This window comes from Xyrauchen texanus, chromosome 31 (genome assembly GCF_025860055.1).
Source record: "Xyrauchen texanus isolate HMW12.3.18 chromosome 31, RBS_HiC_50CHRs, whole genome shotgun sequence".
Classification (NCBI taxonomy): domain Eukaryota; kingdom Metazoa; phylum Chordata; class Actinopteri; order Cypriniformes; family Catostomidae; genus Xyrauchen; species Xyrauchen texanus.
Window position 1 is genome coordinate 3,283,834 of NC_068306.1, and position 288,358 is coordinate 3,572,191.

Here is a 288,358-nt window from a genome sequence, read left to right on the forward strand (position 1 = left end):
AGGAAACAGCTGTGGTGCAATTAGTCTGGGTGTGTGGGTTTATGGGAATTGTAGTGTAAATGTCAATAATCGGGTGATTCAGATCTCCGATGGCCGGTTGAGGAGGCGCCTAACTCTGTGACAGAGCCCCCCTCCTGTGAGCGGCTCCTGATGCGAGGATGCGACCGAGGTCAAGGGGCCGGTCTCTTCGGGTTGATCCGATGGAATTCCGTGATGAGGTTGTGGTCGAGGATGTCATTAGTTCTGACCCAGGATCTTTCCTCTGGACCATACCCCTCCCAATCTACCAGATATTGGATCTGACCTCGGTGTCATCTGGAGTCAAGCAGGCCTCGTACAAGGAAAGCCTCTTCGCCATCCACAATCATGGTAGGGGGGCCGTGGGTCACTTCCTCCTCAGCCCTCGGACCATCGGCCGGTTTTAGCAGAGAGACATGAAAAGTGGGGGAGATACGATAATTAGCAGGGAGTTGGAGACTAAATGAAACAGGGTTAATTTTTCTTAAGATCTTAAAGAGACCCACATACCTAGGACTGAGCTTCTTGCACGGCAGATGAAGGTCTCGAGTGGAGAGCCATACCCATTGGCCTGGGCAGTAATCAGGGCCGGGGCGATGATGATGGTCAGCTTGTTCCCTGGATCTGTTTACAGCCAGTTGGAGGTGGAAGTTGGCCTGATCCCATACAGCTTCGCTGCGCTGGAGCCAATCGTTCACTGCGGGAACCTCCGATGGTTCGCTGAACAAGGGAACAGGGGGGTTGATACCCCAGGATGCATTGGAAGGGGGTCAGGTTGGTAGAGGGTTTGAGGATGGAATTCTGGGCGTATTCGGCCCAGGGAAGGAAACGGCTCCAATCCGACTGATTGTGGTGGCAGTAAGTGCGAAGAAATTTGGTGATTTCTTGGTTGAGACGCTCCGTCTGACCATTTGTCTGAGGGTGGTACCCTGAAGTGAGGCTGATGTTAATGTTCATAAGCCGAAAGAAGGCGGTCCACACTCTAGAAGTGAACTGAGGACCTGAGGAACCCGGTCCGAAACGATATCCTCGGGAAGTCCATAGATGCAGAAGATGTACTGGAACAGATGCTCAGTGGTCTCGAGGGCTGTGGGCAGTTTGGGTAAAGGTATCAGGCGGCAAGCTTTGGAGAACCGGTCAATGACAGTTAGAATCGAGGTATGACCTTGAGAGCTGGGTAGATCAGTGATGAAATCCACGGCGATATGTGACTAAGGGCGTTGCAGTATGGGCAAAGGTTGGAGCAGACCTGCTGGAGGTTGTTTAAGGGTCTTAGCTACATTGCAGGCCAGACACCTGTTCACGAAGTCGGCTGTATCGTCCTGCAATGTCTCCCACCAGAAATGATTCTCTAGGAGGCCTACGGTGGAAGTGATGCCGGGGTGCTCAGAGTTCATGGCGTCGTGCACCCAGCGAATTACCCTCTCCCAGAGGCTGGGTGGTACAAATGTCCGGTTGGGCGGGCATTCATGTGGGGGTGGATCCCTTGCATGGGCCTGAGAGATATCTGACATGATGTCCCACTGGATAGGAGCTAGAATCAACATGGAAGGAATGATAGACTCGGTGACGGGATTTTGAGGCGTGGTGTCGTACTGACGGGAGAGTGAGTCGGCCTTGACATTCTTAGATCCTGCGAGGTAAGAAATGGAAAAATTGAAGACAGTAAAAAACAAGGCCCATCAAGGCCCAAGGTCTGGGGTTGAGTCTCTTGGCTGAATGTAAATACTCCAAGTTGCGGCGGTCAGTAAAAACCAGAAATGGATGTCTAGCCCCCTCCAACCAGTGTCGCCACTCCTCCAGAGCTGCTTTCATGGCCAAGAGCTCGCGATTGCCAACGTCATAGTTCTGTTCAGCAGGTGAGAGTTTGTGGGAGTAGAAAGCACAGGGAAATAATTTAGGAGGGTTACCCTGGCGCTGGGAGAGGATGGCACCAATGCTGTGTGACCTCCACCATGAAAGGAATGTCTGGGTTGGGGTGATGCAAGATAGGAGCAGAGGTGAAGCGCTCCTTCAACTGGTCGAAGGCCTGAAGTGCATCGACGGGCCAGAGAAGCTTGGTCTGTCCCCCTTTTACCATGGAAGGGAGTGGTGAGGCGACGGTGCTGAAGTTCCTGATAAACCTTCGGTAGAAATTGGAAAATCCCAGGAAACGTTGGAGTTCCTTCACCGTGTTGGGTTGAGGCCAGTTTAAAACAGCTTGTACCTTGTTCTCATCCATGGCTACCCCCTCTGGGTTGATGATGTTTCCAAGGAAGGAAACTGATGTCAGGTGAAACTCACATTTCTCCGCTTTGGCATATAACTGATGTTCAATTAGGCATTTCAGTACCGTTCTGACCTGAGTGATGTGCTCTTCAAGAGAATTAGAGTAAATTAAGATGTCGTCGATGTACACAATCAGGCACTGATTCAGCATATCTCTGAAGATGTCGTTGATGTATGGAACACAGAGGGGCTATTGGACAAGCCGAACAGCATAACGAGATATTTGCAGTGGCCACTAGTAGTAGAGAAGGCTGTCTTCCACTCGCCCGCCTCCCGAATGCGAATCAGGTGGTAAGCACAGCGTAGATCCAGCTTGGTGTAGATTTTCACGGACCTCAGTTGTTCTAGGGCCACGGGAACTAGAGGTAGGGGGTATCGAAACTTAACCGTGACATCATTCAGGCCACGATAATCGATACAAGGACGGAGAGAACCATCCTTCTTGCCCACGAAGAAGAATCCGGCTGCTCCGGCAAAGTGGATGGTTGAATGAATCCCTTGGCTAGCTCCTCCTCAATGTAGGATTTCATGGCATGAGACTCTGGTTCAGACAGGGGAAAGATTCTGCCACTGGGTGGTGAGGTACCAGGCATGAGTTTGATGGCGCAGTCGCTCGAGCGATGGGGCGGTAGTTGTGATGCCTTGGTTTTGCTGAAAGCCTCGCTTAAATCAGCGTATACAGAGGGTATCAGAGGGGAGGCGCAGACTCCTTCAGAACCCTGGTTGGTCTTACGGTGGTAGGCAGGACGGGTTTCAGACATCTCGCCGCCCAGTCAGTACCCCACTGTGAGATTTGATTATCCCGCCAGGAAATTTGTGGATTGTGTTCTTGTAGCCAGGGATGACCGAGAATTACTGCATTTTGAGGAGAGTGGATGACGAAAAAATGAGTGGTCTCGGTGTGTAACACCCCCACCTGCAGGAGGATGTCTGTGGTGGTGTAACACACTTGACCGGTTCCCAGAAGATACCCATCTAGCACCGCCACTGTCTAGGGAGGATTGCAAGGCATCAGAGGAATGTGATACTGTTTGCTTAACGTTTCATCAATAAAGTTGCCCGCCACCCCGAGTCTATCATGGCATGGGTGTTGACATTGATCGATAGGTAGGTGAGTTTAATGGGCACTTCGAGACCGGTAGCGGTTAGAGTAGAAGAAATTAACAGACTCACCCCATGCCGGTGTGCTTGCGAAGGGCGCATTGGGCAGTTGGCTCGTAGATGTCCCGCTTGACCACAGTATAGGCAGAGATGATTGGAGAGACGGCGTTCCCTCTCTTCTTGAGAGTGGTGTGTACGACCGACTTGCATGGGTTCTGATTCCTCGTGGTGCTGGTTGATGAGTTAGGGGCTAGGACCACCGAGCTGGTCGTCTGGAGCGAATGAGGTTATCGATGCGAATCGCCAGAGTGATAAACTGATCAAGAGAAATACCTTCATCACGACAGGCCAGCTCAGATTGAAGTTCCGTATTCAGACCCCGGAGGAGCTTGAGGGTGTCTTCTACCCAAACGGTTTGTGTGGCGAGGGTATGGAAGGAGAGTGCATAATCCGCCCGCTGTGCGATTTCCCTGATGGAGTGCTAGCAGCTGTTCACCGGCGCTCTTGCTGCTTTCTGGGTGATTGAAAACGGCAATCAAACGTCTCATGAAGGAGTCAAAGGTAGTCTGGGTGAAGCCCTGGTTGGTCCAGACCGCGGTAGCCCAGTCGAGAGCTCTACCCTTGAGCACTGAGCACACAAAGAGGATTTTACTCTCATCAGAGGGGTAAAGTGCTGGTTGTTGAGTTAGGAACACCGAGCACTGCATGATGAATCCCTTACATTTGTGAGGGCCTGCCATCAAACTTCTGGGGTAGCGCGAGTCACGGGCTGGTGATTGTGTGATAGTAGGGAATGGCGGTGGCCACCTGACTGGTTTGAGGTGCTGCTGGCGCAGGTGCAGGCTGGTGCAGGACTTGAACAGACCTCATTACCTCCTCTACTGCTGACGTGAGTCGGCCGAGCTGGTGTTGCTGAGCTGACAACAGACTTGCTTGGGCGGAGAGTTCTTCGGCCATACGTGAGATCACCGCTGGATCAGTGTTTGGCAAAGTCTTCTGTAATGCAGACTCAGGTAAGTTGGGATCCATAAGCAGTTTAATGAATAAACACAGGTTGTAACAGGCAAGGGCCGAGCAACAGGTAGACAGGGTTAACGTAGGCAGGCAGAGTCGAAGTCAGAGCAGGCAGTAGATCAGGGCAGGCAGCAAACAATGATAAATAGAAGACAGGCGAGAGTTCACTAAAGGCAGGTGGCAAACAAACGTGGTCAGGGAAACAAGGCAAGGTTGGTACACAGTTGATCAGATATAGAAATGTATAACGCTCAGAAATGTAGCCGGGGCAAACAAGACTTGAGTAATACATCGGGCAGGGTTAAATAGAGAGTCAGGGATAGGAAACAGCTGTGGTGCAATTAGTCCGGGTGTGTGGGTTTATGGGAATTGTAGTGTAAACGGGCGATTCCACAGTTTCTGTCCACAAGGGGTGTAATGAACAATATAGATTGAATAATACCCAGTTGTTGTCATTTTTTATTTTTAGTTTACTATTTTGTTAAAGATAGATGTAAGAAATAATAAAGTTACTTTTATCCCACTAAGCCTTGGCATTATCGTGTAATGAGACTTTATTCTATTTCCGTCCCCAGAAATTGCAGATGTCAGGGTGGGACATTCAGTGCATCTGGATTTTTCCTAAGTCATTTCTTTAATTTGATTTAATAAAATCCTGAATTTTGGCGGATAACATTTATTTTGGTGTGTCTTCTACAAAATACTACTACTAACACTGAAAGTATAATTCCCTTAATCTACCACGATGCAATGGAAACATTTACTAACGTTCGTTACACTTTCTGTCCAAGCAGTTATACGCACGTTAAACTATGATTCTAAAGGAAGCAGAGATATAATTTTTCCATGTAATTCTATAAGTAGCAAAACGATAAAAACATCTTGAGTGGGTTACATTCTCATATACGTTGCTGCATGATAAATGGTTAAATCGGGATAAAACAGGGGCCGAGATTTTCTGTCCAAAAATCATAACGCTCGTACATTTTATTCTGACGCTGAATTTCATCTCCTAATGTCTCGACAGTTCTCTCATGTCAGAAATAAAATTGTCTAGGTCGCTCTGCGTGGGAGGAAGAGTAACAGGATTTCATGGATTTTGACGAATGTGGGTAAGTTCGTGGATTCTGTCCAAAAGTTTACGAACGTGGTAAACTTTGGTTAAGTAAACATTAAATAGGATCATTGTGGTGAGAAAGGATAAAATAGTGTGCAAGTCGGATGATTGCGAGTGGTTTCGGACCGAAAGCGGTGTCGTGTTCATCGTGAAAGATCATGCATGAATGGTGGTTTTATACATTTTGACAGATTCTGCACATCTTGTTCGTAAATTAGACGGAAATTTTCAGTCTGTCCAACTTCGAACGTTGTTTTCGGTGTATTTTGACTCAATAAGCTGTTCATGAAAGTCAACATCGTCAATTACATTTTTTCTGTTTTTTTTTTTCTTCTGTTTTGTTTTTTCTGTCCAGTGTTCGTAAGAATATAGCTTAGGCTGTCGAAGTTAACACGTTAATAGTGGGTTAACACAATCTCACTTATGCCATTATAATAAACTGTCGGCGTCAATCGCATAGGTCAGTGACGTGCGGTGATGTCTTAAAGAAGCTAGGCACTGAGTTATGAAAGCCAGATTACCTGATTTATTGTTTAAGCTAATAATACGTAATAACAGTGAACGTTACGCACAAGCGCGGCATATCAAGAAATGTAAAAATCAGGATGTATATCGTGTACACTCACTCACTCTCTCACACGCAAACGCACACACACACACACACACACACACACACAAGCGCGTAAACAGTGAACGTTACGCATTTATCAGATCCTTCAAAACCTCTCGGTTTTCCTTTACCTTTTCATTGTGGTAGGTTATATTCAGCTTCCTTTGGTCGTCAAGTGCAAGGTTGATCCGAGATTTTCCAAAGGTTTTCAGTGTAATTTGACACTGGATGTGAGCTGACGACTTTTCATGCTGGCAGGTTGTTCAAATCACAATATCCTGCTGAAGTCCAAACAGTCTGACTGGTTGAAAAAAGGAGGCAGGGATAGCAGTACAGCCGCTGATTGTTAGCACAGCCACATAACCAATCTTTTCTTACATACCATCAGTTTGAAATGATCGGATAATTTTTGGGCCCTTTTGCTGTACTAGTCCATCTAAGGCTGGCGTAGACCTCCCTCTTGCAATTAACTCGAATTTGGTTATAAAATTTCTTAATTCCGTGATTACAGCTGGTGCTGTCATTTTGATTTTGAATTTGGCGGGGATTAGGCATGTACGCTAGCTGTGGTGTAATGACGTTAGCTACGCAAATGTCCAGGAATATCTCGATTTTAATTGGTCCATGTCTGATATGTAACGGAGATGATTACGGGCATAACATATTTACGTCAAAAGGCACAGCAGATTTGTGCTTTTTGCCGTACATGTTAAAGAATACAGGATCGAAGTGCGCATGCGCAACATGGGTTTTCCGCTTGTCGTCTGCAATGAATGGACCGTAAAAGCACTGCTTATTCTACCATTGGTTTTTAGTTGATTATGCGTAACTGCTACATTTGTCGTCATAACGTCTAAACAATTGGAATAACACACATATTGCATATATAAATCACAAGAATAAAAAGTAAAAATACAAATACAAGTTTATTATTTAATAAACATTTTATTTTTTAATTTTGGCAGGGTAGGCAGTGCCTAGTTTGCCTACCCAGACCGCACGTCAGTGGCATAGGTGTTAGTAAACTGGGCATGTTAAGGAACACACGCAGATTTTCCGCACTGACGGCACACAAAGCTAGATTAAACATTAGCTTTGTGGTAAAAATGTGTCAGTACAATGTCCCATAATAATAATGTTACATCCATTTAATTCTGCTACACTCAAAAGTTAAGATTTAAATGATTGCAACATTACATGATTTTAACTGGTTTTCAAATATGTTCATTGCGCAAACGAACTAACCTCATTCAAGCACACTTTTAACAAACCTGATTACAATAAATAAAACATAATCTCCTTATTTGTTGGATTATTATTATTATTATTATAATAACTCTGACTACATGTGCTGAAAAAATGTATATTGCCAAAGAAGTAGGGTAACACCAGTGAAAAAATAAATGATACATGCTGTCTTTAAATAAATGCACAAAAAATATAAAACATCATTAAGCTGTCATTTATGCGTATTGATAAAGGCAAAGGGTAATCTAATAATGTGGTGTAAGTTTAAATGTTAGAAAAATCAATCAATTTTAAGACATCTTGCCATACCAAAAGTGGATGTTTCTGTAGAATGAGCCTATAGTTTTGTGTATTATTTCTCCTAATCATATTTAGCACACCATGCCTAATAAATGTCTGAAGTAGCTTATATTCATTATTTTAAAAGGGACACACCGGCAGGCCTAATATGAAATCAAAAAACTTTTCCAAATACTTTGTAGGTCACCATTCATGCAGCATCATATTCTGTAAATTGCAGCCTATCATAGAGAAGATAATATCCTTATCTTGTAATTGACATGAACATGGAGACTAACAGTCATCATTCATATTTCAGATTCTTAATTTAAGAAGTGTATTCAAGATATTAAACAGCTATTCTGTAAATTAAGTTTACTGTGGTGTTCAGAGCATATAATTAAACATAATTATAAATTTCAAGTGTTAAAAAATAATTATACATATCCTTTGCAAACATACATGTATTCTTACATATATATATAGCCTTTCTTTATTTTATTTACTTTTTTTCAGAAATTATGGCAGGTCTCCTCAAGTTGAGGCTTCGCTCCATGGAGCGTCCTGGAGGAGAGAGACACCTGCCAAAGAATAAGAATGGTCCAGATGTGGTTTCAAGAACAAGTAAAGCTGCTGCTGGAATGCGGAGGTACCGGGCTAAGTTAAAGCAGAACCCTGAATTGTATGTACTGCATAGATTGGAAGAGCAACAGAGATTGAAGGAGTACAGGAAGAATCTATCAGATGGAAAGAAGGAAATTCAGAAAGCACAAGCCCGTGAAAGGATGAGAAGTTATAGAGAACACCAGAAAGAGAATCTTCAAGGGGGTGAGGAAACAAAAGGTGTCATGTCAAGAAAGCCTCAAACTAGGAGTGAACTGGAAAAAATAGCCACAAGAAGGGAATACTTTAAGAACAAGAAGCGTGAACAGAGAGCTAGGATGTCTGCACAAAAGAAAAGATGAGAGAGAGAAAAGGATCGCAATAGGAAAAGGGTGTTAGCAGAAGCGAAGAAAGACTCTAATCCGGTTCAAATACAGTGTCAGCTAAATGCAACACCTGTTTTGTCTTCCAGTTCTGGGTACAAAACTGATTTTTCTAGAAGGAAGGCAACCTGGAGGATAAAAAGGCTGATGCCAAAAAGTCCAAAGAAGTATGGCACAATAGTAGCTGGCTTAGTTGTATCTGCAAACCATGACATGATGCTTGGCGGTAAGGACAAGGATGTGGATTCTGTTTTAGGATATGTGAAGCAAAGTTGCAAACAGATGTCCACAGCCAATAGAAGAATGTTTACTGCCAATCTTGCAGCCATCCTTGGATCTGCCATTAAGCAAGTCAGGGATGCCTCTAGCAGAAAGTTAGGAATATCACAGAAGATCATTAGGAAATATGACCATCTGAGAAAAGCAGGGCATGATCCAGAACAACGAAAAAAAAACGTTGTGATGCAGTAAGTGATGCAATTTGGCTTTCTGTACAAGAATTTTTGAGAAGACCTGATGTATCAACCACACTGCCTCACAAGAAAACAGTAAGCCAACAAACTGGCTTACAGAAGCAAATCCTGCAGAAAAGCATGAAATCCACATACTCTGCCTGGCAAAATGAGAATCCCAACATGAAGTTGTGCTTCAGTAAATTTAGCACACTCCGACCAAGCCACATTTTGCCCTATGTAAAAGCCCATTTGAACCAATGCCTCTGTGAATATTGTGAGAATATTGACTTGAAGTTAAAGGTGATAAACCAGGTTGTCCAAGCAAAAACTTTGGACTGCAAAATCAGAGATCGATACCATGCAAGTGACATCACCGTCTGTCCACCTTCAGATGATGCCAGAAAGCTTCACAAGTTACCGTGTATTGACCGAAAATGTCAAGAATGCGGTGTTGATGCTGTAGAAGCATATCTGCAACCACTAGATGTAGCAGCAGAAAATGAAGTCTCTTGGCAGGTCTGGGGAAATATTACAGTGCGTGGAAATCTTAGGAAGGCCCTACTACCCAGCTTAAAGAATTGATCCAGGAGATGAAAAGTGAGCTCAAGATCTTACCCAACCATCTTTTTCAAGCTAGATGGCAGCAGCAGAAGTTCTGGGAAATAGTGAAAAATCCCCCCAAAGATTCAGTTGTCTGTATTATGGACTTCGCTGAGAATTATACATGCCTTTTACAGAACGAGGTACAGAGTGCCCACTGGGCTAAAGTCCAGGTTACAATTCACCCAGTAGTGTGTTTATACTCTTGTTCTTGTGGTGATCCAGAGCCAGTACGAGATTCAGTGATAATTGTATCAAATGATGCCAAGCATGATTCCCAAGCTGTCGCAGTATTTGTTAATACTGTCACTGGTCATCTGAAAGAAGTTCGCCAACTTGCATTGTCCAGGATGATTCAGTTCACAGATGGATGTAGTGGACAATACAAGTCTAAAACTCCTTTTGTTGACATTTCATTCGGTCAGCAGGATCTAGATTTGGTTGTAGAAAGACACTTTTTTGGGTCTCGTCATGGTAAGTCTCCATGTGATGGGGAAGGAGGCGTGGTGAAATCTGCAGCAGCTCGTACCGTCAAGGCTAGTGATGAAATAATCAACTGTCCAGAATCTTTCTTTAGATTTTGTGAGAAAGAACTGACAAAGCCTGCTCTTCTAGATTCTGGTACATGCAGTCATTCCAGGCGATGTTTCTACATTGTACCTCTTGAGCAAGTTGTTCGTGAACGTCAAGACCGGGTTGATGTTGTGACTGCTCCAGGGACAAGACAAATTCATGTTGTTCGAGGTCGTAAGCCGTACAGTGTCCAGACTCGCAGGTTGTCCTGCTTCTGCAAAGCATGTGAAGAGGGCAGAGGAGAGTGTGCTGATAGGTCATACACAGGTCCCTGGGTTGATAGGGTAATCAAGCTGAAGAAACAGACAGATGTAGATCCATCCCTGGACATCTCTGGTATATCTTGTGAGGTAAAAGCCCTGTCAGCTTCTCTTCAAAAAGTGTACCACACATCAAAACTAAAAGATAATACTTTTATATGTTTTCAATGTATTTTAAGCTTTGATATTAACACTCATTTCTTTCAATTTCAGCATTGTTTCCAAGCCCAGACTCCGATGCAGGTGATCTTGCAGAAATGGGTGATCTAGTGGATGATCTCATAGAAGACTTAGAAAGTGGTAATTTCCAGCTTGAGGTGAGTACAGATACTAAGTGTTCAAAAATATATTTTTTACATGGTTTTTCAGTTGCTAAAAATTTATTAAATTGTATACAGTATTCAATCACCTTACACATCATTGATATTGTACAGATTTTTTAACACAACAAATGTTTCACATCACTTTCAGGACCGAAGTGCTGCAACAAATGTACATGAGACTGACCCTGTTGTTGTAGCTGGCTGCTCCAAAACACAGTTGAACAGTGAGTCTCAGGTAATTGTCCATATTTTAGCGTCATCTGGAATTCCATACAAAGCTTAAAAGTTCACATGAAAAATGTGAGCTGAACATTCTCTCTCTTTTTAAGTTTATTTCCTAATATCATTTTGTAGAAGTCCAGTCCTACAGTCATGAGAGTGCAAAACAGGCCCACAAGTGGAGAGAAGACAGAGAGACAGCAGCTAGATAAAAAGCAGCTGTACAGATGTAAACCGTGAAATCACTACCTCTTTTATCATGTTTATGGTTCATAAATAGGTGCTCATATAATTGCAAAAAATTTTTTTTTCTGATATCCTGCTTTTTGCCTGCAGGTTCAGACCTCAAGAAGGACGACTATTATGCTGTGTATTATGACCGTGCCTATTACATAGGAAGAGTAACAGATCACTGTCTCTGTGAAGGTGTTGACGTCCCTCATGTGAAGTTGACGTCCCTCACCGTGGAGTGGTGGTGGTGTAGTGGTCTAAGCACATAACTGGTAATCTGGTAATCAGAAGGACACTGGTTCGAACCCCACAGCTACCACCATTGTGTCCTTGAGCAAGGCACTTAACTCCAGGTTGCTCCAGGGGGATTGTCCCTGTAATAAGGGCTCTGTAAGTCGCTTTGGATAAAAGCGTCTGCCAAATGCATAAATAAATAAATAAATAAATGTAAGTTCAAGTTTCTACACAAAGACCCGGCATGCAACTCATTCTCGTGGCCAAGGAGAGACGACATTGAGTGTGTTCATCCCATGTGGATCTTTTATGGACCTGTTACCATAACGGGACATAACCCATTCAAAGTTGCTGACTTGTTTGAAGTTATTTTAGCATTCCAGGACTGCAGGACACGGTCACAGTAGGTTATACCGACTGCCATGATTGTCACCAGGCAGATATCAGGTTCACCCTGACCGCTGCTTAACTTATATTTATCTGCCTCAACTGCCTTCCATTTACTTCTGCAGTAAATTAATTGTGCTTTAGTTAACAAATATTCAGGGTTACTTTGCATAAAGAGTTATTGGTGCTCTATTCAGCAGAATTACTCACTTTATCGGTCCACGTTACAAATGTTATTTAATTCACGATGTATGATCTTTAAATTTGATAGTAGCCTATGATGACAGGTTATTTTAATGTGTTATGAACTTGTTCTATTCTTTGCCAGTTTTCATGAAATGTTATTATTTTGTGTTACAGAGGCAATCTTGCAGGATTGTTTAATTTTTTCCGTCCACGTTACACACGTTATAACTTTGCACACTTAGGAGTTCCTTTGTCTTCTACATTTGGCAAATAAATTTGAAAAATATACATGTGGTATTTGTTAGTAATTTTGCTGGCTTTAAGTTTATGAACATACCAGACTCAAAAATGCACCTTTAAGTTTATAGAACAGATAATATTAGATGGCCACCCTGCCTGCATGGAAGTCCTATTACCAGTTTTGTGAACCATACACAAAGCATTACTCATAACTATACCAAATTAGGAACAAAGCAAAACATGAACTTGGATTCAACCAGAATTTTATTAAACTGAATTCGATTAAGCACACTTTCTGCTTGAACTTACACTGTTTTTCCATCCATGTTACATACGTTAAATTTTACATCAACTCAACTTTGATCAATGTTTACTAGTTTACCATTGCCAGATTTATCCTGCCTTTCACACAGCTGTAGCCCAGGTTTTCTCAGGATGTTAACCTGAGGAGAATGGCTTTCTCCATGAAGATTGATTTTGCAGGCTGTTGTCCTTGCAGTTAGGCCTAAACTGTGAAATTGCGTCAATAATAGGGTGATTCAGATCTCCGATGGCTGGATGAGGAGGCGCCTAACTCGGCGTTCGTGACATCGTGAAGCTTGTCTAAATGATCGCTTTCTAAATGTTGGCTATAGATTTCATAACTTCTGTTTGGGTGGTTTTGTGCTCATCAACAATAGCTATTTGTTTGTCAAGAATTATTGGAAACACTTTGTAATAGGGTTTCATTTGTTAACATTAGGTATCATGAATAAACAATATAAGCATTTATTAATGTTTGTTAATAAATATAATATATTTTATTGTTAGTTCATGTTTGTTTCTAGTGCATAATCTAATGTTAACATATCGATTTTATATATTTGATTTAAAAAATAATAATATTGATGTTGAAATTAAAGTGTTAGTTCACCCAAATATGAAAATTATCTCATGATTTACTTTTAATCCATTCCAAATGTGTATGACTTTCCATTTTCAGCAGAACTGAAGTGACATTTTTATAAGAGTGTGCTATCAGGCTTTTGCTATTTGATGGTCCAAAAGGCAATTAATGTCTTCTGAAGCAAATTGTTTTGTTGGCTTAAGAAACAATTAAACTAAAATGTAAATAATTGTTGTTATTTTGCAAGGTCTGAAATGTTATGGATTACTGCTCTGCTTCCTTTATGTGATTTTTGGAGCTACAATGTTTTGGTCACCATTCGATTGCATTGTATAGACCTATTGAGATGAGATATTATAAAAAAAATATTTGTGTTCTGCTGAAGAAATAAAGTCATACACATCTGGGATGACATGAGAGTGAGTAAACGATGAGAGAATTTTCATTTGTAGCTGAACTATCCGTACAGCATGCTACATGATTTATTGGTGTAGGTCCCAGGTAAACCCAAAATTTCTTGTTTGGGTCCTAGGCCAAGAAAGTTAAAGAACCCCTTCCTTAAATGCAACTTAATACTTGTATCTTTTATCAAAATTATATCTACAAATTGCCCAGATAGTGGTAATTGGATAAATAATCAAATTTTTTGCTCAACTTTGATTAGTTCTGTGTCAACTTGTCTCGCCTGCTGTGTGTCAACATGTTTGATGTCACTATTAAAGGTCATCCTTCATAATCTGAGGATTTATCCAGTTTTTGATTTTCACTGATTATGATACATTATACTATTCATGAGATAAAGCTATTTTCACTTCCTGCAACATTTATTGCAAATCATCATTACAATTATACAGCCTATTGTAATGAATGTAATGTTGGCCTTTGTTGATATGGTGTTTCGCAAAATCCTACATAGGTGGTTGATAAGATATTTAAAAGGTTGAAGTATTTAAAAAGCCCGGGCTGAGTAAGAAATGGGGAATTGTTAAAATGTATGCATGCATGTAATAATGAAATATGTGTACAATTAGTTACGTCATTTGTGTATATGTGCTAATGGTACTAACCGTGCTGGTTTTGTGCTAGCTTGGTTGCATGCTTTCAGTACTTGTGTTGCATTGTGTGGCAAGTATAATGTAGATCAGAGAAGCAGGTGCAAAAGATAGATAATTGACAAGTGAAAATAAAATAAAAAAGAAGGTGGTTTGCCCCAAAGGTAAAAATGTATTAAGATACTGACAATTGACTGTTTGGGTATTGGCTAAGTTACAATGTGATATGAAGAGCTGTAGGGGAGGGGCTGGCTGAGCAGAGATGGAGATGTAAAGGGAGGGCTGTGAGCATGCACAGAAACAAAAGCATTAGGAAAAAGATACAAGCACCTGCTTCTCTGCTCCTCTCTCTCTCTCACTGGCAGCCTGACTGGGAGTGGGGGGGGGGGGCGGGGGGGATCCAGAGATAGGAAAAAAAGGCAACAGCCTGAGTGAACAAAATACAACTATTGGACGAGTTATATAGACAAAGAAATGTTTTCCCTTACAGTGACTATAGCTAGAGAAAATGCAGAGGCAAACTTAGAAAGAGCATTAATAGAAACAAAGGGAATCAGTGATCATTTTTGGATAGAGTCAGAGTATGTAGATTACACAGGGCAGAGGAGAGAGCTAACTGTAAACAAGAAAAAGGAACTGTTAAGAAACCTGACTAGAATAATTAACTTGTAAGAAATTGAACGAGAGTGGCCTTTGATTGGCTGGACAGAAATAGTTTTACACAACATATGGCTCAAATTTGCAGAAAACAAAGAAACTTTGTAAGTCAGGCTATGGGGACCAGTTGGACACATTTAGAGGAAGATTTAGTGTATCAACCAAACCAGTGCAAATCCCTTACCTTAGGGTTGAAGTAGCACGCTATTGGGATACTTTAGAAGAACCAGAGGGTGAGGGAATAACTATCTTGAAGAATGTGACCTTGGAAATATCCACTAAGATAAGAAAGGTGCAGAGGGAAAGCAAAGTGATCAAAGCCAGAAAATAAACAAATAAATAAAATAATAAACAATAAAACATGAAGACAATATAAGACATTTCTAAGCAACTAATTGTAATAAAGACTGGACAAAACTTATGTAAAAATAAAAGAAAAAGAGGAAAGAGAGGAAGGGGCATATTACATAAAAATGAAAGAGAACATCTGACCAGATTTCTTGAACTTTTTTATCTGGAACAATGTAAGAGAGATTAAATAAATATTTCTGTGACTACATGGGAAAAATGGCAGATAAAATTAACCTCATGTCTTACTTTTATACACTGGGCAGGAGAGGTAATTGGAACAGTTCGATGGTTTGCTGTGGGAAGACCCAGTAGTATTGATTTAGTAATCCTAAGGAGAGATATTATTTAGATGCAAAATAATTCGTACATGCTGGGACAAGAAGAGGAGCCAGCAAAACCATTAAACAAAAAACAAGTAAATGCAGTATTGAAGTACCTAAGAAAAACTAATAGCATTCCTAAAAGAATAGTAAGAAGTCCTCAACCCAGCAAAAGTCCAGGGGAAGTCAGGGGTCAGATACTTTTAGTGGTCCTCGTCTGACCAGCCTGGTGAAGACTAGCATAGTGGAAAGAACGGTCTGGGGTTAAAGAGGTATAGTAAACATCATAAAACAAAAACATTGTGGTAAAGGAAAAATGGCATTAACACCGATAGATCAAATATGCATCGAACTTCCAATGTACAAGGATATCATAAAAGAGATCTCTAGGAAATGGGAAGAGAGAATAAAAGGGTTGAACACAAAATGGCCAGCAGAGGGAATATTTGATGTGTGTGTGTAGAGAAATGGAGATATTGATAAAGACTCACAAACCTAAGGATAAAAGACAGAAAAGGATAATGAAATGAGACAGGGAAATGATGATATTGCACCTGTTCAAGAGTAAAGGAATAAAGCTAATAAAACAAGAGAGAGAAGGGGAAAAAAGGTGGAAGAAGAAAAAATAGAGAGACCACCCACATATGCACCACCACTTGTGGCAGATGAAAAGAGGCAGATGCCTGTTGTGCAGTTTAAAGGAACAATGCAAATGGCAGGGGAACTGGATATAGATGAAAAACACCACCAGAGCTGCAGGCAGAGTCAGTACAATCATACCAAGAAGCTATACACTCAAGAGCACCAAGCCGACAAGAAGAAGGGTCAATACACTCAGATCAAGAAAGTGTGTGTCAAAGGGCACCAAGTCGACAATAGATAAGACATGAATTGGAAGAACATTGCCAACAAGCGATAAGTGATGGAATAGAAGAATATATAAGACAACAAGAAGAGACAAATAATGCAGAAAGATGCCCCAAGATTAGTGAAAGAAAATTGACACAATGACAAATAGAAGAGAGCATGGCAAGACAACAAAAGATCTCGGACAAAATAGATGCCACCCAGGCCAGGGCGAGGGAGATGACTGCATAGAGCGTAAAGAAAGAAAAACCTTAATGAAACTAAGGAAATCAAAAATAGACAGAAGACATAAGTACCCGGAAGCAAGTACCCCTATAAGCAGGTCCAAGGGAGAAGTCAAGCAGGTCTCGGGAAAGCTTTACCTTGAAGACCTGCCTGCAAAACCAGAGCAGAGATGGAAGAGGAGCCAGACAGAAAGATTAAACAGAGATTGGGAAGAATCCAGAGACAGTGTGGGACCTTCAGATGATGAGGATGAAGCAGAGCAGCCTGAGCAACAGTCTCAACAGTATGAGAAGGTGTCACAGTGCCCTATTTTAATAAAAGGGAAAATATGACTGTTATGTGCCATGGGCCAATCATGACCTTGAAGGATTACTGGCTGCCCTCCCAGACATATATGAGGGAGCAGGAAGATGGATCAGAGAAGTTGAAGAACGTGCAATAGGGACACGCCTGGCACTGGGAGACATTAAAGCCCTGATTGCCAGATGCGTAGGAGGGACCAAGCTAACAGACATACTGAACAAGGCAGGATGGGGAGCAGCAGTAGATAACACAGCAATGGATGAAATGACATTCAGCAGATTCCGTAACGACATCTGGGCAGCCTTAAGAAAATAATTTCCAATGAACCTAGATCTGAAGGCATTGAAAGGAGAACCACTGGGAGAAAGTGAAAACCCGAAAGCTTACATTGACTGAGAACTAAAAAAATGGAAAATGGAAATGGAAAGACACCCAGAAAAAGATTCATGGATGACAGCCTGCACCAGTCAAAGACAGATTAGAAGATGTGGTAGGATTAACCACTAAGTCACCAAAAGAGTTCTGTGCACATGTGGTTCATGCAGTGGAACACCACAGGAAAAATGAGGAAAGAATGAAAAAGCAGGAGAGAGACATACATAAAAAACTGGAACAATTACAACTAGAAGAACTGACAGGAAAAAGTAAAAAACTTCATGCGGCTGTAAAAGAAAAGGAAGGGCCAACGATTGTGTTTGAACTGTAAAGATTAATGACCACAGTCTTTGAAGTCCATCTTGATTAATTGCAGAAGTTCACATACATGCAATTGTCCTTTTTTAATTGGATGATGAAGGCTTTTGTTGGCAATAGTTAGTCTATGCATTCCATTTAAAGATCGTAGTCCATCAATAGACCAAGGTGATGCAGGTTGGAGTTGGCATCGGTTCAACCTCTGAAGTCCATCTTAATAGACTGAAGTGATGTTTGGCACTGGCTACATTTAGTCATCTTCTTTCACATGTAGCAGTGGAGTCCAACACGAAGCAGGAATGGAGCTGGATCCAGCCGGTTCTGGTGACCTCAGGATAGGAGTCCCGAGGTTGAGACAGGGAAACCAATAAAAAGATGTAAGCATGGATGCCATTACATTTATTGCAGTTAGAGATCATGATCACTGTTTCTGGTTTCTGGTTTTGGCAGACCCAACTAAAGCAGCCTAATTGTGGGTTGGAGGATAAATTAGGTGTATGCCTGGCTAGAGTCTTTAGTCTAGACTTAAACTGAGAGAGTGTGTCTGCATCTCGAACAGTGTTTGGGAGACTATTCCATAGTTTATGAGCCAAATATGAAAAGGATCTACCTCCTTTTGTGGATTTTGATATTCTAGGAACTATTAACAGGCCAGAATTTTACGATCTTAATTAACGTGTTGGAATATAGCGTGGTAGAATATCGCTTAAGTACTGCGGAGCTAGGCCATTCAAAGCTTTATACGTAGTTAACAAAATTTTACAATTAATACGGAATTTAACATGTAGTCAATGTAACGATGATAAAATGGGGCTAATATGATCATATTTCTTGGTTCTTGTTAGCCCTCTGGCTGCTGCATTTTGAACCAATTGAAGTTTATTTATTGATCTTGCCGGACATCCTCCCAGTAATACATTACAATAATCTAGTCTTGAGGTCATGAACGCATTAATTCGTTTTTCGGCATCAGCAACAGAATGCATATGCCTTAATTTAGCAATATTTCTTAGGTGGAAGAATGCTGTTCTACAAACATTTGTAATTTGATTTTCAAAGGACAGATTGGTATCAAATATAACCCCTATGTTCTTCGCTGTTGAAGATGATGTAACAGTACATCCATCTAGAGTCAAATTATATTTTAGCGACTTATTTTTAGAGTTTTTTGGTCCAATAATTAGAACCTCTGTTTGGTCAGAATTGAGCAGAAGGAAATTTCTGGCCATCCAATCTTTTATTTCATTGATACACTCTGCTAATTTTGAGAATTGAGAAATCTCATCAGGTTTTGAAGAAATATAAAGTTGTGTATCGTCAGCATAGCAGTGGAAACTTATTCCACAATTCCTGATAGTATCTCCCAGGGGAAGCATATACATGGAGAAAAGCAGAGGCCCAAAAAAATGATCACTGTGGCACTCCATATTTCACTTTTGTTTGGTTTGGTTCCTCATTTACATAGACAAAGTGGTAGTGGCCTGCTAAATATGACCTAAACCATGCTAATGCAACTCCACAAATTCCAACATAATTCTCCATCCTATTCAAGAGAATGTCGTGATCTATCGTGTCGAATGCAGCACTTAGATCTAAAAGCACTAGAAGAGAAATGCAGCCGCGATCAGATGATAAGAGCAAGTCATTTGTAACTATGATAAGTGCAGTCTCTGTACTGTGATGAGGCCTAAATCCTGATTGAAATTCTTCATATATACTATTTCTCTGTAGAAATGAACATATTTGGGAGGGTACTACATTTTCTAGTATTTTTACATAAATGGGAGATTTGAAATCGGTCTATAATTAGCAAGTTCTCCAGGATCAAGTTGTGGCTTCTTAATAAACGGTTTGATAACTGCCATTTTAAAGTTTCTTGGGACATGTCCTAAGCATATCGAGGAGTTAATGATGTTAAGAAGAGGTTCTAAGATTACAGGAGATACCTCTTTTAAGAGCTTAGTTGGTATAGGATCTAACAAACAAGTTGTGGCTTTTGATGTTTCAATAAGTTTTGTTAGCTCTTCATGACCTATGATAGCGAAGGATTGGAGTTGCACATGAGGAAAATTATTAGACACTGTTTTCTGTGGTGCTATGACAGATGATTGCATAATTCCAATTTTATTTCTGATTATTTCAATTTCATCTGTAAAGAAATTCATGAAGTCATTACTCTTGTGCTGCGACGTAATATCCGGTCCTGTTGAGGATTTATTCCTAACCAATTTAGCCACAATACTGAATAAACATCTAGGATTGTTGTGGTTATTTTCTATGAGTTTACTAAAATATGCTGACCTGGCAGCTTTGAGTGTGTGTTTGTAGCTACAGACACTATCCTTCCATGCACCATGAAATACTTAAAATTTTTAATTTTTCCACATGCGCTCCATTTTCCGAGCTGTTCTCTTGAGAGCATGAGTGTGATCAGTGTACCATGGTGCAGGGCTTATTTCTTGAATTTTCTTTAATCGAAGTGGAACGACAATATCAAGGGTGCTAGAGAAGACTGCATTTAAATTGTTTGTTATTTCATCAAGTTTTTCTGGGCTTTGGGGTTTATTGAGTGTATGAGATAGATCTGGAAGAGTATTAGTGAAGCTATCTTTAATGGTCGAAAGAATAGTTCTACCTGAACAATAGCGTGGTGTAAATTGAGTAACATTAGTTGATTGCAGCATACAAGAGACGAGGTAATGATCCGAGATGTCATCGCCCTGCGAAGGAAATCAGAATAAGGCCTATACACTGTAGCAAGGGTAAAAGACGACAGAGACAAATTTATTTATATTTGACGGTGTCACATTAAGCATTATTAGTTCAAAAGACTTACATTTATTTCCTGTCCTCTGAGTAACACCAAAAACTTCACTGTAAATTGTAGCAACACCTCCTCCTCGACCCTTCAGATGAGGCTCATGTTTATAACAATAACCTGGGGGAGTAGATTCATTTAAACTAATATATTCATCCAGTTTAAGACAGGTTTCAGTCAAACAGAGTGCATCCAATCTATGATCTGTAATCATTTCATTGACAATTAGTGCTTTGGTAGAAAGAGATCTAATGTTTAGTAGCCCTATTTTTATATGATGTGTACTTTTAATTTGTTTGTTTTATTCAAGTTTAACCTTAATCACATTTTTTCTAAATTATTTAGTAAGGGTATTGTGTTTCATAGTTCGAGGAACAGACACAGTCTCTATGAGATATCTAGGTGATACAGTCAGTCTCTATGTGTTGTAGTTTATATGACCTGTGTGACGTCTCAAGGCAGCTAGCAGACGGTCGAATTAACCAGTTTGTCTGCTTCCTGACCTGGGCCCCTGTTAGTCAATTACTATCATTATTAAGACTATGAGCCAAATTACTAGAGAGGAGAGCGGCACCTTCCCTGGAGGGATGGAGTCCGTCTCTCTTTAGCAGGTCAGGTCTACCCCAAAAACTCTTCCAATTGTCTATAAATCCTATTTTATTCTTCAGACACCACTCAGACATCCAGCCATTCAGTGACACTAATCTACTATAAACCTCATCACCACGATGAGCAGGGAGGGGACCAGAGCATATTACAGTGTCTAACAACGTTTTTGCAAATTTGCACACCTCTTTAACATTATGTTTAGTGATCTCCGTCTGGCGAAGCCGGACATCGTTAGTGCCGACATGGATAACAATTTTAGAAAATCTACGTTTATCATTAGCCAGCACTTGTAAATTTGATTTGATGTCAGATGCTCTGGCCCCTGAAATGCAATTAACAATAGTGGCTGGAGTCTCTATTTCTACATTCCTTACAATAGAATCACCGATAACAAGGGCTATTTCAATATGATTCTCAGTGGGTGTATCACTGAGTGGGGAGAATTGATTGGAAACCCTAACAGGAACGGGAGAGTGGTGTCTCTTTGCCCTACGAGTATGCCGCCGAGACATCACCCAAATGCCCTGCTGCAGGGGCTCTATAGCCGGAACGAAAGTGTGTGTGTTGCTCTCTGTACTACTCGCATCCGAAACAGTATCTACCGGCTTCTCTTTCTCACTGACCTCTACTAGCGTTCAGATGCAAACTCTCTAACTCATTAACCTTCTCTGTCAGCCTGACTAATTCCTTACATTTATCACAAGTGAATCCCTCACTGCTGACGGAGGACATGCAATGCAGGAACAAATAACATGAGCGAATGCCATGACTTACCCTCACAAAATTGTTTGTTGTTGGTGGTGGTTGTTCTTGATAAACGGTGCTTTGAGATCGATGCAATAATCTGTGTACAGCAGAGGAGAAAAAACGGGTGCACGCTGAAAAAATGCACACAGTTTAATCGCGATAAAAATAGAACGCGGATGCAGGTGGAATATGCGCGCAGTTGAATCGCGATAAGAGAATAATACGGGAAGACCCGATGCGTGCTTAAAAATGGCAGATGTTTAAGGATTAAAGGCTGAAAACAGATATATAAGCGATGCTAAAAAACTAGCAGGCTACAAACACAGACTCTAGATAGGTGTCAGCAGCAACCGGTAAAATACACGCAGATGAAACAGGAGAAAAGCGGAACAACCTGAAACGCGGTAAAATGACAAAGGATATAACTATGAACGATGACTATAACGTTGAACGTTTGAGAATAAGCAATGCTAAGCAGGCCACAAACAAACTCTCATGCAGCGTGCGTGCGTGCTGTGCCGTCAGCAACAGGAAGTCCAATGACGTCACTTCAGGTATCTGAGGAAAGTTAACATGGAAAATAATCTCAAGGTCCACAAGCAAATGTATCTTGGTTAGGAGAATTAGGGAAGGAAACAGAAGACATTAAAGCACAGCTATGTGAACCAAATATGCCAGGTACTGAATATCATTGCACACTAATATATGACACAGCAAGAGATCCAGACCTAGAGAAAGAATGGCTGAATAAAACAAAGCAACAGAAAATCCAACTAATGTCAAAACATATAGTTGTGGGACAAGAGGGGGCTGCATAAAATTGAAATTGAGAAAAGTAATTTCATAGACAAATGGTTTCAAGTGCCAGACTCAATCCCACATGTAAGCCAAAAGACTTAGGACCAATGATGAAAAAAAGCTGAAAAAAGTTGAGTGAAAAGAGACAGAAAATCCCCTGTTTTTAGAGTCATCAGACAAAAAGCACCTAAAAATTTTGTGCACCACCGAAATGACTGGAATACCCAAGGTAGTGGTTATTACTGCTGAAGAAAAGTTAGATTCAAAAACAGTGGAACTAATGGCAGAAATAGAAAAACAAGTGCCAACTGAGATATGGTCACATCATGACACAGACGTAGGGTTAGTGAAATCTGCAAATCCAATTAAAATTTTAATAAAACCAGGAACACGGCCTCCACGGAAACAACAATACCCACTAAAGCAAGAGGCAGTATTAGGAATCAAAAACACTATTGAAGGGCTACTCAAGGCGGGAGTATTAATTGAAACATCAAGCTGTTGCAATACACCTATACTAACAGTAGCAAAGGCAGATATATCGATTAGTACATCGATTAGTAAATCGAAGGCAATTAGTACATGACTTAAGGGTGGATAATAAAGTAGTGGAGGATTGGCCTGCAGAGGTACCCAATCCGCATACGCTGCTGACTAATGTTCCTCCTGCTGCCAATTACTTGTGTTCTGCCTTTTTCAGTATCCCTCTAGCAGAAGAGAGCAGACAGCTTTTTTCATTTACCTATCAAGGTAAACAGTACACATACACAAATGCCGCAGCGGTTCAAGCATTCGCCATATGTATTCAATCAGGTACTGAAAACAGATCTAGAGGATCTCAGAATTGATAGTACATTAATACAGTATGTAGATGACTTACTGATTTGCTCACCAACACTGGAACTGTGTCATCAGGATACAATCAAAGTGCTTACTAGGCTGGCTGAAGGAGGTCATAAAATAAGGATAAATTACAGTATTGCCTACCACAGGTAGAATATTTGGGACGAATTATTGCACACCAAACAAAGGCAATATCACCTAGCCAATTGGAAGGCATAAGTAAAGCGCCACAGACAGTGGGGCAAATTATGACCTTTTTAGGTATGACAGGATTTAGCTCTGATTGGATAGAAGATTATGCTATTAAAACCTACTCCTTACGAGCATTAATGAAATAAACAGGCCAGCAAAATCTCAGAAGTAAGTTGACTTGGGATGCTGATGCATTAGTAGCTTTTGAGTCATTAAAGAAAGAACTCCAAACAGCACCTGCACTGGCCACCCTAGTTTATACTAACCCATTCCATCTATTTGTAGCAGATAGAAAAAGTGGTTATGCTTCAGCAGTTCTGATGTAGGAACTTTGTAGTGGGAGACAAAAACAGCCCATAGCATATTACAGTACGAAACTGGATAGTGTAGCACAAGGATATCCACCTTGTTATCAAGGATTAGCAGCAGTCTACTATGCCTATGAAAAAGCTTCTACAGTGACTACGGGGTACCCAGTTGGGATTTATACTCATCACAAAATAGTAGAACAAGGAAAGTTTGTACTGACGCAGGCAAGAAGCCTAGCATACTCAACATTGTTGACATATCCAGATGTAACCATGAAAAGGTGCATAACGGTAAATCCAGCAAATTACATTCCCTTAGAGGATGAAGGGATACCACATGATTGTGTGGCAAATGAATTAGCTTTCACATGCCTAGGACCTGATCTTGATTCAACCCCAATGGTTGAAGCAGAAACAGATTATTTTGTTGATGATCTTGTTTCAGAGATCATTTAGGGAATCATGCTGGGTATGCCATAGTGAAAAAGGAAGGAGAGACCTTTGTACCAGTTGTAAAAGCATTGACCAAAGCCTGTCTGATAGCAAAAAGACCAGAGTGTAAACATTTACACAGACTCTGCATATGCACATTTAGTGTGCCATTTGTTTGGGGCAGTTTGGAATCAAAGAGGGTTTAAAAAGACTGATGGAACTAAAATTCAGCACAATGATCAGATAATTAAACTAATTTCAGCCATGATGTATCCAAAGAAATTGGCTATAATTAAATGTCAGGCCTACAAAAAAGGAAAGCACTTTGTTATTAAAGGAAATAATGCTTCAAAAGCGCGAGAGGCCTCAGGATGTAAGGTCAATAATTGCCAATAATGGCCACAGTAGAAGTTATACTACAAGTCCAACCAAATCTAGATAACATTGCACGCATACAACACCAAGCTGGCCAACCTTAATTAACACAATGGCAACAGAGGGGGGTGACTAGGGATGTGAATGGAATATGGAGAACACATGAAGGGCAAATATTGGCTCCAGTAGCACTCCTCGATATGCTAATTTCTGATGTGCATGGATTTGATCACTGCGTAAGGGGGGAGGTAATGAGAAAAATAAAACAATAGGGCTACTGGTCCCCATATGTGCAAGCTTCAGTAGATGAATTTCTAGCCAACTGTGAAATTTGCGGAAAACATAATGTCAGGAAAGGTACATCTGCACCAATAGGACACATACCAGTGCCAGATGGACCATTTAAAAATCTGGTAATGGACTATGTAGACATGATAAAGCCAGTCCGAGGGAAAATATACATGCTGGTAATAACAGACAGATTTAGCAGATGGGTAGAAGCTGTGCCATCAGTGGATCATGGAGTGCAAACAGTAATTAAATTCCTGAAAGAGAAGTCATTCCAAGATTCGGGATACCACCTCAAATTAGTTCAGACCATGGTTCAGCATTTATCAGTAAAAACAGTAATACAGCAACTGAGGATAAAACAAAGATTAGGATGCGTTTACCATCCACAATCGCAAGGAATGGTGGAGAGGGTAAATGGAAATCTTAAGGCAAAAATTTGTCAAGAAACTAAACTCAATTGGGTTGATGCGCTTCCACTGGCATTGATGAAATACTGCATGCAGACAAACAGAATCACTAATGCTGACAGGAAGACCTATGCCAGTGTCTTATCTAAGAGGACCATATGAAGGTCCGTCATTGGAACAGTTAGAGATGGAACTAAAAGCCTATATGAGACAGTTGACTACTATACATAAACAAATCTGTTCACAGGAACAAAGTAGAGATCCTAGACAAGAAGATGCACCTTGCCCAATAGTTCCTGGAGACTTTGTGCATCTAAGGGTATTCAGACGAAGGTGGAACGAACCGAGAAGGGCCCTACGAAGTTGTACAGGCAACTCAGACAGCGGAAAAGGTAAGAGGCAGCAACACGTGGTATCACTTAAATCGCTGCACCAGGGTACGTAGGAGAAATCTGCCACACGATCAGCAGCCTGGAGTAGAAGAAGACCCTCAAGAACTGAATAGAGAGTCCTTGGAGGGAGAAGGAGAAGTAGAAGAAGGACCAGAGAATGTAAGAGAAGAGCTCCCTGAGACAGAAAGAGAAACTGAAGTACATGTCACAGAGGAGCAAGGACAGGAAGAAAGTGCTCATCCTGCTACATCAAATTCAGAAGCAGCTGAAAATGATGAGGCAAGACAACAAGCACAGACAGTGGAAGAATTGCTATGGGAGGTAGAAGAAATAGTGGAAACTGAAAGAGATACTGATTTGGATGATATTATTGCTGACGTACTTGGGACAAGTGTTGCCCCCGGCCCAGGGCCTACTGACGAAACATCCCAAGAAAGTCCAGGATCCCCAGCTGAACAACCATCAGGAAGTACACTACAGGGTGAGTTCCCTACAATCAACCTTAAGGACCTTGAATGGTCTCTCCAATGAAACTGAACTAAAACAAAATACTCCATAAAATGAATCCAGAAAGAAAAGAGCACTTGACCAACCCTATTGGAATAACTATGACTATGGACTTACCAACGCTGAATATGAGGCAATATATGGTGGGTCACACATCTTCTCCATACAACTACCTCAGAAGTAGCCCCCTCAAACTGCGACAACACCAATAGACTTTGAATATTTTGCAGATTCCATAGATTCAGTAGGAAAGGAACGGTTATTAGAACATGCATATCAAAATGATTGGTACAAATCGGCCGAATATACGTTAAGACAAGCAAATATGACGAGTTGTATAATGTGTTCGCCCTCTCCCTTGAAAAAACTAGCGGTAATTCCAAATCAATATGATTATAGGCATTGTGCTAGGTACTACACAGAGAACTGTGTTGAGAAAGAGAAAACAGTGTTTTGCCCAGCAGAATGCCTAGCGTTTTGGGAAATCCAGGTTACGATAGATATTATGATATGAATGGGTGGGGGGGATGAATGCAAAAAACTGGATATTTGTGTAGATAATAGGGAAAGTCCTCTTGCATATACAATAAATCGGCAACTGGAGTATGAATGCTTTAATAAATCTAAAGGGGAAACAAATGTGGGACGGTTTAAGGGAAACTGTGCAGTAACATGGCACTTAGACGAAAGAATGTATTATAAGGAAGATGTGATTAGATTTAGTGGACCACAATATGCAACAGTAACAGTGGGACAGAATTTTATTACAATTATAACCCCAAGGTGTCTGGGTGTGCTTACAGGAAATTGTCTTACAAACTGTAAAAAACAGACTTTAGTTTCTCCAGTAAAAATTATTTATGAGGAACAAACAGAAACTGTAGCAGATTATTTTTGGCTATGTGGGGGAAATCAGTTAAAAACTACCCTACCAAAAAACTGGAAAGGTATATTCACCAGAGTTAGGCTGATACAAGATGTAACCATGGTAACATGGGACCCATTTGATCCTGAAATCCAAACTGCACCAAATAAAATTGTCCAGGGTAAAATCAGAGTGAAAAGAGCATATGTTCCAGATCCTAATGCTTATTTAGATGCAATTGGACAACCCAGAGATATTCCTCAAGAGTTTATGGCTAGAAATTAGATAAAGTTGAGATTTGAGTCAATGTTTGTACGGATAACAGCTAATAAAAAATGTGGAATGGATCAATTATATTTACTATAACCAGCAAAGATTTATTAACTATACCGATGAGGCAATGAAGGCATTAGGAGATCAATTAGAGGCCACTAGTAAAATGGCATGGCAAAACTGGTTATTAGCAGAAAAGGGAGGTGCGTGTGTAACGTTTGGAGCTGATTGCTGTACGTATATTCCAAATAATACAGCCCCAGATGGCTCCTTTACACAAGCAATGAAGAAATTACATGAGTTAAGAGAAGAAGTTAAATCCAATGCAGGAAGAGATCAGATGTTTGGTAATTGGTTTGGTAACCTTTTTGGATCATGGAAAGCATGGCTCGTTAAAATTGGAATGACGATAGCTATAGGTGTGACCTTAATTGGGTTATTGTTTTGTTGCATTGTAACTGTCCTCAGATCAATGATGGTGGCTAAGCAGATGGTGACTGTGTCAATGAGACCATCTGGAACAAATGTAGAGATCAGAATGCTTACCATAAGGCCTGGGTTGAATGAGTTGGATGAGTTTTAGCAATTGATTGAGAAACCATACCAAGAGTAAAGGAAGGGGAACGTTTATTTTTGTTATTTTTGAAAGCTTTTTATCCTGGTTTGATAGTAAGGGAGATAGCATGATTATTGTATTTTCTTTATGCGATAAAATAGATATTAACTCAAAAAGAAAAGAGTTCAAGCGTGTTTGTTTGTTGTTTTGACATATTCCCCTTCCTGGATAACACTGCTTATTAATATTAAGAGTTCAATTATCTCTGTTATATAAATATATCTACTATAACACTATAATTTACTTAATCAAGTAGAAATAGTAATGTTAATGATTGTGTTTAAGCAAAATATGCATGGGAATGTGTTATGAAAAAGAATTGCCCAGAAAGAAGACGTGTGAGGAAGAAATATGAACAAAGGAGCGGCGAGCACCTCAGTGGTTGGCTACAAGAGCAAAACTCAACTGGTGGTTTAAAAACCCGCTGTCTGCTCCAACACACCACCAGATAGCGCTCCAGGCTACCGGAAATGTCTGTGAGTTCCTCTGGCACCGAAGGATGCATATTCATATGTTAAACCTACTAAAAATTTAATAAGTATGTATAACTACTAGTGTAATCATTTGTACTCTACATCACACATGGCTAAGACTGCATGCACATGCTTTTTACAGAAGTTGATTTGTTTTCAGAACCCCCCCCCCCCGTTGTTGCAATGAGACAGATCATGCAGTTTGTTTGGATGTATGTGCGTTTTTGACAATGTAAGTTCACTTTAATATGCTTCTAAGTTATATACATGCATATTCCTTGTGCTATAATTAGTTATGTGTTTTACTACTATTTAAGTGTTCAAACTCATTATTTAGACTTATTCATTGTAATGTACATTCAAGCAGAATAAGATTTGTTTAGTTTATAGAATATATTGTTCATTGTTATCCTTTATATCATTTCAGAGACCACATTCAATTACATACAAACAGATAAAGAGAAACAAATTATCTTTATTTATTAAAATAAATCAATGCTTTGGAACAGAGGCTGTCGTGGAACTGTTCTTCTTTGTTTCCTGATATAAACCTTCTGACCGAGGTTGAAGATAATTAGTTAACACACCAGTGCATCTACACGCACAGCATCTATTACAGTCCTTTCCCCTCCGGAATGCGGTTCCATAAAGGCAGTTATGGTTAAAGGATTGAATGGCCTACATTGGCCTCTTAATGGAAAAAGAGAGACTGTCTTGTGAGACTGCACTCTGGGTGGGAGTCTCAAAGGGTGGAATATATGGTGTATTTTCTAAAAGTAATTAATTGATATTATGTGTAAACAAATGAATGTAACTAATATGATATTACACTGTAAAGGAAGGCAGAGGTGTATTGAGTCACCATTATGACTACGTGTCCCTTACATAAAGTATGACATAGTATTCGAGCATAGTATTCATAGAAATAGTCTATGGAAAGTAGACAAACTGTATATGCAAAGAAGGGAATATATATTTTTTAAATAGACAGGAGAAGGACTTTCCACCAATAGTTAAAAAGGAGAAGGCCTGAAAGATAATGGTGGCAAGTGGAAGGACACGGTCTGTGGGCCCATTGGTCAGAGATAGTGGACATGACTTTTTAGAGATTAATGGGTCCAAAAGAGATAACTAAAAGGTATATAATTGAGAACTTGGAACTGGGTATTCAGAATGGACAACTGACCTTTCTCAAGTTTGTTGGTGACACAATAAACTTCTTTGGCCTCTGGAACCCTGGACTCTTGAGTTTTCTTGCATCTTAGAGAGATTCTTCAAGGATTTTCCATGACATTGACTTCTTCGACTCAATTAGGTTGTGGATTTAGTTTACTGCTGTAATGACTTTTCACGTCAAAGATTTTGGCAATTTTTTGTATGATTAACATTTTCTGAATTTAAACTTACTTTTTTTTATTATCCCTGCTCAATCCAACTAATTTGTACAAGCTTTATGCAGCCTAACCATATAAAACAACTAATAAAAAGCTTATGCTGTGTTAGTAAACATATACATATACTGGCAGCCAAAAGTTTGGAATAATGTACAGATTTTGATCTTATGGAAAGATATTGGTACTTTTATTCACCAAAGTGGCATTCAGCTGATCACAATGTGCAGTCAGAACATTAATAATGTGAAAAATTACTATTACAATTTAAAAATAAATGTGCAGAACATCTTGAACTACTTCAAATCCTCCATGTGCTGCAATGACAGCTTTGCTGATCCTTGTATCTTTTGTCCAGATACTCCGGTGTATTCGTGGAAATACTAGACATATTCTGTCATCGACAAACTTCCCATTGAGGAAAGCAGAAACTAATAAGGAGGTGGCAGAAGATTTAGGATGGGCAGATAACAGGCCACCTTTGTGTGAGGAACAGTGTTGACACCATCATTAGAGTTTATTTAATTATTGTGGTCCATTTAAGAGCTTTGGCTGAGGGGAATTGAAGTGAATAAGATATGTAACTTCTATAGTGCTTTATTTGACATTTCGGAGCTTGACAGGTTCCCTTTGAACACATTTGATGGAAATGTGAGGCAAGGATAAAAGTTTGACGTATATTGTAACTATTTCCCGCCAAACGCATCAACACTCCAGTCCAGTAGGAGGCGAGAAAATCACCAGAAGTTGTTTTGCAAACCGCCATTTATCACGAAGAAAGAACAGTTTGAGCTCTCAATCGGTACGTGTGCAATTTGTTTTATATTATTTGTGAGATTTATAGTTTCAAGTGTGTGTGTGTGTTTTATGTGCATACACATTTTTATCTCATTGGTGATTTAATGATCGTAAATAAGCTTTTTATCGCCGTATGTGACTGGATAAACAAGTTATTAGATATATCATTTAAGCATCTGGAGCATTGTGAATTTGAGTGTTTTTATTGTGTAATGTGTTGTTGAAATCAAACTGAGGTAAATTATGTTACATTACTGACAAATGAGCTCGTTAAATCCGGCTGTTTGTAAATTATTTCAATGAAGGCTATTATATGTTGAATAAAGCTAGCTATGGGCTAATATCTGAGAATATTTCAGGAAAATGAAACCCAAACACAAAGCACACATTTATATTTATATTATCTCAGAATGACTTATTTTATTTAACAGTTCTTGTGTTTTAATAATGTTTTTGAGTGTGATGAATGTCAGTCCATTATAATGAGGATGTTTTTGTGTTCAGATGTTCATCATGAGAGAGCAGGTGGATGTGATCTGCTGTAAATCAGTAGGAACTGATCTGTCCATGCTGGATATTGATGATTTCATCACAGAAATCTCTCAGCTGAAGAAAGAGGTGACGTCACTGAAGACAAAACTGAAGGAGAGAGAACTGTATTCATCCTGCACCTGTTTTGAGCGAGTTCAAGTTGAGATTGTAAGTAAGTTTCAAATGATGTGATATGACTGTGACTCTGTGATGATGAACGGTACAGATGTGATTGTGTTGTGTTTGTCAGGAGCTGGAAAAGGTTTCCTGTCAATCTTCAGTGTGTGTGACTGATGGGACCTCCACAGAATGTCAGGATTCAGTGTGGAGCGGCAGAGATCAGTCCACACCACAGCAGCTGCTGGACAAACTCTCTGAACAGAGATCCAGAGACACACAGGACTCACAGCTCAAAGAAGAAAGCACAACAGAGGAACAACAGAGAGATGAAGGTGATGATGAACAGCAGATGCTGCAGACATCAGTGAAGATGTGTTCAGTGAAGCTGCTGGACTGCAGGAATTTGATGAAGATGAGAGTAGAAACCACAGCAGAGGAACAAGAGAGTGATGATGATGATGAAACCACAGCAGAGGAACAAGAGAGTGATGAAGATGATGATGATTTTATTCCCTCAGGTATTTTCTTCCTTTTAATGTTGTTTTACATTTTGAAGAAATGTCTGCATTAAAAAGTTCCTTGTTGTTTTTATGGTTGTTTTAGAAGTGCTTAGTTGTATTTTTAAGGGAAAGTTCACTCAAAAATGAAAATTGTCTCATAATTTACTCTCTAGACTTTTTTGTTTTGCTGCAGAACACAAAGATTTTTAGAAGAATATCTCACATAAAGGTAGCATAAAAGTAATCCATAAGACTCGAGTCGATCGATCGGTGCATCCTTAATCTTTTTATTGTAATTTTTCCAAAGTTATTACATTTTCTGTGGTGTCAGTGACTCTGGAGTAAAGTTTCTGCTTATAGTCTTAATTTGTTATTTTAATTTAAAGTAGGGCTCGACATTGACAATAAGGACTGCCCAATGGCCCGGGCCAGTGCTGCATTTATAATGTTTGTGCAAATGGACCACAAGTGAGAGAACAAAAAGCGAACAAATCTTAACAAGCACTCGGAGACAAGCGAACTTGATTCTTTTTATCTTGCAAAGACACGAGAGCACATAATATATTGGACGCTGCAAGGAACAAGAGCGTGCAGATACCGAGTGTGACTCAGAAATCACGTGTTTCATTCTCGATCTTTCTCCTCAACAGTTCCCTGTTACTTTTAACTGTTTTGTCTGATGATATAATGGCTAATATCAATAAAACATCTATCACATACTGTCCATAAGTATGTTGGTATGTCATTTAGATGGAAGTAATTACTCAAATATTGTAAATTACTTACAATATCTCAAAACTTGAGCAAATCCAGCGTTTTCTTCTGGTGGAGCGCTCGTGTCATTCGCAGAAGCATGTATTTAATCAGTTTCTGTGACTCATGAATGTTGTATATATCAGTCTGTGACGCTGTAAGCAGGTGATACGAGCCGTGTAAACTGAAAGCTGTCAGGAGATTTCTTCTCGATGGATCCGCACAAGCGCTTGAGAGCAACTTCAAAGTAGAAGAGCTTTATGTGTGCTGCTGTAAATGTTAATGTCGTGTTCATTGTGCGCTGTATGTTCAATTATTTACATTCTGTGTTTTGTGAGAAAATGTGATTGTTAATGTACCATTACTGTTAATTACTGTTGTTATTGTCCTCTATTATATTAGCATTTTTAAATCTGCAAATACAATTTTATTACTAAAAGTAGAATAAACTGCTGTTTACCATTTAAAAAAAAAAAAAAATTTTCTCTCATGAATATTTTATTCAATTTTGAGTAAATATAGTGGTAAATAAAAGTAATATGTTTTCAGCAATTTAATGTAAATGTTATTATATTAAGATGTGTGAGATATCATCATTATATCGGCCTATCGGGCTCCCCTTCTCTCTAGATATCAGCATTGGCCATAAAAAAACATTTCTGTCGACCACCAAACACCGCTAATATATCAATTTACAATAATTAAAAAAATCTTAATATTGAATCGGCATTTCAATATCTTTATAACGAATCAGGAGGCAATTCCCACCCCTTATAAAGACTGGACTTTTGTTGTGTTCTGACCTTAAATTGGGGTTTAATTTGTTTTATTGTTATATTTTTCCCATTTTTAATTGATTTGTCAATTTCTTGTGCTCATTGTAGAGCTGATGAACGAGCAAGATGAACCTCTAGAGCTGAATGAAGTGGAGGAGGAACATCAGGATCACAAACATCATGATTTAATACCTGGAGAAAAATCTTTGAGTGACTCAAAGACTAAGAAGAATTTCTCACCAAAAAAGCCTCAAAGTAGATCAGCCAAAAATACTTTAACCTGCTCTCAGTGTGGAAAGAGTTTCACATGTGAAAGCCAGCTTGATATACACATGAGAATTCACACAGGAGAGAGGCCTTACACGTGCCATCAGTGTGGAAAAAGTTTTGCACAATCACAAATTCTCACACGTCATCTTCGCCGTCACTCTGGAGAAAGACCATTTGAATGTGATCAGTGCGGTAAAACATTTGTTTTGGCAACTTGCCTACAAAAACATCTGAAAACGCATACAAATGAGAAGCCTTACAAATGCTTTTTTTGTGGAAAACGTTTTTCATGCCAGTCCTATTGTAAACAACACCAGAAAATACATACCGGTGCTGGGGTTCATATGTGCTTTGAATGTGGGAAGATCTTTATTACAGCCGGAGACTTGAAACGTCACCAAATAATTCATACTGGAGAAAAACCTTACAAGTGCTCACTCTGTGGCAAAAGTTTCCCTCGGCCACAACACCTGAAAACACATGAGAGAATTCATACTGGTGAAAAACCTTACAAGTGTTCACTCTGTGGCAAGAGTTTCTCTTGTTCAGAACACCTGAAAACACACGAGAGAATTCATACTGGAGAAAAACCTTACAAGTGTTCACACTGTGGCAAGAGTTTCTCTTGTTCTGAACACCTGAAAACGCATGAGAGAATTCATACTGGAGAAAAACCTTACAAGTGCTTACTCTGTGGAAATTGTTTCACTCAGTCACACAGCCTGAAAACACACGAGAGAATACATACTGGAGAAAAACCATACAAGTGTTCACACTGTGGAAAGAGTTTCTCTTGTTCAGAAAACCTGAAAACGCATGAGAGAATTCATACTGGAGAAAAACCTTACAAGTGTTCACACTGTGGAAAGAGTTTCACTCGGTCACAACACCTGAAAACACACGAGAGAATTCATACTGGAGAAAAACCTTACAAGTGTTCACACTGTGGAAAGAGTTTCACTCGGTCAGAACACCTGAAAACACACGAGAGAATTCACACTGGAGAAAAACCTTACATGTGTTCATTCTGCGAAAAGAGTTTCACTCGGTCACAACACCTGAAAACACACGAGAGAATTCATACTGGAGAGAAACCTTACAAGTGTTCACTCTGTGGAAAGAGTTTCCCTTGTTCAGAACACCTGAAATCACATGAGAGAATTCACACTGCAGAAAAACCTTACAAGTGTTCACACTGTGGAAAGTGTTTCACTCAGTCACACAGCCTGAAAACACACGAGAGAATTCATATTGGAGAAAAACCTTACATGTGTTCACACTGTGGAAAGTGTTTCACTCAGTCACACAGCCTGAAAACACACGAGAGAATTCATACTGGAGAGAAACCATAACACTGCTTTTGATGTGGGAAAAGTTTAAATGCAGCAAGTAATCTATATACACATGTAAAAAGGTTTTGCCCAAGTAGTCACAGTGAGAAGACAACATCTTCATGTCCATTGATATCGAGTAAATTGTTAAAAATTCAGATAAACCCAAAGATTACATTTCGTCCATAAGAGCTGCATCATCTAAAGCACATTCAGATCACCAGCCTGTTGTTGATTCCCTGCAGAGGTGGGGGATGGTGTCTTGAGAATTCATACTGGAGAAAAACCTTACAAGTGCCCACACTGTGGAAAGAGTTCCCCTTCTGTCACTCACTTGACTGTGTCGATGTAGTGACATTAGGGGTCAAACTTGAGAGCCAGAGACACATTCAGATCTTTGAAAAAAGGCCAATGAGAATTGGCGAGTAGAATTTGCATGCCACTCCCCCGAAATAGGGGTATAAACATTTACATTTATACATTTGGCAGATGCTTTTATCCAAAGCGACTTACAGTGCACTTATTACAGGGACAATCCCCCCTGAGCAACCTGGAGTTAAGTGCCTTGCTCAAGGACACAATGGTGGTGGCTGTGGGGATCGATCCAACAACCTTCTGATTACCAGTTATGTGCTTTAGCCCACTACACCACCACTCCATATAAAAGGAGTCTGGAATGCGAATCCATTCAGTGGACACAAGCGGTTATATTTCAGTGGACTGAAAACTACTACTGATACGTTCACCTCTTCAGATGCGTGTGCTATTGGATATACGGCACATTCCAGTGAATTTCCCTCTACTCTGCACTCCAATGTGGTTCTGTGTTTGTCCTATGTTGTTTTATGTAGCACCATGGTCCTGGAGGAACATTGTCTCGTTTCGCTGTGTACTGTACTAACTGTATATGGTTGAACGACAATAAAATCCACTTGACTTGACACTGCAAATAGATGAGTCTTTAGTCTAGACTTAAACTGAGTGGGTCTGTGTCCCGAACAGTGTTAGGGAGACTATTCCATAGTTTATGAGCCAAATATGAATAGGATCTACCTCCTTTTGTGGATTTTGATATTCTTGGAATTATAAGCCAGAATTTCATGATTGTAATGAATGTGACAGAATATAGCATGTCAGAAGGTCACTTAAGTACTTTGGAGCTTGACCATTCAAAGCTTTGAATGTAGTTAATGGAATTTTAAAATTAATAAAACATTTAAAAGGTAGCCAATTTAATGATAATAAAATTGGACTTATATTTTCATATTTCTTGGTTCTAGTAAGCACTCTCGCAGCTGCATTTTGAACTATGAAGTTACTTTATTGAACTTGCAGTACATCCTCCCAGTAATGCATTACAATAATATAGTCTTGAGGTAATGAAGATATTAATTCAATAATTTTTTTGAATTTCAAATGACAGATTGGTATCAAATAACACAAGTTCCTTGCTATAGAAGAAGACGTAACAGTACATCCATCGAGAGTCATATTATATTTTAGCTACTTATATTTAGAGGTTTTTGGTCCAATAATTAGTTTCACTGTTTTATCAGAATTGAGTAGGAGGACTTTCTGGCTATCCAGTCTTTGATTTCATTGATACACAATTTGGAGAATTGTGAATTTTGTTGGTTTTAGAAGAAATATAAAGTTGGGTATCATCTGCATAACAGTGGAAATTTATTCCATGATTCCTGATTATATCTCCCAGGGGAAGCATGTATAAGGAGAAAAGTAGAGGTCCTAAAACTGATCCCTGTGGCACTCCTTACATAACTTTTGTTTGATTTGAAAATTCCTTGTTTACACATACAAAGTGGTAGCGGTCTGATAAATAGGACCTAAACCATGCTAATGCAAGTCCATAATTCTCCAACCTATTCAAGAGAATGTCGTGATCTATCGTGTCGAATGCAGCACTAAGGTCTAAAAGCACTAGAAGAGAAATGCAGCCACGATCAGATAAGAGCAAGTTATTTGTAACTCTGATAAGTGCAGTCTCTGTAATGAGATGGGGCCTAAATCCTGACTGAAACTGTTCATATATTCCATTTCTCTGTAGAAATTAACATAATTGGGAGGACACTACTTTTTCTACTATTTTTGACATAAATGGTGGATTTTAAATCGGTCTGTAATTAGCCAATTCTCCAGGATCAAGTTGTGATCTCTTAATATGCGGTTTTATAACTGCAATTTTAAAGATTCTTGAGACATGCCCAAAGGATTGTGAGTTAATAATATTAAGAAGATGTTCTGAGATTACAGGGAATACCTCTGTGCCAGGGCGGTGGGCAGGACCGGGTCGTGATTATACACACCCGGTTCCCTTATCAGGCTAATTAAGCCTCCGAGAGGGATAAAGGCCGATGGCAGACGGTGGTGCGACAAGAGAGAGATAGTTTACGGATATGTCCGTCATGTGTGTTTGTGTCTTTTAAGTTATTCATTAAAATATTATTTATATTATCAAGCCGGTTCTCGCTGCCTCCTTTCCATTGAACCCCTTTACAACCTCTTTTAAGAGGTTTTTTGGTATTGGATCTAACAAACATGTTGTGGCTTTTGAATTCTTGATAAGTTTTCTTCATGACCAATGATGGCAAAGGATTGAAGTTCTCATGAGGAAAATTATGAGACACTGTTTTGCTGAGGTGCTGTGACAGTTGATTGCATATTTCCAATTTTATTTCTAATTATTTCAATTTTATCAGGAAAGAAATTCATGTAGTCATAACTATTGTGCTGCGATGGAAGTTCTGGTTCTGGTCCTTCCACGCACCACGAAATACCAATTTTTTTTTTATTCTACTTACGCTCCATTTTCCGAGTTGCTCTCTTGAGAGCATGAGTGTGATCATTGTTCCACGTTGCACATTTTATTTTTTAAAATTTTTTCCTTTAATCGAAGGGGGGCACTCTAAAGAGTGTTAGAAAAGACTGCAATTATACTTTCTGTTATTATATTAAGTTCTTTTATCCTTTTTAAGATATCCAGCAATGCCGCATTCTGGATTTTAATTAATATTGGAATCGCAAAATAGCCTTCAATGATAAATCTGCATTTAAAACTGTCTGCATCGACTGCCTCAGTTAGCACAAGCTAATAGTACCCTCTAGCGGCTGTGCTAAGATGATGCCATCAACACTGGCGGCCAAAAGTTTGGAATAATGTACAGATTTTGTTCTTATAAAATAAATTGGTGCTTTTATTCACCAAAGTGGCATTCAACTGATCATAATTTGCAGTCAGGACTTTAATAATGTGAAAAATTACTATTACAATTTGAAAATAAATGTGCAGAACTTCTTGAACAATTTCACATATTTCTCATAAAAAAATCCTCCATGTGCTACAATGACAGCTTTGCTGATCCTTGTTATTCTAGTTGTCAGTTTGTCCAGATACTCCGGTGTATTCATGGAAATACTAGACATATTCCGTCATCGACAAACTTCCCATTGAGGAAAGCAGAAACTAATAAGGAGGTGGCAGAAGATTTAGGATGGGGAGATAACAGGCCACCTTTGTGTGAGGAACAGTGTTGACACCATCATTAGAGTTTATTTAATTATTGTGGTCCATTTAAGAGCTTTGGCTGAGGGGAATTGAAGTGAATAAGATATGTAACTTCTATAGTGCTTTATTTGACATTTCAGAGCTTGACAGGTTCCCTTTGAACACATTTGATGGAAATGTGAGGCTAGGATAAAAGTTTGACGTATTCTGTAACTATTTCCCGCCAAACGCATCAACACTCCAGTCCAATAGGAGGCGAGAAAATCACCAGAAGTTGTTTTGCAAACCGCCATTTATCACGAAGAAAGAACAGTTTGAGCTCTCAATCGGTACGTGTTCAATTTGTTTTATGTTATTTGTGAGATTTATATTTTCAAGTGTGTGTGTGTTTTTATGTGCATGTACTTTTTCTGTCTTTGGTGTTTTTATGATCGTAAATAAGATTTTTATATCATTTAAGCATCTGGAGCATTGTGAATTTGAGTGTTTTTATTGTGTAATGTGTTGTTGAAATCAAACTGAGGTAAATTATGTTACATTACTGACAAATGAGCTCGTTAAATCCGGCTGTTTGTAAATTATTTCAATGAAGGCTATTATATGTTGAATAAAGCTAGCTATGTGCCTGTAAGCTTGCCTTTTGCCACAATTTTTCCCCTCATAGGAGTATTCTATGGAACAATCAGAATGTGCTGCGTGGAAAAAAATCTATCTTTATTAAGGATTGGGTTGACAAAGGTGTTCTTTTTGTTTTGGATTTGTTGAAGAAGGATGGCAGCTTTTATTCCTACAATGAATTTATCAACCTTTTTGGAGTGGATTCCTCACCTAAAGTTTATAACTGGGTTATTAATTCTATTTCACCTAAACTTTTGCATATGGTTAGGTCAGACTGTAGCTACAGAGCATCCGTTTGTGAATTGCCCCGGTTATGTATTGGAGGTTTGGAGCTTTCCAATATCAAATGTAACAATTTTTGGATTAGAAGATTTCTTATTAGGAAGATCAGCTGTCATCCCAAAGCTTTTTTCAAATGGAAATTAAATTATCCTTCTCTTTCTACCATTAATATATGGGCTGGAATTAATAAGTTTCTGTTACCTAACAAGTGGAAAGAGCTTCATTTTAAAATTCTACATAATTACTATCCCTGTAACTCTCTTCTTTCTAAATTTAAGTTGGACATCTCTTCATAGTGCGCATTCTGTCATTCTAATTTGGAAACAATACCACATTTGTTTTTTGAATGTGATTATGCAAAGGAGTTCTGGAAAAAGCTGGCCTGGCTTATTTTTTCTGCTTATTACAAACTCTTTACTTTTGAGGTTGTGAATGTGTTGGTTTTGATTTGGGACTCCGGATCAAAGGACATGGATGACAGATTAAAACTGCTTACTTTATGTGGTGAGTTTCATCTTCATAAATGTAAAGTAACTGATTCTAAGCCCAATTTTAGACTTTTTTTGTGTTGATTTGAAATTATTTTACGACTCTCTTTGTTTATCAGCTAATAAGAAAGCTGCTAAAACCTCTTTGTTGCGCAAAGAAATTATGGGTTCAGTATAAATTCCCTCATGCTTTTCTGGAAAAAAATAAATAAATAAATAAATATATATATATATATATATATATTTTTTAAATTTATGTATTCCCAATGTTAATTACTTCTAATTACTTGTATTCATTTTGTATATTTGTTGTTTCTATGCATGTCTTGTGAATTGTGTTTATTTTTTTTGTGTTTAATTGTGTTTATTGTGTTTACTATCCCTTATCTAGCCTATTGCCTTGCTTATTTTGAGTGTAATGTCTTATTTTTATTTTATTTTATTTTTCTGTGCTTGATACATGTATCCCCTGTGCTTTTTGTTCAATAATAAAATTTTTTTTTAAAAATTAAAAAAAAAATAAAGCTAGCTATGTGCTAATATCAGACAATATTTCAGGAAAATGAAACCCGAACACAAAGCACACATTTATATTTATATAATCTCAGAATTACTTATTTTGTTTAACAGCTGTTCTTGTGTTTAATAATGTTTTTGAGTTTGATGAATGTCAGTCCATTATAATGAGGATGTTTTTGTGTTCAGATGTTCATCATGAGAGAGCAGGTGGATGTGATCTGCTGTAAATCAGTAGGAACTGATCTGTCCATGCTGGATATTGATGATTTCATCACAGAAATCTCTCAGCTGAAGAAAGAGGTGACGTCACTGAAGACAGAACTGAAGGAGAGAGAACTATATTCATCCTGCACCTGTTTTGAGCGAGTTCAAGTTGAGATTGTAAGTAAGTTTCAAATGATGTGATATGACTGTGACTCTTTGATGATGAACAGTACAGATGTGATTGTGTTGTGTTTGTCAGGAGCTGGAAAAGGTTTCCTGTCAATCTTCAGTGTGTGTGACTGATGGGACCTCCACAGAATGTCAGGATTCAGTGTGGAGCGGCAGAGATCAGTCCACACCACAGCAGCTGCTGGACAAACTCTCTGAACAGAGATCCAGAGACACACAGGACTCACAGCTCACTTTACTCTGTTCTACTGATGCTCAGGAGAGTGTGTGTGACAGTAATCAGGGTGATCAAACCTCCACAGAGTCTCTGACTTCTGTCTGTAACGCAGGAGAACAGCAGATGCTGCAGACACCAGTGAAGATTGAAGTGAAGCAGGGGGCGATAAACGAAGCTAGAACAACAGAGGAACAACAGAGAAATGAAGGTGATAATGAACAGCAGACGTTGCAGTCATCAGTGAAGATGTGTTCAGTGAAGCTGCTGGACTGCAGGAATTTGATGAAGATGAGAGTAGAAACCACAACATTGGATCATGAGAGTGATGATGATGATGATGATGAAACCACAACAGAGGAACAAGAGAGTGTTGAAGATGATGATGATTTTATTCCCTCAGGTATTTTTCTTCCTTTTAATGTTGTTTTACATTTTGAAGAAATGTCTGCATTAAAAAGTTCCTTGTTGTTTTTATGGTTGTTTTAGAAGTGCTTAGTTGTATTTTAAAGGGATAGTTCACTCAAAAATTAAAATTATCTCATAATTTACTCACCCTCATGCCATCCCAGATGTGGATGACTTTTTTGTTTTGCTGCAGAACACAAAGATTTTTAGAAGAATATGTCACATAAAGGTAGCATAAAAGTAATCCATAAGACTCGAGTGGTCAAATCTACATCTTCATGAGTGATATGATTGGTGTGGATGAGAAACAGTTCAATATTGAAGTCTTTTTTACTCTTAAAAATACATTTATTCTAGACCTCCTATGTGCATTCACGAGAGGTCTGTTGTTTTTTGCCTATTCACAATCTTCACACTTATTGCCACCTACTGGGCTGTTGTGCAAATATTTACTATCATTTTCCTTTTCTTTCTCATCTTGGGTACGATGAAGGGCTGTAGAAACCCTTCTTCATCTTGGTGGGAGGGACAGGCTCTATCGCGTCTTTGAGTGAGAGGGTCGTGATTTCCGCACTTAGGGATTGGGCATGTTCGGTGTTACGGTAAAGTGGACGGGGGGGGCGGGCTGGCAAACTGAATTGCATAACCGAGTCAAATGGTTCTGGCCAGCCAGCGTGACGGACTGGGAAGTGAGATTCACGCGTCCAAACTCTGAGCTAGGGGCACTAAGGGGGCAGTTATTTTTGACATACCCGGCGGGGCGGAGCAGGTAGTATGGCGTCGGGAGGCAGGGGTGCGTCCTGAGGCTCTTGTGCTGAGAATAGTGGTCCGATGGAGGTGTCCTCTGGACTCGTCAGAACCGGCCGGACAGGGAACAGTCGTGGGTCTGAAGGCGAGAGGTCTGCGTCCAGCGCACTGGGGCTGTTGAGGTGTGGCGGCAGAGTGCCATGAGAACTATAGCTCTTTTATTGAGAATGTGGGCAAATGAAATAATTTCAACCAAGGATTCTCCTCCTGGCCCTCCACCGGGGGACGGAGTGGTCTTCTTACCAGCTCCGGAGCGAACCCCTTTGAAACGGGGGTGTCTCCTGGGGGGCGCTCGACGCAGGTCTGAGAGCTGGGCCCGGGTTGAGGCGGTGGTGCAGGATGTTTGAAATGGCCTCCGTCTGCTTCTTCACTGCGGAGAACTGCTGGGCAAGGTCCTCGACGGTGTCGCCAAAAATGCCGAACTGGCAGACGGGCGTCGACGAAGCGTGTCTTGTCCGTCTCATGCATCTTGACCTAGTTCAGCTGCAGATGATGTTCCCGAACCACGAGTGTGGCCATCACCTGCCCGAGTGACCGTGCTGTGATCTTTGTAGCCCCGAGGGTGAGGTCAGTTGCTGAGCGCAGTTCCTGCAGCACGTCGGGATCAGGACTACCCAAGTGCAGATTTTTAAGTGCCTTGGCCTGGTGGACTTTCAGGAGGGCCATGGCATGCAGGGCGGAAGCAGCCAGTCCGGTGGCGCTGTAGGCTTTGGCGGTCAGTGAAGACGTCATCCTACAGGCCTTGTAGGGGAGCACAGGGCGACCCCGCCAGGTGGCGGCGTTCTCGTGTCACAGGTGGATTGCAACCACTCTGTCCACCTGGGGGACCGCCGTGAACCCGTGGGGTTCGCGGGGGCGGAACCGAGCCTGCTGCCATCCCCACATTGGTTCCATCGCCAGCCGCGTCGATCTCGATCCCGTGGGAAGGAGCAACGCGAGGGGTGGCTGGAGTGGTGTTCTTTCTGTTGAAAGAAAGCCACGACCGCAACGTTGCCATGGTCATGCTCTCGCAGTGAGAACATGAACCATCCACAAACGCTGCCTCGGTGTGATCGCAGCCCAGACCCACTAGACAGCGCCTGTGGCCGTCTGAAGCGGAGAGCACTCTACCGCATCCAGGAACTACACAGGGGCGGAAGGGCATCTTTATAAAGACACGTCCTGAAAAGGACGTTCAACGCCTGTATTGTATTTGCTCTTTTAGAGGAAAATAACTCTTGAGGAAATAACTATTTAAGTCACGATGTCGAAGCGCCCAGGGGCAAACTGCACTGCCGTACAGAGAAGGGAGAAAGCCGCTGAAGTGCGCCGTAGATCCAACAGCAATTCGCTCAGAGATGGGAGGAACAGTGTGTGACTCGCAGCTCGCTAAATACACAACCATCGGCTTCGAAGAAAATTTCTGAATGAAACAGATGAATTTCCCTGCCTTTATACCCATATGTACGGGGGTGGGACATGCAAATTCTGTCTGCCAATTTCTCATTGGCCTTTTCTCATAGATCAGAGATGCAAAAGGCGCTCGAGAGACCCCTAGTGAGCGACAGACCGGGAATCACAATTAATACCAGGAATTGGGAAAAATCAGCGCTTACAAATCGCGATTCTTGAGGCAAACGATTTTGAATGGTCTCCCTGATTTAAATATTTTTTTTTTATTCATTTTGAAATGGATACCTTTTGCTAAATATTCTATTATAATTAGTTTATTTAAAATCACAGTTTGTTTTGTTGTAACATGCTATTGTGTTACCAAAATAATAGATTGGCATAAAATTCATTTAAACAGTCACATGCATCAGAGCCACGTCAGACGCGCGTGATCTCGTGATATTTCTCCTCAACAGTTCCCTGTTACTTTTAACTGTTTTGTCTGATGATATAATGGCTAATATCAATAAAACATCTATCACATACTGTCCATAAGTATGTTGGTATGTCATTTAGATGGAAGTAATTACTCAAATATTGTAAATTACTTACAATATCTCAAAACTTGAGCAAATCCAGCGTTTTCTTCTGGTGGAGTGCTCGTGTCATTCGCAGAAGCATGTATTTAATCAGTTTCTGTGACTCATGAATGTTGCATATATCATTCTGTGACACTCTAAGCAGGCGATACGAGCCGTGTAAACTGAAAGCTGTCAGGAGATTTCTTTTCGATGGATCCGCACAAGCGCTTGAGAGCAACTTCAAAGTAGAAGATCTTTACGTGTGCTGCTGTAAATGTTGTGTCGTGTTCATTGAAAATAGCCAGAGACACGATGTAGTTCCACAGAAAGTCATATATTTATTTCCGTACATCCACTCCCGATTACACCTTATTTAAGACTGCTGCTATAATACATTCTCGCAGACTACCGTGATAACACATTCTCTTGCACATGAAGTTAACAATCTCCCTCTCTTCTTTAAATAAAAAAAACAAATGAAAGGATGACTTTGACATATAAAACATTGTCACCAAATACAAACGATTTTCAGAACACAGTAACATTTAAGTGAGCTTAAGTATTTAAACAAACAAAAAAAATGTACCAAGATAAATGCTCAATAGTTCAGATATTACTATTTCCATACACCCTCATACAGCGCTTTAAGAAGCATAAGTGAGGAAGCACCTTTCTTCGTCAAACAGTCAGCAAGTTGGGACTTGGCTTCTGACCAACGCACTTCTTTGATTTTGTTAGCATGTAGGAGCTCTTTGACACTACTTATTTCTAATCTTAGTCTCTTCTCTGTGACCTGTTTTGTAGACTTAAGAGCGTCAAACAGGGAATGGTTATCAGTAACACAAATAACGGGAAGAGCATTAAGATCAGCTTTACCAGTGGTAAGCTCAGAGTAGAGCATAGCCAAGAACATAGCATTGTCAATACCATCTGACATGGCAAGGGTTTCTCCTGCCAGTGTGCTTCTTACCACACGTCTGATTTTCTTGGACTGCCAAAACAGAGGAGAGAACTTTCCTGTTTTTTCCATGAGGGCAATTAAAGGCCCTCCCTGTGTACCTCCATCTGGAAGATTGCCCAGGGATACATCACTGAAAACCACCAAACACAAATCATCACTGTTGCCCAAGTGTTGAAACTTAAGTGTGACCTTCTCTGACTTAAGTTTACGGATCACTTTGTTCACTTCATGTATGGACTGGACAGTAGCATTCTTAATGTTGGATGCTAGGCTACATGTGTCAAACATAACATCTGGTCTAGTTTGTTTAGCAACCCACAGAATCTGTCCTATTTTGGACCTGAGTTGTTCTCTTTCTTTCTCGTTTAGTGGAGCCTCTCTCTGTACAGCACGTGCTGCCTGTAAGTGAACTGGTTGTAAGTTTTCAATGTAACTGTGCTGATGCACCTGCACTACATCACCCACAGTAGCAATGTCCATCCCCACGTATGAAAAACTCCCATGCTCTTCACGACCCACATGAAATGCAGATTTAAGTACAGGGATGACATTAGTTACAAAGTGCTCTGAACCTGCCCAAAAAAAATCATCCACATGGCATGCCAGTACTCCTGTCACCTCAGACTGCTCATTCTGCCAATAGAACACTGCAGGATCAACCCGTGACATTTTACCACCACTGTTCAGCATGAGTTCTTTGACCTTGTTGTACCAGTAGAGGGAAGCGTCTGCGAGTCCATACACACATTTCATTAGTCATGTGACATGTCTAAAGCTTCCTTTTTACCCTCGCTGCCATTTGGTTCAAGATACTGCACGTTGTACCAGTTTTTATATTGCCCTTTTGCTTTTCCTGCTCTGCCTAAAACTCTGGCAGTGTGCTTAGTACCATCATCTCTGTTTGTAAATGTCACTGTCTGACCTGTTCTCAGTTTGACACCAGTGGAACCCACTGTATTAGTAGCATCACTCTCTGTCTCATTAGTTTGCCTCACGTCTTCTCTATCATCTGTTTCTGCGTTTTCAGAGATTTGCACGTCTCCATTAACACTCATTTCATCATCTGAGTTCTCTGACACATTCGTGTGTATTACATTATCTCTTTCTTTACTATTTTCAGGAACATCAGGTAGTACAGGTTTATCCTCATCCTGTGCATTGACTTTCTTCAGCCTGGACTGGTGTACTCTGACAAGAATCCCACCATGTCTGATAAACACTACAGAGCCATCCTGACCGATAACTACAGCAGGGCCTTTCCACTCTGTACTGTCTGCTCGTTTGTAGTACACTCTGTCTCCTGTCTCATACTTTTCATCTGTAGCCCTGAGCTGCTTTCGTAAAGCTCTTCTTATTCTTTCTGAACATTCCACCTCTGTGAATGCTCTTCTGGAAGCATGCAATGCTGCTAGGTGCTGTCCTACTCTAGTACTCGTAGAAGTGCCCTCTAGAGCAGGCAGTTTATCAATCAAAACAGAGGGAAGATTAGGATTGTGACCAAACACAAGCTGGTGTGGACTATAACCATGCACATTGATCATACTGTTTTTGGCCATTAGAGCCCAGTCTAGAGCAGTCTGCCAGCCACACCAGTTTTCCCTTTTCACCTTCAGGAGGATCTCAGTCAGTGTCATGTTGTGTCTCTCCAGCAGGCCATTGCTCCAAGGACCGTATCCCGCTGTAGTCTTCACCTCAGTGTTGAATTTTTCTGCCATCTCTCTTATCTCCTCATTGTTGAACTCGCCACCGTTGTCTGTGTATATTCGTTTGGGGGCACCATGAACACTTATCCACGAGTGAATGAAGGAGTTGACAATCTCCAAGGCTTTCTTTGTTCTCACAATGTTTCCAGCGCTGAAGCATGTGAAGTGGTCGATGATGTGGAGGTACCATTCGCCTGGCTGCAACTCATGTAAATCCATTGCCACCGTCTCATTGTACTCTGAGGCTAAAGGCAAACCAACAGCTGGCTTGGGCTTAGTCCTGCTATATCTTTGACATACCTCACAGTCACGGATGATCTCTTGCAGAATAACTAGACAGTCTTTATCAGTATTTCCGCCGGTCTGCGGAGGCGTGGCCAAACTGCTTGTGGAGCTTCAGCAGAACTTTACGCTTCTCTTTTGTAGACATATCTGCTGTAACGACAAGGATTTCACTTTCATTGGTGTCCACTTCAGTATTACCATCTCTAATGTCAACACAATAGTGTCCTGAACTAGTGAGCTCAAGAGGCACCGTGTAACGGTTACCCTCTCTTGTCCCTCTGTTGCCCTTTGTTTTCCACCTTGTCACTTTTCACTTCTTAGTTTTCACTTTAGTCCCTTATTTAACTCCATAGTCCACCCTGTCTCGTTTCACTGTTGCCCTCTTGTTTACCATTGTTGTCACTTTTGCACTTCTTAGTTTTCACTTTAGTCCCTTATGTAATTCCATAGTCCTTGTTAGCGTTCGTGTTCACTGTTCATTGTTTACACCTGCCCTTGTTAATTTGCCTTTGGTTTCTGTTAATCACCTTGTTATCTTGTTTGAGTTCTGTTCTTTCATTGGCCACCTTTCCTATGTTTGTGTATTTATACCCTGTGTCTTTGTCCAGTCTTTGTCGATCGTTGTTTGATGTTTGCCTGATGTTTGCGTCTCTCCCTTGTTCCCTGTTTGTCTCTACCGTGGTTACCTTATCTAGTTTATGTTTCTTTTCCCCATCGTGGGTTGTTCTTTTGTTCATTTAGTGTTTTTGTTATCAAATAAACTCAAACTGCGTTTGGATCCGCATCTCCTCGTCAGCCTCATTATTCAGACGTTACAGAACGATCGACCACACAATGGATCCAGCAGTTTTTCGAGCGAATTACGATCTGCTCAGCCTGAAGCAAGGGGACCGACCTATAGAAGACCACATCCACGACTTTCTGGCTCTGGCAAACGTTTCAGACTTTCCTAATTACTCCCTCGTGGTCTTCTTCCGAGGCAACCTGAATGACGGGCTGAAGGAGCAGCTGCCACCGGCAACGCGTGACTGGACGCTTCACGCGTTCGTTGAGGAGACCCTACAGATCTGCGGTTCTCATTTAACAGTGGACATCATCGAGGAGAACCCCGTAGCGCCTCCGCAGAATTGACCCTCCATTCAGCCCGTGGTTCGTCCTTTCGCGCCGGTCAACGAGCCAGCGCGGTCCTCTTCGTCAGCCCGGAGAAGGAGGAGAAGACAAGCTTCCGCCTCCCGGCCCATGCCGGCCCCTGTCAGCGAGCCCGTCCCCACGCCAGTCGCCTTCCACGAGCCAGCGCGGCCCACTGCGTCTGCTCGGAGGAGGGAGAGAAGACGGGCTTCCGCCTCCCGGCCCGCGCCTGCCACGGTGAGCGAGCTAGAGCCCACGCATGTCACGGTGAGCGAACTAGAGCCCACGCATGTCACGGTGAGCGAGCTAGAGCCCACGCATGTCACCGTGAGCGAGCCCGAATCCTCGTCAACCACGGTAACCCAGCCAGTGCCTGTGGCCTCGACCGTCCCTGAGCCAGCGCCAGTAGCCATGACCGTCCAAGAGCCAGTGCCCAAAGCCACGACCGTCCAAGAGCCAGTGCCAGTAGCCGTGACCGTCCAAGAGCCAGTGCCAGTAGCCGTGACGTCCAAGAGCCAGTGCCAGAAGCCTTGACCGTCCAAGAGCCAGTGCCAGTAGCCATGACCGTCCAAGAGCCAGTGCCAGAAGCCTTGACCGTCCAAGAGCCAGTGCCAGTAGCCATGACCGTCCAAGAGCCAGTGCCAGTGCCAATGGCCGTGACCGTCCAAGAGCCAGCGCCTCTCGAGCCCCCTAGGGTTCCGCCTCCCAAGTCTCTCAAGTCTCTCAAGCCTTCCAGGGCTCCTCCTCCCGAGCTTTCCAGAGCTCAGCCATCCGAGTTTCCCAAGCTTTCCAGAGCTCAGCCATCCGAGTTTCCCGAGCTTTCCAGAGCTCAGCCATCCGAGTTTCCCGAGCTTTCCAGAGCTCAGCCATCCGAGTTTCCCGAGCTTTCCAGAGCTCCGCCTCCCGAGCTTTCCAGAGCTCGTCCGAGCTCCAGCTCGTCCGAGCCTACCAGGGCTCCGCCTCTCAAGCCTCTCGAGCCTACCAGGGGTCCGCCCCTCAAGCCTCTCGAGCCTCCTAGGGCTCCGCCTCTCAAGCCTCTCGAGTCTTCCAGGGCTCCGTCTCTCAAGCCTCCCGAGCTTTCCAGAGCTCCGCCTCCCAAGCTTTCCAGAGCTCCGCCTCCCGAGCTTTCCAGGGCTCCGCCTCCCGAGCTTTCCAGAGCTCCGCCTCCCGAGCTTTCCAGAGCTCCGCCTCCCGAGCCTTCCAGGGCTCCGCCCCTCAAGCCTCTCGAGCCTACCAGGGGTCCGCCCCTCAAGCCTCTCGAGCCTCCTAGGGCTCCGCCTCTCAAGTCTCTCGAGTCTTCCGGGGCTCCGTCTCTCAGGCCTCCTGAGCTTTCCAGAGCTCCGCCCTCCGAGCTTCCCGGAGCTCCGCCTCTCAAGCCTCTCGAGCCTTCCAGGGCTCCGCCTCTCAGCCCTCTTGAGCCTACCAGGGCTCCGCCCCTCAAGTCCCTCGAGCCTTCCAGGGCTCCGCCCCTCAAGCCTCTCGAGCCTGCCAGGGCTCCGCCCCTCAAGCCTCTCGAGCCTGCCAGGGCTCCGCCCCTCAAGCCTCTCGAGCCTGCCAGGGATCCGCCCCTCAAGCCTCTCGAGCCTGCCAGGGCTCCGCCCCCGAACCTCTCGAGCCTGCCAGGGCTCCGCCTCCTGAACCTCTCGAGCCTTCCAGGGCTCCGCCCCCCGAGTCTCCTACGGCTCCGCCCCCAGAGCCTCTCGAGCCTCCTGCAGCTCTTCCTACGGGGCCTCCTACGACTCCGCCTCCAGAGCCTCCGATTGCTCCGCCTCTCGATCCACTCAAGCCTTTGACGGCTCCGCCCCAGAGCCTCTTGAGCCTCCTACTGCTCCGCCTCTCGAGCCACTCAAGCCTTCGACGGCTCCGCCCTCAGAGCCTCCCGAGCCTCCTATGGCTCCGCCTCCCGAGACTCCTCCGGCTTCGCCTCTCGAGCCACTCAAGCCTTCGATGGCTCCGCCCTCAGAGCCTCCTATGGCTCCGCCTCCCGAGCCTCCTCCGGCACCGCCTCTCAAGCCACTCAAGCCTTTGGCGGCGCCACCCTCAGAGCCTCCTACGTCTCTACCCCCAGAGACTCCAGAGTCTTCCTGGTCTCCGCTCCTAGAGCCTCCCACGGTGCCGCCTACCTCGGCTCCGCATCCTGAGCCTCTTCAGCTCCACCTCCTGAGCCTCCCGAGCCTCTCCCGGCTCCGCCTCCGAAGCCTCCCTTGGCTCCGTCTTCAGAGCGTTCATCGCCCTCGCCTCCTTCGGCTCCGCCTCCTTCAATTCCTCCTCCGGAGCCTCCCGAGCCTCTCCCGGCTCCGCCTCCGAAGCCTCCATTGGCTCCGTCTTCAGAGCCTTCTTCGCCCACGCCACCTTCGGCTCCACCTCCAGTGGCTCCGCCTTCTGAGCCTTCTACACCATCGCCTCACTTGGCTCCGCCCAACACTGTTCCGCCTCCTGACCTGCCCAAGGCCTTACCACTTGAGTCTGCCATGGCCCTGCCTAAGCCTCCTTTGGCGCCGCCTCCTAGGTCTTCTATGGCTCCGCCTCCGAAGTCCTCCTTGGCTCCGCCTCACACGGCTCTGCCAGCCTCTGTCCTGTGGCCTCTCCCCGGGCCTCCTGGCCTAGTCCCGGTCCCGTGGCCTCTTCCCTGGTCCCCCGGACCTGTCCTTGCCCTGTGGCCAGCTCCCAGACCACTGAAACCTGTCCCCGCCCGGTCGATACCACCCCGGCCTCCCAAACCTGTCCCTTTGTGCCCCCATGGACTGCCTGGTTGTCCCTTGTGCCCCCGTGGACTGTCTCATCTCCCTTTGTGCCCCCCGTGGACTGTCGCATCTCCCTTTGCGCCCTCGTGGACTGTCTCATTTCCCCTCGTGGCCCCCCCCGGATTTCCTGCCTGCCCTCTGTGCCCCTCGGACTGCCTCCTTGTTCTTGTGCCCCCCCTGGTCTGCCTGTCTGCCCCCGGATTTCCTGCCTGCCCAGTGTTCCCCCCTGGTCTGCCTGTCTACCTATGTGCCCACTTGTACTGTCTGTTTGCCCCTGGTGCCCTCATGTTGTTCTTATGGACTTTTGTCTTTTGTTGTGTGTTTGTTAGGATCGTCTGGAATCCGATCTTTAAAGGGGGGGCTATGTAATGGTTACCCTCTCTTGTCCCTCTGTTGCCCTTTGTTTTCCACCTTGTCACTTTTCACTTCTTAGTTTTCACTTTAGTCCCTTATTTAACTCCATAGTCCACCCTGTCTCATTTCACTGTTGCCCTCTTGTTTACCATTGTTGTCACTTTTGCACTTCTTAGTTTTCACTTTAGTCCCTTATGTAATTCCATAGTCCTTGTTAGCGTTCGTGTTCACTGTTCATTGTTTACACCTGCCCTTGTTAATTTGCCTTTGGTTTCTGTTAATCACCTTGTTATCTTGTTTGAGTTCTGTTCTTTCATTGGCCACCTTTCCTATGTTTGTGTATTTATACCCCGTGTCTTTGTCCAGTCTTTGTCGATCGTTGTTTGATGTTTGCCTGATGTTTGCGTCTCTCCCTTGTTCCCTGTTTGTCTCTACCGTGGTTACCTTATCTAGTTTATGTTTCTTTTCCCCATCGTGGGTTGTTCTTTTGTTCATTTAGTGTTTTTGTTATCAAATAAACTCAAACTGCGTTTGGATCCGCATCTCCTCGTCAGCCTCATTATTCAGACGTTACACACTGGTTGCTTGAACATGACAACTCATGTCATTCTCCATGTCTAAAACAGTTCCTGCTCTCTTTAGAGACATTTTGTTCAGCAGTAAAGGAATATCAACAGGAACAACTTCCGTTTCAATGTGACATTTTGTTAGTCCGATCTTAGCGGGAAGCTTCACCTTTCTGTTGGAGTGTACCACCTGACCATCACCAAATCTGAAAGGTCTGCAGCTTGAAAATTCTGTTTGCAGCAGTTCGTTTATTTGGCTTTGGCTCAGGTCTTTCATGTAACTATCCAGCCACTTCTCACCACAAACAGTACGTGTGCATGCAGTGTCAATGATAGCTGATCCCAGTGATTCAGTTAGGAAGATCTCAGAGTCCATCATGACTTTTGTAAATAGTGTAATATTACACTCTTCCACATTTTCATCTTCTGCTAGCTTTACCTCATTTCTCCGATGAGGACAGTCTTTAGCCCAATGGTACGTGCTCTGACAAATGACGCATTTTGTTCTCTTACCATATTTGTCGAGTGGGTTTGTACCTTGCTGTGACTGCCGCTGTCTGCTCTGTGACAGGCCGTTGTTCCATCTGAATTTGCACGGTGGCCTCTGCTCCGTGAAAAACGCCGCATCTTGAGTCTCGCTGCCGCCGCTTGCTCCACTGGTTTTTCCTCCGAAAATCCGCTTTAACGCTGACTTCATGGATGCGAATGTCAAATCCTTGCACGCTGTAAGTGCTAGCTACCTACTCTTCTCCTCGAGACAAGCTGTGTCCAGGAGTTTAAAGGGTAACTAAACCCTAAACCAACATTTTTTAGTTAATTATCTGTAAGAATGGGGCTTTATTAGTACTGGTCATTGATTCAAGTAATTTTTTTGACATGTGTATAAAGTGTTTTAATTCTACAATATATGGTGTAAAAACGTCTGAGTGCTGCCCTCTTCAGGTTGAACGGTGGCTACTGCAGTTGAATTTTCCTATTGGCTGTTTGCGGTACTTTGTGACGTAAGCGGTGACAGCTGACGTAAGCAGGTTCCAACTCACCACGCCCTTGGTACGAGCTACCACGCCCATGGCAGTATAAAAACCATCTCGTTTCGTCAAAACCACTGTAGCGAATCAGGAGTTGGAATTGCGAGTATTGAAAACGATCAGGATAGAGTATTTTAGTATCTATTTAGCATAGCATTTATATAGTTATTTAGATTATTTCGTGTAGCCTAGGTAGTTAATTAGCATATTTGTTAGTGTAGTATTGTTAGAAGCATAGTTAGTTAGTAGCATAGCATTGCGTCAGTTAGGATAGCTTCAAGTTAGCATAGATTATCTGTATTTAGTACAGTGGTCAGGATGGTACGTAGGTGTAGTGTTTCTGGTTGCAACAGCACTGCTGGACTGTATAGCTTTCCAGCAGACTTGGAAATTAGGCGCCGGGGATGCACGTCCTTGTTCTGGAAGACCGCGAGTTCCCGCCTACAGCTGGAGGAGTGTGCAAACTGCATTTTACGCGGGATTGCTTCACCAAAGCAATGGAGGTGGAAATGGGCTTCTCCAAACAGCTCGTGCTGAAAAGCGACGCAGTGCCAAACTCTGCTCCTCCTGCATGGACTCCACCACCTCAGCGGCGTCTTGAGGTGAGTGATCATATATATTTGAATCACAATTTAAGGTTAGGCTAAAGTTAATCCTCTGGGGTCGACAAACGCGCGTTCGTGATGCGGGAGTTTTAAACGTATTGCACCCTTATACATTGTATTACGGTATTGACTGTATAGTTTTATTTGGAGGTATACGGTTTTGTACATGATGACGTTACGCTTTACGTCACATTCTTCTAAGTTGAGAGAACAGCTAACTGATGTTATGTTCAAGTGAAGCTTGCTAAATAAAAATCCTGCTAAAAAGATAAACATCACTGAACAGCGTTTCGTTTGTTTTCCCTGCACGCGAGTGAAGGTGAATGCGCACTCGGATGCTCAACAGGGAGTTAAAACCGCAGTTTGAGCCAGCGGCTCGAATTGATATGGCTCCGGCCCTGTGTCCACAGACAATTCACCCTCCTCCACTTCAGGTGAAGGTGGGGGAGAAAGGTCCTCGACTTCAAAAGACCGCTCAGTGGCAAAGCTACTTGCGTAACTCCAGTCACTCTCCATTTTAGAGTCTGACAGCAGCTGTCAATTAATCTGTCACTATGGGTCACAGGTGCACGCCCCGCTCAGCCCCGCCCTCGGTTCGTCCCCTCTATCCCCGCTGGGGTCTGCCCACTTTGAGCATTTTTCAGATATTGCTAGTGGGTGGAGTCAGACTCTGAGCAGGGGTTTAGTTACCCTTTAAACGCTAACACGGCGTCAGGCAGGGTCATGTCGTACTTCTTCATGCAGTTGTATCTCTGCTCAAAGTCTATGATGTAGTCCGTCAAGGACACCGCGCTGTCTTTGGAAATCGAGTTGAAATGAGAGTATGCTTCATAAGCGCAGTCTTTTTCTTCTCAAGAATATCGCGTCCAGCTTAGCTAGCAAGGTTTCCATACCATCGTCTTTGTTTAGATCGTTCGCGGGTATTTCCAAAGCGGTCTCTCTGGCTCGCCCCTCGAGGCCCAGCACCACCGTGAGTGCCTGCTTCTTCTTGTCCAAGTCCGTAACAAGTCTCCAAATACTAACTTCATTTTTCCAGCACTCGTATGGTCGGGCTTCGTCAAGCTTAGGCGGTACTCTGTAGTTGGAAACCATCCTCTGCTACCATGAAAATAGCCAGAGACACGATGTAGTTCCACAGAAAGTCATATATTTATTTCCTTACATCCACTCCCGATTACACCTTATTTAAGACTGCCGCAATAATACATTCTCGCAGACTACCGCGATAACACATTCTCTTGCGCATGAAGTTAACATTCATTGTGCGCTGTATGTTCAATTAGTTTGATTCTGTGTTTTGTGAGAAAATGTGATTGTTAATGTACCATTACTGTTAATTACTGTTGTTATTGTCCTCTTTCTATTATATTAACATTTTTAAATGTGCAAATACAATTTTATTACTAAAAGCAGAATAAACTGCTGTCTACCAAAATGCTAAATATTCATCATTATATGATGGGGCAGTGGTGGCTCAGTGGTTGAGGCTCAGGGTTACTGACCAGAAGGTCGGGGGTTCAAGCCCCAGCACCACCAAGATGCCACTGTTGGGCCCTTGAGCAAGGCACTTAACTCCAGTTTGCTCCGGGGGGGTTGTCCCTGTAATAAGTGCACTGTAAGTCGCTTTGGATAAAAGCGTCTGCCAAATGCATAAATGTAAATGTAAATTATATCAGCCTATCGGGCTCCCCTTCTCTCTAGATATCAGCATTGGCCATAAAAAAAAACATTTCTGTCGACCACCAAACACCGCTAATATATCAATTTACAATAATTAAAAAAATCTTAATATTGAATCGGCATTTCAATATCTTTATAACGAATCAGGAAGCAGTTCCCACCCCTTATAAATACTGGATGTTTGTTGTGTTCTGCCCTTAAATTGGGGTTTATTTAGATTTATTTTTATATTTTTTCCATTTTGAATTGATTTGTCAATTTCTTGTGCTCATTGTAGAGCTGATGAACGAGCAAGATGAACCTCTAGAGCTGAATGAAGTGGAGGAGGAACTTCAGGATCACAAACGTCATGATTTAATACCTGGAGAAAAATCTTTGAGAAACTCAAAGACTAAGAAGAATTTCTCACCAAAAAAGCCTCAAAGAAGAGCAGCCAAAAACACTTTCACCTGCTCTCAGTGTGGAAAGAGTTTCACATGTGAAAGCCAGCTTAATATACACATGAGAATTCACACAGGAGAGAGGCCTTACACGTGCCATCAGTGTGGGAAAAGTTTTGCACAAACAAAAATTCTCACACATCATCTTCGCCGTCACTCTGGAGAAAGACCATTTAAATGTGATAAGTGCGGTAAAACATTTGTTTTGGCAACATACCTACAAAAACATCTGAAAACGCATACAAATGAGAAGCCTTACAAATGCTTTTTTTGTGGAAAATGTTTTTCATGCCAGTCCTATTGTAAAGAACACCAGAAAATACATACCGGTGCTGGGGTTCATATGTGCTTTGAATGTGGGAAGACCTTTATTAAAGCGAGAGACTTGAAACAGCACCAAAGAATTCATACTGGAGAAAAACCTTACAAGTGCTCACTCTGTGGAAAGAGTTTCACTTATTCACAACAACAGAAAACACACGAGAGAATTCATATTGGAGAAAAACCTTACAAGTGTTCACTCTGTGGAAAGAGTTACACTCAGTCATGCAACCTGAAAACACACGAGAGAATTCATATTGGAGAAAAACCTTACAAGTGTTCACACTGTGGAAAGAGTTTCACTCAGTCATGCAGCCTGAAAACACATGAGAGAATTCATATTGGAGAAAAACCTTACAAGTGCTCACTCTGTGGAAAGAGTTACACTCAGTCACACAGCCTGAAAACACACGAGAGAATTCATATGGGAGAAAAACCTTATAAGTGTTCACACTGTGGAAAGTGTTTCACTCAGTCACAACACCTGAAAATACATGAGAGAATTCATACTGGAGAAAAACCTTACAAGTGTTCACACTGTGGAAAGTGTTTCCCTTGGTCACAACAACTGAAAATACATGAGAGAATTCATACTGGAGAAAAACCTTACAAGTGCTCACACTGTGGAAAGAGTTTCCCTTGGTCACAACAACTGAAAATACATGAGAGAATTCATACTGGAGAAAAACCTTACAAGTGCTCACTCTGTGGAAAGAGTTTCCCTTGGTCACAACACCTGAAAATACACGAGAGAATTCATACTGGAGAAAAACCTTACAAGTGCTCACTCTGTGGAAAGAGTTTCCCTTGGTCACACAGCCTGAAAACACATGAGATAATTCATATTGGAGAAAAACCTTACAAGTGTTCACACTGTGGAAAGTGTTTCACTCAGTCACACAGCCTGAGAACACACGAGAGAATTCATATTGGAGAAAAACCTTACAAGTGTTCACACTGTGGAAAGTGTTTCACTCAGTCACAACACCTGAAAACACATGAGAGAATTCATATTGGAGAAAAACCTTACAAGTGTTCACACTGTGGACAGTGTTTCACTCAGTCACAACACCTGAAAACACATGAGAGAATTCATACTGGAGAAAAACCTTACAAGTGCTCACTCTGTGGAAAGAGTTTCACTCGGTCACACAGCCTGAAAACACACGAGAGAATTCATACTGGAGAGAAACCATAACACTGCTTTTGATGTGGGAAAAGTTTAAATGCAGCAAGTAATCTATATACTCATGTAAAAAGGTTTTGCCCAAGTAGTCACAGTGAGAAGACAACATCTTCATGTCCAATGATATCGAGTAAATAGTTTGAAATACAGATAAACCCAAATATTAAATTTCTTCCAAAAGAGCTGCATCATCTAAAGCACATTCAGATCGCCAGCCTGTTGTTGATTCCCTGCAGAGGTGTGGCCCCCCGACATGGGGGTAATTCCAGCGGCTTTCTCTCTGCTCGACACTACGGTTCTGTGTTTTATGTAGCACCATGGTCCTGGAGGAACGTTGTCTCGATTCGCTGTGTACTGTACTAACTGTATATGGTTGAACGACAATAAAATCCACTTGACTTGACACTGCAATAGATGAGTCTTTAGTCTAGGCTGAAACTGAGTGGGTCTGAATCCCGAACAGTGTTAGGGAGACTATTCCATAGTTTATGAGCCAAATATGAAAAGGATCTACCTCCTTTTGTGGATTTTGATATTCTTGGAATTATAAGCCAGAATTTCATGATTGTAATGAATGTGACAGAATATAGCGTGTCAGAAGGTCACTTAAGTACTTTGGAGCTTGACCATTCAAAGCTTTGAATGTAGTTAATGGAATTTTAAAATTAATAAAACATTTAAAAGGTAGCCAATTTAATGATAATAAAATTGGACTTATATTTTCATATTTCTTGGTTCTAGTAAGCACTCTCGCAGCTGCATTTTGAACTATGAAGTTACTTTATTGAACTTGCAGTACATCCTCCCAGTAGTGCATTACAATAATATAGTCTTGAGGTCATGAAGACATTAATTCAATAATTTTTTTGAATTTCAAATGACAGATTGGTATCAAATAACACCTATGTTCCTTGCTGTAGAAGAAGACGTAACAGTACATCCATCGAGAGTCATATTATATTTAGAGGTTTTTGGTCCAATAATTAGTGTCACTGTTTTATCAGAATTGAGTAGAAGGACATTTCTGGCTATCCAGTCTTTGATTTCATTGATACATAATTTGGAGAATTGTGAATTTTGTTGGTTTTAGAAGAAATATAAAGTTGGGTATCGTCTGCATAACAGTGGAAATTTATTCCATGATTCCTGATAATATCTCCCAGGGGAAGCATGTATAAGGAGAAAAGTAGAGATCCTAAAACTGATTCCTGTGGCACTCCTTACATAACTTTTGTTTGATTTGAAAATTCCTTGTTTACACATACAAAGTGGTAGCGGTCTGCTAAATAGGACCTAAACCATGCTAATGCAAGTCCATAATTCTCCAACCTATTCAAGAGAATGTCGTGATCTATCGTGTCGAATGCAGCACTAAGATCTAAAAGCACTAGAAGAGAAATGCAGCCACGATCAGATAAGAGCAAGTTATTTGTAACTCTGATAAGTGCAGTCTCTGTAATGAGATGGGGCCTAAATCCTGACTGAAACTGTTCATATATTCCATTTCTCTGTAGAAATTAACATAATTGGGAGGACACTAGTTTTTCTGCTATTTTTGACATAAATGGTGGATTTTAAATTGGTCTGTAATTAGCCAATTCTCCAGGATCAAGTTGTGATCTCTTAATATGCGGTTTTATAACTGCCATTTTAAAGTTTCTTGAGACATGCCCAAAGGATTGTGAGTTAATAATATTAAGAAGAGGTTCTGAGATTACAGGGAATACCTCTGTGGCAGGGCCGGGTCGTGATTATACACACCCGGTCCCTTATCAGGCTAATTAAGCCTCCGAGAGGGATAAAGGCCGATGGCAGACGGTGGTGCGACGAGAGAGAGATAGTTTACGGACATGTCCGTCATGTGTGTTTGTGTCTTTTAAGTTATTCATTAAAATATTATTTATATTATCAAGCCAGTTCTTGCCTCCTTCCCATTGAACCCTTTTACAACCTCTTTTAAGAGGTTTTTTGGTATTGGATCTAACAAACATGTTGTGGCATTTGAATTCTTGATACGTTTTCTTCATGACCAATGACGGCAAAGGATTGAAGTTCTCATGAGGAAAATTATGAGACACTGTTTTGCTGAGGTGCTGTGACATTTGATTGCATATTTCCAATTTTACTTCTAATTATTTCAATTTTATCAGGAAAGAAATTCATGAAGTCATAACTATTGTGCTGCGATGGAATATCTGGTTCTGGTCCTTCCACGCACCACGAAATACCTAAATTTTTTTTATTCTTCCACTTACGCTCCATTATCAGAGTTGCTCTCTTGAGAGCATGAGTGTGATCATTGTACACGTTGCAAGTTTTTTTTTTTTTTTCTTTTTTTTTTCCTTTAATCAAAGGGGGGCGACACTTTCAAGAGTGATAGAAAAGATTGCAATTATACTTTTTGTTATTATATTAAGTTATTTTTATTATCCTTATCCTTTTTTAAGATAAAAGTGCTTTTTTAAGATATCCAGCAATGCAGCATTCTGGATTTTAATTAATATTGTAATCGCAAAATAGCCTTCAATGATAAATCTGCATTTAAAACTGTCTGCATCGACTGCCTCAGTTAGCACAAGCTAATAGTACCCTCTAGCGGCTGTGCTAAGATGATGCCATCAACACTGGCGGCCAAAAGTTTGGAATAATGTACCAAAGTGGCATTCAACTGATCATAATGTGCAGTCAGGACTTTAATAATGTGAAAAATTACTATTACAATTTGAAAATAAATGTGCAGAACTTCTTGAACAATTTCACATATTTCTCATCAAAAAATCCTCCATGTGCTGCAATGACAGATTTGCTGATCCTTGTTATTCTAGTTGTCAGTTTGTCCAGATACTTCGGTGTATTCGTGGAAATACTAGACATATTCCGTCATCGACAAACTTCCCATTGAGGAAAGCAGAAACTAATAAGGAGGTGGCAGAAGATTTAGGATGGGAAGATAACAGGCCACCGTTATTGTGGTCCATTTAAGAGCTTTGGCTGAGGGGAATTGAAGTGAATAATTATGTAACTTCTATAGTGCTTTATTTGACATTTTGGAGGTTGACAGGTTCCCTTTGAAAACATTTGATGGAAATGTGAGGCTAGGATAAAAGTTTGACGTATACTGTTACTATTTCCCGCCAAACGCATCAACACTCCAGTCCAGTAGGAGGCGAGAAAATCACCAGAAGTTGTTTTGCAAACCGCCATTTATCACGAAGAAAGAACAGTTTGAGCTCTCAATCGGTACATGTGCAGTTTGTTTATTATTATTTGTGAGATTTATAGTTTCAAGTGTGTGTGTGTGTTTTATGTGCATGTACTTTTTCTCTCTTTGGTGTTTTAATGATCGTAAATAAGCTTTTTATCGCCGTATGTGACTGGATAAACAAGTTATTAGATATATCATTTAAGCATCTGGAGCATTGTGAATTTGAGTGTTTTTATTGTGTAATGTGTTGTTGAAATCAAACTGAGGTAAATTATGTTACATTACTGACAAATGAGCTCGTTAAATCCGGCTGTTTGTAAATTATTTCAGTGAAGGCTATTATATGTTGAATAAAGCTAGCTATGTGCTAATATCAGACAATATTTCAGGAAAATGAAACCCGAACACAAAGCACATCCATCCATCGTCAACCGCTTATCCTGTGTACAGGGTCGCGGCACAAAGCACATATAATAATAAATTTTATTTGTAATGCGCCTTTCTCAGACTCAAAGCGCTACAGCATGTACAAAACAAAATAATCAAACATGTGAATAAAAATATAGAAGTATCAAAAAAGAAAAAAATACATAAAAAAAATGTAATACTTTTCAATAAATTGAAAACTTGACTAAAAAGATGTGTTTTAAGAAGTTTCTTAAAACAATCCACAGAAGCAGCATCCCTAATAGATGAGGGTAGTGTGTTCCATAACTTAGGCGCGTTATAGAGATTGCTAATGTGACGTCATCGTGACGTATTACCAGTGGTGAACGCAAAGCATTTTGGGAATCCGCGGCACAAACAGAAGGCGCCAGACTTGATTGCATGGAGGGAAGAACGCAGTGTTCAAGGTGCCGTCTACCTGCTGTGTTATAAACTGCAATAGTCGTTCTCACGATAGAAGTGGCATAAAGCTTAAGAACGGAAAATCCTTTTATCGTTTTCCAGCGTGGAAAAATAATAGTACAAGCCATGATTCAGAGGTGACAAAAAGTGCGACGAATGGCATGGATAGCAGCAGTACGATAACACTCCACCACACATGATGGTGTGTTCAAAGCATTTTCACAAAGTTAAATTACAGAGAGTAATTGTAAATGTTATGTTGTGGGCAAATAACCAGCGTGTTTTGTTTGATTTAACCAGACCATTAGATTTGACGTTAGGCCAATGTTAACCGTTAACTAGCATGAAATGGCTAGAAAATGAGCTTAAGTTACCAATGTACTAAAGCGTAACGTTAATCAGTTTTAAATGTTGTACATCTAGGCTACATAGCAATTTATTTGGTGACTGTGTTTGCAGGCAAACCTGCCTATGAAATGTTGGAGTGTGATCCTGACTGGGCCTGGGATATGTGGTGCCTTGTGAGGGGGAGGATAAGACTTTGCTGGATAAAATTGTGATTGTGTGCTGTGCTTTGACCAATATGTGTCCAAGTTGTGAAGCCGTCGTGTTAGAATTATACACCATGCTCACATCTAATATGTAAATTATTATTTTGTTTTTTTTTCCAAAAGATTTTGTAATGTCACTTCTCACATGTAATGATTTTTAGCCATCTCTGTAAATAAAATACACAAAGACTGAATGAAATTCTGCCTCCTTTATCTGTATTAAGGAAGAATTGTGCAAAATCAGTTTGGATGCAATACACAATTACATAACTTAAACTTAATTTCAGTTTCTTTACATATTTAACATGTAAATACATTTAGATGAAGACATTTATAAAGAGCCCATAGAAAAGATAACTGGAAATGTATGAGGTAGGTTGTGGGTGATAAGTCACAGACATGTACAAGCATCGCATTGCCATAACTCTTCTCTGGCTGGTGCGCTGCTGAATCCCACGCAACCTAAATGGAACCACTGTATAGGACAGTTCTGATTATCGCAGGCAACCATGTCTGCAAATATTCAGGCTGTCTGCAAAAGCACCACAACACAGCCTTTTCAGGTTGACCTCCCCTGACCAGTCACTATGCTCGTAAGAATCCAGTCCTTTGATTCCATTTTTTTTCTCGTCATATCTAGTCTTTGCATTAGGATGTAGTTTTAGGCGGTATGGTGTTTTAGGCGGCAATGTTTTCTTTAGCCCGCTGCATTTTGTAGGATTATATTCTGTTTTTCACGCTATTTTTTTTTATTATTTTCATGCCACTAGCCTGCTATGCGATGCCAGTCTATGTAAACGGGCCAAACATACCCATAATTCTTTGCGTTCTGATGACGTTGCCGCCCAGTTGGTCACATGTCTTAGCAATCTCTATAGGAAAAGGCCCTTCCCCCCATGGTTTTTAATTTACAACGAGGCTGACACAGAGAGAGAGAGCCAGCAGAGCGGAGAGAGCGAACGGGAATGGATGGAGTAACCAAATCACGGATGTAATCTGGAGCCAACCCATGTACTGCTTTATAGGTTAAAATCAGAATTTTGTAATCAATACATGGCTGAACTGGAAGCCAATGCAGTTGCTGGAGCACAGGTGTAATGTGATGGAGTGAGGATGTATGAGTCAAAAAACGTGCGGCAGAGTTCTTTATATATTGCAACGTCCTAATAGAATTTGCTGGTAAACCCGCAAAAAGAGAGTTACAATAATCAAGCCTTGATGTAATGAAGGCATGGATTAGCTTCTCTGCATCAGGCCTAGAGAGAAATGGTCTAATACGTGCAATGTTCCTCAGATGGAAAAAAGCAACCTTTGTTATGTTTTTAAAAATGTGAGTTAAAAGTTAGCTGGGCATCAAAAATCACACCCAAATTACGCACCTGGCCAGAAGGGGACAATTGGGTATTGTCTACTGAAATTTTTAAATCCTTACATTTACTGACATAAATTGGAGTACCAATTAATAAGATTTCAGTTTTGGAGAAAGTTGAGTTTCATCCACGCTTTAATTTCCAACAAACAGTCAGAAAGTTTTGAAGAGGAAGAATTAAGATCAGGCTAAGAACTGATATAAATCTGGGTGTCATCTGCGTAACAATGAAAGCTCAGGCCATACTTCCGAATGATCTGCCCAAGAGGCAGCATATAAACACTAAATAAAACAGGACCCAAAACTGACCCCTGAGGGACACCTTGACACAGAGGCACAGTCGGAGATCTTTTAGAACCCAGGTAGACAAATTGGGAACGATCTGATAGGTAAGATCTAAACCAATTTAACACAATTCCAGACAGACCGGTCCACCTATGCAATCTATCCAATAATATGCTGTGACATATGGTGTCGAATGCAGCCTTAAGATCTAACAAAACCAAAATGCCACAAGCCCCAGAGTCAGCTATAACGAGGAGGTCATTCAGGATCCTGACCAGAGCAGTCTCTATACTATGTCCAGATCTAAACCCAGATTGAACATTTTCAAGTAGGCTATTCATACTGAGATGAGTATGAAGTTGGCCAACAACTACACGCTCAAGCACTTTTGCCAGGAACGGTAAATTAGAGATGGGTCGATAATTTGACATATCGGTGATATCACTCCCAGGCCTTTTAAGAACTGGGGTAACTGCAGCCATTTTTAGAGCAGAAGAGACATTCCCTGAATTGAGTGAAGCATTTACAATAGCAGTGATGTGGGGCACAATGACAGGCAGACAGTTTTTCAAAACAGTCGTAGGTAGTGGATCAAGTATGCAAGTAGTAGAATTCATTGACAAAACAAGTTTAGAAATAAAATCAAAATCAACAGTATTGAAACTTGAAAAAGCAAGACCAGAGAGATTAGGAGAATGCACCTTAACAAACTCAGAAGCATCCTCACAGGCAATGGCGTTATAAATATTCTCAATCTTAGATGAAAAATAATTGAGAAATGCATTACACTGCTCAATGGTAGAACAGTTCAAGTTACTGGGAGATTTAATTAGATTATTAACTGTTCTAAACAGAACTCTGGGATTTGGGATGTTACTACTAATAATAGTAGAATAATATGCCGCTTTTGCAGCTTTGAGAGCTGTGTGATACTCAATCTGATGCTGATCAAACATTGATCTATGAACTGTTAGGCCAGATTTTTCATATTTCTGTTCCAACTGCCTGCCTATCGCCTTCAATTTGCGCACCTCAGATGTATACCAAGGAGATGATCTCTTAAAAGAAACAACACGTTTTTTCAAAGGGGCAAACTCATCCAGAATAGATGTAAGAGCAGCATTATACTGGTCAATAGAGGCCGCAACTGGTAAATCACCCATAGTATGACTAAGAAGATCAAGATCAATATCACTGATTTTCCTAAAACAGATAACATGTTCTTTCACTGTCTGCAAAGAAGGAGGAGTTAGATTGAACGTGAGGAGCTTATGATCACTTATACATACATCAGTACACTCAAGTTGTTCAATAAGTACTCCTGAGGTGCAAACCAGATCTAATATATGTCCGTGTTTGTGTGTCGGAAAATTAACATGCTGAGTGAAGTTAAAACATTCTAGTGTATCCATGAAACACACAGCATTATTGCAAGCCATATTGTCAACATGAATATTAAAATCACCAGTTAAAAGAATAACTGGACAGAGTGCACTGGCAAGTGGTCAAACACTCAGTAAATTCAGGAATAAAATGCAGAGTTAAGTTTGGTAGAACGATAGATATTTAACACAATAACTGATGAGAGACCATTCAGCTTAAAGGCCAAACATTCAAATGATGAAAAGCACGGCAATGAAACCTCAGTTACTGCAACATCAGATCTGTAAATGACAGCAAGACCGCCACCTCTACCGGTGGTGCGGGGCCGGTCAAGATAAGTGTAGCCTGGCAGAGCACACATATTTAGATTGAAATAGTCATTTGGCTGATGCCACGTTTCACAAAGGCAGAAAAAGTCCAGTTTTTTGTCCAAGACAATGTCACAAAGAAAAGCCGCTTTGTTGTTTATAGAGCGAGTGTTCAAATGTGCAAACCTGATTGTGTCAAGACGGACACCCCAGCTAGATGGAGTAGACTTCTGAAGGTAGGAGAAGTTAGCAGGGCAGACACGACGCAAAGGTAAATGGCAGCGATCCAAACGCCTTAGCGACCAAACTGAGTTTATACCGGCTCCGCTTGAATGCAGATTCCGGCGGGAGCCACGATGAACGTATTTTGCCCGGCGGAGAAGTTGTAGCGATCGCAGTTTTCCCCAAACACCAGTCGCAGGGGCGCAAGATGACCAAGCTGTAAAAGTTCCATGGCAGTGTATTTCAGCATAGTGCAATGCTGCAATCCAGGAGGTCGAAATAAATCTTGCCGTAAACTCCAAATAATGCCAGTATAAAAATAAATAAAATCCAGCAAGGCCGCATATTAGCAGCAGGTAACATCAGCCGATATAAAACCAGTCAACAGCACCATAAAATAAACAATTTAACGCGCTGATGGAGAAGCGGCAGCCACAATTGCGCCAGCGTCCTCTCCGTGCAACGTCTCCGTGAATGCGTTACATCTTTAAATATTTAAATACAATACTTTAAATACATATTTATATAATCTAAGAATTATTTATTTTATTTAACAGTTGTTCTTGTTTTTAATCATTTTTTTGAGTGTGATGCATGTCAGTCCATTATAATGAGGATGTTTTTGTGTTCAGATGTTCATCATGAGAGAGCAGGTGGATGTGATCTGCTGTAAATCAGTAGGAACTGATCTGTCCATGCTGGATATTGATGATTTCATCACAGAAATCTCTCAGCTGAAGAAAGAGGTGACGTCACTGAAGACAAAACTGATGGAGAGAGAACTGTATTCATCCTGCACCTGTTTTGAGCGAGTTAAAGTTGAGATTGTAAGTTTCAAATGATGTGATATGACTGTGACTCTGTGATGATGAACGGTACAGATGTGATTGTGTTGTGTTTGTCAGGAGCTGGAAAAGGTTTCCTGTCAATCTTCAGTGTGTGTGACTGATGGGACCTCCACAGAATGTCAGGATTCAGTGTGGAGCGGCAGAGATCAGTCCACACCACAGCAGCTGCTGGACAAACTCTCTGAACAGAGATCCAGAGACACACAGGACTCACAGCTCACTTTACTCTGTTCTACTGATGCTCAGGAGAGTGTGTGTGACAGTAATCAGGGTGATCAAACCTCCACAGAGTCTCTGACTTCTGTCTGTAACGCTGGAGAACAGCAGATGCTGCAGACACCAGTGAAGATTGAAGTGATGCAAGAGGAGATAAAAGAAGAAAACACAACAGAGGAACAAGAGAGTGTTGAAGATGATGATGATTTTATTCCCTCAGGTATTTTTCTTCCTTTTAATGTTGTTTTACATTTTGAAGAAATGTCTGCATTAAAAAGTTCCTTGTTGTTTTTATGGTTGTTTTAGAAGTGCTTAGTTGTATTTTAAAGGGATAGTTCACTCAAAAATGAAAATTGTCTCATAATTTACTCTCTAGACTTTTTTGTTTTGCTGCAGAACACAAAGATTTTTAGAAGAATGTCACATAAAGGTAGCATAAAAGTAATCCATAAGACTCGAGTGGTCAAATCTACATCTTCATGAGTGATATGATTGGTGTGGATGAGAATCAGCTCAATATTGAAGTCTTTTTTACTCTTAAAAATACATTTATTCTAGACCTCCTATGTGCATTCACGAGAGGTCTGTTGTTTTTTGGCAATTCACAATCTTCACACTTATTGCCACCTACTGGGCTGTTGTGCAAATATTTACTATAATTTTCCTTTTCTTTCTCATATTGGTACGATGAAGGGCTGTAGAAACCCTTCTTCATCTTGGTTGGAGGGACAGGCTCTATCGCGTCTTTGAGTGAGAGGGTCGTGATTTCCGCACTTAGGGATTGGGCATGTTCGCCGTGTACTACGGTAAAGCGGACGGGAGGGGCTGGCAAACTGAATTGCATTACCGAGTCAAATGGTTCTGGCCAGCCAGCGTGACGGATTGGGAAGTGAGATTCACGCGTCCAAACTCCGAGCTAGGGGCACTAAGGGGACAGTTATTTTTGACGTACCCGGCTGGGCTTCGCAGCGGGGCGGAGCAGGTAGTATGGCGTTGGGAGGCAGGGGTGCATCCCGAGGCTCTTGTGCTGAGAATAGAGGTCCGATGGAGGCGTCCTCTGGACTCGTCAGAACCGTCCGGACTGGGAACAGTCGTGGGTCTGCAGGCGAGAGGTCTGCGTCCAGCGCACTGGGGCTGTTGAGGTGTGGCGGCAGAGTGCCGTGAGAACTATAGCTCTTTTATTGAGAATGTGGGCAAATGAAATAATTTCAACCAAGGATTCTCCTCCTGGCCCTCCAGCGGGGGACGGAGTGGTTACCAGCTCCGGAGCGAACGTCTTGGTCTCTGGGTCGGGCGTCTCAGGACCGTTTGGGAGTCTTCCGGGTCCTCAACGGGGTCTGTGAAACGGGGGGGGTGTCTCCTTCGGGGCGCTCAACGCAGGTCTGAGAGCTGGGCCCGGGTTGAGGCGGTGGTGCAGGATGTTTGAAATCGCCTCCGTCTGCTTCTTCACTGCGGAGAACTGCTGGGCAAAGTCCTCGACGGTGTTGCCGAAAATGCCGAACTGGGAGACAGGCGTCGACGAAGCGTCTCTTGTCTGTCTCACGCATCTTGACCTAGTTCAGCTGCAGATGATGTTCCTGAACCACGAGTGTGGCCATCACCTGCCTGAGTGACCGTGCTGTGATCTTTGTAGCCCCGAGGGCGAGGTCAGTTGCTGAGCGCAGTTCCTGCAGCACGTCGGGATCAGGACTACCCAAGTGCAGATCTTTAAGTGCCTTGGCCTGGTGGACTTGCATGAGGGCCATGGCATGCAGGGCGGAAGCAGCCAGTCCGGTGGTGCTGTAGGCTTTGGCGGTCAGTGAAGACGTCATCCTACAGGCCTTGGAGGGGAGCACAGGGCGACCCCGCCAGGTGGCGGCGTTCTCGTGTCACAGGTGGATTGCAACCGCTCTGTCCACCTGGGGGACCGCCGTGAACACGTGGGCCTCCCCGCCGTCGAGGGTAGCGAGAGCAAATGAGCGAGAGGCTTTGTGACGAGTGGAGAAGGGTGCCCTCCACGAACTCGTCAGCTCATAATGCACTTCCAGGAAAAATGGGGGGCGGCAGAGAGCGGCGCTCAGACCTGAGGAACCAATCATCCAGCCGCGAAGGCTTTGGGGAGGACGGAGGGCTCCAGTCCAACCCCACGCTGGCGGCGGCCCGGGCAAGCATGTCGGACATCTGGGCGTCAGCCTCAGCCTGGGCGTGCTGGCCCGAAGGCGGCAGCCCAGACAAGACATCCGCGTCAGACGCCGGACTGCTCTCCGATGTAGCGGCGAGCTCATCCCGCTCAGGGGGCTCCAGAGGATAAGCAGACTGGCTGTGAAGCAAGCCGCTGTTGCCTCGAACCCGGACGGAAGTCAATGAGCGTGCTGGGGCGGCTGGTTCGCGGGGGCCAATTCACAATCTTCACACTTATTGTCACCTACTGGGCTGTTGTGCAAATATTTACAATCATTTTCCTTTTCTTTCTCATCCGTGCACAGATTTAAGATGAGATTGGTCGATTTAGATGGGCAGCCGATCGATCAGTGCATCCTTAATCTTTTTTTTGTAATTTTTCCAAAGTCATTACATTTTCTGTGTTGTCAGTTACTCTGGAGTAAAGTTTCTGCTTATAGTCTTAATTTGTTATTTTAAATTTAAGGTAGGCTCGACATTGACAATAAGGACTGCCCAATGGCCGGGCCAGTGCTGCATTTATAATGTTTGTGCAAACGGACCACAAGTGAGAGAACAAAAAGCGAACAAAGTCTTAATAAGCACTTGGAGACAAGCGAACTTGATTCTTTTTAGCTTGCAAAGACACGAGAGCACATAATATATTGGACGCTGCAAGGAACAAGAGCGTGCAGATACCGAGTGTGCCATGATCGCCTTATCCAACTGGGGTATCGAGTTATTTCCAGAGCTGTTCTGCTCCAGGATTAAGATGACTATTTAAAACAGTCTACTTCGTATCATCCTCATAGCAGACCTGTTACATTTCGCATTTCTGGACTATTTGAGCTTTGTGTATCCATCAGATTTAGTCTTGTTTGTCTAATTTCATGTTTATATCCACATTCTTAATGATAGATTAGGCCTAAAATCTACCTACTGTTTATTACACGTGTCAAGTCATATTTATTTGTATGTCGCTTTTCACAACACACATTCATTAACAGTAAATTAAACTATTATATATAAATCTTAGTCATCATTGTGTACCCGATTTCTTAGCAAGATCTCCTCTCATGAATTTTTATGTTTATTACATTCAGTTAGTTTGTGACAAAATCTTTGATCCTGCTTGTGAAAAAAATACACAGAGCCCAAAAGTTGACAGTATGACTAAACGGATGACCAAAAACCCATCAGCTCCACTGAACTCTTCACTTAAAAACACACTTGTAAATATTAATATCTTAATTAATTTTTATCTGTAAATTGGGATTATATAAAGCATAAATCATATCTTGCAAATCATAAATGTGATTATGAGAAATTATCTTCAAAACTGAAAAAAAAAATTTTAAAGCCATGATGGTAAAAAAATCTTTTTCATTTTTGTTAAACCGGACTGGGCCAGTCGTCATGTACATCCTCATGTTCTTCTAAACTTTAGTTCTTTCAGACATTTTCTGTGACTGTGACTCACATTCAATCAAAATGTGTATAATTGTCAAAAGCAACTATAAGTCATAATTAATTATATAAACTATAGCTTTTGTACAGCAAAAACATCTAGGTTACGGATGTAACCTCCGTTCCCTGATGGAGGGAACGAGACTTTGTGTCGAAGAAACGACTCTAGGGGTCTCTCTTGAGCACCTTTTGCATCTCTGATCTATGAGAAAAGGCCAATGAGAAATTGGCAGACAGAATTTGCATGTCCCGCTCCCGGGCATACGGGTATAAAGGCGGAGAAATGTTTCATTCAGGATTTTTCTTCTGAGCCGATAATGGTTCGGCAACAGTGGCTCGGTTCAGCGACGTGGCCGGGAGGACAGCGTCTCGTTCCCTCATCAGGGAATGGAGGTTACATCCGTAACCTAGACGTTCCCCTTCTGTTGCTCACTTCGACGTTGTGTTTTGTGGATATGTTTTTTTCTTGGATTTGAATTGGAATTCTTGGACTATTCACTGGACTATTTTACACCCTCGAAACACTTCTTGGATTATTCACTGGACTATTTACACGCTCAAAAGTTTTTGGGTAATTTAACTGGTTGTTTCCGTGATCCTGTCACACTGATCGGCTACGAGCCCTCTCCATTCTTATCCTCATATCCCTCGCGGCATCTGATACTGTGAGTCTCCCCTCTCTTTATAATTTTTGTTGTGTCAATCTCTGGTATGGTTGGGTAGCCTTCTCTTCTGTGGATTGTGTGGATTGCGGGTTTGATACGGTTCTGGCTAACGTAGTTAAACTGATAAATTGTTGTGTAGGTCGCGTTGGACATCACTGGTCATGTCGTCATGGATCCACTTGCAGATTCTGTTTTTTGGTATTTTTTTGGTTTGTGCTGTTTTTGAATGACGTTAATCAATTTAGTTTCCCCGAGATGGCTTTACAATTTTCTGCAGCCCATCTCAGAACATATAAAGGATCGTTCCGATTGGCTCCGGACACTTATAAATGGTGTGAACAACTTGGAGTTTTACGCCGGCCGCGCTACATACACCGGTCGCGGAAGAAACTTCGGAATTCTCACTACTCGTCTTCTAATAATATTCCGGTTGTCTGTACCAACACTCTTGCTTCTGATACAACACAGCTGGAAAATCAATCCATTAACTTTGGAAATCTAAGATCATTGTGATTTGATCCTGACCTCGGAACCTGCAGACGCACATCTTGAGACCTGCGATGTGCGCTGTTGAACACACGCTCTCTAACTGATAAAGCAACACTGTTGAATGACATAATCACTGACACAAACCTGGACATGCTACTTTTGACGGAAACCTGGCAGGTTCCTAACAACCTTTTTTAACCTGAACCTCTTAACACCACCTGGGTACATCTATTTCTCTCAACCGCGTCTCCATCTTAGAGGGGGAGGGCTGGCTGTGGTTTGCCGTGAGACTATTAAAATTTCCAAGATCAAGTTTCATGATGCTTCAGCATTTGAATACCTTGCACTGAAAATGACTGGCCAAACGCCACTGGCTGTAATCTTAATTTGCCGACCTCCGAAATGTCCCACTGACTTTTTCTCTGAGATTAGTGAGTTACTTACTCTTGTCTGTGGTGGTTATTCATCTGTTATTCTGCTTGGTGATTTTAATATACATGAAAACACTACACAATGCAATGAATTGATGTCTGTACTGGACTGTTTCAACCTAACTCAACATGTAACTTTTGCTACTCACTCCAGAGGTCATATACTGGATCTCATATGTACATCTGGCTTAAATAATATCTCTGTTAATGGTTCTGATTTTGCTTTCTCAGATCATAAAATCATAAGCTTCAGTTGTAGTGTTCCAATATCTATATCACTCCTGAAGAAAATGCTGACTTATCTTAAAATCAGTTCTGTGAATCCATCATCTTCTTCAACAAACTCTCTCTCGGCTTTCACTCTAACTACTCCTGCTGCTATAAGTGATCTAATTGTGAAGTCAAATTCCACATCCTGCCGCCTTGATCCTACACCTACTGTTTTGCATATGTTGCGTGTGCCCGAGATTGCACCCTTCATAACACATATGATAAACTGTAGTTTGGCATCCGGCGTTGTTCCAGCAGAATTAAAAATGGCTGCGGTGACCCCCATTCTGAAAAAACCTGGCCTAGACCACCTAAATATGGACAATTACAGACCAATATCCAAATTAACATTCTTAAGCAAAGTCCTTGAAAGGGTTGTTGCTTCACAACTGCGATCACACTTGGATGTTAATGGTCTTTTTGAACCTTTTCAGTCTGGAGTTCGCCCATTACATAGCACTGAAACTGCCCTTCTTCGGGTGGTTAACGACATTCTTTTGTCCATGGATTCAGGGCTGATAAACATCTTGATGCTCCTTGACTTAAGCGCTGCTTTTGACACAGTCTGCCATGAAATAAGGATCTCTAGGCTTTCTGATATTGGCATCACTGGCTCTGCTCTTTCCTGGCTTATTTCCTACATCAGCAACAAAGTAATATATCACTATACAAGGGTTTAGATCTGCCACTGCTTCACTCACACAGGGTGTTCCTCAAGGTTCTGTTCTTGGCCCACTATTGTTCATTATCTACATATATCCACTCAGTGACATCATACACAGGCATGGACTTAAATTCCATTGCTATGCTGATGATATTAGATCTGCCACTGCTTCACTCACACAGGGTGTTCCTCAAGGTTCGGTTCTTGGCCCACTATTGTTCATTATCTACATATATCCACTCAGTGACATCATACGCAGGCATGGACTTAAATTCCATTGCTATGTTGATGATATTCAAGTCTATCTTACCACCAGCTCCGATAGGCCATCTCTGCCTGACTCACTCACTGCATGTATCAAGGACATCAAGCATTGGATGTCCCTGAATTTCCTCAAATTAAATGATAAGAAAACTGAGATATTAGTGATTGGCTCTACTGCCTCAGTTAAAAGGATGGACCAGTCCTTTGACATTGATGGAATTCATGTTAAGCCTTCGTCATCGATTCATAACCTTGGTGTCTTATTCGATCCAACTCTATCTTTTGGCTCTCATATTTCTTCTATTTTTACAAACTCTTTTTTCCATCTTCGTAATATTGCTCGTCTACGATCTTCTCTCACTTTAGCTGATGCCGAAACCTTAATTCGTGCATTAATCACATCACGCCTGGACTATTGCAATGCCTTATTTCTTGGTCTTCCCAAAAAACGTATTGCAAGATTACAGTATGTTCAGAACTCTGCAGCTAGAGTTCTCACCTCTACCAGGCGTTCTGCTCACATTACTCCTCTGCTTCATGACCTTCACTGGCTACCTGTGGCATCACGTATCCACTATAAGGTAGTGCTGCTAACGTTCAAAGCATTAAATTGTCTTGCTCCCCAATATCTGTCTGACCTACTCTACCCTTACCGTCCTGCCCGGTCCCTTAGATCAGCTGAACTTGGTTTACTGTCCATCCCTCGTTTCAGGTTGTCTACTGTAGGTGGAAGGTCTTTTAGTATTAATGCTCCTCAATTATGGAATTCGCCTTACACCATGTAATATCTCATCTGTGGCTACTTTCAAGACCCAGTTAAAAACATATCTATTTCACATGCATTTTGGATAAGTTGACTATGTATCCTATGTGACTGTAATGTATGTGAGGGTGTCTAAATGTATTTGAAATGTACAATGTAAAGCGACATTGAGCTATGGAAAGGTGCTATATAAATAAAACAACTTCTTCTTCAACATGTACTGCTGACACCGGAGCGGGCAGGTATTTTACGTGCCAAAGCGACCGGCTATGTCAGGCTGCACGAACCCTTCCCCAATGCCCCATAGAATCATCAGAGCCTTCTGGATCTTTAGCCTCGATAGGTTGGAACAGGGCAACGCTGCCAAGCATGGGAACAGGCCATGCCAGCCATGCCTTTTCTCTCTCTATGTTTCTCTCATAGAGCTAAAGCGGCTGGAGCCCTCATACACATTGGGGAAGGCGGTCTTACCCAGTTTCCTATTCTTTCAAGGGGGAAAGACCCTGCGGAGACCACAATTGCCCAGACTGGGGGAGGTAAGAGTGGTGGAATATATCACATGTGCTTTTAGGTCACATGTGGAAAGTGGTGCGGTGATAGATCCTGCCTCATCGCTTCAAAAACGGCGACCAGGGGGCAATGGGGACTGCCCAAGGGAGATGCAGGTCAGCTCGTAAGGGTACCGTACAGCGGAAAATACACACCGGGGGAAGTCCATGTAGGGGCCCTGACCTGTGGAGCACCTATTCCATTAAAGGGTAGATTTGAGTACCTGCATTGGATTTGGTCTGCAAATTCCTCAGCTGAATTCGAAGACCCAGAGTGCTAGGGAGGAGTCATCCAGGGAGCTGAGTAAGTTGGATCTACCGGCTTGGGTGTGATAGGCCAGTTTAATGGCGTCCACTACTCGGTGGGAAACCCTGTTTGGAGACAGCGTTCCCTCTCCGCTGTCCACCAAAGCAGACAAAGAGCTGCTCAGTCTAAAGCTCTGCATGCGGTCCAAGTAGATACGCGAAGCACGTATCGGACACAGCAACGAAGGGATTGGGTTTGCCTCTGCCTCCTCCCGGGGCAGCACTTGCAGGTTCACTACCTGGTCTCTGAACGGAGTGGTAGGTACCTTGGGCACGTAGCCCGGTCGTGGTCTTAGGATCTCATGAGTGTCTGCCGGACCGAACTCCAGGCAAGTGTCGCTGACAGAGAATGCTTGCAGGTCCCTAACCCTCTTGATGGAGGCGTGTGCGATCAGGAGGGCCGTTTTCAGGGAGAGGTCCCTGAGTCCGACTGATTCTAGCGGCTTGAAGGGGGCTCTCTGAAGGCCCGAGAGGACCACTGAGAGATCCCATGAGGGGAACAGGCTTGGCCGGTTGCCCTGACTCTGAGGAAGGTCTTTCCTCAGGGGAATTCGCCAGATAGGGGCTGTCGCGAGGAGTACGAGATCCAAGAACCAAGTCCGAGTGGGCCAATTGGGGGCCACTAGAGTGACTTGTTCCTCATCCTCCCTGACCTTTCACAGCACCTGTGCAAGAAGGCTCACTGGGGGAAATGCGTACTTGTGCCGCCCCGTGGGCCAGCTGTGTGCCAGCGCGTCTGCCCTGAGGGGAGCCTCCATTCGGGCATACCAGAGCGGGCAGTGGGAGGTCTCAGGAGGCGAACAGGTCTACCTGAGCCTTGCTGAACCGACTGGGGGTGAAGCCTCCACTTTCCACTGGGCAAGCGTTGTCGTGGTAGCGCGTACGCCACCACATTGAGGTGGCACGCAGCGACATGATTCATTGCTGGCTCCAAAGGAGGAGATGACGGGCAAGTTGTGACATGTGAAGATCTATGTACACTACTGTGGTGGTGCTGTCCGATCTGATCAAGACGTGTTTGCCCTGAACTAGCGGGTTACAGCCAACAACTCTAGGCAGTTGATGTGCCAGTGCAGCGGGGCCCCTTTCCAATGGCCCGCCGCTGCGTGCCCGTTGCACACGGCGCTCCAACCCAATTTGGAGGTGTCGGAAGTGACCAGGATGTGTTTGGACACATGCTGCAAGGGGACTCCTGCAGCAGGACTCTGCAGAAAGCAGAAGTCTGTCCAGGGTTTGAACATTTGGCGGCAGGCGGGGTGACAATCACACTGCGCGTGCTGCGGCGCCATGCTCATCTCAGGACTCGAGTCTGGAGGCAGTTCTGAAGCGGTCTCATATGCATCAACCAAGGCGCTGCGGAGGATGCCATATGCCCCAGGAGCTTCGGGAAAAGTTTAAAGGGACCGCTGTGCCCGGCCTGAAGGCGTCGAGGCATTTTAGCACTGACTGCGCGCGCTCGTTGGTGAGGCACGCTGACATTGAGACTGAGTCTAACTCCATGCCGAGAAAAGAGATTCTCTGAACCGGGATGTGCTTGCTCTTTTCCCAGTTGACCTGAAGCCCTAAACGGCATGCGTGAGCATTTTGAACGGGAGTTTGTGCAAGGCCCGGTTGAAAACTCTCAAATCCAAGATCTGTCGTAAGCCGCCACCTTTCTTGGGTACGATGAAGGGCTGTAGAAACCCTTCATCTTGGTTGGAGGGACAGGCTCTATCGTGTCTTTGAGTGAGAGGGTCGTGATTTCCACACTTAGGGATTGGGCATGTTCGCCGTGTACTAAGGTTAAAGCGGAAGGGGGGGCGGGCTGGCAAACTGAATTGCATAACTGAGGCAAATGGTCCTGCCCACCCAACAGTCGTGGGTCTTTTTTTTCTTTATTTAGAGAAACAGGGACAGCGTACAATAAACATTAACCTCAAGGGGAAAGATGCATAGTACCAGGTTTTAGCTCAAGCGCTAATTTCCACCCGTAGACCCTGGGCAGGCTGATGTTATAATAAAATACATACATACATGAATAATAAAATTTACATTGACCAAATAAATAATAAAAAAATTCAAATCATTACATGCACAACATCGGTCACATATGGGTGCAAATTTGATTTGACAATAGCCATTTCTTTGCCAGACGTTCAAGCCACACAAGAAAAGGCATAGTTTCCAAATGCTGTCCTGTGTTTAGGGATCCTGCATTCGCATCGCACTGTAGATCTAGTGGCTCGAGCTGTTGTTTCAGAGCCCAAAGTTATAAACTCTTTTAGTGGAGTAGCAGCGTTGTCATAGAGGATCTTATACATCAAACACAGGTTTGTGTGGATTATCAGGTTTTCAAAACTGAGCAATTTGTATTTCACGAGGATATGATAGTGATGGAATCATCTGGCTTTCTTATCATGAATTTTTAGAGAACTTTTATATAATGACTCGAGTGGCCTGAGGGCAGATTTACAAGCCTGTGACCAACTTGTTATACAATAAAGAAAATGTGGAACAATCATTGCATTTAAATAGGCTCCTGAGGCCTCAATTGTGAGGGAATTTCGAATATGTCTGAATTGTACCATATTAAATTTTATTTTATTTGATAACTTTTTTATATGTCTTTTAAAGCCTAAGTTCGGTTCCAATATGACACCTAAATATTTTACCTGATCTTGATTTAAAATGATTTGTCCATCAATTAATATCTTAGGGCAATTTTGTATTTTATAACGATTTGTAAAAAAACATTGAAACAGTCTTATCTAGATTTAAGGTGAGGCATGAATTTTTCATCCACAAAGAAACTTTCTTCATTTCTTTGGTCAGTTTTTGAGCAACAACTTCCACAGTTTTACCATGTGCATATATCACCGTATCATCAGCATACATGGTAATTTTACTCTTACACACAGTTGGCAAGTCATTTATGTATAATGTAAACAGCAGTGGGCCCAGAATGGAACCTTGTGGTACTCCCATGCTGCAAGATTTTAAGGATGATTTTGTATTGTCGACTGCAACACATTGTTGTCTGTCATTAAAGTAAGATTGAATCCATGCTATTGTGTTTGTGTCAAGAGAAAAATTAGTTAATTTGCTGATGAGAAGCTGGTGATTAACTGTATCGAAGGCCTTTCTCAAGTCCAGAAATACCGCCCCTACCACACCTCCACCATCAAGACTGGATTTGATGTCTTCTAGTAAGTAGCAGCATGCAGACTTTGTGGAGTATCTTTTCCTAAACCCAAACTGGCAAGGATGTAATGCATCAATGTGGTCGAGATGCTGTCCTATCTGCTCTGCCACCACCTTCTCAAAGATCTTGGAGATGGCTGGCAGGATACTAATAGGTCGGTAGTTTGACACACAGAGCTTGTCTCCTGACTTGAAAATCGGCTTGACTACTGCCTTTTTCAATGCCAAAGGAAAGATGTTTTCATTTATAGATTGATTCACAGCTATTGTTAGTACAGGAGTTAGAGTAATTTTGTGTTCTTTTAGAAGGGATGTGTCAAGTCCAAATATATCCTTTGCTTTACTATTTTTTAAATTTGCTATTATTTTAGAAATTGTGTCTTCATCTATATTCTGCAACCTACAATTAGACGCATTGCCATCCCCATGATCATCTTGGCAGCGGTTCACTTCAGGGAAAGTCTTTGCCAGGTCTAACATAGAATCCAAGAAATAATCATTGTAATATTTAGCCAGAATAGAGCCCTCATTTTGAACTATACCATTTATTTTGAGCTGTAAATGCTCCTGATAATTTTTTTTCCTTCCCAATAATGTATCCATGGTCCTCCACAGATTTTTACAATTACCTTTTGCCTCTTTGATTAGGTTTAGGAAAAAAATTGTTTTTGCTTTTCGAAGTAGCATTGTAACTTTATTTCTCAGAGATTTATAAATGTAATAATCAGTGGTTAATTTAGTTTTCAGTGAAACCTTGAGAGCTTTATCTCTCTGTTTCATTATGTCCCAAAGGGATTTATTAAACCACGGGAGCCTCTTTTTATTTGATTTTCTATGTTTGAGCTGTGTATATTTGTCAGTTTTATTCTTTATAGCAGTTATAATATTGTTACATGTATGTACACAGCTTTCTCTATCAATTTTGGAGGCCCAATCAATTTCATTTAAATCATTTTTAAGGAGCTCTTGATTTCTTTTAGGAATATGAGGTAATTTGCATTGTTTGTTTGATTGTTCTTTATTTATGTATCTTGATTTATTTAATTTCCTGGCTATTAGAACAAAATTATGATCAGATAGTCCAGTTATTAGGTTGTATGTTTTAATTACCCTGTCTGGTTTATTGGTGAATATTAAATCTATCAAAGTTTGAGACGTTTTTGTTATTCGAGTAGGCTTTTTAATCAATTGTGTCATTTGTATTGAGTTGGCTATGTCTTTTAGATGTTTCCTCTTGCCTTTATCAAGCCAATTTATGTTGAGGTCGCCCATAAGCAATATGTCCTTTTGTTCATATGTTTTTAGAGTTTTTGTTAAACCAGTATAGAAATCGCTTGTTGCATTGGGTGGTCTATATACACAAAGTACAATAAATGACATTTGGGGCAATAGTTTAATTGTAACACCAACACACTCTATAGTTTGATCTGGAATGTCCACCTGGTAACTGTCAATACTGTCTTTTACGTAAATTAAGACCCCGCCCCCTTTTCCCTTTCCTCTGTCCCATCTGTATACTTTATATCCAGGAATCATAAATGCTGATACAGGAGTGGTAGCTGTAATCCAAGTCTCAGAAAGACACAAGTAATGTAGATTTGATCCCAACAGTAGATGTTCCAACTGTTCCGTTTTAGACATTACGCTACGTATGTTAATATGTCCTCCGAATATTCCTTTCGGCTTTGTCAATGGGTTCCATAGGACCGACGCATGGTTTACTGTCTGAAATAGTTTCATCTGGCTTTGTTTTAACACAACTGTAGTCTGCATAGCGTTTAATTTACCACTTTCATTTGCTGGCTTAAGCGCGTTTAGTGCCAGGAGGTTACCTTGTTTCAATGTATTGGTAAACATAGATGCACATGGATGCTCGCTGTTAGTAATGATAGGCCTACCCGATAGCATCCGCACTGTGTTGGAAGCATGCAGGGTGTGGATCAGAGCGGTCTCCGCCACCTGCAGTGGTTGTTGTAGATCCATCGGCCCTGGGTTCACTTGAATATCCCCGCATAGGAGTAGGATAATGCAGAAGAAAGTTGTACGGCCCCGGTAGACTGTTGTTTGAGCCATTCTCCGTGCTCTCGGCCTGTGTTGCTCATCCATAGCATTCACACGCCCGTCATTAAGAACCTTGGAGAAGATGACATACTGGCTCCATGAGTCGAGGGGCGTAGCAGGCCAAGGTGTGCCACTTGCTTGTAAAATTGATCATTCACTGGCAGCAGTCCAACTCCCATACATTTGCATAGTGATGATCGTCGTCAGATAGAGTGATTTAATAAGCACATTTAACGCCTTGGCTTTAATTGGCTTTGATGGCCAAGATATCCAGATTTTAAAGATAGATGTTAGATCAGGCGGTTTTCCAGATGTCTTTAGAAAATGAAGAGCATCAGCACCTGCCAAGCTGCTACCTGCTGCCGCCATTTTTTTTCTGAAGGCGAGAGGTCTGCGTCCAGCGCACTGGGGCTGTTGAGGTGTGGCGGCAGAGTGCCGTGAGAACTATAGCTCTTTTATTGAGAATGTGGGCAAATTAAATAATTTCAACCAAGGATTCTCCTCCTGGCCCTCCACCAGGGGACGGAGTGGTCTTCTTTCCAGCTCCAGAGCGAAGGTCTTGGTCTCTGGGTCGGACGTCTCAGGACCGTTTGGTCAGTGAAATGGGGGTGGGGTGTCTCCTGTGGGGCGCTCCACGCAGGTCTGAGAGCTGGGCCCGGGTTGAAGCGGTGGGGCAGGATGTGTGAAATGGTCGCCGAAAATGCCGAACTGGGAGACAGGGGCGTCGACGAAGCGTGTCTTGTCCGTCTCCCGCATCTTGACCTAGTTCAGCTGCAGATGATGTTCCTAAACCACGAGTGTGGCCATCAACTGCCCGAGTGACCGTGCTGTGATCTTTGTAGCCCCGAGGGCGAGGTCAGTTGCTGAGCGCAGTTCCTGCAGCATGTCGGGATCAGGACTACCCAAGTGCAGAAGGGCATCTTTATAAAGACACGTCCTGAAAAGGACGTTCAATGCCTGCATTGTATTTGCTCTTTTAGAGAAAATAACTCTGAGGAAATAACTCTTTTTGAGGAAATACAGGTGAAACTCGAAAAATTAGAATATCGTGCAAAAGTTCATTAATTTCAGTAATTCAACTTAAATGGTGAAACTAATATATTATATAGACTCATTACAAGCAAAGTAAGATATTTCAAGCCTTTATTTGATATAATTTTGATGATTATGGCTTACAGCTTATGAAAACCCCAAATTCAGAGTCTCAGAAAATTAGAATATTGTGAAAAGGTTCAGTATTGTAGGCTCAAAGTGTCACACTCTAATCAGCTAATTAATCCAAAACACCTGCAAAGGGTTCCTGAGCCTTTAAATGGTCTCTCAGTCTGGTTCAGTTGAATTCACAATCAAGACTGCTGACCTGACAGTTGTGCAGAAAACCATCATTGACACCCTCCACAAGGAGGGAAAGCCTCAAAAGGTAATTGCAAAAGAAGTTGGATGTTCTCAAAGTGCTGTATCAAAGCACATTAATAGAAAGTTAAGTGGAAGGGAAAAGTGTGGAAGAAAAAGGTGCACAAGCAGCAGGGGTGACCGTAGCCTGGAGAGGATTGTCAGGAAAAGGCCATTCAAATGTGTGGGGGAGCTTCACAAGGAGTGGACTGAGGCTGGAGTTACTGCATCAAGAGCCACCACACACAGACGGGTCCTGGACATGGGCTTCAAATGTCATATTCCTCTTGTCAAGCCGCTCCTGAACTACAAACAACGTCCTCTTTTCTGATGAGAACAAATTTTGCATCTTATTTGGAAACCAAGGTCCCAGAGTCTGGAGGAAGAATGGAGAGGCACACAATCCAAGATGCTTGAAGTCCAGTGTGAAGTTTCCACAGTCTGTGTTGGTTTGGGAAGCCATGTCATCGGCTGGTGTTGTTCCACTGTGCTTTGTTAAGTCCAGAGTCAACGCAGCCGTCTACCGGGACATTTTAGTGCACTTCATGCTTCCTTCAGCAGACAAGCTTTATGGAGATGCTGACTTCATTTTCCAGCAGGACTTGGCACATGCCCACACTGCCAAAAGTACCAAAACCTGGTTCAATGACCATGGTATTACTGTGCTTGATTGGCCAGCAAACTCGCCTGACCTGAACCCCATAGAGAATCTATGGGGCATTGCCAAGAGAAAGATGAGAGACATGAGACCAAACAATGCAGAAGAGCTGAAGGCCGCTATTGAAGCATCTTGGTCTTCCATAACACCTCAGCAGTGCCACAGGCTGATAGCATCCATGCCACGCCGCATTGAGGCAGTAATTAATGCAAAAGGGGCTCAAACCAAGTACTGAGTACATATGCATGATTATACTTTTCAGAGGGCCGACATTTCTGTATTTAAAATCCTTTTTTTTTTTTTTTATTGATTTCATGTAATATTCTAGTAATGCAGCATTCTGGATTTAATTAATATTGGAATCGCAAAATAGCCTTCAATGATAAATCTGCATTTAAAATTGTCTGCATCGACTGCCTCAGTTAGCACAAGCTAATGGTACCCTCTAACGGCTGTGTGTGGGACACTGAGATGACGCCATCGATATAAGATGATCCAATGTTTATCATATTAAAATTCAACTCGTGAAGCTTGTCTAAATGATCGCTTTCTAAATGTTGGCTATAGATTTCATAACTTCTGTTTGGGTGGTTTTGTGCTCATCAACAATAGCTATTTGTTTGTCAAGAATTATTGGAAACACTTCGCAATAGGGTTTCATTTGTTAACATTAGGTATCATGAATAAACAAAATAAGCATTTATTAATGTTTGTTAATAAATATAATATGTTTTATTGTTAGTTCATGTTTGTTTTTAGTGCATAATCTCATGTTAACATAGATTTTATATATTTGTTGAAATTAAAGGGTTAGTTCACACAAATATGAATACATTTTTATAAGCGGGTGCTATCAGGCTTTTGCTATTTAATGGTCCAAAAGGCAATAAAAGTAATCCGCACAACTCCAGTCGCTCTATTAATGTCTTCTGAAGCAAATCGATACGTTGGTTTAAGAAACAATTAAATGTATTATAAATGTAAATCATTATTGTTGTTATTTTGCAAGGTCTGAAATCTTATGGATTACTTCTCCGTTTTCTTTATGTAATTTTTGGAGCTACATTGTTTTGGTCACCATTCGCTTGCATTGTATAGACCTACAAAGATGAGATATTATAAAAAGTGTTCTGCTGAAGAAATAAAGTCATACACATCTGGGATGACATGAGGGTGAGTAAACAATGCAAGAATTTTCATTTGTAGCTGAACTATCCGTACAGCATGCTACATGATTTTTTTATTTTTTGGGTGTAGGTTCCAGGTAAACCCAAAATATTTTGCTTGTGTTTTACGTCGATAAAGTTAAAGAACCCCTTCCTTAAATGCAACTTTATGCAGCCTAATCATATAAAACAACTAATAAAAAGCTTATGCTGTGTTAGTAAACGTATACATACACTGGTGGCCAAAGGTTTGGAATAATGTACAGATTTTGTTCTCATGGAAGAAATTGGTGCTTTTATTCACCAAAGTGGCATTCAACTGATCACAATGTGCAGTCAGGACTTTAATAATGTGAGAAATTACTATTACAATTTGAAAATAAATGTGCAGACCTTCTTGAACTACTTCAAATATTTCTCATCAAAAAATCCTCCATGTGCTGCAATGACAGCTTTGTTATTGTTATTCTAGTTGTCAGTTTGTCCAGATACTCCGGTGTATTCGTGGAAATACTAGACATATTCCGTCATCGACAAACTTCCCATTGAGGAAAGCAGAAACTAATAAGGAGGTGGCAGAAGATTTAGGATGGGGAGATAACAGGCCACCTTTGTGTGAGGAACAGTGTTGACACCATCATTAGAGTTTATTTAATTATTGTGGTTCATTTAAGAGCTTTGGCTGAGGGGAATTGAAGTGAATATGTTATGTAACTTCTATAGTGCTTTATTTGACATTTCAGAGCTTGACAGGTTCCTTTGAACACATTTGATGGAAATGTGAGGCTAGGATAAAAGTTTGACGTATATTGTAACTATTTCCCGCCAAACGCATCAACACTCCAGTCCAGTAGGAGGCGAGAAAATCACCAGAAGTTGTTTTGCAAACCGCCATTTATCACGAAGAAAGAACAGTTTGAGCTCTCAATCGGTACGTGTGCAATTTGTTTATTATTTTTGAGATTTATAGTTTCGTGTGTGTGTGTTTGTTTTATATACATGTACTTTTTCTGTCTTTGGTGTTTTTATGATCGTAAATAAGATTTTTATATCATTTAAGCATCTGGAGCATTGTGAATTTGAGTGTTTTTATTGTGTAATGTGTTGTTGAAATCAAACTGAGGTAAATTATGTTACATTACTGACAAATGAGCTCGTTAAATCCGGCTGTTTGTAAATTATTTTAATGAAGGCTATTATATGTTGAATAAAGCTAGCTATGGGCTAATATCAGACAATATTTCAGGAAAATGAAACCCAAACACAAAGCACACATTTATATTGATATAATCTGTTATTTAACAGCTGTTCTTGTGTTTAATAATGTTTTTGAGTGTGATGAATGTCAGTCCATTATAATGAGGATGTTTTTGTGTTCAGATGTTCATCATGAGAGAGCAGGTGGATGTGATCTGCTGTAAATCAGTAGGAACTGATCTGTCCATGCTGGATATTGATGATTTCATCACAGAAATCTCTCAGCTGAAGAAAGAGGTGACGTCACTGAAGACAAAACTGAAGGAGAGAGAACTGTATTCATCCTGCACCTGTTTTGAGCGAGTTAAAGTTGAGATTGTAAGTAAGTTTCAAATGATGTGATTTGACTGTGACTCTGTGATGATGAACGGTACAGATGTGATTGTGTTGTGTTTGTCAGGAGCTGGAAAAGGTTTCCTGTCAATCTTCAGTGTGTGTGACTGATGGGACCTCCACAGAATATCAGGATTCAGTGTGGAGCGGCAGAGATCAGTCCACACCACAGCAGCTGCTGGACAAACTCTCTGAACAGAGATCCAGAGACACACAGGACTCACAGCTCACTTTACTCTGTTCTACTGATGCTCAGGAGAGTGTGTGTGACAGTAATCAGGGTGATCAAACCTCCACAGAGTCTCTGACTTCTGTCTGTAACGCTGGAGAACAGCAGATGCTGCAGACACCAGTGAAGATTGAAGTGAAGCAGGAGGACATCAAAGAAGAAATCACAGCAGAGGAACAACAGAGAGATGAAGGTGATGATGAACAGCAGACGTTGCAGACATCAGTGAAGATGTGTTCAGTGAAGCTGCTGGACTGCAGGAATTTGATGAAGATGAGAGTAGAAACCACAGCAGAGGAACAAGAGAATGATGATGATGATGATGATTTTATTCCCTCAGGTATTTTTCTTCCTTTTAATGTTGTTTTACATTTTGAAGAAATGTCTGCATTAATAAGTTCCTTGTTGTTTTTATGGTTGTTTTAGAAGTGCTTAGTTATATTTTTAAGGGATATTTCACTCAAAAATGAAAATTATCTCATAATTTACTCGCCCTCATGCCATCCCAGATGTGGATTACTTTTTTGTTTTTCTGCAGAACACAAAGATTTTTAGAAGAATGTCACATAAAGGTAGCATAAAAGTAATCCATAAGACTCGAGTGGTCAAATCTACATCTTCATGAGTGATATGATTGGTGTGGATGAGAATCAGCTCAATATTGAAGTCCTTTTTACTCTTAAAAATACATTTATTCTAGACCTCCTATGTGCATTCACGGTCTTTTTGCCAATTCACAATCTTCACACTTATTGCCACCTACTGGGCTGTTGTGCAAATATTTACTATCATTTTCCTTTTCTTTCTCATCCGTGCACAGATTTAAGATGAGATTGGTCGATTTAGGTGGGCAGCCGATCGATCGGGTGCATCCTTAATCTTTTTATTGTTTATTAAGTCATTACATTTTCTGTGGTGTCAGTGACTCTGGAGTAAAGTTTCTGCTTATAGTCTTAATTTGTTATTTTAAATTTAAGGTAGGGCTCGACATTGACAATAAGGACTGCCCAATGGCCCGGGCCAGTGCTGCATTTATAATGTTTGTGCAAATGGACCACAAGTGAGAGAACAAAAAGCAAACAAATCTTAATAAGCACTCGGAGACAAGCGAACTTGATTCTTTTTAGCTTGCAAAGACACGAGAGCACATAATATATTGAACGCTGCAAGGAACAAGAGCGTGCAGATACCGAGTGTGACTCAGAAATCACGTGTTTCATTCTCGATCTTTCTCCTCAACAGTTTCCTGTTACTTTTAACTGTTTTGTCTGATGATATAATGGCTAATATCAATAAAACATCGATCACATACTGTCCATAAGTATGTTGGTATGTCATTTAGATGGAAGTAATTACTCAGTAGCACGAATCTCAAAACTTGAGCAAATTCAGCGTTTTCTTCTGTTGGAGCGCTCGTGTCATTCGCAGAAGCATGTATTTAATCAGTTTCTGTGACTCATGAATGTTGCATATATCAGTCTGTGACACTGTAAGCAGGCGATACGAGCGTGTAAACTGAAAGCTGTCAGGAGATTTCTTCTCGATGGATCCGCACAAAGCTTGAGAGCAACTTCAAAGTAGAAGAGCTTTACGTGTGCTGCTGTAAATGTTAATGTCGTGTTCATTGTGCTCAGTATGTTCAATTATTTACATTCTGTGTTTTGTGAGAAAATGTGATTGTTAATGTACCATTACTGATAATTACTGTTGTTATTGTCCTCTTTCTATTATATTAACATTTTTAAATGTGCAAATACAGTTTTATTATAAAAGTAGAATAAACTTCTGTCTACCAAAATATTCAAAATATTTTTATCTCATGAATATTTTATGCAATTTTGAGTAAATATAGTGCTAAATAAAAGTCATATGTTTTCAGCAATTTTATGTAAATGTTATTATATTAAGATTTGTGAGATATCATCATTATATCAGCCTATCGGGCTCCCCTTCTCTCTAGATATCAGCATTGGCCATAAAAAAAACATTTCTGTCGACCACCAAACACCGCTAATATATCAATTTACAATAATTAAAAAAATCTTAATATTGAATCGGCATTTCAATATCTTTATAACGAATCAGGAGGCAATTCCCACCCCTTATAAATACTGGATGTTTGTTGTGTTCTGACCTTAAATTGGGGTTTAATTTAATTTTATTTTTATATTTGTCAATTTCTTGTGCTCATTGTAGAGCTGATGAACGAGCAAGATGAACCTCTAGAGCTGAATGAAGTGGAGGAGAAACTTCAGGATCATAAACATCATGATTTAATACCTGGAGAAAAATCTTTGAGTGGCTCAAAGACTAAGAAGAATTTCTCACCAAAAAAGCCTCAAAGAAGAGCAGCCAAAAATACTTCAACCTGCTCTCAGTGTGGAAAGAGTTTCACATGTGAAAGCCAGCTTAATATACACATGAGAATTCACACAGGAGAGAGGCCTTACACGTGCCATCAGTGTGGAAAAAGTTTTGCACAAACACAAAATCTCACACTTCATTTTAGCTGTCACTCTGGAGAAAGACCATTTGAATGTGATAAGTGCGGTAAAACATTTGTTTTGGCAACATACCTACAAAAACATCTGAAAACGCATACAAATGAGAAGCCTTACAAATGCTTTTTTTGTGGAAAACGTTTTTCATGCCAGTCCTATTGTAAAGAACACCAGAAAATACATACCGGTGCTGGGGTTCATATGTGCTTTGAATGTGGGAAGATCTTTATTACAGCCGGAGACTTGAAACAGCACCAAAGAATTCATACTGGAGAAAAACCTTACAAGTGCTCACTCTGTGGAAAGAGTTTCAATCATTCACAACAACTGAAAATACATGAGAGAATTCATACTGGAGAAAAACCGTACAAGTGTTCACTCTGTGGAATGAGTTTCCCTTTGTCACAACACCTGAAAATACATGAGAGAATTCATACTGGAGAAAAACCTTACAAGTGCTCACACTGTGGAAAGAGTTTCCCTTGGTCACAGAGCCTGAAAACACACGAGAGAATTCATATTGGAGAAAAACCTTACAAGTGCTCACTCTGTGGAAAGAGTTTCACTCAGTCACAACACCTGAAAAAACACGAGAGAATTCATACTGGAGAAAAACCTTACAAGTGTTCACTCTGTGGAAAGAGTTTCCCTTGGTCACAACACCTGAAAATACATGAGAGAATTCATACTGGAGAGAAACCTTACAAGTGTTCACTCTGTGGAAAGAGTTTCAGTCATTCACAACAACTGAAATCACACGAGAGAATTCATACTGGAGAAAAACCTTACAAGTGTTCACACTGTGAAAAGAGTTTCCCTCAGTCACAACACCTGAAAAAACACGAGAGAATTCATACTGGAGAAAAACCTTACAAGTGTTCACTCTGTGGAAAGAGTTTCAGTCATTCACAATACCTGAAAAAACACGAGAGAATTCATACTGGAGAAAAACCTTACAAGTGTTCACACTGTGAAAAGAGTTTCCCTCAGTCACAATACCTGAAAAAACACGAGAGAATTCATACTGGAGAAAAACCTTTCAAGTGTTCACTCTGTGGAAAGAGTTTCTCTCAGTCACACAGCCTGAAAACACACGAGAGAATTCATACTGGAGAAAAACCTTTCAAGTGTTCACTCTGTGGAAAGAGTTTCTCTCAGTCACACAGCCTGAAAACACACGAGAGAATTCATACTGGATAAAAACCTTTCAAGTGTTCACTCTGTGGAAAGAGTTTCACTCAGTCACAACACCTGAAAAAACACGAGAGAATTCATACTGGAGAGAAACCATAACACATGCTTTTGATTTGGGAAAAGTTTAAATGCAGCAAGTAATCTATATACACATGTAAAAATGTTTTGCCCAAGTAGTCACAGTGAGAAGACAACATCTTCATGTCCAATGATATCGAGTAAATAGTTTGAAATACAGATAAACCCAAAGATTAAATTTTCTTCCAAAAGAGCTGCATCATCTAAAGCACATTCAGATCGCCAGCCTGTTGTTGATTCCCTGCAGAGGTGTGGGATGGTGTCTTGAGAATTCATACTGGAGTAAAACCTTACAAGTGCCCCCGCCCCCCGTCATAGGGGTATAAAAGGGAGGCTTTCGCTCTGCTCGACACTACACTGTGGTTCTGTGTTTGTCCTATGTTGTTTTATGTAGCACCATGGTCCTGGAGGAACGTTGTCTCGATTTGCTGTGTACTGTACTAACTGTATATGGTTGAACGACAATAAAATCCTCTGTAATGTGATGGGGCCTAAATCTTGACTGAAACTCTTCATATATTCCATTTCTCTGTAGAAATTAAGCTAATTGGGAGGACACTAGTTTTTCTAGTATTTTTGACATAAATGTTAGATTTAAAACGGTCTGTAATTAGCCAATTCTCCAGGATCAAGCTGTGATCTCTTAATATGCGGTTTTATAACTGCCATTTTAAAGATTCTTGAGACATGCCCAAAGGATTGTGAGTTAATAATATTAAGAAGATGTTCTGAGATTACAGGGAATACCTCTGTGGCAGGGCCGGGTCTGATTATACACACCCGGTCCCTTATCAGGCTAATTAAGCCTCCGAGAGAGATAAAGGCCGATGGCCGACGGTGGTGCGACGAGAGAGTGCTAGTTTACGGACATGTCTGTTTGCATGTCTGTTTGTGTCTTAATATAAATAATTTTTTAATGAATAACTTATCAAGTCGGTTCTCGCCTCCTCCTTCCCATTGAACCCCTTTACACTGGTGCCGATACCCGGGAAGGAGGAGGGATGCCCGTTGCGGAGTCCTCGACACTGCAGTCCACCCAGGGGAGCGCCGCTGCCATTTTAAGTACTGTGGAGCTTGACCATTCAAAGTTTTGATTGTAGTTAGATTGAAGAGACTTCCTGCTCAGCTACTGTTCGGACACTCTTGCTTACTGCTCCGCGCTTTGCTCTATTGCTTTTATATTTTCATATTTTATCTCCTTTTATCAACTCATTTTAACTTAAACAAATCGGCACAGTGCTCAAAAGCTTGGACTACTACAAAAAAAAAAGCAGAATTCTTTTATCCGACCAGCCTCCCACTGAAAGTTTTCATTCCAGGGAAGGGAAAACACAACTGCCTACATTCAAAAGGATAAGAGAAAATGCCTCTTCTGGAATCTACTTGCTGCACTAACTGCCACAGACTTTTACAAAGGATTGCAGTTCTTGAAACAAAGTTATTTACAGGACCACCAAACCAGACGGAACACACAACAGAGCTACGTCATGGACGCCCTCAGCATACAGCCGGTGAGTCCCATGAATCTAGTGCTCCTCGACAGGCCATACTGAGTGTAGAGAAACAAGCCGATCGACTTACAAATCGATGGCAAAAACAGGAACAAGACCAAATGGCACTTCGAGACATCAGATTGTCACGAGCATCTCATATTGCCGCAGTAGCATCCTCTACCCCAGATACGGCTCTGACAAGGATTGCAAACACTGGTTTCCTAGCACCGCCTATACATCTTGAGAACAGATTTGAAGTATTAATGAATGAGGAATTCCCAAACGTGATGAATGTGATCGAACACAGACTGAATCAGCCAGTAGCTAACATTGATGTCAACTGGCCCTCAAGGTCGAGCAGACAGCGGCATTCAGCTCAGAGCGCAGCCGGGCCCAGGACTCTGATAGTGGGTGACTCCATAATCAGAAACATTAGCAGCAGGGATACAACTACATGCTGCCTTCCACAAGCAACAACCTCGGATGTAAACAGGGAACTTCAGAACATTCTGATGAAACATAAGACTGCAAATCGACTCATCATTCATGTGGGGAAGAATGATATTCTTAAAGAGCATATTAAACTCCTTAAGAAGGATTTCAATGAACTTTTTGAAACACTTAAAAGACTGAAAGTTCAAATATTCATCAGTGGACCACTTCCAGCAAGAGGAACAAACAGGTTTTCACGGTTGCTTGGGCTTAATACATGGCTGCAAAAAACCTGCAATATAAAAGGAGTGAACTTCATTGACAACTTCAATCTTTTCTGGAGTCAGAGGCAACTGTTTCGACAGGATGGCCACCACCCAAACAAACTTGGTTCAAGAGTGCTAAAGGACAATATCTACTTCTCCCTCAATCATCCTTCTGCAGTGTGTGCCAATCCACTCAATCTGAATGGCACACACACACCTGGACACAGTATGAATGACCACAGGACTTCACTTCAGCACCTGAATGGACATGCAGTTGACAAGATCACACAAGGACAATGATAACACCACTCAGCCACAACAATTTCTGCTCATGGACACAATCTCATCTGAGCCCTGCCCACAAAGTTCACCACAGACAGACTGTGACATATTAGAACTGCTCCAAGATTCAGCACCCAAGGACGACTTTCTGGAAAACACCCAGGGAAAACAGGACAGCATATTACAGCCTCCAATAACACTAGAGCAACAGCCCCTCTCACCAGACACGTTATCCCTCTCTCCAGCATCTCCACATCTGTGTTTCTCAGAGAAAATGGAAGAACTGGTTTATGCTGGAACCAAACTATTCCACTCTTTTGCTGCAAGCCCCCAGATATCAAGCAAAAAACATCAGGCCCCTCAAGCACCTGCGTGGCCCAGCTCAGCCCTCCCCTCCTCCTGTGAGAGCTCTTCGACCTCTGCCACAATGCCAGGGCTCACACCCTCCTCCATCTGCTCGAGGTGAACCAAAAACAACTGATACCAGCTCTCAGTGATATGTGTTGGGTCCCCGCTATGATAACAGTAACTTTCTCAAATGTTTACCAAACAAGCGGGAACCCAGTGTGCCTGTATCTTCCTCTATTGCTGTTCGATTACATGATAGAAAGTCTAAGGCCTTCAAAAGCCGTTCAGCAAACCCATCTAATCTGGTGCCTATTACACGCCAAACTAAGATTGCTGTGGGGACAAAAACTGTTAAGTTGGCACTTTTAAACATCGGCTCACTTAAAAATAAATAACTTCTAGTCAATGACTTAATAAGCACATACAACCTGGATTTTATGTTTCTAAATGAAACTTGGCTAGAAGACAGCTGTAATGCAACAGTCCTTAATGAAACATCCCCTCCTAACTTTACTTATTTGAGTGTCTGCAGAGAAGGTAGGAGAGGTGGGGGTTTAGCTGCTCTCTTTAAAGATGTCTATCAATGTAAGCAAATATCATTTGGGAATTACCCGTCTTTCGAATATCTGGGTAGTGTGTTAAAAGTTGCTCCACGCATTTTACTTATCATTATTTACAGGCCTCCAAAATACTCTCCAGCCTTCGCTGAGGACTTTACAGAACTGTTAACAACAATTACCTCAGAGTTTGACTGTTTTGCCATTGCTGGAGACTTTAACATTCACATAGATAATGCAGAAACCAATATGACAAAAGAAATCATAACTGTTTTAAAAACTTTTGATCTGACTCAGCATGTACATGGACCCACACACAATCATGGACACACTCTAGATTTACTTATCAGTAAGGGTCTAAACATTTCATCGATTTTTATTAAGGATGTAGCACTGTCTGATCATTTCTGTGTTTTCTTTGATATATTGATCTCTCCTGCCATTGAAGCTAGATCTGTGTCTGTCAAGAAGAGATGCTTAACTGAGAACACTAGTGTACTATTTATGAAGGCTATATCTTTAAGACCAAGTATATCTGCTGACTCTGTTGATTTTCTTCTTGATTCTTTTAACTCAAAAGTTAAAAGTGTAATTGATGATATTGCTCCTGTGAAAGTCAGGAAGAAAAGTGGAAGACAAAAAGCACCTTGGAGAAACTCAACAGCAGTGCAAAATATGAAAAGACAATGCAGAAAAGCAGAGCGCATGTGGCGGAAGACAAAACTTGTAGTCCATTATAACATCTACAAAGACAGCATCCATGCTGTTAATATGGAACTAGGCAAAGCTAGACAGACTTTCTTCTCGAATATTATAAACAGCAACTTAAACAACACACGCACTCTTTTTGCGACTGTAGAGAGACTGACAAACCCCCCAAGCCAGATTCCCAGTGAAATGCTCTCGGACAGCAAGTGCAGTGAGTTTGCTTCTTTCTTCTCTGAAAAAATCAATAATATCAGAAAGGTGATCAGCACATCCTTGAATTGTGCTGGGGACAGACAAATCAAACCACAACCTGAAAATGTAGTTACTATGTCTGATTTCAAAGAAATTGATGGCAAAATGTTGGAAGAAACCGTACAGCACCTTAAAACATCAACCTGCGCGCTTGATGCACTTCCCACATCTTTTTTCAAAAGTGTGTTCAACTGTTTAGAAGCAGATCTCCTAGAAGTGATAAACTCCTCACTTCTCTCTGGGAGTTTTCCAAACTCCCTGAAAACTGCAGTTGTCAAGCCCCTCTTGAAAAAGAGCAATCTGGATAAGACCATATTAAGCAACTATAGACCGATCTCAAATCTTCCTTTCATAGGCAAGATCATTGAAAAAGTTGTCTTCAATCAGCTGAACAAATTCTTGAACTCAAATGGATACTTTGACAATTTTCAATCTGGTTTCCGATCGCATCACAGCACAGAGACAGCTCATAAAGATAATAAACGATATTCGCTTAAATACTGATACAGGCAAATTATCAGTACTGGTACTACCCGACCTCAGTGCTGCATTTGACACTGTCGATCACAACATACTTCTTGACAGGCTGGAAAACTGGGTGGGTCTTTCTGGGATGGTCCTAAAATGGTTCAGGTCATACTTAGAAGGAAGAGGTTATTATGTGAGTATAGGAGACCATAAGTCTTAGTGGACGTCCATGACATGCGGAGTCCCTCAAGGCTCAATTCTTGCGCCACTCCTGTTCAACCTGTATATGCTCCCAATGAGCCAAATAATGAAAAGAACCAAATTGCTTACCACAGCTATGCAGATGACACACAGATCTACTTAGCCCTATCTCCTAACGATTACAGCCCCATTGACTCCCTGTGCCAATGCATTGATGAAGTTAACAGTTGGATGTGCCAAAACATTCTTCAGTTAAACAAAGACAAAACTGAAGTTATTGTCTTTGGAAACAAAGATGAAGTTCTCAAGGTGAAGGCATACCTTGACGCTAGGGGTCAAACAACTAAAAATCAAGTCAGGAATCTTGGTGTGTCTCTAGAGTCAGACCTTAGTTTCAGTAGTCATGTCAAAGCAATAACTAAATCAGCATACTATCATCTCAAAAATATTGCAAGAATTAGATGCTTTGTTTCCAGTCAAGACCTAGAGAAACTTGTGCATGCTTTCATCACCAGCAGGGTGGATTATTGTAATGGACTCCTCACTGGCCTTCCCAAAAAGACCATAAGACAGTTGCAGCTCATACAGAACGCTGCTGCCAGGATTCTGAGCAGAACCAGAAAATATGAACATATCACACCAGTCCTCAGGTCTTTACACTGGCTCCCAGTTACATTTAGGATTGATTTTAAAGTATTATTACTGGTATATAAATCACTCAATGGGCTAGGACCTCAATATATTGCAGATATGCTCACTGAATATAAACCCAACAGATCACTCAGATCATTAGGATCACATCAGCTAGAAATACCAAGGGTTCACTCTAAGCAAGGAGAGTCTGCTTTTAGCTATTATGCCAGCCGCAGCTGGAACCAGCTTCCAGAAGAGATCAGATGTGCTCCTACAGTAGTCACATTCAAATCCAGACTCAAAACACATCTGTTTAGCTGTGCATTTACTGAATGAGCACTGTGCCACTGTGTGTCCGACTGTTTTACTGGATTTTATTTTATTCTATATTCTAAACTGTTTCAATTATTCTTATTTTTTATTCTTATTTTAATCTCTTCTATGTAAAGCACTTTGAATTACCATTGTGTATGAAATGTGCTATATAAATAAACTTGCCTTGCCTAATGGAATTTTAAAATTAATAAAACATTTAAAAGGTAGCCAATTTAATGATAATAAAATTGGACTTATATTTTCATATTTCTTGGTTCTAGTAAGCACTCTGGCAGCTGCATTTTGAACTATGAAGTTACTTTATTGAACTTGCAGTATATCCTCCCAGTAGTGCATTACAATAATATAGTCTTGAGGTCATGAAAACATTAATTCAATAATTGTTTTGAATTTCAAATGACAGATTGGTATCAAATAACACCTAAGTTCCTTGCTGTAGAAGAAGACGTAACAGTACATCCATCGAGAGTCCTATTATATTTTAGCGGTCCGATAATTAGTGTCACTTTTAATCAGAATTGAGTAGAAAGACATTTCTGGCTATCCAGTCTTTGATTTCATTGATAGACAATTTGGAGAATTGTGAATTTTGTTGGTTTTAGAAGAAATATAAAGTTGGGTATCGTCTGCATAACAGTGGAAATTTATTCCATGATTCCTGATAATATCTCCCAGGGGAAGCATGTATAAGGAGAAAAGTAGAGGTCCTGAAACTGATCCCTGTGGCACTCATTGCATAACTTTTGTTTGATTTTAAATTTCCTTGTTTACACATACAAAGTGGTAGCGGTCTGCTAAATAGGACCTAAACCATGCTAATGCAAGTCCATAATTCTCCAACCTATTCAAGAGAATGTCGTGATCTATCGTGTCGAATGCAGCATTAAGATCTAAAAGCACTAGAAGAGAAATGCAGCCACGATCAGATAAGAGCAAGTTATTTGTAACTCTGATAAGTGCAGTCTCTGTAATGAGATGGGGCCTAAATCCTGACTGAAACTGTTCATATATTCCATTTCTCTGTAGAAATTAACATAATTTGGAGGACACTACTTTTTCTACTATTTTTTACATAAATGGTGGATTTTAAATCGGTCTGTAAATAGGAGGGAGTAGACCGACCGCCCGGATGCGGTGAATGGCCGCCGTCCGCGAAGGCGAGTGGGGACTGGACTCCTCGACTGCCTGGAGCGATGGAGCCGCTGCCAGGGGCGGAGGAGTGTCCTGCCATCCCCCAGAAACGCGGAGGGGTCGATGAAAGACCGCAGTCCACGAGGGAGGAGGAAGTGTTCCCGACTGCCTGGGCGTAGAGCGCTGCCAGGGCGGAGGAGTGTCCCCACGATCGCCAAGAATGCGGAGGGGCATTCTGACCGCCGGGGTCGTGGAGTCTGACTCCGGTCCGCCGGGAAGAAGCGGCTGTTGTCCGCCTGAGAGGGTGGAGAAGTGATCGAGGACCATGCGACGGTGTATCGGAGAACCGGCGAGTAGGTTTTTTTTTTTCATCTCTCTCTCTCTCTCACTGCCACTCTGCATTGGCCTTTTCCCTCTCGTTTAAATTTTAGGCTATTTTTGAGGGGTACTACACTGTTACAGGAAGTACCCCCATTTTTATTATTTCTGTTTCCCTCCCCTTGTCCCCTCCCTCGTCCAGGTAGATGGGGATGACCTGCCGGCAGACCAGGATTAAAGCGCGCCCTCCCCCAGGGAAAGGGGCTCCCCAGCCTGAGAGAACGAGGGAGGAATGTGCCAGGGTGGAGGGCGGGGCCGGATCGTGATTATACACACCTGGTCCCTTATCAGGCTAATTAAGCCTCCGAGAGGGATAAAGGCCGATGGCAGACGGTCGTGTGACGAGAGAGAGAGATAGTTTACGGACATGTCCGTCATGTGTGTTTGTGTCTTTTTAGTTATTCATTAAAATATTATTTATATTATCAAGCCAGTTCTTGCCTCCTTCCCATTGAACCCTTTTACAACCTCTTTTAAGAGGTTTTTTGGTATTGGATCTAACAATCGTGTTGTGGCTTTTGAATTCTTGATACGTTTTCTTCATGACCAATGACGGCAAAGGATTGAAGTTCTCATGAGGAAAATTATGAGACACCATTTTGCTGAGGTGCTGTGACAGTTGATTGCATATTTCCAATTTTATTTCTAATTATTTCAATTTTATCAGGAAAGAAATTCATGAAGTCATAACTATTGTGCTGCGATGGAATATCTGGTTCTGGTCTTTCCACGCACCACAAAATACCTAAATTTTTTTACTCTTCCACTTACGCTCCATTATCAGAGTTGCTCTCTTGAGAGCATGAGTGTGATCATTGTTCCACGTTGCAAGTTTTTTCCCTTTTTTTCTCCCTTTAATCGAAGGGGCTGACACTATCAAGAGTGTTTGAAAAGACTGCAATTATACTTTCTGTTATTATATTAAGTTATTTTATCCTTTTTAAAAGATAAAATTCCTTTTTAAAATATCCAGTAATGCAGCATTCTGGATTTAATTAATATTGGAATCGCAAAATAGCCTTCAATGATAAATCTGCATTTAAAATTGTCTGCATCGACTGCCTCAGTTAGCACAAGCTAATGGTACCCTCTAACGGCTGTGTGTGGGACACTGAGATGACGCCATCGATATAAGATGATCCAATGTTTATCATATTAAAATTCAACTCGTGAAGCTTGTCTAAATGATCGCTTTCTAAATGTTGGCTATAGATTTCATAACTTCTGTTTGGGTGGTTTTGTGCTCATCAACAATAGCTATTTGTTTGTCAAGAATTATTGGAAACACTTCGCAATAGGGTTTCATTTGTTAACATTAGGTATCATGAATAAACAAAATAAGCATTTATTAATGTTTGTTAATAAATATAATATGTTTTATTGTTAGTTCATGTTTGTTTTTAGTGCATAATCTAATGTTAACATATAGATTTTATATATTTGTTGAAATTAAAGGGTTAGTTCACACAAATATGAATACATTTTATAAGCGGGTGCTATCAGGCTTTTGCTATTTAATGGTCCAAAAGGCAATAAAAGTAATCCGCACAACTCCAGTCGATCTATTAATGTCTTCTGAAGCAAATCGATACGTTGGTTTAAGAAACAATTAAATGTATTATAAATGTAAATCATTATTGTTGTTATTTTGCAAGGTCTGAAATCTTATGGATTACTTCTCCGTTTTCTTTATGTAATTTTTGGAGCTACATTGTTTTGGTCACCATTCGCTTGCATTGTATAGACCTACAAAGATGAGATATTATAAAAAAGTGTTCTGCTGAAGAAATAAAGTCATACACATCTGGGATGACATGAGGGTGAGTAAACAATGCAAGAATTTTCATTTGTAGCTGAACTATCCGTACAGCATGCTACATGATTTTTTTATTTTTTGGGTGTAGGTTCCAGGTAAACCCAAAATTTTTTGCTTGTGTTTTACGTCGATAAAGTTAAAGAACCCCTTCCTTAAATGCAACTTTATGCAGCCTAATCATATAAAACAACTAATAAAAAGCTTATGCTGTGTTAGTCAACGTATACATACACTGGTGGCCAAAGGTTTGGAATAATGTACAGATTTTGTTCTCATGGAAGAAATTGGTGCTTTTATTCACCAAAGTGGCATTCAACTGATCACAATGTGCAGTCAGGACTTTAATAATGTGAGAAATTACTATTACAATTTGAAAATAAATGTGCAGAACTTCTTGAACTACTTCAAATATTTCTCATCAAAAAATCCTCCATGTGCTGCAATGACAGCTTTGTTATTGTTATTCTAGTTGTCAGTTTGTCCAGATACTCCGGTGTATTCGGTGGAAATACTAGACATATTCCGTCATCGACAAACTTCCCATTGAGGAAAGCAGAAACTAATAAGGAGGTGGCAGAAGATTTAGGATGGGGAGATAACAGGCCACCTTTGTGTGAGGAACAGTGTTGACACCATCATTAGAGTTTATTTAATTATTGTGGTTCATTTAAGAGCTTTGGCTGAGGGGAATTGAAGTGAATATGTTATGTAACTTATATAGTGCTTCATTTTTCATTTCAGAGCTTGACAGGTTCCCTTTGAACACATTTGATGGAAATGTGAGGCTAGGATAAAAGTTTGACGTATATTGTAACTATTTCCCGCCAAACGCATCAACACTCCAGTCCAGTAGGAGGCGAGAAAATCACCAGAAGTTGTTTTGCAAACCGCCATTTATCACGAAGAAAGAACAGTTTGAGCTCTCAATCGGTACGTGTGCAATTTGTTTATTATTTTTGAGATTTATAGTTTCGTGTGTGTGTGTTTGTTTTATATACATGTACTTTTTCTGTCTTTGGTGTTTTTATGATCGTAAATAAGATTTTTATATCATTTAAGCATCTGGAGCATTGTGAATTTGAGTGTTTTTATTGTGTAATGTGTTGTTGAAATCAAACTGAGGTAAATTATGTTACATTACTGACAAATGAGCTCGTTAAATCCGGCTGTTTGTAAATTATTTCAATGAAGGCTATTATATGTTGAATAAAGCTAGCTATGTGCTAATATCAGACAATATTTCAGGAAAATGAAACCCAAACACAAAGCACACATTTATATTGATATAATCTGTTATTTAACAGCTGTTCTTGTGTTTAATAATGTTTTTGAGTGTGATGAATGTCAGTCCATTATAATGAGGATGTTTTTGTGTTCAGATGTTCATCATGAGAGAGCAGGTGGATGTGATCTGCTGTAAATCAGTAGGAACTGATCTGTCCATGCTGGATATTGATGATTTCATCACAGAAATCTCTCAGCTGAAGAAAGAGGTGACGTCACTGGAGACAAAACTGATGGAGAGAGAACTGTATTCATCCTGCACCTGTTTTGAGCGAGTTAAAGTTGAGATTGTAAGTAAGTTTCAAATGATGTGATATGACTGTGACTCTGTGATGATGAACGGTACAGATGTGATTGTGTTGTGTTTGTCAGGAGCTGGAAAAGGTTTCCTGTCAACCTTCAGTGTGTGTGACTGATGGGACCTCCACAGAATGTCAGGATTCAGTGTGGAGCGGCAGAGATCAGTCCACACCACAGCAGCTGCTGGACAAACTCTCTGAACAGAGATCCAGAGACACACAGGACTCACAGCTCACTTTACTCTGTTCTACTGATGCTCAGGAGAGTGTGTGTGACAGTAATCAGGGTGATCAAACCTCCACAGAGTCTCTGACTTCTGTCTGTAACGCTGGAGAACAGCAGATGCTGCAGACACCAGTGAAGATTGAAGTGAAGCAGGAGGAGATAAAAGAAGAAATCACAGCAGAGGAACAACAGAGAGATGAAGATGATGATGAACAGCAGACGTTGCAGACATCAGTGAAGATGTGTTCAGTGAAGCTGCTGGACTGCAGGAATTTGATGAAGATGAGAGTAGAAACCACAACATTGGATCATGAGAGTGATGATGATGATGATGAAACCACAACAGAGGAACAAGAGTGTGATGAAGATGATGATGATTTTATTCCCTCAGGTATTTTTCTTCCTTTTAATGTTGTTTTACATTTTGAAGAAATGTCTGCATTAATAAGTTCCTTGTTGTTTTTATGGTTGTTTTAGAAGTGCTTAGTTGTATTTTTAAGGGATAGTTCACTCAAAAATGAAAATTATCTCATAATTTACTCGCCCTCATGCCATCCCAGATGTGGATGACTTTTTTGTTTTTCTGCAGAACACAAAGATTTTTAGAAGAATAACTCACATAAAGGTAGCATAAAAGTAATCCATAAGACTCGAGTGGTCAAATCTACATCTTCATGAGTGATATGATTGGTGTGGATGAGAATCAGCTCAATATTGAAGTCCTTTTTACTCTTAAAAATACATTTATTCTAGACCTCCTATGTGCATTCACGGTCTTTTTGCCAATTCACAATCTTCACACTTATTGCCACCTACTGGGCTGTTGTGCAAATATTTACTATCATTTTCCTTTTCTTTCTCATCCGTGCACAGATTTAAGATGAGATTGGTCGATTTAGGTGGGCAGCCGATCGATCGGTGCATCCTTAATCTTTTTATTGTTTATTAAGTCATTACATTTTCTGTGGTGTCAGTGACTCTGGAGTAAAGTTTCTGCTTATAGTCTTAATTTGTTATTTTAATTTAAGGTAGGGCTCGACATTGACAATAAGGACTGCCCAATGGCCCGGGCCAGTGCTGCATTTATAATGTTTGTGCAAATGGACCACAAGTGAGAGAACAAAAAGCAAACAAATCTTAATAAGCACTCGGAGACAAGCGAACTTGATTCTTTTTAGCTTGCAAAGACACGAGAGCACATAATATATTGAACGCTGCAAGGAACAAGAGCGTGCAGATACCGAGTGTGACTCAGAAATCACGTGTTTCATTCTCGATCTTTCTCCTCAACAGTTCCCTGTTACTTTTAACTGTTTTGTCTGATGATATAATGGCTAATATCAATAAAACATTGATCACATACTGTCCATAAGTATGTTGGTATGTCATTTAGATGGAAGTAATTACTCAGTAACAGGAATCTCAAAACTTGAGCAAATCCAGCGTTTTCTTCTGTTGGAGCGCTCGTGTCATTCGCAGAAGCATGTATTTAATCAGTTTCTGTGACTCATGAATGTTGCATATATCAGTCTGTGACACTGTAAGCAGGCGATACGAGCCGTGTAAACTGAAAGCTGTCAGGAGATTTCTTCTCGATGGATCCGCACAAGCGCTTGAGAGCAACTTCAAAGTAGAAGAGCTTTACATGTGCTGCTGTAAATGTTAATGTCGTGTTCATTGTGCTCAGTATGTTCAATTAGTTTGATTCTGTGTTTTGTGAGAAAATGTGATTGTTAATGTACCATTACTGATAATTACTGTTGTTATTGTCCTCTATTATATTAGCATTTTTAAATCTGCAAATACAGTTTTATTATAAAAGTACAATAAACTTCTGTCTACCAAAATATTCAAAATATTTTTATCTCATGAATATTTTATGCAATTTTGAGTAAATATAGTGCTAAATAAAAGTAATATGTTTTCAGCAATTTTATGTAAATGTTATTATATTAAGATTTGTGAGATATCATCATTATATCGGCCTATCGGGCTCCCCTTCTCTCTAGATATCAGCATTGGCCATAAAAAAAACATTTCTGTCGACCACCAAACACCGCTAATATATCAATTTACAATAATTAAAAAAATCTTAATATTGAATCGGCATTTCAATATCTTTATAACGAATCAGGAGGCAATTCCCACCCCTTATAAAGACTGGACTTTTGTTGTGTTCTGACCTTAAATTGGGGTTTAATTTAATTTAATTTTTATATTTGTCAATTTCTTGTGCTCATTGTAGAGCTGATGAACGAGCAAGATGAACCTCTAGAGCTGAATGAAGTGGAGGAGAAACTTCAGGATCATAAACATCATGATTTAATACCTGGAGAAAAATCTTTGAGTGGCTCAAAGACTAAGAAGAATTTCTCACCAAAAAAGCCTCAAAGAAGAGCAGCCAAAAATACTTTAACCTGCTCTCAGTGTGGAAAGAGTTTCAAATATAAATGCCAGCTTAATATACACATGAGAATTCACTCTGGAGAAAGACAATTTGAATGTGATCAGTGCGGTAAAACATTTGTTTTGGCAACATACCTACAAAAACATCTGAAAACGCACACAAATGAGAAGCCTTACAAATGCTTTTCTTGTGGAAAACGTTTTTCATGCCAGTCCTATTGTAAAGAACACCAGAAAATACATACCGGTGCTGGGGTTCATATGTGCTTTGAATGTGGGAAGATCTTTATTACAGCCGGAGACTTGAAACAGCACCAAAGAATTCATACTGGAGAAAAACCTTACAAGTGTTCACACTGTGGAAAGAGTTTCCCTTGGTCACAGAGCCTGAAAACACACGAGAGAATTCATATTGGAGAAAAACCTTACAAGTGCTCACTCTGTGGAAAGAGTTTCACTCAGTCACAACACCTGAAAAAACACGAGAGAATTCATACTGGAGAAAAACCTTACAAGTGTTCACTCTGTGGAAAGAGTTTCCCTTGGTCACAACACCTGAAAATACATGAGAGAATTCATACTGGAGAAAAACCTTACAAGTGTTCACACTGTGGAAAGAGTTTCCCTCAGTCACAAAACCTGAAAACACACGAGAGAATTCATACTAGAGAAAAACCTTACAAGTGCTCACTCTGTGGAATGAGTTTCCCTTTGTCACAACACCTGAAAATACATGAGAGAATTCATATTGGAGAAAAACCTTACAAGTGCTCACTCTGTGGAAAGAGTTTCCCTTGGTCACAACACCTGAAAATACATGAGAGAATTCATACTGGAGAGAAACCTTACAAGTGTTCAAACTGTGGCAAGAGTTTCACTCAGTCACAACACCTGAAAAAACACGAGAGAATTCATACTGGAGAAAAACCTTACAAGTGTTCACTCTGTGGAAAGAGTTTCCCTTGGTCACAACACCTGAAAATACATGAGAGAATTCATACTGGAGAGAAACCTTACAAGTGTTCACTCTGTGGAAAGAGTTTCAGTCATTCACAACAACTGAAATTACACGAGAGAATTCATACTGGAGAAAAACCTTACAAGTGTTCACTCTGTGGAAAGAGTTTCAGTCATTCACAACAACTGAAATTACACGAGAGAATTCATACTGGAGAAAAACCTTACAAGTGTTCACACTGTGAAAAGAGTTTCCCTCAGTCACAACACCTGAAAAAACACGAGAGAATTCATACTGGAGAAAAACCTTACAAGTGTTCACACTGTGGAAAGTGTTTCCCTTGGTCACAACACCTGAAAAAACACGAGAGAATTCATACTGGTAAAAAACCTTACAAGTGTTCACACTGTGAAAAGAGTTTCCCTTGGTCACACAGCCTGAAAACACACGAGAGAATTCATACTGGAGAAAAACCTTTCAAGTGTTCACAATGTGGAAAGAGTTTCTCTCAGTCACACAGCCTGAAAACACACGAGAGAATTCATACTGGAGAAAAACCTTTCAAGTGTTCACTCTGTGGAAAGAGTTTCACTCAGTCACAACACCTGAAAAAACACGAGAGAATTCATACTGGAGAGAAACCTTACAAGTGTTCTCACTGTGGAAACAGTTTCTCTTGTTCACAACACCTGAAATCACATGAGAGAATTCATACTGGAGAGAAACCATAACACATGCTTTTGATTTGGGAAAAGTTTAAATGCAGCAAGTAATCTATATACACATGTAAAAAGGTTTTGCCCAAGTAGTCACAGTGAGAAGACAACATCTTCATGTCCAATGATATCGAGTAAATAGTTTGAAATACAGATAAACCCAAAGATTACATTTTCTTCCAAAAGAGCTGCATCATCTAAAGCACATTCAGATCGCCAGCCTGTTGTTGATTCCCTGCAGAGGTGTGGGATGGTGTCTTGAGAATTCATACTGGAGTAAAACCTTACAAGTGCCCCGCCCCCGACATAGGGGTATAAAAGGGAGGCTTTCGCTCTGCTTCGACACTACACTGTGGTTCTGTGTTTGTCCTATGTTGTTTTATGTAGCACCATGGTCCTGGAGGAACGTTGTCTCGATTTGCTGTGTACTGTACTAACTGTATATGGTTGAACGACAATAAAATCCTCTGTAATGTGATGGGGCCTAAATCTTGACTGAAACTCTTCATATATTCCATTTCTCTGTAGAAATTAAGCTAATTGGGAGGACACTAGTTTTTCTAGTATTTTTGACATAAATGTTAGATTTAAAACGGTCTGTAATTAGCCAATTCTCCAGGATCAAGCTGTGATCTCTTAATATGCGGTTTTATAACTGCCATTTTAAAGATTCTTGAGACATGCCCAAAGGATTGTGAGTTAATAATATTAAGAAGAGGTTCTGAGATTACAGGGAATACCTCTGTGGCAGGGCCGGGTCTTGATTATACACACCCGGTCCCTTATCAGGCTAATTAAGCCTCCGAGAGAGATAAAGGCCGATGGCAGACGGTGGTGCGACGAGAGAGTGCTATTTTTTGCTCTATCGCTTTTATATTTTCATATTTTATCTCCTTTTATCAACTCATTTTAACTTAAACAAATCGGCACAGTGCTCAGAAGCTTGGACTACTACAAAAAAAAAGCAGAATTCTTTTATCCGACCAGCCTCCCACTGAAAGTTTTCATTCCAGGGAAGGGAAAACACAACTGCCTACATTCAAAAGGATAAGAGAAAATGCCTCTTCTGGAATCTACTTGCTGCACTAACTGCCACAGACTTTTACAAAGGATTGCAGTTCTTGAAACAAAGTTATTTACAGGACCACCAAACCAGAGGGAACACACAACAGAGCTTCGTCATGGACGCCCTCAGCATACAGCCGGTGAGTCCCATGAATCTAGTGCTCCTCGACAGGCCATACTGAGTGTAGAGAAACAAGCCGATCGACTTACAAATCGATGGCAAAAACAGGGAACAAGACCAAATGGCACTCGAGACATCAGATTGTCACGAGCATCTCATATTGCCGCAGTAGCATCCTCTACCCCAGATACGGCTCTGACAAGGATTGCAAACACTGGTTTCCTACCACCGCCTATACATCTTGAGAACAGATTTGAAGTATTAATGAATGAGGAATTCCCAAACGTGATGAATGTGATCGAACACAGACTGAATCAGCCAGTAGCTAACATTGATGTCAACTGGCCCTCAAGGTCGAGCAGACAGCGGCATTCAGCTCAGAGCACAGCCGAGCCCAGGATAGTGGGTGACTCCATAATCAGAAACATTAGCAGCAGGGATACAACTACATGCTGCCTTCCACAAGCAACAACCTCGGATGTAAACAGGGAACTTCAGAACATTCTGATGAAACATAAGACTTCAAATCGACTCATCATTCATGTGGGGAAGAATGATATTCTTAAAGAGCATATTAAACTCCTTAAGAAGGATTTCAATGAACTTTTTGAAACACTTAAAAGACTGAAAGTTCAAATATTCATCAGTGGACCACTTCCAGCAAGAGGAACAAACAGGTTTTCACGGTTGCTTGGGCTTAATACATGGCTGCAAAAAACCTGCAATATAAAAGGAGTGAACTTCATTGACAACTTCAATCTTTTCTGGAGTCAGAGGCAACTGTTTCGACAGGATGGCCACCACCCAAACAAACTTGGTTCAAGAGTGCTAAAGGACAATATCTACTTCTCCCTCAATCATCCTTCTGCAGTGTGTGCCAATCCACTCAATCTGAATGGCACACACACACCTGGACACAGTATGAATAACCACAGGACTTCACTTCAGCACCTGAATGGACAAGGACAATGATAACACAAGGACAATGATAACACCACTCAGCCACAACAATTTCTGCTCATGGACACAATCTCATCTGAGCCCTGCCCACAAAGTTCACCACAGACAGACTGTGACATATTAGAACTGCTCCAAGATTCAGCACCCAAGGACGACTTTCTGGAAAACACCCAGGGAAAACAGGACAGCATATTACAGCCTCCAATAACACTAGAGCAACAGCCCCTCTCACCAGACACGTTATCCCTCTCTCCAGCATCTCCACATCTGTGTTTCTCAGAGAAAATGGAAGAACTGGTTTATGCTGGAACCAAACTATCCCACTCTTTTGCTGCAAGCCCCCAGATATCAAGCAAAAACATCAGGCCCCTCAAGCACCTGCGGGCCCAGCTCGCCCTCCCCCTCCTCCTGTGAGAGCTCTTCGACCTCTGCCACAATGCCAGGGCTCACACCCTCCTCCATCTGCTCGAGGTGAACCAAAAACAACTGATACCAGCTCTCAGTGATATGTGTTGGGTCCCCGCTATGATAACAGTAACTTTCTCAAATGTTTACCAAACAAGCGGGAACCCAGTGTGCCTGTATCTTCCTCTATTGCTGTTCGATTACATGATAGAAAGTCTAAGGCCTTCAAAAGCCGTTCAGCAAACCCATCTAATCTGGTGCCTATTACACGCCAAACTAAGACTGCTGTGGGGACAAAAACTGTTAAGTTGGCACTTTTAACATCCGCTCACTTAAAAATAAATAACTTCTAGTCAATGACTTAATAAGCACATACAACCTGGATTTTATGTTTCTAAATGAAACTTGGCTAGAAGACAGCTGTAATGCAACAGTCCTTAATGAAACATCCCCTCCTAACTTTACTTATTTGAGTGTCTGCAGAGAAGGTAGGAGAGGTGGGGTTTAGCTGCTCTCTTTAAAGATGTCTATCAATGTAAGCAAATATCATTTGGGAATTACCCGTCTTTCGAATATCTGGGTAGTGTGTTAAAAGTTGCTCCATGCATTTTACTTATCATTATTTACAGGCCTCCAAAATACTCTCCAGCCTTCGCTGAGGACTTTACAGAACTGTTATCAACAATTACCTCAGAGTTTGACTGTTTTGCCATTTGCTGGAGACTTTAACATTCACATAGATAATGCAGAAACCAATATGACAAAAGAAATCATAATCGTTTTAAAAACTTTTGATCTGACTCAGCATGTACATGGACCCACACACAATCATGGACACACTCTAGATTTACTTATCAGTAAGGGTCTAAACATTTCATCGATTGTTATTAAGGATGTAGCACTGTCTGATCATTTCTGTGTTTTCTTTGATATATTGATCTCTCCTGCCATTGAAGCTAGATCTGTGTCTGTCAAGAAGAGATGCTTAACTGAGAACACTAGTGTACTATTTATGAAGGCTATATCTTTAACACCAAGTATATCTGCTGACTCTGTTGATTTTCTCCTTGATTCTTTTAACTCAAAAGTTAAAAGTGTAATTGATGATATTGCTCCTGTGAAAGTCAGGAAGAATAGTGGCAGACAAAAAGCACCTTGGAGAAACTCAACAGCAGTGCAAAATATGAAAAGACAATGCAGAAAAGCAGAGCGCATGTGGTGGAAGGCTAAACTTGTAGTCCATTATAACATCTACAAAGACAGCATCCATGCTTTTAATATGGAACTAGGCAAAGCTAGACAGACTTTCTTCTCGAATATTATAAACAGCAACTTAAACAACACACGCACTCTTTTTGCGACTGTAGAGAGACTGACAACCCCCTAAGCCAGATTCCCAGTGAAATGCTCTCAGACAGCAAGTGTACAAAATCAATAATATCAAAAAGGTCATCAGCACATCCTTGAGTTGTGCTGGGGTCAAACAAATCAAACCACAACCTGAGAAAGTAGTTACTATGTTTGATGTCAAAGAAATTGATGGCAAAATGTTGGAAGAAACCGTACAGCACCTTAAAACATCAACCTGCGCCCTTGATGCACTTCCCACATCTTTTTTCAAAAGTGTGTTCAACTGTTTAGAAGCAGATCTCCTAGAAGTGATAAACTCCTCACTTCTCTCTGGGAGTTTTCCAAACTCCCTGAAAACTGCAGTTGTCAAGCCCCTCTTGAAAAAGAGCAATCTGGATAAGACCATATTAAGCAACTATAGACCGATCTCAAATCTTCCTTTCATAGGCAAGATCATTGAAAAAGTTGTCTTCAATCAGCTGAACAAATTCTTGAACTCAAATGGATACTTTGACAATTTTCAATCTGGTTTCCGATCGCATCACAGCACAGAGACAGCGCTCATAAAGATAATAAACGATATTCGCTTAAATACTGATATAGGCAAATTATCAGTACTGGTACTACCCGACCTCAGTGCTGCATTTGACACTGTCGATCACAACATACTTCTTGACAGGCTGGAAAACTGGGTGGGGCTTACTGGGATGGTCCTAAAATGGTTCAAGTCATACTTAGAAGGAAGAGCTTATTATGTATAGCGACCACAAGTCTTAGTGGACATCCATGACATGCGGAGTCCCTCAAGGCTCAATTCTTGCGCCACTCCTGTTCAACCTGTATATGCTCCCAATGAGCCAATAATAATAGAACCAAATTGCTTACCACAGCTATGCAGATGACACACAGATCTACTTAGCCCTATCTCCTAACGATTACAGCCCCATTGACTCCCTGTGCCAATGCATTGATGAAGTTAACAGTTGGATGTGCCAAAACATTCTTCAGTTAAACAAAGACAAAACTGAAGTCATTGTCTTTGGAAACAAAGATGAAGTTCTCAAGGTGAATGCATACCTTGACGCTAGGGGTCAAACAACTAAAAATCAAGTCAGGAATCTTGGTGTGTCTCTAGAGTCAGACCTTAGTTTCAGTAGTCATGTCAAAGCAATAACTAAATCAGCATACTATCATCTCAAAAATATTGCAAGAATTAGATGCTTTGTTTCCAGTCAAGACCTAGAGAAACTTGTGCATGCTTTCATCACCAGCAGGGTGGATTATTGTAATGGACTCCTCACTGGCCTTCCCAAAAGACCATAAGACAGTTGCAGCTCATACAGAACGCTGCTGCCAGGATTCTGAGCAGAACCAGAAAATATGAACATATCACACCAGTCCTCAGGTCTTTACACTGGCTCCCAGTTACATTTAGGATTGATTTTAAAGTATTATTACTGGTATATAAATCACTCAATGGGCTAGGACCTCAATATATTGCAGATATGCTCACTGAATATAAACCCAACAGATCACTCAGATCATTAGGATCACATCAGCTAGAAATACCAAGGGTTCACTCTAAGCAAGGAGAGTCTGCTTTTAGCTTTTATGCCAGCCGCAGCTGGAACCAGCTTCCAGAAGAGATCAGATGTGCTCCTACAGTAGTCACATTCAAATCCAGACTCAAAACACATCTGTTTAGCTGTGCATTTACTGAATGAGCACTGTGCCACTGTGTGTCCGACTGTTTTAGTGTATTTTATTTTATTCTATATTCTAAACTGTTTCAATTGTTCTTATTTTTTAATTTTTTATTCTTATTTTAATCTCTTCTATGTAAAGCACTTTGAATTACCATTGTGTATTAAATGTGCTATATAAATAAACTTGCCTTGCCTAATTGAATTTTAAAATTAATAAAAAATTTAAAAGGTAGCCAATTTAACGATAATAAAATTGGACTTATATTTTCATATTTCTTGGTTCTAGTAAGCACTCTGGCAGCTGCATTTTGAACTATGAAGTAGTAGTGCATATTGCAGTACATCCTCCCAGTAGTGCATTACAATAATATAGTCTTGAGGTCATGAAAACCATTAATTCAATAATTTTTTTGAATTTCAAATGACAGATTGGTATCAAATAACACCTAAGTTCCTTGCTGTAGAAGAAGATGTAACAGTACATCCATCGAGAGTCATATTATATTTTAGCGGTCCGATAATTAGTGTCACTGTTTAATCAGAATTGAGTAGAAGGACATTTCTGGCTATCCAGTCTTTGATTTCATTGATACACAATTTGGAGAATTGTGAATTTTGTTGGTTTTAGAAGAAATATAAAGTTGGGTATCGTCTGCATAAGAGTGGAAATTTATTCCACTGGGAGGACACTACTTTTTCTACTATTTTTGACATAAATGGTGGATTTTAAATCGGTCTGTAAATAGGAGGGAGTAGACCGACCGCCCGGATGCGGTGAATGGCCGCCGTCCACGAAGGCGAGTGGAGACTGGACTCCTCGACTGCCTGGAGCGATGGAGCCGCTGCCAGGTGCGGAGGAGTGTCCTGCCATCCCCAGAAACGCGGAGGGGTCGATGGAAGACCGCAGTCCACGAGGGGAGGAGGGAAGTGTTCCCCGACTGCCTGGAGCGGTAGAGCCGCTGCCAGGGGCGGAGGAGTGTCCCCACGAATCGCCAAGAATGCGGAGGGGCATTCTGACCGCCGGGGGTCGTGAGTCTGACTCCGGTCCGCCCGGGAAGAAGCGGCTGTCGTCCGCCTGAGAGGGTGGAGAAGTGATCGAGGACCATGCGACGGTGTATCGGAGAACCGGCGAGTAGGTTTTTTTTTTTTTTCATCTCTCTCTCCTCTCTCACTGCCACTCTGCATTGGCCTTTTCCCTCTCGTTTAAATTTTAGGCTATTTTTGAGGGGGTACTACACTGTTACAGGAAGTACCCCCCATTTTTATTATTTCTGTTTCCCTCCCCTTGTCCCCTCCCTCGTCCAGGTAGATGGGGATGACCTGCCGGCAGACCAGGATTAAAGCGCGCCCTCCCCCAGGGAAAGGGGCTCCCCAGCCTGAGAGAACGAGGGAGGAATGTGCCAGGGTGGAGGGCGGGGCCGGATCGTGATTATACACACCTGGTCCCTTATCAGGCTAATTAAGCCTCCGAGAGGGATAAAGGCCGATGGCAGACGGTCGTGCGACGAGAGAGAGAGATAGTTTACGGACATGTCCGTCATGTGTGTTTGTGTCTTTTTAGTTATTCATTAAAATATTATTTATATTATCAAGCCAGTTCTTGCCTCCTTCCCATTGAACCCTTTTACAACCTCTTTTAAGAGGTTTTTGGTATTGGATCTAACAATCGTGTTGTGGCTTTTGAATTCTTGATACGTTTTCTTCATGACCAATGACGGCAAAGGATTGAAGTTCTCATGAGGAAAATTATGAGACACCATTTTGCTGAGGTGCTGTGACAGTTGATTGCATATTTCCAATTTTATTTCTAATTATTTCAATTTTATCAGGAAAGAAATTCATGAAGTCATAACTATTGTGCTGCGATGGAATATCTGGTTCTGGTCTTTCCACGCACCACAAAATACCTAAATTTTTTTTACTCTTCCACTTACGCTCCATTATCAGAGTTGCTCTCTTGAGAGCATGAGTGTGATCATTGTTCCACGTTGCAAGTTTTTTTCCCTTTTTTTTCTCCCTTTAATCGAAGGGGGGTGACACTATCAAGAGTGTTTGAAAAGACTGCAATTATACTTTCTGTTATTATATTAAGTTATTTTATCCTTTTTAAAAGATAAAATTCCTTTTTTAAAATATCCAGTAATGCAGCATTCTGGATTTAATTAATATTGGAATCGCAAAATAGCCTTCAATGATAAATCTGCATTTAAAATTGTCTGCATCGACTGCCTCAGTTAGCACAAGCTAATGGTACCCTCTAACGGCTGTGTGTGGGACACTGAGATGACGCCATCGATATAAGATGATCCAATGTTTATCATATTAAAATTCAACTCGTGAAGCTTGTCTAAATGATCGCTTTCTAAATGTTGGCTATAGATTTCATAACTTCTGTTTGGGTGGTTTTGTGCTCATCAACAATAGCTATTTGTTTGTCAAGAATTATTGGAAACACTTCGCAATAGGGTTTCATTTGTTAACATTAGGTATCATGAATAAACAAAATAAGCATTTATTAATGTTTGTTAATAAATATAATATGTTTTATTGTTAGTTCATGTTTGTTTTTAGTGCATAATCTAATGTTAACATATAGATTTTATATATTTGTTGAAATTAAAGGGTTAGTTCACACAAATATGAATACATTTTTATAAGCGGGTGCTATCAGGCTTTTGCTATTTAATGGTCCAAAAGGCAATAAAAGTAATCCGCACAACTCCAGTCGATCTATTAATGTCTTCTGAAGCAAATCGATACGTTGGTTTAAGAAACAATTAAATGTATTATAAATGTAAATCATTATTGTTGTTATTTTGCAAGGTCTGAAATCTTATGGATTACTTCTCCGTTTTCTTTATGTAATTTTTGGAGCTACATTGTTTTGGTCACCATTCAGCTTGCATTGTATAGACCTACAAAGATGAGATATTATAAAAAGTGTTCTGCTGAAGAAATAAAGTCATACACATCTGGGATGACATGAGGGTGAGTAAACGATGCAAGAATTTTCATTTGTAGCTGAACTATCCGTACAGCATGCTACATGATTTTTTATTTTTTGGGTGTAGGTTCCAGGTAAACCCAAAATTTTTTGCTTGTGTTTTACGTCGATAAAGTTAAAGAACCCCTTCCTTAAATGCAACTTTATGCAGCCTAATCATATAAAACAACTAATAAAAAGCTTATGCTGTGTTAGTAAACGTATACATACACTGGTGGCCAAAGGTTTGGAATAATGTACAGATTTTGTTCTCATGGAAGAAATTGGTGCTTTTATTCACCAAAGTGGCATTCAACTGATCACAATGTGCAGTCAGGACTTTAATAATGTGAGAAATTACTATTACAATTTGAAAATAAATGTGCAGAACTTCTTGAACTACTTCAAATATTTCTCATCAAAAAATCCTCCATGTGCTGCAATGACAGCTTTGTTATTGTTATTCTAGTTGTCAGTTTGTCCAGATACTCCGGTGTATTCGGTGGAAATACTAGACATATTCCGTCATCGACAAACTTCCCATTGAGGAAAGCAGAAACTAATAAGGAGGTGGCAGAAGATTTAGGATGGGGAGATAACAGGCCACCTTTGTGTGAGGAACAGTGTTGACACCATCATTAGAGTTTATTTAATTATTGTGGTTCATTTAAGAGCTTTGGCTGAGGGGAATTGAAGTGAATATGTTATGTAACTTCTATAGTGCTTTATTTGACATTTCAGAGCTTGACAGGTTCCCTTTGAACACATTTGATGGAAATGTGAGGCTAGGATAAAAGTTTGACGTATATTGTAACTATTTCCCGCCAAACGCATCAACACTCCAGTCCAGTAGGAGGCGAGAAAATCACCAGAAGTTGTTTTGCAAACCGCCATTTATCACGAAGAAAGAACAGTTTGAGCTCTCAATCGGTACGTGTGCAATTTGTTTATTATTTTTGAGATTTATAGTTTCGTGTGTGTGTGTTTGTTTTATATACATGTACTTTTTCTGTCTTTGGTGTTTTTATGATCGTAAATAAGATTTTTATATCATTTAAGCATCTGGAGCATTGTGAATTTGAGTGTTTTTATTGTGTAATGTGTTGTTGAAATCAAACTGAGGTAAATTATGTTACATTACTGACAAATGAGCTCGTTAAATCCGGCTGTTTGTACATTATTTCAATGAAGGCTATTATATGTTGAATAAAGCTAGCTATGTGCTAATATCAGACAATATTTCAGGAAAATGAAACCCAAACACAAAGCACACATTTATATTGATATAATCTGTTATTTAACAGCTGTTCTTGTGTTTAATAATGTTTTTGAGTGTGATGAATGTCAGTCCATTATAATGAGGATGTTTTTGTGTTCAGATGTTCATCATGAGAGAGCAGGTGGATGTGATCTGCTGTAAATCAGTAGGAACTGATCTGTCCATGCTGGATATTGATGATTTCATCACAGAAATCTCTCAGCTGAAGAAAGAGGTGACGTCACTGAAGACAAAACTGATGGAGAGAGAACTGTATTCATCCTGCACCTGTTTTGAGCGAGTTAAAGTTGAGATTGTAAGTTTGAAATGATGTGATATGACTGTGACTCTGTGATGATGAACGGTACAGATGTGATTGTGTTGTGTTTTTCAGGAGCTGGAAAAGGTTTCCTGTCAATCTTCAGTGTGTGTGACTGATGGGACCTCCACAGAATGTCAGGATTCAGTGTGGAGCGGCAGAGATCAGTCCACACCACAGCAGCTGCTGGACAAACTCTCTGAACAGAGATCCAGAGACACACAGGACTCACAGCTCACTTTACTCTGTTCTACTGATGCTCAGGAGAGTGTGTGTGACAGTAATCAGGGTGATCAAACCTCCACAGAGTCTCTGACTTCTGTCTGTAACGCTGGAGAACAGCAGATGCTGCAGACACCAGTGAAGATTGAAGTGAAGCAGGAGGAGATAAAAGAAGAAATCACAGCAGAGGAACAACAGAGAAATGAAGGTGATGATGAACAGCAGACGTTGCAGTCATCAGTGAAGATGTGTTCAGTGAAGCTGCTGGACTGCAGGAATTTGATGAAGATGATAGTAGAAACCACAGCAGAGGAACAAGAGGGTGATGAAGATGATGATGATTTTATTCCCTCAGGTATTTTTCTTCCTTTTAATGTTGTTTTACATTTTGAAGAAATGTCTGCATTAAAAAGTTCCTTGTTGTTTGTATTGTTGTTTTAGAAGTGCTTAGTTGTATTTTTAAGGTATAGTTCACTCAAAAATGAAAATGATCTCATAATTTACTCGCCCTCATGCCATCCCAGATGTGGATGACTTTTTTTGTTTTTCTGCAGAACACAAAGATTTTTATTGGAGTAAAGTTTCTGCTTATAGTCTTAATTTGTTATTTTAATTTAAGGTAGGGCTCGACATTGACAATAAGGACTGCCCAATGGCCCGGGCCAGTGCTGCATTTATAATGTTTGTGCAAATGGACCACAAGTGAGAGAACAAAAAGCAAACAAATCTTAACAAGCACTCGGAGACAAGCGAACTTGATTCTTTTTAGCTTGCAAAGACACGTGAGCACATAATATATTGAACGCTGCAAGGAACAAGAGCGTGCAGATACCGAGTGTGACTCAGAAATCACGTGTTTCATTCTCGATCTTTCTCCTCAACAGTTCCCTGTTACTTTTAACTGTTTTGTCTGATGATATAATGGCTAATATCAATAAAACATCGATCACATACTGTCCATAAGTATGTTGGTATGTCATTTAGATGGAAGTAATTACTCAGTAACAGGAATCTCAAAACTTGAGCAAATCCAGCGTTTTCTTCTGTTGGAGCGCTCGTGTCATTCGCAGAAGCATGTATTTAATCAGTTTCTGTGACTCATGAATGTTGCATATATCAGTCTGTGACACTGTAAGCAGGCGATACGAGCCGTGTAAACTGAAAGCTGTCAGGAGATTTCTTCTCGATGGATCCGCACAAGCGCTTGAGAGCAACTTCAAAGTAGAAGAGCTTTACGTGTGCTGCTGTAAATGTTAATGTCGTGTTCATTGTGCTCAGTATGTTCAATTATTTACATTCTGTGTTTTGTGAGAAAATGTGATTGTTAATGTACCATTACTGATAATTACTGTTGTTATTGTCCTCTTTCTATTATATTAACATTTTTAAATGTGCAAATACAGTTTTATTATAAAAGTAGAATAAACTTCTGTCTACCAAAATATTCAAAATATTTTTATCTCATGAATATTTTATTCAATTTTGAGTAAATATAGTGGTAAATAAAAGTAATATGTTTTCAGCAATTTTATGTAAATGTTATTATATTAAGATTTGTGAGATATCATCATTATATCGGCCTATCGGGCTCCCCTTCTCTCTAGATATCAGCATTGGCCATAAAAAAAACATTTCTGTCGACCACCAAACACCGCTAATATATCAATTTACAATAATTAAAAAAATCTTAATATTGAATCGGCATTTCAATATCTTTATAACGAATCAGGAGGCAATTCCCACCCCTTATAAATACTGGATGTTTGTTGTGTTCTGACCTTAAATTGGGGTTTAATTTAATTTTATTTTTATATTTGTCAATTTCTTGTGCTCATTGTAGAGCTGATGAACGAGCAAGATGAACCTCTAGAGCTGAATGAAGTGGAGGAGAAACTTCAGGATCATAAACATCATGATTTAATACCTGGAGAAAAATCTTTGAGTAACTCAAAGACTAAGAAGAATTTCTCACCAAAAAAGCCTCAAAGAAGAGCAGCCAAAAATACTTCAACCTGCTCTCAGTGTGGAAAGAGTTTCATGTATAAAAGCCAGCTTAATATACACATGAGAATTCACTCTGGAGAAAGACAATTTGAATGTGATCAGTGCGGTAAAACATTTGTTTTGGCAACATACCTACAAAAACATCTGAAAACGCACACAAATGAGAAGCCTTACAAATGCTTTTCTTGTGGAAAACGTTTTTCATGCCAGTCCTATTGTAAAGAACACCAGAAAATACATACCGGTGCTGGGGTTCATATGTGCTTTGAATGTGGGAAGATCTTTATTACAGCCGGAGACTTGAAACAGCACCAAAGAATTCATACTGGAGAAAAACCTTACAAGTGCTCACTCTGTGGAAAGAGTTTCAATCATTCACAACAACCGAAAATACATGAGAGAATTCATACTGGAGAAAAACCTTACAAGTGTTCACACTGTGGAAAGAGTTTCAATCATTCACAACAACTGAAAATACACGAGAGAATTCATACTGGAGAAAAACCTTACAAGTGCTCACTCTGTGGAAAGAGTTTCCCTTGGTCACAACAACTGAAAATACATGAGAGAATTCATACTGGAGAAAAACCTTACAAGTGTTCACACTGTGGAAAGAGTTTCCCTTGGTCACAGAGCCTGAAAACACACGAGAGAATTCATATTGGAGAAAAACCTTACAAGTGCTCACTCTGTGGAAAGAGTTTCACTCAGTCACAACACCTGAAAAAACACGAGAGAATTCATACTGGAGAAAAACCTTACAAGTGTTCACTCTGTGCAAAGAGTTTCCCTTGGTCACAACACCTGAAAATACATGAGAGAATTCATACTGGAGAAAAACCTTACAAGTGTTCACACTGTGGAAAGAGTTTCCCTCAGTCACAAAACCTGAAAACACACGAGAGAATTCATACTAGAGAAAAACCTTACAAGTGCTCACTCTGTGGAATGAGTTTCCCTTTGTCACAACACCTGAAAATACATGAGAGAATTCATATTGGAGAAAAACCTTACAAGTGCTCACTCTGTGGAAAGAGTTTCACTTGGTCACAACACCTGAAAATACATGAGAGAATTCATACTGGAGAGAAACCTTACAAGTGTTCACTCTGTGGAAAGAGTTTCACTCAGTCACAACACCTGAAAAAACACGAGAGAATTCATACTGGAGAAAAACCTTACAAGTGTTCAGTCTGTGGAAAGAGTTTCCCTTGGTCACAACACCTGAAAATACATGAGAGAATTCATACTGGAGAGAAACCTTACAAGTGTTCACTCTGTGGAAAGAGTTTCAGTCATTCACAACAACTGAAATTACACGAGAGAATTCATACTGGAGAAAAACCTTACAAGTGTTCACTCTGTGGAAAGAGTTTCAGTCATTCACAACAACTGAAATTACACAAGAGAATTCATACTGGAGAAAAACCTTACAAGTGTTCACTCTGTGGAAAGAGTTTCAGTCATTCACAACACCTGAAAAAACACGAGAGAATTCATACTGGAGAAAAACCTTACAAGTGTTCACACTGTGGAAAGTGTTTCCCTTGGTCACAACACCTGAAAAAACACGAGAGAATTCATACTGGTAAAAAACCTTACAATTGTTCACACTGTGAAAAGAGTTTCTCTCAGTCACACAGCCTGAAAACACACGAGAGAATTCATACTGGAGAAAAACCTTTCAAGTGTTCACAATGTGGAAAGAGTTTCTCTCAGTCACACAGCCTGAAAACACACGAGAGAATTCATACTGGAGAAAAACCTTTCAAGTGTTCATTCTGTGGAAAGAGTTTCACTCAGTCACAACACCTGAAAAAACACGAGAGAATTCATACTGGAGAGAAACCTTACAAGTGTTCTCACTGTGGAAACAGTTTCTCTTGTTCACAACACCTGAAATCACATGAGAGAATTCATACTGGAGAGAAACCATAACACATGCTTTTGATTTGGGAAAAGTTTAAATGCAGCAAGTAATCTATATACACATGTAAAAAGGTTTTGCCCAAGTAGTCACAGTGAGAAGACAACATCTTCATGTCCAATGATATCGAGTAAATAGTTTGAAATACAGATAAACCCAAAGATTACATTTTCTTCCAAAAGAGCTGCATCATCTAAAGCACATTCAGATCGCCAGCCTGTTGTTGATTCCCTGCAGAGGTGTGGGATGGTGTCTTGAGAATTCATACTGGAGTAAAACCTTACAAGTGCCCCCGCCCCCCGACATAGGGGTATAAAAGGGAGGCTTTCGCTCTGCTCGACACTACACTGTGGTTCTGTGTTTGTCCTATGTTGTTTTATGTAGCACCATGGTCCTGGAGGAACGTTGTCTCGATTCGCTGTGTACTGTACTAACTGTATATGGTTGAACGACAATAAAATCCTCTGTAATGTGATGGGGCCTAAATCTTGACTGAAACTCTTCATATATTCCATTTCTCTGTAGAAATTAAGCTAATTGGGAGGACACTAGTTTTTCTAGTATTTTTGACATAAATGTTAGATTTAAAACGGTCTGTAATTAGCCAATTCTCCAGGATCAAGCTGTGATCTCTTAATATGCGGTTTTATAACTGCCATTTTAAAGATTCTTGAGACATGCCCAAAGGATTGTGATTTAATAATATTAAGAAGAGGTTCTGAGATTACAGGGAATACCTCTGTGGCAGGGCCGGGTCTTGATTATACACACCCGGTCCCTTATCAGGCTAATTAAGCCTCCGAGAGAGATAAAGGCCGATGGCCGACGGTGGTGCGACGAGAGAGTGCTAGTTTACGGACATGTCTGTTTGCATGTCTGTTTGTGTCTTAATATAAATAATTTTTTAATGAATAACTTATCAAGTCGGTTCTCGCCTCCTCCTTCCCATTGAACCCCTTTACACTGGTTCCGATACCCGGGAAGGAGGAGGGATGCCCGTTGCGGAGTCCTCGACACTGCAGTCCACCCAGGGGAGCGCCGCTGCCATTTTAAGTACTGTGGAGCTTGACCATTCAAAGTTTGATTGTAGTTAGATTGAAGAGACTTCCTGCTCAGCTACTGTTCGGACACTCTTGCTTACTGCTCCGCGCTTTGCTCTATCGCTTTTATATTTTCATATTTTATCTCCTTTTATCCACTAATTTTAACTTAAACAAATCGGCACAGTGCTCAAAAGCTTGGACTACTACAAAAAAAAAAGCAGAATTCTTTTATCCGACCAGCCTCCCACTGAAAGTTTTCATTCCAGGGAAGGGAAAACACAACTGCCTACATTCAAAAGGATAAGAGAAAATGCCTCTTCTGGAATCTACTTGCTGCACTAACTGCCACAGACTTTTACAAAGGATTGCAGTTCTTGAAACAAAGTTATTTACAGGACCACCAAACCAGACGGAACACACAACAGAGCTTCGTCATGGACGCCCTCAGCATACAGCTGGTGAGTCCCATGAATCTAGTGCTCCTCGACAGGCCATACTGAGTGTAGAGAAACAAGCCGATCGACTTACAAATCGATGGCAAAAACAGGGAGCAAGACCAAATGGCACTCGAGACATCAGATTGTCACGAGCATCTCATATTGCCGCAGTAGCATCCTCTACCCCAGATACAGCTCTGACAAGGATTGCAAACACTGGTTTCCTACCACCGCCTATACATCTTGAGAACAGATTTGAAGTATTAATGAATGAGGAATTCCCAAACGTGATGAATGTGATCGAACACAGACTGAATCAGCCAGTAGCTAACACTGATGCCAACTGGCGCTCAAGGTCGAGCAGACAGCGGCATTCAGCTCAGAGCGCAGCCGGGCCCAGGACTCTGATAGTGGGTGACTCCATAATCAGAAACATTAGCAGCAGGGATACAACTACATGCTGCCTTCCACAAGCAACAACCTCGGATGTAAACAGGGAACTTCAGAACATTCTGATGAAACATAAGACTGCAAATCGACTCATCATTCATGTGGGGAAGAATGATATTCTTAAAGAGCAGTCAGAACTCCTTAAGAAGGATTTCAATGAACTTTTTGAAACACTTAAAAGACTGAAAGTTCAAATATTCATCAGTGGACCACTTCCAGCAAGAGGAACAAACAGGTTTTCACGGTTGCTTGGGCTTAATACATGGCTGCAAAAAACCTGCAATATAAAAGGAGTGAACTTCATTGACAACTTCAATCTTTTCTGGAGTCAGAGGCAACTGTTTCGACAGGATGGCCACCACCCAAACAAACTTGGTTCAAGAGTGCTAAAGGACAATATCTACTTCTCCCTCAATCATCCTTCTGCAGTGTGTGCCAATCCACTCAATCTGAATGGCACACACACACCTGGACACAGTATGAATGACCACAGGACTTCACTTCAGCACCTGAATGGACATGCAGTTGACAAATCACACAAGGACAATGATAACACCACTCAGCCACAACAATTTCTGCTCATGGACACAATCTCATCTGAGCCCTGCCCACAAAGTTCACCACAGACAGACTGTGACATATTAGAACTGCTCCAAGATTCAGCACCCAAGGACGACTTTCTGGAAAACACCCAGGGAAAACAGGACAGCATATTACAGCCTCCAATAACACTAGAGCAACAGCCCCTCTCACCAGACACGTTATCCCTCTCTCCAGCATCTCCACATCTGTGTTTCTCAGAGAAAATGGAAGAACTGGTTTATGCTGGAACCAAACTATCCCACTCTTTTGTTGCAAGCCCCCAGATATCAAGCAAAAAACATCAGGCCCCTCAAGCACCTGCGGGCCCAGCTCGCCCTCCCCCTCCTCCTGTGAGAGCTCTTCGACCTCTGCCACAATGCCAGGGCTCACACCCTCCTCCATCTGCTCGAGGTGAACCAAAAACAACTGATACCAGCTCTCAGTGATATGTGTTGGGTCCCCGCTATGATAACAGTAACTTTCTCAAATGTTTACCAAACAAGCGGGAACCCAGTGTGCCTGTATCTTCCTCTATTGCTGTTCGATTACATGATAGAAAGTCTAAGGCCTTCAAAAGCCGTTCAGCAAACCCATCTAATCTGGTGCCTATTACACGCCAAACTAAGATTGCTGTGGGGACAAAAACTGTTAAGTTGGCACTTTTAAACATCCGCTCACTTAAAAATAAATAACTTCTAGTCAATGACTTAATAAGCACATACAACCTGGATTTTATGTTTCTAAATGAAACTTGGCTAGAAGACAGCTGTAGTGCCACAGTCCTTAATGAAACATCCCCTCCTAACTTTACTTATTTGAGTGTCTGCAGAGAAGGTAGGAGAGGTGGGGTTTAGCTGCTCTCTTTAAAGATGTCTATCAATGTAAGCAAATATCATTTGGGAATTACCCGTCTTTCGAATATCTGGGTAGTGTGTTAAAAGTTGCTCCACGCATTTTACTTATCATCATTTACAGGCCTCCAAAATACTCTCCAGCCTTCGCTGAGGACTTTACAGAACTGTTAACAACAATTACCTCAGAGTTTGACTGTTTTGCCATTGCTGGAGACTTTAACATTCACATAGATAATGCAGAAACCAATATGACAAAAGAAATCATAATCGTTTTAAAAACTTTTGATCTGACTCAGCATGTACATGGACCCACACACAATCATGGACACACTCTAGATTTACTTATCAGTAAGGGTCTAAACATTTCATCGATTGTTATTAAGGATGTAGCACTGTCTGATCATTTCTGTGTTTTCTTTGATATATTGATCTCTCCTGCCATTGAAGCTAGATCTGTGTCTGTCAAGAAGAGATGCTTAACTGAGAACACTAGTGTACTATTTATGAAGGCTATATCTTTAACACCAAGTATATCTGCTGACTCTGTTGATTTTCTCCTTGATTCTTTTAACTCAAAAGTTAAAAGTGTAATTGATGATATTGCTCCTGTGAAAGTCAGGAAGAATAGTGGCAGACAAAAAGCACCTTGGAGAAACTCAACAGCAGTGCAAAATATGAAAAGACAATGCAGAAAAGCAGAGCGCATGTAGTGGAAGACTAAACTTGTAGTCCATTATAACATCTACAAAGACAGCATCCATGCTTTTAATATGGAACTAGGCAAAGCTAGACAGACTTTCTTCTCGAATATTATAAACAGCAACTTAAACAACACACGCACTCTTTTTGCGACTGTAGAGAGACTGACAACCCCCTAAGCCAGATTCCCAGTGAAATGCTCTCAGACAGCAAGTGCAGTGAGTTTGCTTCTTTCTTCTCTGAAAAAATCAATAATATCAAAAAGGTGATCAGCACATCCATGAGTTGTGCTGGGGTCAAACACATCAAACCACAACCTGAGAAAGTAGTTACTATGTCTGATGTCAAAGAAATTGATGGCAAAATTTTGGAAGAAACCGTACAGCACCTTAAAACATCAACCTGCGCCCTTGATGCACTTCCCACATCTTTTTTCAAAAGTGTGTTCAACTGTTTAGAAGCAGATCTCCTAGAAGTGATAAACTCCTCACTTCTCTCTGAGAGTTTTCCAAACTCCCTGAAAACTGCAGTTGTCAAGCCCCTCTTGAAAAAGAGCAATCTGGATAAGACCATATTAAGCAACTATAGACCGATCTCAAATCTTCCTTTCATAGGCAAGATCATTGAAAAAGTTGTCTTCAATCAGCTGAACAAATTCTTGAACTCAAATGGATACTTTGACAATTTTCAATCTGGTTTCCGATCGCATCACAGCACAGAGACAGCGCTCATAAAGATAATAAACGATATTCGCTTAAATACTGATATAGGCAAATTATCAGTACTGGTACTACTCGACCTCAGTGCTGCATTTGACACTGTCGATCACAACATACTTCTTGACAGGCTGGAAAACTGGGTGGGGCTTACTGGGATGGTCCTAAAATGGTTCAAGTCATACTTAGAAGGAAGAGCTTATTATGTATAGCGACCACAAGTCTTAGTGGACGTCCATGACATGCGGAGTCCCTCAAGGCTCAGTTCTTGCGCCACTCCTGTTCAACCTGTATATGCTCCCAATGAGCCAATAATAATAGAACCAAATTGCTTACCACAGCTATGCAGATGACACACAGATCTACTTAGCCCTATCTCCTAACGATTACAGCCCCATTGACTCCCTGTGCCAATGCATTGATGAAGTTAACAGTTGGATGTGCCAAAACATTCTTCAGTTAAACAAAGACATAACTGAAGTCATTGTCTTTGGAAACAAAGATGAAGTTCTCAAGGTGAATGCATACCTTGATGCTAGTGGTCAAACAACTAAAAATCAAGTCAGGAATCTTGGTGTGTCTCTAGAGTCAGACCTTAGTTTCAGTAGTCATGTCAAAGCAATTACTAAATCAGCATACTATCATCTCAAAAATATTGCAAGAATTAGATGCTTTGTTTCCAGTCAAGACCTAGAGAAACTTGTGCATGCTTTCATCACCAGCAGGGTGGATTATTGTAATGGACTCCTCACTGGCCTTCCCAAAAAGACCATAAGACAGTTGCAGCTCATACAGAACGCTGCTGCCAGGATTCTGAGCAGAACCAGAAAATATGAACATATCACACCAGTCCTCAGGTCTTTACACTGGCTCCCAGTTACATTTAGGATTGATTTTAAAGTATTATTACTGGTATATAAATCACTCAATGGGCTAGGACCTCAATATATAGCAGATATGCTCACTGAATATAAACCCAACAGATCACTCAGATCATTAGGATCACATCAGCTAGAAATACCAAGGGTTCACTCTAAGCAAGGAGAGTCTGCTTTTAGCTTTTATGCCAGCCGCAGCTGGAACCAGCTTCCAGAAGAGATCAGATGTGCTTCTACAGTAGTCACATTCAAATCCAGACTCAAAACACATCTGTTTAGCTGTGCATTTACTGAATGAGCACTGTGCCACTGTGTGTCCGACTGTTTGTACTGTATTTTATTTTATTCTATATTCTAAACTGTTTCAATTATTCTTATTTTTTTATTTTTTATTCTTATTTTAATCTCTTCTATGTAAAGCACTTTGAATTACCATTGTGTATTAAATGTGCTATATAAATAAACTTGCCTTGCCTTGCCTAATGGAATTTTAAAATTAATAAAAAATTTAAAAGGTAGCCAATTTAACGATAATAAAATTGGACTTATATTTTCATATTTCTTGGTTCTAGTAAGCACTCTGGCAGCTGCATTTTGAACTGTGAAGTTACTTTATTGAACTTGCAGTACATCCTCCCAGTAGTGCATTACAATAATATAGTCTTGAGGTCATGAAAACCATTAATTCAATAATTTTTTGAATTTCAAATGACAGATTGGTATCAAATAACACCTAAGTTCCTTGCTGTAGAAGAAGACGTAACAGTACATCCATCGAGAGTCATATTATATTTTAGCGGTCCGATAATTAGTGTCACTGTTTAATCAGAATTGAGTAGAAGGACATTTATGGCTATCCAGTCTTTGATTTCATTGATACACAATTTGGAGAATTGAGAATTTTGTTGGTTTTAGAAGAAATATAAAGTTGGGTATCGTCTGCATAACAGTGGAAATTTATTCCATGATTCCTGATAATATCTCCCAGGGGAAGCATGTATAAGGAGAAAAGTAGAGGTCCTAAAACTGATCCCTGTGGCACTCATTGCATAACTTTTGTTTGATTTTAAAATTCCTTGTTTACACATACAAAGTGGTAGCGGTCTGCTAAATAGGACCTAAACCATGCTAATGCAAGTCCATAATTCTCGAACCTATTCAAGAGAATGTCGTGATCTATCGCTGTCGAATGCAGCACTAAGATCTAAAAGCATTAGAAGAGAAATGCAGCCACGATCAGATAAGAGCAAGTTATTTGTAACTCTGATAAGTGCAGTCTCTGTAATGAGATGGGGCCTAAATCCTGACTGAAACTGTACATATATTTCATTTCTCTGTAGAAATTAACATAATTGGGAGGACACTACTTTTTCTACTATTTTTGACATAAATGGTGGATTTTAAATCGGTCTGTAAATAGGAGGGAGTAGACCGACCGCCCGGATGCGGTGAATGGCCGCCGTCCACGAAGGCGAGTGGAGACTGGACTCCTCGACTGCCTGGAGCGATGGAGCCGCTGCCAGGGGCGGAGGAGTGTCCTGCCATCCCCAGAAACGCGGAGGGGTCGATGGAAGACCGCAGTCCATGAGGGGAGGAGGGAAGTGTTCCCCGACTGCCTGGAGCGGTAGAGCCGCTGCCAGGGGCGGAGGAGTGTCCCCACGAATCGCCAAGAATGCGGAGGGGCATTCTGACCGCCGGGGGTCGTGAGTCTGACTCAGGTCCGCCCGGGAAGAAGCGGCTGTTGTCCGCCTGAGAGGGTGGAGAAGTGATCGAGGACCATGCGACGGTGTATCGGAGAACCGGCGAGTAGGTTTTTTTTTTTTTCATCTCTCTCTCCTCTCTCACTGCCACTCTGCATTGGCCTTTTCCCTCTCGTTTAAATTTTAGGCTTTTTTTGGGGGGGTACTACACTGTTACAGGAAGTACCCCCCATTTTTATTATTTCTGTTTCCCTCCCCTTGTCCTCTCCCTCGTCCAGGTAGATGGGGATGACCTGCCGGCAAACCAGGATTAAAGCGCGCCCTCCCCCAGGGAAAGGGGCACCCCATCTGAGAGAACGAGGGAGGAATGTGCCAGGGTGGAGGGCGGGGCCGGATCGTGATTATACACACCTGGTCCCTTATCAGGCTAATTAAGCCTCCGAGAGGGATAAAGGCTGATGGCAGACGGTCGTGCGACGAGAGAGAGATAGTTTACGGACATGTCCGTCATGTGTGTTTGTGTCTTTTTAGTTATTCATTAAAATATTATTTATATTATCAAGCCGGTTTCCGCCGCCTCCTTCCCATTGAACCCTTTTACAACCTCTTTTAAGAGGTTTTTTGGTATTGGATCTAACAATCGTGTTGTGGCTTTTGAATTCTTGATACGTTTTCTTCATGACCAATGACGGCAAAGGATTGAAGTTCTCATGAGGAAAATTATGAGACACTGTTTTGCTGAGGTGCTGTGACAGTTGATTGCATATTTCCAATTTTATTTCTAATTATTTCAATTTTATCAGGAAAGAAATTCATGAAGTCATAACTATTGTGCTGCGATGGAATATCTGGTTCTGGTCCTTCCACGCACCACGAAATTCCTCTATTTTTTTTATTCTTCCACTTACGCTCCATTTTCTCTCTTGAGAGCATGAGTGTGATCATTGTTCCACGTTGCAAGTTTTTTTCCCCTTTTTTTTCTCCCTTTAATCGAAGGGGGGCGACACTATCAAGAGTGTTAGAAAAGACTGCAATTATACTTTGTTATTATATTAAGTTCTTTTATCCTTTTTTAAGATATCCAGTAATTCAGCATTCTGGATTTAATTAATATTGGAATCGCAAAATAGCCTTCAATGATAAATCTGCATTTAAAACTGTCTGCATCGACTGCCTCAGTTAGCACAAGCTAATGGTGAACTCTAGCAGCTGTGTGCGGGACACTGAGATGACGCCATCGATATAAGATGATCCAATGTTTATCATATTAAAATTCAACTCGTGAAGCTTGTCTAAATGATCGCTTTCTAAATGTTGGCTATAGATTTCATAACTTCTGTTTGGGTGGTTTTGTGCTCATCAACAATAGCTATTTGTTTGTCAAGAATTATTGGAAACACTTCGTAATAGGGTTTCATTTGTTAACATTAGGTATCATGAATAAACAAAATAAGCATTTATTAATGTTTGTTAATAAATATAATATATTTTATTGTTAGTTCATGTTTGTTTCTAGTGCGTAATCTAATGTTAACATATAGATTTTATATATTTGTTGAAATTAAAGGGTTAGTTCACACAAATATGAATACATTTTTATAAGCGGGTGCTATCAGGCTTTTGCTATTTAATGGTCCAAAAGGCAATAAAAGTAATCCGCACAACTCCAGTCGATCTATTAATGTCTTCTGAAGCAAATCGATACGTTGGTTTAAGAAACAATTAAACTAAATTAAACTATAAATGTAAATCATTATTGTTGTTATTTTGCAAGGTCTGAACTCTTATGGATTACTTCTCCGTTTTCTTTATCTGATTTTTGGAGCTACAATGTTTTGGTCACCATTCGCTTGCATAAACAAAAAAGTGTTCTGCTGAAGAAATAAAGTCATACACATCTGGGATGACATGAGGGTGAGTAAACGATGCAAGAATTTTCATTTGTAGCTGAACTATCCGTACAGCATGCTACATGATTTTTTAATTTTTTGGGTGTAGGATCCAGGTAAACCCAAAATTTTTTGCTTGTGTTCTAGGTCGATAAAGTTAAAGAACCCCTTCCTTAAATGCAACTTTATGCAGCCTAATCATATAAAACAACTAATAAAAAGCTTATGCTGTGTTAGTCAACGTATACATACACTGGTGGCCAAAAGTTTGGAATAATGTACAGATTTTGTTCTTATGGAAAGAAATTGTTGCTTTTATTCACCAAAGTAGCATTCAACTGATCACAATGTGCAGTCAGGACTTTAATAATGTGAGAAATTACTATTATAATTTGAAAATAAATGTGCAGAACTTCTTGAACTACTTCAAATATTTCTCATCAAAAAATCCTCCATGTGCTGCAATGACAGCTTTGTTATTGTTATTCTAGTTGTCAGTTTGTCCAGATACTCCGGTGTATTCGTGGAAATACTAGACATATTCCATCATCGACAAACTTCCAATTGAGGAAAGCAGAAACTAATAAGGAGGTGGCAGAAGATTTAGGATGGGGAGATAACAGGCCACCTTTGTGTGAGGAACAGTGTTGACACCATCATTAGAGTTTATTTAATTATTGTGGTCCATTTAAAAGCTTTGGCTGAGGGGAATTGAAGTGAATAAGTTATGTATCTTCTATAGTGCTTTATTTGACATTTCAGAGCTTGACAGGTTCCCTTTGAACACATTTGATGGAAATGTGAGGCTAGGATAAAAGTTTGACGTATATTGCAACTATTTCCCGCCAAACGCATCAACACTCCAGTCCAGTAGGAGGCGAGAAAATCACCAGAAGTTGTTTTGCAAACCGTCATTTATCACGAAGAAAGAACAGTTTGAGCTCTCAATCGGTACGTGTGCAATTTGTTTATTATTTTTGAGATTTATAGTTTCAAGTGTGTGTGTGTTTTTATGTGCATGTACTTTTTCTGTCTTTGGTGTTTTAATGATCGTAAAAAAGCTTTTCATCGCCGTATGTGACAGGATAAACAAGTTATTAGATATATCATTTAAGCATCTGGAGCATTGTGAATTTGAGTGTTTTTATTGTGTAATGTGTTGTTGAAATCAAACTTAGGTAAATTATGTTACATTACTGACAAATGAGCTCGTTAAATCCGGCTGTTTGTACATTATTTCAATGAAGGCTATTATATGTTGAATAAAGCTAGCTATGTGCTAATATCAGACAATATTTCAGGAAAATGAAACCCAAACACAAAGCACACATTTATATTTATATAATCACAGAATTACTTATTTTATTTAACAGCTGTTCTTGTGTTTAATAATGTTTTTGAGTGTGATGAATGTCAGTCCATTATAATGAGGATGTTTTTGTGTTCAGATGTTCATCATGAGAGAGCAGGTGGATGTGATCCGCTGTAAATCAGTAGGAACTGATCTGTCCATGCTGGATATTGATGATTTCATCACAGAAATCTCTCAGCTGAAGAAAGAGGTGACGTCACTGAAGACAAAACTGAAGGAGAGAGAACTGTATTCATCCTGCACCTGTTTTGAGCGAGTTAAAGTTGAGATTGTAAGTAAGTTTGAAATGATGTGATATGACTGTGACTCTGTGATGATAAACGGTACAGATGTGATTGTGTTGTGTTTGTCAGGAGCTGGAAAAGGTTTCCTGTCAACCTTCAGTGTGTGTGACTGATGGGACCTCCACAGAATGTCAGGATTCAGTGTGGAGCTGCAGAGATCAGTCCACACCACAGCAGCTGCTGGACAAACTCTCTGAACAGAGATCCAGAGACACACAGGACTCACAGCTCACTTTACTCTGTTCTACTGATGCTCAGGAGAGTGTGTGTGACAGTAATCAGGGTGATCAAACCTCCACAGAGTCTCTGACTTCTGTCTGTAACGCTGGAGAACAGCAGATGCTGCAGACACCAGTGAAGATTGAAGTGAAGCAGGAGGAGATGAAAGAAGAAATCACAGCAGAGGAACAACAGAGAGATGAAGGTGATGATGAACAGCAGACGTTGCAGACATCAGTGAAGATGTGTTCAGTGAAGCTGCTGGACTGCAGGAATTTGATGAAGATAAGAGGAGAAACCACAGCAGAGGAACAAGAGAATGATGATGATGACTGAAACCACAACAGAGGAACAAGAGAGTGTTGAAGATGATGATGATTTTATTCCCTCAGGTATTTTTCTTCCTTTTAATGTTGTTTTACATTTTGAAGAAATGTCTGCATTAACGCCATGGAAATCTAGGCCCGCGGACGGGCCCTTAAATGTACAAAATAAAAGTATGCGATAAACAAAACAACTGTGTGTTACATTGGTACACATGCCACATATCTTTGGAAAGCTACATTTCTTGATTTTCTATTGATATAAACCATTTTAAGATACAATCACAACAGCAGGTACAATCTATATCTTTGTCAGACCACCAACATATAAACAACCAATAACAAAATTTAGGCAACTCACCTATGATGCCTCATAGTTGTACACTGAGCCATAACTTCCCGACAAAAACGGTGTTGTTTCATTGTCAAATGTCCAAATGATCAAATCAAGTAAAATGTTTAGTCCAAATCACAGTATTACATCAATAAATATCCACAGACTCTTGTTGCATAATTTCAAAGCACCTGGCAGCTGTGCCTAATCTTTCACATATTACCGGTAATAACTTCATATATATAGAATACAGAAAAGATGGAAAATTTGTGTCTAGCTTTGTAAATTACATTTATTTATTATCCCCCACTCAGCAAGCGGCCACATAAAGTGGAGCAGCAGGACAGCACCTCATCAAGAGAGGAGGGCTTTCAGAGAGACCCTTGCTGACAGAGTTGGGGTCTCAATCCACAGCCAGACCCGTATCTCCTGCTCCACGAAGAGCACATCACAGGCCGTTGCACATCACCAAATCTTGCACCGCTGGTCGTCTGAAGTGCAGGCAGTGTCATGCAAAGACACCAGTGAAGTACTCTTCCTGTGATGTGCCTATGTGCTTTGTACACAAATGTGACTGCTACAATGACTGGCATGTTGCTAGAAACATGTACAATTTTATAATGGTTTGTAAATACTTTATGTAAAAATTAATGTAAATAGTTTGTTGTGTATTTTTTATATAAACAAATTGTCCACCATAGCACTAGTTTTGACTCTTTTATATGCACAACATTTAGTTTCAAGAAGGGAAAAGGCACTCTAATGTGTTTATGCATCAGTTACTCTGTGTCAGCAAAACTAATAGTGGATCTGGATATGGAATATGATAGCTCTAAGTGTCATCTTTCATTAGAGCCCAAAATGATGACTGTACGTTGAAGCGTTCAAAAGTTGCAGCCTTTTAGTCCTAGGTTTCCAAAGTGTCCTTTTGGAGTATCCAAAAGGCACTTTTGTAAAACGCCTGGGTGTACCCTTAGAAAAACATGTGTAAAATATTCATTTTTTATGATATTGTTATAACATTTGAACTTGGACTAGGTAAGGATTCATGCTGTGATCCCATTGTGTTCTCAAGCTAATAGCTACAAGTTATAGTCATCTGCAGGCATCTGTATGCAAAACAAATTTCAGGCGGAAAAAAAAACTTCTATTTCATTGTGTTCAAACTTCTATTACTCAGAATCAGTAGCACTTACAGTAATTCTGACTGCTGGAGAAAAAACTTCAGAGTGTCCCCTTTCAAATGTGACCAAAACCATGCATGTACTCCAAACGGTTCAAGAACAGCTTTAAATTTACTTTGGGTATGCCTTGATTAGGCGTTTTAGGCTAATTTTACAGTTGTATTTTTAAGGTATAGTTCACTCAAAAATGAAAATTATATCGTAATTTACTCACCCTCATGCCATCCCAGATGTGGATGACTTTTTTGTTTTGCTGCAGAACACAAAGATTTTTAGAAGAATAACTCACATAAAGGTAGCATAAAAGTAATACATAAGACTCGAGTGGTCAAATCTACATCTTCATGAGTGATATGATTGGTGTGGATGAGAAACAGCTCAATATTGAAGTCCTTTTTACTCTTAAAAATACATTTATTCTAGACCTCCTATGTGCATTCACGAGAGGTCTGTTGTTTTTTGCCAATTCACAATCCTCACACTTATTGCCACCTACTGGGCTGTTGTGCAAATATTTACTATCATTTTCCTTTTCTTTCTCATCCGTGCACAGATTTAAGATGAGATTGGTCGATTTAGGTGGGCAGCCGATCGATTGGTGCATCCTTAATATTTATATTGTAATTTTTCCAAAGTCAGAAATAGTTCTGCAGTGTCAGTGACTCTGGCGTAAAGTTTCTGCTTATAGTCTTAATTTGTTTTTTTAAATTTAAGGTAGGGCTCGACATTGACAATATGGACTGCCCAATGGCCCGGGCCAGTGCTGCATATATAATGTTTGTGCAAACGGACCACAAGTGAGAGAACAAAAAGCAAACAACGTCTTAACAAGCACTCTGAGACAAGCGAACTTGATTCTTTTTAGCTTGCAAAGACACGAGAGCACATAATATATTGGACGCTGCAAGGAACAAGAGCGTGCAGATACCGAGTGTGCCATGATCGCCTTATCCAACTGGGGTATCAAGTTATTTCCTGAGCTGTTCTGCTGCAGGATTAAGATGACTATTTAAAACAGTCTACTTCATATCATCCTCATAGCAGACCTGCTACTTTTCGCATTTCTGGACTATTTGAGCTTTGAGTATCAATCAGATTTGGTCTTGTTTGGGTTGTCTAATTTCATGTTTATATCCACATTCTTAATGATAGATTAGGCCTAAAATCTACCTACTGTGTATTACACGTGTCAAGTCATATTTATTTGTATATCGCTTTTCACAACACACCTCGTTTCAAAGCAGCTTTACAGAAATCATGCATTAACATTAAATTAAACTATTATTTATAAATCTTAGTCATCATTGTGTACCCGATTTCTTAGCAAGATCTCCTGTTATGAATTTATTTGTTTATTACATTCAGCCAATAATCAGTCCGTTACTTTGTGACAAAATCTTTGATCCTGCTTGTGAAAAAAATACACAGAGCCCAAAAGTTGAGCGTATGACTAAATGGATGACCAAAAACCCATCAGCTCCACTGAACTCTTCACTTAAAAACACACTTGTAAATATTAATATCTTAATGAATTTGTATCTGTAAATTGGGATTATATAAAGCATAAATCATATCTTGCAAATCATAAATGTGCAAGAATTTTTTTCATTTTGGTTAAACCAGACCGGGCCAGAAGAAAGGAATAATTCTGCCAAAAATGTAATTGTCGTCATGTACTCATCCTCATGTTCTTCCAAACTTTCGTTCTTTCAGACATTTTTCTGTGACTGTGACTCACATTCAATCAAAATGCCAATATTCATCAAAAGCAACTATAAGTCATAATTAATTATATAAAATATAGCTTTTACTGCAGTAACGTCTAGGTTACGGATGTAACCTCCGTTCTCTGATGGAGGGAACGAGACTTTGTGTCGAAGAAGCTACACTATGGGTCTCTCTTGAGCGACTTTTGCATCTCTGATCTATGAGAATAGGCCAATGAGAAATTGGCAGACAAAATTTGCATGTCCCACCCCCAGACATACGGGTATAAAGGTGTAGAAATGCATCTGTTTCATTCAGAATTTTTCTGAGGAGCCGATAATGGTTCACAGTGGCTCGGTTCAGCGACGTGGCCGGGAGGACACAACGTCTCGTTCCCTCACCTAGCGACACTAGGGGTCAAATTTAAATCACACCTTGCGCTGAGCCGTGTACGTGTAATGCTGACACAGAAGCGGGCAGGTATTTTACATGCCAAAGCGACCGGCAATGTCAGGCTGCATGTACCCTTCCCCAAAGCCCCATAGAATCGTCAGAGCCTTCTGGTTCTTTACCCTCAACAGGGGGGAACATGGCGATGCTAGCAAGCATGGGAACAGGCCATGCCAGCCGCGCCTTTTCTTTCTCTGTTTCTCTCATAGAGGTAAAGTGGCTGGGGCCCTCATACGCATCGGGGAAGGCGGTCTTACCCAGTTTGCTATTCTTTCAGCGGGAAAAGACCCTGCGGAGACCACACCCGCCCAGCCTGGGGGAGGTAAGAGTGGTGGAATACATCACATGGGCTTTGAGGTCACATGTGGAAAGTGGTGCGGTAGTTGATCCTGCCTCATTGGGAGGGAGGAGTTGCTACAAACACTGCGACCAGGGGGCAGTGGGGACTGCCCAAGGGAGACGCGGGTCCGCTCTTAAAGGTACCGTACAGCGGAAAATACACACAGGGGGGAGGTCCATGTAGGGGCCCTGACCTGTGGAGCACCTATTCCAGTACAGGGTAGATTTGAGTACCTGCATTGGATTTGATCGGCGAATTCCACCGCTGAATTCACAAACACAGAGGGCTAGGGAGGAGTCATCCAGGGAGCTGAGTAAGTGGGATCTCCTTGGAGAAAAAAAGCACACAGTTTTACCTCAGCAGAGGGAAAGGGCGCTAGGTGCTTTCGATCCACCCGGTCAGATTGTCAGCGTGTTTACCGAGTTCTACCGGCTCGGACCTGAGAAAACACGGAACGAAACTGACTCTACCCTGAGATTTTACAATCTCACAAAGGTATTAGGTGTTGCCCAACCCGCCGCTCTGCATATGTCTGCTAGGGCGGTGCCTCTGGCCAGTGCCCATCAGGACGCAACACTTCGTGTTGAGTGTGCTCGGACCTGCAAAGGGGGGGCGGCGGTGGCCGGCTTTGGTGTGATAATGATACGCAAAGCACGTATCGGATACCACAAAGAAGGGGCTGGATCTGCCTCTGCCTCCTCCCGGGGCAGCATTTGCAGGTTCACTACCTGGTCTCTGAACGGTGTGGTAGGAACCTTGGGCACGTAGCCCGGTCGTGGTATTAGGATCTCATGAGTGTCTGCCGGACCGAACTCCAGGCAAATGTCGCTGACAGAGAATGCTTGCAGGTCCCCAACTCTCTTTATGGAGGAGAGCCGTTTTCAGGGAGAGGGCCCAGAGTCCGACTGATTCTAGCGGCTCGAAGGGGGGTCTCTAAAGGCCCGAGAGGACCACTGAGAGATCCCAGGAGGGGAACAGGCTTGGCCGGGATGGATTTAACCTCCGGGCGCCTCTTAGGAACCTGATAATTAAGTTGTGCTTACCCAAAGACTTGCCGTGTACTGTCATGGTGGGCCGCAATAGCAGCTACATACACCTTCAAGGTGGAGGGGGACAGCCTCCCCTCCAACCTCTCCTGCAGGAATGAGAGCACTTACCTAACTGCACACCTCTGTGGGTCTTCAGACCGGGAAGAACACCAATTCGCGAACAAGCGCCACTTCAGGGCGTAAAGTTGCCTGGTAGAAGGGGCTCTGGCTTGGTTGAGCGTGTCTACGACGGCAGGTGATAGATCAGCTAGATCTTCTGCATCCCTTCCATGGGCCAGACGTTAAGGTTCCAGAGGTCATGGTTCGGATGCCAGAGCGTGCTCCGTCCCTGAGAAAGAAGGTCTTTCCTCAGGGGAATTTGCCAGGTATGGGCTGTCGTGAGGAGGACGAGATCCGAGAACCAAGTCCGAGTGGGCCTATAGGGGGCCACTAGAGTGACATGTTCCTCGTCCTCCCTGACCTTGCACAGCACCTGTGCAAGAAGGCTCACTGGGGGAAATGCGTACTTGTGGAGCCCCGTGGGCCATCTGTGTGCCAGCACGTCTGCCCCGAGGGGTGCCTCCATTCGGGCATACAAGAGCGGGCAGTGGGAGGTCTCTCGGGAGGCAAACAGGTCTACCTGAGCCTTGCCGAAACGTTCCCAAATCAGCTGGACCGACTGGGAGTGAAGCATCCACTTTTCACTGGGCAAGCGGTGTCATGATAGCACATCCGCCACCACATTGAGGTTGCCCGGGATGTGAGTGGCACACAGCGACCAGAGTCGTTGCTGGCTCCAAAGGAGGAGACGATGGGTGAGTAATGACATGTGGCGATTTATGTACGCTACTGTGGTGGTGCTGTCCGATCTGATCAAGACGCGTTTGCCCTGAACTAGCAGGAGAAATCTCCACATGGCAAAGAGTACAGACAAAAACTCTGTGCCAGCGCAGCGGGGCCCCTTTCCAACGGCCCGCGGCTGCGTGCCCGTTGCATACGTCCCCCCAACCCAATTTGGAGGTGTCGGTAGTGACCCTGACATGTCGGGCGAAGAGGTCTGTCCAGGGTTTGAACGTTTGGTGGCAGGCTGGGTTGACAATCACAGTCTGCGTGCTGCGGTGTCATGCTCGTCTCGGGACTAGAGTCTGGAGCCAGTGCTGAAGCGGTCTCATATGCATCATCCCGAGTGGCGCGACCGCCGCGGAGGTTGCCATATGCCCCAGGAGCTTCTGGAAAAGTTTTAAAGGGACCGCTGTGCCCGGCCTGAAGGCGTCAAGGCATTTTAGCACTGACTGCGCACGCTCATTGGTTAGGGACACTGACATTGAGACTTGAGTCTAACTCCATGCCGAGAAAAGAGATGCTCTGGACCGGGTTGAGCTTGCTCTTTTCCCAGTTGACTTGAAGCCCTAAACGGCTGAGGGGCCTGACCACCTGGTCCCTGTGGGCACATAATAATTCTCTGGAGTGGGTCAGGATGAGCCAGTCATCAAGGTAGTTGAGTATGCGGACACCTACTTCCCGAAGTGGGGCAAGAGCTGCTTCTGCGACCTTCATAAAGACGTGAGGGGACCGGGACATGCCGAAGGGGAGGACCTTGTAGTGATATGCCTGGCCGAAGAACGCGAACCGTAGGAAGGGTCGATGTCAAGGCAATATTGAGATGTGGATGTACGCGTCTTTCAGGTCTACCGCTGCGAACAAATCTAGATGCCGGACACTTAAGATGTGTTTTGGCGTGAGCATTTTGAACGGGAGTTCAAAACTCGCAGGTCCAAGATCGGTCGTAAGGGGGGCGTGCTTCTCATGGTTTTTTTAGCCGCAGGAGGACGCCCTCGGTGAGCTGGGGAGAACTGGGGAGAACTGCTGGTCAATGTCCTCGACGGTGTCGCCAAATTGGGAGACAGGGGCGTCGACGACGAGTGTCTTGTCCGTCTCATACATCTTGACCAAGTTCAGCCACAGATGACGTTCCTGAACCACGAGTGTGGCCATCGTCTACCCGAGTGACCTTCCTAGCCCTAGGCGAGGACAGTTGCTGTGCGCAGATCCTGCAGGACGTCTGGATCAGGACTACCCAAGTGCAGATCTTTTAAGTGCCTTGGCCTGGTGTACTTGCAGGAGGGCCATGGCATGCAGGGCGGAAGAAGCCTGTCCGGTGGCGCTGTAGGCTTTGTCGGTCAGTGAAGACGTCATCCTACAGGCCTTGGAGGGGAGCACCGGGCGACCCCGCCAGGTGGCGGCGTTCTCGGGGCACAGGTGGATCGCAACCGCTCTGTCCACCTGGGGGTCCGCCGTGTACCCGTGGGCCGCTCCGTCGTCGAGGGTAGTGAGAGCGTATAAGCGAGAAGCTTTGTGACGCGTGGAGAAGGGTGCACTCCACGAACTCGTCAGCTCATCATGCACTTCCGGCAAAAAAGGACCTGGGGGGAGGGGGGCACGGCTGTGAGCGGCGCGCAGACCCGAAGAACCAATCATCCAGCCGCAAAGGCTGTGCGGCCGGGCAAACATGTCGGACATCTGGGCATCAGCCTCAGCCTGGGCATGCTGGTCCGAAGGCGGTAGCCCAGACGAGTCATCCGCGTCAGACGCCTGACCGCTTTCCGATGCTGCGCTGAGCTCATCCCGCTCGGGGGGGGCTCCAGAGGATAAGCAGGCTGGCTGTGAGGCGAGCCGCTGTTGCCTCGAACCCGGACGGAAGTCAGTGAGCGTGCCAGGGTTGGGTGGTTTGCGGGGGCGTACCCGGCAGAACCGAGCCCGCTGCCATCCCCAGATCGCTTCCAACGCCAGCCGCGTTTTCCTCAATCCCTTGGGACTGAGCAACGTGGGGGAGGCTGGAGTGGCATTCTTTCTGAGAACATGAACCATCCACAAACGCTGCCTCGGTGTGATCGCAGCCCAGACATACGAGACAGCGCCTGTGGCCGTCTGAAGTGGAGAGCACTCTTCTGCATCCAGTAACTCGGAAGGGCATCTTTATAAAGACACGTCCTGAAAAGGACGTTCAACAGCAATTCGCTCAGAGATGGGAGGAACAGTGTGTGACACGCAGCTCGCTGCAAACACAACCATCGGCTCCGAAGAAAATTTCTGAATGAAACAGATGAATTTCCCCACCTTTATACCCGTATGTCCGGGGGCAGGACATGCAAATTCTGTCTGCCAATTTCTCATTGGCCTTTCCTCATAGATCAGAGATGCAAAAGGCGCTCAAGATAGACCCCTAGTGTCGCTTGTTCGACACAACGTCAAAGTGAGCGACAGACAGGGAATCGCAATTAATACCAGGAATTGGGAAAAATCAGCTCTTACAAATCGTGATTCTTGAGGCAAAAGATTTTTGAATGGTCTCCCTGATTTAAATACATTTGTTTGAATTAATTTTGAAATAGATACTTTTTGCTAAATATGCTATTATAATTATTTTATTTAAAATCACAGTTTGTTTTGTTGTAACATGCTATTGCGTTACCACAATAATAGACTAGCGTACAACGTCTCATTTAAACGTTCACGTGCATCAGAGACAGACGCGCATAATCTCATGATGTTTAAAGTGCTCACGTGTTTCATTCTCGATCTTTCTCCTCAACAGTTCCCTGTTACTTTTAACTGTTTTGTCTGATGATATAATGGCTAATATCAATAAAACATCTATCACATACTGTCCATAAGTATGTTGGTATGTCATTTAGATGAAAGTAATTACTCAGTAACAGGAATCTCAAAACTTGAGCAAATCCAGCGTTTTTTTTCTGGTGGAGCACTCGTGTCATTCGCAGAAGCATGTATTTAATCAGTTTCTGTGACTCATGAATGTTGCATATATCAGTCTGTGACACTGTAAGCAGGCGATACGAGCCGTGTAAACTGAAAGGTGTCAGGAGATTTCTTCTCGATGGATCTGCACAAGCGCTTGAGTGCAACTTCAAAGTAGAAGAGCTTTACGTGTGCTGCTGTAAATGTTAATGTCGTGTTCATTGCAATTCCCACCCCTTATAAATACTGGATGTTTGTTGTGTTCTGCCCTTAAATTGGGGTTCAATTTGATTTATTTAATAGATTTTTGTCAATTTATTGTGCTCATTGTAGAGCTGATGAACGAGCAAGATGAACCTCTAGAGCTGAATGAAGTGGAGGAGAAACTTCAGGATCACAAACGTCATGATTTAATACCTGGAGAAAAATCTTTGAGTGACTCAAAGACTAAGAAGAATTTCTCACCAAAAAAGCATCAAAGTAGATCAGCCAAAAATACTTTCACCTGCTCTCAGTGTGGAAAGAGTTTCATATATATAAAAGCCAGCTTAATACACACGAGAATTCACACAGGAGAGAGGCCTTATACGTGCCATCAGTGTGGAAAAAGTTTTGCACAAACACAAAATCTCACACGTCATCTTCGCCGTCACTCTGGAGAAAGACAATTTGAATGTGATCAGTAAAACATTTGTTTTGGCAACATACCTACAAAAACATCTGAAAATGCATACAAATGAGAAGCCTTACAAATACTTTTTTTGTGGAAAACGTTTTTCATGCCAGTCCTATCGTAAAGAACACCAGAAAATACATACCGGTGCTGGGGTTCATATGTGCTTTGATTGTGGGAAGATCTTTATTAAAGCGAGAGACTTGAAACACCACCAAAGAATTCATACTGGAGAAAAACCTTACAAGTGCCCACACTGTGGAAAGAGTTTCACTCATTCACAAAACCTGAAAACACACGAGAGAATTCATACTGGAGAAAAACCTTACAAGTGTTCACACTGTGGAAAGAGTTTCTCTTGTTCACAACACCTGAAAATACACGAGAGAATTCATACTGGAGAAAAACCTTACAAGTGCTCACTCTGTGGAAAGAGTTTCCCTTGGTCACAACACCTGAAAATGCACGAGAGAATTCATACTGGAGAAAAACCTTACAAGTGCTCACTCTGTGGAAAGAGTTTCTCTTCTTCTCAATACCTGAAAACACACGAGAGAATCCATACTGGAGAGAAACCATAACACTGCTTTTGATGATGGAAAAGTTTCAGTGCAGCAAGTAATCTATATACAAATGTAAGAAGAAAAAAGAAAAGACAGTAAGAAGAAAAAATGTCCAACGATATCGAGTAAATTGTTTGAAATTCAGATAAACCCAAATATTAAATTTCTTCCAAAAGAGCTGCATCATCTAAAGCACATTCAGATCACCAGCCTGTTGTTGATTCCCTACAGAGGTGTGGGATGGTGTCTTGAGAATTCATACGGGAGAAAAAAATTACATGTGCTCACACTGTGGAAAGAGTTCCCCTTCTGTCACTCACTTGACTTTGTGTCGATGTAGTGACACTAGATGTTGAACTTGAGAGCCAGAGACACCTACAGATCTTTGAGAAAAGGCCAATTAGAATTGGCGAGTAGAATTTGCATGCCACTCTCCCAACATAGGGGTATAAAAGGGAGGCTGAAATGCGAATTCATTCAGATTTTTTCTTTGGACCCAAGCGGTTGTATTTTAGCGGGCTGAATACTACTACTGATACATTCACCTCTTCAGAAGCGTGTGCTATTGGATACACGGCACATTCCAGCGACTTTCTCTCTACTCTGCACTCCAATGTGGTTCTGTGTTTGTCCTATGTTGTTTTATGTAGCACCATGGTCCTGGAGGAACGTTGTCTTCTTTCGCTGTGTACTGTACTAACTGTATATGGTTGAACGACAATAAAAACCACTTGACTTGACACTGCAAATAGATGAATCTTTAGTCTAGACTTAAACTGAGTGAGTGGGTCTGCATCACGAACAGTGTTAAGGAGACTATTCCATAGTTTATGAGCCAAATATGAAAAGGATCTACAGGCGTATGCAAAAGTTTAGGCACCTTTGACAATTTCCATGATTTTAATTTATAAATTATTGGGTGTTTGGATCAGCAATTTAAATTTTATCTATCAAATAACTGAAGGACACAGTAATATTTCAGTAGTGAAATTAGGTTTATTGGATGAACAGAAAATGTGCAATATGCATCAAAACGAAATTAGACAGGTGCATAAATTTGTGCACCCTTGTCATTTTGTTGATTTGAATACCTGTAACTACCTAGCACTGATTAATTGGAACACACAATTGGTTTGGTGAGCTCATTAAGCCTTGAACTCATAGACAGGTGCATCCAATCATGAGAAAAGGTATTTAAGGTGGCCAATTGCAAGTTGTTGTTCTCTTTCACTCTCCTCTGATTACAACTCCCAAATGACCTGAAAACAAAGATTGTTCAACATTATGGTTTAGGGGAAGGCTACAAAAATCTATCGCAGAGATTTAAGCTGTCAGTGTCCACTGTGAGGAACATAGTGAGGAAATGGAAGACCACAGGCACAGTTCTTGTTAAGGCCAGAAGTGGCAGGCCAAGTAAAATATCAGAGGCGAAGGATGGTGAGAACGGTCGAAAACGACCCACAGACCACCTCCAAAGACCTACAACATCATCTTGCTGCAGATGGTGTCACTGTGCATCGTTCAACAATTCAGCGCACTTTGCACAAGGAGAAGCTGTATGGGAGAGTGATGCGGAAGAAGCCATTTCTGCACACACGGCACAAACAGAGTCGCTTGAGGTATGCAAACGCACATTTGGACAAGCCAGCTTCATTTTGGGAGAAGGTGCTGTGGACTGATGAAACAAAGATGGAGTTATTTGGTCACAACAAGGGGTGTTCTGCATGGCGGCAAAATAACACAGCGTTCCAAGACAAACACTTGCTACCCACAGAAAAATTTGGTGGAGGTTCCATCATGCTGTGGGGCTGTGTGGCCAGTGCCGGTACTGGGAATCTTGTTAAAGTTGAGGGTCACATGGATTCCACTCAATATCAGTAGATATGTGAGAATAATCTAGAGGAATCAGTCACAAAGTTGAAGTTACACCGGGGCTGGATATTTCAACAAGACAACGACCCAAAACACTGCTCAAAATCTACTCTGGCATTTATGCAGAAGAACAAGTACAATGTTCTGGAATTGCCATCCCATTCCCCAGACCTGAATATCATTGAAAATCTGTGGGGTGATTTGAAGCGGGCTGTCCATGCTCGGCAAACATCAAACCTAACTGAACTGGAGATGTTTTGCAAGGAGGAATGGTCCAAAATACCTTCATCCAGAATCCAGACACTCATTACAGGCTATAGGAAGCGTCTAGAGGCTGTTATTTCTGCTAAAGGTGGCTCAACTAAATATTGATGTGATATTTCTGTTGGTGTGCCCAAATTTACGCACCTGTCTAATTTAGTTTTGATGCATATTGCACATTTTCTGTTCATCCATTAAATGTCATTTCACTACTGAAATATGACTGTGTCCTTCAGTTATTTGATAGATCAAATTGAAATTGCTGATCCAAACACCCAATTATTTATAAATGAAAATCATGGAAATTGTCAGGGGTGCCTAAACTTTTGCATACGCCTGTACCTGCTTTTGTGGATTTTGATATTCTTGGAATTATAAGCCAGAATGATTGTAATGAATGTGACAGAATATAGCATGTCAGAAGGTCACTTAAGTACTTTGGAGCTTGACCATTCAATGCCTTGAATGTAGTTAATGGAATTTTAAAATTAATAAAACATTTAAAAGGTAGCCAATTTAATGATGATAAAATTGGGCTCCTATTTTAATATTTCTTGGTTCTAGTAAGCACTCTGGCAGCTGTGTTTTTACATTTATTTCATTTATTTATTGCAGTACATCCTCCCAGTAATGCATTACAATAATATAGTCTTGAGGTCATGAAAACAATGTATTTTTTGGGATCAGCAACAGAGAATGTGTCATAATTAACATTGGAAATTTGAATTTCAAATGACAGATTGGTATCAAATAACACAAGTTCCTTGCTGTAGAAGAAGACGTAACAGTACATCCATCGAGAGTCAAATTATATTTTAGCGACTTATTTTTAAAGGTTTTTGGTCCAATAATTAGTTTCACTGTTTTATCAGAATTGAGTAGAAGGACATTTCTGTCTATCCAGTCTTTGATTTCATTGATACACAATTTGGAGAATTGTGAATTTTATTGGTTTCAGAAGAAATATAAAGTTGGGTATCGTCTGCATAACAGTGGAAATGTATTCCATGATTCCTGATAATATCTCCATGGGGAAGCCTGTATAAGGAGAAAAGTAGAGGTCCTAAAACTGATCCCTGTGGCACTCCATGCATAACTTTTGTTTGATTTGAAAATTCCTTGTTTACACATACAAAGTGGTAGCGGTCTGATAAATAGGACCTAAACCATGCTAATGCAAGTCCATAATTCTCCAACCTATTCAAGAGAATGTCGTGATCTATTGTGTCGAATGCAGCTTTTTTGGTATTGGATCTAACATGTTGTGGCTTTTGATTTTTTTATATGTTTTATTAGCTCTTCATGAACTGTGACGGCGAAGGATTGAAGTTCTCATGAAGAAAATTATGAGACACCGTTTTCTGAGGTGCTGTGACTGTTGATTGCATATTTCCAATTTTATTTCTGATTATTTCAATTTTATCAGGAAAGAAATTCATGAAGTCATAATTATTGTGCTTTGATGGAATATCTGGTTCTGGTCTTTCCACGCACCACGAAATACCTCTATTTTTTTATTCTTACAATTTTCCGAGTTTTTTTTTCTTTAATCGAAGGGGGGGTGACACTATCAAGAGTGTTAGAAAAGACTGTAATTATACTTTCTGTTATTATATTAAGTTCTTTTATCCTTTTTTAAGATGCCCAGCAATGCAGCATTCTGGATTTAATTAATATTGGAATCGCAAAATAGCCTTCAATGATAAATTTGCATTTAAAACAGTCTGCATCGACTGCCTCAGTTAGCACAAGCTAATGGTGAACTCTAACGGCTGTGTGTGGGACACTGAGATGACGCCATCGATATAAGATGATCCAATGTTTATCATATTAAAATTCAACTCGTGAAGCTCGTCTAAATGATCGCTTTCTAAATGTTGGCTATAGATTTCATAACTTCTGTTTGGGTGGTTTTGTGCTCATCAACAATAGCTATTTGTTTGTCAAGAATTATTGGAAACACTTTGTAATAGGGTTTCATTTGTTAACATTAGGTATCATGAATAAACAATATAAGCATTTATTAATGTTTGTTAATAAATATAATATATTTTATTGTTAGTTCATGTTTGTTTCTAGTGCATAATCTAATGTTAACATATAGATTTTATATATTTGTTGAAATTAAAGGGTTAGTTCACCCAAATATGAAAATTATCTCATGATTTACTTTTAATCCATCCCAAATTTCCAGCAGAACTGAAGTGAAATTTTTATAAGCGGGTGCTATCAGGCTTTTGCTATTTAATGGTCCAAAAGGCAATAAAAGTAATCCGCACAACTCCAGTCGATCAATTAATGTCTTCTGAAGCAAATCGATACGTTTGTTTAAGAAACAATTAAACTAAATTAAACTAAAAATGTTAATTATTATTGTTGTTATTTTGCAAGGTCTGAAATCTTCTGGATTACTTTTCTGTTTCCTTTATGTGATTTTTGGAGCTACAATGTTTTGGTCACCATTCGCTTGCATTGTATAGACCTACTGAGATAAGCTTCATTTCACTAAATTTTACATTTACGTAACTGCTGTTAATAGTTCATTGACCCACTGTGCGGTGCGAGCTGGAAAACACCTGTCACCAGCCTGTCTCTGTACTATCTGAAAAGTCATAAATATGACATTAGTTACCATGAGATTAGTGAAAACAATGAACATGAGGTAACAGAAACCCTAGTCTGAAATAAGTTGAGGCAAATAACGGTAAGCGAACACTAATCCTCAAATATTAGCTGATTTGATCTTTAAAAAAACAACATCGCTGTAACAACATACTCATGCTTCATACATATGTCAGTGTGTTACATAAATATATAAAATAAATGCATTTATTGACTACTAATTACCAGAAATCGCAGTTCTGTCACTCTACTCTAACAGTTTGAAATGCCCGCCAAAGCACTTCCTGGAACTATCTGAAGTCTACGTGAATCACGTGACGATCAAGCATTTAGAACTTCCGTTGTCGCAACTCTCTCTCTCTATATGGCTCTGACTGTAACTATTTCCCGCCAAACGCATCAACACTCCAGTCCAGTAGGAGGCGAGAAAATCAGAAGTTGTTTTGCAAACCGCCATTTATCACGAAGAAAGAACAGTTTGAGCTCTCAATCGGTACGTGTGCAATTTGTTTATTATTTGTGAGATTTATATTTTCAAGTGTGTGTTTTTATGTGCATACACTTTTTCTCTCCGTGGTGTTTTAATGATCATAAATAAGCTTTTCATCGTCGTATGTGACTGCATGAACAAGTTATTAGATATATCATTTAAGCATCTGGAGCATTGTGAATTTGAGTGTTTTTCTTATATAATGTGTTGTGGAAATCAAACTGAGGTAAATGTCATTAGCATCTTGTTTCTAAAGCGTTTGTTGTAATATTCTGACTGTATATGAATACACACCTTACTGAGTTGAGATTGTGATTTGAGTGAAACATGTTTATTTGTTCCTACTTGGAACAGATATTACAGTAATTATTTTCTTTGGTGATTTGATGATTTAAGTAATCTGTATGAATATAGAAAAGGCAAACATCATAAGAATGGAACGTTAATAACTGTGGAGGACAACTTTGTTCATAAAATATCCATAATTCTTGGAGGTCCAGACTTTAATTATGATTTCATCACAGAAATCTCTCATCTGAAGAAAGAGGTGACGTCACTGGAGACAAAGATGATGGAGAGAGAATTCGTTTCACCCTTCATTTGTTTAGAGCGAGTTAAAGTTGAGATTGTAAGTACGTTTCAAATGATGTGATTTGACTGTGACTCTGTGATGATGAACGGTACAGATGTGATTGTGTTGTGTTTGTCAGGAGCTGGAAAAGGTTTACTGTCAATCTTCAGTGTGTGTGACTGATGGGACCTCCACAGAATGTCAGGATTCAGTGTGGAGCGGCAGAGATCAGTCCACACCACAGCAGCTGCTGGACAAACTCTCTGAACAGAGATCCAGAGACACACAGGACTCACAGCTCACTTTACTCTGTTCTACTGATGCTCAGGAGAGTGTGTGTGACAGTAATCAGGGTGATCAAACCTCCACAGAGTCTCTGACTTCTGTCTGTAACGCTGGAGAACAGCAGATGCTGCAGACACCAGTGAAGATTGAAGTGAAGCAGGAGGAGATAAAAGAAGAAATCACAACAGAGGAACCACGGATTGATGATGATGATGATGAACAACAGGTGCTGGAGACATCAGTGAAGATGTGTTCAGTGAAGCTGCTGGACTGCAGGAACCTGATAAAGATGAGAGGAGAAACCACAACAGAGGAACAAGAGAGGGATGATGATGATGAACAGCAGATGCTGCAGACACCAGTGAAGATGTGTTCAGTGAAGCTGCTGGACTGCAGGAACCTGATGAAGATGAGAGGAGAAACCACAACAGAGGAACAAGAGAGGGATGATGATTTTATTCCTTCAGGTATGTTTTTTTTTTTATATATTGTTTTGCATTTTTATGACAATCGACTGTCATGTGTGAATCCGTTACAAAAAAAAAACATGTTTTATTACTCAGACAAATTAAATGGTACCCCAATGTTTTTATTGTTTTTGACATTTAGATTACCGTCTGAGGGGAAAAAAATGGGATAACCCAGTTTTTTGATAACTTTTCGTATTATGCAGCAGAACTAAAGCAAAAGTCTTATCCAATCAGAATTGAATGCGTTATTGGATGTTTTTCTTAGGGATATATGGACTCTAAACTTCGCTGTACACTGGGACAACTGATAGATACAAAATATGTATTTTGAAGTCAGAAGTTTACTTACCCTTTGGTTCAAGTCATTAAATCTAATTTTTTAACCACTCCATAGATTTAATGTTTGCAAAATATAGTTTTGGTAAATTGTTTAGGACATCCTTTAGGTCATACTTTGCATGACACAAGTCATTTTTCCAACAATTGTTTACAGACAGATTGTTTCACTTTTAAATGACTATCACAATTCCAGTGGGCCAGAAGTTTACATACACCAAGTTAACTTTGCCTTTTAAACAGCTTAGAAAATTCCAGAAACTTATGTTAAGTCTTTAGGCAATTAGTTTCTGACAGGAGGTGTTATTGAATTGGAGGTGTACCTGTGGATGTATTTTAAGGCCTACCTTCAAACTCTGTGCCTCTTTGCTTGACATCATGGGAGAATCAAAAGAAATCAGCCAAGACCTCAGAAACATTTTTTGGATCTCCACAAGTCTGGTTCATACTTGCAATTTCCAAATGCCTGAAGGTACCACGTTCATCTGTACAAACAATAGTACACAAGTATAAACAACATGGGACCACGCAGCCATCATACCACTCAGGAAGGAGACTCATTCTGTTTTCTAGAGATTCATGAAATTTGGTGCAAAAAGTGCAAATCAATCCCAGAACAACAGCAAAGGACCTTGATGCTGGAGGAAAGAGGTAGACAAGTATCTAGATCCACAGTAAAATGAGTCCTATATCGACATAACCTGCAATGCTCCAAAGCTGCCATCAAAAAAGCCAGACTACAGTTTGCAAGTGCAGATGGGGACAAATATCTTACTTTTTGGCGAAATTTCCTCTTGTCTGATGAAACAAAAAATTTATTGTTTGGCCATAATGACCATCGTCATGTTTGGAGGGAAAAGGGTGAGGTTTGCAAGCGGAAGAACACCATCCCAACTATTTTGAAGCAACATCTTAAGACATTAGCCAGGAAGTTCAACCTTGGTCACAAATAGATCTTCCAAATGGACAATGACACCAAAGTTGAGGCAAAATGGATTAAGGACAACAAAGTCAAGGTATTGGAGTGGCCATCACAAAGCCCTGACCTCAATCTGATAGAAAATTTCTGGGCAGGACTGAAAAAGCTTGTGCTAGCAAGGAGGCCTTCAAACCTCCTGTTACAGGAGGAATGGGCCAAAATTCAAGAAAATTGGAAGGCTACCCAAAACATTTCACCCACATTAAACAATTTAAATGCAATGCTATCAAATACTAACAAAGCGTATTTAAACTTCTGACCCACTGGGAATGTGATGAGAGAATTAATATCTGAAATAAATCATTCTCTCTACTAAAATTATGACATTTCACATTCTAAAAGTAGTGATCCTAACTGACAAGGAATGTTTTCTACAATTAAATGTCAGGAATTATGAAAAAATATTTTGCTCTGGGTGTGTGTGTGTGTGTGTGTGTGTGTGTGTGTGTGTGTGTGTATATATATATATATATGTGTGTGTGTGTGTATGTGTATATATATATATATATATATATATATATATATATATAATCTCACAAAAATATCCCTGCTTGTGAGATATTGCTACATTACATTAAATTGCATTACTACATTGAATGAACAGTTAGTACAGTACACAGCGAAACGAGACAACGTTCCTCCTGGACCATGGTGCTACATAAAACAACGTAGGACAAACCCAGAACCACATGAGACTACAGACTAAATAACATACCTATATAAAGTGCACGTGCAAACGTGTGCAAAAAGTATGGGACAGTAAAATAAATTACTAAAAATTAACAGTACAATAGACACAGTGAGAGACAGTGCTGCGCTGACCAGTACACAGTAGTGCAAAAAGATGAGTTTCTAAAAATGCCAAACATAAACATAACATACTATGAGATAGTGTTCTATGCACATAGCTGTTATTGAGGTAGCAGCCAGGTATAAAGTGACAATAATTAAAGTGCAACTCAGGACGTGTGTGTCAAACCAGTCTCTGAGGATTGAGGAGTCTGATGGCTTGGGGGAAGAAGCTGTTACACAGTCTGGCCGTGAGGGCCCGAATGCTTCGGTACCTCTTGCCAGACAGCAGGAGCGTGAAGAGTTTGTGTGAGGGGTGTGTGGGGTCGTCCACAATGCTGGTTGCTTTGCGGATACAGTGTTTTTTGTAAATGTTTTTGATGGAGGGAAAAGAGACCCTGATGATCTTCTCAGCTGTCCTCATCCTCTACAGGGCTTTGCGGTGCGTAACAGTGCAAGTCACAAACCAGACACACACACACACACACACACACACACACGTGTCCTGAGTTGCACTTTATAACTGTCTGCTACCTCAATAACTGCTATGTGCATAGAACACTATCTCATAGTATGTTGTTTACATTTTTAGAAACTGTCATCTTTTTGCATTACTGTGTACTGGTCTCTCACTGTGCCTATTGTCCTGTTCATTGTCAGAAATTTCTTGTACTGTCCCGTACTTTTTGCACATGTTTGTACGTGCACTTTATATAGGTATAGGTATTTTATATAAGTATTTTATTTAGTTGTGTAGTCTGTTGTTTTTATGTAGCACCATGGTCCTGGACGAACGTTGTCTTGTTTCGCTGTGTACTGTACTAAATATATATGGTTGAAACAACAATAAAAACCACTTGACTTGATGCAGCTGCTCAGGATGCTCTCAATAGTCCCTCTATTGAATGTAGTGAGGATGGGGGGTGGGAGATGTGCTTTCCTCAGCCTTCGAAGGAAGTAGAGACGCTGCTGGGCTTTCTTGGTAATAGAGCTGGTGTTGAGGGACCAGGTGAGGTTCTCCGCCAGGTGAACACCAAGGCATTTGGTTCTCTTGACGCTCTCCACAGAGGAGCCGTCGATGTTCAGCGGAGAGTGTTCACCTTGTGCTCTCCTAAAGTCAACAACCATCTCTTTTGTTTTGTCGACATTCAGGGACAGGTTGTTGGCTCTACACCAGTCCGTTAGCCGCTGCACCTCCTCTCTGTATGTGACTCGTCGTTCTTGCTGATGAGACCCAACACGGTCGTGTCATCTGCGAACTTGACGATGTGGTTCAAGCTGTGCATTGCTGCACAGTCGTGAGTCAGCAGAGTGAACAGCAGTGGACTTAGCACACAGCCCTGGGGGGCCTAAGTGCTCAGTGTGGTGGAGGTTGTGATGCTGTTCCCGATCCGGACTGACTAAGGTCTCCCAGTCAGGAAGTCCAGGATCCAGTTGCAGAGGGAGGTGTCCAGGCCCAGCAGGTTCAGCTTTGGGGGAATGATTATGTTGAATGCTGAGCCGAAGTCTATGAACAGCATTCGAACGTATGAGTCCTTTTTATCTAGGTGGGTGAGGGCCAGATGGAGGGTGGTGGCGATGGCGTCATCTGTTGAACGGTTTGGACGATACGCGTACTGCAGTGGGTCTAGTGAGGGGGGCTGCTGGGTCTTAATGTGCCTCATGACGAGCCTCTCGAAGCACGTCATGGTGATGGGTGTGTGGACGGAACGGTAGTCGTTGAGGCAGGACACTGAAGACTTCTTTGGCATGGGGACGATGGTGGTGGCCTTGAAGCATGTTGGAATGACAGCGCTGCTCAGAGAGATGTTGAAGATGGTCTGCACATCCTCTGAGCACTGCCAGGAATGTTGTCTGGTCTAGCAGCCTTCCGTGGGTTGACTCTACGTAGAGTTTTCCTCACATCAGCCGTGGAAAGACGGAGCACCTGGTCGTTGGGAGGAGGGGCTGTCTTCCTTGCCACCATGTCGTTCTGTGCTTCAAACTGAGCGTAGAAGTCGGTCAGCACATCTGGAAGGGAGGCATCTTTGTCACCGGCCTGGATGCCCTGCCACATGCGCGACGTGTCGCCGCTGTCCTGGAAGTGACTGTGGATTCTCTGGGCGTGTGCGCGCTTTGCCTCTCTGATGGCCCGGGACAGTTTGGCCCTCGCTGTTCTTAGGGCAGCCTTGTCATCTGCTCTGAAGGCAGAGTCATCCACGGCTTCTGGTTGGAATGTGTGGTGATGGTCTTGGAGATGGTGACATCATCAATGCACTTGCTGATGTAGCTGGTCACTGATGCTGTGTATTCCTCCAAGTTGGTAGAGTCGCCATATGTTGCAGCCTCCCTGAACCTATGCCAGTCAGTACACTCAAAACAGTCCTGAAGAACAGAGATGTCTCCTGCTGGCCAGGTTTTCACCTGATCCTGGAGCAGTATTGTGCATTTGAAAAAAAACAGTCTCTTAGCTCATGCTGCATAGTCTGCTGGAGTCGGATGTAGTCCAGTTTATTGTCCAGGGAGCAAACATTTGAGAGCAGGATAGACGGGAGAGCTGGCCGGCTAGGGTCTGTTTTTAGCCTAGCATGGACTCCCGCCCTCTTGCCGCGCTTTCGTTTCCTTGCACACCGCTTAGGACGTCCCCGGGCACCGGCATCAGGCGACGCCGAGGCCTGGTCTCCGCAGCAAGCAGAGTTCACGTAGCAACTCCTGCAGATCATCATGCAGCTTGGTTGTTGCATGAATCTTATATTTTAACAGTGTCTGGCGATGGTAGACATGAACACCGGTTGCTCTGATGTCTATGTGCCGTAAAAGTCGGACTAAGTGACAATAATAGCACCATTTTGGATCTGGAGTGGCCGCTGCGTGCTACCGCGCCGCCATCTCGGTACAACTAGGTGGAGCGATTACATCTCCAAGGATGCCCCCTGGGCGCCTCCCTAGGGAGGTCTTTCAGGCACGTCCAGCTGGGAGGAGGCCTCGGGGAAGACCCAGGACTAGGTGGAGCGATTACATCTCCACACTGGCCTGGGAACGCCTATGGGTCCCCCATTCAGAGCTGGTTAATGTGGCTCGGGATAGGGAAGTTTGGGGCCCCCTGCTGGAGCTGCGGCCCCCACGACCCGACTTCGGATAAGCGGTTGAAGATGGATAAAAGAGACTATTATTTTGACGTTTTGGTGGAGAACTGGATGCTTTAGATGACTTCTCCCCTTTGTAAAAGTAGTTCGCCCTATGGGCTAATGCGCTTCTTAAACCACAAAAGGCTTTGATTTAATTATATACCCAAATAGCACACACTCAGAGTGTCTATTTTAGATCTTTTCATCTGGAAAGCATCACAATCTAATTAACATCTGCTAAACATCTTAAAAAGATCAGATTTTCATTTAAAAACATTTTAAACCATAAACATCTCAAAGACATCTGCTGAATGTCTAATTGATATCCGAGATTAAACGTCTTTTGTTGCAGGCAAGCCAACAACCTAAAAAATATATATTCTTCCAGATGAAAATGCACACGTCTCTGTGATGTACATATGCTATCAGGGTAAATATATGATTACATTTCAGCCTTTTGTGGTTTAATCATCACACTTAACATATCACAATTTTTATTTGATTAATTGTGCATTTATACATTCATTTTATCCCAAATTTGTCAATTTCCATGATATTCTGCGTTTGTTGTTAATTCTGTTTTTAAGACTGGATTCCGCAATTCCGTCCTTGTTTTCCGCTAGGCCCTAGGTACTAAGGATCTTGTACTTTACTCTTTAAATTAAATACATTCCTAAAATAATGTCTTTAAAGTTTTCTCAAGGTCTTTCATGCATTTACATTTATTCATTTGGCAGACACTTCTATCCAAAGCGACTTACAAAAGAGGAAAACATAAGCGAATCATCTTAAGGAGACAGTGGTATGAAAAGTGCCATATTACAAAGTTTCAATAGCATCAGAATAGGATTCAAAACAGATTAAAGTGCAACAAGCATTTTAATTAATTTTTTTAGTGACTGGTTCAGTGCTCATGGAAAAGATGTTTTAAGTCGTTTTTTGAAGATAGAGAGTGAGTCAGCTTCACAGATGGAGTTGGGAAGGTCATTCCACTAACGTGGTATGATGAAACGGAGTTCGGGAAAGTGTTTTGGTGGTGTTTTGTGTTGGTACGACAAGGTGACGTTCCTTAGCCGACCGCAGGCTTCTGGTGGGCGTGTAGTTCTGCAGAAATTATTTTAGGTATGCTGGAGCAGACCCAGTGACTGTTTTTTTTTTATGCCAGCATCAGAGTCTTGAATTTGACACGTGCATCAACTGGCAGCCAGTGGAGAGAGACAAAGAGTGGTGTAACATGTGCCCTCTTTGTTTCATTAAAGACCAGACATGCTGATGCATTCTGGATCATTTGCAGAGGTCTAATTGCACAATTAGATGTAAGTTGATATGATTACTTCACCTGAATAACAAATTGTGCCATGGTGTTTGTTGTTTTCTGCCATTTAAATTTTTGTTTTTTCAATTTTTCCCTCTTGAATTGATTTTTGTCAATTTACTTTTTTCATTGTAGCGCTGATGGAAGTGGATGAGAAGGTTCAGAATCAGAAACTTGATTTCACAACTGGAGAAGAATCTTTGAGTGGCATAAAGGAGAAGAATTTCTCACCAAAAAAGCCTAAAAAACATGCAGCAAAGAAATCTTTCACCTGCTCACAATGTGGAAAGAGATTTGCACGTAAAAGCAATCTTAATGATCACACAAGCGTTCATACTGGAGAGCGGCCTTACAAGTGTCGTCAGTGTGGGAAAGCTTTTAAACGTAAACATCGTCTTAATACCCACACAAGAATTCACACAGGAGAGAAGCCTTACACGTGCCATCAGTGTGGAAAAAGTTTTGCATATCTACACCATCTCCAGAATCATCTCCAGTATCACTCTGGAGAAAAGCCATTTGAATGTGATAAGTGTGGTAAAACATTTGCTTTGTATTCAGTCCTAAAAAAACACCTGAAAACTCACACAAAAGAGAAACTTTACAAGTGTTCTTTTTGTGGAAAGAGTTTTGCACGCCTGAATTATTTTCAAGATCACCAGACAATGCATACGGGTGTGGGGGCTCATGTGTGCCTTGAATGTGGAAAGACCTTTGTTACAGCCAGTGTCTTAAAAGAGCACTTAAGAATTCATACTGGAGAAAAACCTTACAAGTGCTCACACTGTGAAAAGAGTTTCACTCAGTCAGAAAACCTGAAAAAACACGAGAGAATCCACACTGGAGAAAAACCTTTTAAGTGCTCACACTGTGGAAAGAGTTTCAGTCAGTCAGAAAACCTGAAAAAACACGAGAGAATCCACACTGGAGAGAAATCTTACAAATGCTCACACTGTGGAAAGAGTTTTAATCAGTCAGAAAACCTGAAAAAACACGAGAGAATCCATACTGGAGAGAAATCTTACAAATGCTCACACTGTGGAAAGAGTTTTAATCAGTCAGAAAACCTGAAAAAACACGAGAGAATCCATACTGGAGAGAAATCTTACAAATGCTCACATTGTGGAAAGACTTTCATTCAATCAGTGAACCTGAAAAAACATGAGAGAATTCATACTGGAGAGAAACCATACCACTGCTCTTCATGTGGAAAATGTTTCATCGCAGCAAGTAATCTACATAGACATGTAAATAACAGTTGCCCAGGTAGTCACAGTGAGCAAATATCATCATCAGGTCCAACAAGATCAAGTAAATAGTTGGTAATGCAAATAAATCCAAAGACTCTGATAGCACATGTACATCACCTAGATGTGTGTGTTTACTTCTGGGAGACTTAATTTCTTCATCTGCAATATGGCTATAAGTTGTTTCCTCTCAGATGTCAATAACACGTTCAGCAGATGTCTGAGGCGTTCATGATTTAGAAAGTTTATTTTAGTCAGATCTTTTTAAGATGTTTAGCAGATGTTAATTTGATTGTGATGCTTTCCAGATCAAAAGATCTAAAACGAGCATCTCAGGGATGTACATGTGCTATCCGGTGATGAAAGTTCTCCCAATAGAGCATCATTTAAGAGAATAACCAAGGGCATGCATCCCTCCTATTGTCTTAGGGTTTTTTAGGTTTTTTTTTGAGGACAGGTAATGAATACATTATCAATACAGGATAGTTTTTGGTACTAGAACCAAATGTTGTGACTTTGTCAGGACCATCAAAACAAGCTAATGAAATTGTTTATTTATTTTAAGAGAAATCAAATTGTTCTTGTTCCTTTCATTGTCTTAATGAGTAAGTTTAGTCCTGTATGGGAAAAACCTGTTTTGACCTATCACCTTTGAACTTTATTTAGGTTATGTAGCTTTAAATATATTTTTTTGTACATCTATGAATCAAATTTGAACTAAAAGTATTTCACATTTTCTCAAATTTAGCCCCAAGCCCTATAGTGTTCTCTAGAACCCACATGCCCCCATCTGCTCCACTGGGCATCTTTCCCACAAATTGTATACTTTCCCCTCAAACAGAGTTTGATATGTGCACACATCATATGTTAGTAAATCTGTTTACCTATATGATTTAATATGATGGGTACAATGGGGCTAAATGCCCCTCAATGGTAAACTACCTAATGGATGTTATTTTCTTCTAAAACATTAGATGGCTTCCTAAATCCCTGTAACACTGCGACAAATTGTTTGACATTTGTGGGAAGGAATGGATTTGTTGACATGGACATGCGAAATGAGCCCAGTTTGACTGCTGTAAAAGGCAATAGAGATTTATTGATAATATAGGCATGTACTAAAATTTTACTTTAATTTGTAAGCAGAATAAATCAGAAATTGATGTAATATACTTAAGTTGTTTTAAAATGTAGAAAGTGATGCAAATAAATATCAATTAAGACATTCTTGGCCAATGTTTGCAAATGTAAATATAAATAATTGTTACTCCATTAATATTCAGAATATATAATTCTCCCCCTTATCACTATACACTTTGGGACTACAATAAAACAGGTTTTCATGAAACCCTGTTTCAGCACAGTTGAGTTCTCAACACATTTTCAAAAGTTTCCTGCCAAAGTGGGGGTGATCAGCTATGGAGTGAGGGGAGAAGTGGGAGTGAACCTGTTGTAGAAATGTTGATAGTCATTGATCAGTGTCTGAGAATGCAGAGGGGGAGAACCTGCTTCTGTGGGAGACCTTGGTTGAAAAGAGGTATAAAAAAACAAGTCAGCCCTCCCCTTCAGCGTCTCGCTCATGGCACAGAGTAACTCCTGTGTAATGACCGGGTCCTTCTTGCAAGAATAAATTCTTTTAAATGACTGTTTGATTTAGAGTGTCTCTTATGCAGTGGTAATGGTTGGTTAATTTTTTTTGCCACAACAAACCCAAACAACAACTGTCTGATCCAGTCACTCGGCTTTATTTCACTAAGGGTTCTTTCACACTAGCACATTTGGTGCACACCTGATTTCGAGTGATATCTGAGTTTGGGTGGTGCACAATTTTACATTACAAAACAAGTTGCATACTGTAAAAAAACTAAAAAAAGTTACATAAAACCATGCAAAGGACCAAACAATGCAAACATATTATTCATGCCCAAGTGCTTGCTGGGAAGAATTTGAATGCGACTTTACCACAAAGTTTGTGTGTGTGTGTGTGTGTGTGTGAGCCAATTTAAGCTTATTTAAATGCATTAATCCAACTGCTGTGCTTGGTATCTTAATATGTTGTAATAAAGCTGCATTGAGATGCATTGCTTTTGACAAAATACTACATTTATCACATAAGTCTTTCAATGTTTTTTTCAACACTATTTACCTGATCTAAATTTCATTCATAAACCTCATTCATTTTGCATTTGATAATACTAACATTAGGGTGACCAGATTCCTGCTTGTGGAAAACGGGACAGCCCCCTCCCAGCAATAAGGAAATCATTAAAACAAATTTTTTAACCATTCCACAGATTTAATGTTAGCAAACTATAGTTTTGGCAAGTCGTTTAGGACATGTAGTTTGTGCATGACTCAAGTAATTTTTCCAACAATTGTTTACAGACCGATTGTTTCACTTTTAATTGACTATATCACAATTCCAGTGGGTCAGAAGTTTACATACACTAAGTTAACTGTGCCTTTAAGCAGCTTGGAAAATTCCAGAAAATGATGCTAAGCCTTTAGGCAATTAGCTTCTGATAGGAGGTGTACATATATATGCAAGTGACACGCTGTATTTCTCCACAGAAATGTACAAATTAATGGTCATTCCGGTGGATCGACTCGCTGACAGACATTAATTTATCGATTTTCTCCATAAACAATTATTTGTAGGTGTTATATTAAATATAAATATGTTTGATAAAGATTTGACTCGTATACGAATGAAAAGAACATGATGTAAAAGTGTAACAGAAACGGTTTTTTTGTATTTTGACAACAAATGAAGAGAAGCAGAGATGTTTCCGCTAAAATTAAGTGGTAAGAAATTTATTTTTATTTTGGTCTGGTTAAGGTTAATTAAACGTTTTTTCAATTTTTCATATCTGTCAATAATTGTCTGATTTAAAACACTCAACTGTGTTGAAGTGATTATTATTTGGGAGAATACACAAGAATTTACAGTATCGGCATATTAATGTCTGGTGCTGAGTTACAGTGTTTTAGGAAACCCAAAATAAAGGTGTTTGAGCATCAGATGAACTGATCTATAATATCATATAATATAATATAATACAATATATATATAAATAATATACAGTATGAGGGATCATAAGCATTTTCCCCACAAATGACAACAAAGCTTTAGCATTATTAGCTATCTAAAAGAATTTGGACGGAATTACGACGATTAATTGCGAGTTTTTCAGGATAAATCAGTTTGTGTTTCACTCCAGGCCAGTAGATGGCGGAAGAGCGGTGAGGTGTTTTTATAACCGCCAATAAAACAAGATGAAAGAAGAGCGGATAGTCCGAGAGATCAGTTCGGTAAACTTTCTGGATCGGATAGTGAAAGTGAAAAAACAGCAGGACAAAAGGAAGAAGGAAGAGTATAAGGTAATGATAAACTTAATGTCAGATATTACGAATGCATTGAACCCATTGAAAATAACTGAAGCACTCAAAGAAGCGTATATGTTTGGTTAACTGTGTTTATATATATTAGTATATTATATATATATATATATATATATATATATATATATATATATATACACACTATATAAATGTATTATTTATGACGATGCCCCTTCTCGGTTTTCTTAATGTATTTTTTTAGTTTTCATTAGCATAACGCTTACATGTTGTCAAAAGTCTAGCGAGTTAATACAAATATTTACTAGCCAATGCCGAATTTATTCTCCAACATGTCCGTAGAGGATTGAGAGGATGCGCTACAAATATCTGATGGACTGAGTTGTAAAATTTCCATCATGTTCTATTCTATTATCATGTCATATTAGTTTAAATATCCCTAAAATGTAGTATATTTTATGTTGTCAACAATTTCAGTTAAAATGAATTTGCAAGCCTTTTTGCAGTGTATTATTATTCGGTTCACTGACTGAATGTTTTTACTAAGAATGTGATGAAATGTCATTTTGTGGGCATGTGAGGAGTTGCTTTTGACTGCAGTCTAATATTTGTTAGAACAATAATGTGTTGATGGACAAAATATTTAAACTGGTTGCATAAAATAATTTGTAAATGCAAAATATTCTAAATTAGCAACTTTAAAACGCTTCTACCTCTCTATACGTCTCTGTTTTCATATGTGCCCCTGTGTTTGACATGTAAATTATGTATATGAGTCGCTTCAGAGTATAAATCACAGGACCTTTCAGTCAGTGGTTGTGAAACACTGGCACAGTAAGCGAGAGTCTGAAAAACAGGTGTTCTATTCACAGGGTTGGCATGGTAACGGAATACATGTAACGGGATTACGTATTTAAAATACTAAATATAAGTAACTGTAGGCTATTCCACTAGTTACAGTATAAATAGTTGGTAATTAGACTACAGTTACATTCTAAGAGTATTTTGATTACTGAAGAGATTACTTTGCATTTTATTGTCATTTGTTTGATTTAATATTTAGACCTTTCAGATGGAAAACATTTATACAAATAAATGATGCAATCCAAAGAATACAATATTAGGGTAAAAATCATATTCTTGATAATTTTTGTATTGTTTTACTGTAAAAATATAAAAATAATCCTTAAAACAAGATCAGTTTGATTTATGTTGTTTTAAAAACAACACTTCGTAAGATATTTTGGTTTTTCAGAGAATGTATTTTGAGTTTTTATAGTCAAAACAACCTAAAAAAAAATCTACCAGTGCTGAAGAAGTAATCCAAAGTATTTAGATTACATTACTGACCTTGAGTAATCTAATACGTTACAAATTACATTTTACAGCATGTATTCTGTAATCTGTAGGGGAGTACATTTCAAAAGTAACCCTCCCAACCATGTCTATTTAATAATTTCAGAGTTGGAGAACATACTTTTAAAAGTGCACTTTCGTTATTGATGTTACTGCTCAGAGCACTTCTGCCAATTTCTTTCCCACAAATACATACAACATGCAGAGAAACAGCGGGCAGGCGAGTGAGCAAGAGAGAGACAACATGTAAAAAATTATTTTGAAAGAGTGCGCGCTCTCTTTATAGCTAACCCTAAGCTGAGCTACTGAAAAATGTAGTTAAGTTAGAAGCGTGGCTACTTGTCAGCTGCTCCACAACATTGGTTTGCAAGGTTTCAAATAATGTGATATGACTGTGACTCTGTGATGATGAACAGTACAGATGTGATTGTGTTGTGTTTGTCAGGAGCTAGAAAATGTTTCCTTCCACACCACAGCGGCTGCTGGACAAACCCTCTGAACAGAGATCCAGAGACACACAGGACTCACAGCTCATTTTACTCTGTTCTACTGCTGCTCAGGAGAGTGTGTGTGACAGTAATCAGGGTGATCAAACCTCCACAGAGTCTCTGACTTCTGTCTGTAACGCTGGAGAACAGCAGATGCTGCAGACACCAGTGAAGATTGAAGTGAAGCAGCAGGAGGAGGTAAAAGAAGAGGAACACAGTGATGAAGATGAACAGCAGATACTGCAGACACCAGTGAAGATTGAAGTGAAGCAGGAGGAGATAAAAGAAGAAATCACAACAGAGGAACAACAGAGAGATGATGATGATGATGAACAGCAGATGCTGCAGTCATCAGTGAAGATGTGTTCAGTGAAGCTGCTGGACTGCAGGAACCTGATGAGAGGAGAAACCACAACAGAGGAACAAGAGAGTGATGAAGATGATTTTATTCCATCAGGTATGTTTCTTCCTTTATTGTTGTTTTAGAAGTGCTCAGTTGTGTGTTAAAGGGACTGTTCACCCAAAAATGAGAATCATCTCATCTTTTACTTTTTTTTAATCCCAGATTTGTATGACTTTCTTTTTTCTCAGGGCACAAAGATTTTTAGAAGAATATTTGAGCTCTGTAAGTCCATATACCGTAATTTCCGGACTATAAGCCGCAACTTTTTTCCCACGCTTTGAACCTCGCGGCTTATACAATGACGCGGCTAATATATGTATTTTTCCCGCTTTCAAATTTTATAAAAGAAAAAAAAAAACATTCTGTGACGTGCTCAGTTTTGTGGCGGCGTGAAGCTTTCATTAGACCAATGAAATTGCCGAACGGGTTAAGGTCAAAACAACTTTTTTTGTTTACTGTTTAGATTAAATCGAGCGTGCTCAAACTTCCCATCATTCTGATTACGGTAGTCATTTTGTCACCCTCACCATGGCAAAGACATGGAGAAACGCATATGATGCTGCTTTCAAGTTGAAGGCGATTGATCTGGCTGTTGGAAAAGAAAATAGAGCTGCTGCACGGGAGCTTGGTCTTAATGAGTCGATGATAAGACGTTGGAAACAGCAGCGTGAGGAATTGACTCAGTGCAAAAAGACAACTAAATCTGAGGCTATTCAACTCCGACACCGAAGGAGATGACTTCAGTGATTTCAGTGCACAGGACGAGGAAGATAGTGACCAATGACTTTCTTGGTAGGCTACTGCAAATGTTTTATTACAAGCCGTGTGTGGCAGCGGGGGCGTGGTCAAGCGCCCGTCCGGGAGAGAAAAGCTGTAAGGGCGCTTACACCTGCGCTAAATTATGTCTAACACCGGTGTCTAATTTCAAGTGCCCTGCTTCACGTGTCCTTCTTGGGAAAACTGTCACACGGGCACCAGTGTGACAGTTTTCAGCAGGGCACTTGACGTTCCAGGTAAGGCTTTTAATGGCCACAGCAATGTTTACAATCAATTTTATAAAGTTTCTCAATTCTTCTATGTGCCAACACTAGACTGACGTGTGTCACTCTCTCAGCTCTGTGGCTGCTGCCTTTTTATGCCGCTCTCCCCATGCTTACTGAAATTAGACACCGGTGTTACACATAATTTAGCTCAGGTGTAAGCACCCTTACCGCTTTTCTCTCCCGGACGGGCGCTTGACAACGCCCCCGCTGCCACACCGTGTTTCGTATTTATTTTTGTTACAAGCCGTGTTTCGTTAAAGCCTATTTATTTTTGTTACAAGCCGTGTTTCGTTAAAGCCTGAGTAAAGTTCATTTGTTTCAATGTACCGGTAGGCACCTGCGGCTTATAGACAGATGCGGCTTATTTATGTTCAAAATAATATTTTATTTAAAAATCAGTGGGTGCGGCTTATATTCAGGTGCGCTCAATAGTCCGGAAATTACGGTAGTTGTGTGAATGGAGGCCAGAACTTTTAAGCTTTTAATCACATACATGCAGCATAAAAGTTATCCATAAGACTCCAATGATGCAATTGACGTCTTCATGAGCGAAATTATAGGTGTGGATGAGACACCGATCAATATTTATTTCCTTTTTTACTATTAAAATATGTTAGACCATCTCGTTCACGAGAGGTCTTCTTCTGTTTTTTGCTGATTCGTGTTATTCGTGCATATATCCACCTACTGGGCTGTTGTGCAAATATTTTTTATTAATTATTTTCTTTCTCCTCTCTGCCCATCGCCGATCACAGATTTAAGATGAAGATCGGTCGATTTAGATGGGCAGCCAACTGATCGTTGCATCCATTAAAATTACAATTTTTCCAGAGTCATAACGGTTCTGCGGTGTCAGTGACTCTGGATTAAATTTTCTGCTTAAAGTCTTAATTTTGTATTTAAAATTTAAGGTATTTGGGGCTTGACAATAAGGACTGTGTGATTCTAGTATTACTCCCATCTCAAGCATTGCATCCAATTCTTCTCGTACCTCTTTTTTCTTGTGCTCGGGAAGCCACTAGGGATGAGTACATACCTTTACTCTGGGCGTAGTCATGATGTGGTCATGTATGATGTTTGTACGAGGCGAGAACATGTCTGCAAATTCATTCTGCAACATCTGTGAGTTGAGACGGTGAGAGGTGATCTCCACAAGTGACCGGTGTGAGATAATATGATTAAGTTCACCTCCGGCCTGAGCTCTGCCCTCTATGGAACCACCGTCGACAACATCACATGGACCACCTCCCTCCATAATTTCAGGAGGTTGAGATTTTATGTTTGTCGTTTATCACTTCTATCTGTTCGTTTTACCTCATAATCGAGATCTCCCACTTGTCGTGTGACCTGAAATGGCCCTTGCCACTTGGCGAGTAATTTGGAGCTCGAGGTTGGGAGTAATACAAGCACAAATTCCTGTAGCTGAGCTCCCCTGTTATACAGGTAGATGACCATATAGTAGCTCAAACGGGGAAAACCTTGTGGAGGCTTGTGGAACCCCTCAAATTGCAAATAATAGAGGTTCGAGCCACTTATCCCAATTTGTAGCGTCCTCGTGCATAAACAGAGTTTTATTAAATCGTTCCACCAAGCCATGTATTTGTGGGTGGTAAACACTGGTGCAATTTGATTTAATACTCAATAATTCTTAAAGTTCACGTAGTGTATGTGACATGAATGAGGTGCCTTAATCAGTGAGGATTTCCTTCAGAATCCCCACTCGGGAGATAATTCTGAAGAGTGCCTCCGTAACACTGCCTGCTGAAATGTTGCGCAAAGGCACTGCTTCCTGCTATTGCATTGCATAATCCACCAGAACTAGCACAAAGTGATGTCCACGTGCTGTCCGTTCTAATGGCCTGACGAGATCCATGGCAATTCTCTCGAAGGGGTCCTCGATTAATGACAGAGGGCACTCTTGTGGTGTCCAGTGGATTCTCCAGCTGACATTCACAGCATGCTGCACACCACCTGCAAACATCCCTGTGAATGCCCAGAGTAAAATAGCCAGCAGGGAATCCTTTAAGGGCTGGGGAAGCCGAGACTTCCCCATCCCTTACATCATCCTGACATGGCGCTGACATAGAAAGCCCTGGCTCTGCCTCCCCACCCAGTGAATCAAACACCGATGCGCTTTGTCGCAGGACCCATCCACACACATTCCCCTCAATAAAGAAGTAAATGCTGGCCAATTTGTTCCCAAAATTAGAAGATGGGTGAGGCAGGAATTAACCGCAGCCTCGACACTATGTTTTTGTCCCTGAAATCGAATAGTGACTTTCACTATAGGGTAAATTTGAATATCCCTGTGAACACAACTTACCTTCACCTTCCATCCCGTGCCGAAAGTCTTGTCTTGAACCAAACATGGGTGGATAAGTGGTTTGATTACAACCAGTATCCACCAAGGCTTTATATGTAATTCCCCTGATACTCAGAGGTATGCGGTATATTCCAGCTCTATCAGGGTGGCCCGTGGGGTGTTGTGGACCTGGATTAATACTCCAAGTTCCATCACAGGGCATTGGTCCTGTAAGTGCCTTGGCTCCCCACAACTCTAACAAGCTATCCCAGACGTTATGCCAACACCCGCAGCAGCGTATTCACCATCCTTGGAGAAGAGCATGAAGAAACTGGGGGAACCAATGTCTGGACGGACCCCTGTGACCGGGGAGCCGGTTTGGGAGTAAACGTCCCCCGTTTCCTGGGAAACTTACTCCTGGTGTATGAAGCTCCAGAGTGCCTGCCGGTCCTCTGCTTGAGTGCGGAGAATCGCCTGGAAGCACTGGTCTTGGTTTCAATACAGCTCAAGTAGGGCCTGATGTTGCGCCTGGTGCATGCTGATGAGGGACTTGATGACTTCGGCCAGCGTTAAGGACTCCATGACAGTGTATTATCTTCCTCGAGGTTCACTGGTTCTGGCATCACTGTTATAGGACTGGTCGTTGAGGGAATGAGGAAGCGTCGTTCGGGTATCTTCACATCTTTTATTCACAAAAAACACCCAAAGGTATGTGTTTAACACCCTAATATGTTTGCACTGCTGTATGGCACTCTCTCTCTCTCTTTCTTGGCTCTGGTGTGGGCTCCTCTTATCGCTCTTCCCGAATTACTGCAACAAGAAACGGCTGTTGGACCTAATTGTCACCCAGGGATGAATCCTTACCGCTTCCCCTCTCCCTGGATGAACACTCAACCACGCCCTCACTACATTCACCTTTACAGATGAAGCATTGAATGAAAAGTAATAAACTTTGTTAAACCCCAGTTATACATATGGATGAAAATCATGAGCTGCTCAAAATAAAAACTTTAAGTATACAGTGTGCCGCGTCACCTTGCGGAGAATCCTGCTTTATATTTGTGGGCTATGTATTGTATTCACTCAACTCCTTTTGGGACTACCCTTTATTGCGGAGGAATCAGGTAAACCTAAATAGTGTCTTACCCAGTTATACTATGTTCTCAGGGCCTACACACACTGCCTACTTGGGTGAGGTGGGTTAGCCTCCCATTCAGTGCACCAGAGCAGACTCTGTTTTCGTAGAAGTCAGTCTAGGACTCACGTGCACTCCCACTGCTCATGTCTGATTGTTATTAGGAGGCAACTTTGACCTACTTTTGTTAAGTGTGTCAGGATATTTTTTTATAAAGATCTCCCTTATGATCTTATAATCTTTTGATCTCATGGCCTTATGATCTCATGATCTTATGGGAATACCCCTGATTAATTCTTGCTTCAGAGTAAAAATTAAGAGGCTTGAGACAGAATTATTAGAGATAGAGGATTCCAGAAATGGTGGACTTCACTCTTATTTATCTTCTGTGAGCAAAAAGTTGAATAATGCTCTACCTCTATAGCAGTATAATAATGATATTACCACATACCAGACCTCATAAGCTTACCCTCCGTCTGCATAGGTGTTTGTGTCTAATGCAAAGTGTAGCTTGCTTGTAGGCTGTTGGCAGGATCTCTTTAAGAGCTGTGTCTCTGCTTCTTCCTAAGTTCGAGTGCTCGCTCAGCCACTGATTGCTTCTTATATATTCAGTGTATGTGGTGCATTTGCTAAATTCTTGGTCTGGTAACCGCACACTCATAACACTTTATCAGTTCAGAACACAGGACATTTTGCATTACATATAACAGTTTCAGAATATATTCAGTTCCCTTCTTCCCCTTTTAATAATAATGTACTAATATGTACATACAGTGCATCTGGAAAGTATTCACAGCGCTTCACTTTTTCCACATTTTGTTATGTTACAGCCTTACTTCAAAATGTATTATATTCATTATTTTCCTCAAAATTCTACAAAAAATACCCCTTAATTGACAACTTGGAAAAAAAGTGTATTAAAAATAAAAAAATTAAAAAAAATCACATGTACAGAAGTATTCACAGCCTTTGCCATGACACTCAAAATTGAGCTCAGGTGCATCCTGTTTCCACTGATAATCCTTTAATTTCAGTTGATTGGACTTGATTAGGAAAGGCACACACCTGTCTATATAAGGTCCCACAGTTAACAGTACATGTCAGAGCACAAACCGAGCCATGAAGTCCAAGGAATTGTCTGTAGACCTCCAAGACTGGATAGTATCGAGGCACAGATCTGGGGAAGGGTACAGAAATATTTCTGCAGCATTGAAGGTCCCAATAAGCACAGCGGCCTCCATCCATAAATGGAAGAAGTTTGGAACCACCGGGACTCTTCCTAGAGCTGGCCGTCCGGCCAAACTGAGCGATCGGGGGAGAAGGGCCTTAGTCAGGGTGGTGACCAAGAACCTGATGGTCACTCTGACAGAGCTCCAGCATTTCTCTGTGGAGAGAGGAGAAACTTCCAGAAGAACAACCATCTCTGCAGCACTCAACCAATCAGGCCTGTATAGTAGAGTGGCCAGATGGAAGCCACTCCTCAGTAAAAGGCACATGACAGCCCGTCTGGACTTTTGCCTAAAGGCACCTGAAGGACTCTCCGACCATGAGAAACAAAATTGTCTGGTCTGATGAAACAAAGATTGAACTCTTTGGTCTGAATGGCAAGCCTCATGTCTGGAGGAAACCTCATCACCTGGCCAATACCATCCCTACAGTGAAGCATGGTGGTGGCAGCATCATGCTGTGGGGATGTTTTTCAGTGACAGGTACTGGGAGACTATTCAGGATTGAGGGAAAAATGAATGGAGCAATGTACAGAGACATCCTTGATGAAAACCTGCTCCAGAGTGCTCTTGACCTCAGACTGGGACAAAGGTTCATCTTCCAACAGGACAACGACCCTAAGCACACAGCCAAGATAACAAAGGAGTTGCTACGGGACAACTCTGTGAATGACCTTGAGTGGCCCAGCCAGAGCCCAGACTAAAATGGTCATGTGCAGCAGAGCCGCGACAGATGTGCATGATCTCGTGATCTTTCTCCTTAACAGTTCCCTGTTACTTTTAACTGTTTTGTCTGATATAATGGGTAATATCAATAAAACATCTATCATATACTGTCCATAAGTATGTTGGTATGTCATTTAGATGGAAGTAATTGCTCAGTAAAACGAATCTCAAAACTTGAGCAAATCCAGCATTTTCTTCCGGTGTAGAACTCCTGTATCTTTCTCTATAGCATGTATTTTATCAGCCTGGATCAAAACTCAGTTTCTTTGACTCATGAATGTTGCATATATCAGTCTGTGACATTATAAGCAGGTGATACGAGCCGTGTAAACTGAAAGCTGTCAGGAGATTTCTTCTCGATGGATTCTCACAAGTGCTTGAGATCAACTACAAGTAGAAGCACTTTACTTGTGTTATTGTTAATGGTAATGTCATATTCATTATGCTATGGATTCTGTCTTTTGTGAGAAAATGTGATTGCTAATGTGCACATATCATTACTGTTGTTATTACACCTTTTCCTAATATATAAACATATTTTAATGTGCAAATAAAATTGTATTAATGAAGTAGAACAAACTACTGTCTACCATTTAAAACACAATTTTATCTCATGAAAATGTTATGCAATTTTTAGTACATTTTGTAAATAAAAGTATTATTTGTGTAAATGTTATTTATTAGATTAAGATGTGTGAGATATCATCATTATATCAGCCTATCGGGCTAGCCTGCTCTCTGGATATCGGCATTGGCCGTAAAAAAATCGACCACTATTAACACAGCTAATAAACTAATAAATTGGGGTACAATTTTGTTTTATTTTTATATTTTCCCCTTTTTTAATTGATTTTTGTCAATTTCTTGTGCTCATTGTAGAGCTGATGAACGAGCAAGATGAACCTCTAGAGCTGAATGAAGTAGAGGAGAAACTTCAGGATCACAAACATCATGATTTAATACCTGGAGAAAAATCTTTGAGTGGCTCAAAGACTAAGAAGAATTTCTCACCAAAAAAGCCTCAAAGAAGGGCAGCCAAAAATAATTCCACCTGCACTCAATGTGGAAAGAGTTTCACATATCAATGCAAGCTTAATACACACATGAGAATTCACACCGGAGAAAAGCCTTACACGTGCCATCAGTGTGGAAAAAGTTTTGCACATACACGAAATCTCAGATGTCATCTTCGCCGTCACTCTGGAGAAAGACAATTTGAATGTGATGAGTGCGGTAAAACATTTGTTTTGGCACAGTATCTAAAAAATCATCTGAAAACGCACACAAATGAGAAGCCTTACAAATGTTTTTTTTGTGGAAAAAGTTTTTCATGCTTGTCCAATTTAAAAGAGCACAAAAAAATACATACTGCTGCGGGGGTTCATATGTGCTTTGAATGTGGGAAAATCTTTACTAATGCCAGCAATTTGAAACAGCACCAAATAATTCATACTGGAGAAAAACCTTACAAGTGCTCACTCTGTGAAAAGAGTTTCACTCAGTCATGCAACCTGAAAACACATGAGAGAATCCATACTGGAGAAAAACCTTACAAGTGCTCACTCTGTGGAAAGAGTTTCACTCATTCAAAACAACTGAAAATACATGAGATAATCCATACTGGAGACAAACTATACAAGTGCTCGCACTGTGAAAAGAGTTTCACTCAGTCAGAAAACCTGAAAAGGCATGAGAGAATTCATTCTGGAGAGAAACCTTACCAGTGTTCACACTGTGGAAAGAGTTTCACTGTGTCACAAAACCTGAAAAGACATGAGAGAATTCATACTGGAGAGAAACCTTACAAGTGTTCACACTGTGGAAAGAGTTTCACTCGGATAGAAGACCTGAAAATACACAAGACAATCCATACTGGAGAAAAACCTTACAAGTGCTCAAACTGTGAAAAGAGTTTCACTCAGTCATACAGCTTGAAAACACATGAGAGAATTCATACTGGAGAGAAACCATACAAGTGTTCACACTGTGGAAAGAGTTTTACTCAGATAAAACACCTGAAAACACATGAGAGAATCCATACCGGAGAGAAACCATACAAGTGCTCACACTGTGAAAAGAGTTTCACTGAGTTACAAAACCTGAAAACACACGAGAGAATCCATACTGGAGTGAAACCTTACAAGTGCTCACACTGTGGAAAGAGTTTTACTCAGATAAAACACGTGAAAACACATGAGAGAATTCATACTGGAGAAAAACCATTTAAGTGTTCACACTGTCTAAAGAGTTTCACTCAGTCAGAAAACCTGAAAAGGCATGAGAGAATTCATACTAGAAAAAACCTTTTAAGTTTTCACACTGTGGAAAGAGTTTCACTCGGTTAGAAAACCTGAAGACACGAGAGAATTCATACTGGAGAGAAGTGTCAAACTGTTGAAGGGGTGGATTTTCGAAACCTTTTTAGTTCTATCCTATCTTTTATCATCCTCATACATATATATATATATTAATAAATATTCTGTTTTTCTTTTACTATAAGATGCAATTAACATATATTTGAGGGGTGACTGGAAGGTCTGATTTGGATGCCAAAAATTCAATCAAAGGGATTATTTATTTAGCCTGGCTCCCGGAGAATATGCATTTATATTGTACTGCCTTTATTTACAAACATATGCATCGGTTATAATTAATTACATAAGTAATCAACTATTCTAAAACTATATTCTATTTTATTCAATCATTATTAATTGTATGAGTGAGAGATGTGATTTTAGGTTCTATAATGTGATATTGTACTATGTTTTGTTTGGCCTTGTTTATGTTTTCTGTGTTTTCTCTCTCCTTGCTCACTGTCCTAAGATTCCACCGGTGGCAGAGGCCCTGAATTCCACAAAATATAACGTCAATGTTTGGACTTTGTTTATAGTGACTTATGACATGTGATTGATGTAGTAAAAACCCTCAAGACATTTTTATTTTATCAAAGTAGTAGCCTTAACTGATTGCTGTAACTTGACAGCTGCTCATATGTTTTGTAAAACTGTTTGGGAACTTGCTTTATTATGGCTTCGAAGTTAATGCGTGCTCGAAGGTATCACAAGTAGCCCATATTTGTAAAATGTTTAAAGTCAGTGGCCTATCAAACTCTCAGAAAATGTTGCACTGCGATGCCTCTAAATCCAATTTGCATATGACTATAATTGCTTGTGACTGTTTTTGAATGGGCGGCTTATTCTTGCTTATTCTGCTTCCTCTTTTTCTTCTTTTTCTTCTGTATTGTTGTACCAGTTTATTTCATTGACTTGTGATGGAGTTGGAATGCAGAGAACAGTAAGTAAACTCTCTCAATTTCAAACATGTGTTTTGAGTTTTTATTTTCCAGAATTCATATTTGGGACCAACTGTTTATCCCCAACACTGTGGAAAGAGTGTCAATCAGTTAGAAAAGATGAAAACACAATAGAATTCATACTGGAGAAAAACCATACAAGTGCTCACACTGTGAAAAGAGTTTCACTGTGTCACAAATATGTATCTGTTACTATCGTAACCATTCCCTGATGGAGGGAATGAGACGTTGTGTCGAGTGACACTAGGGGTCGCTCTTGAGAGCCTGATACACCTTCAGATCTTTTAGAAAAGGCCAATGAGAATTGGCTAGTAGAATTTGCATGTCACTCCCCCCGACATATAGGGAATAAAGGGGAAGACGGAATAAGGATTTATTCAGGTTTTTGCACTGAGGAGCCGAGACAAGTTCCCGGCCATTACAGCGGAGTAGCTCAGCCTGTGGCAAGAGGGACACAATGTCTCATTCCCTCCATCAGGGAACGGAGGTTACGAAAGTAACCAAGATGTTCCCCTTCTGTCACTCACACAACGTTGTGTTGATGAATTGACACTAGGGGTCCCTATACGAAATGCAACAATGACTGAACTGGTCACGTGAACTGCCGATGCAGGCGAAGGCAAGCTACTATGAGCGTAGGAACAGATGCATTCCCAGACGCCCTAAAAAAATAATGTAATTCCTCACAACCCGGGGGGGGGGGTCAAAGGGAAGGCATTCTTTTCCATTCCTATTCTTTCAGGGGGAAAATACCCCGCAGAGGCCACACCCTGCCATGATGGGGAGGGTATAAAAAAGGCGACTATGTCACATGGGCCGAAAGGCCGCACATGGAAGAGGTGCGGTGGTAGGTCCTGCCCTTCATAGGGGAGGAGTTTCTACAAACACTGTGACCGGGGCAGAGATGGCTCTGCCAAGGGAGATGTGAGTCTACCGAAAAAGGGAGACCATATTATGGAAGATACATCACAAGAGGTTACCAGGGTAACCGAGACCTGTGAAGCACTTACCCCAGTACAGGGCCCGTTAGCGCACGTATTGGGTCTGACTACGAATTCCTCCACAGAATTCGTGAGTCAGAGGGCTATGAGGAAGAACATCCAGGGATCACAGGTCATGAACACGCATGGGAGAGAGAACGCACGGCTTCACCTACCTGGAGGGCAGCTCCTAAAATCTCGAGGAGCTATTGGGTGTTGCCCAGCTTACTGCTCTGCAGATGCCTGCTAGAGAGGTGCCATTGGCCTGTGCCCACGAGGATGCCACACTCCTTGTAGAGTGTGTTCGAACCTACAAGAGGGCGGGCACGGACTGGGTCTGGTAGGCCAATGCGTTAACAGTTAACAGTGCATGTCAGAGCAAAAGCCAAGTCCAAGGAATTGTCTGTAGACCTCCGAGACAGGATTGTATCGAGGCACAGATCTGGGGAAGGGTACAGAAATATTTCTGCAGCATTGAAGGTCCCAATGAGCACAGTGGCCTCCATCCATAAATGGATTAAGTTTGGAACCACTGGGACTCTTCCTTGAGCTGGCCGCCCAGCCAAACTGAGCGATCGGGGGAGAAGGGCCTTAGTCAGGGAGGTGACCAAGAACCCGATGGTCACTCTGACAGAGCTCCAGCATTTCTCTGTGGAGAGAGGAGAACCTTCCAGAAGAACAACCATCTCTGCAGCACTCCACAAATCAGGCCTGTACAGTAGAGTGGCCAGACGGAAGCCACTCCTCAGTAAAAGGCACATGACAGCCTGCCTGGACTTTGCCTAAAGGCACCTGAAGGACTCTCCGACCATGAGAAACAAAATTATCTGGTCTGATGAAACAAAGATTGAACTCTTTGGCCTGAATGGCAAGTGTCATGTCTGGAGGAAACTTCATCACCTGGCCAATACCATCCCTACAGTGAAACATTGTGGTGGCAGCATCATTCTGTGGGGATGTTTTTCAGTGGCAGGAACTGGGAGACTAGTCGCGATCGAGGAAAAGATGAATGCAGCAATGTACAGAGACATCCTTGATGAAAACCTGCTCCAGAGCGATTTGGACCTCAGACTGGGGTGAAGGTTCATCTTCCAACAGGACAACGACCAAGCACACAGTCAAGATAACAAAGGAGTGGCTATGGGACAACTCTGTGAATGTCCTTTAGTGGCCCAGCCAGAGCCCAGACTTGAACCTGATTGATCATCTCTGGAGAGATCTGAAAATGGATGTTCACTGACGCTCCCATCCAACCTGATGAAGATTGAGAGGTCCTGCAAAGAAGAATGTGAGAAACTGCTCAAAAATAGGTGTGCCAAGCTTGTAGCATCATACACAAAATGACTTGAGGCTGTAATTGGTGCCAAAGGTGCTTCAACAAAGTATTGAGCAAAGGCTGTGAATACTTATGTACATGTGTTTTTTTTTCTTCCGTTTTTTTACTTTTAATAAATTTGCAAAGATTTCAAACAAACTTCTTTTCATGTTGTCATAATGGCATGTAGTTTGTAGAATTTTGAGGAAAATAATGAATTAATTTCATTTTGTAATAAGGCTGTAACATAACAAAATGTGGAAAAAGTGAAGTGCTGTGAATACTTTCCGGATGTACTGTAGATAGATAGATAGATTTTGCTTGTTGAAAATTTTTTTGCACTTAAACGTTTGAAGCGATGAGACTATAATTATTTAGTCCGTTTATTTACAAACAATGTTGTTGAAAATGCCATCGTATTACCACAATAGACTGGCGTACAACTCTCATTTAAATGGTCATGTGCATCAGAACCACGACAGACGCTCATGATTTCGTGATGTTTAAAGTGCTCACGTGTTTCATTCTCTATCTTTCTCCTCAACAGTTCCCTGTTACTTTTAATAGTCTTGTCTGATGATATAATGGCTAATATCAATAAAACATTTATCACATACTGTCCATAAGTATGTTGGTATGTCATTTAGATGGAAGTAATTACTCAGTAACACAAATCTCAAAACTTGAGCAAATCCAGCGTTTTTTTCCGGCTTAGAACTCATGTATCTTTCTCTATAGCATGTATTTTATCAGCCTGGATCAAAACTCTGTGAGGGATAAAGGCAGATGGCAGATGGTGGTGCAACGGGAGAGAGAGTTTATGGACATGTCCGTCGTGTGTGTTTGTCTTTTGTTTCAGTTTTATATTAAACTATTATTTATGTTATCAAGCCGGTTCTCCCAGGAGGAGGGATGCCCGTCACGGAGTCCTCGACACTGCCGTCCACCCAGGGGAGTGCCGCTGCCATCCACAGGGGGAGGGAGTAGACTGACCGCCCGGACGTGGTGAATGGCCGCCGTCCGCGAAGCGAGTGGGGACTGGACTCCCCGACCTTCTGGAGCGATGGAGCCGCTGCCAGGGGCGGAGGAGAGCCCTGCCATCCCCCAGAAATGTGGAGGGGTCGATGGAAGACCGCTGTCCGTGAGGGGCGGAGGGAAGTGTGTCCCCGACCGCCTGGAGCGGTAGGGCCGCTGCCAGGGGCAGAGGAGTGTCCCCACGAGTCGTCGAGAATGCGGAGGGGCGTTCTGACCGCCGGGGGACGTGAGTCTGACTCCGGTCCTCCCGGGGAGAAGCGGCTGTCATCCGCCTGAGAGGGTGGAGAAGTGATCGAGGACCATGCGACGATGTATTGGAGAACCGGCGAGTAAGTTTTTTTTTCCATCTCTCTCTCCTCTCTCTCTCACTGCCGCTTTGCATTGGCCTTTTCCCTCTCGTTTCAATTTTACAGTGTTCTTTCGGGGGGGTTACTACACTGTTACAGAAAGTACCCCCCCATTTGAATTATTTCTGTTTCCCTCCCCTTGTCCCCTCCCTCTTCCAGGTAGATGGGGATGACCTGCCGGCAGACCAGGCTTAAAGCACGCCCTCCCCCAGAGAAAGAGGGGGGGTGTACGTCAGGCCGGGGGCTTTCCAGCCTGAGAGAACGAGGGAGGAATGTGCCAGGGTGGAGGGCGGGGCCGGTTCGTGATTATACACACCTGGTCCCTTATCAGGCTAATTAAGCCTCCGAGAGGGATAAAGGCCGATGGCAGACGGTGGTGCGACGGGAGAGAGATTGTTTACGAACATGTCCGTCATGTGTGTCTTTGTCTTTTGTTTCAGTTTTATATTAAACTATTATTTATATTATCAAGCCGGTTCTCACCTCCTCCTTTCCATTGAACTGCGTTACATACACCTTTTCCTAATATATAAAAATGTTTTAATGTGCAAATACAATTTTATTAATGAAGTAGAACAAACTACTGTCTACCATTTAAAACAGAAAAATTGTATCTCATGAAAATGCTATGCAATTTTTAGTACATTGTGTAAATGTTATTTATTAGATTAAGATGTGTGAGATATCATCATTATATCAGCCTATCGGGCCAGCCTGCTCTCTGTATATCAGCATTGGCCGTAAAAAAATCGACCACTATTAACACAGCTAATAAACTAATAAATTGGGGTTAAATTTCAATTATTTTTATATTTTCTTTTAACTGATTTTTGTCAATTTACTGTTTTCATTGTAGAGCTGATGAACGAGCAAGATGAACCTCTAGAGCTGAATGAAGTGGAGGAGAAACTTCAGGATCATAAACATCATGATTTAATACCTGGAGAAAAATCTTTGAGTGGCTCAAAGACTAAGAAGAATTTCTCACCAAAAAAGCCTCAAAGAAGAGCAGCCAAAAATAATTCCACCTGCACTCAATGTGGAAAGAGTTTCACATATCAATGCGAGCTTAATACACACATGAGAGTTCATACCGGAGAAAAGCCTTACACGTGCCATCAGTGTGGAAAAAGTTTTGCACATACACGAAATCTCAAATGTCATCTTCATCGTCACTCTGAAGAAAGACCATTTCAATGTGACAAGTGCTGCAAAACATTTGTTTTGGCAAAGTACCTAAAAAATCATCTGAAAACTCACACAAATGAGAAGCCTTACAAGTGTTACACAACTTTTTGTGGAAAAAGTTTTTCATGCTTGTCCAATTTAAAAGAGCACCAGAAAATACATACTGGTGCAGGGGTTCATATGTGCTTTGAATGTGGGAAGATCTTTACTAATGCCAGCAACTTGAAACAGCACCAAATAATTCATACTGGAGAAAAACCTTACAAGTGTTCACACTGTGGAGAGCATTTCACTCATTCAAAACAACTGAAAATACATGAGAGAATTCATACGGGAGAAAACCCTTACAGGTGCTCACACTGTGGAAAGAGTTTCACTCGGTTAGAAGTCCTGAAAAGGCATGAGAGAATTCATACTGGAGAGAAACCTTACAAGTGCTCACACTGTGAAAAGGGTTTCACTCAGTCAGAAAACCTGAAAAGGCATGAGAGAATTCATACTGGAGAGAAACCTTACAAGTGTTCACACTGTGGAAAGAGTTTTACTGTGCCACAAAACCTGAAAAGACATGAGAGAATTCATACTGGAGAAAAACCATTCAAGTGTGAGCACTGTGGTAAGAGTTTCACTCGGATAGAAGACCTGAAAATACACAAGAGAATCCATACTGGAGAAAAACCTTACAAGTGCTCACACTGTGAAAAGAGTTTCACTCAGTCATACAGCTTGAAAATACACAAGAGAATTCATACTGGAGAGAAACCTTACAAGTGTTCACACTGTGGAAAGAGTTTTATTCAGATAAAACACCTGAAAACACATGAGAGAATCCATACTGGAGTGAAACCATACAAGTGCTCATACTGTGAAAAGAGTTTCACTGTGTTACAAAACCTGAAAACACACAAGAGAATCCATACTGGAGAGAAACCTTACATGTGCTTACACTGTGAAAAGAGTTTCACTCAGATAAAACACCTGAAAACACATGAAAGAATCCATTCTGGAGAAAAACCATTTAAGTGTTCACACTGTGGAAAGTGTTTCACTCGGTTAGAAAACCTGAATACACATGAAAGAATTCATACTGGAGTGAAACCTTACATGTGCTTACATTGTGAAAAGAGTTTCACTCAGTCAGAAAACCTGAAAAGGCACGAGAGAATTCATACTGGAGAAAAACCTTTCAAGTGTCAAACTGTTGAAGGGGTGGATTTTTGAAACCTTTTATATTTGCAAGTTCTAGACTTATGACATGTGATTGCTGTAGACAAAACCCTCAATTAATTGTTATTTTATCAAAGTAGCTGCCATAACTCATTGCTGTAACTTGACAGCTGCTCATATGTTTTGTAAAACTGTTTGGGAACTTGCTTTATTATGGCTTCGAAGTTAATGTGTGCTTGAAGGTATCACAAGTATCCCATATTTGTAAAATGTTAAAATGTTTAAAGTCAGTGGCCTATCAAACTCTCAGAAAATGTTGTACTGCGATGCCTCTAAATTCAATTTGCATATGACTATAATTGCTTGTGACTGTTTTTGAATGGGCGGCTTATTCTTGCTTATTCTGCTTCCTCTTTTTCTTCTGTTTCTTCTGTATTGTTGTACCAGTTTATTTCATTGACTTGTGATGGAGTTGGAATGCAGAGAACAATAAGTAAACTCTCTCAATTTCAAATATGAGTTTTGAGTTTTTATTTTCCAGAATTCATATTTGGGACCAACTGTTTATCCCCAACACTGTGGAAAGAGTTCAGTCAGTTAGAAAATATGAAAACACATGAGAGAATTCATACTGGAGAAAAACCATACAAGTGCTCACACTGTGAAAAGAGTTTCACTGTGTCACAAATATGTATCTGTTACTATCGTAACCATTCCCTGATGGAGGGAATGAGACGTTGTGTAGATGAGTGACACTAGGGTTGGTCTTGAGAGCCTGATACACCTTCAGATCTTTTAGAAAAGGCCAATGAGAATTGGCTAGTAGAATTTGCATGTCACTCCCCCTGACATATAGGGAATAAAGGGGAGGACGGAATAAGGATTTATTCAGGTTTTTGCACTGAGGAGCCGAGACAAGTTCCCGGCCATTACAGCGGTGTAGCTCAGCCTGTGGCAAGAGGGACACAATGTCTCATTCCCTCCATCATTTACATTTACATTTACATTTATTCATTTGGCAGACGCTTTTATCCAAAGCGACTTACAAAAGAGGAAGAACATCAGCGAATCATCTTAGGGAGACAGTGGTACAAAAAGTGCCATATTACAAAGTTTCACTATCATCATAATAGTACAAAACAGATTTAAGTGCAACAAGAAATGTAAATATATATATATATATATATATATATATATATATATATATATATATTTATTTATTTTTTTTTTATTGACCGGTTAAGTGCTTTTGGAAAAGATGTGTTTTTAGCGTTTTTTGAAGATAGAGAGTGAGTTAGCTTCCCGGATTGAGTTGGGAAGGTCATTCCACCACCGTGGTATGATGAAACTGAAAGTCCGGGAAAGTGTTTTGGTGCCTCTTTGTTTTGGTACGACAAGGCGACATTCCTTAGCCGACCGCAGGCTTCTGGTGGGAACGTAGCTCTGCATAAATGTTTTAAGGTATGCTGGAGCAGACCCAGTGACTGTTTTATATGCCAGCATCAGGGCCTTGAATTTAAAACGGGCATGAACCGGCAGCCAGTGGAGAGAGACAAAGAGTGGTGTAACGTGTGCTCTCTTAGGTTCATTAAAGACCAGACGTGCTGCTGCATTCTGGATCATTTGGAGAGGTCTAATAGCGCATGCAGGAAGGCCTGCAATGAGAGCGTTACAGTAGTCCAGTCTAGTTATGACAAGGGACTGAACGAGCAGTTGTGTGGCATGTACAGAGAGGAAGGGTCTTATCTTCCTGATATTGTAGAGTGTAAATCTACAAGATCTTGCAGTTTTTGAAATGTGGTCTGTGAAATTTAGCTCATCATCAATGGTTACCCCTAGATTTCTGACCGTTTTGGAAGGCGAAACTGTAGTTGGACCCAGCTGCACGGTGATGTTGTGTTCAACAGCAGGGTTGGCTGGAAAGACAAGGAGTTCTGTCTTGGCAGGGTTGAGTTGAAGGTGGTGTTCCTTCATCCAGGCAGAGATGTCTGCCAGACAGGCAGCGATTCGAACGGTCACTGTGGTGTCGTTGGGCTGGAAAGACAAGTAGAGTTGCGTGTCATCAGCGTAGCAGTGGTAAGAGAAACCATGTGACTGGATGATGGGTCCCAGTGATGTTGTGTATATGGAGAAGAGAAGTGGCCCAAGCACTGATCCCTGAGGTACCCCAGTAAGTAACTGGTGTGGCTTGGATACTTCCCCTCTCCATGCTACCTCAAAGGACCTTTCTGAGAGATAAGAGTTGAACCAGTCAAGCACAGTTCCAGTGATACCCAGTTTAGAGAGGGTGGAGAGTAGGATCTGATGGTTGACTGTGTCAAAGGCAGCAGAAAGGTCCAGCAAAATCAGAACGGATGATCTCGATTCAGCTCTCGCCAGTCTCAGCGACTCGATGACAGACAGCAGGGCAGTCTCAGTGGAGTGTCCACTTTTGAAGCCCGACTGATTGGGACCGAATCTTCAGGGAACGAAGGTAACGAAAGTAACCAAGATGTTCCCCTTCTGTCACTCACTCAACGTTGTGTCGATGAATTGACACTAGGGGTCCCTATACAAAACGCAACAATGACTGAACTGGTCAGGTGAACTGCCGATGCAGGCGTAGGCAAGCTACTATGAGCGTAGGAACAGATGCATTCCCGGAATCACATGATAAAACATCATGTGATTCCCCACAACCCTGGGGAGTTCAAAGGGAAGGCATTCTTTTCCGTTCCTATTCTTTTAGGGGGAAAAGACCCTGCAGAGGCCACACCTGCCCTGAAGGGGAGGGTATAAAAAAGACTACTACATCACATGGGCCGAAAAGCCGCACATGGAAGAGGTGCGGTGGTAGGTCCTGCCATTCGTAGGGGAGGAGTTTCTACAAACACTGTGACCGGGGCAGAGAGGGCTCTGCCAAGGGAGATGTGGGTCTACCGAAAAAGGGAGACCGTATTATGGAAGATACATCACAAGAGGTTACCAGGGTAACCGAGACCTGTGAAGCACTTACCCCAGTACAGGGCCCGTTAGCGCACGTACTGGGTCTGACTACGAATTCCTCCACAGAATTCGTGAGTCAGAGGGCTAGGAAGAAGAACATCCAGGGATCAGAGGTCATGAACATGCATGGGAGAGAGAATGCACGGCTTCACCTACCTGGAGGGCAAAGGTGATATACACAAGCGGCACACCCGGCCAGCTGCCCCTTGTAATGAAACTTACCTGTTCGTACATGAAGGAACACCTGCTCAACTGGAAGATTGTAAAATCTTGAGGAGCTATTGGGTGTTGCCCAGCCCACTGCTCTGCAGATGCCTGCTAGAGAGGTGCCATTGGCCTGTGCCCACGAGGATGCCACACTCCTTGTAGAGTGTGTTCGAACCTGCAAGAGGGCGGGCACGGACTGGGTCTGGTAGGCCAATGCGATGGTGTCCACGATCCAGTGGGCAAGCCTCTGTTTGGAGACAGCGTTCCCTTTCTACTATTGACCAAAGCAGACAAAGACTTGACAGAGCATCTAGAGCTCTGCGTGCAATCCAAATAGATGCGGCGGGCATGCACCGGACACAGCAACAAGAAGGCTGGGTCTGCCTCCTCCTGGGACAGTTTGTTGCAGGCTCACCACCTGGCCCCCAAAAGGGGCTTGGGAACCTTGGGCACATTGTCTGGTCGGGGTCTCAGGACTACATGAGAGTCTTCCGGACCAAACTCCAGGCACGTTTGCTAGGGGTGGTGATGGTGTAGTGATCTAAAGCACATAACTGGTAATCTGGTAATCAGAAGGTCGCTGGTTCAATCCACACAGCCACCACCATTATGTCCTTGAGCAAGGCACTTAACTCCAGGTTGCTCTGGGGGGATTGTCCCTGTAATAAGGGCTCTGTAAGTTGCTTTGGATAAAAGCGTCTGCCAAATGCATAAATGTAAATGTTTGCTGGCAGAGATTGCTCGCAGGTCCCCGACCCTCTGATGGAAGTGTGCGCAATCAGGAGGGAAGTCTTCAATGAGAGGGCCTTTGTCTCAACTGACTCTGGGGGCTCGAGCGGGGCTCTCCGTAGGCCTAGAAGGACCACGGAGAGGTCCCATGAGGGAAGAGGCGCGGCCTAGGAGGGTACCTCCTGTCACCTCTCGGGAATCTGATGAACAGGTTGTGCTTACCAAGAAACTTACCTTCAACAGCATGATGATGTTTTGCTATAGCAACTACAAGACCTTGAGAGTGGAGGGGGTCTTGTACCCCTCCAATTCTCTTGCAGGAAGGGAAGCACTTACCCGACTTATATCTGTGGGTCTTCGCTTATGGGAAGAACACCACTTAGTGAACATACGTCACTTCAGGGACTACAGTTACCTTGTAGAAGGAGCTCTGGCCTGAATAATCGTGTAAACCACTGCGTGTGGTAGACAACTTTGGTGTTCCGCATCCCGTCCAGGGACCAGACATGGAAATTCCAGAGGTCTGGGCATGGGTGCCGGATGGTGCCCCATCCCTGAGAAAGAAGGTCTCTTCTCAGGGGAATCTGCCAGGGAGGTGCTGTCACGAGGCGCTTAAGGTCTGAGAACCAGGTCTGGGTGGGCCAATACGGAGCCATGAGAATGACCTGCTCCTCGTCCATCCTGACTTTCCACAGAAACTATGCGAGTAGGCTCACAGGGGTAACGCATAGTTGCGCAGCCCCCAAGGCCAGCTTTGTTCCTGTGCGTCTGTATCGAGGGGAGCTCCTGTCAGGGCATACAAAAGCGGAGGCAAACAGGTCTACCTGTGCCTGGCTGAATCGACTCCAAAGCAGCTGGACTACCTCAGGGTGGAGTCTCCACTCTCCCCTGAGCATCACCTGCCATGACAGAGCATCTGTTGTGGTGTTGAGGTGACAGGGGATTTGCGTCATGAGACAGGAGTGTAAACCGCCTTGGCGGTTTATATAGGCTACCGTCGTGGTGTTGTCCTTTATGTGTTCACCTGAAGTGAGGGGCGGAGTTATTGACAATGAGACAAGCATGGCGGAGAGCATGGTGAGTTGTGTAACGTTTTTGACATCATGTTGTGAAAAATTATCGCATATATTAAGCTCAGTGTTTATCTGCTAAATATTTAATTTGTGCATAACTTTATCATCTTAATGAAGCTTGAAAATGTTGTCATACTTTACTGTATTAAAAAAAAAATTCTACGGATGGTTCGATACATTTTTGCGTGTTGTAAATGAGCCTTGCGGTGACGTTTTTGTTCCACGTTCCTCTGTTATATGCATTGTTTGTGAGTTAATGTTACCTTATAGTTGAGGTTTTTTTTTACTTTGAGATTATTGTGTGGTGCTTTCATCTCTTGTAGAGACATTTCGAATGGATGAAGACCACAAGGAAAAGGCCCGCAACAATCTCCTGGAACAGTCAGAAGCTTCCAGAGAGCCCTTTCTATTTCATTTTGTGTTCAGGGATGACATGGAGTTATTTTAGCAAGAATGTAAGGACAAAATGGGCCTGAGAGTGAATTCCTCGTTTAATTTATACAGGATTGTCATGATAAAATGGGCCTAGGGGTGAATTGGTCATTTGTTGTATATATTTTTATTGTTTCTTTTAAAATTATGCTGAATTTTCTCTCTTTTTTAGTTTTTTGACATGTTTTATTTTACATAAAGAAAAATGCATGCTGCACATGTTCTTGTGAAATAAAGTATATTTTATATAAAATGCCCATAAGTTTCAAGCATTTTTTTTCACCATCATGATCAGGAAGTAACTCTCATAATACAATGAAACGGATAACTATATACAATTATATTACACAAGATCAATGTTTTAAAATGCTTATTGTACTGTACCTTAAAGAATCATTATAACATATGTATAAAGTATGATGTTTCGTTTGTAATAAAAGCAAAGTACTCTCCAAAACGTTAGGTGGCGCTACTCGGTTTCGAACGTAAGCTCCGCCCCTCACTTCAGGTTCTGGCGCTGGGGTTCTGAAACTGGTGGTGTAGCCTACTTTCCAAAACGTTAGGTGGCGCTACTCGGTTTAGAACGTAAGCTCCGCCCCTCACTTCAGGTTCTGGCGCTGGGGTTCTGAAACTGGGGTTCTGAAACTGGTGGTGCTGCGGGTCTGCAGCTGGATACTATTGGCACTGACTGCGTGCGTTCATTTGTGAGGCATGCTATAATTGACACCGAGTCAAACTCCATGCTGAGAAAAGAGATGCTCTTAAATGGGGAGAGCTTGCTCTTTTCCCAGTTGACCCGAAGCCCTAAACGGCTGAGGTGCATGAGCACCAGGTCCCTATGTGCACACAGTAACTCTCGAGAGCGTGCTAGAATCAGCCAGTCGTTGAGGTAGTTGAGTATGCAGATGCCCACTTCCCTTAACAGGGCAAGGGCTGCCTCTGCGACCTTCGTGAAGACACGGGGGGACGGGGACAAGCCAAAGTGTAAGAAGACGCATCTTTAAAAAGACGTTGAACGTCAATGTGCTTGCTCTAATAGAGAAAATATTACTCTTTTAGAGGAAACTTTTAGCACTGTCAAAGCGCTCAGGGGGTGTAGTCTGCACTGGTGTGCAGAGGGAGAGAAAACAGCTGGAATGCGCCATATAATCAACAGTATACGCATACCCTTATGTCGGGGGGAGTGGCATGCAAATTCTAATCACCAATTCTCATTGGCCTTTTCTCAAAGATCTGATGGTGTATCGGGCTCTCAAGAGCGACCCCTAGTGTCACTTTATCGACACAACGTCGAAAGGGAGTTCAAAACATACCACAGATCCCATCAAGCATTGCTCACTTTACACCCAGGCGTGAAATTCTGAAGGATCAAACTCTCGACTCCTGTTGGATGAAACGCACAACAGAACGTGTACCTCAGTAGAGTATAAGACATCTGAGATTCTTCTAAGCTTTGTTTCCAGAGACAGTATAAGCCACGTCCAGTTGCATCCCTGCTGCTCCTAGGTGTAGCCTTTTTGCCCAAGGAAGTAACGTATATATATGAACTTTGGCCATCCAATCTCCATCTCTCTGGACAAGCAAAGATTTCTCCATGTTCCACAGAGCATAATAAAGAATACTGTACAGGAATAAATGTAATTAAAAACTAATTATATTTGTTTTATCAAGACATTTATTCCTTTGTTTATTTTCTTATTATTAAATTTATTTATTATTTTTGCATGTTTTGTCCTCCATATTTTTTGGCCCATTTTACCTGAGGTAATGAAGCTGCCTAATAAATATGCACACCTTGATATAAGGTGTTAGTCAATTTCGCCACACCCTCCCTCATTACACAAACACATACCACCTGAAAATGATTGAATACAATAAGCGTTCAAGTTTATATGGTTTGGAGTTGGAAAATGTGCATGGAAATAATGAAAAGATCAGAATACACACTTGCCTAATAATTGGGCACGCAGTGTAGAGGTTCCAATTTCCCCCTTTTAATTTTAATAGAAGTGGCCCCTCTCTGCTACAGAATCTCTGTCTTGAAGGAAAATTGTCTGAAAGTCACTTTTTACAGTTAAGCAAGATTGACAAAATAATGGCTCCACAAACCCAAAAATTCATGAAGTTCCAAGTTGTCCCCCATAACCTGAATGATGGCTCCTCCAATTTTTTGTTTATAGTTTTTATTTTTTGTTACACTATTTTTTTTTATGATTTCTCTTTATATTTTATTATTTTGAATAAATGTTGCAGAGGTTGACGAATGACAACGACTGACATTATCCAATTCACTTGTGTTGAATTGGAGATCTGAGTGTATGGTAGCCTATCTGAACGGATTATAGAAAGAAAAAACTTGTATCTGAAAATCATACAAGAATCATATAATTCTTGCCTTGTATCTTGTTATATTACTTGCTGAATATGATGCATGCTGAACGGCCTTTATTTCTCCACAGAAATTTACAAATCAATGGTCATTCCAGTGGATCGACTCACTGACAGACATTCGTGTATTTACTGATTTTCTCCATAAACAATTATTTGTAGGTGTTATATTAAATGTAAATGTGTTTAATTTGTTAAAGATTTTACTAATATATAAATTAAAAGAGCATGATGTAAAAGTTTTTTTGTTTATTGACCACAAATGAAGAGAAGCAGAGATGTTTCCGCTAAAAATAAGTGGTAAGAAATGTATTTTTCTGCCGGTCTGGTTAAGGTTAATTAAACGTTTATTCAGTGTTTCATATCTAAAAGTGTCTAGACTAAAAACAGCTGAATTACAACGATAAATCAGATTTTCAGGATAAATCAGTTTGTGTTTCACTCCAGGCCAGTAGATGGCGGAAGAGCGGTGAGGTGTTTTTATAACCGCCAATAAAACAAGATTAAAGAAGAGCGGATAGTCCGAGAGATCAGTTCGGTGAGTGTTTAATGTGTTTTACTTCATTTAATTTAATTAGGTTATAATCTAAATGTTTGCGTATATTGATGAGTATTTTTCTCTGCGTGTTGTTTTTCTTCTCTTTGTCGTTGTAATGACTGTTAAAGAAGCTTATTATCTCAGCTAATCACATTGTTTTGTGACTGACGCGTTTAAATATTCAGTTTCAGGGAAAACGAGTAGAAATCTGGATTATTATTATTTTATATATATATATATATATATAAGTTATATAATCTCTTTAAAACAGCAGATGTTTGTAAATTTGTTCAATTTAGGTGATAATACATTGTACGGTTTATCCCATTCAAAAAATAAATAACAGCAGTACAATGAAGTATTACTGAGGATTTACATTGTAATGAAGTATAAATGCAATATAACTGCAGTTTAGTGTTCATACACTGAACTGCATATATGCTGCACTTGTACCACATTGTGCTGCAGTTATGCTGTATAACATATATCTTGCACTTACAGTACTATGTACAAGAAAACAGCAGAGTTTAGTAAGGTATTAAAGTTTTAAATTCTGTGCCATTTAATTAGCCTTATTTAAGAGTAAGATTACAGTATGCAATTTTGAATTCAGTCCCTGTGTTTTACTGAATACTTAGCTAAAAATGGCAATGATCTCATGCCTCAGTATTGTATATTGTTATGGAAATACGACTTCATGCTTTTATGACAATTCATGAGATTAAGATCATGAGTGATTTTGTTAAATTTGCAAGTATACATAGTTGAATTCAAACAGACATTTTACTTGTCACATTATTGCACACATATACACATTAAAACATCTTCAAACGGGGTAATGCAGTTAGTACAAGTAATACATTATCAGCACTAACATTTACTTTAACATTGAGTTTCATTCAATTCATATATGGTAAACATACATTGAGGGATTACTGAATTTGTATAAATAATTCAGTTATGAAAACATTCCCCAAAAGATGTATTTTGTCCTCCTTACACATTGCGTTAAATTATTGTGTCACTAATTCTGATACTGAGCATTTGTTAAGGGCAAAACGACAATTCCATCTGGCCTTTTTGCAATTTCTATACGTTTGTTTGTCACGTTTAATGAAAGTACTGCCTTCTAGCCTGAACAGAATGTGACATTTAGTATGTGTGAATCCAGGTATACATACTCTGTTCAGTTTTTGAGAAATGTTCAGACTTCATCTGTTAACCTAGCCAGTAAAACTGGTTGTTTGGGGATGGACAGTGCCTGAACAACAGTGATTTGTTCAATGTTTGCAACTTGTCGGCCAGTGGTTTCCAAGAAATTACATCATGAATATTTTGAGTTATACTCATAGGTGGAGTATAGTGTCCCATCACAAACAAACCTCCAGAAGTATGTGGATTGATTTCGTTCTGTACAAATTCCAGAATTCTGCAGTAAGATTTGATGAGACAATGGTAAATCTTTCACTTGATCATGAGCAAAAAAAAATGGCAGTTATCCATCTGTAGACATTTTTTTGCATAAAGAGTAACCCTGAAGTACTAATAAAACATATTTGTGTGCTGCGGAGGCTTCTGAGATGCAAGCTTTCGATAATGTTTTTAGCACCTTCAGTCATGTTAGATTTTGAGTTATTGTAAATTTTTATGTCAATGACAAGGGGCTATGTCTCCTGACACTCGCAGCAATGTGGGAGAGGAGATGAATGTTGTAAGAAACTTTTTGTTTGCCATACAGAGACTCAGTTATGCCTCCTACACTACACGACTTTCAAAGACATCAGATTGTGGTACCGTTCATATTACACAACTGTCTGTCTTGTCATGGAAGTCTTAGGGTTTTCAAATTACACAACGAATCGGTGACAGGGGTGAACACATTACAAAACATTTCACTATTGCCGAATCCCCGATGACTCTGCCTGGAGTTCAAATTACATTTCACAACAGAGTGCACGTGAGAAGTGATACGAGAAAGAAAGCAAATGCATGATCATATGTTATGCATTTCATTTGTGTATGAATATACACATAATGCGTAAAGGCATCATATATTTTGTTGGTTACAATATGAAAAAGTACCTCCTACTGAAAAATCGAATACATACGTGACTGTCCAAGAGAATTGGCAATTTCTCAAAATTTTCTCTTTCTCCACCCGGTTGTGATACTGTTCAGAGGAAACATCAAATAGGCACTGGTGCTCCTGCCAATGTTCCACTAATTTTTAATTCAAACTAACGGTGTGTAACTTCTCCGGTTAGTATGTAAGAAAGGCTTTGTAATGACGAAATGGGGGCAAGATCTTCCTGTTCAATACAAAACCAGGAAGGGGCTCTCTCAGATGGAAGCAACCAATGAGCCAAATGTCTGTGACAGATCACATAATAATAAAACAAAATCTTGGGTAGGCCTAGCCCACCTTTGTCAATCGGCCTATGCAGCTAACTGAAATGTAATCTGGGACTAGTGTTGTCTAAAGTACCGACTTCGGTACCAAGTCGATACTGAAATGTTAAAAATGTGACTCTTTGAGCGCTGTTGAGCGGAATCGTAAACACCTCTGATTGGCCATTGTGTTCACGCGCTCATCGGATATGTCTGTGATTGGCTACAATGATCAGCGCTTCAAAAACATGTTGTAAATATACATCAATGACGCTCTTCACCGAGCGCTTGCACAGATACACACTGGAGCGTTTGAAAGCAGGACCGGTCCACTGATAGACGGCTGCTTGTGCTTTCAAAAGCTCCCACTCCCGTTTTTAAAAAAACTTTCAAACACTTCCGTGTACTCACAAACGCTCCCGTGCGTTGAAGCCAATCCCAGACATATCCAATGAGCGCGTGAACACAATGGCCTATCAGAGGTGTTTACGATTCCGCTCAACAGCGCTCAAAGCATCACATTTTTAAAATTTCAGTACCGACTTGGTACCGAAGTCGGTACTTTTGACAACACTATCTGGGACGTTTACCATTCCAAATGAATGACTTCGCTATGCTATCAGATTGCTTGAAATAAGAGAGGGGGGCATCAATAGGGAGATATTGTAGCAGGTAGTTGAATTTTGGAATACAAATAATTGTAATAACATTAACCTACCCAATCATTGATAAATGTAACAAAGCCCACCTGCCCACATCGCTCAAAAACATTTTTAAGTAAAGGGTCAAAATTAACTAAACTAAATTACACAAATTTGCTGGGAATAATATACCCAAATACTTAATGCCCTGTTTAGGTCACTGGAAGGCGCCCAGCTGAAAGACCATTACCGGGCAGTATGCTGTCAAAGCCAAAGCTTCGGATATAGACCTCTTAACTCTGTATCCTGAGAATTAGAAAAGGAATTAATAATTCTGCGGAGGCAAGGCATAGATCTAGTAGGGTCGAAGATAAATAAATAAATTAAATATAATCTACATAAAACAAAATCTTATGCGCCACACCTCCCACCATCACCCCTGGAAAATCATCCTCTTTTCATATCGTGGCTGCTAATGGTTCCAGGGCAAGAAAGAACAATAATGGGGAAAGAGGGCAACCCTGCCGGGTGCCCCTATCCAGAGTAAAATAATCTAAAATTAACCCCCTGGTGTCTGAGGGTGTTTTGGGCCCTGGACCCTAAAAACACATTAATGGCTAAAGTCTGATAACACTGTATTCAGCACAAACTGGGCTACATGTGAGCAATGTACAAACTGGGCTAATATGTGAGCAACGTGTGTACATGTTTGTATTTTTGAGAAAATAATGTTTATGCATGGTTTTTGAAAAAACGAAATTGTTAAGTCATTGAAATAAGGCTATATCACATAATAAACATTTGTCCACAAGCCTTTTGAGACTGGATCTTGTAGCCTAGAGTTTTTGCTACAAAATGATCCTGAATACAAAACAATCCTGATCACTCATTCATACAAAACAATATAGTAATTACACTTTTGTAAGACACTTTTAGTGTTAGAAAGGTCATATGCGAGGAGTCGTGAACTATTATGAATATGGATTTATTTCACACCTGAGGAGACAAAAGACCCCTCCTCTGGGCCTTTCCATGAGGAATGTAACTGAGAGAGAATGAATGTGAGGAGACTTAATGATCAAAATCAAGTTTTAAGTTAAAAGTAATCTGACTATACATTTTCTTTTACATAAAGACTAATTAATTTTAGACCTACACTACCGTTTAAAAGAAGTCTCTTCTGCTCACCAAGACTGCATTTATTTGATCCAAAATACAGTAAAAACAGTGATATTTTGAACAATTTTTACAATTTAAAAGAACAGTTTTCTATTTGAATATATTGTAAAATGCAATTTATGATCATAGCTGAATTTTCAGCATCATTACTGCAGTCTTCAGTGTTTGCAGTCATGATCCTTCAGAAATCATAATAAAATGCTGATTTCCTAATATGGGCATATTTAAAGTATATTTTACTCATTTACACCTGAACCCATATTTGCAAGCACAAGCTTTGTTAATGATAATGAGGCAGCATAAACATTAGATAAAATATAATCTAAACATTCATATTATTTTTATATCATATTACATATCATATTTATATTATACAGCATACAATTTAAATACCTGCTTTAGCCGAAACAACATTTACATGTAACTAAAACTTGCTTATTAGGACATATTTCAAATGTCAATACTCTGAATCCTGGCTGGCAAGTCTGGAAACAGTCCCACAGGTAAAATATGAACATGTTTATATAAATTATCATGCCAACTAATGAAAACTAAATGACTTACTCGTCCAAAATTGTATCCTCGGCTGGATCAAGTCTCTCTTCAAAATACAAACGTTCATCGGAGTCACACTCATCTTCTGAGGAAAATTGTAACTCTTTGTCACTATTTAGGAGTTTTCTCTCTTGTGTATCTTGCTGTCTTTCAAACATGCCGAAAAATTAACAAACTTGTTGTTTTTAAGACAAAGTCGGGGGCGTGTACCATTTGCATTGATTGTCTCAGCACATTAACGTATGAATAGCGCGCTCTGCTGGTGGGTGGGATCACATTAGAGATAAATTAGCTGAGCCAGGAAAACTGGACATTGCTTTGTTTCATACAGATTACATTGCAGGAGAATTTTTTTTCAGAATTTGAATTGTTTTATTTAAAAGTAGACATGTTAAGCTTTCTTTAGACATATGTTTCATGTTTGTGTGATAAGTATTCACAGAGTTTCAGATATATGCTCACAAACCCAGAGACTGCTGACAGCTCACCCTTTTTATTTTTATTTTTTACAAAAGCACAAGGTTTTGTTGTTATTGTGAGTGTACGCAAATAAAAGTAGACCCTTTATAGTCTCTAATGATGTCTTACACTTATCTGTATGCCCCAAAATGATGGCAAATTTTATGTTGTTTCCGCTGTAATGACGAAAAATCCAGCAGGGCGCCTCCAGAAGGTTAATCCATTTGTTTGTACTGTCGCTACCAGGTGTCTATAAAGTAACTTAATCCATCCAATAAATGTATACCCAAACATGTACATTTCCACAATCTTAAAAAGATAATCCCATTCTACCATATCAAATGCCTTTTCGGTGTCAAGTGAGATGGCAGCGACTGGAGTCATTTGCCACTGACCACATGATATTGATGAAACGCCTAATGTTATCAGAAGAGCTACGGCCCCAAATAAAGCCCACCTGATCTATATGTATAAGAGATGTCATAACTTTAATTAATAGGATAGCTAAAATGTTTTGACAATATTTTAACATCTAGCTGGATCAGGGAAATTGGGCAGTAACTCTTACACTTGATTGGATCTTTGTCCTTTGTAAGAATCAGACTGATCCGGGCTTGTGTCATGGTTGGCGTAAGCTTTCCATTATTTAATGATTCTGTATAGACTTTTAACAAAGGTGGAGCCAATTCTGTAGCATAAGATCAAGGCAAAGCCATCTGGCACTGGAACCTGTAGACAAGGCCTTAATTACCTCCCAAGCTCCTCCAAGTTTTTCTCAGAATCAAGAGAATTTTTTTGCTCATTCGTAAGTTTAGGGAGTTCTAATGGTTCCACAAAGATTTTAATGCCTTCATCAGTAGATGAAAGCGTGGAACAATAGAGATTATGACAGAATTCTTTAAAAGCATTATTAATATCAATGGCTGAGGTAAATATTTCACCAGCAGCAGATTTTACTGAGGGAATGGTAGAAAAAGACTCTCTCTGTTTTATATATCTAGCCAGACGTGTTCCTGCTTTGTCCCCCGTCTCAAAGTAGGACTCTCATGCCTTGAATAGCCAAAACTCCAACTTCTGTGACAAAATAGTATTATATCTTGTGTACTGTATGATCCGGCCCCTAAGTGCCTCCTAAGCCACGCTCACAGAGGACACTGAAGACCAGTTGGTCTCCATAAACATTGATTTCCTTTTCTCCATATTTGGCAACACCACTAAGATACACCAGGGCGTGATCTGAGACTAAAATGTTTCCAGTTGAGCATTCAATAACAGATGATAAGAGGGACTTCTATTCTAGAATAAATCTTATGGACTGATGAAAAAAAAATTATAGTCCCCAACAGATGGGTTCAAAAGTCTCCAAATATCTGTAAGACTAAGATTTTTACATGTCCTGTGAAGTGTCAGTGTTGCTCTAGGGGGCTTACACACTTTTGCTTCACTATGATCAATGACGGAGTCCATCAAAAGATTAAAGTCTTCTCCCACATATATCCACTTATATCACAAGGGGTACCCACGGCATGCAACATCCCTTCAAGACTAAAAAAAAGCTCATCAAAGTTAGGTTTGTAAATATCAGCCAAAATAAGACTTTGCCCCTGAATTTCTGCTAAAACAATAATGGCTCTTCCTCATTTAACTTTAATTTGTTTGAGATATTTGACTTGTTGATGCTTACTTATCAGTGAAATGACTCTTACTTGAGCCAGCACTAAAGATAACATGTCCACCCCATATCTTCCTATGGGAAAAGATGAATTTGTTGAAGAATCACTATATCATATTTCTTAAATTTAAGAAGAAAAATAACCTTCCTTCTTTTTATGGGGTGCCCCAACCCATTCATATTCCACGTGGAGAGAGACAATCCACTTATATTAACAATTTACATTTTAGCATTGTAGCGTGTGAACAGGTCAGGTTTGGGGAATGTACAATTAATATTACTGATCGAAATCAATGATTAATCATACAGTGTGACCCGAACACCCATACATGTAAAAACGCCCCAAACGGGCTTATATAGTCCAAGAGTCTGCTTCAAATATATACAGATAATTAAACACAACGAATTATGATTAATTAGGAATATACATCATATGCAGACAGGCTATATTAATTTTAATAACACCTCAATGAAATTGACCCGTAGGCTACCGCAACCAGTCAGTTCGTCCGCCGAACCACTTTATTTGGTACTTTTGATCAATTCTCCAGAGGGGTTATTCCTAGTTATAAGCTCACTCATCAAAAGCACGTTAACTTACTTTGATAATATCAGCTCGTAGCTTAAAATCGCACATTAAATAGGCTTTGCTTTGTAACCAACACACACAGACAATTACGCATATAATTGAGTTTAATACAAGGCACTATGATATATCAGTGCAATTGACAAACATACATATAACACAGAATAAGCATAAAATAAACGAAAATAAATGCAGTAAGGGAAAGTGAAGAATTATTGGAGGTATGGCAAACTTATTACAACAATTAACCCTTTAAGAGCCAGCAACTGGAATTACACACTTTAACGCGTTAGAATTTCAGGTGAAATCATACTTGCACACTAGACCTTTTTGTGTTGCTTGAGCGAGGCGGCGTGTCCTCGTGGCGTTCTTGAGACAGAGGACTTCAGTGCGGTGTTTCCAGAGCGTGGAGTCGAAATAGTTGACGAGTGTTCCGGGGAGTTGCAGAAGATCGAGAGAAGAAGTGAAGTTGGGAGTTGGAAAGACAAGGCCGTAGAGAGTTCGAAGAAGAGATGAGCAAAAAGGAGAAGAGCGCGAAGGTCCGTTGTTGGTGCAATTTATGTCCTTAGCAAATGTGTCCCACCTCTCATTGGCTCGACCAATAAGAAGAGTGGAAGTTTCAGGCGGGAATTTGGTTTATGGCCCTTTGTTCTGAGAGGGGTGGTAGCTGATGAAGAAACTAGAAAATCTTCTTGTAATACTAATATGTTGTTGTTATCGACATATCATGTACACAGTCATTTCAGTCTTCAAAATACCAAGTTATAGAGACCAAATATGCCACACATATGATTTCGGTTAACCATAGTATGCAACGTCTGAAACATTAACCCATTCGAGTTTGCAAGAAACATAGCTCAAGCAACATTTAAGGGAAATTGTGAGATGGCACATTAGATACATGTCAATATTTTTATCACGTGGATTACATATATATATATATATATATATATATATATATATCGAATATATAGGATTAAAAGTGTTCATTTCTCCTTCCCAGTACGAATTTAGTGGTGAGAGTCTGCACTCTCTAACATTCCTTTGGGTAGGAGAATGCTTCCTTTGTCAAAGCTCATTTGCATGTTTATGACAGTAAGAGATTTTGGGCTGAATGACTCAAAAGATAGTAAAACATCGCGTAATATCATTCTACAGAGATCTTATATTCGAATTCAGCTCGGACAAATCGTAAGGTTTAATTTGATGCCAAGAAAGGTATATTTGGTACCTTTAAAAGTGGGTTTAACATTCTCACACTCAGGCTATTAAATATAAAGCCTCTCATTAAATATAATGAGTTCTCCTCCACTACTAAACAATTCTACTAATTTTGATCTACACCAAAATACATAGCACACAGGGATTACAACATATTTCATTAAAACTAAGCCCTTTTAGGCTTTATAAGAAAGACACACATTTTTACGTTCAAAAGTCCCCCTTTCCTTTCCACACGATAAGCACGTGGTGAGCATGTGGATGTCACATGCGGTTCTCCGTCAATAGTTCTTTGTCCTCTTTATCAACAGTTCACTGTACTAACAAGACCATTTCCGTGATTTTACAGAGGCTCTTTTGTCTCCAAAATAGCCGAGTCCATGATTCTCCATTCATTGATTCCTCCAGACGCTACAGCATATTAGGAAAAAATGGATTGTGTGTCAAAAATAAAATGATAAAGGCCACATTCCAAAGTCTGGGAACAAGATACAGCTCTGTGTTGTGGCCACCAGCTGCATTAAGTACTGCAGTGCATCTAATCCTCATGGAGTGTACCAGATTTGCCAGTTCTTGCTGTGAGATGTTACCCCACTCTTCTACCAAGGCACTTGCAAGTTCTCGGACATTTCTGGGGGAATAGTCCTAGCCCTCACCCTCTGATCCAGGGTAGCTCAGCGAGTAAAGACACTGACTACCACCCCTAGAGTCGCAAGTTCGAATCCAGGGCATGCTGAGTGACTCCAGCCAGGTCTCCTAAGCAACCAAAGTTTTCCAGTTGCTAGGGTGGATAGAGTCACATGGGGTAACCTCCTCATGGTTGCTATAGTGTGGTTCTCTCTCTCGCTGGGGTGCGTGGTGAATTGTACATGGATGCCGTACAATAAGCCATGTGATAAAATGCTGAGATTGACCGTCTCCTATGCGGAGGCAACCAGATTGAGGCGAGTCACTACGCCACCATGAGGACTTGGAGTGCATTGGGATTTGGGCATCCCAAATTGGGGAGAAAAGAGGAGAAAAAAAATAAAAGGGCGGAAACAGGAAATCGGATGGGAAAAATAGGGGGACAGAACAGGATTCGAACCATGGTTGCTAGGACAACATTACACATTCACTGTACACGCGACACCTACAGTTCAGTTTGTTGTATATTTCCACCAGACTATTGGGGTACAAATAGCTGCACTGTGTGACAGGTGCTGTTTACACCAGGATGCAAATAGACACTCTTTTTATTCCAACTCTAAAAAATAGTTTTTTAAATAGATCTTTTTAAATAATTTAATAGTTTTATTTAAGAGTTTGATGAATGTCAGTCCATTATAATAACGTTTTTGTGTTCAGATGTTCATCATGAGAAGGCAGCTGGATGTGATCTGCTGTAAATCAGTAGGAACTGATCTGTCCATGCTGGATATTGATGATTTCATCACAGAAATCTCTCAGCTAAAGAAAGAGGTGACGTCACTGAATGCAAAGCTGAAGGAGAGAGACGACAGGCTACAGGTTAAACATTTATTTAATCCTTTCCATGAATCACTGGCTACGTTCACATCTCAGCTGAATTTGACCCAAATCTGATTTTCTGTTCAAATCTGATTTTATTTGGTTAGGTTAATCACATGACATTTTAAATGTTGCCCATTTCAGACACAAGTATGAATAGCCTATGCTCGTTAACTGACCTGCATTCATTCCTGGACATGCATAATATAAACTCTGGCATGTTCATCGTTATAAAATTAATAATGAATTAAATTGCATCTAAAATGTATTCTGCCGTTTTTTTTTATGCAGAAAGGGCACTTAATGCGTATAATTGTAATGTTCATGTATTTCATGTCTTTCATTTTGAAAAGTTTAGTTCCTGTATCCCTAGTCACGTGATTCCTGTTTCCCTCCATGTTCATCTGTCTTGTGTTCATTGGTTTATTGTCTTGTTACGCATTATCGGTTCTAGTTTGTCATTGGTTTAAGGATATTAGTCTTGATATCTTGTTTATAGTTCTGTCTATTTATTGGGTTTCTTGTTATTGTTTTACTCACTGTCTTGTATTTAAGCCCTCATGTTTGCCATTGTCTCTTGACAAGTATTGTTAATGTAACATTGTTTATGTTCATGTTAGTTGTTTGTTTAGTTCATGTCTATAGTTAGGGTTTTGGATTTCACATATGTAAATAAACTGCACTTGGGTTCTTCATCTTCACGTCATCATCTTGGTCAGTGCCAGCACAGCGTTACAGAATAATTGACCCATCAAACTGAACCCAGCAGATCTACTAATATGTCTACGTCAGGGAAAACGTTCTATAGAGGACTACGTGGAGGACTTCTGCATCCTGGCAGACGAGGTGGGCTTCAATGAGTTCTCCCTCAAACACTTTTTTTCATGCAGGCTTGAATGAGCTGGTGCACACCTGGATGCCTGGCAGTGGGAGTACCTTCAATCTGGCTCAATATATCGACTTTGCCCTGCGGATATGTTTCAACTTTCACTGTGTGGGAGGGGGATAACGAGCCAGCGTCCCCCGTCATGGCCGCCGAGCCAGCGTCCCCCATCATGGTCGACGAGCCAGCGTCCCACGTCATGGTTGGCGAGCTAACGCCCCACACGCCCATGCCTGCCACGGCCAACGAGTCAACGCCCATGCCTGCCACGGCCAACGAGTCAACGCCCATGCCTGCCACGGCCAACGAGTCAACGCCCAAGCCTGCCACGGCCAACGAGCAGAAAGCTTCGTAGATCCCAGGGCCAGCATTATTCATCTCGTCCGCCCCAGAGCCGGCGTTGCTAGCCTCGTCCATCCCAGAGCCTACGCTGCCAACTTTGGCCTCCCAGAGGAGGAGAAAGGCTTTCGTTTCAAAGTCTCTGCCCATGTATACTACCACAGAGGTCATTTCCAAGTCTCTACCCATGAATACTACCACGGAGGTCATTTCCAATTCTCTGTCCATCATCTAGGACACTTAGTTTTGAGCCCCATAATTACAACTTGAAAGAAGTTTGTTTGAAATCTTTGCAAATTTATTAAAAATAAAAAAAACAAAAGAAATCACATGTACATAAGTAGCCTTTGCTCAATACTTTGTTGAAGCACCTTTGGCACCAATTACAGCCTCATGTCTTTTTGAAAATGATGCTACAAGCTTGGCACACCTATTTTTGGGCAGTTACTCCCATTCTTTGCAGGACCTCTCAAGCTCCATCAGGTTGGATGGGGAGCGTCGGTGCACAGCCATTTTCAGATCTCTCAGAGATGTTCAATCAGGTTAAAGTCTGGGCTCTGGCTGGGCCACTCAAGGACATTCATAGAGTTGTCCCGTAGCCACTCCTTTGTTATCTTGGCTGTGTGCTTAGGATCGTTGTCCTGTTGGAAGATGAACCTTCACCCCAGTCTGAGGTCCAGAGTGCTCTGGAGCAGGTTTTCATCAAGGATGACTCTGTACATTGCTGCATTCATCTTTTTCTTAATCCTGACTAGTCTCCCAGTTCCTGCCACTGAAAAACATCCCCACAGCATGATTCTGCCACCACCATGCTTCACTGTAGGGATGGTATTGGCCAGGTGATTAGCGGTGCCAGGTTTCCTCCAGACATGACGCTTGCCATTCAGGCCAAAGAGTTTAATCTTTGTTTCATCAGACCAGACAATTTTGTTTCTTGTTGGGTGTCATGTGCCTTTTACTGAGGAGTGGCTTCCGTCTGGCCACTCTACCATGCAGGCCTGATTTGTGGAGTGCTGCAGAGATGGTTGTTCTTCTGGAAGGTTCTCCTCTCTCCACAGAGAAATGCTGTAGCTCTGTCAGAGTGACCATTGGGTTCTTGGTCACCTCCCTGACTAAGGCCCTTCTCCCCCGATCGCTCAGTTTGGCCCGGCGGCCAGCTCTAGGAAGAGTCCTGGTGGTTCCAAACTTCTTCCATTTATGGATGATGGAGGCCACTGTGCTCATTGTGACCTTCAATTCTACAGAACATTTTCTGTACCCTTCCTCAGATCTGTGCCTCGATACAATACTGTCTCGAAGGTCCATACACAATTCCTTGGACTTCATGTCTTGGTTTGTGTTCTGACATGCACTGTTTACTCTGGGACCTTATATAGACAGGTGTGTGCCTTTCCATATCATGTCCAATCAACTGAATTTACCACAGGTGGACTCCAATCAAGTTGTAGAAACATCTCCAGGATGATCAGTGGAAATAGGATGCACCTGAGCTCAATGTTGTGTGTCATGGCAAAGGCTGTGAATACTTATGTACATGTGTTTTTTTTTTTTAAATTTTTTTTATATATATGTTTTTTTAATATACTTGCAAAGATTTCAAACAAACTTCTTTCATGTTGTAATTATGGGGTATGTTTTGTAGAATTTTTAGGAAAATTATGAATTTAATCCATTTTGGAATAAGGCTATAACAGTATGTGGAAAAAGTGAATCGCTGTGAATACTTTACGGATGCACTGTATGTGTGTGTGTGTGTGTGTGTGTGTGTGTGTGTGTGTATATATATATATTTATTTATTTTCTCGGTTTTCTTAATGTCTTTATTAGTTTTCAGTTGCATAACTCTTACATGTTGTCAAAAGTCTAGAGAGTTAAAACATAAATGTACTAGCCAATGCCGAGGATGCGCTACAAATATCTGATGGACTGAGTTGTAAAATTTCCATCATGTTCTATTTTCATCTGTCATATTAGTTGAAATATCCCTGAAATGTAGTATATTTTATGTTGTCTCGATATAGTCAACAATTTCAGTTCAGAAGATTACGGTCCCTCATCTACACATCGTGTCATGGTGGTTTTGGGCTTGTTTTAGATGTGAGAATTTGCTTTAATCTTGTGTATCAGTTTCTCATATCTGTTTGTTTCATGAGAGAAACACCACAAGCCCACATCTGTTTATAACATCTGTAACTGTGCTGTGCACAAATAAACCGCTTTTAGTCTGCAAGTAAAACAATACTCTTTTTCTTAAATGCACTTTTTTTGTCCCTTTTTTTTCACACACCCATAAAATGGAAATTTTGGGGTTTAATCTGGTTTTCGTGGTTCCCGCTGGTGTGTGGGGGTGGGCTGCTCTGCTCAACGGCAAATACGCAGATACCGATTATCGGTCGGGCACTAGTATTAATAAGAGAACATGTATTTTGAGCGCACTCTCTTTACAGCTAACCCTAAGCTGAGCTACTGTTGATCTACTGAAAAATGTTAAGTTAGAAGAGTGGCTACTTGTTGACAGCTACTCCCCAACACTGGTTTGTAAAGTTTCAAATAATGTGATATATGACTTTGACTCTGTGATGATGAACGGTACAGATGTGATTGTGTTGTGTTTGTCAGGAGCTTGAAAAGGTTTCCTGTCAATCTTCAGTGTGTGTGACTGATGGGACCTCCACAGAATGTCAGGATTCAGTGTGGAGCGGCAGAGATCAGTCCACACCACAGCAGCTGCTGGACAAATTCTCTGAACAGAGATCCAGAGACACAAAGGACTCACAGCTCACTTTACTCTGTTCTACTGATGCTCAGGAGAGTGTGTGTGACAGTAATCAGGGTGATCAAACCTCCACAGAGTCTCTGACTTCTGTCTGTAACGCTGGAGAACAGCAGATGCTGCAGACACCAGTGAAGATTGAAGTGATGCAAGAGGAGGTAAAAGAAGAAATCACAACAGAGGAACATCAGAGAGATGAAGATGATTTTGAACAGCAGACGCTGCAGACACTACTGAAGATTGAAATGATGCAAAAGGAGATTAAAGGAGAAAACACAACAGAGGAACAACAGAGAGATGAAGATGATGATGAACAGCAGAGGCTGCAGTCATCAGTGAAGATGTGTTCAGTGAAGCTGCTGGACTACAGGAACCTGATGAGAGGAGAAACCACAGCTGAGGAACAACAGAGTGATGAAAATGAATTTATTCCTTCAGGTATGTTTCTTCCTTTTAAGGTTGTTTTACATTTTGAAGACAATCAACTTCCTCATTGTTTATTGTTGTTTTAGAAGTGCTCAGTTGTGTGTTAAAGGGATTGTTTGCCCAAAAATAAAAATTCTCTCATAATTTACTCACCCTCAAGCCATCCCAGATTTGTATGACTTTCTTTTTGCTGCAGAACACAGATTTTTAGAAGAATATCTCAGCTCCAAAAATCACTTAAAGGCAGAATAAAAGTAATCCATAAGATTCCAGTGATTATATCTACGTCTTCATGAGCGATATGATAGGTGTGGATGAGAAACAGATCAATATTTAATTTAATTTTTACTATTAAAATACACATACACTGACCTCCTATGCTTGTTCACTAGAGGTCTTTTGTTTTTTGCTGATTTTCTGGGCTGGGCTGTTGTATGATGAAATATGATTTATCAGTTCTTCTCTTTTCTTTCTCCTCTCTGCTCAGTAGGTGGCAGGGCCGATCACAGATTTAAGATGAAGATCGGTTGAATTAAATGGGCAGCCAGTCGATCTGTGCATCCATAATATTTTTATTTAAATGTTTCCAGAGTCATAACGGTTCTGCAATGTCAGTAACTCTGGATTAAAGTTTCTGCTTAAAGTCTTCATTTGATATTTTAAATTCAAGGTATTCATGGCTCGACAATAAGGACTGCCCGATGGCCCAGGGCCTTGTCACTTGCCCAATCAGGCAACAAGTGAGAGAGAGCACAAAAAATACACAGAGCGAACCAAGTCTTCTAACCAAGTACTCTGAGACAAGCGAGCATGATTCTTCCACAGTTGCTTGTGCGCACAAGAGTGTACAGATATCAAGTGCACAAATTTTCTCTCATTACTTCGCTGTAACAGGACTGGGTATTGAGGGAATGAGAAGGCGTGGTTCAGGTATCTTCACACTCTTTATTCACAATAAACAGTCAATGTTATGGATGCCCATACAGTAGCTCAAATGGTGAAAACCCTGTGGAGGCTTGCGGAACCTCTCAAACTGCAAATAATTGGGCTTCTAGCCACTTATCCCAATTCCTAGCATCCTCGAGCACAAACTTACAAATCATACCTTTCAGGGTGTTATTAAATCATTCCAACAACCCATGTGTTTGTGGGTGGTAAACACTGGTGCAAATTGATTTAAAACCCAATCATTTGTACAGTTCACAAGGTGTACGTGACATGAAAGTAATGCCTTGATCAGTGAGGATTTCCTTCTGAATAGCCACATGGGAGATAATTCTGAAGAGTGTGATGAAATGTTGCGTAAAGGCCCTGCTTCCGGGTATTGCATTGCGTAATCCACCAGAACTAACACAAAGCGACGTCCACGTGCTGCCCATTCTAATGGGATGTAAATGCTGGCCAATTAGTTTCTAAAATTAGTGGATGGGTGAGATATATTAGCCTATCGGGCCACCCTTCTCTCTGGAAGTCTTAATTGAATCTGCATACAAACAGGATGCAATTCCCACCCCTATTACTGGACGTTTGTTGTGTTCTGACATTAAATTGGGGTTTAATTTGATTTCTTCTTATGTTTTTCCCTTTTAAATTGATTTTTGTCAATTTTACTGTGTTCATTATAGAGCTGATGAAAGACCAAGAGGAACCTCTAGAGCTGAATGAAGTGGAGGAGAAACTTCAGGATCTGAAACATCATGATTTAATAACTGGAGAAAAATCTTTGAGTGGCTCAAAGACTGAGAAGAATTTCTCACCAAAAAAGCATCAAAGAAGAGCAGCCAAAAATACTTTCACCTGCTCTCAATGTGGAAAGATTTTCACATATAAAAGCCAGCTTAATATACACATGAGAGTTCATACAGGAGAGAGGCCTTACACGTGCCATCAGTGTGGAAAAAGTTTTGCACAAACACAAAATCTCACAAGTCATCTTCGCTGTCATTCAGGAGAAAGGCCATTTGAATGTGATCAGTGCGGTAAAACATTTGTTTTGGCACAGTATCTAAAAGAACATCTAAAAAAACACACAAATGAGAAGCCTTACATGTGTTTTTTTTGTGGAAAACGTTTTTCATGCCTGTCATATTTTAAAGAGCACCAGAAAATACATACAGGTGCTGGGGTTCATATGTGCTTTGAATGTGGGAAGACCTTTATTAAAGCTAACAACTTGAAACAGCACCAAAGAATTCATACTGGAGAAAAACCTTACAAGTGTTCACACTGTGAAAAGAGTTTCACTCATTCACAACAACTGAAAATACATGAGAGAATTCATACAGGAGAAAAACCATTTAAGTGTTCACACTGTGGAAAGTGTTTCACTCAATTACAAAATCTACAACAACACGAGAGAATTCATACTGGAGAAAAACCTTACAAGTGTTCACACTGTGGAAAGAGATTTACCAAGTCACAACAACTGAAAACACACGAGAGAATTCATACTGGAGAAAAACCTTACAAGTGTTCAATTTGTGGAAAGAGTTTCACGCAGTCACAACACCTGAAAACACATGAGAGAATCCATACTGGAGAAAAACCATTTAAGTGTTCACACTGTGGAAAGTGTTTCACTCAGTCAGACAACTTGAAAACACACCAGATAATTCATACTGGAGAGAAACCATATCACTGCTCTTCATATGCGAAACGTTTCAGTGCAGTGATTTGACTATATAGTCATGTACATTTTTTGTCATTTTTGCCCAAGTATTCACAGTAAGAAGAAAATAACTTAATGTCCAGTGATATCGAGTAAATACTTTGAAATTCAGATAAACCCAAAGATGAAATTTCTCCCAAAAGGGCAGCATCCTCTAAAGCCCTATTCGGACAAGACAAGTTTTCCATGAAGAGGTTAGGGAAATTCATGTCTCACAGACGTGCCTTCTGATTTGAATCACATCCGATTCCAACAAGTTTCACTGACCCCATTTACACCTGGAATTAAGATATGATTTTGGTGATCCAATCACATGTGGTCAGCGCTAAATACAGGTCTAAACGGGGTCTAAAATGTTTTGTGATCGGATCACAAAAACCACATACGAATGTGGTAAAAAATGCATGTGACTACATCGCATCTGAGGTGTAAACACTAATCTGTCTACACTAATAAAGGAATCATAAACAAATCATGCACATTCAGAGAACATGAATACTATTGCAACACAAATAAAGATAGTTAAACACATTATACACAGTCAAAAGCAAAAGAGAAGTTTTTAAATGAGATTTAAAAACATCAACTGTTGTACAGTATTTGATCTGAGGCAAACTATACAAAAGGCGGGGAGCCACAACAGAGAAGGCATGATCTCCTTTTGATTATAGACGAGACTTGGGAATGATTTAAAGAAGAATTTAAAATGTGTTGCAATTAGCATTAAGGTGTAGTGCAAAATGAAAGTCTGAAAGTCCAAGAAAAACATCAAAGACAGACTGAAATTCTGCAGGAAGTACAAGGATTGGACAGTAGAAGACTGGTGCAAAATTATTTTCTCTGATGAAGCCCCCTTCCGACTGTTTGGGACATCTGGAAAATTGATAGTCCGGTGAAGAAAAGGTGAACGCTACCATGTGTCCTGTGTTGTGCCAACAGTGAAGCATCCTGAGACCATCCATGTGTTGGGTTGCTTTTCATCCAAGGGAATGGGCTCGCTCACAATCCTGCCCAAAAACACTGCCATGAATAAAGAATGGTATCAAAACATCCTGCAAGAGCAACTTCTCCCAATGATCCAGGAGAAATTTGGTGATGATCCGTGCATTTTCCAGCATGATGGAGCACCATCTCACAAGGCAAGTGTGATAATGAAGTGGCTCGGAGATCATTACATTTAAAATTTTGGATCCGTGACCAGGCAACTCCCCAGATCTTAATCCCATATAAAACCTGTGATCAGTCCTCAAATGGCGAGTGGACAAACAGAAGCCCACAAATTGTGATCAACTCCGAGCACTAATAAGGCAAGAATGGATCGCCATCAGTCAGGATTTGGCCCAGAAGCTGATATCCAGCTTGCCAGAGTGAATTGCAGAGGTTATGAAGAACAAGGGTCAACACTGTAAATATTGACTCTTTGCATATATTGAATGTTTTTGCCAATAAAAGCCTTTAAAACTTATGAAATGTTTATCATTGATTTCCAGTATACCATACAAGTCAAGTCAATTCAAGTGGTTTTTTATTGTCATTCAACCATATACAGTTAGTACAGTACACAACAAAATGAGACAATGTTCCTCCAGGACCATACATAAACAACATAGGACAAACACAGAATCACAGGCTAAATAAGATCTACACATTCTACACATTGTGTGGGGTCATCCACAATGCAGGTTGCTTTGCAGATGCAGCACTGATGATCTCAGCTGTCCTCACTATCCTCTGCAGGTTCTTGCTGATGAGACACCACGGCCGCGTCATCTGCGAACTTGATGATGTGTCAAGTCCTCAGTGTGGTGGCGGTGGAGATGCTGTTCACGATCCGGACTGACTGAGGTCTCCCAGTCAGAAAGTCCAGGATCCAGTTGCAGAGGGAGGTGTCCAGGCCCAGCAGGTTCAGCTTTCCAATCAGGTGCTGAGGAATGATTGTGTTGAATGCTGAGCTGAAGTCTATGAACTGCATTCGAACGTATGAGTCCTTTTTATCCAGGTGGGTGAGGGCCAGATGGAGGGTGGTGGCGATGGCGTCGTCTGTTGAACGGTTGGGACGATACGCGAACTGCAGTGGGTCTAATAGCTCCATACAGTTCACAGAGCGCTTCCTTAGCATTAGCACTCTGGGGAATGTAAACTCAGGTTATAATGACAGTGGGGAATTCCCGTGGTAAATAAAAAGGTCTGCATCTAACATATACAAACTCCACCAGCGATGAGCAGTAGCTAGAGACTAGCATAGAGTTCTTGCACCATTCCGTGTTGATGTAAAAACAAAAGCCACCATCGCGAGTCTTACCGTACAGTGCTGCATTTCTGTCAGCACAAAACGAGGCGAGCCCGTCTAGCTGAATGGCGGTGTCCTGAACTCTGTCGCTGAGCCATGTCTCCGTGAAAGCAAAGATGCAACAGTCTCTAAACTCACGTCGCGCTGTCTGCTGGAGTCGGATGTAGTCCAGTTTATTGTCCAGGGTGCAAAAATTTGAGAGCAGGATAGACGGGAGAGCCAGCCGGCTTTGGTTTGTTTTTAGCCTTGCATGGACCCCCTCCTTCTTGCTGCGCTTCTGATTCCTCGCACATTGCTTACAACATCCCTGCCACCGGCATCAGGCAATGCCGAGGACTGGGGGCTTGGTCTACGCATCAAGCCGAGGTCACATAGCTTCTCTTGCAGATCATCATGCAGCTTGGTTATTGCATGATTCTTGTATTTTAGCAGTGTCTGCCGATGGTCAACATCCAAACATCAACATCAAATGTCCATGTGCCACAAAAGTTGGGCTAAGAAACGAAACAAAAATAGCACCATTTTGGATCCGGAGCGGCCGCTGCATGCTACGTCGACACCATCTTGGATCTTCTTCCATAGAATCATGTGAAAAAATTAATTCAATTACTGAAGCAGCAAACTTTGCAAAACACAAAATGTATGTCATTGCCAATACATTTGGCTATTACATTACTGATGTGAAAAAAAGCACCATCACTGTTTGAAAAAATTCATTTTTCATCAAATCTAAACGGGCCCCATTTCCAGCAGCCATTACTCCAACACCTTATCCATGAGTAATCATGCTAAATTGCTAATTTGGTACTAGAAAATCCCTTGCCATTATATCAAACACAGTTAAAAGCTATTTTGTTCGATAATTGAAGGTTAACATTGTCTTTGTGTTTGTTTCTGCCACAGTATGCAATAGACTGGCATGTCTTAAGGTCAACATTAGGTCAAGAATGGCAAAAAAAAAAAGAAATTGCTTTCTCTAGAAACTTATCAGTCAATCGTTGTTTTGAGGAATGAAGGCTCAACAATGTTTGCAAGTGCCAAAAAACTGAATATTTCATACAAAGATGTACACTAAAGTCTTCAAAGTCAAAGAACAGAACGAGATGTGGAAGGCCAGATGTACAACTAAACAAGACGATAAGTATACTATGTGGACAAAAGTTTGTGGACACCATATTTGCTTGATGAACCTTCAATTTTAAAACCATAGGGATCAATTTCCCCCTTTGGTGCAATAACTTCCACTCTTCTGGGAAGGCTTTCCACTATACTGTATGTAGTGACATGGCTGCAGGGATTAGCTCCCAGACACAAGTGCATCACTGAGGTCCGGCACTGATGTTGGACGATGGGGCCTGGCTTTCAGCTGGCATTCCAATTCACCCCAAAGGTGTTCAGTGGGGTTCAGGTCTGGACTTTGTGAAAGCCAGTCAATTTCTTCCACATCAGACACAGTAAACAATTTCTTTGTGGACTTTGCTTTGTGCACAGGGGCATTTTCATGCTGAAATAGAAAGGGGCTCTCCCCAAACTGTTGCCATAAAGTTGGAAGCACTGAATGCCCTAGAATACCATTGTTTTAAGTAGAATTATGATTTATCTTCACTGGTATTAACAGAGTAACCATACTCTTTAATTAGAAGGGGGTGTACACATATTTTTGTGGAATCAGCTACACTGTAAGGTGCGTGAGAAGTGCCCAACAAGACAGCCACATCTATGGCAAGTGCTACAGGAAGTGTGGGGTGAAATGTCACCTGAGTATCTGGACAAACTGACAGCTAAAATGTCAAGGATCTGCAAAACTGTCATTGCGGAATGTGGAGGATTTTTTTTTGATGAGAACTCTTAGTTTAAGCAAATGTTTTTAAAAAAAATTTTCAAATTGTAATAGTAATTTTTCATTTTATTAATGTCCTGACTGTACATTGTGAGTCAGGTCTCATATCTGAAAGAGTAGATATGAGAGCTGGACTACACATCATAAATCATAATAAAAGGAGACCAGACCCTCCTCAATCAAAAAACACACCAAACTTTTGTGGCTTCTCTCTCACACTGAGAGGGAGAGCGAGAGAAACAGAAGGATTGTCACAGGCTTTATATTCTTATTCTACAGACCAGAATCTATTCACTGGAGTCAGTGTGATCGGTCCCTTTCTGTTTACCATTTAGTCTTATCAGCACAGTTTCATGGAGAAGTTAAATCTTATTGAATCATATGAGTTGGGTACATTTCATGAGATTGGGTTGGTCTTTTCCTTCACATGGACCTCAAAATAAAATCTACCTGAGCTGAATCACTTAAAATCTCTCTGGTTTATCTGGGAGTTTTTGTCTAATGTCTCCATCTCTCACTTGTTTTCCATCATCAGACAGGATGAGTTTAGGATGAGCTGTATCAGGATCCAGAGTCACATCCACTGAGAGAGATCAGAGAATATCAATCACTTCTGAATGCAAACATTTTGATTTATATAATATTTAACCCAGAGTATAATGAAACTGTATCCAGAAAGTCCGCTGTCAGAATATAAATGTATTGTAAGTATATATGAAAGAACAGTGAAGATCACACACTGTACCTGCATACTGCTGCATCCTCAATACACCACCTCCAGTACCACCACACTGAACACTGGCACTCCCAAAGGCTGTGTGCTCAGTTCACTGCTCTTTACCCTGTTGACTCGTGACTGTGCTGCAAAATACAGTTCAAATCACATCCTCAAGTTTGCTGATGACACAACAGTTGTGGGCCTCAACAGCAACAATGATGAATCAATGTAGAAGAGGGGAACCAGCTCAAAGAATGGTGTATCTCTTTATGTTGATGAGACTAAAGACATGATTGTTGACTTCAGGAAGACACAAGCAGACCACTCACCACTGCACATCAACAGATCAACTGTGGAGAGTCAAAAGCTCCAAGTGTCTTGTTGTATATGACGGAGGACCTCTCCTGGATTCTCAACCCCACCTGCCTTGGCAAGAAGGCCCATCAGCGACTCCTGTTCATGCGGAGGCCGAAGAGAGCCAAACTCCCCCATCCCATCCTCACCACCTTCTACAGAGGGATGATAGAGGTCATCCTGACCAGCTGTCCGTGTGGTATAGGAACTGCACAGCCTCCGAGCGCAAGACCCTACAGTGAATTGTGAGAACAGCTGCTTCCGCAAAGCTACCAGTATTGTGGATGACCCTCTCATGGACTCTTCACTCTCCTGCCATCTGGCAGAAAGTACAGGAGAATCCATGCCACCACCAGCAGACTCCCAACAGTTTCTTCCCCGAGGCAGTCAGATTACTCAACTCCCTGCTGCCTGCCTCCCAATGCTCACCTGGTCGAGTCAAACATCTAACCCAGTATGACTCAAAAACTTTCCACACCTGCACTTTACAAAGCTGCATCAGTCACTTATTATTATGGAACTCATTTATGCTATACTTTTGCTATACATATATGCACATATATGTATATACATATATGCACATATACATTGCTATACATATATGCACATATACATTGCTATACATATATGCACATATACATATAATTAAATATAATTGCTAATCAGAAGGTCGCTGGTTCTATCCCCACAGCCACCACCATTGTGCCCTTGAGTAAGGCACTTAACTCCAGGTTGCTCAGGGGATTGTCCCTGTAATAAGTGCACTGTAAGTCGCATTGGATAAAAGCATCTGCCAAATGCATAAATGTAAATTATGCTAAACATCTGCTGCTACACTACAAAATAGCTAATTTCTGTGTATTTATTGTCCTGTATATATTGTCCTAAGTATCTATTGTTATGTTCTGTGTATTTGCACTTTATGTAGTCTTGCGTACTGTTCTGTGTTGCACCATGGTCCTGGAGTAACGACATTTTGTTCCAATGTGTATATAAGCTATATATACAACAGTTAGTTACGGCCCTCGTATCTGATTGGATGAGAGACGTTCCATGAGCACTGATGGTCTCACATCATCAGCACTTGGACGCTTCACTGTGTGTGTATATCACTCATTTGTGTGCAGTTTTAACCTAAAGTGTAAGAGCAGTACATCTGTGTTAAGAGCTACTGTAGGCTGTGTGTCTCTTTTTACATATATTTTTTTAAATTACATATGTTAGCTAGCAGGTGGTGGCAAAAGATAACTTTTGTGTGTAATATGAACCAGTTAGGTGATGTAAAGTAAATCTGCATCAGCCACTGTTTACATACAACAGTGCTCCGTGATCGCTTGTAGTACTACTACACTACTAAATCTAGAAAATAGCTTTAAACAAACAACTTCAGCATTACGGCTCATCACAGCTGACAAACAAAACAGACTGATTAATTACACAAACTCAAGGCGCTTACCTCTTACCGGAGTTTCCACATTGGTGAAAAAGTACTGATCAAAATGGCAGAGGACATTGCAGATTCTATAGTGAATGACTCTAGAGCGAAATACAGAGGAATATTGAACGGCTGTTTTACCACTGAGAAAGCTGACAGCATCTCTGTTTGGGAGTGGCAACAGGTGATCGCACATGCTCTCTCTCTCTCACACACACACCATCCTTGTTTATCCAATAACATGTTAGAAACAGCACAAGCCCTGATACTATTTCTGAAGTGACATTTATGAATTACTAATGAAGGCTTGGAAGCATCATTTGGCAGCAATGGCAGATTCTGATCCCTCGCGTAAGAAAGTAGTTCCATGCGCAACTGTGCATGCGGCCGAATCACAGCAGTGCTGTCATGCTTGTGTGATATTGCTTAAATGGATGAACAATAAAAACCCACCTGACTTGACTACTGTCAACACAAATCACAAGAAAACATCTGTAATTGTTTATAGAAATATATATGGACAGATTCATGCTGTTGATTAACACAAAGTGATTATGTTCTCATCTATTTCTTGCGAGTGGACTTAGCTCCATGTAAACATTATTTTACAGTCTTTTTAAAATGGTCCAGGACAAGGAAAATTGTGTATCACATTATTAAAATAACTCAGAGTAAAAGGTTTATGTTACATAATTTTAGTAACTTGTATTTTACACATAGTGACTTATAAAATATAGTAAATAAAAATCTATAAATATGTGTTCCCCATTGGCGCTCTACACTCCTGTCCAGTTGGTGGCGGTAATGCACCAAGAGCTGGTTTGCCGACCGCCACATTAAACCTCAGAAGAAGAACTCACAGTTTGCGCGCTCTCCGGTACGTGTTCAGTGCGTTTCACATCGTATGTGAGATTTATATTTATTTTTAAATGATTGTTTTTCTCTTTTTGGCATTTTAATAATCGTAAAATAAGCTTTTTATCGCAGTATGGGCCGATAATAAGCAGTTAATATTTAGTTTCAGGAGAAACAAGCAAAAATGTGAGAATATTCCTGATAAACTCGTTAAATCAAGAAGCAGATTTAAATACTTTAAGTTAAGGCAGTTATATATTGTATGTAACCTGTTACATTATCTAGTAATATTCCTGTCTTCACTAAAGGTAAACCAAACACAAAGCACACATTTATATTTGTATACCATCTTAGAAACAGTTATTTTGTTTTACAGATCTGTTCTTGTGTATAATTATATAATAATCTTATTGAGATTAATGTCTGTTCATTATAATGAGGATGTTTTTGTGTTCAGATGTTCATCATGAGAGAGCAGGTGGATGTGATCTGCTGTAAATCAGTAGGAACTGATCTGTCCATGCTGGATATTGATGATTTCATCACAGAAATCTCTCAGCTGAAGAAAGAGGTGACGTCACTGAAGACAAAACTGATGGAGAGAGAACTGTATTCATCCTGCACCTGTTTTGAGCGAGTTAAAGTTGAGATTGTAAGTAAGTTTCAAATGATGTGATATGACTGTGACTCTGTGATGATGAACGGTACAGATGTGATTGTGTTGTGTTTGTCAGGAGCTGGAAAAGGTTTCCTGTCAATCTTCAGTGTGTGTGACTGATGGGACCTCCACAGAATGTCAGGATTCAGTGTGGAGCGGCAGAGATCAGTCCACACCACAGCAGCTGCTGGACAAACTCTCTGAACAGAGATCCAGAGACACACAGGACTCACAGCTCCCTTTACTCTGTTCTACTGATGCTCAGGAGAGTGTGTGTGACAGTAATCAGGGTGATCAAACCTCCACAGAGTCTCTGACTTCTGTCTGTAACGCTGGAGAACAGCAGATGCTGCAGACACCAGTGAAGATTGAAGTGATGCAAGAGGAGATAAAAGAAGAAATCACAACAGAGGAACAACAGAGAGATGATGAAGATGATAATGATGATGAACAACAGATGTTGCAGACACCGGTGAAGATTGAAGTGATGCAAGAGGAGATAAAAGAAGAAATCACAACAGAGGAACAACAGAGAGATGATGAAGATGATGATGAACAGCAGATGCTGCAGACATCAGTGAAGATTGAAGTGATGCAAGAGGAGATAAAAGAAGAAAACACAACAGAGGAACAACAGAGAGATGATGAAGATGATAATGATGATGAACAACAGATGTTGCAGACACCGGTGAAGATTGAAGGGATGCAAGAGGAGATTAAAGAAGAAAACATAACAGAGGAACAACAGAGAGATGAAGGTGATGATGAACAGCAGATGCTGCAGACATCAGTGAAGATGTGTTCAATAAAGCTGCTGGACTGCAGGAACCTCATGAGAGGAGAAACCACAGCAGAGGAACAAGAGAGTGATGAAGATGATGATGATTTTATTCCCTCAGGTATGTTTCTTCCTTTAATATTGTTTTACATTTTGAAGAAATGTCTGCATTAAAAAGTTCCTCGTTGTTTTTTTAGTTGTTTTATAAGTGCTCTGTTGTCTTTTAAAGGGATAGTTCACTCAAAAATGAAAATTATCTCATCATTTACTCACCCTCATGCCATCCCAGATGTGTATGACTTTCTTCTGCAGAACACAAAGATTTTTTTTGTGCAATTTTTCACATTTGCAAATGTTATTTGTTATTCTTTTTCATTTCTTTCTTATTCCTGCCTAGTAAGTGGCAGGAGCGACTACAGATTAAAGATGAGATTGGTCGATTTAGGTGGGCAGCCGATCGATCGGATCAATCTTTTCATTGTAATTTTTCCAAAGTCAGAAATAGTTCTGCAGTGTCAGTGACTCTGGAGTAAAATTTCTGCTTATAGTCTTAATTTGTTATTTTAAATTTAAGGTAGGGCTCGACATTCACAATAAGGACTGCCCAATGGCCCGGGCCAGTGCTGCATTTATAATGTTCATGCAAACGGACCACAAGTGAGAGAACAAAAGAGCACTGGTTTTCTTGCCATAGTAAAACAAAAAGTGAATTTTTCTTAAAGTTTCTCACTTGATTGACAAGAATTTGTTTTCTTTATGCCTTATTTTGTGGTCAACAAAATTGTATAAAGTATCTTTATTCTGTATACAAGTGCTTGAAAATGAAACTGAGGCTGATTTCAGTTACTTTATTTTTATATTCTGAATACATAATGCCATTACATGTATTCCATTACAGCCTAACCCTGGCAGCAAGATCTCCTCTCTCAGGAATTCAAGTTTATTACATTCAGACAACAAAATCTTTTATTACACAGGGCCCAAACATAGACAGCAGAACTAAACAAGTGACCAGAACAAATCTTCTGCTACACTGAACACTTCGCTTAAAAACACATGTATAAATGGCAGGATGGCTGAGGTTAATTTCATGTATTTTTGAATTTATATCTGTACAGTGCTTATATACCAATCAGCCACAACATTAAATATTGTGTAAGTCCCCCTTACGCCACCAAAACAGCGCCAACCCGGTCCACAGAATTCCCTCACTGGATGTTTTTTGTTTTTGGTACCATTCTGAGTAAATTCTAGAGACTGTGAAAAAGAGATTAGTAGTTACCATACCTGCAAACTTGTCGCTTTAAGGCGATTGGGTCATTTACGTGAATCGCGTAGAACCGGAGAGTTTTTTTATGGGGGTGGGTATGCTGCCCGCCCTTCATCTGCATGCCATGGAGGCTAGAATTGAGAAACATTATTGGATAATTCTTATAATTGACATTTCTCTGAGCCAATCGGAATCTTAGCACTTGCGTCAGAATCTTGAAGCACGCAGCGTCAACCAAGCGAGTCTGATGGAAACTCATAACGTGTAGGAATCCTATGTGAAATTCGAGGTAAGTCAAGCTTTTTGGAGCAAAAATAAAAGTTATTTGTTTGCTTGATTCAAGTAACGTTAGCTACCGCTTTTTATGTGATATAATTTACAATAATATTGTATTGTCTATGGGTGGAACGGTACATGTAAGTTATTCGTATTGAACCGAAACTGTACGGGTGTCACGGTTCGGTGCACGAATTTGCACAGAGAATACAAGGGGAAAAAAATAAATAAAACTCTAGATAGTGATAAATTTAGCTCTATTCACGTTTGGTGTGAACGCAGCATAATAAACAGGCTGCGATGTCAAGATTGTAATGCTGTAGTGTGTGTGTGTGTGTGTGTGTGTGAGTGAGAGAGAGAGGCGCTGGCGCGTTCGAACATTGGAAACAAAAACATACTCCATCATTTTGTTAATACAGGACATCATTCAAACTGCAAAGTGTTTACTTATTTGTGTACACTCGCAATCAAATACAACATTGTGCTTTTGTCACACTCTAAACTCTTGTCAAACTGTAACCTACAACTGTCACCCAACCAAAAACACACACACACACACACACACACACACACACACACAGTTTTAAAAGCAAAACATTTATCCAACCCCATTTCAAAATAGTCTGTGGGTTCTATCTTTTGGACATTCATCATATCGCATTGGTTTTCATTTCTTGTCCTCAGAGCACTAATCTGTTTATTTTTAAGTTACACATTCTACGTTGCTTAAAAAAGAAAATCAAATGTGTTTTTAATGGTAGTATTATATTATACGGAAATCAATTATTTATAATTCAGATGAGAATAAAGTTAGGGTTAATTAAAATTAAGGAAAACAAATATATTGAGCTGAAATATAGCAAATTAATTTTAAATTCATTCAGGTACAATTACCAAACATATCTCAAGGTCTTTTTATTAATTTTTATTAATAAACTAATTGTATAAAACTATTGTCAGTGCACTACAAATAAACTGGTTCTAAGCCTTTATTAATAAAACTCATTTAAAAAATACAAGGCTTAAGACAATGATAAAAATGCTATCTATATTTTTGTTTTGCTTTTCACTCCATTGTACCGAAATCGTACCGAACCGTGATGTCTGAACCAAGGTATGAACCGAACCGTGACTTCTGTGTACCGTTCCACCCCTAGTATTGTCGTCATACCTATAAATTACGTTAAGCTATGCTAAAAGTGGTATGAATGGTTTCCAAAACGGTACAAAAACTATTGTTTTACTCGAGGGGAGGTGGAAAATGAGCTTAATTCCCCAAATGGTGGAATATCCCTGTAACGTTAGCTAGGCTTATCGTTAGCCGGGTATCCAATCATCCATCCCTCCCCCCCGGCGATACTGTCACCTTTTTTACTCTGAGGACTTTGCAGGTATGAGTTACAGAAATACTCAAACCTGCCCATCTGGCACCAACAATCATCCATGCAATTTTCTAATTCGCTATCATGTGGAAGCAGTCCAGTGCATAAAATCTTGCAGATATGGGTCAGCAGCTTCAATCAATGTTCACATCAACCATCAGTGGACCACTGTATCAAGACCCTGCCATGGCCAGCCCAATCTCCAGACCTGAACCTCATTGAAAACCTCTGGAATGTGATCAAAGAGGAAGATGGAGCTGCTTGAATTTTTTGTGCCAGGTGTTGCATAAACTTACCCAACAGCAATGTGAAAGACTTGTAGAGAGCTTGCCTAGATGCATGAAAGCTGTGATTGAAAATCAGGGTTGATTCCACTAAATATTGATTTCTGAACTATTCCCAAGTGTTGATTAAAAATTAATATGAACTTGTTTTCTTTTTCTCGATTAACACTTTTTATGGATTCCAACAAATGAGGGTGTAGTCCCTCCCAAATGGGCTCAGAAGTCTCAATGTCTCCAAGACCTAGATTTTTACACATCCTCTGTAGTGATAACGATTCTTCCTAAATTATCTTTAATCTGTTTGAGACATTTAAAATGTAGATGCTTTCTTATCAATGTGATGACTCCCCTGCTCTTACTCAAACCAGTTCTGCAAAACACATATCCTCCCAATACCCTACAGAGTTTTTCATATTCCTGTGAAGAAAGGTGAGTTTCTTGAAGGAACACTATTATATTTTTTTACGCATAGCAGTCACAACTTGTGATCGTCCCCCGGGAAATACGACGGTCCGTGCACGCTCACGAGATTTTATGCATCTCTATTGCTACAAGATTGCTCAAGTCTAGTGTTTTATTTATTTATTTATGTGTAAACTGTACCATTGAATTGGATATACAGTAAATGTTTTCAATGAAATAGGCCCCAGCAAATAACATCAAACCCACAAAATAATAAACTCCTTAAGTCAGTAAAGTGAAAAAAGAGAGAGAGAGAGAGAGAGAGAGACAATGGGCAACCAACAGAATAACAAACCCTCTTGGACTGAAACAGCAAAATTAATGATACGTAGCCTATATTATTGGTTAAGTGCAGGCAAAGTTACCCACTCACTCCACTGATTTAATGAAAGCCATAGCTTGACGTGCATGTAAAAGTCTTGTCTCCATCCTTGCCATCAGTTCTCAGCTTAGCAGAGTAATGCAATGCCAAGCTCACCTTCTATTCATGCAGTAATTTTTTACACTCTTTGAATCTATCCTGTTTCGTTTGTGTAGCTCTGGCGAAGTTGGAAAAACCATTATGTTGTAGTACTCCCGGCATAAATTGCCCTTATTCCTCGCTGCTTGTAGAGCAAAGTCTCTGTCTGCCAACCGCAAGAATCTTGCCAGGATGGATCGGGGTCTGTCACCTGTTTTGGGAAGCTGACCGAGAGCTCTATGTGTGCAAACTATCTCGTGTTGTTGCACTGTCGATCAAATTCGGAGTGAGCCCATCCAAAAACGTGACCATGTTTGACCTTCCTTTCCCTCTGGGATACCAAAGAAGCAAACATTTTTATGTCAGCTGCTGTTTTCCAAATCCTCTATTTTATCCCACACCTGGTCCATATCAGCTTTGGTGGCGCATAGGGTTAGCCTGCAACTCTTTCCCGGCTGCTTGAAGAAACTCGACCAGGTCTCTTCCATCTTGGTCTTGCGAGACGTCAGGCATGTGCGAACGTAACTGCCTTGTAATGTACCCACAGGCAGACAATATACATTTTTTGGACATCCTACACTCCCAACACAAATGCAATCAAACAATCAAAACAATCAAAACTATTTCAGATATCACTGGTTAATATTTATTTTATTAAAAAATATTTATTAAAAAGAACATTTTAGCAAATTGATGCAGAGCTGGTCAATAAGCAGCCTACACTCGCGTGACTCCTTGGCTCATCATCTCATTTTCTCAAATATTGAAGTGTGTCATTACTCATGCGGGATTTACATAAGCAGTTTTGTGCTGCTCTCCATCAGAGTCTTTATTGTTTCAAACTTTGTTTTATGTGATGATGTAATAATTATTTAGTCTATTTTTTTACAATCACAGTTTGTTTTGTTGTAACATGTCATTGTGACTGGTGTACAGCGTCTCATTTAAACGGTCCTGCATATCAGATCTGCAACAGACATGCATGAGCTGTATTTTTTAACTGTTTTGGCTGATGATATAATGGCAAATATCAGTAAAGCGTCTATCATATACTGTATGCAAATATGTTGGTATGTAATTTACATGGATGTAATTCCTCAGTAACATGATGTAACAAGAATCTCAAAACTTGAGCAATTTCAGCGTTTTCTTCCAGTGGAGTGCTCATGTATTTTTCTCTGAAGCATGTATATTATCTGCCTGGATCAAAACTCTGTTCCTGTGACTCTTGAATGTTGCATATCGTTCAGTCCGTGACACTCAATCATGTGATCCGGACCATGTAAACCGAAAGCTGTCAGAAGATTGCTTCTCGCTGGATTCGCACTAGCACCTGAAAGCAACCTCAAAGTAGAAGCGTTTTGTGTGCTGCTGTATATGTTAATGTTGTATGCATTGTGCACCGTATGAACAATTAGTCTGATTTGGTCTTTTGTGAGAAAATGTGATTGCTAATGCACACATACTGTTACTGTTTTTATTGCCTTATATATAACATATTTACCATTTTAAATGTGCAAATAATTTAATAAAATGTTATTACTAAAAGCAGAAGAAGCTGTATTATAAAATTTAAAATGCACAAAATCTTTCTTTTGTTTCTTGAAAATATAGTGCTAAATAAAAGTAATATATTTTTAGTAATTGAATGTTAATATTATTTATTATATTAAAATTATATTATTATTATATTCTTTGTATATTTGTCCCTCTTTACATTGACAAAATCTATTACTGTTTTCATTGTAGAGCTGATGAAAGTGCAAGAGGAACCGAATGAAATGGAAGAGAAACTTCAGGATCTGAAACATCATGATTTAATAACTGGATGTGGCTCAAAGACTAAGAAGAATTTCTCACCAAAAAAGCCTCAAAGAAGAGCAGCCAAAAATAATTTAACCTGCTCTCAATGTGGAAAGAGTTTCGCATTTAAAAGCCGGCTTAATATACACATGAGAGTTCATACCGGAGAAAAGCCTTACACGTGCCATCGGTGTGGAAAGAGTTTCACTGCGTCACAAAAACTGAAAAAACATGAGAGAATCCATACTGGAGAAAAACCTTACAAGTGTTCACACTGTGGAAAGAGTTTCACTCAGTTAAACACCCTAAAAACACACAAGAGTATTCATACTGCAGAAAAACCTTACAAGTGTTCATACTGTGTAAAGAGTTATACTCTGTCACAACAACTGAAAATGCATGAGAGAATTCATACTGGAGAAAATCTTTACAAGTGCTCACACTGTGGAAAGTATTTTACTCAGTCACAACTGAAAACACATGAGAGAATTCATACTGGAGAGAAACCTTACAAGTGTTCACACTGTGGAAAGGGATTTAATCAGTCACAACAACTGAAATCACATGAAAGAATTCATACTGGAGAAAAACCTTACAAGTGTTCACTCTGTGGAAAGAATTTCACTCATTCGCAAAACCTGAAAATACACGAGAGAATTCATACTGGAGAGAAACCTTACAAATGTTCACACTGTGGAAAGAGTTACACTCAGTCACACAGCTTGAAAACACACCAGAGAATTCATACTGTATAGATCCCATACCACTACTTTTCATGTGGGAAAAGTTTCATTGCAGCAAGTAATCTATATACACATTTAAAAATGTTTACCCAAGTAGTCACAGTGAGAAGACAACATCTTCATGTCCAACAATATTGTGTAAATAGTTTGAAATTCAGATAAACCCAAAGATTAAATTTCTCCCAAAAGAGCTGCATCATCTAAAGCCCTATTCTATAGGTTTGGGAAATTCTTGTTTCACAGATGTACTTTGTGATTTTAATTCCATCTGAATCTGACAGGTCTCACTGACCCCGTTTACACCTGGTATTAAGATGCTAATTTGGTACCACCCCTCACATGTCAATGAACCGCTGTGCTAAAACAAGAGATTAAACTTTGTTGGTTATGATCAGTTTTAAAGGAAATAACGTTTGATCGGGAAATTTAAAAAAGCAGATACATACAGAAACACTAGAACTTCACGGATCTTCTGTGTGTCTGAAATCAACATGCAGATTATAAAATAATGGACAGTTCTGCTTGAAATGTTGCTTTTGTGCTTAAATTAAATTTCAGATGCATCTGTGGGAAATAGTGTGCTGTTTGCGGCTTTTTCTTTTCTGACTTTTTTGCGCTTTAATGTCATCACAACGTGATGATGTATGTCGTCATGAAACCGAGTCATTCCCCTTCAAATCTGATCACAAGTGGTCAAAGGAGATGCGTTTTAGCGAAGATGAAGTTGAAATTTAAGATGAATGTAAAGGGGTGACTTGTTGATGTTTAATGTTTTGTGCTATTTAGACGAGTTTCTGTTGTGTTGGAGTTGTGGGGGGTTAACATAACGGTGAATAGTGAAGCTTGAGCTTAGGTTGAAGACAAGTACAAGTTAAGAATATTTTCTTTGCTTTACTCATTGAGCAATTTTTATGCTAATCGAACCGTAGTCTTTCCAATTAGCATGCATTCAGCATGCTAGCATTCACTGTACTAGCTAATTCTCAGATTTTTATCTGATTGAAGTAATTAAGTGTATACTGTATTACTGTATAATTTTAAATTCAGCCAAAGTTAAGTGCCATCAAAATGTATGAGTTATGTTACTAAATATTTAAAGTTAGATACAATTAACATTAATGTGTAGTGCAAAATGAAACTCTGATGTTCTATTAACTTGAACTTGGGAGTTTATTAAATTAACCTTCTGTGGCATGAATTTTTATTTTGGGGTGAAAAAACGTCACCCCATTTTTTGGGAACTTGGGGGACCCTGATAATATATCCATCATAAATTGTGATATTAGTTTGTTGTCGCAGTCCAACAATGTGCTTCGAGTGTACTGAAACACCAAGGTTTTCTCTGGTACATATGCTAAGCGGAATAAGGAAACCAATGTGCATTAGAAAAACTTTTATTTTGACAAACATCAACCACAAATGGTTCCAAACAATCAAATAAACACCTCATGTATAAATGTTTCTCACATTTCATACAAACATATAAACCAACATCCAAATGACCGTGTATGTGTGTGTTGCATAGGCCTTCAGCGATGTATGACTTGATGGTACAGCTTCATTTCTCAAGCCAGTGCCTTCACAATGTCTTCGGTTGAGCTGCCAGGTGATCACAATGATCATATCCAGTATGTGGAAAACCAGCCAGTGGTACCACTTCTTTGATCTAATTTTGTTCTGGTACAGTCCAAACAGTGAGTCAAGCAGATCTGCCCTACCCATATTCTTGCTGTATTCTTTCACCCCAGCAGGGCAGGGAACTTTGGTAATCATCTTTCACTTGTGATCCCACCTGTCAACCTCGGTGACTGTAATCACTCAGAAGAGTCACTGAGCGGTTATTGTACCAGTTCACAACGTACAAGGTGTTTAATTCAGGTGTGATGAGGAGGATGAGGCCAGGCCATGATGGAGCACGGCCAGCGTTGAATCCGCTGATCAGCGGGAGAGCGAGATAAAGTCCAACTGGAGATGCCGGTTGGAGAGAGACGTACGTGGCTTCGTTACATACGTGGCTGTTTATTTTAAGTTGAAAACTTTACTGTTCAGCCGGTTCCTGCCGCCTCCTTGCCCATCCATATACTGTTACAGTAGTGCTGAAACCCAGGATTGAGGAGGGATGCATTGTCGTGGAGTCCGCGCAACTGCCTTCAGCCAGGGGAGCAGCTGCGGCCTTCTGCCTTGGAAAGGAGGGGTCGCTGCCAAGAGCCGGAGGAAACGTGGCCGTCTGTGGAGAAGAGGAGGAGCGGTTCTGTCTGACAGGGGCCGGAGGACTCACTGCCATCCACCTTGGGAGGAGCGAGCTGGCATCCTCCAGAGGGCGGAGGAGCAGATGAGGACCGGGCAAAAGCGCATCCGGGAGCCGGCGAGAAAGTTCTCTCTCGCTCTCTCTGTGACTTTATCAGACCGGTGGCGGCTGATCAGCGGGAGAGCGAGATAAGGGGGAGCCGGAGACACCAGTTCAAGAGAGAGAGAGAGACGCATGTGGCCACGTTGCATATCGTCACCTTTCTAAAATAATGTCAGAAGTCATTTTTTTAAGTGATTCACACTCTGTGTGTTGTAGTTAATGTGACCTGTGTGATCAGATTAGCCAGTTTGTCTGCCTCCTGGTCTGGGACCCATTTAGTCACATAATATCACTATTAAGACTTTGAGACATATTAATTGAGAGGAGAGGAGTGGAGTCCATCACTTTAGCAGGTCAGGTCTTCCAATTGTCTATGAATGCTATGCTATTATCTGGATATCACTCAGACATCCAACCGTTCAGTGACAATAATCTACTATAAACCTCGTCACCACGACACGCAGGTAGGGGGTCAGAGCATATTAAATTGTCTGGTATAATTTTTGCAATTTCACACTCTTTAACATTATCTTTAGTTATCTCCTACTGGCAGAGAGAGACATTGTGAGTGTAGACATGAATAACAATCTTTGAAAATCTACACTTAGCATTAGCCAGCACTTAATTTTGATCTGATGACAGATGCTCTGGTACCCGAAATGCATTTAACAATAGTGGCTGAAGTCTCACTTTCCACATTCCTTACAATAGAGTCACCAATAACAAGGGTGCTTTCAACATGATTCTCAGTGGGTGCATCACTGAGTGGGGAGAATTGATTGGAAATCCTAACAGGAACAGGAGAGTGGTGTTGCTTTGCCCTATGAGTATGCTGCCGAAACATCACCTAAATAGCCAGCTGCGGGGGCTCGACAGCCAAAACCATAGTGTGTGTGTTGCTTGTTGAACTATCCACATCCGAAACAGTATCTACCTCCAATAGCGTTCAGATACGTGTCTCTAACTCATTAACCTTCTTCATCAGCCTGACTAATTCCTTACATTATCACATGTGAATCCCACACTGCTGACAGAAGAAGCTATAGTAAACATGTGGCATGCAATGCACAAAGCGATAATATGAGTAGATGGCATGACTTACTGCAATTGTTTGTTGTTGTGGTGGTGATGTTTTTTGATCAGCAGGGGTTTGAGATCGATGTGAATCCCTCACGTAATTGTTGTTGTTGTGGTGGTTCCTGATAACCAGTGGTTTGAGATCGATGCTGGACTGCACATCATAAATCATCATAAAAGGAGACCAGACCTCCTCATAATCAACAAACATACCAACCTTTTGTGGCTTCTCTCTCACACAGAGAGAGAGACAGGAGGATTGTCACAGGGTTTATATTCCCATTGTACAGTCCAGAATATATTCACTGGAGTCAGTGTGATCGGCCCCTTTCTGTTAATGGATTTTCAGACCACTTCTAAATACCATTTAGTTTAGTTAGTTTCCAACACAGTTTCACGGAGAAGTTCACATGAGTTAGCTAAATCTTATGAAATCATACAAGTTGGGTTGTACAAATTTGTGCTACATTTCATGAGATTGGGTTGTTCTTTCCCTTCACCTGGACCTCAAAATATAATCTACCTGAGCTGAATCACAAATCTTTCTAGTTTATCTGGGAGGTTTTGTTTAATGTCTCCAAATGTCACTTGTATTCCATCATCAGACAGGATGAGATATGGATTAGCTATATCAGGATCCAGAGTCACATCCACTGAGAGAGATCAGAGAATATCAATCACTTCAGAATAAAAACATTTTGATTGATGTAATATTTAATCTAGATTATGAGATCAAAGTCAGCTGTCAGAGAATAGTGAAGATCACACACTGTACCTGCATACTGCTGCATCCTCAATACATCACCTCCAGCACCACCACACTGAACACAGGCACTCCCCAGGGCTGTGTGCTCAGTTCACTGCTCTTTACCCTGTTGACTCGTGACTGTGCTGCAAAGTACAGTTCAAATCACATCCTCAAGTTTGCTGATGACACAACAGTTGTGGGCCTCATCAGAAAAAATGATGAATCAGCGTACATAGAGGAAGTGAACCAGCTCACAGAATTGTGAAGAGACAACAGTATATCTCTTTATATTGATGAGACTAAAGAGATGATTGTTGACTTCAGGAAGACACAAGCAGACCACTCACCACGGCACATCAACAGATCAACTGGAGAGTCAAAAGCTCCAAGTTTCTTGTTGTAAATGACGGAGGATCTCTCCTGGACTCTCAACCCCACCTGCCTTGCCAAGAAGGCCCATCAACGACTCCTGTTCATGCGGAGGCCGAAGAGAGCCAAACTCCCCCCTCCCATCCTCACCACCTTCTACAGAGGGATGAAAGAGATCGTCCTGACCAGCTGTCCGTGTGGTATAGGAACTGCACAGCCTCCGAATGCAAGACCCTACAGCGAATTGTGAGAACAGCTGAAAAGATAATGTGGAACCGCTGCTTCCGCAAAGCCACCAGTATTGCGGATGACCCTCTCACCCATCTCATGGACTCTTCACTCTCCTGCCATCTGGCAGAAGGTACAGGAGGATCCATGCCGCCACCACCAGCAGACTCCAACAGTTTCTTCCCCGAGGCAGTCAGATTACTCAACACCCTGCTGCCTCCCAATGCTCACCTGGCCAAGTCAAACATCTAACCCAGTGTGACTCAAAAACTTTGCAAACCTGCACTTTACAAAGCTGCATCAGTCACTTATTATTATGGAACTCATTTATGCTATACTTTTGCTATACATATATGTATATACATATATGCACATATACATTGCTATACATATATGCACATATACATATAATTAAATATAATTGCTAATCAGAAGGTCGCTGGTTCGATCCCCACAGCCACCACCATTGTGCCCTTGAGTAAGGCACTTAACTCCAGGTTGCTACTGGGGGATTGTCCCTGTAATAAGTGCACTGTAAGTCGCTTTGGATAAAAGCGTCTGCCAAATGCATAAATGTAAATGTAAATTCTGCTAAACATCTGCTGCTACACTACAAAATAGCTAACAGACTATAGCTAATTTCTGTGTATTTATTGTCCTGTATATATTGTCCTAAGTATCTATTGTTATGTTCTGTTTATTTGCACTTTATGTAGTCTTGTGTACTGTTCTGTGTTGCACCATGGTCCTGGAGTAACGACATTTCGTTCCAATGTGTATATAAGCTATATATACAACAGTTAGTTACGGCCCTCGAATCTGATTGGATGAGAGACGTTCCAAGAGCACTGATGGTCTCACATCATCAGCACTTGGACGCTTCACTGTGTGTGTATATCACTCATTTGTGTGCAGTTTTAACCTAAAGTGTAAGAGCAGTACATATGTGTTAAGAGCTACTGTAGGCTGTGTGTCTCTTTTTACATATATTTTTTTAAATTACATATGTTAGCTAGCAGGTGGTGGCAAAAGATAATTTTTGTGTGTAATATGAGCCAGTTAGGTGATGTAAAGTAAATCTGCATCAGCCACTGTTTACATACAACAGTGCTCCGTGATCGCTTGTAGTACTACTACACTACTAAATCTAGAAAATAGCTTTAAACAAACAACTTCAGCATTACGGCTCATCACAGCTGACAAACAAAACAGACTGATTAATTACACAAACTCAAGGCGCTTACCTCTTACCGGAGTTTCCACATTGGTGAAAAAGTACTGATCAAAATGGCGGAGGACATTGCAGATTCTATAGTGAATGACTCTAGAGCGAAATAGAGAGGAATATCGAACGGCTGTTTTACCACTGAGAAAGCTGACAGCATCTCTGTTTGGGAGTGGCAACAGGTGTTCGCACATGCTCTCTCTCTCTCACACACACACACACACACCATCCTTGTTTATCCAATAAATTGTTAGAAACAGCACAAGCCCTGATACTATTTCTGAAGTGACATTTATGAATTACTAATGAAGGCTTGGAAGCATCATTTGGCAGCAATGGCAGATTCTGATCCCTCGCGTAAGAAAGTAGTTCCATGCGCAATTGTGCATGCGGCCGAATCACAGCAGTGCTGTCATGCTTGTGTGATATTGCTTAAATGGATGAACAATAAAAACCCACCTGACTTGACTACTGTCAACACAAATCACAAGAAAACATCTATAATTGTTTATAGAAATATCTATGGACAGATTCATGCTGTTGATTAACACAAAGTGATTATGTACTCATCTATTTCTTGCGAGTGGAGTTTGCTCCATGTCAACATTATTTTACAGACAGTCTTTTTAAAATGGTCCAGGACAAGGAAAATTGTGTACCACATTATTAAAATAACTCAGAGTAAAAGGTTTATGTTACATAATTTTAGTAACTTGTATTTTACACATAGTGACTTATAAAATATAGTAAATAAAAATCTATAAATATGTGTTCCCCATTGGCGCTCTACACTCCTGTCCAGTTGGTGGCGGTAATGCACCAAGAGCTGGTTTGCCGACCGCCACATTAAACCTCAGAAGAAGAACTCACAGTTTGCGCGCTCTCCGGTACGTGTTCAGTGCGTTTCACATCGTATGTGAGATTTATATTTATTTTTAAATGATTGTTTTTCTCTTTTTGGCATTTTAATAATCGTAAAATAAGCTTTTTATCGCAGTATGGGCCGATAATAAGCAGTTAATATTTAGTTTCAGGAGAAACAAGCAGAAATGTGAGAATATCATGTTTAATTCCTGATAAACTCGTTAAATCAAGAAGCGGATTTAAATACTTTCAGTTAAGGCAGTTATATATTGTATATAACCTGTTACATTATCTAGTAATATTCCTGTCTTCACTAAAGGTAAACCAAACACAAAGCACAAATTTATATTTGTATACCATCTTAGAAACAGTTATTTTGTTTTACAGATCTGTTCTTGTGTATAATCATATAATAATCTTATTGAGATTAATGTCTGTTCATTATAATGAGGATGTTTTTGTGTTCAGATGTTCATCATGAGAGAGCAGGTGGATGTGATCTGCTGTAAATCAGTAGGAACTGATCTGTCCATGCTGGATATTGATGATTTCATCACAGAAATCTCTCAGCTGAAGAAAGAGGTGACGTCACTGAAGACAAAACTGAAGGAGAGAGAACTATATTCATCCTGCACCTGTTTTGAGCGAGTTAAAGTTGAGATTGTAAGTAAGTTTCAAATGATGTGATATGACTGTGACTCTGTGATGATGAACGGTACAGATGTGATTGTGTTGTGTTTGTCAGGAGCTGGAAAAGGTTTCCTGTCAATCTTCAGTGTGTGTGACTGATGGGACCTCCACAGAATGTCAGGATTCAGTGTGGAGCGGCAGAGATCAGTCCACACCACAGCAGCTGCTGGACAAACTCTCTGAACAGAGATCCAGAGACACACAGGACTCACAGCTCACTTTACTCTGTTCTACTGATGCTCAGGAGAGTGTGTGTGACAGTAATCAGGGTGATCAAACCTCCACAGAGTCTCTGACTTCTGTCTGTAACGCTGGAGAACAGCAGATGCTGCAGACACCAGTGAAGATTGAAGTGATGCAAGAGGAGATAAAAGAAGAAAACACAACAGAGGAACAACAGAGAGATGATGAAGATGATAATGATGATGAACAACAGATGTTGCAGACACCGGTGAAGATTGAAGGGATGCAAGAGGAGATTAAAGAAGAAAACATAACAGAGGAACAACAGAGTGATGAAGATGATGATGAACAGCAGATGCTGCAGACATCAGTGAAGATGTGTTCAATAAAGCTGCTGGACTGCAGGAACCTCATGAGAGTAGAAACCACAACAGAGGAACAAGAGAGTGATGAAGATGATGATGATTTTATTCCCTCAGGTATGTTTCTTCCTTTAATATTGTTTTACATTTTGAATAAATGTCTGCATTAAAAAGTTCCTCGTTGTTTTTTTAGTTGTTTTATAAGTGCTTTGTGGTCTTTTAAAGGGATAGTTCACTCAAAAATGAAAATTATCTCATCATTTACTCACCCTCATGCCATCCCAGATGTGTATGACTTTCTTCTGCAGAACACAAAGATTTTTAGAAGAATATCTCAGCTTTGTACGTCCATACGATGCAAGTGAACGGTGGCCAGAATTTTGAAGCTCCAAGTATGGATGAGAAACAGTTAAATATTTTAGTCTTTTTTTTGTGCAATTTTTCACATTTGCAAATGTTATTTGTTATTCTTTTTCATTTCTTTCTTATTCCTGCCTAGTAAGTGGCAGGAGCGACTACAGATTAAAGATGAGATTGGTCGATTTAGGTGGGCAGCCGATCGATCGGATCAATCTTTTCATTGTAATTTTTCCAAAGTCAGAAATAGTTCTGCAGTGTCAGTGACTCTGGAGTAAAATTTCTGCTTATAGTCTTAATTTGTTATTTTAAATTTAAGGTAGGGCTCGACATTCACAATAAGGACTGCCCAATGGCCCGGGCAGGTGCTGCATTTATAATGTTCATGCAAATGGACCACAAGTGAGAGAACAAAAGAGCACTGGTTTTCTTCCCATAGTAAAACAAAAAGTGAATTTTTCTTAAAGTTTCTCACTTGATTGACAAGAATTTGTTTTCTTTATGCCTTATTTTGTGGTCAACAAAATTGTATAAAGTATCTTTATTCTGTATACAAGTGCTTGAAAATGAAACTGAGGCTGATTTCAGTTACTTTATTTTTATATTCTGAATACATAATGCCATTACATGTATTCCATTACAGCCTAACCCTGGCAGCAAGATCTCCTCTCTCAGGAATTCAAGTTTATTACATTCAGACAACAAAATCTTTTATTACACAGGGCCCAAACATAGACAGCAGAACTAAACAAGTGACCAGAACAAATCTTCTGCTACACTGAACACTTCGCTTAAAAACACATGTATAAATGGCAGGATGGCTGAGGTTAATTTCATGTATTTTTGAATTTATATCTGTACAGTGCTTATATACCAATCAGCCACAACATTAAATATTGTGTAAGTCCCCCTTGCGCCACCAAAACAGCGCCAACCCGTCCACAGAATTCCCCTCACTGGATGTTTTTTGTTTTTGGTACCATTCTGAGTAAATTCTAGAGACTGTGAAAAAGAGATTAGTAGTTACCATACCTGCAAACTTGTCGCTTTTCGGCGATTGGGTCATTTACGTGAATCGCGTAGACCGGAGAGTTTTTTTATGGGGGGTGTATGCTGCCCGCCCTTCATCTGCATGCCATGGAGGCTAGAATTGAGAAACATTATTGGATAATTCTTATAATTGACATTTCTCTGAGCCAATCGGAATCTTAGCACTTTTTCTCTTGGCCAATTGGAATCTTAGCACTTGCGTCAGAATCTTGAAGCTGATCAGTCTGATGGAAACTCATAACGTGTAGGAATCGTATGTGAATTTCGAGGTAAGTCAAGCTTTTTGGAGCAAAAATAAAAGTTATTTGTTTGCTTGATTCAAGTAACGTTAGCTACCGCTTTTTATGTGATATAATTTACAATAATATTGTATTGTCTATGGGTGGAACGGTACATGTAAGTTATTCGTATTGAACCGAAACTGTACGGGTGTCACGGTTCGGTGCACGAATTTGCACAGAGAATACAAGGGGAAAAAAATAAATAAAACTCTAGATAGCGATAAATTTAGCTCTATTCACGTTTGGTGTGAACGCAGCATAATAAACAGGCTGCGATGTCAAGATTGTAATGCTGTAGTGTGTGTGTGTGTGTGTGTGAGTGAGAGAGAGAGGCGCGCGGGCGCGTTCGAACATTGGAAACAAAAACATACTCCATCATTTTGTTAATACAGGACATCATTCAAACTGCAAAGTGTTTACTTATTTGTGTACACTCGCAATCAAATACAACATTGTGCTTTTGTCACACTCTAAACTCTTGTCAAACTGTAACCTACAACTGTCACCCAACCAAAAACACACACACACACACACACACACACACACACACACACACACACACACACACAGTTTTAAAAGCAAAACATTTATCCAACCCCATTTCAAAACAGTCTGTGGGTTCTATCTTTTGGACATTCATCATATCGCATTGGTTTTCATTTCTTGTCCTCAGAGCACTAATCTGTTTATTTTTAAGTTACACATTCTACGTTGCTTAAAAAAGAAAATCAAATGTGTTTTTAATGGTAGTATTATATTATACGGAAATCAATTATTTATAATTCAGATGAGAATAAAGTTAGGGTTAATTAAAATTAAGGAAAACAAATATATTGAGCTGAAATATAGCAAATTAATTTTAAAATCATTCAGGTACAATTACCAAACATATCTCAAGGTCTTTTTATTAATTTTTATTAATAAACTAATTGTATAAAACTATTGTCAGCGCACTACAAATAAACTGGTTCTAAGCCTTTATTAATAAAACTCATTTAAAAAATACAAGGCTTAAGACAATGATAAAAATGCTATCTATATTTTTGTTTTGCTTTTCACTCCATTGTACCGAAATCGTACCGAACCGTGATGTCTGAACCAAGGTATGAACCGAACCGTGACTTCTGTGTACTGTTCCACCCCTAGTATTGTCGTCATACCTATAAATTACATTAAGCTATGCTAAAAGTGGTATGAATGGTTTCCAAAACGGTACAAAAACTATTGTTTTACTCGAGGGGAGGTGGAAAATGAGCTTAATACCCCAAATGGTGGAATATCCCTGTAACGTTAGCTAGGCTTATCGTTAGCCGGGTATCCAATCATCCATCCCTCCCCCCCGGCGATACTGTCACCTTTTTTACTCTGAGGAGTTTGCAGGTATGAGTTACAGAAATACTCAAACCTGCCCATCTGGCACCAACAATCATCCATGCAATTTTCTAATTCGCTATCATGTGGAAGCAGTCCAGTGCATAAAATCTTGCAGATATGGGTCAGCAGCTTCAATCAATGTTCACATCAACCATCAGTGGACCACTGTATCAAGACCCTGCCATGGCCAGCCCAATCTCCAGACCTGAACCTCATTGAAAACCTCTGGAATGTGATCAAAGAGGAAGATGGAGCTGCTTGAATTTTTTGTGCCAGGTGTTGCATAAACTTACCCAACAGCAATGTGAAAGACTTGTAGAGAGCTTGCCTAGATGCATGAAAGCTGTGATTGAAAATCAGGGTTGATTCCACTAAATATTGATTTCTGAACTATTCCTAAGTTTAAGCATTAATATTGTGTTGTTTAAAAATTAATATGAACTTGTTTTCTTTTTCTCGATTAACACTTTTTATGGATTCCAACAAATGAGGGTGTAGTCCCTCCCAAATGGGCTCAGAAGTCTCAATGTCTCCAAGACCTAGATTTTTGCACATCCTCTGTAGTGATAACGATTCTTCCTAAATTATCTTTAATCTGTTTGAGACATTTAAAATGTATATGCTTTCTTATCAATGTGATGACTCCCCTGCTCTTACTCAAACCAGTTCTGCAAAACACATATCCTCCCAATACCCTACAGAGTTTTTCATATTCCTGTGAAGAAAGGTGAGTTTCTTGAAGGAACACTATTATATTTTTTTAAGCATAGCAGTCACAACTTGTGACCGTCCCCGGGAAATACGACGGTCCATGCATGCTCACAAGATTCACAATAGATCTCTATTGCTACAAGATATTCAAGTCTAGTGTTTTATTTATTTATTTATTTATGTGTAAACTGTACCATTGAATTGGACATAAGGTAAATGTTTTCAATGAAATGGGCCCCAGCAAATAACAACATCAAACCCACAAAATAAAAAAATAAACTCCTCAATAAGTCAGTAAAGTGAAAAAAAGAGGAGAGAGAGAGACAATGGGCAACCAATAGAATAACAAACCCTCTTGTACTGAAACAGCAAAATTAATGATATGTAGCCTATATTATTGGTTAAGTGCAGGCAAAGTTACACACTCCATTGATTTAATGAAAGCCATAGCTTGACGTGCATGTAAAAGTCTTGTCTCCATCCTTGCCATCAGTTCTTAGCTTAGAGTAATGCAATGCCAAGCTCACCTTCTATTCATGCAGTAATTTCTTACACTCTTTGAATCTATCCTGTTTCGTTTGTGTAGCTCTGGTGAAGTTTGTAGTTCTCCCATTATAAGTTGCCCTTATTCCTCGCTGCTTGTAGAGCAAAGTCTCTGTCTGCCGACCGCAAGAATCTTGCCAGGATGGATCGGGGTCTGTCACCTGTTTTGGGAAGCTGACTGAGAGCTCTATGTGTGCAAACTATCTCATGTTGTTGCGATCAAATTCGGAGTGAGCCCACCCTGCTCTCTGGATATTGGCATCAGCCATTAAAAAACCATTTAGATTGACTATTAATTAATACAATATATCACTTCACAGTAATTTAATAAATTGAAATAAATATTGATTCGGCATATCAATATCTTTGTATCGAATCAGGAGGCAATTCCCTCCCCTAGTAAATGCTGGATGTATTTTGTGTTCTGCCATTAAATTGGGGTTTGATTTCTTTGTATATTTGTCCCTCTTTAATAGATTTTGTCAATGTACTGTTTTCATTGTAGGGCTGATGAAAGTGCAAGAGGAACCGAATGAAATGGAAGAGAAACTTCAGGATCTGAAACGTCTTGATTTAATAACTGGAGAAATATCTTTAAGTGGCTCAAAGACTAAGAAGAATTTCTCACCAAAAAAGCCTCAAAGAAGAGCAGCCAAAAATAATTTAACCTGCTCTCAATGTGGAAAGAATTTCGCATTTAAAAGCCGGCTTAATATACACATGAGAGTTCATACAGGAGAAAAGCCTTACATGTGCCATCGGTGTGGAAAGAGATTCACTGTGTCACAAAAACTGAAAAAACATGAGAGAATCCATACTGGAGAAAAACCGTACAAGTGTTCACAATGTGGAAAGAGTTTCGCTCAGTTAAACACCCTAAAAACACACAAGAGTATTCATACTGCAGAAAAACCTTACAAGTGTTCATACTGTGTAAAGAGTTATACTCTGTCACAACAACTGAAAAAACATGAGAGAATTCATACTGGAGAAAATCTTTACAAGTGCTCACACTGTGGAAAGTATTTTACTCAGTCACAACTGAAAACACATGAGAGAATTCATACTGGAGAGAAACCATACAAGTGCTCACATTGTGGAAAGGGATTTAATCAGTCACAACAACTCAAATCACATGAGAGAATTCATACTGGAGAAAAACCTTACAAGTGTTCACTCTGTGGAAAGAATTTCACTCATTCGCAAAACCTGAAAATACACGAGCGAAGTCACACTGGAGAAAAACCATACAAGTGCTCCCACTGCGGAAAGAGTTTCATTCAGTCACACTGCCTGAAATCACACAAGAGAATTCATACTGTAGAGAAACCTTTCAAGTGCTCACACTGTGGAAAGTGTTTTACTCAGTCACAACAACTCAAATCACATGAGAGAATTCATACTGGAGAGAAACCTTACAATTGCTCACATTGTGGAAAGTGTTTTACTCAGTCACAACAACTCAAATCACATGAGAGAATTCATACTGGAGAGAAACCTTACAAATGTTCACACTGTGGAAAGAGTTTCACTCAGTCACACAGCTTGAAAACACACCAGAGAATTCATACTGTATAGATCCCATACCACTACTTTTCATGTGTGAAAAGTTTTAGTGCAGCAAGTAATCTATATACACCTTTAAAAATGTTTACCCAAGTAGTCACAGTGAGAAGACAACATCTTCATGTCCAACGATATTGTGTAAATAGTTTGAAATTCAGATAAACCCAAAGATTAAATTTCTCCCAAAAGAGCTGCATCATCTAAAGCCCTATTCTGTAGGTTTGGGAAATTCTTGTTTCACAGATGTACTTTGTGATTTTAATTCCATCTGAATCTGACAGGTCTCACTGACCCCGTTTACACCTGGTATTAAGATGCTAATTTGGTACCACCCCTCACATGTCAATGAACCGCTGTGCTAATCAAGAGATTAAACTTTGTTGTTATGATCGGTTTTAAAGGAAATAACGTTTGATCGAAAGGGGATACATACAGAAACACTAGAACTTCACGGATCTTCTGTGTGTCTGAAATCAACATGCAGGGGCACTTATAAAATAATGGACAATTCTGCTTGAAATGTTGCTTTTGTACTTAAATTAAATTTCAGTTGCATCTGTGGGAAATAGTGTGCTGTTTTTTTGCGGCTTTTTCTTTTCTGACATTGTTGCACTTTAATGTCATGTAATAACACAGTGACAACGTGATGATGTATTGTAATGAGTTTCCACTGAGGAAGGGACGGAAACAGCAACAGGTTTCAGGTAAGGTTGTTTTTAATTCTCACACATTAATTTATACACAGAAACACAACACAGTAGCTTCTTGGCCTTCGTGTCGGGCTCTGCCCTTGGGCTCTGTTGCTGCTGCTTTTTATGCCGCTCTCCTCAAGCTACTGCAATTAGAGACAGGTGTTAGACATAATTTAGCTCAGGTGTGAGCGCCCTTACCGCTTTTCTGTCCCGGACGGGCGCTTGACCATGCCCCCGCTGCCACATACCCCCACCGCCCGACTCAGGCCGGGGCGTCATCCGGCCTGCCTACCACTCCCCCCCATTTCTGGAGAGGAAGTCAGCGGCAGCCATCTGCACCCCCGGTCTGTGGACCACCTTGAACTTAAAAGGCTGGAGGGCCAGATACCAACGGGTGATCCGGGCGTTAGTATCTTTCATGCGGTGGAGCCACTGCAGTGGGGCATGATCCGAGCAGAGGGTGAAGGCCTGCCCCAGCAGGTAGTATCGGAGGGTGAGGACCGCCCACTTGATGGCCAGACACTCCTTCTCTACGGTGCTGTACTTAGTCTCCCTCAAGGAGAGCTTCCGGCTAATGTACAGCACCGGGCGTTCCTCTCCCTCCACCACCTGCGAGAGTACGGTCCCCAGCCCTCTGTCTGAAGCATCCGTCTGCAAAACAAAAGGGAGAGAGAAGTCAGGTGCATGCAAAAGCGGCCCCCCACAAAGTGCAGCTTTAATCTGTGTAAACGCCTGTTGGCACTGCTCCGACCATTGGACCGGATCTGGAGCCCCCTTTTTAGTGAGGTCAGTCAGCGGGCTGGTGACATCCGAATAATTAGGCACAAATCTTCTGTAATTGCCAGCCAGCCCCAGGAACTGCCTCACCCCCTTTTTGGTCTTGGGTCTAGGGCAAGTCGCAATCACCGCTGTCTTGTCAATTTGGGGACGCACCTGGCCATGACCCAAGTGGAACCCCAGATTCCGTACCTCCACACGCCCAACTGCGCACTTTTTCGGGTTTGCCGTGAGCCCCGCCCGCCGCAGCGATCTCAGGACGGCCCTCAGATGTTGCATGTGCCGCTGATAATCATTGCTATAAATGATGATATCGTCTAGATAGGCAGCGGCGTAAGCAGTATGCGGTCTGAGGATCCTATCCATGAGGCGCTGAAACGTGGCTGGTGCCCCGAACAAACCGAAAGGAAGCGTCACGAATTGGTGTAATCCGAACGGCGTGGTGAAGGCCGTTTTTTCACGGGACATTGGTGTCAAGGGGATCTGCCAATAACCCTTCGTTAGATCCAAGGTCGAATAAAATCGAGCCGTACCTAACCGATCGAGCAGTTCATCAACACGGGGCATTGGGTACACGTCAAATTTAGACACCGCGTTGACTTTCCTATAATCCACACAGAAACGTACAGACCCATCGCTCTTGGGAACAAGGACGACCGGGCTGGACCAATCGCTGTGGGATTCTTCTATTACCCCCATCTCAAGCATCGCGTCCAATTCTTCTCAAACTACTTTCTTTTTATGTTCGGGCAAGCGATGGGGCGGCAACGTACCACCACGCCCGACTCGGTCTCGATATGGTGATGTATGATGTTTGTGCGGCCCGGTAGAGGAGAAAACACGTCTGCAAACTCCTTTTGTAATTCGGAAACCTCTGCGAGTTGGCGCGGTGAGAGGTGGTCTCCACAAGGAACCGGGGTGTTGAGATTGCGGGCTTTGTTTACCTCCGGTCCGAGCTCCGCCCTCTCCGGAACTACCGTTGCCAACGTCACAGAGGCCGCCTCTTCTCTCCACAATTTCAGGAGGTTGAGGTGATATATTTGACGGCGCCCCTCTATCGGTACGTTTAACCTCATAATCGAGATCCCCTACTCGTCGTGTGACCTCAAAGGGTCCTTGCCACTTGGCGAGTAATTTAGAGCTTCGATGTTGGGAGTAATACAAGCACTTTATCTCCGGTCGCGAATTCCGTAGCTGAGCACCCCTGTCATACAGCCGGCGTTGGCGTTCTTGAGCCTGGAGCAAATTCTCCTGTGTTAATTGCCCCAGTGTGTGGAGTTTTGCTCTAAGATCAAGAACGTATTGAATTTCGTTTTTACTATTAGAAGGTCCCTCCTCCCAAGCTTCGCGGATGACGTCGAGGACCCTGCGTGGGCGTCGCCCGTACAGCAGCTCGAATGGGGAGAACCCCGTGGAGGCTTGCGGGACCTCTCGTACTGCGAACAACAGAGGGTCCAGCCACTTATCCCAATTTCTAGCGTCTTAGGTATGCAATTTACTGAATCATATTTTTGAGCGTCTTATTAAATCGTTCCACCAGTCCATCTGTCTGAGGATGGTAGACGCTAGTGCAAATCGACTTAATGCCCAAGAGTTCGTAAAGTTCGCGAAGTGTTCGTGACATAAAAGTAGTGCCTTGTTCGGTGAGGATTTCTTTCGGAACCCCCACCCGGGAGATTATTTTGAAGAGTGCCCCTGCAACACTACGTGCTGAGATGTTGCTCAAAGGCACTGCTTCCGGATATCGCGATGATAAGCGTTGTCCGCATGCCGTCCGTTCTAATGGCCCGACGAGGTCCATTCCAATTCTTTCGAAGGGAACCTCGATCAATGGAAGGGGGCGCAAAGGCGCTTTTGGGGTGGCCGGTGGGTTTACGAGCTGACATTCGCGGCATGCCGCACACCACCTGCGGACGTCACCGCCAATGCCCGGCCAATAGAAACGGGCTATTAGACGGAGAAGTGTCTTTCTTTCCCCTAGGTGACCGGCCATAGGATTATAGTGAGCCGCCTGGAAAACCATTTCCTGGCGGCTCCGTGGAATCAATAATTGTGTCACTTCCTCCTTTGTTTGAGCGTCCTGTGTCACTCTGTACAACCGATCATTAATAAGCGAAAAATATGGATATGAAACGGCGACACCCGGCCGGAGTTGTTGACCATCGATTACTCTCACTTGGTCAAAAGCGTGCTTAAGGGTTTCATCCCGCGACTGCTCCAAGGGGAAGTCCCCCTCCGGGAATTCCCTGAGAGGAGGGGCGACAACCTCGCCCCTTCCCTCGTCATTCGGAGCAGCCGAGGACGGCCCCGGCTCCGCCTCCCCCGCCAAAGCATCGCACATCACACATCTCTTCACTTTCATGCAGGACCCATCCGCACACACTCCCTCCAATAAATTTCTAAAATTCGGCCAATCAGTTCCCAAAATTAGCGGATGGGTGAAGCGGGAACTAACCGCTGCCTCCACACTATGTTTTTCTCCCCAGAATTTGATCGCCAAAGTCACCATGGGATATTTGTGAACATCCCCATGCACACACCTCACCCTCACCCGTTTAGCTGAGCCCAAAGCCCGGGTTGAACCAAGCGTTGGTGGATGGTGGTCTGGTTACAGCCGGTATCCAACAATGCTTGGTATGTACCCCCCTGGATCCTTACCGGAATACGGTACGCTCCAGCCCGATCGGGGGCAGCCTGCGGGTCCCTATTTCCATCAGCGGACACTGATCCCGGAAGTAGTCCGGGTCTCTGCACCTCCAGCAGACCGGCCCAGGCGCCACGGCCGCACCCGTGCTGGCGGGCGCCCCCACCTGAGGAGGAGAGCGGCTGAAGGATGGGGAAGGGGTAGGCGGGCTCTCCCACAGACGGGAAGTCGGTCTCATGAATCCTCCGCGCCTGCAGGGGCAGGAACGGACCCTGGGGAGAGAGCAGAGTGAGAGGGAAGAGGGGCGGGGAGAAAAACAGGGGAAGACACAGGGGAAGGGGAGAGAGAGAGAGGGCTCATCCGCCCGTGGAATCGCCGCCATGTGGTCTTCCGTGAGTCATACGGCTTCCTCCAGCGACACCGGGCGGTGGCACTGGACCCACTCTGCCATTCTCCGGGGCAAGCGCTGGACAAACTGCTCCAGTACCACCTGATCGACAAGCTCCTCAACGTCGCGGTCCCCCGCAAGGAGCCACCTCCGACAGGCATCACGGAGCCGCTGGGCGAACTCAAACGGGCGGTCGGATTTATCCAGTTTCATGGCCCGGAAGAGCTGGCGACTTCCGGGGTCCGAACAACCCGTTGCAGGATGGCTCTCCTCAAGTCGGTATAAGCCAGGAGGCTTGTTGCTTGAAGTTGTTGTGCCGCGAGTTGTGCTTCCCCGGACAAGAGAGGGACTAGGCGGGCTGCCCACTGGTCGCGTGGCCAACCCCAAATTTCCGCCGTGCGCTCAAAGAGGTCCAGGAACGCCTCCGGATCATCTGCCGGCCCCATCTTCTGTAGCGCGGGTGGGGGCAGTGTGGCGCGGGTGTCCGGGGTCGCGGCTGTGTCTGGAGCAGCCTCCTGGCTGAGGAGGCTCCGGATGGCAAGCCGGTCCTCTGCTTGAGCCCGCATGATCTCAAAGAACCGACGATCCTGGTCCTGTCGGAGCTCAAGCAGAGACTGTTGGTGGCTCTGATGGAGCGTAGCGAGGGACTGGAGGACTTCCGCCAGCTGGGAGGACTCTATGGGGCGACTGTTCCATAGCTTGGACCACTGTTCCTGCAAAGTCCCGGGTTTCGGCACCAGTGTAATGAGTTTCCACTGAGGAAGGGACGGAAACAGCAACAAGTTTCAGGTAAGGTTGTTTTTAATTCTCACACACTAATTTATACACAGAAACACAACACAGTAGCTTCTTGGCCTTCGTGTTGGGCTCTGCCCTTGGGCTCTGTTGCTGCTGCTTTTTATGCCGCTCTCCTCAAGCTACTGCAATTAGAGACAGGTGTTAGACATAATTTAGCTCAGGTGTGAGCGCCCTCACCGCTTTTCTCTCCCGGACGGGCGCTTGACCACGCCCCCGCTGCCACATGTATGTCGTCATGAAACCAAGTCATTCCCCTTCAAATCTGACAACAAGTGGTCAAAGGAGATGCGTTTAAGATGAATGTAAAGGGGTGACTTGTTAGTGTTTAATGTTTTGTGGTATTTAGAAGAATTTCTGTTATGTTGGAGTTTTGGGGGTTAACATAACACTGAATAGTGGAGCTTGAGCTTAGGTTGAGGACAAGTACAAGTTAAGAATGTTTTATTTTGCTTTACTCATTGAGCAATTTTTATGCTAATCGAACCGTAGTCTTTCCAATTAGCATGCATTCAGCATGCTAGCATTTACTGTACTAGCTAATTCTCAGATTTTTATCTGATTGAAGTAATTAAGTGTATACTGTATTACTTGCTAATTTTAAATTCAGCCAAAGTTAAGTGCCATCAAAATGTATGAGTTATGTTACTCAATATTTAAAGTTAGTTTCAATTAACATTAATGTTCTATTAACTTGAACTTGGGAGTTTATTAAATTAACCTTCTGTGGCATGAATTTTTATTTTGGGGTGAAAAAAACGTCACCCCATTTTTTGGGAACTTGGGGGACCCTGATAATATATCCATCATAAATTGTGATATTAGTTTTTGCCGCAGTCCAACAATGTGCTTCGAGTGTACTGAAACACCAAGGTTTTCTCTGGTACATATGCTAAGCAGAATAAGGAAAACAATGTGCATTAGAAAAACTTTTATTTTGACAAACATCAACCACAAATGGTTCCAAACAATCAAATAAACACCTCATGTATAAATGTTTCTCACATTTCATACAAACATATAAACCAACATCCAAATGACCGTGTATGTGTGTGTTGCATAGGCCTTCAGCGATGTATGACTTGATGGTACAGCTTCATGTGTTCCTTCTTTCTCAAGCCAGTGCCTTCACAATGTCTTCGGTAGAGCCGCCAGGTGGTCACAATGATCATATCCAGTATGTGGAACACCAGCCAGTGGTACCGCTTCTTTGATCTGATTTTGTTCTGGTACAGTCCAAACAGTGAGTCAAGCAGATCTGCCCTACCCATATTCTTGCTGTATTCTTTCACCCCAGCAGGGCAGGGAACTTTGGTGATCATCTTTCGCTTGTGATCCCACCTGTCAACCTCGGTGACTGGGTGGTCTGGGTGTAATCACTCAGAAGAGTCACTGAGTGGTTATTGTACCAGTTCACAATGTACAAGGTGTTTAATTCAGGTGTGATGAGGAGGATGAGGCCAGGCCATGATGGAGCACGGCCAGCGTTGAATCCGCTGATCAGCGGGAGACCGAGATAAAGGACAACAGGAGATGCCGGTTGGAGAGAGACGCATGTGGCTTCGTTGCATATGTGGCTGTTTATTTTAAGTTGAAAACGTTACTGTTCAGCCGGTTCCTGCCACCTCCTTGCCCATCCGTATACTGTTACAGTGGTGCTAAAACCCGGGGTTGAGGAGGGATGCACTGTCGTGGAGTCCTCGCCACTGCCATCAGCCAGGGGAGCAGCTGCGGCCATCTGCTTGGGAAAGGAGGGGTCGCTGTCGAGAGCCGGAGGAACCGTGGCCGTCTGTGGAGAAGAGGAGCGGTTCTGTCTGGCAGGGGCCGGAGGACTCACTGGCATCCACCTTGGGAGGAGCAAGCTGGTATCCTCCAGAGGGCGGAGGAGCAGATGAGGACCGGACGAAAGCCCATCCGGGAGCCGGCAAGAAAGTTCTCTCTCTCTCTGTGAATTTATCAGACCAGTAGCGGCTGATCAGCGGGAGAGCGAGATAAGGGGGAGCTGGAGACACCAGTTCAAGAGAGAGAGAGACGCATGTGGCCACGTTGCACATCGTAGCAATAATGTCCAAAGTAATTTTTTGATGAAAATGATTTTTTTTTTTTGCCTAAATCATCTCCTCATGATATTTGGTTCAGTTTTTTGTGTTTTCTGAAAAACCTGAAAGAAATGACTTAGGACATTATTTTAGGAAGGTGACAATATGTGTCTGTTTATGTTTGTTTTAATTTGAGTTTCTTATTAAACTATTTTACTGTTCAGTCTGTTCTTGCCGCCTCCTTGCCCATCTTGAATCTGTTACATCAGGTTTCAGTCAAACAGATCAAATCCAAACTATGATCTGTATTAATTTAATTTACAATTAATGATTTGGATGAAAGCGATATAAAGTTTAGTAGCCCTACCTTTAGAGTATATGATATTTATCTTCAGTTTTTTGTTATTTTCAAGTTTGACATCAATCATCATTTTTTCTAAATTACCTAATGAGGGTTTTGTGTTTGGTAGTACAGGGAAAATACACAGTCTCTATATGATATATAAGTGATTCACACTGTGTGTTGTAGTTAATGTGACCTGTGTGATTAAATTAGCCAGTTTGTCTGCCTCCTGGTCTGGGACCCATTTAGTCACATAATATCACTATTAAGAATTTGAGACATATTAATTGAGAGGAGAGCAGCACCTTCTCTGGAGGACTGGAGTCCATCTCTCTTTAGCAGGTCAGGTCTTCCAATTGTCTATGAATGCTATGCTGTTATCTGGATATCACTCAGTCATCCAACCGTTCAGTGACAATAATCTACTATAAACCTCGTCACCACGACACGCAGGTAGGGGGTCAGAGCATATTAAATTGTCTGGCATAATTTTTGCAAGTTCACACTCCTCTTTAACATTATCTTTAGTTATCTCCTACTGGCAGAGAGAGACATCGTGAGTATAGACATGTATAACAATCTTTGAAAATCTACACTTAGCATTAGCCAGCACTTTAAATTGATCTGATGACAGATTCTCTGGTACCCGAAATGCATTTAACAATAGTGGCTGAAGTCTCACTTTCCACATTCCTTACAATAGAGTCACCAATAACAAGGGTGCTTTCAACATGATTCTCAGTGGGTGCATCACTGAGTGGGGAGAATCAATTGGAAATCCTAACAAGAACAGGAGAGTGGTGTTGCTTTGCCCTATGAGTATGCTGCCGAAACATCACCTAAATAGCCAGCTGCGGGGGCTCGACAGCCAAAACCATAGTGTGTGTGTTGCTTGTTGAACTATCCACATCAGTAACAGTATCTACCTCCAATAGCGTTCAGATACGTGTCTCTAACTCATTAACCTTCTTCATCAGCCTGACTAATTCCTTACATTATCACATGTGAATCCCACACTGCTGACAGAAGAAGCTATAGTAAACATGTGGCATGCAATGCACAAAGCGATAATATGAGTAGATGGCATGACTTACTGCAATTGTTTGTTGTTGTGGTGGTGATGTTTTTTGATCAGCAGGGGATTGAGATCGATGTGAATCCCTCACATAATTGTTGTTGTTGTGGTGGTTCCTGATAACCAGTGGTTTGAGATTGATGCTGGACTGCACATCATAAATCATCATAAAAGGAGACCAGACCCTCATAATCAACAAACATACCAACCTTTTGTGGCTTCTCTCTCACACAGAGAGAGAGACAAGAGGATTGTCACAGGGTTTATATTCCCATTGTACAGTCCAGAATATATTCACTGGAGTCAGTGTGATCAGCCCCTTTCTGTTAATGGATTCTCAGACCACTTCTAAATACCATTTAGTTTAGTTAGTTTCCAACACAGTTTCATGGAGAAGTTCACACGAGTTAGCTAAATATTTTGGAATCATACAAGTTGGGTTGTACAAATTTGTGCTACATTTCATGAGATTGGGTTGTTCTTTCCCTTCACCTGGACCTCAAAATATAATCTACCAGAGCTGAATCACAAATCTTTCTGGTTTATCTGGGAGGTTTTGTTTAATGTCTCCAAATGTCACTTGTATTCCATCATCAGACAGGATGAGATATGGATTAGCTGTATCAGGATCCAGAGTCACATCCACTGAGAGAGATCAGAGAATATCAATCACTTCTGAATACAAACATTTTGATTCATGTAATATTTAATCTAGATTATGAGACCAAAGTTAGCTGTCAGAGAACAGTGAAGATCACACACTGTACCTGCATACTGCTGCATCCTCAATACATCACCTCCAGTACCACCACACTGAACACCGGCACTCCCCAGGGCTGTGTGCTCAGTTCACTGCTCTTTACCCTGCTGACTCATGACTGTGCTGCAAAGTACAGTTCAAATCACATCCTCAAGTTTGCTGATGACACAACAGTTGTGGGCCTCATCAGAAAAAATTATGAATCAGCGTACTTAGAGGAAGTGAACCAGCTCACAGAATGGTGTAGAGACAACAGTCTATCTCTTTATGTTGATGAGACTAAAGAGATGATTGTTGACTTCAGGAAGACACAAGCAGACCACTCACCACTGCACATCAACAGATCAACTGTGGAGAGTCAAAAGCTTCAAGTTTCTTGTTATATATGACAGAGGACCTCTCCTGAACCCCACCTGCCTTGCCAAGAAGGCCCATCAGCGACTCATGTTCATGCGGAGGCTGAAGAGAGCCAAACTCCCCCCTCCCATCCTCAACACCTTCTACAGAGGGATGATAGAGATCATCCTGACCAGCTGTCCGTGTGGTATGGGAACTGCACAGCCTCCAAACGCAAGACCCTACAACGAATTGTGAGAACAGCTGAAAAGATCACGAGGAACCGCTGCTTCCGCAAAGCTACCAGTATTGCGGATGACCCTCTCATGGACTCTTCACTCTCCTGCCATCTGGCAGAAGGTATAGCAGCATCCATGCCACCACCAGCAGACTCCAACAGTTTCTTCCCTGAGGCAGTCAGATTACTCAACACCCTGCTGCCTCCCAATGCTCACCTGGTCAAGTCAAACACCTAACCCAGTGTGACTCAAAAACTTTGCACACCTGCACTTTACAAAGCTGCATCAGGAGCTATTTTATGCTGTACTTTTGCTATTCACAAATACGCATATACATATAATTATTCTGTACATCTTCTGCTACACTACAAAATAGTTTACAGACTATAGCTCATTTCTGTGTATGTATTGCCCTGTGTATTTGTCCAATAACTATATAACTATTGTAACTTTCGGTGTATTTATTGTCCTGATCTCTGTTGTGTATTGCACTTTATGTAGTTGTGTGTACTGTTCCGTGTTGCACCATTGTACTGGAGTACTTTCTGTTCCAAGGTATATAAACTATGTAGAGCAACAAAAAAATCCCACTTGACTACTGTCAACACAAATCACAAGAAAACATCTATAATTGTTTATAGAAATATCTATGGACAGATTCATGCTGTTGATTAACACAAAGTGATTTTGATGACTGTACTGATGTATTTCTTGCAAGTTGGAGTCGTTTAAACGGTCCAGGACAAGGAAATTTATGTACCATATTATTAAAATATCTCAGAGTAACAGGTTTATATTACGTTTTTATTAGTGACTAATAAAATATAGTGAATAAATATGCATTTGTTCCCCATTGGCGCTCTACACTCCAGTCCAGTTGGTGGCGGTAATGCACCAAGAGCTGGTTTTTCCGACCGCCACATTAAACCTCAGAAGAACTCACAGTCCGGTACGTGTTCAATGTGTTTGACATCATGTGAGATTTATATTTATTTCGATTTTTTTTCTCTCTCTTTGGCATTTTAATAATCGTAAAACAAGCTTTTCGGTTTCGTGACGGACACTTTAAAATAATCCTTTTCAGGGTAAACAAGCAGAAATGTGAGAATATCATGTTCAATTTCTGATATATGAGCTCTTTAAATCCAGTGACTGATTTTAAATGAGTTCAAATAAGGCAGTTATATATTGTATATAACCTGATACATTATCTAGTAATATTCCTGTCTTCACTAAAGGTAAACCAAACTCAAAGCACACATTTATGTTTGTATACCATCTTAGAAACAGTTATTTTGTTTTACAGATCTGTTCTTGTGTATAATCATATAATAATCTTATTAAGATTAATGTCTTTTCATTGTAATGAGGATGTTTTTGTGTTCAGATGTTCGTCATGAGAGAGCAGGTGGATGTGATCTGCTGTAAATCAGTAGGAACTGATCTGTCCATGCTGGATATTGATGATTTCATCACAGAAATCTCTCAGCTGAAGAAAGAGGTGACGTCACTGAAGACAAAACTGAAGGAGAGAGAACTGTATTCATCCTGCACCTGTTTTGAGCGAGTTAAAGTTGAGATTGTAAGTTTCAGATGATGTGATTTGACTGTGACTCTGTGATGATGAACGGTACAGATGTGATTGTGTTGTGTTTGTCAGGAGCTGGAAAAGGTTTCCTGTCAATCTTCAGTGTGTGTGACTGATGGGACCTCCACAGAATGTCAGGATTCATTGTGGAGCGGCAGAGATCAGTCCACACCACAGCAGCTGCTGGACAAACTCTCTGAACAGAGATCCAGAGACACACAGGACTCACAGCTCACTTTACTCTGTTCTACTGATGCTCAGGAGAGTGTGTGTGACAGTAATCAGGGTGATCAAACCTCCACAGAGTCTCTGACTTCTGTCTGTAACGCTGGAGAACAGCAGATGCTGCAGACACCAGTGAAGATTGAAGTGAAGCAGGAGGAGATAAAAGAAGAAATCACAACAGAGGAACAACAGAGAGATGAAGATTTCATTTCTTCAGGTATGTTTCCTCCTTTAAGAAGGTACATCAAAACAGTTCTGTAGTGAATTATTTTTTAACTATGGCCTTAAAGGGATCAATTTCACTTGTCAGAAATCAGCACTAAAATCCTTTCACTACACGTTGATAGTAAACACATCAACACACTAGAGCAGGAAATGTGAATGTCATAGCTCGTTGGCCAATTTTAGAAGGTGCTGGTTGACCAGCGAATAAAATGACCTGGTAAAACCTTGTATACTACACTAATTTGTTCACTTTATCTCGTCATCAAAACAATCATAATTGCTGGTCAGACACCTTCTTTTTCCAGAACAATGTAGTCAGTCTTAAGTAGTATAAAGAAAAGTCTTATTTACACATTCAAATGTATAGCTGTAGTTCATCAACCCTCTCACGTACATTCTCTGCTTATATGCGGCCATTTCTGCTTTGCTCCAATTAAATAGTTTAACAGCACTACAAATCTTAACATTTTTACCTATATTAAGTATAAGGATTGGATGATGATACATTGCAAAACATTATTGTATTGCTGTTATGACTACAAAAACATTTGAGATGATTTTATGGAAAATGAATTCACACCCGAAGGTAGTAGCGTAGAGAGTGAGGCGGCCATATACCTCTGGATCGTTCGGGTCGTTACCACCTGAAGGGCCCTTTGATTTCAACGATGAGGAAAATATGGACAGAATCACTGATTCCAGTCATAGAAATGTCATTAGGTATAAAGTACGGACAATTATTGACTATATTTGAGTTCTAAATGTAATTTCGGGAGGAGCAGGTTCATCTAATGTCGCAATAATCACTAGAGGATATAAAGACTCACATACAGATCTCCAGTGACAATTCTTCTGGCATCCCTCCTTCACCGCATCTCTTTCATTTTACATTGTCTTTGTGTACATTCAATTTATCCATTAACATGTATTATCGCTTTATGTAGTCCAAGGGAACTTTGGAGCATGACTCGTGTCTCACGCTCAGGGTCCTCCTTTGCTGAAAGGGTCAACAATAACAAATTGCTGTCAAAAATGTTCGTTGTCGAATTGTCGTTTGATCTTATTTAAGCGTAACATGAGATCATATGAAACCTATGTGTCACGTGTGTATCTTATTGTGAAGTAAATCGGCGATACGCAGCTCTATTAATAAAGTTTGTTTTTGTGAGTTAAAGATGGATCAAGGTGAAAATAAAGGTGAGAGAGTGTAGTCTTAGCCCATTAAACACTGCAACAAAGATTTGATTACATTTACATTTATGCATTTGGCAGACGCTTTTATACAAAGCGACTTGCAGTGCACTTATTACAGGGACAATCCCCCCCGAGCAACCTGGATTAAGTGCCTTGCTCAAGGACACAATGGGCTATATGCATGGAACGTTAATGACAACTTCCGGAATAATATAAGCCAGCTCAAAAACTTCCGGTGAAACGTCACTTGCTGTAGCGGCATATTACATTTTATGATAGACAGTGTAAATATAGCCTGTAAGGCGATATCAATCTTTTTTTTTGCACACAGTTATTCACTTGTTTAAATCGATTACAAAAATAAGTGAACGAAATGAAAAAGACGTTTAAATTTCAGCATTTTGAGTGGACTTCAGCTGGGCACTGTTGCGTCCCTCATTGTTCATCCTCAGCTAAATTCAATTCGGCTATTAGTTTTCAAACTTACCCCTCCGGCGACCAACAACGGCCCCCCATGGTGCTATAACCTTTGTTTCTCCCCTCTTTGCTGGCTCAGTAAGTGACAAGCAGATCTTTGAAGAGTCAGGAATACTTACATCACTAAAATATAATTAAAATATGTGTATTGAAAATAATATGATATATTTTTAAAATAATTGTTTAAGAAATAAAATAATACAAATGCAAACGTGGCAACAACAAAAAATCCCTTGGTGTCCCCTTCAAAAATTGCTCTTGAGAATCGTTATGTTTATTGTCCCCCAACATTTTGATGAAATTTTCAGCCCCTGGGCTTTCTTAAGGATGACTGTGTGCCCTGTAAAGTGTACAGGCCTGCATTTCTTTCTGGGAGATTTCAGATGCCTGCACACGAGGTCAGGGAGACCCAGACTATTGCATATCTGAGAGTGCATGATGAGCCTTATTCAGCGTTTAAAGGAACACAAATTCTTTGACATGGTTATCCCCCTAAATATGTTTGGTAACATTAACCAGCTCTATGTAGTTGCATGCCTTCTGTTAAATTACCAGAGCTTTTTGCTTTAAATTGCTGGGTCTAAATGTATGCATCAAGACCAGTGCTTAGTTCTGTTTAGTATTGATACTATTTTACTGTTGTTAGCTACTGCTTTTGTTCAATGATAAAGAATGGATTTACATCTCTACATCATCATACAGGGATCTGTATTTTCCCCTCATTTTCAGTTTCATGCTTTCAGTGAATAAACCTACATTTGTTTGTAACTGCCTTTTTTAAAGGGCTCCCCAAAGCATTGTGTATTTTATTGTGGCCATTACAAACAGCATTTAAACAATACTATTTTAGGTACTAATGATATATAACCTCAAACACTCACATAAATAACATTTATAGGAAAATATGTAATTTAATAAATTAATGATGACATGTTCAACTACATAACATAATTTGTATACATTGTATACTAGAATTCTGTTCTATTAGAATATATTTGTGGCAGATGACAATAGTGAGCACATGAAAACTGCTAAGAAATGTAATGAAAACCAAACTATTTGAACTTTGTAAAAAAAACTGATTGAAAGTTAACCATGGAAACTGACAAGCCAAAAGCATAGGTAGGTAAAAGTAATCAACCTTTTGTTTGATTGTTTTTATGACTCTCCCATCTCTGAATATTCTTTGAATAAACCATTTAATAAATGCTATTCCCATTGTTGTTGTGGGTGGAGCAGTTTCCCTTGGCATTCCTCGGTAAATCTCATTCACACGCAGAACTGACATGTCTGGAAGGTCACAGGTCGGTCACAGGCCCGTTGTACAAGTTACTCCTGAAAATATACACAACTGAACAGTTAGACAAGCATGTATGTACTGTTTGTTATTATCATAAATTAATGCTTTTCATGTCAAATTCTACTTCAGTGTTGTGTAGCTCTATGCTACAGAGATGTTGTGTGTGTGTGTGTGTGTGTGTGTGTGTGTGTGTGTGTGTGTGTGTGTGTGTGTGTCTCTGTATAGACATTCAGTTCAATTAGAGGTTCATCTTAAGTCTAATCAAGACTAGTCTAAAAATACCAAGTACAATTTTACATATCCAGTACATATTTTAATTCATGTAGCAGACATACTGCCCGTTACTACAGATTACCTGATCACTTCAGCCAATCTTCTCTCTTTGGCCTAGCTGACAACACCACCATCTCATTTGTTGGACCAGGCTTAAAGCCCGGTCAAGAAATTTGTACAAGAACTTATTTACTTTGTGTAAAAAATGTTTAGCTCATATGGTCATATTTTCAGAAGGAAGGATGCTGCATGGAGCCTTGAAAGTTGATGCGATTTATGTGACATAACCAGGAAGAAGTGAGACAGATAATGTTGAAAACATCACCTGGGTTCTAGGTTTGTGCCACTGTAGCTCAGACCCTGTGCAGCTGTGAGTAGGGGGACAGCCGTTACTCCCTGCTGGCTGTAATGTGAGGTCTGGTAGAGCAAATCTGCAACATGATTGCATAGTGCAAGCCCTGCCACACATGAGCAATGACAGGTCAACAGCTCAATGGGTTTAGAGTCTTTGAGAACAACCTGTAAAAAAAATAAAAATAAATAATTATCAATTGATACTGTATCTCATGTGTTTTGAGATTCAGGTAAATAATTGTATTGAGAGTGGCTGAGATTACTGAAATACATATTTAATAACAGAACTACATGGAGTCACAGTGTAGCTAAGTATGCGTTTTAAACATGCTCACGGTGCACAATGTCAAATGCTGGCAACCTACCTGCCTCTACTCTCTGGGAATTTCTACCTGTGTCCACGATGTCTACTACACAATAAACAGAGTGTACTATGTGCTGTTGAGTAAAATACTTTATGAAACACAGTGTAGCCCCTAGTTGGTGCACGGTTCTGTTGGTGCAACAGTAGGCTGTAGGTCCAAATAGCATTACAGTCACTATCTATTTTTCAGCCTATTTTATACTGGCACATGGAATTCCCAGTAAGCAGAACGTATTAACAGATCTATATATCTAAATGCTGCCAACTTAGCGGTTATATTCTGTTTACCAATGCTAACATTAAGCTATCGTTGGTCTTTCAACTTAACAGTAGCTAACTTACGTTCGATAACGTTAGCTAAGTTAGCTGTCTATAGCTAGCTTAAAAACGAAATAATTATAGTGTACTTTTGCTAACTTACCTTCGTAGTCATGGATATAGCTGGATATAATACATCCCTTTTTACGTTTGCTTGATGAAGTCTTTGAATTTGAATGAATCAGGCGGTGTAAATCATCATTTGTGTTGACTCGAGGTAGATCCTGCAGGCAGCGCGTATAGAACATCTTCAGGAATGACAGTTGACCGGAAATGCCTGAGCTGGCTTATCTAAACCAGGAAGTAACCGTGCATATAGCCCATTGTGGTGACTGTGGGGATCGAACCAGCGACCTTCTGATTACCAGTTATGTGCTTTAGTCCACTACGCCACCACCACTCCACTGATTAACTTAACATAGCCTACAAAACTATTTTTCCATTTCTTACCATATGCATCTAATCTAATCTGCCAAGCTGTTTATATGACATCTTTTCAAATGCTGCCACCCTTCCCAATTCATTGAACCATTCTTGAAATGATGCAGCATCTTTTGACTTCTATCCTCCTAAGAATTATCAGTCTGCCAATCATTACACTAGTTAGCACCCATCTTTTTGTATATTTATCAACTACTTTAATAACCGCCCCATCACCCAAGTCAAGTCAGTTTTATTTGTATAGCGCCTTTCACAACACACATCGTTTCAAAGCAGCTTTACAGAATATCAGCATTAACAGACGATAAAACTGTAATGTCTATAAAGTCGATTAATCTTCATTGTGTAACTTAGATAAAATATGATTTTTAATAGTGTTTAAAAATAATTAATTGATAATTGTATTAATAACCCCAGTGAGCAAGCTGAAGGCGACTATGGCAAGGAACACAAAACTCCATAAGATGTAGATTAATGGAGAAAAATAACCTTGGGAGAAACCAGACTCACTGTGGGGGCCAGTTTCCCTCTGGCTAACCCAATATACATAGTCTAGAGTAGAATGAAATTTTAGTACCTAGAGCCTCACAGATAATATTCTGGACTCTTAACCAGAATTCTTGAATCTTAGCTCAGAACCACAGAGTATGTCTCCATCCTCCAATGGACATGGCCAGCAGGTACAGTTGATGTACAGAAGTTTACATACACTTAGGTTGAAGTAATTAAAACTCATATTTTTTAATCACAATTCCAGTGGGTCAGAAGTTTACATACACAATATTAACTGTGCCTTTAAGCAGCTTGGAAAATTCCAGAAAATGATGGCAAGCCTTTAGACAATTAGCTTCTGATAGGAGGTATACCTGTGGATGTATTTTAAGGCCTACCTTCAAACTCAGGGCCTCTTTGTTTCACATCATGGGAAAATCAAAAGAAATCAGCCAACACCTCAGAAAATAATTTTTGACCTCCACAAGTTTGGTTCATCCTTGGAAACAATTTCCAAATGCCTGAAGGTACCAAGTTCATCTGTACAAACGATAGTGCGCAAGTATAAACACCTTAAACTTCTACCAAATACTAAAAAATTGTATGTAAACTTCTGTCCCACTAGGAATGTGATGAAAGAAATACAAGCATAAATAAATAATTTTCTCTACTATTATGTAAGCATCTACTGTGTGTGTGTGTGTGTATGTGTGTGTGTGTGTGTGTGTGTATATATATATATATATAAAATATTTGAATTATTAAATAAAAATTTGTTATCATTGTGTGTGGTTAACTAAAGTTTTATTTAATAATTTCTGAAGTAATTTACTTGATCGCTTGAACAACTTCTCGAATTAGTGAGTTACTGCAGGTTAAAACATCTGTTAAGTTCATGCTCCCTTGCCTAGTTTTGGGTGTCATTAAAGGAATGACACTTCCAGGACAGCAGTGACACGCGGCGCATGTGGCAGGGCATCCAGGCCATCACCAACTACAGGACAACATCAGTTGCCTGTGACAAAGATGCCTCCCTTCCAGATGCGCTGAATGACTTCTATGCTCGGTTTGAAGTGCAGAACGATGTGGTGGCGAGGAAGACCACCCCTCCTCCCAACGACCAGGTGCTCTGTCTTACCACGGCTGATGTGAGGTCAAATCTAAGTAGAGTCAACCCACGGAAGGCTGCTGGACCAGACAACATTCCTGGCAGTGCTCAGAGGATGTGCAGACCAGCTGGCAAATGTTCTTACCGAAATCTTCAACATCTCTCTGAGCAGCGCTGTCGTTCCAACGTGCTTCAAGGCCACCACCATCGTCCCCATGCCAAAGAAGTCTAGTGTCCTGCCTCAACGACTACCGTCCCGTCGCACTCAAACCCATCATCATGAAGTGCTTCGAGAGGCTCGTCACGAGGCACATTAAGACCCAGCTGCCCCCTCACTAGACCCACTGCAGTTCGCATATCGTCCAAACCGTTCAACAGATGACGCCATCGCCACCACCCTCCATCTAGTCCTCACCCACCTAGATAAAAAGGACTCATACTTTCGAATGCTGTTCATAGATTTCAGCTCAGCATTCAACACAATCATTCTCCAGCACCTGATTGGAAAGCTGAACCTGCTGGGCCTGGACACCTCCCTCTGCAACTGGATCCTGGACTTCCTGACTGGGAGACCTCAGTCAGTCCAGATCGGGAACAGCATCTCCACCACCACCACAATGAGCACTGGGGTCCCCCAGGGCTGTGTGCTCAGTCCACTGCTGTTCACTCTGCTGACTCAAGACTGTGCAGCAATGCCTTGGTGTTCACCTGGCGGAGAACCTCACCTGGTCCCTCAACACCAGCTCTATTACAGCGTCACTACTTTCTTCGAAGGCTGAGGAAAACGCATCTCCCACCCCCCATCCTCACTACATTCTATAGAGGGACTATTGGGAGCATCCTGAGCAGCTGCATCACTGCCTGGTTTGGGACCTGCACCGTTTCGAACCGCAAAGCCCTGCAGAGGATAGTGAGGACAGCTGAGAAGATCATCGGAGTCTCTCTGCCCTCCATCAAAGACATTTACAAAAAACACTGCATCCGCAAAGCAACCAGCATTGTGGACGACCCCACACACCCCTCACACAAACTCTTCACCCTCCTGCTGTCTGGCAAGAGGTACCGAAGCATTCAGGCCTCACGGCCAGACTGTGTAACAGGTTCTTCCCTTAAACCATCAGACTCCTCAATACTCAGAGACTGGTTTGACACACACACACACACACACACACACACACACACACACGTGTCCTGAGTTGCACTTTAATTTTGTCACTTTATAACTGCCTGCTACCTCAATAACAGCTATGTGCATAGAACACTATCTCATAGTATGTTATGTTTACATTTGGCATATTTAGAAACTGTCAACTTTTTGCACTACTGTGTACTGGTCGGCGTTGCACTGTCCCTTTCTGTGTCTATTGTCCTGTTCATTGTTAGTAATTTATTGTACTGTCCCATACTTTTTGCACATGTTTGCACATGCACTTTATATAGGTATGTTATTTAGTCTGTGTAGTCTCATGTGGTTCTGGGTTTGTCCTATGTTGTTTTATGTAGCCCCATGGTCTTGGAGGAACGTTGTCTTGTTTCGCTGTGTACTGTACTAACTGTATATGGTTGAAACGACAATAAAAACCATTTGACTTGAATAGTTCACCCAAATAAACATTCTCCCATCATTTACTCAGCCTTATCCCATCCCAGATGTGTATAACATTCTTTCATCAGCAGAACACAAACAGACATTTTTAGAAGAATCTCTCAGCTGTTTTGGTCCATACAATGCAAGTGAATTGGTGCCGGAAGTTTGAAGCTCCAAAAATCACACAAGTCAGCATAGCAGTAATGCATATGACTCCAGTGCTTTAATCAATGTCCCCAGAAGCAATATGATGGGCATGGGTGAGAAACAGATCAATATTTAAGTCCCTGCTCAGTCAGCCACCACTTTAACTTTCATATTCTTCTTGTGTTTTTGGTGATTCATATTCTTCATACATACACATCTGGGATGGCATGAGATTGAGTAAATAATGAGAGAATATTCAATGGGCGAGTACCCTCAGCTGTATGATGCAGCAATAAAAGTGCTCCTGCCTTTCACATCCACATTTGTGTGAAGCAGGGTTTTCAAAGTTGACAACGCTGAAGAATATATACCACAATCGTGCACAGGTCAAAGACGGTCTCAGACTGTCCCTTGCAGAACAATGCAAGCTCATCCTGATAGGTCACATTTGACTGCATTTGTTCCTTGATGCATATAATTAATTGTATGCAAAAACAATCAAATTTAGCTGCAAGCAACAATCATGGGGCCAAGCACATTTGGCATACATTAAGCTCAAAGCAATGAACTCTGGTATAACAGAGACACAGCGTTCAAACTAGCTGAGGTGGGATTTGAACCAGGGTCCATCTGAGCTTCTAAACCAATGCCCAAGGCATTAACCACTGGCCCAAACAGCTTACACATCTCAATAAGGCCAAAGAGACATGGCAAGTTTAGCCAGTCAGCATGCTTACCAATTAGAATGCTAACATATTAACATGCTTAGTTCATGTTTCATACAGATGGCATTGTTATCACGTAGCCTAACAAATGCATAGATTAGCATGCTAAGCTAATGTTGCCTACACATAGCATTGCAATCATAAAGCCTTAGGAGCTAGAATACCTTTTGTGTGGGGTCTATTCATGCCCACCCCAATCAGTGTGCCATATTTAACCATTTTTCTATGTACGGTTATATGGGCTGCCATAGACTCCCATTGGAGGAATAATAATAAATATAGCAGCAAGCAACATAATGGGGGCCAAGCACCAACATGGCAGCCACTGCTAAACACTAAGCACAACCCAAAGAACACATAGAGATCGAATGAGATAAAGAATTTTTTAAAAAAAATTTAAGTCACTCAAGGATAGGGTTGAACCAGTGACTTTCTGTTCAGCAGTCCAATTGACAATTCACTGTACCTCAGAGGCACAACACTGACAGTCACCAATGGGACATACCAGTCTGAGAATTGGCACAACAGCAGTTGTCAGAGTCAGCATTGAATTTGCATTCAAAAGAGTACAAAATTGTTGCTGAGAATGTTTTTGATACATAAAAATGGTTTGAATTGAAGCAGGAATTTGGCAATTCTGCATAAGAGTAAGCAAAACGTGAAGAGTCACGTTATGAAAAACATTACGAAATATGAGATAAAATAATCACATTTTATTTGGGAGGTGGGGTGCCATTCAATGTAGAGGCTTTCTGAGGGGGCCTGACTTAAGTTTGAGAACTCCTGGTATAAATAAACCTTTTGCAAAGAAATAAAATCACAAATAAATACTGGTCATTTGTTGTGTTGTGCTATTAAAATAGGGTTCAAGTTACTTTTTACATTTTCCCCTCTTGAATTTATTTGTCCATTTATTGTGTTCATTATAGAGCTGATGAAAGTGAAAGAAGAAAGACAAGAGCTGAATGAAGTGGAGGAGAAACTTCAGTATAAGAAACATCATGATTTCACAACTGGAGAAAAATCTTTAAGTGGTTTAAAGACTAACAAGCACTTCTCACCAAAAAAACATCAAAGAAAAGCAGCCAAAATTATTTTAAGCTGCTCTCAGTGTGGAAAACGTTTCACATTTAAAAGCCAGCTTAATAGACACATGAGAGTTCATACTGGAGAGCGGCCTTACACGTGTCATCAGTGTGGAAAAAGTTTCACTATTAAAGGAAACCTTGATGTACACATGAGATTTCACACAGGAGAAAGACCTTATTCATGCCATCAATGTGGGAAATGTTTCACAGATGCAACCACTCTTAAAAAACATCTCCACTTTCACTCTGGAGAAAGACCATTTGAATGTGATAAGTGTGGTAAAGCATTTGTTTTGGATTCAGGCCTAAAACATCACCTGAAAACTCACACAAATGAGAAGCCTTACAAGTGTTCTTTTTGTGGAGAGAGTTTTGCATGCCCGTCCTATTTTAAAGAGCACCAGAAGATACATACTGGAGAGAAACCTTACAAGTGCTCACATTGTGAAATGAGCTTCACTTGGTCAGAACACCTGAAAACACACAAGAGAATCCATAGTGGAGAAAAACGTTACAAGTGTTCACACTGTGAAAAGAGTTTCACTCGGTCGCATCACCTGAAAACACACGAGAGAATCCATAGTGGAGAGAAACCATACAAATGCTCACACTGTGGAAGAAGTTTCACTCAGTCACAAAGCTTGAAAACTCATGAGAGAATTCATAGTGGAGAAAAACCATACAAATGCTCACACTGTGGAAAGAGTTTCACTCAGTCAGTAAGCTTGAAAATACATGACAGAATCCATACTGGAGAAAAACCTTACAAGTGCTCACATTGTGGAAAGACATTCACTCAGTCAGTAAGCTTGAAAATACATGAGATAATCCACACTAAAGAGAAATAATATGACTGCTCTTCATGTGAAAAAAGTTGCAAAGAAGCAAGTACTCTATAGAAACATGTAAAAAAAAGAATTGCCCAAGTAGTTAAAGCGAGCAATATCAAGTAAATAGCTGGAAATTCAGATAAAACCAAAGATGGAATTTCTCCAAATAGAGCAATATCATCAAAGGTGCACAAACATTTATGTAACGTCTTTGTATTATTCAAGAAAACATGTTTGTGTGTGTATATAAAGTACATAACATCTAATTTACTTCTGAATAAGCTGTGTAGCAAAGACATTTGCACACTAAAGGCGGCGTGTTAATGAGAAGCAAATGGCCGTTTTCCATAGAAAGCGACGCAAATGTTCACCGTGAGCACATTCATGCCGATGCATTTAAACAGATTATTTTTTTTATAAACTTTGCTTATATATATATATATATTTGCCTATGAAACATTATGACGTAATGCGCTATAATCAGATGTAATCAGCTACTGTGCATTCAGAAAATATTCAGACCTCTTTTTCAGATTTTGTTGTGTTGCAGCCTTGTGCTAAAATGCTTTAAATGAAAAAAACTCTCCGTACCCCATAATGACAAAGCAAAAACCAGTTTTTGATAACTTTGATAAGCAAATGTATTAAAATGGAAAAACTGAAATATCACATTGACACAAGTATTCAGACCCTTTGCTATGACACTTGATTGTGGCTGCCATGTTGAAGGGTTGTTCCAAACCGAAGGGCTCATAATTAGCTACTTTGAAGGGCCCTTCAAAACAAGCGGTTCTGTATGGTTCAACTGATGGGACACTTCGCTGTCAAGCGGACTGGACCCAGACCATAAGTCACAAATCTGGAGGTTAATGTTCATATCAACCATCAGAATGGGGGGAATCTCCATGATTTCATGATTGTTGGTTCTAGATGGGATGGTTTTAGTGATTTTAGTATTTCCTGAGATTTCATGCACAACAGTCTCTAGAGTTTATTCAGAATGGACCTTGGGGCAGATGGGCTAAAACAGCAGAAAATCCTATCGGGTTCCAATTCTGTCAGCCAAGAACAGAAAACTGAGGCTTCAGTGGGTACAGATTCACCAAAATTGGACAGTTGAAGACAGGAAATACATAGCATGGTCAGCATATACAGATGGTAGTGTCTGAATTTGCCGTTAACAGCATGAATCCATGGACCCAACCTGCCTTGTGTCAACAGTTCAGGATTGTGGTGGTGGTGTAATGATGCAGGGAATGTTTTCTTGGAACACTTTGGGCCCAATCAATCATCTCTTGAATGCCACAGCCTATTTGAGTATTGTGATGACCATGGGCATCCCTTCATGGCCACAATGTACCCTTTATTATGGCTATTTCCAGGACCGTGTCACAAAGCAAAATTCATCTCAAACTGGTGTCATTAACATGACCATAAGTTCACTTTTCTTCAGTGGCCTTCCCAGTCACCGGATTGGAATCCAATACACCTTTGTGATGTGGTAGAACAGGAGATTTCCAGTATGAACATGTAGCTGACAAATCTGCAGAAATTGTGTGATCATGTCAACATTGACCAGAATCTCAAGGGAATGATTCCAACATCTTGTTGCATCCATGCCTCAAAGAATTGAGAATGCTTTGAGAGGAAATGGAGGCCCTACCCAGTATTAATATAGTGTTCCAAGTAAAGTGCTCAATGAGTGTATATTATATTAGAGATATAAGAGAACTCGTGTTAGATTAAATGCAAAGGCAAAAATATTAAATTATCAAAATAATCCCCATAAAATCGATTATTTTTAAAGGGTATGCAAGGCAGTGATACAACCATATCATGAACCCATAATTTTTAAGGCATTTTATGCAAATGAACTGCACATTCTCACTGCAAGTTTAGGATTTCTTCCTTGAGTTACTTCAGCATTTAATGTAGGGGATCAAAACAGGTTTCTGTGCTTCATCATTCGTTTCCACAAGGGAGTGTAAGTGAAGGTGACAAGCGTTTAAAATTTTTTCCCACGAAATTCAGGCGCCACATTCGCAAGATGGATTGTGGGATTGACAGTGAAGCAGATCAAGCGTGGGGAGAAGCTGAGAGCATCAAAATGTTGGGCAGAAAATGCAAAGTGGCAGCCAATCACTGTGAGCTGAATGCAGTGACGTCTGTCATAAGCACTTCAACATATGAAGATGATGCTGGATTCAGTGCTTTAATCACAAACAGACTTCAAATTATGATTGCACTTATACATTGTGGAAATTCTGAGGATGGGTGAGACTCCAAAAAGACTTAACAAACGAAGAATGCATGCATTCATTGTGAAAAAACTGGGCTTAAGCCCCAAATGTTTTAAGAAAAGCCCTGTTTTTATTACCTTGTACTCATGCGTACAATAAAATAAAATCCTCTAGAGCCAGAATTCTGCTTTCTGCACATCAAACAGTGTCTTTACAATGTCAATCACTCCCAGGGTTGGGGAGTTACGGAATACATGTAACGGGATTACGTATATAAAATGCAAAATAACTGTATTCCACTACAGTTACAATTTAAATAATTGATAATTACCTTGATCGCTTAGAGTCAGACGTTTCGTAAATGTGTACTTGTTTTGGGGAGGAGATTTATTGGAATATTTATTCCAGAGGAATGTTCCGGTTTGTGATAGCCACGTGTGGATGCACAATGTTCCATGCGCATTACTTTTCTCTGTGTTTAATTATAACTGGCTTCAACAAGTGTGTGTGTGCATGTGTTTGTGTATAACAAGAATAGATTATATATCTTTGAATATGTGCATGACGAAAGAATCTTTGCTTATTATAGAGAATCTATATGTATCAATTTATGTATTTATTTATTTCACAAAAATAGCTTCTAAAATACAGTGAAAGAAGTTGGGATTCACAAGTTACTGTAGCCAGTGAGCAAAACTGTGTCCTACCCTACAATCTAACGGTGCTAGCTAAAGGCAGACAAGGCAATTGCCTAGGGCCTCTGAATTGCCGGGGAGCCTCAAAAAAACATGAACTTGGTAATTAGCCAGGCTTGATGCAATAAGTTTAGATTCTAGTGCTTGCAAAATCGCCTATTATCAGAATTGCAACAAATAACATGTAAAACAGGGATTAAAAACGTTTTTTTTTTTTTTGCAGAACGTAACCAAAAATGGGAATAAAGTGTTTTCCAATTGTTCTAGAGTGAAAATGTTATTTTTAAATTCTGGTAACCGGTTATAAATGGTTAATTTCATTCCTATAATTTTTTCATGAATCCAAAGTCTAATTGGTTTATCACAGTACATTTTTCTTCAACTACACTTCATGTTGCCCCAAAAAAATTAAGCATGTGCTTTGATCCTGAAGGAAGCTGCAGCATCACACATTTCTTTGCCTAATTGCCCGTTGTGGATGCCGCATTCTGTGAATGAAGACCTTTTTAACAACGATGTGTGCTTACTACATACACTACATGCACAGCTAATCCAGATACAAGGAAAACATTATCAGAGGTAAAAAGTACATTTCTCAGTTGTTTTCAAGTCTTCACTGAATTATTGTTAGTTATATGATGCATTAATACAGATTTGATGCTGCCAGGTTTTGACTGAGAAGCAGATTTGTGATTAAATTCATACTTAACTGTTAATTAACTGTATAAATCCAGTGCCGGTCCTTTCTATAGGCAAACTAAGTTGCTCGGGGCCTCCGATCCACCAGGGGGCCCCCATACTGTCAATACTGATGATCACAGTGACGTGGCCCCCCAAAAGGCTAGGACCAGCCCAGGATAAGTCCACCACACAGGAAAAGAAATTATTTCTTATTTTTGATTTTTGTGGTGAGGCAAGTGTCTTATTTTGGGCTTGTTTTGCCAGACCATGTTGCTTGTTTCTCAGAATAAACCGAAATGCAAAACATTTTGTTTTTAGTCCCTAATGTAAAACGATTCTGATGTCCACTTTGATATTATCCTACATCATGATGGTGTGGAGCGCTCCTATTCTTTTGTTGTTTTTGCTTGTCCTGTGTTTAGTAACCTTTTTCCAGTCAGTTTTACCAGGGATGAACATTCAGCAGCACATACCAGACAATCTTTTCCTGGTTTTTGAATATTCGTATGCTTTGCTGGACATATTAGTTGGAGGTGCTTCACAGAAACCTGGCTGAGTGAAGCCATTCCGGACAGCACATTACATCTGTCGGGCTTCTAGCTGTTCAGAGCGAATGGCATCGCGGATTTAACGGGGAAAATGAGAGGTGGTGGAACATGCATTTACATCAATGAAAGTTGGTGTACAGATGTAAGGATGTTAAAGAAGATGTGCTGTCCTTTGCAGTCTTGATTAACTGTAAGCCTTTGTACGTGCCACAGGAGATTTCCTCGTTTATTCTGGTGAGTGTGTGTATCGCACCAAACGCGTGCGTGAGTGCCGCACTGCAACAGCTGGCTGATGAAATCACAGACACAGAACAACAATACAAAAGGACAGGTTTTCTTTCATTAAAGCACGAATTTCACATTCGAGATTTTTCACCTACGGGCTATACACAACTCAAACTGTTAGGATGATAATGTAAATAAAAAATGGTAAATGGTCTGCACTTATATAGCACTTTTTGTAACCTTAGCGGTTACCATAGCGCTTTACACTGTGTCCCATTCACCCAATCTCACACACACACCAATGGCGGCAGAGCTGCCATGCAAGGCACTAGCCTGCCATTGGGAGCAACTTGGGGTTCAGTGTCTTAACCAAGAACACTTCGGTATGTAGAGTCATGTGTTGGCCAGGAATCGAACCGCCAACCCTGCGATTAGTGGCCAACCCGCTCTACAACCTGAGCCACAGCCACCACAAATTACATTTGTAATGAAATATAAATTATTAAAATAGTAAAATGTAAAATAGAAATATTTTCACAAGTGGACTCAAACCTCGGAAAAACACGTGTCGGCACAGCCATTGACCAGAAAAAAAAAAGGCACTCCATGTCAAAAAGGTTGCCGACCCCTGGTCTACTGTAGGGCCTCACAGATAAAATTCTGGACTCTTACCCAGAATTCTTGAATCTTGGCGCAGATGAATATATGAATGAATATAGCTGATCTGACCAATTCTGAAATACTCCTTGTAAATTTACTGATAAATTAAAACTGTTCTGTTAAAAAAATATCTAAAATAGTTGATCACCACAATCATGTAAAAAAACATTACAAAGATCACAGAGCCATGTGTTATGTATTGTATCATTAAGGTCTTGATTAGTAGAATATATAGAAAATAAGAATATTTGTTTCATTCATAGACCAAAATACAGTGAGTATTAGTGTGTGAATTTCACATTAATTTATCAACAAAAAAAAAGATAAACAGCCTTTCCGTCACATTTTGGTTTATATCTTAATGAAATATACACATAGTAAAGAATTTAAAGCAGGTGATCCTGAATCCAACAAGCCCTCACGCTACATCATATGTTATATAAATCCAGAGATATTACTCAGAGTGTCCTAAGAGCTACCGTGGTTAGTGTTTATGCCGATCTCTATAGATTAAGTTACTGTTTACAAACAAACACTTCGCCTGCCTCTTCCGGTTTCTTTTGGTTGCACAGAAAAGAACTGTCATCTATGGGCACATGTCTGCTCTATTAGGCACAACTGACCCGCAGCAGCTGTTGATGGATATTAACTTTTTTTAAAGAAGGAATCACGCAAACGGCTGTTTTTTATTTCCAAATTGCTGTCACTGTGACAGATACGAGGTCAAATATAATCTATCAAGACCAACATATATGATAGAATAGGAGATTTCAGAAGCAAGTTTCATAAATGATATGATTTAACCTTATCCTTTTCTTTTTTTTCTGTGTATATAACTTCATATTTTGATGTCCGCAAATCCATAATATTGTTTTCTGTTGTTATGATTGTTCATTGTAAAAGATACAACCAGATTTTGAATATGCAGGGAATGTTTTGCAGAGAGTTTAACAATCCAGGATGTGCTTCGACATTCATCACAGAGCTCTCCTAAAACATCAATAAGGATCTACTCTAAATGAAACATTACTTGCACCAAATCAGAAATCTTTATACATGATTTTTCCTCAACTGCTTTCAGAAAGCAAACCAAAAAAGATATGATTTAAAACTTAATGAAGAAATTTAAGCTTCATGTGTAAAAAGTGATATTTTAATAAAAAAACATTTTTACATGTAAACAAATGTAATTCATGTTCATGTTCAATTAGTAAATAAATAAAACGCCACAGTGAATAATTAATTTATTTAAACTTTTTTTTTTTTTTTTAAATAACAGATCAAGCTAATTTACAGAAGAAAAACAAGCAGTTTCAAAAAGAAAGACGGGTTAAAAACAAATTTTAAAAGTTGATTATAATGATTAAAAGCTTTTATAAACCATGGAGATGAAAGGAGGTGACATGTTTGTGTGTATAGAACCAGATTGTGATTGTAGTTGCAGCTGGTTTAATTTATATTACACTTGGCAAACCGGCAGATTTATCCACATTTTTCCAGAACGCGGAAGTGATCCACAATTCAACGGTTTTCAATTTCTGGTCTCCGCAGTTCCCATCGGCTTATACTCTATACTTATAGCGGGCAATGTGATGTTTAAAGTATTACATTTGTAAACATTTTCAAAAACATGTGGCTTTAAAGTGCCGATCTTTACAGAGTCAGAGATGACAATTTTTTGAAAGGGCCTCACCTGAGTATGTTGTCATGAAGAGATGGTCCGAGGTTTGTTATGTTGATATCAGTAACTACTTTGAGTTGTGATGACACCCAAAACTGCACAAGTCGAGCCTGAAATTAATTATTCTCAATAACACTTAAAATGGTTGTTGGTCTCAGTCTGAATCGCTCGTTTCGGTAGATTTATATTGTGTCTCGAGACTAGAAATGGAAAACGGGCCATTAGAATCATCATTGCCCAGTTGTTGCTCAATAAAACTGTGTATTTTTGCCTAAAATCAGCAGAATTTATCAATATTACACATTCACACTCCAGTCCAGTGTGAGGCGGGAAAGCGCCGTTTTGGAAACAGCCATTGAACAACAACAAGAAGAAGAAGAATTTGCGCTCTCAGTCGGTAAATGTTCAACGTGTTTTACTTAAATTGTGAGTTTATATTAGTTTTCATATGTTTGTATTTTCCTGTCTTTGTTCTAATGATCGTAAAATAATCTTATCATCGTCTTATGTGGCGGTTTTGTGACAGACGCTTTAAAATATTCAGTTTCAGGAGAAACCAGTCAGAAATCTGAGAATATCATGTTTAATATCTGATATGAGCTCGTTAAATCAAGAATCAGATTTTAAAGGAGTTCAATGATTATATGTAAAAAAAAAAAAAAAGCATGTTATATGCTGATTTCCAACATTTTTCCTGCTTTAAGTCAAATAAAACGAAACACAAAGGACATTTATATTTATACCATCTCAGAAACAGTTATTTTGTTTTACAGATCTGTTTATGTTCAGATTTTCATCAGGAGAGAGTTGAAGAGGCGGTGAAGACAAAACTGATGGAGAGAGACAGTTTACAGGTTAAACATTCATTTCATCCTTTACAGGGTCCGAAAACAACTTTTTTGCCCACTAGCCAAGCCAGTCAGAATTCTTACCAGCCATATAAGAAAAATTAATTTTTTTTATTGCATTATACAGACTTATTAGACTAATAAACGTACGTTTAAAAGTGATCTGCATTTTTAACGAATTTTATTGTTTCATTGTTTATGTAAAATGTAATTGCCGGATAGTCTTTTCAGATTATTCAGTTATTACAACAAAACTAAATGAAGTAACTCTCATTTTTCAACTATTTTCAAATGGAAACACTTGATATGTGAATAAACAATCAAAATTCGCTTTAAATTTAATGTGATAGGAAGAAGGGGTTTTCCTAGAGTTTCGCATTACTTAAAATGCACATTAGTGTGATGGAAACAGCTTATTTGCAAACAATGTTTTGACCATTTGTGCGTGTGTTTTGAGTGTGCGATAGCTTGATGTGAATGCCCCAATGACAGGTCCAACCTTGGCACACAATTCTTTGAACAAAACCGTTGACATCTGGACATTTTTAACCCAAAGTGGATACTCACAATCCGCCAGAACAGTTTTGAGAGCGGGCCATCCCAGGTATGCGGAGGATGGCGGTGTGTGGGCATCGCAGCCGCATTTCAGTCCTCTTTATATCAGATATTACACTTATTCTACGGCGTCACCAGGCAACATATAACAAGGTACTGCAATAAACTTTCCCCGAAAGATGGTCATTCAGCTGATTCAGCTACTCCATCCATCATGACAAGGCGTTCCCTCAAGATTCTAAATGATAAATGTTTAGATGGAAACCCGGCTATTGTCCCTTGTTATGTCTCGTGCTGTAGATTCAGTGGCAGTGTTGCTGTGGCGCTTAATACTTGAGTATTTTATTCTGGTTTTCTGTCCGCATCACCAGAATAATGCAAGTTTAAGAACCATTAACAACAGATGAAATCCGCCCAGCCCAGCCCCGCTCACCACAGCAGACAACTGTCCTTCAGGGTGAGTTTGTAATATACAAAGGCAGTGTGTCGTTTCTACTATCAGCTTTCATTGTACGAGCAATGATGTCATCTTAAATATGCGTGATTACAGTTGCCACAATGAATGCATGCAATCATCATTTGAAGTCTGGATAAAAGCACTGAATCCACCTTCGCTCACCACGCACCAATGGATGCACAGCATTTGAAACTATTGATGAGCAGCAGGACTACAAGCTAATAAGAGCTGTTCTATGGACACACGTGTTATTGACTGAACTGTAGGCCTACAGATCCCCCTTGAGGACAAAACTAGAATGTGTTTAAATGTATTTTACAAGTTAACAAACTAGAAAGCAAAACCCACATGCCAGAGTGACCTGTGACGCATCAAAATTCACCAGCCAAACTGAAAATGTACCCGCATTTGGCACTTGACGAGTGTTAATTTTCTAACCCTGATCCTTTACCTGAATCACTGTGTTTATTTATCTTTTCCAGAGCAGAGTCTTGTTAGATTTTATTCAACTTACATTGGCTGAAATCTTAAAATTATCTATTTTTTGTTTGTTAATGTTGAGAGTACGTTTCAAATGATGTGATATGACTGTGACTCTGTGATGATGAACGGTACAGATGTGATTGTGTTGTGTTTGTCAGGAGCTGGAAAAGGTTTCCTGTCAATCTTCAGTGTGTGTGACTGATGGGACCTCCACAGAATGTCAGGATTCAGTGTGGAGCGGCAGAGATCAGTCCACACCACAGCAGCTGCTGGACAAACTCTCTGAACAGAGATCCAGAGACACACAGGACTCACAGCTCACTTTACTCTGTTCTACTGATGCTCAGGAGAGTGTGTGTGACAGTAATCAGGGTGATCAAACCTCCACAGAGTCTCTGACTTCTGTCTGTAACGCAGGAGAACAGCAGATGCTGCAGACACCAGTGAAGATTGAAGTGAAGCAGGAGGAGATAAAAGAAGAAATCACAACAGAGGAACAACAGAGAGGTGATGATGATGATGATGAAGATGAAGATGATGGAGAACTGCAGACACCAGTGAAGATTGAAGTGAAGCAGGAGGAGATAAAAGTAGAAATCACAGCAGAGCAACAACAGAGTGATGAAGGTGATGATGATTTTATTCATTCAGGTATGTTTCTTCCATTGATGATTAACATTTTTGTGACTCAAATGTCTTTAAAAAAATGTACACGCACTCCAGTGTTTCCTGCACCGCTGTTTTTTAGCAGAGCTGCGACACTTCTGGATCTACTTCGCCACAGCAAAAAACAAAAATAAAGAAGTGCTGGCATGTGCTTGCCATCAGACTTAAGAAAAAGTCTGGATGTCATCAAATAATAAAAAGCACACTTTATTATTCTAGTTTGTTGTGGGTTGGATTTCTAGAACAATCATAAAGCCAGACTTTGCTGGCAACTCTTGTCTACAAGAGTTAACATGAGCAAGCATGGTGACCAATAAAAGGACCGGCTCAGTACAGCAGCTATGCAATTTTATTAAACCGCAAAGGGCTGTATTATAAATAAATAATTAGTCTGCATGCACTACTTTAATCTACTGCTTTAATCTCCTGAGACCTGAGCGTGACTGCTGTGTGCATTTCCCTTTTTGATTTCTAGAGCAAATAATTTTATTAAAAATGTATGTCCTCATATGGGGATGTTAGGACAAAGTTGTGAGATTTAGAATAATACCAAGATATAGAAAGTATGATTCAAGAGTGTTGGTTATTCATGTTTTGAACTTACAGCCATTACAGCTGGTCTCTGTAAAGCTGCTTTGGAACTATGTGTATTGGGAAAAGCACAAATAAAAATAGTTTGACTTGATTTGACTGTTATGTTCCAATGTAATATAACATTAAAATAGCACATAAAATATCTTTGCACTTTCAAACAAATGAGCGATAGCCAGTGCTGAAGCATTTAACAAATCAGGAATTAGTCAAACCATGTTAAAATAAAATGTAGCATTATAAAATCTGAATCCAAGTACCGATTACCACTGTCCACAAACAATTTTACCCTGGTACATTAGGTGGCTCAGCGCTCCTTTGAGCTGGTCTGCCCTCAGCCTATGACGGATGAGAAGAAGTACCTCTTGACATGTTTGCAAAGCAACCAAAGACAAGCAGACTAGTTCTCTAATGAGCAGATTGGGGAAAACCCTTCTCTACCGGCTGGTTCAGAACTCAGGTTTTACTGGACTGTATTTCAATTCCCTGTGCAAGTTAAGAATTTACTACTTCAATATATTACTATTGTATGATAATAATAATTACTAATCAATATTAATATATTAAATAAGTATGCAAGATGACTGGGTTCTCAAAATACAGTATATTGATGAGAAGTGTGCTGAGACCCTTTCACAAAGTGGACAAAAACAGTTGTGGAGTCCACCTGCTGCTAAGACAAAGCTGTAGGAAACACTGATGTACTCAACCTTCATGTTGTTCCAGACATGTATAACTTTCTGTAATTGTGGTTCACATTCAGACTAAATGACATGAAAGGCAGTTATCAGCCAGAACTTAGGGTATAAATATAAACCTTTTCCACAGCAGATATCACGAATAAATACATTTGGTGTGTTCTGCCCATAAACTAGTGTTCAATTTGATGATTTTTAAATTTGTCACTTTGTCACTTTTAATTGATTTGTCAATTTACTGTGTTTATTGTAGAGCTGAATGAAGTGGAGGAGAAACTTCAGGATCAGAATCATCATGATTTTATAACTATTGAAGAATCTCTGAGTGGCTCAAAAACTAACAAGAATATCTCACCAGAAAACAATCAAAGAAGAGCAGCCAAAAATACTTTCACCTGCTCTCAGTGTGGAAAGAGTTTCAAATGTAAAAGCTGGCTTAATACACACATGATAGTCCATACTGGAGAGAAGCCCTACACGTGCCATCAGTGTGGAAAGAGTTTTGCATATGTATACTCTTTCAAGGATCATCTCCACTCTCACTCTGGAGAAAGACCATTTGAATGTGATAAATGTGATAAAACGTTTGTTTTGGCATCGTACCTAAAACGACATCTGAAAGTGCACACAAATGAGAAGCCTTACAGTTGTTCTTTTTGTGGAAAGAGTTTTGCACACATGTCCAGTGTAAAAGAGCACCAGACAATACATACTGGTGTTGGGGCTCATATGTGCTTTGAATGTGGGAAGATTTTTGCTACAGCTAGCAACTTGAAACGGCATGAAATAATTCATACTGAAGAGAAACCATACAAGTGCTCACACTGTGATAAGAGTTTCACACTGTCACAAACCTTGATAAGACACAAGAGAACCCATACTGGAGAAAAACCTTACAAATGCTCACACTGTGGGAAGAGTTTCACACATTCAGATAGCTTGAAAACACATGAGAGAAACCATACTGGAGAGAAACCATACAAGTGCTCACACTGTGGAAAGCTTTTCACTCAGTCACAATACCTGAAATATCATGAGAGAATTCATACTGGAGAAAAACCTTACAAGTGTGCACTCTGTGGAAAGTGTTTCAATCAGTCAAATCATTTGAAAACACATGAGAGAAACCATACTGGAGAAAAACCATACAAGTGCTCACACTGTGAAATGAGTTTCATTGCGTTACAAAGCTTGAAAACACATGAGAGAATCCATACTGGAGAAAAACCTTACATGTGCTCACACTGTGGAAAGAGTTTCACTAAGTCTCAAACCCTGAAAACACATGAGAGAATCCATACTGGAGAAAAACCTTACATGTGCTCACACTGTGGAAAGAGTTTCACTAAGTCACAAAATCTGAAAAATCATGAGAGAATTCATACTGGAGAGGAACCATACCACTGCTCTTTATGTGGTAAAAGTTTCAGAGCAGGAAGTGCTCTATGGAAACATTTAAAAAATGATTGCCCAAGTAGTCAAAGTGAGCTAAAATCGTCTTCAGGTCCAAACAGATCAAGTAATTAGTTGTAAATTCAGATAAACCCAAAGACACTGATATCAAACGTACATCTCCTAGACATCTATTTAATATGTGTGTTTACATCTGGAAGACTTAGTTTATTTGTTTATCTGCAATATGTCTGTTACATGTTTCCTCTTGGAATTCAATATGACATTAAGCAGATGTCTTTGAGGCCTTTATGATTTAGAATGTTTTCAAATCTGATTTTTAAAGATGTTTAGCAGATGTTTATTGAGGGCCAGTTTAATACAAAACATAGCAGGGTTTGCATGAGAAGTTGGTAATGTGAAAGCTGCTTTGCAGACAAGGCTGCTGACCATGGTACCCAACCCGACACTGCCTGTAAGAGGTGATCTGAGTTTGTTTGCAAGGGAACTGTAGCGCAGTGAAAAAGAAACCTGTACTCGGTCTGCACTTGTTCAGGAAGTAAAATAACTTCCACATGTGGATATAAGCATGATAACATCATCAATTGTACAAAAACAAACACACACGTGCACCATTAGTGGCAGGGGAATATTGTGTAACCAAAAAGAGGTTAGATGCCTTCTATATATGTATGAGAATGAGCGCGCAACCAACTGTGTCTTCAAAGATCGTTTGTGAGCTTCAGCTTTATTCACCATCTGGACATGCTGAATTCAATAAAGTGACGCACAGAGGCACATGTTTTGTTCAATCTGGTGCGAATAATAATGGCAAAGGCTGGCCAGCATTGACAGCCTTGTTCGTCCCAGAGCTGGCAACTTCGGCTTCCCGGAGGAGGAGGAGGAGAAAGACTTTTGTTTCCAAGTCTCTGACCATGTACATAAACACAGAGGTCTTTTCCAAGTCTCTGCCCATGTACACGACCACGGAGGTCGTTTCCAAGTCTCTGTCCATGTACGCAACCACGGAGGTCGTTTCCAAGTCCCTGCCCATGCACACGACCACGGAGGTCGTTTCCAAGTCTCTGCCCATGTACACGACCACGGAGGTCGTTTCCAAGTCCCTGCCCATGTACACGACCATGGAGGTCGTTTCCAAGTCTGCCCATGTACACGACCACGGAGGTCGTTTCCAAGTCTCTGCCCATGTACACGACCATGGAGGTCGTTTCCAAGTCTGCCCATGTACACGACCACAGAGGTCGTTTCCAAGTCTGCCATTGTACAAGACCACGGAGGTCGTTTCCAAGTATCTGCCCATGTACATGCCCACGGAGGTCATTTCCAAGTCTCTGCCCATGTACACAACCACGGAGATTGTTTCCAAGTCTCTGACCATGTTCACAACCACAGGGGGCATTTCCAAGTCTCTGACCATGTTCACAACCACAGGGGGCATTTCCAAGTCTCTGCCCATGCCCACGACCATAGAGGTTGCTCCCAAGACTCTGTTCATGTTCGCGACCACTGAGGTTTTTTCCCAGTCATCCAGGACTCTTAGTTTCGTGCCTCCCACGGCTCCGCCTTCCACGAATTTGCCCACGAATCAGCCACGCCAGAGTCGGCTCCAGGTCATGTCACTGCCATGCCAGGGTCAGCTCCAGGTCATGTCACTGCCACGCCAGAATCGGCTCCAGGCCATGTCACAGCCAAGCCCAGACTGCTCCATGCCATGTCACAGCCAAGCCCAGACTGCTCCATGCCATTCCACATCCAAGCCCCAGACTGCTCCAGTCATAAGCCTACCTCTGCTCCACGGTCCAGGTCTACCTCTGCTCACGGCCAGGATCCCCCCCCCCCCCCCACCAGCTCCCTACAGAACTTTGGGATTTGTCATGTTTTGTGGCGTTAGGAGCCGCCCCTAGTGGGGGGGGGGGTATGTAATGTCGAATGGGTAATGTCGTTATGTCTATTCATGGCAAGTCTATGCTATGTTAAGTCAAGTTCATATATATGTTTATGTTCACATTGTTAGTTAAGGTTTTTGGATTTCACATTTGTAAATAAACTGTACCTGGGTTCTTCATCTTCACATCATCGCCAATGCCAATGCCAGCATCATTACAGTCTGAAACTAGACCAATGCTGTAGTGTGCACTGGGAACAATCACACATTGGTTCGGACATCAGCAAACATGCTCAGTTTGAAAATCACCTTGGGTTGCGATGCTTTCCTGATCTCGGAGATGAACGTGTGCTTCCTGGGGATGAAATTTCTCCCAGTAGAGCAACATCATCTAAGAGAATAACAACGCTCATTTAAGGAGGATTTGCATTAATTCAGAAATCTTGTTTATGTTTATACATGTCTGTGCAAAATTTTTAGATGCTACTGAAAAATACTGTAGAGTAAACCTCCTTGACCAGTCCTTGGTCCACATTAATTGTTTTCACCGGTGCCGCTCTATCTATGGTACTACCCTGTGTGACCACCTAGTTCGCCTATGCCTAGAAACGCTTGTATGAAAGCTTCAAACGGTTCATTGGCCATCAAGCATTCTCTGGGGCTGCACAGGGCGGGGCACTCCCTCTGCTGATATGATGCTTTTAATAACTGTTTTGTCTTATGTCACTATTGAAGCCCATCCTTCATAATCTAACATTAGAATGTGAAATGTATATGTTCACATTATATTTTTTTTTCCCATTTACTGTATGTAACATTTACTAACTCTTGTGTACTTTCAGCTTAATTGTTTCTGACTTAATTAGGTTATGCATTTAGTTGATGAATTAATGATTACATATTCCCTACTAATTTGTATAAACTTTAAGCTTCTTGTATAACTAATAAAGTAATACGTGATAAACACTAGAAATGCTGTGTAATCTTATATAGATACAAAAAAAGAAGTGCGTATACAGGTGAAACTCGAAAAATTAGAATATCGTGCAAAAGTTCATTAATTTCAGTAATTCAACTTAAAAGGTGAAACTAATATATTATATAGACTCATTACAAGCAAAGTAAGATATTTCAAGCCTTTATTTGATATAATTTTGATGATTATGGCTTACAGCTTATGAAAACCCCAAATTCAGAATCTCAGAAAATTAGAATATTACATGAAATCAATAAAAAAAAGGATTTTAAATACAGAAATGTCGGCCCTCTGAAAAGTATAATCATGCATATGTACTCAGTACTTGGTTTGAGCCCCTTTTGCATTAATTACTGCCTCAATGCGCGTGGCATGGATGCTATCAGCCTGTGGCACTGCTGAGGTGTTATGGAAGACCAAGATGCTTCAATAGCGGCCTTCAGCTCTTCTGCATTGTTTGGTCTCATGTCTCTCATCTTTCTCTTGGCAATGCCCCATAGATTCTCTATGGGGTTCAGGTCAGGCGAGTTTGCTGGCCAATCAAGCACAGTAATACCATGGTCATTGAACCAGGTTTTGGTACTTTTGGCAGTGTGGGCAGGTGCCAAGTCCTGCTGGAAAATGAAGTCAGCATCTCCATAAAGCTTGTCTGCTGAAGGAAGCATGAAGTGCTCTAAAATGTCCCGGTAGACGGCTGCGTTGACTCTGGACTTAATAAAGCACAGTGGACCAACACCAGCCAATGACATGGCTCCCCAAACCAACACAGACTGTGGAAACTTCACACTGGACTTCAAGCATCTTGGAATGTGTTCCTCTACATTCTTCCTCCAGACTCTGGGACCTTGGTTTCCAAATGAGATGCAAAATTTGCTCTCATCAGAAAAGAGGACTTTGGACCACTGAGCAACAGACCAGTTCTTTTTTTCTTTAGCCCAGGTAAGACGTTTGACATTTGAAGCCCATGTCCAGGACCCGTCTGTGTGTGGTGGCTCTTGATGCAGTAACTCCAGCCTCAGTCCACTCCTTGTAAAGCTCCCCCACACATTTGAATGGCCTTTTCCTGACAATCCTCTCCAGGCTACGGTCATCCCTGCTGCTTGTGCACCTTTTTCTTCCACACTTTTCCCTTCCACTTAACTTTCTATTAATGTGCTTTGATACAGCACTTTGAGAACATCCAACTTCTTTTGCAATTACCTTTTGAGGCTTTCCCTCCTTGTGGAGGGTGTCAATGATGGTTTTCTGCACAACTGTCAGGTCAGCAGTCTTCCCCATGATTGTGAATTCAACTGAACCAGACTGAGAGACCATTTAAAGGCTCAGGAACCCTTTGCAGGTGTTTAGCTGATTAGAGTGTGACACTTTGAGCCTACAATACTGAACCTTTTCACAATATTCTAATTTTCTGAGATTCTGAATTTGGGGTTTTCATAAGCTGTAAGCCATAATCATCAAAATTATATCAAATAAAGGCTTGAAATATCTTACTTTGCTTGTAATGAGTCTATATAATATATTAGTTTCACCTTTTAAGTTGAATTACTGAAATTAATGAACTTTTGCACGATATTCTAATTTTTCGAGTTTCACCTGTATATTACTACATGCACCTCATGGTCTCAGGTCACCAGAAATCATTTATACCTTTTTTTTATGCAGTTAGTAATTTTGAAAAATTCCTTTTGCAATTTTGGCATGATGCACAATTCCTATTAGGAATTGTGTATAACGCTAAAATATGGATGAGGCAAATGGGGTGGCGTGTAATATTCATTATAGAGTTGAGGAAAAAACTATTATATATTTTATATATTAAATATCTGTTATTTTTCCCAATGTTTGCTAGAAAAAAGAATGGGAAATTAAGGATGATGAGACTGGAGGAAAGGGCAAAGAATAGATTACAGGTATGACTGCAAATTCAACTATAAAATTGAACTGAATATGTAGCCATCTGTGTTTACATTAATTCTACACAATAGTACTTCACAATAGTGAAGAAAAAACTAGAGATCAACCTATAATCTGATTTTACGATATATTTTTTCAAATATTCATGCATTTGTCGTTAATCAGATACCTTTTTTGTAATATAAGTTCCACCGAAAACTGCTGATATCTGGCGGGAGGTTCTGAAATTGCACATAAGATATGGTTAAGAATAAAGGTATGGAGATTTGGCAGGAAAAGTGGGATGAAGAATCTGAAAGGAAGGAGATATTATACAATTCAAAAATCAGTTAAAATTAAGGTCTAATAAAAAAAAGAACAGAACAGAGGAAATAATAATAACAAGACTCAGACTAGATCACTCAGGATTAAATAGTACATTGTCGATTCTAGGGAAAATAAATAAAAGCATAAGTGCACTAAATGTGGAGATTAAGAAAGTGTAGATCATGTCATGCATTGTTTCATATATGAATTTGACAGAAGAAACTTACATGACAAAGTAAGAGGAGCAGGACGGGCCTGGGATCTAAAAGGGGTATTGTGAGCAGAAGGGGAGGAAGAAGGGGTAAGAGAGATCAGGAGGGCACTTTTTACCTTTTTAAAATGCTCTAGATTGAATAATAAAATATGAGCTAAGTGACATGGTGATACACACTCTTGTACATTAGGTGGCGGTATGGACATTTAAAAAGGGTTTGCGATCCTCCAAAAAACAAAGAGAAGAAGAATATTACACATTCACACTCCAGTCCAGTGTGAGGCGGGAAAGCGCCATTAGTTGTTTTGGAAACCCGCCATTAAACAAGAAGAAGAAAAAGAAAGAAGATTTTGCGCTCTCAGTCGGTAAATGTTCAGTGTGTTTGAATTAATTTGTGAATTTATATTCGTTTTCATATGTTTGTATTTTTCTGTCTTTGTTCTAATGATCGTAAAATAATCTTATTATCGGTCTTATGTGGCGGTTTTGTGACAGACGCTTTAAAATATTCAGTTTCAGGAGAAACAATCAGAAATCTGAGAATATCATGTTTAATATCTGATATATGAGCTCGTTAAATCAAAAGCAGATTTTAAAGGCGTTCAATGATTATATGTTAAATAAAGCATGTTATATGCTAATATCCAACAATATTCCTGCTTTATGTCAAACAAAACCAAATACAAAGGACACATTTATATTTATATCATAACTCATACCTGAAAGAGGGTTTTTTCTGTCTTGTTTCTTTTTGATTATGTTCAGATTTTCATCAGGAGAGAGTTGAAGAAAGAGGTGATGAAGACAAAACTGATGGAGAGAGACAGTTTACAGGTTAAACATTAATTTCATCCTTTGACTGAATCACTGTGTCTATTTGTCTTTTCCAGAGCAGTCTTGTTAGATTTTAATGAACTTTTAAAGTTGAGATTGTAAGTAAGTTTCAAATGATGTGATTTGACTGTGACTCTGTGATGATGAACAGTACAGATGTGATTGTGTTGAGTTTGTCAGGAGCTGGAAAAGGTTTCCTGTCAATCTTCAGTGTGTGTGACTGATGGGACCTCCACAGAATGTCAGGATTCAGTGTGGAGCGGCAGAGATCAGTCCACACCACAGCAGCTGCTGGACAAACTCTCTGAACAGAGATCCAGAGACACACAGGACTCACAGCTCACTTTACTCTGTTCTACTGCTGCTCAGGAGAGTGTGTGTGACAGTAATCAGGGTGATCAAACCTCCCTAGAGTCTCTGACTTCTGTCTGTAACGCTGGAGAACAGCAGATGCTGCAGACACCAGTGAAGATTGAAGTGAAGCAGGAAGAGATACAAGAAGAAATCACAGCAGAGGAACAACAGAGAGATGATGATGAACAGAAGATGCTGCAGACACCAGTGAAGATTGAAGTGAAGCAGGAAGAGATACAAGAAGAAATCACAGCAGAGGAACAACAGAGAGATGATGATGAACAGAAGATGCTGCAGACACCAGTGAAGATTGAAGTGAAGCAGGAGGAGATACAAGAAGAAATCACAACAGAGGAACAACGGAGAGATGAAGATGATGATGAAGAACAGATGCTGCAGACATCAGTGAAGATGTGTTCAGTGAAGCTGCTGGACTGCAGGAACCTGATCAAGATGAGAGATGAAACCACAGCAGAGGAACAAGAGAGTGATGAAGATAATGATTTTATTCCTTCAGGTATTATTCTTACTTTAAAGTTTAATTTTCATGTCAATTTTACATCATGATAGAATCTGTTGTAAGAAAGAGGTTTTATCATTCAAGAGGTGCGTCAAAAAGCACTGGCTTTTAATTCTAGCCCGTGGATTTCACGTGAAGCTTTCAATGTAAAAATCCTCAAGTCGACGCAATGCCTTACAATAATACATTACGATAAGTCATGTGTTCAATGGAGATGTTAAAAGTGTCCATAGAAATGTAAATAAGACAGGAGTGAGCCAGAATTATTCAGAATTTTCTGATAGAGAAGAACGTTTGAAATGACACAGTGTACAAATAATTAAGAGTATGCTATGTTATTTTTGAAACTGTGTAATGTGTTATGAAATGTAGGATCTTTTTTATCTTAAATGCTTGGGGAAATTAAGCAGTGACACTTTAAATGTTTTAAATATTCAAACCAAATATATACGCCATTGCTAAAAATTCCCTCATTGTTTTTATAGATGTTTTAAAATTGCTTGGTTGTCTTTTAACCCTCCTAATGCATTCAGGTAATTTTTGATCCTGGAGAATTAGATAATAATTTGGGTTCATAAAGTCATGGAAATCCTGGAAAAGTCATGGAATTTAAACATTGTGTTTACCTGTCATGGAAACGTCCTGATTGCATACCGCTCATTCAGGAGCCAAGAATAAGGTCCCGGACATTTCAGCGGGTAGTTCAGCGTTGTGGCAGGAGGGACACAACATCTCGTTCCCTCCATTATGGAACGGAGGTTACGGAAGTAACCAAGATGTTTCCAATCTGTCACTCACTCTACATTGTGTCGATGATGTGACACTAGGGGTGAAAGTTGCTATGTGCAAGCGATTTACTCGGCTGGATGACGCAGATTTACGTGCACGTTCCTGCAAAGACACGGGATGAAACTGGCTCGTCCCGGATATTGTAGAATCTCACAAAGGTGTTGGGTGTAGCCCAGCCCGCTGCTCTGCAAAGGTCTGTTAGAGAGGCGCCACTGGTCAGAGCCCAGGAGGCCGCTACACTCTTGGTGGAATGGGCTTGTAGCCCTGCAGGGGGCAGCAGCACATGCTGAGCTTGGTAAGCAATAGTTATGGTGTCAATGATCCAGTGGGTGATCCTCTGTTTGGAGACAGCACTTCCTTTCCGCTGTCCACCAAAGCAGACAAAGAGTTGCTCAGTGACCCTAAAGCTCTGCGTGCGATCCAAATAAAAAGTGTGCATCGGACACAGCAACGCTAAGGATGGGTCAGCATCCTCTTGGGACAGCGTTTGCAGGTTCACCACTTGTTCCCTGAATGGGGTCGTGGGAACCTTGGGCACATAGCCCGGTCAGAGTCTCAGGATCATATGAGAGTAGCCCAGACCGAACTCCAGGCATGTTTCGTTGACAGAGAATACTTGCAGATTCCCTACCCTCTTGATGGAGGTGATAGCTTTCAGGAGGGCAGTCTTCAAGGAGAGTGCCTTAAACTCTGCTGACTCCAAGGGATTCAAGGGTGCCCCTCGTAGGCCTTGCAGGACTACAGAGAGGTCCCATGAGGGAACGAGGCACGGTCTGGAGGGATTCAACCTCCTGGCGCCTCTCAGGAACCTGATGATCAGGTCATGCTTCCCTAAGGACTTGCCGTTCACTGTGTCATGGTGTGCGGCTTTAGCAGCTAAGTACACATTCAAGGTGGAATGCAGAAAGGAAAGCACTGAGCCGACTGCGCATCTTTGGGGATCTTCGCTTCAGGAAGAACACCACTTAGCGAACAGACGCCACTTCAAGGCATACAGGTACCTCGTAGAGGGGACCCTAGACTGAGTGATGTTGTCTGCCACGGCAGGTGGTGGGCCACTGAGGTCTTCCGCGTCCCGTCCATGGACCAGACATGGAGATTCCAGAGGTCTGGTCCTGGGGAATTTGCCATGGAGGGGCTGACGCAAGGAGTGTGAGGTCCGAGAACCAAGTCTGGGTGGGCCAGTAGGGTGCTACTAGGACGACCTGCTCCTCGTCCTCCCTGACCTTGCACAGGGTCTGTGCAAGCAGGCTTACTGGGGTGAATGCATACTTGTGTAGTCCAGGCGGCTAGCCGAGCACCAGGTCCGCGTGCACACACAAAGCATCTCGAGAGAGAGCTATGATTAGCCAGTCATCGAGGTAGTTGAGAATGTGAATCCCCACTTCCCTTAACAGGGTAAGGGCAGCCTCTGCGACCTTCGTGAAGATGTGATGAGACAAGGACAGGCTGAAAGGGAGGAATTTGTACTGGTACGCCCGACCCTTGAATGCAAACCGCAGGAGATGTGGAACTGCACATCCTTCTGGTCTACCGGCACGAACCAATCTTGATGTTGGACGCAGAATGCGCCTTTGCATCAGCATCTTGAATGGTAGACTGTGTATAGCCCGGTTCAGTACTCGTAAGTCCAAGATTGGCCGCAACCCACCGCTTTTTTTTGGTACAGTGAAGTAGAGGCTGTAAAACCCCTTCATTTCGGCTGGAGGAACAGGTTCTATCGCACGCTTCTGCAGAAGGGTTGTGATTTCCGCATGCAAGGTAGCGGCATTCTCGCCCTTCACCGCGGTGAAGTAGACGCCGCTGAACCTGGGCAGGCGCCTGGTGAACTGAATCAAGTAGCCGAGTCAGACGGTCTGGGTCAGCCATCGCGACAGTTTGGAAAGCACGAGCCACGCTCTGGGCGAGGGGGACCAAGGGAACAATATTGTCAGACTTACGGGCAGTTGGAGCCTTGCGGCTTACTAACCAGTGGATCAGTTAAGGTGGGGGTAGGAGGTGCTTCGTCCACACGGTATGTCGAAACCGTCTGGGTTTGAGTATGTTTGTGCCACAACTTGGTGCGCAGGGAAACTGCTGCCGGGGCGCTGGACCTGCCAAAGAGAATCGGTGGTCGGGGTGACGGCCATACACACCGGTTTTGTGACCCAGGGAATGAGGAAACTGCTCTTTTGTTGAATGTTTGGGTACTGCAGCTACATCAAAATGAAAGGGAGACAAAAGATTCTCCTCCCGGCCCTCCTCCGGAGGATGATCGGTCTGTGTTACAGATCCAGGATAGTAGGTCTTCTTGTCCCCATGTCGCCTGTCTCAGGGGCGCTGAGAAGTTTTGTTCTTAGCAGGCAGCCATGAGACGGGTGGCGTCTGCTTCCTGCGGGGGGCTTGACGGTGGGGCGTGGCCACAGGGATGTAGCCGCCGCAGGGAGACGCCCTTGGCAACATGAAAACGAGGTGCGGGATCTTGAGCCACGCCGGGGCAGGATATGCTGGGTGACCTCCGTCTGCTGCTTCACCGCCAAGAACTGCTAGGCAAAGTCTCTGAAGGTGTCACCGAATAGGCCGGCCTGGAAGATGGGGTCACTCATGAAGTATGTCTTGTCGATCTCTCGCATTTCGACCAGGTTAAGCCATAGGTGGTGCTCCTGACCAGCAAAGTAGACATTGTCCACCCGAGAGACCGGGCCGTGACCTTCGTCGCCCAGAGGGTGAAGTCGGTCAGCCCAGCATCAATCCCAGGGCGAAACTACCCTTGTGCAGTTCTTTCAGGGCCTTGGCTTGGTGTAATTGAAGGAGAGCTATAGCGTGCAGGCTTGTTCAGCGGCACCGTAGGCCCTGGTCGTCAGGGATGACGTAAGCCTACAGGCCTTGGACAGCAGCTTCGGGCGCCCACTCCAGGTGGCAGCACTCCGTGGGCATAGGTGCACCGCGAGCGCCTTGTCCACTGGGTGTATCACCAATAAACCCTGGCTGCTCCTCCGTCGATTCCGCCTGTGACTGGGCGACCACACCCGTGAGGGGAAGCCCAGCGGAGGTTTCCACGTCAGACTGGACGAGCCCGCTCTCCGATGCTGCGCGTGAGAGCTCATCACCTACGCGGGCACTGAACAAGAGGTCGAACTCGCCCTGGGACGAGCCAGCGCACTAATCCGAGCGCCTAACCGGAGCAAACGAGCTTGCCGGGGAATGGGAGGTCCGTGGGGATTTACCCGGTGGAGATGGTCCCATTTTGGTCCCTGAATCGCCCCAAGTGCTCACCGTGCTGGTCTCATACCCGTACGTAGAAGGACCGAGGTAGGGAGCCATTGGGGTGGCGTGCTTTCTAACGAAAGTAAGCCGCAACCGCAACGTTGTCTCACTGCGAGAACATGACACATCCATGAAAGATGGAAGTCAAAATCGTAATTGAAAATAAAATGTTATTAATTGCCCAGCCCTAGTAGGAATGCACATATCCTCTCAGAAAGTGATATATGATATCACAGTATCTGTGAGCTTGTCCAGATTGTTGTCTGCAGCCTCAAAAACATTCCAGTCAGTGCAGTCACAGCAGGCTCTGTGTCTGTGATCTGATCAGCCAGCTGTTGCAGCACTGCGTTCACGCACGCTTGTGGCGGGATGTACACACTCACCGGAAATAAACAAGGAAAACAACAGGACAAACAAAAACAACTAAAGAATTGGAGAGCTCCACACCAAGGTGGCCATCTGCAGTGCCATCTTGTTATTAAAATTCTAAAAATGTAAATTAATTATTGAAACCAAGCTGCCAAAACACCGCTGTGACAGGGTGGAGGGCGGGGCCGGGTCGTGATGCTACACACCCGGCCCCTAATCCGGCTAATCAAGCCTCAGTGAGGGATAAAGGCCGACTGGAGACTGCAGTAGGAAAGAGAGAGAGATTTACGGGCAGCTGTCCGACACCTATGTGTGTTTTGTCTTTGTTTCAGTTTATTATTAAATATTATTTATATCATGAAGCCGGTTCTCGCCGCCACCTTTCCATTAATCTCTTTACAGCCCCATTATCTACTTCCACAACAACCCTACGTCACTTGGGGTATTTATTAATTCAAGACAACATCTCTACAGCAACAACATCAACGCCTGTTTTAAAATCATCACACACCCCCCCTGCCCACTGGTGCTCACTTGGCTCATAAACAGACAGAGAGAAGGACAAAAGGCCTACTGTCTGTGGCCTAACTACTCATGAACAGGAAAGGGGACCCATCTTGATTAAGAAAATGAAACTATATTAAAAAAAAAGACCCCTTTAATAACTTTTTATTTGTCAGTTAACATGCCAACAATATCAGTCTGTTCCATGTATGAACAGTTAAGAAGTTATTAATGATGTACAATATAGTTTTAGATACAAAAAACCATGAGGTAATGAATGATTTATAAGATTGAATTCCACTGAGTCTAAATTGACCTGTGAATGCAAAAGGTGTGTGCGATTCTGAACGCAATAGGAGGGTTAAAGAGGTACATCTTTTTATTAAAAATGTTTCCAAAGTCATTACAGTTCTGCTGTGTAAGTGACTCTGGATTATGGCTTCTGCTTAATTTGTTATTTTTAAATTCCATGCAACATTAAAGGGTTAAAATGAAAAAAAACTATGTATGACTGATAGGGCTGTGAATCGATTACAGTTTGTTAACTCGTTAATCACACAGTTTTCTGTCGAGATTAGTGATGTTACAGTACAACAATCAAAATACTTTGTGACTGGCTCACATTCAATATAAATGTCTATAATCAGGAAATGCTGTTATCTGTCAGAAATGATGGTATAAATATGTACGTTTTGCACAGTGAATATCACAAAGATATAGTAGACGTTGTGTTCTGCCATTATTTTGCAGTTCAGTTGGATCTTTAATTGATTTTTGTCAATTTATTGTGTTCATTGTAGAGCTGATGGAAGTGAAAGAAGAAAGTCAAGAACTGAATGAAGTGAAGGAGAAACTTCAGTATCAGAAACATCAAGATTTCACAATTGGAGAAAAATCTTTGAGTGGCTCAAAGACTAAGAAGAATTTCTCACCAAAAAAGTATCAAAGAAGAGCAGCCATGAAATCTTTCACCTGCTCTCAGTGTGGAAAGAGTTTTGCATATAAATGCCGTCTTAATATACACATGAGAGTTCATACAGAAGAGAAGCTTTACACGTGCCATCAGTGTGGAAAAAGTTTTGCATGTACAGGCCATCTCAAAGATCATCTCCACCGTCACTCTGGAGAAAGACCATTTGAATGTGATCAGTGTGGGAAAACATTTGTTGTGGCACAGTATCTAAAAAAACATCTGAAAATGCACACAAAAGAGAAGCCTTACAAGTGTTCTTTTTGTGGAAAGAGTTTCAAACGCCAGTCCTGTTTTAAAGAGCACCAGAAAATACATACTGGTGTTGGGGCTCATATGTGCTTTGAATGTGGGAAGATCTTTATTAAAGCCAGGAACTTGACAGAGCACCAAAGAATTCATACTGGAGAGAAACCTTTCAAGTGTTCACACTGTGGAAAGAGTTTCTCTCAATCACAAAACCTGAAAACACACGAGAGAACTCATACTGGGAAAAAAAATTATACGTGTTCACACTGTGAAAAGAGTTTCTCTCGGTTAGAACACCTGAAAAGACACGAGAGAATTCATACTGGAGAAAATCCATTCAAGTGTTCACATTGTGAAAAGAGTTTCAGTCAGTCAGAAACTCTGAATAAACATGAGAGAATTCATACTGGAGAGAAACCATACAAGTGCTCACTCTGTGAAAAGAGTTTTGCTCAGTCATACAACATGCAAATACACAAGAGAATTCATACTGGAGAAAAACCATTCAAGTGTTCACACTGTGGAAAGAGTTTCTCCTCATTGCATAACTTGAAAAAACACGAGAGAATTCATACAGGAGAAAAACCTTATAAGTGTTCGCACTGTGAAAAGAGTTTCACTCGGTTAGAGCACTTGAAAAGACACGAGAGAATTCATACTGGAGAGAAACCATACCACTGCTCTTTATGTGGGAAGAGTTTCAGCAGAGCTGATCAGGTAGTTACTCATATGAAAAGGTGTTTCTTAAAGTAATCACAGAGAGAAGTTCATCTTTAGGTGCAATGCTTCAAGTAAATAGTCGAAAAATTCTGAGAATCCCAAAGATGGGATTTTTTCCGAAAGGGCAGCAATATTTAAGAAGTGTCACTTGCTAAAATCACCTGTAGTGATGAAGTTTGGCCTTGTTTCCACCTGGTATTAAGATGTGTTTTTGGTGATCCGATCACAAGTGTTAAGTAGGGCTGGGCGATATATCTTAAAAAAATTACTCAATATTTTTCAGCCTAACGATATTCAATATATGTATCTAGATAATATATTTGCTCTTGTTTTTTTGTTCGAGGAACCATAATTTCATCCAAACAGCCATTGTAGCAAGTAGATTAAATATTTTTAAGACATTAAATAAAAATGAAGTCATACTTTTTTCATTAAATAAACACAATGGAGAATTAAATTAAGTCATTTTCATTTATATTTCATACAAAATGATATTTAGTAGCTTAATACAAAGCATTATTTACCTTCAAATATTTTTACTGTGCAAAAGTACTTCCCTGACTTATATTTGAAACCCCAGTTCAACATTGCATGATACTAATTTATTACTGTGGGACACGTCAGGTTGATTATAATATTATGCTGTATTATCATTATTATTCTGATTGTTAGATTTGTGTTATACAAAAGTAATATATTCCTGTCCCATTTCATCTTCACCTGTGGGCTTTTATTTTGACACTGAAAGTGCTGCAGTATTTACTTCAATTTCACGAGGAGCTTTTATTGTGACACAGAAAAGACAATGTGTATTTGACAGTTCACAATGTTCTGCATTTCCTGAAATGTCGTAATCTCCTTTTCTGTTATTCTGTGCTGCGTTTGTAGATTTGTGTAATATATTGTAGTGGCTACTAATGTTTGGAATTGCTCGAATGCTTGAACCTGCATTACTTTGATTTCACAATGCATGTGAACTTATCTGAGAGCGGCGCGATTGCGTGGGCACACAGATTTTTTGTTTTGGTTTTTACTTTTCTCCCAATTTGGAATGCCCAATTCCCACTAGTTAGTAGGTCCTTGTGTTGGTGCGGTTACTCACCTCAATCCAGGTGGTGGTGGACAAGTCTCAGTTGCCTCCGCTTCTGAGACCGTCAGTCCATGCATATTATCACATGGCTTGTTGTGCATGACACCACGGAGACTCACAGCATGTGGAGGCTCATGCTACTCTCTGCGATCCACACACAACTTACCACACTCCCAATTGAGAGCGAGAACCTCTATTTGCGACCAGGAGGAAGTTACCCCATGTGACTCTACCCTCCCTAGCAACCGGGTCAATTTTGTTGCTAAGGAGACCTGCCTGGAGTCACTCAGCACACCCTGGATTCGAACTCGTGACTTCAGGGATGGTAGTCAGCGTCAATACTTGCTGAGCTACCCAGTCACCAAATCACAGCCTTTTGTGGATTATAATCACATATGACCAACTTGCCATTTTTATGTTATTTTGTTTAATTGTGCAGCCCTGATGTATCGTGAAATTAGTCTACTGATGCGCTCTTTATGAAACATAATGGCTAGATGAAAGTACATTAAAATCATCGCGAAATTCACCCTATTGGTCAATTTGACAGTCAGCAAAAGTCTTGATTATATCGTTAATATTCGATATATCGGCCAGCCCTAGTGGCAAGCGATAAATACAGGTGGAAATGGAATTCAAACTGTTTTGGGATCAGATCACTAAGGAGGTGATCAAAAACCTCACATTTCATTTGAGGTGTGAAATGCTAATGCATCCTGAATATGCCCCGGACAGCAGTGCATTTTGGCAGACCACTTGTGATTGGTTTCCACATTGTGTCTCTAACTTTATCTGGTGAATAATAATAAAAACATCATTGGTTAAATATTCAAAACCATTCAGCTGGTGAATGAATAGAAAGGATGTGTATAAAAATGTAATTAACAAGGCTAAATGTCATTAGCTTTCTTCCATCACCTTAGTTATTGGTATCTGCAATACTGTATTGGTCAGTCTATTATATGGATGAGAATGTATCCGTTTTATTACCGTTTTAATTTCCAAAAATCAATCAAGATTCAAGACTGGCCATGTGATTGCTTAAAAGAGTACATTAAAACACTGCAAAATAGGCCTAAAGCATTTTCTAACAAGTCCATTAATGTATAGTGTGCTTATTGTACATGAAATAATTGAAATAAAAAAGACCAAAATCTATTACTGAGTGACCTTTTTTATATTTTATAGGGGCGGGTCGGCTGCTAATCACAGGGTTGGCGGTTCGATTCCCGGCCCACATGACTCCACATGCCGAAGTGTCCTTGGGCAAGACACTGAACCACAAGTTGCTCCCAATGGCAGGCTAGCACCTTGCATGGCAGCTCTGCCGTCATTGGTGTGCGAGTGTGATTGGGACACAGTGTAAAGCGCTTTGGTAACCTCTAAGGTTAAAAAAGCACTACATAAGTGCAGACCATTTACCATATTTCAAATTTTGTCTTATTCCAACAACATTTCACCTTTATCTTGATACTTCTGCTTTTGGATATCCAATTCGCTGTATGACTGCTTGAATCCTGTGTGCACATCAAGAGTGTGTGTGTTTGGAAGTAAGGAGAGACCTGCATTTGTATAACTCCTGTCTGAAACACTGTAAAACATTTTTATGCATCTAAACTCCTGAAGCAAAGTAGACCAGTATCGCTTAGCAGTCGAAGCTCACATGTGTCAACTGCCATTGCACATGCTTACTGTCAAAAATGTAGCATACATACTGTAATTCACATTCCCTTTTATGGCTATTGGTTAAGGATTTTTTGACTGCCAGCTTTTAAGCTTCTTAACCCTATTATTTTTGTTAGGATTTTTATTATTAGAGGGCCAAGCAGCGAAGCTGCTGGAGTCCTATTGTAATTGTACTGATTTACTTCTTTTTATTTTTCTTATTCTACTTTTTCTTTTCTGCCCTAAAAGTGTCAGAGACTGTGAGTCATGGAGACACAAAATTGGCAGGATGATCCCAAATCCCCCTCACTACTCAGGTATGCACACCCATCTGACCCTAGGTGTTGCTCTGATAAACACTTTTGCGTTTTGGCTCATATTTTTTCCTCTGATTCCTTGAGTCAAGCCCTACGAATGTATATCACTGATTTAATTTCCATCTATAATGTTTTCCGCCATTTTGAATTATTTGAAAAACCTACTTTCTCAAACTCCTCCTAGACCGTTAGTTCAATCGGCATGCAATTTGGTATACATTATCTACAGACCCTCCAGACAAAAAGTTATAAAAAGAATTTCGATTTGTGATATCGTTCTGAAGATATTAACAATAGAAATCCTTCGGTTTAACACACTTTGAGTAATTATTCAATATCTACTCATCACAAACTCCAAATGTAACCAAACTTGGTGCACATAGTCAGCAGGAAGTTTAGATGATGTCAGCATAGTTTCATACAATTCCACCCGGGGGGGGGGGCACCACAACAAAAAAAACTGTCATAACTTTGCAGCCGTTTGGGCGACGAAAAGTTCAAATTAAATATGTATCTTCTTTGGTTCAAATGCTAACATATTCTTAAAAATCGATTCAACAAATTAACAAAAATGGCCGCCACTATACATTGGTAGCACCTTATAACTCGTATGAGGAATGGACGATGGTTATGAATATTACTATATACAAACAGGATGTCAATTCGAAGCCACATATACAATTTTGTGACAATCGGCCACACGGTAGCAGTATAATTAGCTATTTTGCATTTTTGCTCATAACTCTGGAACCGTATAGGCTTAATAAAAAAATTTGCTTCTTTGAATCCACCAGTGTTCCACAATTATATGGTCACATGGATTTCCTGCTTGAAAATTTTATCACAAATACTTTTTGAAAAACCTACTTTTTCAAACTTGTCATAGGCTGTTTTTCCAATTCACATGAAACTTGGCATACATAATAAACAGACCTCCTGACAAAAAGTTATCAAAAGAATTGTGATATGTCAAATCGTTCCAAATATATTTTGGGGCGTGGCTTACAATGACCTATTAGGTTGTATCTTGTGAGCACAATTTTCAAACTTAACAAAACTTTGTACACATAGACGAGAGAAAACTCTAAGGTTACATGGCGAGTTTCGTCAATTTTTGAAGCTAGGGGGTGCTATAACTTAAGAAAATCCTAATTGTGCAACTGTGCTTAAAGCAGTTCAATTAACTCCAGAAACATATATGATAAAAAAATATATATATATTTCTGTGAATACATTAGTGCTTTAACATCAATTTAACATTTAAATCTCTGTTATGATTAACTTTAAACTTGCAGCTGAGGTCATGTAAATATTAAATTGACCTATAATTAAACATGAATAACTGTAAGAGAACAGTGAATATGCCGTCAGCCCTCTTAAAAACATTAAAAGATTCAACAACTAAGACATAACTGAACAAGTTTCACAGACATGTGACTAACAGAAATGGAACGATCTGTTGAGGGGGTCAAAATCAAAAGTAACAGTCAGTATCTGGTGTGGCCACCATCTGCATTAAGTACTGCAGTGCATCTCCTCCTCATGGACTGCACCAGATTTGCCAGTTCTTGCTGTGAGATGTTACCCCAATCATCCACCAAGGCACTTGCAAATTCCCGGACATTTCTAGGGGGAATGGCCCTAGCCCTCACCCTCACATCCAACAGGTCCCAGATGTGCTCAATGAGATTGCGATCCGGGCTCTTCGCTGGCCATGGCAGAACTTGAACTTGGCATATGAAACCACCTTGGATGTCAGGAACCAATGTGTGTAAGATCTTTGGTGCACTAGACAGGTTTTCTGGTCTGTACAGACAGAGAGTGAGAGATAAATATAATAGATATTTCATAAATGGCTTATAGGAAGAAAAAAAGTCAAATGCAACCGAAACTTACAATTTCTTTGGCTTAATTTTTGCCAAGACAGACTTCAAGGGTGAACAAATACCCTTGGGAGTGAGGAACAAATGAGTAAAAGATGTTTGGTGCACTAGGCAGTTCTTTGTTTGACATCTATTGGAGAATCAACAACTTCTGGTAGCATTAACCTTGCTTCATTGAAATGATCTTCAAAAAAGGGACTGTATCCCATACAGTCCATTGTTTTGCACAGGCAACATTTCAACTTGACAGAACTCTGACATTACATGTGAAATTATACACAGTATGGCTTTATGACATGTCAAGGTAAGATATTATTCTAGATGTGTGGAACATGACATGTTTACTAATGAATACACAGATATATCGATTGATTCGTCAATATAAACAGAACCTACAAGATTGCACTAACCTGATGTGAATATGGTGTGGGATCCATCCTTCTCTAGATTCTTCCTAAATTTGTATTGCCTTGTCGACATCTATTTTGTTTGGTGGACACATACAGTACATTCGTTTGTACATTATATTAAACTTTGATGCATGTCATCTCATTTTGCTCCTGTTATCAGAAGTCCAATTACTCTCCATAAGTCAGTTCATTGACCCCAATGTACAGCCCCTGCAGGGAAGGAAAATTAAAGATATTCATTAAAAATAACAAAACTGTTTTGTTTTAAGTCACTAATCATTATGAATCACCATTACAATCACAATATTGGCTGGTGTATGTATAACATGCACTTGTTATTTTTTTAAATCATGCTGCATTAGAAATAGGGTTGATTATAATTAACTGGCAACCGACAGTAAGAATTTTGACAGATTAATACTATCAGTTAATCAGTAAAAAAATTTAAAAATATTAAAAACAGATTGCTGCTTGGTAAAATAAAAATATGCCATGCATATCAATCAACTGATGGGGGCGTGTCCACACGTGCAACCATATTCTCCTTTGCGGGTCTCGCGGATAACAGACTGCGCGCCAGACTAACCCCACAGCATGTCGACATGTTGCTATTTCTGAATAAAAACCAGTAGACAAGCTGTCCGCTGTGCTGAGGGCTGAGGTAGGCCTGGTCTCTTTATTTTATTGTGAGGTCTGAAAAATGCGACTATAAATGATCAAATATTGTCCTACACGGGTTTTTATGCCGGTTCTACTCGACGCCGGAGGATTCAATGTGTGTTTTCGTTTTGTTAATCTGTTAATTATTTAAGTGAAATATTTTTCATGTATGCCTATCTATTTTATTTCGTCTGTTTGACTCCGTTCACAGCAGCGCTGCATATGTGACGATGTGTGAATCCTCATGTGCTGCTATTTGCGCATAAAATAATCCCCTTATGAAAAAAACAAAACAAATGTGTTTTTTGATATTTTGTAATGGCTCACAGACACTCGTGCCCTCTTTAATTCTAATTTAACGTTCTATTCTGGTCAGTTAACGGTTAATGGTCGGTGAACGAGCGACGACTATTGGTCAGGATTAACATTCTAAATAACATTCTAATAACCCATATCAGAACCTGCCAAACATAAGATAAGCAACTGAGCAACAAAGCACTGTAATTTATACAGATAACATCACTGGAGATGTGAGATAAAGTTACTTATATGATTACATATCGATTACATTATATATCAGACACCGCAATAATTTAGCTATTTATTTTGTTTGGTAGGCCTTGGGCATGGGCGTAGAATACGCGGGGGATGCAGTGGAATGTGTGCCCCTCACATTCAGTAAAACCAAAGTTCACTTTTTCAGAGGCCGTTCTTACAGCAAATGTCTAAATGTGCAAATTCAAAAGTTAAAATGATCTGGTCAATGGCGTAATTCATTAAAGTACCATTTATAATCGATTGACAGCCCTAAAAATATATATCTTGTACATTTATTTTCGCCTTGCGCTAAATATTTTGTCCTCCTCACTTTTGAAATGATTGCTATGCCCCTGGCCTAGTGTAATAGTGCGTTCTCATACAACGCAAATTGAGCGTGTTCGCGCAGTGCGATTACATACAAAGTCAATGCAAAGACACAAATAGACGCGAATGAACTGAATGACGTGAAGCGAAAAATGCTTCATTCGCGTGTTCGCGCAAGTTTAAATTTTAAACTCAAGAAAATATTCACATAACGCGGTGTCACGAAAGCCTATCAGCATTGAGATTGTCTGGATGTCACTGACGTACTAGCAGAAGAAATCAGGAAAAATGGATGAGAAAATGGTTGTAGCGGTGTGTGGGCACCCGGAGTTGTATGACACAATGCCAACATATCTGGGACTTCCACAACTGATACAGAGCAGCAGTCGTTGTGATATCGGCCATGGTTGATGGCGGAAAGATACATTGTCGTAGAAGCCCCTCTTCCTGAGGTTCAAGATACTCGCAGGTTCACGTTACACAAATCAAACTCGTGCGAGCAATGTGAGGAATACTTGGCGGGAATACACAGCACAACAGCAGTTTAAATCTGAACACCCAACGGCCAATGGTCTGGATGTTGAAAAGAAAGTCCCACCTTAAATGTAAAAGGTGCAATCACATTATAGTTTCAGACATCACCTGTCAGTCAACTCGTGTACGCATATGCGCTTTAGTTGAACCAGTCAGAAAAATATGTTTTTTTTTTATGTTGGCTGTGTCTCGTTTCAAAGGCCGTGTCCTCCGGAGGTCACATTTATCGGCCGTATACGTCATCGAGACTGTCTCGTTTCAGAAAAGCGAATAGGACACTTTGAATTAAGCCTTCAAATGCGACCTACTTTCAATGGAATTCGGAGGATGTATGAGGTGTATCCTTCGTGGGCACTCACAACCCACAATTCTTTGCTTCAATGGAAATGAACATCATTTGTCTAAAAACATTACGCCAATTTGCTCCAAAATATGATGTTCAAATGCAAGGAATGTTAATTCCCAAGTTAAAGTACCTCAGTAAACAGATGCAGAGTATATAATATGTTTAAGTATATTAATATATAATTGTAATAAATGATTAAAGACTAAAAGTACACCTGTAAAATCTATTTTCTGTTCTCTCTACATCATTATAACTATCCTAAAAATATCCAACAATATTCCTGCTTTAAGTCAAATAAAACCAAACACAAAGGACATATTTATATTTATATAATCTCAGAAACAGTTGTTTTGTTTTACAGATCTGTTTGTGTTCAGATTGTCATCATGAGAGAGTTGAAGAAAGAGGTGATGAAGACATAACTGATGGAGAGAGACAGTTTACAGGTTAAACATTCATTTCATCCTTTACAGGGTCCGAAAACAACTTTTTTGCCCACTAGCCAAGCCAGTCAGAATTCTTACCAGCCATATAAGACAAATAAACAATGTATTTTTTATTGCATTTCACACATGGATTTTACAGACTTATGAGACTAATAAACGTACTCATTTAAAAGTGATCTGTATTTTTAACGAATTGTATTGTTTCATGTAAAATGTAAAATTTTTTCAGATTATTCAGTTATTACAACAAAACTAAATGAAGTAACTCTCATTTTTCAACTATTTTCGAATGGAAACACTTGATATGCGAATAAACAATCAAAATTCACTTTAAATTTTATGTGATAGGAAGAAGGAGTTTTCCTAGAGTTTCGCAATGACAAGTTTTGACCATTTGTGCGTGTGCTATGAGTGTGCGATAGTTTGATGCGAATGCCCCAATGACAGGTCCAA

The 288,358-nt window shown here is 40.9% G+C and overlaps 6 protein-coding genes, 2 long non-coding RNA genes and 3 pseudogenes across 8 annotated transcripts; 10 read left to right on the forward strand and 1 right to left on the reverse strand.

Moving 5' to 3' along the window:
• Positions 1–30,752: 30,752 nt before the first annotated feature.
• LOC127624960 (zinc finger protein 883-like) lies at positions 30,753–36,091 on the forward strand. Its single transcript, XM_052099940.1, has 4 exons — positions 30,753–30,842; positions 31,343–31,537; positions 31,620–32,007; positions 33,627–36,091. The coding sequence occupies exons 2-4, from the start codon at positions 31,343–31,345 to the stop codon at positions 35,138–35,140; spliced, it is 2,097 nt and encodes a 698-aa protein (XP_051955900.1). The 5' UTR covers positions 30,753–30,842; the 3' UTR covers positions 35,141–36,091.
• A 5,271-nt stretch (positions 36,092–41,362) lies between these two features.
• On the forward strand, positions 41,363–155,556 carry LOC127624944 (zinc finger protein 208-like). The gene is made up of 8 exons (XM_052099877.1): positions 41,363–41,559; positions 66,129–66,323; positions 99,573–100,116; positions 101,971–103,807; positions 116,360–118,132; positions 138,873–139,052; positions 139,216–139,626; positions 152,975–155,556. The coding sequence occupies exons 1-8, from the start codon at positions 41,476–41,478 to the stop codon at positions 154,023–154,025; spliced, it is 6,075 nt and encodes a 2,024-aa protein (XP_051955837.1). The 5' UTR covers positions 41,363–41,475; the 3' UTR covers positions 154,026–155,556.
• LOC127624975 (zinc finger protein 665-like) lies at positions 53,547–98,815 on the forward strand (annotated as a pseudogene).
• On the forward strand, positions 83,865–89,313 carry LOC127624954 (zinc finger protein 260-like). The gene is made up of 4 exons (XM_052099913.1): positions 83,865–83,954; positions 84,404–84,598; positions 84,681–85,182; positions 87,039–89,313. The coding sequence occupies exons 2-4, from the start codon at positions 84,404–84,406 to the stop codon at positions 88,541–88,543; spliced, it is 2,202 nt and encodes a 733-aa protein (XP_051955873.1). The 5' UTR covers positions 83,865–83,954; the 3' UTR covers positions 88,544–89,313.
• On the reverse strand, positions 91,110–124,297 carry LOC127625052 (uncharacterized). Its single transcript, XR_007968245.1, has 3 exons — positions 121,673–124,297; positions 106,330–107,045; positions 91,110–91,456 (listed from the first exon to the last, which is right to left on the reverse strand). It is a non-coding gene; the product is annotated as an uncharacterized LOC127625052 (long non-coding RNA).
• Positions 155,557–169,173: 13,617 nt separating the features above from the next.
• Positions 169,174–175,825, forward strand: LOC127624996 (zinc finger protein 501-like). Its single transcript, XM_052100021.1, has 2 exons — positions 169,174–169,286; positions 173,839–175,825. The coding sequence occupies exon 2, from the start codon at positions 173,844–173,846 to the stop codon at positions 175,389–175,391; it is 1,548 nt and encodes a 515-aa protein (XP_051955981.1). The 5' UTR covers positions 169,174–169,286; positions 173,839–173,843; the 3' UTR covers positions 175,392–175,825.
• A 7,830-nt stretch (positions 175,826–183,655) lies between these two features.
• LOC127625048 (zinc finger protein 678-like) lies at positions 183,656–218,033 on the forward strand (annotated as a pseudogene).
• Positions 218,034–223,460: 5,427 nt separating this feature from the next.
• Positions 223,461–231,065, forward strand: LOC127624968 (zinc finger protein ZFP2-like). Its single transcript, XM_052099962.1, has 4 exons — positions 223,461–223,480; positions 223,926–224,120; positions 224,203–224,809; positions 229,514–231,065. Exons 2-4 carry the CDS (start codon positions 223,926–223,928, stop codon positions 230,584–230,586), a joined length of 1,875 nt encoding a protein of 624 aa, XP_051955922.1. The 5' UTR covers positions 223,461–223,480; the 3' UTR covers positions 230,587–231,065.
• Positions 231,066–241,744: 10,679 nt separating this feature from the next.
• The window catches only part of LOC127625049 (zinc finger protein 208-like), a 632,925-nt pseudogene continuing 586,311 nt past the window's right edge, over positions 241,745–288,358 (forward strand).
• On the forward strand, positions 260,490–265,972 carry LOC127624971 (zinc finger protein 883-like). The gene is made up of 4 exons (XM_052099967.1): positions 260,490–260,555; positions 260,903–260,983; positions 262,631–263,123; positions 264,681–265,972. Exons 2-4 carry the CDS (start codon positions 260,963–260,965, stop codon positions 265,952–265,954), a joined length of 1,788 nt encoding a protein of 595 aa, XP_051955927.1. The 5' UTR covers positions 260,490–260,555; positions 260,903–260,962; the 3' UTR covers positions 265,955–265,972.
• Positions 271,456–272,234, forward strand: LOC127625057 (uncharacterized). Its single transcript, XR_007968249.1, has 3 exons — positions 271,456–271,500; positions 271,901–271,969; positions 272,126–272,234. It is a non-coding gene; the product is annotated as an uncharacterized LOC127625057 (long non-coding RNA).

Bases quoted from the DNA above. Each gene is read 5' to 3' on its own strand.
- LOC127624960 (XM_052099940.1), top strand. From the start codon at position 31,343: ATGTTCATCATGAGAGAGCAGGTGGATGTGATCTGCTGTAAATCAGTA. The intron at 31,538-31,619 runs GTAAGTAAGTTT...TGTGTTTGTCAG, and splicing joins AGCGAGTTCAAGTTGAGATT to GAGCTGGAAAAGGTTTCCTG. The intron at 32,008-33,626 runs GTATTTTCTTCC...TGCTCATTGTAG, and splicing joins TGATGATTTTATTCCCTCAG to AGCTGATGAACGAGCAAGAT.
- LOC127624944 (XM_052099877.1), top strand. From the start codon at position 41,476: ATGAGAGTGATGATGATGATGATGATGAAACCACAACAGAGGAACAAG. The intron at 103,808-116,359 runs AGAGAAACCATA...AACGCACACAAA, and splicing joins CATGAGAGAATTCATACTGG to TGAGAAGCCTTACAAATGCT. The intron at 139,627-152,974 runs ACACTGCTTTTG...AAAGAAATCTTT, and splicing joins CATACTGGAGAGAAACCATA to CACCTGCTCACAATGTGGAA.
- LOC127624954 (XM_052099913.1), top strand. From the start codon at position 84,404: ATGTTCATCATGAGAGAGCAGGTGGATGTGATCTGCTGTAAATCAGTA. The intron at 84,599-84,680 runs GTAAGTAAGTTT...TGTGTTTGTCAG, and splicing joins AGCGAGTTAAAGTTGAGATT to GAGCTGGAAAAGGTTTCCTG. The intron at 85,183-87,038 runs GTATTTTTCTTC...TGCTCATTGTAG, and splicing joins TGATGATTTTATTCCCTCAG to AGCTGATGAACGAGCAAGAT.
- LOC127624996 (XM_052100021.1), top strand. From the start codon at position 173,844: ATGAACGAGCAAGATGAACCTCTAGAGCTGAATGAAGTGGAGGAGAAA.
- LOC127624968 (XM_052099962.1), top strand. From the start codon at position 223,926: ATGTTCATCATGAGAGAGCAGGTGGATGTGATCTGCTGTAAATCAGTA. The intron at 224,121-224,202 runs GTAAGTAAGTTT...TGTGTTTGTCAG, and splicing joins AGCGAGTTAAAGTTGAGATT to GAGCTGGAAAAGGTTTCCTG. The intron at 224,810-229,513 runs GTATGTTTCTTC...TTTTCATTGTAG, and splicing joins TGATGATTTTATTCCCTCAG to GGCTGATGAAAGTGCAAGAG.
- LOC127624971 (XM_052099967.1), top strand. From the start codon at position 260,963: ATGGAGAGAGACAGTTTACAG. The intron at 260,984-262,630 runs GTTAAACATTCA...TGTGTTTGTCAG, and splicing joins TGGAGAGAGACAGTTTACAG to GAGCTGGAAAAGGTTTCCTG. The intron at 263,124-264,680 runs GTATGTTTCTTC...TGTTTATTGTAG, and splicing joins TGATGATTTTATTCATTCAG to AGCTGAATGAAGTGGAGGAG.